This window comes from Lepidochelys kempii, chromosome 3, assembly GCF_965140285.1.
Source record: "Lepidochelys kempii isolate rLepKem1 chromosome 3, rLepKem1.hap1, whole genome shotgun sequence".
Lineage (NCBI taxonomy): Eukaryota > Metazoa > Chordata > Testudines > Cheloniidae > Lepidochelys > Lepidochelys kempii.
Window position 1 is genome coordinate 197467461 of NC_136382.1, and position 243793 is coordinate 197711253.

Consider the following 243793-nt stretch of genomic DNA (forward strand, 5'->3'; position numbering starts at 1 on the left):
AAACTCGTGGCAAATGGGGGAAGTCCCGGATGACTGGAAAAAGGCTAATGTAGTGCCAATCTTTTAAAAAAGGGAAGAAGGAGGATCCTGGGAACTACAGGCCAGTCAGCCTCACCTCAGTCCCCGGAAAAATCATGGAGCAGGTCCTCAAAGAATCAATCCTGAAGCACTTACATGAGAGGAAAGTGATCAGAAACAGTCAGCATGGATTCACCAAGGGAAGGTCATGCCTGACTAATCTAATCGCCTTCTATGATGACATTACTGGTTCTGTGGATGAAGGGAAAGCAGTGGATGTATTGTTTCTTGACTTTAGCAAAGCTTTTGACACGGTCTCCCACAGTATTCTTGTCAGCAAGTTAAAGAAGTATGGGCTGGATGAATGCACTATAAGGTGAGTAGAAAGTTGGCTAGATTGTCGGGCTCAACGGGTAGTGATCAATGGCTCCATGTCTAGTTGGCAGCCGGTGTCAAGTGGAGTGCCCCAGGGGTCGGTCCTGGGGCCGGTTTTGTTCAATATCTTCATAAATGATCTGGAGGATGGTGTGGATTGCACTCTCAGCAAATTTGCGGATGATACTAAACTGGGAGGAATGGTAGATACGCTGGAGGGCAGGGATAGGATACAGAGGGACCTAGACAAATTGGAGGATTGGGCCTAAAGAAATCTGATGAGGTTCAATAAGGATAAGTGCAGGGTCCTGCACTTAGGACGGAAGAACCCAATGCACTGCTACAGACAAGGGACCGAATGGCTAGGCAGCAGTTCTGTGGAAAAGGACCTAGGGCTGACAGTAGATGAGAAGCTGGATATGAGTCAGCAGTGTGCCGTTGTGCCAAGAAGGCCAATGGCATTTTGGGATGTATAAGTAGGGGCATAGCGAGCAGATCGAGGGACGTGATCGTCCCCCTCTATTCGACATTGGTGAGGCCTCATCTGGAGTACTGTGTCCAGTTTTGGGCCCCACACTACAAGAAGGATGTGGATAAATTGGAGAGAGTCCAGCAAAGGGCAACAAAAATGATTAGGGGTCTGGAACACATGACTTATGAGGAGAGGCTGAGGGAACTGGGATTGTTTAGTCTGCAGAAGAGAAGAATGAGGGGGGATTTGATAGCTGCTTTCAACTACCTGAGAGGTGGTTCCAGAGAGGATGGTTCTAGACTATTCTCAGTGGTAGAAGAGGGCAGGACAAGGAGTAATGGTCTCAAGTTGCAGTGGGGGAGGTTTAGGTTGGATGTTAGGAAAAACTTTTTTACTAGGAGGGTGGTGAAACACTGGAATGCATTGCCTAGGGAGGTGGTGGAATCTCCTTCCTTAGAAGTTTTTAAGGTCAGGCTTGACAAAGCCCTGGCTGGGATGATTTAATTGGGGATTGGTCCTGCTCTGAGCAGGGGGTTGGACTAGATGACCTCCTGAGGTCCCTTCCAACCCTGATATTCTATGATTCTATGTTTTTTCAGAGTTGCTATTTGGACACCCTATTTATAAATGTTCAGACAGAATTATTGTCAGGTATCGGTTCTGATCATATATTAATGAGAGAGAACAAACTAATAAGGCAGAACACCTGGACCCAAGTTACTGAGTTCCAGGTACCAGGAAGGTCTCCTGCACTTCATGATAGTCATCTCAGTGTCTGGCTTCTGGTTTTATCCTTCAGTCTTATTCCTTCAGTTTCTGGTTCACTATTTCTCTGTCTTGTACCCTTGTTCACTCAGTTTCTTATATTTTTTTCATATTCATAATCGTTAGCTTTCTTCCAGTCTACATTAAGCATTATGTCTCAGATAACCCATACAATACGCTGTCTACACTCTTTTCATGGCATTATGTTTTCATGTCACCTTACTCTTGTTTTACCACTATAAAGGCTTTTAGCATTACATTTTGTGTATTTATTACCCTAATTAGCTTCCTTTTATCTAAATCCTCCAGTGCAGAAACAAAACATCACCTTTGGCCTATCAGCAAAAGCATTATCTGAACAAGACTATATAAGAGAAAGAGATTGTCAAGACAACACACATGCCAGGCAAAAGCTAGGCCAAGGCCTTCGCGTAAGTATTGCCCTATTCAAACTCATTCATTAACCATAATAATAAACTATTAAAGTAAACTAACACAGCCCTTATTTTTACCATTTAGCAAATTCTTCATCTTTGTATTTCTGTTTCAGAATTCAGTATACAGACATCATTGTAACCTTTGATTTTTATTTGAATTGTGGAGAGGCTATGGGGATAACATGATCTTTAATATCAGGATTTCCTTATCTTTGCCAAACATGGGCTTGCGGGCAACTTCCCACTCAAAGTCCAGCATCGTGTTTGTAAATCATTAGAAACCTGGTCAGTAATTTTCATTGTGAAGTGCTTTTTATTTTTTAGTTTAATTTCATTTAGGCCAGTGGTTCCCAAACTTGTTCCGCTGCTTGTGCAGGGAAAGCCCCTGGCAGGCCAGGCTGGTTTGTTTACCTGCCGTGCCTGCAGGTTCGGCTGATCGTGGCTCCCAGTGGCCGCGGTTTGCTGCTCCAGGCCAATGGGAGTTGCCGGAAGCGGCGGCCAGTATGTCCCTCGGCCCGTGCCGCTGATTTAGGCTATTCCGTTGCTCTCCAGTACTAGGCACTTCTATAATGCAAATAATTAACGACAATGGGGATCAATGGTGTCCCCTCTGACTACTGAGGTACTTATACAACCCTCATTACTGTATCTGAGCACTTAATAGATATAATGAATTTTTCCTGTGAGGTGGCGAAGTGGTATTACCACCCATTTAATAGGAAGCATAGAAAGATCAAATGACTTGCCCATGCCCAGGCAAGAAGTTTGTGATAGAAATTGAACCCAAGTCTCCTGAATTCTAGTCCAGTCCTTTCTCCGCGAGGCCATCCTACACTATAACATTTAATAGGGTTTGTAACAAGGCAGGGGCACTGTAGACGCTAAGCGTGGTTTATGTCTGCACACCACATGGTTAATACTCAGTAAGTAACTCTGGCTATTAACCAGCTATTGCCTTTGCCAGCAGCATAGGTTGGCACGTTTGCCTTCTTTACCCAAGTTTTAACCCTGATTTTGCTGTGTTGACAGGAGTCTTGACTATCACTTTGTAACTGAATTGGCTGATTCTCCCTGCTCTGAGCTCTCAGTTTGGGAGGGCATCCCTGAGTGCATTGCCCGCTGTGTAATTTTTGCCACTCTATGTGCATTGAGCACTCTATCCCCACTGAGGCACTATGGAGCAGCTGGCCCGTTCTTTCTAGAATGCACCAGAACAAACATGACTGGGCAGCCTGGTAGGGGGGAATTCATAAACATTATTAACACATGGAGGTGTCAGGAACAATTCAACCCTCTTTGAAGTAACTAGATACAAGTGTCACCCACTGTTTACAAAAAACACGGTTGTGCTTGTCGTGCACAGACGTAGGGCCTTGGTTTAAGATGCAAGCTGATTAGCCGTGTTATCAAATCAGCCTCCATCCTTAGCAAGCTATCAAAAACTCTGCTAAAGGAGTTCTTGTTTCCTCTTTCTACATCCTTCAGAATTCTGACCCTAATTCATCTGGGCTGGATGCTTTGTCAACATGTAACAGAGACTCCCCTTTCTTATTGCTAATCAACTACCCTTTCAACATTTCATCTTTCCTTCCCAGGAAAAAAACAAACAAACTTAGTGTCCAGACTGTGGCATTATTACATTAGTATTATTAGCTGTATTGCAATAGCCCCTAAGGGCTCCAGTCATCAGCCAGAACCCCATTGTATCCCTTCATGAATGAGATCAGAGTCTGAATCTATGGGCTCAGTCCTTTGCTCCCAGTCAAGAAGGCTCGACAGAGACCCTGGCCCTGATTTTGAGCGTTTTGGTTGTTCCTTGCTCCAAAAGGCTTCAGCTTTTGTTGTAGATACTGAGCTAAGGATTCATTCCCTCTCCTAACAACATCACGCTGATCTTTCACCAGCTTCATGTACGTGAATATATCAGAGAGATAAGTACTAGAGAGGGAGAGGAGTTATTTAAGTTAAGTAACAATGTGGACACAAGAGTAAATGGATAAACACTGGCCATCAACAAGTTCAGGCTTGAAATTGGACAAAAGTTTCTAACCATCAGAGGAGTGAAGTTCTGGAACAGACTTCCAAGGGGAGCAATGGGGGCAAAAAAACCCCTAACTGGCTTCAAGACTGAGCTAGATAAGTCTATGGAGGGGATGCTTACAATGTTATATAGTCAACCTGCAACTGCTAGTAGCAACTACCCTCAATGGCTGGTGATGTTATACTAGATGGGGAGGGCTAGGAGTTACTACAGAGAATTCTTTCCTGATATCTGGCTGGTGGGTCTTGCCGAAATGCTCTGGGTCCAACTGACAGCCATATTTGGGGTTGGGAAATAATTTTCCCTGACTCCAGATTGGGGTTCTTTTTGCCTTCCTCTGCAGCATGGAGCATGAGTCACTTGCAGGTTTAAACTAGTGTAAATGGTGGCTTCTCTGTAACTTGAAGTCTTTAAATCATGATTTGAGGAGTTCAGTTACTCTGTCAAAGGACTTCAATAGCTCAGACATAGGTGAGAGGTTTTTCGCAGGAGTGGTGGGTGAAATTCTGTGGCCTGCGTTGTGCAGGAGGTCAGACTAGATGATCATAATGGGCCCTTCTGACCTAAATATCTATGAATCTATGAATCTATGAGTCTATTACAGGAGTGAGTGGGAGAGGTTCTGTGGCCTGCAAGGTGCAGGTCAGACTTGATGATGATGATGGTCCCTTCTGGCCTTTAAAAAAAAAAATCTATGAATCATACCTGATTTCTTGCATGGCTTTTTGGTTCACATGCAGAGAGAGATCTTTCCCTTGGGGGAAGGCCTCAGAGCCTCTAGCAGTTATCCCCATTTTTTCCTCTTTTCTAACTTCAAACTCAAACTACTCTATGAAAACTATCCTTCAAGATACGGACAACTAGATGCAAATGTCTCTGGAATCTGTTAAGACCACTCCTGAACCTACAAGAGGTCTGGGCCACTGTCCAGCAATGCAAGGTGCTCTCCTTCCCATCCCACACTTAGGGCTCAATAAAATGGCCCCGATTTCTAGCTGACACTTAACCCCCTTTATGTTGACTCTGCAGGGGAGAAGGGGTCATACAGCTGGTGGAACCAGCCCTAAGGAATACTCATTAGGTGCATGTTCTGGGTTTCGCCAGAGAAGTGGAGGGTAGGCAGAGTGCCTCTCTATTATTCCAGGTATTCTTAGCTGCTGCAATGGCTCCTTCTGGCTGCCCTAGTTTATCCCAGAGACTGGACTGGTCCCCAGAGTCCAGAGCAGGGGGCACATAGGTAATATACAACCACCTTTGTGCCCCCACACAAATTGCACACAGCTGAGCTTGACCACAGCTCAAAATTGGGGGCAGGGTCTCTGCAAAACCTTCCTGACTGGGAGCAAAGGATTCAGCCCGTAGATTCAGATTCTGACCCCATGCACAAGGGACACTGTGTTACCTTATCACTAAACCAGAGGTTCTTACATATACGCATAGCGTGGATCACATCTGAATAGATTGTCAAAGGGACGCCACCTCCCGTCCCACTGGTGTTCCTAACTGCGTGCATCACCTCCCTTCCCATGGATGATCAACTAGCATCCCTGTGGCAAGCATAGAAAATGCTTACATGGAAACGTAACGTGAAGGAAAGATTCGGTAGCTGGGAATAAGAGGAAAGCCAGTGCCACGTGATCAGCAGCTCTCTGCACAGTGCCAGAATGGGTGCTGTACGCCATTAATGGTTCACTGCCCACAATTTGGAATTGATTGCCTGCATTAGACCATTGGGCTGGCCCTGATTCTTCAATAGTTGAAGAATATCTTACTGTCTATCCTAATTCATTTTCTCTTTATATGGCATTTACTTTTCTAGCCTTCCCTTCCATATTTTTACACTGCGGGGCCCCGATTCTCCTCTGTGAATCGGGGGTAACTCCAAAGTCTACGAAATCACACATTAGGTAAAACGAGAGTGAGAATCCAGCCCTTATTGTATATGTTTGGTCATTCTCTAGCAATGGGGCTTTTTAAAGATGATCCAGCTCATGTGTGTCAGCCATGCCTATCACTCATTGTTTGCATCACAAAGGGCAACCCATGATATGCAGAGCCTGTCTACACTATTAAAAAAATCACCACGTTGTACCCAAACGTGAGTAAAACATGTCTTTGCTTTGCAGCACAGATGGGAGCTCACGCCCTTTTTTATCAAAGGCAACAGCACAATTCAGGAACATCATTACAACACAACTACAAAAATGGAACTGTGTTTTAACTGTGTAAGGAGACAATGATGTTGTATCTGAGTCCTCTGACATGGTTGCTGTTCTGGTATAGACAGGCCCTTACGTTAAGGGGAGGCTGAGTTATACCTAGACACCTTCATGAGGGCTGATTTTAGCACTTTGCAATTGCTCTCCTACTTCCTTGTTGAACCGGCGCTGTGTTGACACAACATTTCCTCTGATCAGAAGAATTGGGCAGGGCCCCTTTCAAAGTCTCAAATGATGTTTCTAAGATACAATCAGGGAAATTAAAGCACACATATTCCAGTAAAATATTACATTTCTGTAGCGCTCTTCATGCAAATCATCTCAAGGATCCTTCACACGTACTATGAGAAATATTTGTGCATAGACAATACTAGGACACTGAGTCCCAGAAATTCAGAGAAAAGTTACTCCATAAATTCTATTTATGGGAATCTTCCCCCTGTCTCAGTGGTCTGATAGTGATGAAAATTTTCTCCCATTCGACAGTTGTTCAGTGTCTCAGGCGTGATGAGTTTGTGGGTTTCAATCTAGTTCCTAGTAGACAAGCATCGCAAAAAAGCACAGACTGGCAATCTCAGTATTAACTGAGCACGGAGACTGAACTACCCTTCTCAGCCCAAGACATAGTCCCTCTGGGCAGTGCAGGGAGAGGTTGCCCTGCCACCCTTTCTGCACACCATTCTGTGGGTTAGCCCAGTTTCCAGCACTATCAAACCAGAGCAACCCTTCAGGCAACCCTTTCACAAAAACGATTCTCAGTACCAACTACTTTTGAGGGAAGGTGCCAAGTTCCAACCGACAAGCGCATTGGCAATGCATTTGCATACTTCCTGTGTCTTGTACACACGGCATGCTTTCAGCTCTCTTATTTACTTTGCTAAACTCGTTAAGTTTGTCTATAAGCATTTGGTTTTTCCTTAAGGCAGCAGTGGCGTGGGAGGGTGAGAGAGAAAAGGGTTCTGGAGTTCATTTTCCTCCATAAATCCAACATTTAATCTGCTGTCACTCGCTTCTTCCGCAAATATGTGACTACATAATTCTCATATCCAGTCCTAAGGGTTGTTTTTGTTCACGTGGCAGCACTCTCAAAACATCTGCTCCATTTCTGTCCCTTCCCCTCCTATCACCCAGCCGAGCACCTTCTCTATTCTGCCTTGCATGTGGTTCTGTATATCACACACAAAAGCCTGCCCCTCACCTCTACAGAAGGACCTGGTCCTGCCATACACACTTCCATAACTGCCACTCCCACACCAAAATCTGTCCCTTCTCCTCTTCCCTGACACAACACACCCACTCCTTGCCCTAAAAACGCCTGTACCAACCTGAACACTTGTACATTTTGAAATACCGGAGGCTGTTTGAGAAATGTGAGTCACCACCAGCGCCCCGATTCTGGGTGGATGAGGGGTGTGTGGCTACAACAACAGATGTGCAAAGCAATGGGGTAAAAGCAACCTGATTTGTCAATAATGATTCCATGCTATGGGATGCATCCTGCACTCTTTACTCAAAGTTGTTAGTCAGATGAAACCCTGATTGACTCCGATGGGCAAAGTCACAGGCCCAGGTCATACCCAATCCATTTCTACCCCTTGCTGCTGCAGAGAGAAGTCATGCTCTGTGGTCCACATGAATGTGGAGTCTGCCTGCACAGCATCACTGCGGTCTGGGCCCCAGCCTGTCTGGTGGGCACTGCATCAGTTTCAATGCATCTAGTGCAGCGGTTCTCAAACTGTGGGTCGGGACCCCAATGTGGGTCACGACACCATTTTAATGGGGTCTCCAGGGCTGGCATTAGACTTGCTGGGGTCGAAGCCAAAGCCTCAGCCCCACCACCCAGGACTGAAGCTGAAGCCTGAGGGCTTCAGTTGGGTGGTGGGGCTCAGGTTATAGGCTCTCCGCCTGGGGCTGAAGCCCTTGGGCTTTGGCTTTGGTCCCCCCTGCCCGGGGTGGTGGGGCTTGTGCTTTGGCAGGGCTCTGGCAGGCTCAGGTTTTGCTCCCCCCTCCTGGGGTCATGTAGTAATTTTTGTTGTCAGAAGGGGGTCGCAGTGCAATGAAATTTGAGAACTGCTGGTCTGGTGCTTTCTACACACATAAGAGAGACGATGTGTAGCAAGAGTTGGTTATCTCTGATAATGCTTTTGCAACTAAAACCCAAACATCTTACTCTTAGGAAACACATTAACCTGATCTCTGGTATTATTTTTCTATTTTAACTCAGATTGACATGCATCAGGAGTCAGGGTTTGGGATTTACATGAACCCTAAATACATCAATGTACATCCTACTAAGGGCTTGTGCCATGGGGATTATAAAAGGAAGAGTGCTTTCACCCAGATGTGACTAATAAATAATGTAACAAGGATGTTTACAGACTTTCCACTACCATCCTGCCTACTTTTAATTAATCGCTGGAAAATGCAATGGGTTTGATGGCTTCTGTCATTTTAAAATCTGCTTTCATTTGTGCAATGTCTCCAAGCTCCTGGGCCCAGCACTTCAGACTTCAGTGCTTTATGGGCTTGGCATGGAAGCACTTTGAACAGCAGAGGCAGAAGAGCTGACAAGTTTTTTCCCCCACTGTGGAGTCATACATTTATCAGCACAGAAAGCATGTTTGAACCTGATCACGTGACTGTTCTGCTGGAACCTCCTGTGGCAAATCCTTATGAAAGCCATATAGGGCTGTGGCCAATCTGTAACTGGAGTTGTGAGTCAGCTGGTGCTTGGTTAGTCATACTAGAAATAGCTCTTTGAGATGAATGTACACAAGAACTGGCTGAGGTTCAGAACATTTGAGAAGAGAAGACCCAGCCCAGGAAGAGGATGTTTGAAAGGGGTAGAACATTTTTCTGGCTAATTAAGAGGGAATGCACGAGTGGCGTTCAGCCTGTGTTGGAAATGATCAAGGAAGGCAGCTTCCAGTTCTCTGCACTATGATAATTTTCTGTGGATGACGCAGTGTTCGCAGCACAGTCTCCCATTCAGTCAAGGGGAACGTTGCAGTTGGCTACAACGGGAGCGAACGCAGGACAACAGTCACATAAACTCTGCACTTGGATGTTCAGAGCATTGTTGTTGTGCAGAAAAGAAGAGGAGTAGTGGGCAGGTGGGGGGGCAGGACAGGAAGGATAAGCTGCTGAGAGTGGAGAGTCAGGAAACAGCATTGCTTGCGTGAACTGCAGTGAGTTGCTGAATATTTTCTGGTCCCTTTCTGCACACGCTCCCCCTCGCAAACACCAGCCTCCCTTGTCTCCTTCTTACACAGATGTCTCCAGGGTTTCTATCAGGCTACTCCTTATTCTTGGGATGCTCTCCCTGAAACTATTCGCCAAACCATGTCTCCCACCACATTCCCATCCCTGCCAGAAACTCCCTTCTGCCATGAAGTCTGAGGAAGAAGGGGGAGGAAGCTCTCTTTCTCACACACATGCTCCTTACACAACTACCAAGATGTGTATATGCCTTACTGAGGAGTCATGTGATGCCTTGTCCTTAGCTGTCTGTTCAGATCCCTCGCTTGTTATGCCACGCTGGATTCAGTTTGTATGCTCCTTCGGGCAGGGACTGCGCTTTTCCCATTTGGGGTGGTGCCCTGCTCAAAAAAGAAATCAATATTTTAAGCTTTTTTGAGGAGGGCAGCTCAGGAGAAAAAATACTTCTTAGCGATGGGCTGAATCCAGACTAGGAGAATTCCCTCAAAACCTATTAGCCCAAGGAATAACCTACAAGCCAGTGTGAAAAATACCTGCACAGCCAGAGTAAGGAGTGGCTCCAGCCGGGGCCATTTTGCTCCTGCTCCCACCTGGGGGGAAGCTGCAGTTTCTGAGCTATTCTGCTTCAACTCCTGCTTCCTATCCTCTGAAAGGAGCAGCTGCCCTGCCCCCTGGGCCGCTCTTTAACTAAGTTTTCCTCCACTGCCTCCATTTAGGGAAGATGCCAGCTACCCTCAGGGCTCTGCTCCCAGGCCCCAGTCAGCCCACTCCATGGTTCTAGCCCCTGGGCAAGTGATTTTTTTCAAGTATTTTTGAGTACCTGGATTTGCCAGCAGCCTAGAATGAGCCTGATCCTTTTGAGATGCACCAGTACAGGTATTATTCTTGTTATTTATGTTTTGTATTACCATTGTCCCTCAACAGACAAATCGGGGCCCAGCTGTTCTAAGCGCTATATAGACAAATTACTCAAAAACCAATCCCTGCCTCAGAGAGCTTACGTGTCTATTTCCCTTTAAATCCACCTTTTCCTTACATAAGATACAATGCAGCTTCCTAATAGGGACTTTGTCATGAAGGGGTAAAAAAAATATGTAACTGTGTTGAAAATAAACATTATTCCCTCTGTTTCATACAAGCAAGCTGTAATTGAACCATCAGGGACCAATAAAGGCTTGAATGGTACTAGAAGAACAGAGGTAGTTGTTATTCTAATAATAATTGCTTTCTTTTCTGTTTGCTAAATCATCACATGCAGCAGCATCGCCATTGCACCTAGGCTGAGCCATTCTTGGGCCATCCTGCAAGATGCTGAGTCCCCAGCGGTGTTTTCTGTTCTTAGAGAATAAATCTGACACCAGTGCCTTCCCATTTCCCTTTGTTGTGGAGTAACTCATGCAAATGATTGCAGCTGTGCTGAGTAAAGAGCAGCTCAGCTTGTGACTAATCAAATATCCTGCAGGGTGCTCATCTGTCATGCCTCTTATGTGTCTCTCAGCTCTGTTGAAAATGAAAGATGAGGAATTGTCCTAGTTTCCCTGCGTGGAAATGTGCACAAAAGGAGTTCTGGCAAGGAGTCCTTAATAATTTCACAATCCCTAATGACATCATGATCAGCTTCTTCCACTCTGTCATGTTTTAATGGCCCCTAATTCATTATAGTCCCTGATATGAAAGGAACTGGTCCCTCCCCTCTTTTAAAGGTGTGATCCTGTTCCCAGTGAAGTTGTTAGGAGTTTTGCTTGTGACTTCCATGGGTGTGGGATGAGCCTTAATTCTGCTGCCACCCTTATTCCTGTGTGTATTTCTATTTTATTGTTTATTTTAACTCCAGAATGAATATTTCTTTTTACTTTTTTAAAGGAAGTAGCCATAAGGAGCTGAAAACAATTTGGAAATGCTTGTTTTCCAGGGAGACTTTCTGAGCTGGTGTTGTATATCCAGGGATGACTTTGTTTAGAGCAATGTGGCACAACATAGGTTTTGACAAGCAAAAAGGTAAACAGGCTACACAGGATAGCCCTCTGGATTCTTTTCTTTCTTGCCAGCACATTGTAATGTCTTGGGGATCTTCCCTCCATATTCTGAATCAGGACTTTGGAACAACGAATAAAGAGACTAGTATCAGAGGGTAGCCGTGTTACATGCATCTGAAGAAGTGAGCTTTTTACCCACAAAAGCTTATGCTCAAATAAATCTGTTAGTCTTTAAAGTGCCACCGGACTCCTTGTTGTTTTAACAAAGAGACTGACACCGGAGAATCCATACCAGCTTTTACCTTGAGCCCAGGACATGCTGGTAGAGGACTTTGGGAGCTTCCCCTGTGTTGTATAAGTGCAGATGTGGTCAATGATGCCCCTACTTTGTGTACAGTACTTCATTAATATGCGCAAGTGTTTTGCCCAGGGAACCCAGAGCCTGTGGAATTATCATGACATCTGGCCTGGCTTGAATAAAGCCTTCATTTTCATAAATGGCCCCTAACTCATTATAGTCCCTGATATGGAAGGAACTGGTCCCTTCCTTGTTTTAAAGGAGCGATCCTGTTCCCAGTGAAGTTGTTAGGAGTTCTGCTTGTGACTTCCACGGGCGTGGGATGAGTCTTAACTCTGCTGCCACCCTCATTCTTGGGTGTATTTCTATTTTATTGTTTTAACTCAAGTAAAAACCAACAAAGGAAACGCCCACGCTGAGCAGGCCCCTGTGGTCGGTCCAATGGCCGTCTTTCACATTTTCAGAAATGATCTGAAAATAATCGTTTGAGGCCCGTTTCTTGTTTATATTGAAATGTGCAATTTGAAAGACCATTGTTTTTTTCGAAAGCACAATACGGTGGGAGCTTTAGACCTGTGAGGCCACTCTGTCCCAGGCAGAGGAGAGACAGACACTACGCTTTAGGGAAACCCATGGATTCTCAAGCATGCAGGGAAAGCAAGCCCAGTGCTATACCCTTAGGAGGCTGTGGCCACACCAACTCCCTGGTGACTAGCACCTGCAGAATCACTAACAAGAAGCAGCCCCCTGGTTAGGGACCACATGGGCTTGCTGCTGCAAGCTCTAGAAGGCAGGGTCCTTGTGCCTCTTCCCTTGTGCACACATGTCCAGAGACAAACCACAATCTGGCCCTAAAGCAAAGGGGAGAAAAGAGGCAAATCCTAGTCTATATGGGGTTGTGTGCCATGATCCTCACTGTAGGATTTGGAAGCCTATTTCAGAGCTTAACTAGCCATATAGTTAGAAAGTTTTTCCTAACATCTAACGTAAATCTCCCTTGCTGCAAATTAAGCCCATTACTTCTTGTCCTATCTTCAGCAGACATGGAGAACAATTGATCCCCATCATCTTTATAACAGCCCTTAACATATTTGAAATTCAATATCTTTCCAGGTATTGAAGTTTTGGCTGACTTAATTCCCAAGATCCTCCTTATTCCCCCTTTTAAAGATAGGTACTATGTTTCCCCTTCTGCAGTCTTCTGGGACCTCACCCGTCCTCCATGAGTTCTCAAAAATACTTGTTAATGATTCCAAGATTGATTCAGCTAGTTCCTTAAGTACTGTAGGATGAATTTCATCAGGCCCTCCCAACTTGAATACATCCAACATCTAAATATTCTTTAACCTGTTCTCTCCTTATTTTGGGAAAGTTCTATCTCCCACACAGACAAGCTTTTCTCTTACTGTTGCAAAGAGCAGCACCATTGTAAGCCGCAGTCTCTCAGGCTGATAGAGAGCTACTATTCAGACAGATAATATCCAGGGGCCCAATCCTGGAGTCCTGACTCAGTGTTTACTTAGACAAATTCTTACTGAAGCCGAGGTGGGGGGTTCCCTGGGTAAAAATAAAGGCCTCAGGATTTGGCCCCTGGATTTTATTTTCCCCTCCAGATGTTGGGTTTGGTCCTGTGAGGTGCTGACAATCCACAACTACTATTACAAGTACTCAGACCCTCATGGGAGCAGGCCCAATATCTTCCCCACATTTGCCCCTGATATAACATCATCCTTTTATACCACAGGGGGGAAAAACCAACAATACTGACTCACAAAGATGGTCTTCTGACATAGATATAGTATCATATAATGAGACTGGATAGCACCATTGTATTATCTCCCTTAGGGACAGTATTTTAGGTACCTTGGGGAAACCCAGCTTGCTGGCTTTCAGGTGTGACACTCTCAGGAATACCACCCAGAGATACATATGCCCCAAAAAATACCTATTTCAGTAGAAGCATCTCTTTTACCATTGTATCTCTTCCCCGTCACTCTATTATAAAAGATTCATATGAATTACCATCAAACATAATTACAGGTTTCAGATGCTTTTCCATTTCCTCTTTGTGCAGGAATATTTGAGTTGTCTCTGGCTTCGTGATGACAAAGAAAAAAAAAAGTCTGCCCCCAATTTCGTAAAAAGCTGCACCTTAACTAAAAAGCCACTGAAACCATCGCCTCAGCACAGCGAAGATCTTTGTTTGAGAGCCAAAAGCAAACTCCGTCCCAAGAAGAATTTTTAAACTTTGTGTACACAAGCTATTGCTCTGTGAACGGGCCTTTATTTATAATCATGAAATCAAAAAAATATCATTTAAATCTGGCTGCAGTGGAGTTCTCTTAAAAAGAAAGGCACTTGCTGTATGCTGGTCTTGTTTATCTCTATATATACCTAAGTTGACTCTGTGTTAGGCATTAACATTTTCTAATTGATCCCTGTGGAATGCTTCAAGAACCTGAAAATGTTCTAAATCATGTCCAAGTGCCAGAAACAAACTCTTGCCCGAAGCCATGCCAGAGTCAAAGAAGCTCTTTTTCCATTCATGCTGGGTCAAGCAAAGTCACCCTAAAAATCGTGTAAGGTGTCTACTCTTACACTGTTATTTGTTAGCCTTTCCTCCTGCCACTGTCTCCATACTATCCATCTTACCTAAGTAAAAACGTGTCAGTACTCCCCATTCATGAAACACATTGGAAGTAGGATCATGATATTTCTTAGGTCCCCTCTATACTGTTTGCCCTGATTCCAGCCACCCGTGTACCTGCACCAATGCATTCCCAGTGCAGACAGGCAAAGCTGCTGTTTGTGTGATGGCCACCATGGTGGCCAACACACCGGGGATTGAAATGGGGATCTCCAGAGCTAAAAGCATAAGCTGCTATAGCTTGAGCTAAACTACTGTCGCTAAAGGCTCTAACAACTCAGATCCTCTGTGGTCTGGCTCAGAGAGGGAGCTGTTACATATTCACTAGTGAGATACAGTTGCATCAGTGAAGGTTATTCTAGCTTCAAGCACAGCTAAACTCCACCACTGCAAACAGGAGCTTTGCCTGTCGACACGAGGGGTTGCCCTGATGCAGTCACAATTATGGCTGGCCACTGCTGGCTGTAATCAGGGCAACCCCCCCCCCCCCCCGTGGAAATATAAAAGTGACTTTCCATACAAATCTGAGGAGGGTCCTGGGTAAATCAGCCCTTACTTCAGCTTAAAGGAATTCACAGCAGTTCTTAAAACTCCTCAAGCTCATCTCTGGCCAATACACACCTTGTCCACGTCTGTGGTTCTGCTTAATGAGCACAGTCCATTACTCACATACTGGTTTCTGTTGAGCTCTAACTGGATACATGATACAGACTTGATTATGTTAGTCTCTACGCTGCCACAAGTACTCCTGTTCTTTTTGTGGCTACAGACGAACATGGCTGCTACTCTGAAACCTTGATTATGTACATTCACATACAGCAGAAGATGCCTAATTGCATTTAACTGCCACATTCTATAAGATCTTTTTCCTTTCTCTTTTGTCCTGTGAAGGAAAGGTACCAGAGTGACAGTCCTGGAGAACAAAGCCCTTTACTTATCCACAGAACAGCTGTAGCAAGCCCAAAGATAAACGTGTCATACAGCCCTGCTGTTGTCCTGCAGTCCTGATGTGAGAAATCACCCTCAGGAAATAAGATGTATTTAGTCCCCACAACCGTTCAGTTCTTGGCCTTTGTGCTGAGACCGCCAACGGGGGTGGGGTGAGGGTGCTAATTAGTGTAAAATCTGTGATGCAGATACCTGTCTACTGGGAGACTACCGACTCATTTCAAACATGCTACTGAACTGTCAAGAGACAGTAACAATTTTCAGCTACTGCACATCTGGGTGCAACTGGAACCAGTGACTTAGATCACACCAATTTCCTGAGCCACCCAGGTCCGACCCCCTTTTTAACAGCTCCTCGTAGGACTACCTCTCACCAGGGGTGCGCAAGCTTTTAATTATCCAGTACTGATGCAAAGAGTGGGTAGAGCATCTCTAGGGAGTTCTGGTTGGAAATACCCTTCTACTTGCCTCAAGCCAGGTGCTAGGCACTCTCTAACCATAGTCCCCGCTGGCACAGGATGTGAAGGGCCATTTAGATTTACAAACCTTATTTTAAATGAGAAAATTGTTTTTATATAGGAAATGATGTAAAAATGGAGAGATGATTGCAATATTTTTCACATATCTGTATTTATATTTTTGGAGTAAGTGTTATCAAAATCCATAGACTGAAAACAAATAGAACCCTAGAGACAGTTGGTGTCTGGCTCTGTGCCAGTCCAAGGGGGGGAAGATGGCATGCATCTTACGTCTGTGCAGAGGACACTCACAATACCAACCCCGGCACTATGCTAGGCTAGCTCTACGTTCCCCAGATGGACGTGTGCAGGTCATGCATCAGCCAGCAGAGCCATCCCAGCATTGATGGATGATGGCACCTACTCAAAGGTAGCAGAGATTCTGGTGCAGTGTATGCTCTCCCATAGCCCTGGTTTGAGTTGTGGCCGCATGTGATAAACTGTACCCCTGTATTCACCCCTTGCATGCTATTGGAATAATCTTTGTGAAAAGAATGGCTTGTGAGGTATCATCTGAAAACACATACTTTGCTGGTCATTATTGTCCCGGTAAAACATGTGTAGCAATCAGGGCTGGTGCAAGGATGTTTCATGCCCTAGGTGAAACTTCCACCTTCCGCCCCCCCTCCCCGGGAGCCCTGCTTCAGCTCCCCACCCCACCCCTGCCCCCCCCACAGCAGCTCCCCGCCGCCTCCTCTCTCCCTCCTTCCCTCCCCTTGGCCCAGGGAGACGTGTGGCAAAGTCTGGGACTGGGAGTGTGCTGGGGTCACCCTGCAGTGTAATTCAGGCTGGTAAAACCCTGAGTGTGACTGGCAGGCTGCAAGTGCATAGAGACATAACATGCTGGAAACTGTTTGTGAGCAGTCCAGGACTGGAGGCAACAACAGCAAAGCAGTGTAAAGGGCATCCCAGGTTACAGGGCAGGGATGACAGAGCCACTCACTAGTCTAGACTAATTCCAACCCTGGGTATGTCACACGAGGTTAACCAGAATTCCTTTAAGGGCTGCAGCACCCCAGTCAAATGGCTGTGAATTAAGGCACAGATGAATAGATTAAACAAAATGTATCACTGGTTGAAACACATTCAAATATCTTAGAAAACAAATGTAGGAACCCAGTGTACAGAGTTTGCCTTAATTAAATTATGAAAATTCCGCAAATATGTCAAACAATAAATAAACTAATTTCATCTCTTTCCTTAGTGATATGGAGCCAAACTAGCTCAGTGTTTGCTTCATCCTTATTCAGGCAAAAATCCCATTGACTCCAGTACAAAGTAAAAACTTGCCAGTGTGGCTGACTGATTCAATGGGAGTTTGTAGGGGTAAAGAGTGGGTGACACTGAATAAGGACTGCGGGGGTTGGCCAAGGGTTCTTAATAAAGACATTTTCAAGTATTTGCAGGGAAAGTGTGAGCAGTACTAGAGACAGGATTGACGTTTTGAACATTATGTTGCATCAGGAAGCAGTGACCCTTTTTTTTTTTTTTTCCAAACCATAAGATTAAAAACATGTCACCACCTTTTCCTCTTATGGTTTTGAGTCGTTCAGACCGTGCAGATGGCAGCTGTTCTTGGTAAGGATACAGCACTTCCTGTTCTCAGCATTATTGAGTTTGTCTTGGGGAAAATCAGACAAACAGATTAAATCAAAAGCTACAGTGGACACTCCAGTCCATCCATCACAGCAGAGACTGTTATGGACTGTAGTATCAAACCAGTTAAAGTGGCTAACGAGATTAATACTCATTGATATCTATTAGAGCAGGGCAAATGACTGATAGATAATGCATTTGATGAGTATCACCTGCTTTTCGTTTGGGAATGGTCAAAAGTATGTGTTGAATATTTTCAGTGAATAATTCTTGGTCACTGGCTTGTTAACAAGCAGTTTGTTACAAGTATTTGAAGTGAAATCCTGTCATCAACGAAACCAATGGCAAAACATCCACTGACTTCAGCGAGGCCAGGATTTGACCTTTGATGTTCTAAATTCAACCTGTTTTGATCAGACATAAGTCATACTGTGTGTTTCTGTGCCCTTAGTTGGAGAAGTGTAACAATTAGAATCATGTTTCTGATACAAACACTTGCAATTAAAAATTTAAAATTCAATAATAGTTTAAACTGTCTGTTTTTGGTGAATATTACAGTCATATTAAATTTGTTTGCAAGACTATTCAGGTCAAGTGAACACCAATGGATATGAATATGCTTGGACCAAAACATTCAAAGAAATATTGTGCGGATTCCCACTCCCTCCCCCAATATTCAACCTCTAATCTCTTTTACCGCTGCTACAGGTGTGGAATTCCAGAAGTTAAAAATAATATGCATGCCAAAGGGCTATCCTGAACCAGATGTAACAAGTGCATTCTTGGCTGAATAATCGAAGTGCAAATCTATGAGGGTGTACCCAGCTGTATATTGATCCTGATTATGCACAGAGAGTAAGTTTTGTACTAGTTGAATGATTTCAGGCAGTTAGATTAATTCTCAAACAAAAATCTTTAACAGAAGTCAAGACTGCAAATTGGTTTATAAGAAATTCAGAGAATGAATTTAGTAGAGTGGTCCAGTTTTTTTAAAAAGAAAAATTAGAAAGCCAGTTAAGGGCACACTTTAAAATAATATTTGAAAATTTTAAAAATATTGAGCTAAGGCTGCCCAAAGACCATGCATCTATCCCTGCACCAAAGCCACGAGATAACACTGCGCACACCACAAGCCCTAACACGGGGCAAGGCTGTGAACTCCTTCTTCCCACTGGTGAGAAATTCCTCAGGAGAGCAGTCCCACCAGTGTCAGTGCGAGCACTTGGGTGAGTAACTGCTCAGCAGGGCCGGTAATGGGCTCAAAATCTCGTTGCTAGCCAATTCATTTAGTATCCATACATTTTTTAAAAGGAGCCAACAAGATGAGTCCATGATATAAATAGGGTGACCAGACAGCAAGGGTGAAAAATCAGGACAGGGGGTGATGGTGGGGGGTAATAGGAGCCTATATAAGAAAAAGACCCAAAATCGGGATTGTCCCTATACAATTGGGACATCTGGTCACCCTAGATATTAAGCACATCTCATAATCTTTCACTTTTGCAACCCTCATCCTTCTCTACCCTTTCCTGACTCCCTTTGTTTATTGTCATCATTATTATGTTTATTGTCTCATTTAGGGTTTGATCTCTCATTGACTGCAATGAAAGCTGGACCAGCCCCTTAGACTGCAGGCTCCTTGGAGCAAGGACCTGCCATTTAAAATACCAGGCCCCTTGCTAGCATCACCCAACGAGTGGGCGAGAACACATTATAACGAGACAGCAGGACAGCCCCCATAAACATATTAAACTGCCCTCTGTCAGTGAAGTGCCTTCCTTCCAGTCAACTTCTTAAAGATTTGGCTGGGATATGTTCTTGGCTCGTACACAGCTGCATAGCTCTTCATTTATGTGTTTAGTAGCTCACAAATTACAAGCTGTTGATTAGTGATATGCTTATAGCAGACCAGAGTATTTTATCTGCATTGCTATGGCAGAAGATCCTAATGAAAACCAGATGAGTCTGACATACGACTAGGACTATTCAGGCAGTATTTTGCACTACACGAGCAAGATTATGTGACAGAAGTAAAAAGGGATAATTTTAGTCTGAAAGTCAGCTAGTAACAGAAATACCAAACTCCCTGTTTCTAGGTGATGTTTTGCAGGCTTTGGCTTATTGATCTCCCTCTGAGAGAGAGCATAACTTACTTTAAAAAAGTGACACTAAGACTTTACATCTTATGGCTCTTTTCATCTCCCTCCCCCATCTGCATACACAACTTTATGTTCAGCCCTAGAAGGAGCTGGACGTGTGGATTTGGATCCTGGCTATCTGAAGGACCACCCTCCCGCGGCCAGCCTGCCTCAGCAATTGAGATCTCAAGATACTCAAGCTGCCAGCTCCCAGATTGAAAGGCCTGGAGGCTGCTGCACCAGCTGTTCTCAGTGTGTTTTGGGACAATATCTTTTCCAGGAACAACTTAAGAGAACAACCTATTAGAATGTTGCCATTTAAAAAAACGCACACACACATTAGGAAGCCAAGACACTACCAGCTTACACTGTGTAATACACACATCTCCTGGGTGCGGTGTTCTGTCCTATCTAGTGGCACCAAGACCACCTAGAGAGAGAGATTAATGAGTCTGCTCTATAGCCTTAGCTAAGAGTCAAATGGCTTTTAGCTAATTCAGTAGAGCAGGGGTTCTGAAACTGGGGATTGGGACCCCTCAGAGGGTTGCGAGGTTATTACATGGGGGTCGCAAGCTGTCAGCCTCCACCTCAAACCCTGCGTTGCCCCCAGCATTTATAATGGTGTTAAATATATAAAAATGTTTTTTTAATGTATAAGGGGGGATTGCACTCAGAGACTTGCTGTGTGAAAGGGGTCACCAGTACAAAAGTTTGAGAGCCACTGTAGTAGAGGTTCATGCACTAAGCTCCAGAGGTCCCAGGTTCGATCCCACCTGCCAACAACTGGGGTCTGTTGGTATTACAACTGCCCTTTTAAAACAACTCAGGAATTTGACAGTATGGAAATTCAGAGGTAAAATACTATAGAGAGCCTTAACTTTGTCCCCAGCCACTCCGTATACCGTGCATGTAGCATAAAATCATTAAGCAGAAGTCAAGATTGCAAATTGGTTTATAAGAAATGAGGAGAATAAATTTCGGAGAACGTTATAGTTTTTCTAAAGAAAAAAATAGAAAGCTAGTTAAGGGGACACTTAAAAATAATACTTGAATACATTTGATATAGCATAAAAGAAAAAAATTGACCTAGAATTCATCATGATACCCGCAAAGCTCTCCAGACCCTCTGGATTATTTTTTTAAAATTGGCCCTTTTGAAATGTTAGCGTAACCCCCTTCTTCCCCTGAGCTGTAGGGGTAGTGATGTGGTTGAGAAGTGAACAACTCACACTAATGCAAGCTCTATACAGTGAACTCACGTTTCCATAGCAGTTGAATTTAAAACTCTCCTTTGCCATGATGTCTCTAAAACAACTTGACAAGTGAGGCAGCTGGTGTGCTACGACTACTGCCTTTCATGCTGACCGCTATTGTTTCCTTGTGCTTCCCAAGCTGTCTGCCTGTATCTACTTACTGTCGCTTTGGGGCCGGGAGCATCTTTTTCTTCTGTGTCTGTACAGCACCTTGTGCAATGGAGCCCTGGTCCCTGATTGAGCCTCCTAGGTGTTACCACAATATAAACAACAAATAAGTTGGAGGTGGTGTAACTGTCATTCTGGGGAAGCCTTCATCCCTGTGTGTGAGGTGAAAGGTTCATCTGACATTTGCTCTAAGTGATTATCTTGCCACTTGTGACTCGCTGTTCTGCTCTTGTCACTGTTCAAGACAGCTCCATATTTGTCCACCTAAAGATGGTGCTTGGGAAGACCTGGAAGCTCCTTCCTACAGCGTGTCACAGGGACGCAGGGGTTTGCTGGAGTGGGAACGTGTGGGACAATACAATTCTGTTTGGTTTTCCCACAGTGGATTCCATGTTAATAGCAGAAACATGTTCAATTTCACATTTTTGCTTTAAAGAACCCCATATCTTTCCACAGGAAACCTTAACACTTGCACTTCCTAATTTTTGCATATTGAATTTGCAACCTGAATAATATTCTTTTACTATAAGTTTGTGTGTTATTTATATAATGCTATAGACAAGCATGGTGCTTTACAGATAAAGTGCAAGGTCTGATATGCAGTGTTCAGTCATTCCTAGTTATTTTAATTCCTTATAAACCAGCTAGTAATCTGGTGGATAGTATATAGGAGCTGGGTCTTTTGGGGTGTCAGCTAAGGACTCTTGCTGGTGTACTGCGGGACCCCTCTCTGCTGGGTTTTCCAAACTCTTACTACCTTTGGGGAGATAGAAAGTCCCCCAGGAATTGCTCCAAAGCACAGATCTAGCTCAGTGGCTTTATTAGCATGTACAAAGCCCCAGTGTCATTGCAAAGAACAGTCAATAGGAGTATAGCATAAATCCGAGATGCCTAGAAGTAACTCTGCCTCCATCAAACACCAACTCCACTGCCCCTCCAGGCTTAGAATCATAGAAATGTAGAGCTGAGAGGACCTCGAGAAGTCATCTAGCCCTGCAGTGGGCCAGGACCAAGTATACCTATCATCCCTGTTCTTAAAACTTCCAAGCCTATTTCAGTGCTTAACTATCCTTACACTTAGAAAGCTTTTCCTAACATCTAACCTAACTCTCCCTTGCTGCAGATTAAGCCCATTCCTTCTTTTCCTACTTTCGGTGGACATGGACAATTGATCACCATCCTCTTTATAACCTCCCTTATTTGAAGACTTATCAGGTCCCCCTCTCAGTCTTCTTGTCTTGAGACTAAACAAGCCCGTTTTTTTAAGCTTTCCTCCTGTGTCAGGTTTTTTAAACCTTTTATCATTTTTGTTGCTCTCCTCTGGACGCTCTCCAATTGGTCCACATCTTTCTTAAAGTTTGGTACCCAGCAGAGGCAATGCATGGGGGAAGGAGGAGATGGCCCACGTGCCCCTCCAGATTTCTGCCAGGGTTTGCCAGCCCTGCTTGGTCACACGGGGCGGCTGAGCCCCCTCCCTGCATAGCAGCTGCCGGAGCCAGCAAGCTGCACCCCATGGGGAGAGGCAGGAGCAATAGCTTAGAGCTGCAGGGAGAGGGCCACTGCTTTCCAGGAGGGGAGACTGGGAATAACGTGGGGGGGGGGGCATGACTTGACCTGTTCTGGGGGCAGCTGAACCATTAAATTGTTCCCCCCCACAATCACCAGGTGTGGTCATCTCTGCTGACCAGATCTTACCTATGACTCCTGTTAATACACCTCACAATGATACTAACCTTTTTTGCAACTGCATCACACTGTTGGCTCATATTCAATTTGTGATCCACTATAACCCTTTTAGCAGTACTACTGCTTAGCCAGTTATTCCCCATTTTGTATTTGTGCATTTGACGTTTTTTCTTCCCAAGTGCAGTGCTTTGCACTTGTGCTTGTTGAGTTTCATCTTGTTGATTTCTTACCAATTCTCCAATTTGTCAAGGTAATTTTTAATTCTAATCCTGTCTTCCAAAGTGCTTACAACCTCTCCCAGCTTGGTGTCATCCACAAATTTTATAAGCATACTGTCCACTCCATTATCCAACTCGTTAATGAAAATGTTAAACAATACAAGACCCAGGACAGACCCCTATGGGGAACCATTAGATATGTCCTCCTAGTTTGACAATGAACCATTGATACCTACTTCTTGAATATGGTCTTTCAACCAGTTGTTCAACCAGTTCAACCTTATAGTAATTTCATCTAGACCACATTCCCCAAGTTTGCTTATGAAAATGTGTCAAAAGTCTTACTAAAATCAAGATAGATCACATCTACTTCTTCCCTCCCTCCACCCCCGCATCCACTAGGCCAGTAACCCTAGCAAAGGCCAAAATTAGGTTGGATTGGCATGATTTATTCTTGACAAATCCATGCTGTCTATTCCTTAGAACACTATTATCCTCCAACTTACAAATAGATTGTTTAATCATTTGCTCCAGCATCAATACGGAAGGCAGGACGAGCAATCAACTGTGGGGTCAGGAGAACATAGGACTGGCAGGAGGGAGAACGTGAGAAGCTGGGAATTTCAGGGCATGTGAAAGGAGAATGGAGAGAGAATGCAAATGGGGCAAACCAATGGATGGAACAGGGAGGGGGCTGCTTCTACCACCCACCCTCACACCCAATCCACTGCAATCCCTACTACCCTTGGAATTCCCCACAGCACAGCGGGAGTCTTGGGCAAAAAAGGTTCCAGGAGTTTGTCAGAGGAGTTCCCCCGGTGGTGAACCATGGAAATTTGTTGGACTCCGTCACTGACTCAGTAATAAAGGTCCGTGCTCCAAAAGTTACAAAGGGAAAGTGGACAAACACACCAAAACTACTACACCAAACATTCACAAGTAATAATGTGGGGAGGCGGCAGTGTGAGGAAGGGGTGTGCAGAAGATAAGGACTGAGGTAGCCTGATGTGATTGGTAAAGGAGGTGCTGCAGGGCTAGGTACGTAGAGTTAAGGTATTGGTGGGTGGTTGTGTACAGTAGTTGTGGGTATTTGCTCATACGTGCAGAAGTATAGGTTATGTATTGTTAGGTGGCTTAACTTTTCATTTCCTGTCTTTTCTGGGTTTACATCAGGGACATGATGCATAACAAACTTAACTGTTTCATCTCAATTTTTTTGTGGAGCAACCAAAAGAAGAGCTTGCTCAGTACTCCATCAGAACAAAGAGTTAATTTGAAACAGGCTAGCGCACAGCTGGTTTGACAAATCCCTAGTTTCTGTAACCTTCTTTAAGTCCTGTAGCATAGACATTGTGAGGCAGGACTCAAGCTTATCTTCCCTGTATAGAGTTATTACATTTTAACGTTTTGTTTAATTAATGCTGTTATTGTTGAGTCTTAAGATTTAAAGTATTTAGCATTTTCTGTTGGAATGAACATTCACTCAGATCTACAGCTTCTATTAGACTGAGGCCTGGGTCTACATACAATATTAATACCGGTATAACTATTTTTGGTTAAAGATATGATTTTTTTTTATTAACCAAAAGATTTACAGCACTACTACCTATAGCGTGGATACAGTTATATCAATATACAAGTGCTTATAGCTTATCCCTGTACGGCAAGAAGAATAAGGTAGACCCGTACAAGTGCTTTCATACCAATGTACCTGTGTCCCCACGTGGGGTGTTGTACCACTAACTATACCGTCTATTGATGCAGACAAGCCCTTAATTTGGTACCCTATCCTTACATTACCTTTCTAGGTATAACTCAATTTCTACCAGACCCAGAGGTTTCCTTTCCAAGTCTGGCAGAAAGCGAGCTCTAGTTTCCAACACTCCCAGTCAAGTTCTATTTAGCGAAGTCCTAAAAACACGCACATAAAAAAACTCACGTAATTTAGGATCTTTTTGCCAGGCAGTTCATCTGGTGTCGTTCAAAGCAACCCAAACAATGAGAAGAATAGGTCTCTCTACCTCATTTTTCAAGTATGTCTCAATAGGCCTCAAAGCCAGGATAGGCAGATTCCTTGATTTAGTAAGAGGGCTCCTTGCCCACACATTTGGATTTGATTCTTTAATCCTGGACTAAGGCACCTCCTCCCATTTATTATAGTTATTAAATGCAATGGAGGCTCATAGGGACTTGCCGGGCCTGTCTCCCAGCCCTAAACTCAGACACCCAGCCTGCCTCTCCCACAGCCCATGCAGTTCCTTTTTAAATGGCAGCACCATTGTCTACTCAGAGGAGAGATGAAAGGAGAGGTGGGATTTTTTTTTTTTTTTTGCCAGCCCTCTAGCCATCCTGGGCTCATGTGTGAGGAAGGTGGCAAAGACCCAGTTTTTTCCTTTTGGCCCAACCACAGTCAGGGATCCTGGGCCAGCCCACAAAGCACTGCCCTGGTCTGTGCAATGCGGGCTCCGCATGGGAGGAATTTCAGCCTATCCTCCCCGACAAACCTGTCTCCCCCTAACCGGGTCTTGACCCCAATCACTGGTTCTATTCCACTCCATTTGTCTAGCTTCCTCCTTCCCTAGTTTCTACATTGTGCTTGGTTCTCACCTTCCCCCACTTTCCCCTACTCGGTCTGTTTCCTCTTGCCTGTGCCTCTGCCTGACTGTCTTCCATTCAGTTCTTCCTCCCTTCCTTGGCCTAATTATCTCCACCCAGTTCCTCTTCCCACCTTTCTCCACCTGGTTTCACTCCCTCCCTTTTCCTGATTCCTCCTTTACTCTGCCCAATGACTCAGCCTGGCCTCTAGTGTCACTGTCCAATACCTGATGTTAGCCGTACACGAAGATGGATCATTTCATGATTTAGCATGACTCCGCTAAGCTCCCTCTAAGCTCTGCTCTTCAGGTGTCCCTCCCGCCACAGCCCCACTGCTCCTGCCCTCTGCCTTGGAGCCCCTGGCCAGCAGCTCCTGGGAGCCTCCTGTTTGGGGTGTGCAGAGCAGGGGGCGGGGTTGATGCCAGGGTGTCCCACTCCCCTGCCCCTGTACCCCATCTCCACAGAGTGGGGTGGGGGGTGAAGGACATGACAGGGCTCAGGATGGAGGGAGCTTGCTGTCAGCTGTTGCTGTGTCTGAACAAGCAGTATCTCTCTCTCTCTCACCCACCCACACACTCTCTGTCTTTCACACGACCTCCCAACATATACATCTATTATTGTTTTACTTGATACTTCTTTCAAAATGTGTTGTTTTAGTTTTTTGACTAGTCTCTGTGTAAGTGGACTAAAACTCATTGGGGGTGTTTTGGTTGGCTAGCTCCCAGTACCAAGAGAAAGGGTCGATGGGAAATCAGGACCCTGAGACTGACAGTGCCCAGGAACAATGGGGAGAGGCCGATGCTCCAGGTCAGCCTGATTCACAGGGTGGGCAGGCTGATCAGGGAGTCAGGAGGGTCCTGTCCTCTGTGTGAGCTGGAATTGCCTGGGTCAGACAGAGTGGGGCTGAGCTAAGGAGAAAGCAGAGGCCCGACCTGAGCTGGGGAGTAGAGCCGTGCCAGCCAGAGGGGCCAGAGGAGCAGTTCAGGAAGCAGGTCAGGGCTGGGAGCAGAGTCACAGAAGCGGCCCAGAGAGCAGACCTGTCCTGGGAGCAGAGCTGCAGCAACCAGAGCCAGAGGGGCCAGAGAATCAGCCCAGGGAGCTGGAGGCAGAGCAGCAGCCGTCCTGAGGCAGAGTGGTGCTGGAGCTGGAGTAGTCTGGAGCCAGGTGCAGTGAGCAGCTGGGGAGAGCAAACCTGGACAGTGGGCCAGTGCAGGGAGACACCCCCAGCCAAGAGGCCTTGCAGGCCATATTTGGGAGGGGATCGTAACTTGGAGCGGGGGTGATGCTGGGAAGAAGGGTCCTGCCACCTAGAGCCTGAGGGTGTGTAGCCACTGCCAAAGCAAGTGTCCAACCCACAGCATCCCTGCAGCAAAGCTAGGGTCTGAGAAGGAGACCTGGGACTTGTGAGGAACAGACTGAACTTCCCTTACATTTCAGAGATGCTGGTTGTGACATCCCCGGGCTACAGAGCGGGTTTACATGTTTTGCTTTAACCTTCCCCATTTTTTCCTTATTTTTTTTTAATTGATTGCTGTTTAATAAATTGTATTTGCTTTGCACTGTATGTAATGATCAGTGGGTCAGGGGAGCATCCAGTGCAGAGAATGCACCCTGGAGTGGGGACACCCTAGCCCCCGCCTTAAGTGACCATGACAAGGTTGAGAGTTGAGCCCTCCAGGAATCCTGGGCCCAGCCTTGTTGGGGTTATGCGGACTCTGCCACACAGGAGAGTGGAAGGGGAGCCCTCAAGGTCCGGCAGGCCTAGGGTGACCAGATGAAACGGACAAAATATCGGGAAACATGGGGGAAGCAAAACAAAACAAAAAAAAACCTGGAGCGGAGTTGCCGAAGGAGGGGGGCGGTGGGGGGGGTGGGGGGGGAGAGAGCGGCCGGAGCAGCCAAAGCCGCAGTATTGGGACAAATGGCATGCCAATGGTGCATCGGTCAGGACACGGGACAAATAACTAAAAATCGGGTCAGTCCGGATTTTGTTGGGACGTCTGGTCACCCTAGGCAGGCCTCTGGGTAAAGGAAGTGGGAGTGACGACTCAGATCCTTTCGCTAGCCCCTTTCACTGGGGCTAGTGTATAAGCCAGGAAAGTTCCCCACAATAGCGGGACCATTCCCCCGCTTACATATGCATTTCATAATTTTTATTTCTCTCTTACGCTTAAATTTAATTCTTTGGGTAGTAGTAAAATGCCTAACCTGTCCTGGCTGGAGTAATTATCCCTACGGTAACTTTTTAAAAATACTTATATCTAGGTTTTTTGTTTCTATTGGTGGTGCACATCCGCGCATTATCTTGCTATGGTGCACATAAAATTCATTCTGCAAATGGATGGAAAAAATTAGAGGAAACACTGTTCAGCACTCTCCTAATGATATATTGTTCTAGGAACTATTCCATAGTTCTCCTTTCTTATTGTGGGTTTATTGACATAGTAAGTATGGAATAATGACCGTGCCTGGTACATGCCTTTATCATTGACATGCTTTTTGTTTTTTTTTTTAATAGATCTAGTTTTTCATTATTAATCTTTATTTTTTAATTTTATTTCCTTTTTTCCTTTTTATATATTTATAGTCGTCGAAGGCAATTCAGTTATACAGCTGCATAAATTGCCACGTAATAGTCCACCTTTTTGAATTTGACAAAATTATAAAAAAAGGTCCGTAGTTCTCATGATTAAAAAGATAACCCTTAAAATACAAATTGAACATAAAATGACGTTTGCTAATTCTACTCCCATTAAAGCTCACTCGGATGTTGATGCTGGAGACTAAAGACGACAGTCAATAATATAATTCAAAGTATTTCATTGCCCATCATTTTAGCAGAAACATTATGATAAGGTGCTTACCACTCATTGTTGGATGCGGCAGGGGCAGGGTGCAGTGGGGCAGTGACCTGATGTTAAGGTTCACTGGGATGAAGAATTCAAAACCCTTTCCCAAATTTAGTCACCTCCTGTTCTTACCCAACATCATGGCCAATGCAGTTATGCATTTTCAATACACAAACCTGCAGTACACTGAAAATGGATAGTTTGGGGGAGCATAAAATACATTTAACATGAAAATGGACACTGTGCTGATTGGTAGAGTGGTTCTGTTTCATGAAATTTTGCTTCATTCTGAATTGGAACAAAACCTGAAAATACTGAAATTCTCCATGAAGAAAAATTCTGGAGAGGAAAAAATCATTTGGGGTCAATTGAAACATTTCATTTTTGACTTCTGTTATTTTGGATTATATTATAATCTATAATACTCTAAAATAAAGAATTCAAAACAAAAAGTCATTTCAAAACAACAAATCAAAAAGTTTCATTCCCAACGTGTCAACATTGTTGGAACTTTCCCCCTCTGAGTTCTGAAACAAAATTCCAGTAAACTGACCCAATTTTGCAAAGCGTTTTGATTTCAATGGCACATTCTGACAGAACATATTTCTGTCAAAGTTTCTCCGACCAGCTCTACTGATTGGGCTGATGTGCTGGGGGCGGAGGGGAAAGAGGAACAGTGTCACATAATTCTGTATTCCCGCTTCCTAATTTAGGTTTCAGAGTAGCAGCTGTGTTAGCCTGTATTCGCAAAAAGAAAAGGAGTACTTGTGGCACCTTAGAGACTAACCAATTTATTTGAGCATAAGCTTTCTTGAGCTACAGCTCACTTCATCGGATGCATTCATGGTAAACCTAAATTAGGTTTACCATGATACACAGAACATAGGGTCTTGCTTGCACCATTTACCAATGTGAGAGTGTGAAAGAGTCTACACTCACAGGCTGAGAAGCTATAAGAAGGTATTACTTACCTGCTTTAACTCATATATTCTTCCCTGTTCCTGTTAAATGCTTTTCTTGCTCCACTCCTTTTTGCTGGTCCTTTGGCATGTCAGTAATATCAATTTAGATTCCCTTAGACATAGAGGAGAAAATGGAGAGAGGATGCTATGTTGGGGGAAGGACAAGTTTCATGTCGATAAGTGAGTGAGAGTTTAAGCGACTATGAGACAATAAGTAGGTCTCGGCCATGTCTACATGCAGATGCTACCAGCAGTTCGGCTGAATGGATGTACGCATCAGTAGACTCCCCAGCGTAGGCAGGGACAGATTAAAGCATTTTGGAGCTGCGGGCACAAAGGAAATTGCCCCCCGCCCCACGCCTTCCTTAAACTAGACAGATCACATGATAGTGGTAGTAGAGGGCCACAAAATCCACTAAAACCCTTTGGCGAGCCATACGCCCTTTTTTCCCTGCCCCTCTTTCCAGAGGTTACATACTCTTCCATGAGACAACACTAAGCAGCACCAGCTCTCACGGCACTTACGCAGCAGGAATAGCCTTAGTAGGCTTTGCTTCTAAAGAAACAGATCCCGGGGCAGGTAGCATGCCTTCTATGGCCAGCAGCAGGCCACAAGCGCCACATGGAGGATACAGGAGCAACACAGTGAGATCAGGAAGGTGGGGGGAGGAGGGGGCGAGGGCAGGGATGACGGGGGAAGTAGAGAGGGGAATTTGTCCCTTCCGGAGGTGACGAGTCATACAAAGTGATCTGGCAGCCACAGGTGGCCCCAGGGCTGCCAGTTCCTCATCCATTTTTTCCCAGTGGTTGGGTTCCCTCCTGAGGTAGGGCCCCCCAGCAAGTGCACTTTGTGCACATTGGTTAATCCAGGCCCAAATGTAGGCAGGGCTCCAGTGGTTTGCAGTGTTTTTAATTAATCTGAAAAGTGTTTAAGCCTCAAGCCATCAGAGCCACAAATGTGAGGGCTCTCACCAGTATAAATGAACTGGGGGTAGCAGCAGTGGGAAATTGTTTTGCAGAATTCTCTCAGGCAGACAAGGACCAATCTGGTCTAACACCTACATTGGTGTGTCTGGAGTAAACTACAATTTAGATTACTTCTAAACTTATTTGTTTCTGAATTTGGCCCTTTGTCAACTTTCTCTCTGCAAAGAACCTACGGAACTGTATAAATAATAAATAATCATGATTATAAGAAGACAAAGTTTGCAGAGTTCAGAAGTTGTATACAATATTGCAAAGGGCTCCTTTCCTGTTAACCTACCATCTATCTTCATCAAGATATTGTAATGACAACTGAAAGCCACCATAAAGGCAAGCACATTCATCTTTCTTTATTGATCTCCACGCATTTTATTTCTTTGCTGTGGAAGTAGGCCAAACCTCCTACACGTTTACATTGGATTAATGCTGTGCCAGACTTGGCTCTCACTGAAAAAGTCTTTGTCTGAGAGACCAATACAAGACTCCCTGGTCCTCAGTCTCAAATGTCCATGTATACAGAGGGTTCTCTCCAAGTTAGAATAATCAGTTCTTTCTAGGGAGTTGTCTCTATTTCTCTCTGTTGGTAGTAGTCGATGGATCTATTTATTTTTAATGATAAGTCTCAATGTACCTTGTATGTTTGGTATAATTATCCCAGGCTGTCCTGAGGATTGATGGGGCTCTCTGTAAAGTATTATACCTTAGACCCTAGCCAATTCCTCTTCCATCTCTGACTAGGTCTCTCCATCTCTCTGTATCCACAATACACTTGGCTGCCTCCTGTCTTCTTGCAACTGGCCTTCAGCCTATGGCCACAGGCCCAACACCTACTGATGACAGAGACCTCTTTCTACCAGTAAGCCAGAGGGCTGAGCTAAAGGGGAGCAGAAGGTACTTTAGGGATGAAATTAAAGTTGCCTTAAATAACAATTAAAATTAATTAATTGCATTAAATAACAACTTGCTAACAGTTGCCCAGGATGCTCTCAATCAAAAGGAGTGTGTGTCAAGGGATGGAAAAATTCCCACTGAGGAAGAGGGATAGAAAACATTTGTTTGTTTCTTATTTTATTTACATGTACAAAACTACAGCAAGGGGGTACATGGAAAATCCAAGATGAAGGCAGGCAATGGGTAAATGTCTCATTTCTAACTCTTGTTTTCTTTACTAAATCTCATATTGGCATTTTATTCCAGCCTTCTACTGCACAAGAGCAATGGCAGATTTCTGTGTTTTTCCATGTGTCAATATTTAGTCTGTATCTGATTTTCCCCCTCTTGTGACAATGTATTGAATGTCACTTTAAAATGCAAAATGAATAAGGCAATAAAACCATACAATTGACTATGATGGACACTGTTAATTCAAAAGGGAAAACATGTATGTACAAGTAAAGGAACTTCATAGGTGTGGTAAGCAGTGGTCTTACATCTTTGGTCAATGTCGGTAAATGTCCATTTTGCAGTATGCACACAAACCAACAAAAACATATTTCTGTCCCTGATAATTGAAATTTACAGATAGGCAATGTAACGAAAATGATGCTTCAGAACTTCTTAGAATATGATTTAAGGATCTTTACTTTGCATATTTTTACATGTAATGTTGACCATTTGTGTTTTAAGGGTTAGAAAGCTTTAACTTTTTGAATCTTAATGTCCACTGTCATTACATAATTATTGTCTGAGCCTCCCCATAATGTCCCATAACTGTGAACATTTGAATGGATAAAAATTTAAAAAAGCTGAAATCACAGAATTTTGCTCAACTGTGAAAAGTTAAATCAATAAAAATTTTAAAATGCTTAAAAGTAAGCATCAATATTATCCATCTAAATTCTAAAAAATAAAAATGAATTCTGCCAAGCACAGCAATATTCTTTGAAAAAGTCAGTCTGACTCAGAAAATAAGAAGATTGTTGGTTTGGTTGGGTCAGATCATTTTTTTCATGTTATTAGTAAAACAGAACAAACAAAAAACAGGTTCTCACCTCTATTTTACTGGACAGTTTCCAAAGTTTTTAGACCAGGGGCACCTGTATAACATTTAATTATGTGGACTCAGTTGATAAACTGCTGGGAATTCTTACATCCTGTACTTCCACTCCACCCTTGAATCCTCCAAGTGGGTTATAATTAATAGTAAGAGAATTGAGGAAGACAAATGAGTATCTATGTCTTCTGTATCATTACAGTCTGACACCTCTGACCTATCGTCTTAATCATTAGGATGGAAAGTACAACCTGAATTATCCAAATCTGTCATCACAATCCCCATTTTTCCCAAAAGGTCATATTTCTCTCCCCCATCTTTTATTTTGTTACAGGTCTTGATTACCTGAAACCTCAGTTGTCCAAGTTTATCTAGCATCCATAGCATTTGAGAGATGGAGACTGTGCAGCAGCCCTGATCAGTGATAAATTTCAAATTCATTGAAGGGAAAAGTATGTGAGAAGTAAATGGGACCAATTCAGGCACATCCCAGTCCTGCTGCAATTTAGGCTATTTGATTGTCTGCCACTTCTTATAATCAATCATTCGGTTTCTTGCACCCCACTAGAGGAGGCAAGGCATAGATGCCGGCCAGGTAAGGAGACAGGAGACAAGATCCAAGGGCAAGAGAAGCAGACACAGGAGTAAGGGGAAAAGAGTGGAGGGCTCAGATGGCAAATTTAAATGCAGGCCAGTGGACAGCTGCAGAAAGTCCTTACTGGCATTCCAGCATCAGGAGCACTGTCAAAAGGTAATGTGCAGTACAGATCGCTCACTCCACCCTATTATTATTGAAGTCCGATTGACTGTACTCATAGGCTTTAAGGACAGAAGAGCCCATCATGATTATCTAGTCTCACCTCCTGCATATCACAGGTCACAGAATCTTGCCCACCCACTCCTATATAGCCCATAACCCCTGGCTGAGTTACTAATATCCCCAAATCTTGATTTAAAGACTTGAAGTTACAGAGAATCTACCTTCCATTCTACTGTTGTTCAAATCAGCAAGAGATGCATGCCCCATGCTGCACAAGAAGGCAACCGCCCTAGAGTCTCTGCCAGTTTGACCAGAGAGAAAATTCCTTCCTGACCCCAAATATGGCGATCAGTTAGACCCTGAGCGTGTGGGCAAGACCCAGCAGCCAGACACCTGGGAAAAAACTCTCTGTAGTAACTCAGAGCCCTCCCCATCTAGCATCCCCATCTCCAGCCATTGGAGGTATTTGCGAACAGCAGTGGCAGATGGGCCTTTAGGGGGAGCGTGATTAGGCCTTTGCTCTCTCTGCCGTCTGGATAAGTGAGGAACATGCAGATAACATTGTCTTCCTGTTGGGGCTACTCCCAGCCCAGAGCACTGCTGCCTCTGTCAGTTTCACGATGCATGAGAACCAGCCCTGGAAAGAAAGACACCAGTTATTAACTATGGCTTTGTCTACACTACCACTTTTGTGGGTAAAACTTTTGTCAGTCGGGGTGTGAAAAAAACCGCCTCTGCCAGACAGAAGTTTCACCAGCAAAAGTGGTACCGTGCCCAGCGCTACGGCGGCAGGAGTCATAGCCTCGCTCGCTGGGGGTGGTTCAATTACGGGGGCAGGAGCGCTCTCTCCTGCCACCAAAGGGCAGCTACACAGGAGACCTCAGAGTGGGACAGCTCTGCCACTGTAAGGTCTGTACTGTAGACATAACCTATATCTTAGCAGCGAGAGTCATCTGGTCTGGGCATGCTTTAAGGATCATCTGACCGTTCCGTACAAGAAAGGAAAGCCACGATTTTTAAAGTGCAGTAAAGGCATCGTTTTTAAAGGAGATAATTTTCCTGCGAGTTTTAGTGCTATGTGGAGCAGCTCCTCTGGTCATATAACAGTGTCTTTATTTTGTTCTTCATAACATATATCAACCGAACCATGCTCTAATAGTCATGTGCCTCGCCAAACCGACTCTCGGACTTTTCCAGCAGTAGTTGGCAGGTAGGGGCTGTGCATGTTGTATGCAAGCAAGACTCTGCAACCCTCCAGCGACTCCATAGGCACCCTAGGAGTGCTGGAAAGCAGTTCCCACCGGGTGAAAGTTTCATGTTTATCACTTCCATCCACTCAGCTATTGGCAGCCATTGTGGAGTCCATGCAACAAAGTCTCCACACTCCAGCCCTGACGGATATGGCTAGGGGAGAAGATGATAAGCCCTGCAAGACAATGGCCACAGTACTTCCCTCTACCCCACCACAGCATTCCCCCCAAAAGACTTAGGGAGTAGCCACTTTCTCATAAAAATCACTAACAACCCTAATGTTTTACATGAACATGCTTAATCTTGAAATACTAATCTAGTTATTATTGCCTGGGGAGGTTTACCATAAAAGGGACTGATTTTGTTCAATTTTTGTTGTGATTACAATCGGTAAATGTAGTATATCAGATCTATATGATCAGTGAGACTTGGGGCAGAATGAAAAAGGAAGGGGAAGCTGAGTCAGAGAGGTAGGGTATATCTTCTTTTCTGGTTAAAGCAGGGAAAGCTTTTATGAAGCTGTTGCCCAGGGTTTTCCCCCAGATTTGCTTTTTGTTTTTGTGATTGTTTGATGGATAATAAGCAAGCCCTGAGGAAAGGGCTTTTAAGAGACTGAGGCTTGGAGATACTTTTCTATTGTCTGACTGGTGAAACTGCCCAGTAGCTTACATTATTATATTTTGGGAAAAATCAGTGTAAATTATTTTTCTTTACCTCTTTTTTTAGTAATGTGACGTTTGATAAGAAAGGTATAAATTGAATGACTTACTTTGAAAATGCGGATCGTTAATATATTCTATGCACTTATTAAGGTCTTGATTCTAAAGCCCTTTCCTGCATATCTTCCTCCCATTGTAGTGTTTAGGAAAATACCTATCATATATTTCATCCCGTACTGAAAGCCGCCAAGATTTGATTCTGCAAACACTTATGAACATGTACAACTTTATTTATATTAAAGTCAGCGAGACTAGTCACTAAGTAAAATTACATGCTTGTATTAAGTGTTTGCTTACCAGCTAAGGCCCAGAACCTGCAAAGTCAAAAATCACATATTTCCAATTCATATTACTCAGCTATCAGGTTTTCCTGAGAATTAGGTCCATTAAATCTTTTCTTAACTTACTCTGCATACATGTGTGGAGTGTTAGTGCTGTTAATTGAATTGTACATATATTCATAAGGCATTTCTATGATGTTCATCCCCCTCATACCCCAAGAGTGAGTGCCTTTAAATGGAAATATTATCCCCATTTCTCAGCTAGGGATTTGAGTTACAGAGATTAAGTGATTTGCCAAAAGTCAAAAAGTATGTACGGGATACAGCCAATAAAAGAACCCACATCCTCTGATTCTCAACCCTGTGCCTTAAACACAAGACCATCCTTAATCTGAGGTCTTGTTTACAAAGAGTTTAACATAATTTAGATTTTTATATGTACAAAGAGTCCCCATTGTACAAGCTGGACTGACAACATATAATATATCATACGTATACAAAAGACAAGGCTATACAATGTAGGATTTTGGACAGACCAGACCTAAAAAGGAATGTTGTAAGAAAAATTTGAAGAGGTATTTTTGCAAGTAAAAGGTGAGATGGACTTTCAAAAGGAGTGTTAGTCAAGCTATATTAGTGTATTTAAGTAGCCACTGGAAGACTTAATGGAATGTAAGATAAAGAGTTTTTGTGCTTGGGAGCAGCCACATGCCTTTTAGGAAAGGGGTGCCTGCAGTAAAAGTTTCTATCCTCATGGGTTTTTTTTCCCTCATGCTGGATTTTTGTCTTCATGGCAGTGTCCTTGCCCTCTCTTGGCACAAAATAATAAGATATACTATATGCAGAGCCAGAAGCTCTGCTAATACTTAAGGTTGCCTGACACTCCCATTGCAAGACCCTGTTTCCAGTTGCTTATAACTTTACCAAATTTTAACCATTTGGACTTATGTGCCAGATGTCTGCTTTTGGCTGAGTTTTTTTTAGGAAAACTTGGGCAAAATTGGTTCAACTATTTCTGAGAATGACATGGGGGAAAATAAGTTGTTTAGCCCATGTGAAAACACACACACACACTTACAACTGCTTCAGTGAGAAGCTGTCATACAACCCTTCATTCTCTACCGTTGTTCCCCCCCCGAACATACACACACACACACACCAGTAACTGTTAGAAAACAACCCAAACTTCCCACTTTCAGTACCTTAAAATGATCTCTTTGGCTAGTACCCACATTTCAGTGTCTTAAAATATCAGTCTGTGGCCAGATAACTACATATTTACTATTTCCAAAACTCTTAGGTGCTCATATTTTGTATTAGATCATTTAAACAAAAGCAGATGTTGCCTAGAAAATATTGTCTAAAATTGTTCAGTATCTATAGATCCACAATATGCGGTCACCATTTATGCCACTGCACCTTCAGCAAATTCAAACCGCTACTTACCTTAAGGTAGCACCTAAAGTCTGCAGCTGACGGCAAGGTTCTATTATGGTAGTTGCTGTGTGTATATGGAGTGGGAGACAGCCCTTAAGAGCTTACAATCTAAAACAGACGAGACAGAGTGTGTTAAACAGACGCCTGGAGGGGTGAATTGACTTGCGCACAGTCACACAGCACATCCGTGGCAGAACCAGCAATAGAAATACAGGTCTCCGGACTCTCAGGCCAGTGTATACAGTTTGTGTGGGGCCTACCAACTAGATCTCTGCAATGTATACATTTTGTGTGGAGTCTACACCACTCTAACCACTCTATTGATTTCCACAGTTCTCAGTTTACTCACGATATCACAACATATTAGTAATTTGAGGTGTTATGTCCAATGAAAGGCCAACTACTTACTACAGTACTTTAGGACATGATCCGGAAAACCCTTAAGGGACCATGCCCCAGTTGAGAGTTGCTTAAGGCAGCACTGGGCTGTCTTCTGTTCATGGCGCGTTTGCACACGCACGCACACACAGTTAGAAACAGAACAAACACTTCCCCTTAAAGGCTGCAGTGTAACATTCCTTTATTTCACAGAATCCAGAAATCTAACACACAACATCCAAATAGAGAGAGGGAGATCTGCTACCAAAGGCAGAGAGGTCCAACTCAACCCATCTTGTTCCAGGCAACTCTTTTGCGGATTGAAATCTGAGGACCCAGATCACACGCTTCCTTCAGTGTCCCTTAGCCTGCAAGCAGGACCAGGAAACCCCAGAGAATTTATAATAGCTTGTAATTTTAACAGTTTGCAATACACTACAGTTGACCCTACTCCTACTAGGAGAATTCTCAACTGGCCAGCTGTGCACATTCATACCACTCAAGCAAGGCAAAGGGGACTGAACTGGGGTTGAAAATTTGGTCCAAAGAACCTATTTTGCCATAAAAAAGTAATGAAGAATCAGTTTCCAAGTTAGTTTAAGGGAAGCTTGGAAAAACGTTTAAGAACATTTTTAGATTAATGTAAAGTTCCAAACCAACTCAAATTTCCCCAAAACTCTTCCTCCCCAAAACCTGCATTGCAGGACTTTCCTGGCACTGCTACGTAGCTCTGATTTTTCCATTCTTCTAATGGCTAGGCATTTTCTTTCACGCTTACTATATCAACATCTAACCAGGGCTCTACTGGAAAGTACAACTAAAATGGGACTACCTGCACGGGAAAAACAACTTCATTCACTAAATCCTGCAAACTGGCCTTTTATGAGGTTACTCATAAAAGTTAAGCATTCATGTTTTCCGCTTAATGCTTGTCTAATGAAAGACGATATTCCTGTCAGTTTTAAGTTGTACTCTTAAGAGTCTTTGGGGGCTGATCTACCACAGCACCCGGGGCAACGCTCCAAAAAAATAGAATAAAGTCATAGTAAAATAGATGTACCTTCATGCCCATTCTTCGTGCCATTTGCAGCTCTGAATTAAACAGAATAGCTCTTTCAGATGAAAGATCCCCATGGGGCAATTTAGCATAGCAGCAGGCCTTTTTTGAAAAGCCAAGGAAGAACACTGAATGATACAAACTCTTCAGTAACATGCAATGTTGCCAGCTCTCCAAATTTCACTTCCATTTTTATTGCAAATATTGTGATATTTGGTGCTTTTCTTAAAGCCCCAGGTTCTGGATTCATGTCATTCTGAGAATCTCATTTTTCATTAAAAACAAAACAAAACACATTTCTAGCCCTCATGGTTGAGGTCAAAAGCTTGAAAATCAAACCTACATGCCCTGAAGTCTCAAAAACTGGAAGGCAAATAAAAAGCACTCAATTTTTTATTTTTATGCCAATTATGATTTTTGAATGTTTGTGGCTGGCAGTGCTGAATAAAGACAAATTAGAATTCTCCACCTACAGTGTTAACCTAGAGCTGCCATTGGTTTTATATTTCTTTTCATAGAACAGAGGTTCTCAGTCTAGTGTCTTGGACCTAAGTAGTGCCTATGAGAACTTTCACGGTTTCACACTGCCCTCTCTGTGCACCAAAATTTCAAATGTGTGTTTTGCCAACTTCTGATTAAATTAATCTTGATTTCCAGAAATTGCTAAACCATTCCTTAGACGTTAAGATATTCTTGAAAAGTGATATTTTATATTCATTTCAATGTAATTGATTTTCCTTTAGAGCACATTAGATTGTGCCAAAACCAGGTAGATGTATTTAAAAATTCTATGGGGAGGATGCCATTGGCCCTCTTACAAAGAGATTTCTCTTCTAAGCAATTCGGTCAATAACTTATTGGATGATCAGAGGTTGCCACCTGGCAACTGCTAGAAAAAACCTTGTGTAAATCCCAAGGCTGCTCCTTCACATCAGCACCAGGAAGACTGAAGGGGAAGTGTAACATTTTGGCAAAGTCATCTATGTACATATCTTTTTTTTTTTTTTAAATGAATCATCTTTATTCCATCACATTGTGCACTAGTCTTCAATGAAGAGCCACAATCTTATTGATGCTGACTATGTCATTTCTTCCACCTGTCTTGTTACCTCCCCATCCTGTTGCCTCATGCATGAAATTGCCATGTAAGCCCCGTCAGGTAAGGAACATGTCTTCTCATCAGTACTGTGAGGCACCTAGCACACTTGAGTGTTGTAAAATAACAAATACTAATAACTACCAAGTGTTTGTAAGGGGTCCTGAATTTTGTAAAAGAAAGGGAAAAAAAGATGAGTCCCTGAGCTCAAGAAATTTGTTTACTCTTCACTTCTGAACTATGTAATTTAATATGTACAATAGTTTAAATATCAATAAAATGTTAGTTTAAAATGCTGGACAGTTTCTTCATCCTCGTCTCTGCTTGCAAGGTGAACTTTTAGTAAACAATGCTGCAAGAAGTTCACAAGCTGGTCTTCACCTCCATGCCTACTTTAATGGAATTATGAGTCACATGTCCTCTCAAACATTATCACAACAATGGATGACAGAACGTTAATGTGTACTGGAAAAAGACCGACTAAACTGTTAAGGAAAGGAACAATCTAATAGAAATACAGGAAAGAAGTGAAGTCAAGTGTGTTTGCTGAAGAATTAAATTGTGTGCAAAGCTAATAAAACTCTAACTCAAACTGACCGTTCAAGTCAAAATCTTGTTTTCTTAAAATGAAGTCACAGGTTTTACAGCTATTAAACTTCCATGCACTCTGACTGGCCTGATAGCATAACAGATCATATGTGCTTTCCCCACAAAAGACAGAGTGTTCTGAGCTGAATGATTGGCTCCTTTAGAACAGGAGGAGTGGTGGTGGTAGAAAAGGGAAATGCAGCATTTCTTCAACACAAGGGGAAATGTTTAAATGAATTCAACATGCTCAATCCCCTGCACAGCATTAACATTCCAAACTAGGAAAGCAGACAAAACTTGGCAGACATGCATACGATAAATAAATAATCTAATTCCAACAAATGTTAAAGTAACTTACTTATACAACATGTCGCTCTCAGCTACAGAAGCCTGACCGTTTCTATAGGTATTACAACCCTGACAGACCACACCTTTAAATAACTCCTGCCTCCAAAGTTTCCAACAGAAGTATTGTTTGTAGGAAACAAATGACAATGACAGCTTTAGCCGTTAACAATAAATGCAGAATAAGAAGGCTCAAGACCTCATTTGTGTCTCACCAGTTTTGCACCAGTGTAAATTCACTGACTGAAATGGAGTTCCCTTGGAGTTAGGCCAATGTAAGATGAGAACTGGGAACTGTTTTTTATTATAGAATTTGTTGATTTCTTTTTTTCCAATCTAAACTTCTAGTATCAGAAATATAATGTTCATCTAAAATCATTACTTTACTCATAACCTGGGACATGTTACTGAAAACATGGAAGGTTTCATGGCTCTAGGTTGCTTGGGCAGAATGAGTACCATTTTAAACTTGATTAGGATCTGTTCTACCTAGAAGATCCCATTCACTTGAATGCTTATACAGGTGTCTATTAATAGGTGGTAGAGAAGATGACAGTTTGGAAAACTAGAGTCTGACTCTGACTCAGCCCCTTAGTCTGGAAGTTTTCCTTGCAAAAGGTGAGCAGGTCACCATAGTCAAGGAAGGTAGAGAAGGTCAATGACAGATAACAGAGAAGAGGGAAGAGACGACGGGAGTAGAGGACTTAGAGCAAAGTGGTAGTATAGATGTTGACAGATGAGAATTTATGAAGCGCTGGATAATGGGCCGAAGAAGAGAGGGCAGGTGAACAATGCTAAAAGAGACATAGTGGTAGTCAGATAGGGAATTCAGTGATGGAAAGTGAGTGGGAGAACTGATCCAGGGTTGCAAGTTAAGCTAAGAGAGAAAGTGAAGGAGAAAGGAGGCTAGTGAGTCTGGTAGGAATTTTATCTGTATGAAGTTCTAAATTATACAGTTTAATTCCTTTATAAGGCTCTAACATCACAGAAAATCTTCATTTTTGCTCCCTTGACTGGATAGTCTGTGTATATCAGCAGGAATCTATTATGTGAAAGGATCAGGGCCCAAACAAAAAACGTTCTGATTCTTATTTGTAGGACAGTGATTCCGCAGCCTATTGCATATACAGGTCTATACAAGACTCTGAAACATACATTTAGGTTTTTTTTGTTTTTCTCGGTGATTGGATGATTTGTGTGTGTTTCAACACGGTCAGTGATGTGTCAACAAACTTAAGACTGGAGGTGTGCAACACCTCCCAAGGTCCCACTATAGCAACGCTGCGGCTCTGAAACCAAAGTTTGGCAGCAAGATTGCTCTCAACTTGAATAGAGAATTTTAGGCATGAAGCCTCTGCATTTTGGAAACATAGTTGCATCAGAAAATTTTGGGACTCCATGATTCTCTGAAAAAAAGAGGTAAAGCTGCCAAATGCCTCAATACCGCAGGGTATCCAGAATGATATATAATGGTTTGGAGTCTAAAGTCCCTGAGTATGACTACAACACAAGCAGGCTACTTACAGCTACCCTAATGAGTGTGGGAACAGGGGAAATGAAGCCCTATTCATGTGGAGAAGACCAAGGGCTTCAAATTTTGTTAGGATGTGATTTCTTGGTGAAAAAAATCTTTTTTTTTTTTATTCAGAGCCACAATGGAGACTTCTAGGAAAGGAAATTTTGGAAGAACCAAAGATGATGCTGAGATGATCAGCAGGCTACAATCTGTGGGGAGTTCCTTGGCAGATTAGTAAAAGGAATTGATCACTGGGGATATGTTGGTCACACCAAATGCTTCCAGGAGGTCTAAAGGTATAAAATACTAGAATCATGTGGGTTTCTTCCAGACCCACATAAAGATTCACAGTAGGGCTGTCAAGTGATTAAAACAATTAATTGTGATTAATAGCACAATTAAAAATTAATTACGATTAATCGCACTGTTAATAATAAAAAACATTTATTTAAATATTTTGGATGTTTTCTACATTTTCAAACATTTTGATTTCAATTACAACACAGCATACAAAGTGTACAGTGCTCACTTTATTTTTATTACAAATATTTGCATTGTAAAAAACAAAATAATATTTTTCAATTCACCTAATACAAGTACTGTAGTGCAAACTCTATCATGAAAGTTGAACTTACAAATGTAGAATTCTGTACAAAAAATAACTACATTCAAAAATAAAACAATGTAAAACTTTAGAGCCTACAAGTCCACTCAGTCCTACTTCTTTACAGCCATTGCTCAGACAAGCAAGTTTGTTTACATTTGCAGGAGATAATGCTTACAATAGCATCTGAAAGTGAGAACAGGGCCATCAAGATATTTACATGCCAAATAAAGATTCATATATCACTTTGTGCTTCAACCACTATTCCAAAGGACATGCATCCATGCTGATGACAGGTTCTGCTAGATAACAATCCAAAGCAGTGCAGACTGACCCATATTCATTTTCACCATCTGAGTCAGATGCAACCAGCAGAAGGCTGATTTTCCTTTTTGGTGGTTTGGGTTCTGTAGTTTCTGCATCACAATGTTGCACTTTTAAGACTTCTGAAAGCATGCACCACACTTTGTCTCTCTCATATTTTGGAAGGCACTTCAGATTCTTAAACCTTGGGTCTAGTGCTGTAGTTATCTTTAGAAATTTCACATTGGTACCTTCTTTGCATTTTGTCAAATCTGCAGTGAAAGTGTTCTTAAAATGAATATGTGCTGGGTCATCATCTGAGACTGCTATGACATGAAATATATGGCAGAATGCAGGTAAAACATCAGGAAACATACAATTCTCCCCCAAGGAGTTCTCTCATAAATTTAATTAATGCATTATTTTTTGAACGAGCGTCATCAGCATGCAAGCATGTCCTCTGGAATGGAAGAGGCATATGAATGTTTTGCATATCTGCCATGTAAATACCTTACAATGCCATCTACAAAAGTGGCACGTGAATGACTGTTCTCACTTTCAGGTGACATTGTAAATAAGAAGTGGACAGCATCATCTTCCGTAAATGTAAACAAACTTGTTTCTCTTAGTGAGGGCTGAACAAGAATTAGGACCGAGTAGACTTGTAGGCTCTGAAGTTTAACATTGTTTTGTTTTTTAATGCAGTTATGTAACAAATAAAATCTACATTTTTATGTTGCACTTTCACAATAGAGGAATTATACTACAGGACTTATATGAGGTGAATTGAAAAATACTATTTCTTTTGTTTATCATTTTTAGAGTGCAAATATTTGTAATAAAAATAATAATAAAGTGAGCACTGTATACTTTGTATTCTGTGTTATAATTGAACTCAATATATTTGAAAATGTAGAAAAATATCCAAAAATATGTAATACATCACAATTGGTATTCTACTGTTTAACTGTGCAATTAAAACTGCGATTAATCACAACTAATTTTTTAAATTGTGATTAACTTTTTTGAGTTAATCGCGTGAGTTAACTGTGATTAATCAACAGCCCTAGTTCACAGACCCCAAAATTGCTGAGGTAGGTATCTTTTGAGACATAAGTTTAAGGCCAGATTCTTATCTTGCGCCAGTATAAAAGATTACACAAGGTGCAAAGAGAGGAAAAACTCTGCCAAATCAGAGTGGATGAGAAGTTTGGCATAGGAAGTGCACTCTCATCCTGCTAGACTTTAGATTGAATTCATTAGTAATAGGGTTCAAAACTTATTTAGACATGTCTTAGCCAAGGCAAATATACTATAAAGGTGTAATTAGATTTCAGCTTTGAAATCACACATTGAGATTAACCAAAAGGATTTAAAAAGAACGAGGAGTACTTGTGGCACCTTAGAGACTAACAAAATTATATGGGCATAAGCTTTTGTAAAACCCACTGGGTTTTAGCCCACAAAAGCTTGTGCCCAAATAAATTTGTTAGGCCTTGTCTACACTACGAGATTACTCCAATTTTATAGAAGTCGATTTCTGGGAACAGATTGTATAAAGTCGAGTGCGTGCGTCCACACTAATTTGGCGTAGTGTATCCACAGTACCGTGGCAAGCGTCGACATTCCGAGCGGTGCACTGTGGGTAGCTATCCCACAGTTCCCGCAGTCCCCGCTGCCCACTGGAATTCTGGGCTGAGCTCCCAATGCCTCATGGGGCCAAAAATTTGTTGCAGATGGTAAGGGGAAATGTCATCAGTCAACCCTCCCTCTGTGAAAGCAACGGCAGACTATCATTTCACGCCCTTTTCCCTGGATTGCCTGAGCAGACGCCATAGCACAGCAAGCATGGAGCCCGTTCAGCTCACCGCAGCAGTTATGACCATTGTAAACACCTTGCGTATCATCATGCAGTTTATACAGAACCAGAACCTGAAAAACCAGGCGAGGAGGTGACGGCAGTGCGGTGACGAGTGATGAGGACATGGACACAGATTTCTCTAAAACCGTGGTCCCTGGCAATTTGGAGATCGTGGTGTTAATGGGGCAGGCTCATGCCGTGGAACACCAATTCTGGGCCTGGGAAACAAGCACAGACTGGTGGGACCGCATAGTGTTGCAGGTTTGGGATGATTCCCAGTGGCTCCTAAACTTTCGCATGCGTAAGGGCACTTTCCTGGAACTTTGTGACTTGCCTTTCCCTGCCCTGAAGCGCAAGAATACCAAGATGAGAGCAGTCCTCACAGTTGAGAAGTGAGTGGCGATAGCCCTATGGAAGTTTGCAACGCCAGACAGCTACCGGGCAGTCGGTAATCAATTTGGAGTGGGCAAATCTACTGTTGGGGCTGCTGTGATGCAAGTAGCCCACGCAATCATTGAGCTGCTGCTATCAAAGGTAGTGACTCTGGGAAATGTGCAGGTCATAATAGATGGCTTTGCTACAATGGGATTCCCTAACTGTGATGGGGCCATAGACGGAACCCATATCCCTATCTTGGAAATGGACCACCAGGGCAGCCAGTACATAAACCACAAGGGGCACTATTCAGTGGTGCTGCAAGCCCTGGTGGATCACAAGGGACGTTTCACCAACATCAACGTGGGATGGCCGGGAAAGATTCATGACGCTTGTGTTCATGTTTAACCAGCTGCAGGAGGGGATTTACTTCCCAGACCAGAAAGTAACTGTTGGGGCTGTTGAAATGCCTATAGTTATCCTTGGGGACCCAGCCTACCCCTTCATGCCCTGGCTCATGAAGCTGTACACATGCACCCTGGACAGTAGTAAGGAGCTGTTCAACTACAGGCTGAGCAAGTGCAGGATGGTGGTAGAATGTGCATTTGGACGTTTAAAGGCGCGCTGGCGCAGTTTACTGACTCGCTCAGACCTCAGCGAAACCAATATTCCCATTGTTATTGCTGCTTGCTGTGTGCTCCACAGTCTCTGTGAGAGTAAGGTGGAGACATTTATGGCGGGGTGGGAGGTTGAGGCAAATCGCCTGGCTGCTGAATACACGGAGCCAGACACCAGGTCGATTAGAAGAGCACAGCAGGAAGCGCTGCGCATCAGAGAAGCTTTGAAAACCAGTTTCATGACTGGCCAGGGTACCGTGTGATGCTTCTCTTGGTTTCTCCTTGATGAAAACCCACCCCCTTGGTTGACTAATTCCCTGTAAGCAACCCGTCCTCCCCGCTTCGATCACAGCTTGCTTGCAAAAGAAATAAAGTCACTATCGTTTAAAAACCATGTATTCTTTATTAATTGATTCTAAAAATAGGGAGATAACTTACAAGGTAGCCCGGGTGGGGTGTGGGAGGAGGGTAGGAGGGAAGGAAAAGGCCACTTTAAAACTTGTTGAATGACAGCCTTCTGTTGCCCGGAGCCTCCTGCCCCTGTGTTCTTGGGCGTCTGGGTGAGGAGGCTATGGAACTTGGGGAGGAAGGAGGGCGGTGAAACAGGGGCTGCAGTGGCAGTCTCTGATCCTGCTGCCGTTCCTGAACCTCCAACAGACGCTGGAGCATGTCCGTTTGATCCCGCAGTAGCCCCAGCACTGCATACTGCCTCCTTTGATCTTCCTGACACCACTTCTCATCTCGATCGTCCCTCCTGTCCTCACGTTCATTGGCCGCTTTCCTGTACTGTGCTACTGTGTCCCTGCACACATTCTGCTGAGCTCTGTCCATGCCGGACGACTGCATGAGCTCAGAGAACATTTCATCACGCGTGTGTTTTTTTCGCTGCCTTATCTGAGTTAGTCTTTGGAATGGAGGAGGGAGGCTTGAAACATTTGCAGGTGCAGGAGGAAAAAAAGGGAGTGAAGTATTTAAAAAAGATACATTTTACAGAACAATGGCTATAGTCTTTCACAGTGAACACTATTCACATTACATAGCACATGTGACTTCGGTACAAGGTTGCATTTTGCATCTTATATTAAGTGCAAGTGGCTTTGGTGTTAGAGATCTCACACGGGCAACAGAATTCCGCTTTAGGCTTCTGCAACCTTCATAACAGCAGCACCCTCCTTTCTCATACCAAGCAAAGCCTGTTGAGTTGGCCATTTAGTGCTGCGGTTTTAGTGTTAACGTGCAGCAGCAGAAACCAAACTAACCCCCCCCCCCACTCCAATTCTCTGGGATGATCGCTTTACCCCTCCCCCCATCGCATGGCTGGTATCAGGGAAGATCACTGCTAGCCAAACACGAACAGCTCAGCGCCAATGGGCTCCCACCCCGCTTGGCTAACTGCGGGTAGGATTTCCTTTCAGCCACAGACAAACAGCCTAGTAGGAACAGCCACCTCTGAATGTCCCCTTTATTAAATTCCCGTATTTCAACCAGGTTACCATGAATGATATCACTCTCCTGAGGATAACACAGAGAGATAAAGAACGGATGTTGCTTGAATGCCAGCAAACACCAGGACCATACTCTGCCAGGCTTTGTCATGCAATGATACCAGATTACTTGCTACTAGAATGGCGTGGTAAAGTGTCCTATCATGGAGGGAGGAATAAGGCTGCTCTCCCCAGAAACCTTCTGCAAAGGCTTTTAGAGTACCTCCAGGAGAACTTCATGGAGATGACCCTGGAGGATTTCCGCTCCATCCCCAAACACGTTAACAGACTTTTCCAGTAGCTGTACTGGCCACGAATGCATCCCAAGTCCTCAGGGCAAATCAATCATTAAAAAATGCTTGCTTTTATAACAACAGTTTTAGAAGGTACACTCACCAGAGGTCCCTTCTCCGGCTTGGTTAGGTTGGGAGGGTATTTCAGTATTTCAATGCATAAAAAGATCCTGGCTGTCGGGGAGAAAGGTGTGCCGTGTGCTCTCCTCAAGCTCATCCTCCTCCTCCTCTTTCCCGTCCGCAAAATCCTCAGGCATGGGGGAGAGTACCCCTCATCGGAGTCCACAGACAGGGGTGGGGTAGTGGTGGCGGCCCCCCCTAGAATTGCATGCAGCTCAATGTAGAAGCAGCATGTCTGGGGCTCTGTCCCGGAGCGTCTGTTTGATTCTTTGGTTTTCTGGTACGCTTGTCTGAGCTCCTTAAGTTTCATGCGGTGCTGTGTTGCGTCCCTGCTGTAGTCTCTATCCCTCATGGCCTCTGAGATTTTTTGAAATGTTTTGGCATTTTGTCTTTTGGAACGTAGTTCTGATAGCACGGATTCATCTCCCCATACAGCGATCAGATCCAGTACCTCCCGTTCAGTCCATGCTGGAGCTCTTCTTCGATTCTGGGACTTCATGGTTACCTGTGCTGATGAGCTCTGCATGGTCACCTGTGCTGATGAGCTCGCCTGACCAAACAGGAAATGAGATTCAAAAGTTCCTGGGGCTTTTCCTGTACACCTGGCCAGTGTATCCAAGTTCAGAGTGGCTTCATTGTGTGGACGGGTGCAGGGTTAATTCGATTTAACGCTGCTAAATTCGACATAAACTTGTAGTGTAGACCAGGCCTTAATCTCCAAGCTGCCACAAGTACTCCTCGGTTTTTTTGCTGATACAGACTAACACGGCTACCACTCTGAAACCAAAAGGATTTAGACAGACTTGCCAAATCTCATCTCTCACATGACACTTACAAATCTCCCTTGGATGTCAAGCTGCATAGCAGCTGTAATATCATGCACAGCTGCAGGAGAGCAAGACAACATAGGAAACGCTGCTAGCCCTTTTGGGTTGTTAGGAGTAAGAGTAGCAGCTTCTCCCCCCATGCTGCGCATACACAGCGTGTCCCTCCTCCCTTCCCTCCTAAAAGGGAGGAGGGACACTTCTGCTTCTTCTCACAGCCTAGGCCTTGCTAACCATGACTGAGCCTCCAGAATCTCCAGCTGCACGTCAGCTTCGGTCTGAAGCTCCACCACCATGCTTCCCATCCCCTAATCCTCACCTTGATACAGTTAAGGATAAAGATCCAGCAAACAAGTAAATAAGTAAATAGCCCCTGAAAGCTAAGTCTGGCATAGACTGATCCATCTACCAGGGAAATAATGCTGCTGCTGCCTCCTCCTCTCTCCTGTCTCTGTTCTATTCACTAAGCTGCAGCCAAACGCTACCTTCCTTGTCTGTCATGCTGAATGTATCACACTGGTTCCAGATCTCAGCTACCACCATTTATTTCCTTCTGAACCCTCAGGAAGGTTAAACTTCCTCACACTCTACATGGAGCAATCTGTGCTTTCACCTTGGCTCATTCCACACACATTCTAGTTAGTTTACTTATTTTAATTAAAATGCACCTTTAAATTTTTGCATTTCTCATGCAGCTCTCTATAGCGGCAATAGCCTCCCTCCTCCATTACTCCCAATGATCTCACTCCTCTCCTTCAAATCCCTGCTACAAAGTTTTTTTTTTATATCATTCGACCAGTAACTCACCCTTGTTCTTGCTTCATCTCATGTCCCTTTAACTTAGCCTTCCAACACACTGCATGCCCACTCAACTGCATCACCACTTCACTTATACTAGACTGCATGCTTTATGTTTCTGAAATACCCAGCACACCAATGCTACTATTACGATTAAATAAGGAGCCTGAACAATTTAAATTCTCTAACCTTAAACTTCTTCTGTTTTATCATCTCCTCTGTCTCTGATCTTTTGTTGTCAGTACATGTTGCCCCTGGCCCCATGTCCTGGGTGCCCTCCCCCAATATACCATTCTTCTGTTCTACTTAATTTGCATTGTTTTCCCTCGATCCCTGTTCTATTCTGGCCTCTAATACATCTTTTCCCTATTACTTCCCTACCACCAAGTGCCCAGTCTCTTCCTCTCCCCCTCCCTCCCTAATCACTTTGGGTCTTCCAAATTCCTTCCATACCTCCCTCTTTCCACAAGGTCCCCAATCTTTTCACTGCTATTCCTTTCCTGAGCCCCCAAGCTGTTCCGTCTATAAGTTCCTATCTTTCTTCCCTTCCCACCACCCTGAAGCTGAAATCAGGTGATAACTTAAATCCATTAAATGTTGCACTCCATTCCAGAAAGCAAAATTCCTAGAAATATGAAGGGAAACTTTTCACAGGGGAAAAAAATCTCAGTATGGGACATTCTCTCAGAACAAAAGAGGAAGCATGCTATCTCCTTAATGGAGATAGGCACCTTCCCCATTTTCTCTCTAGGTGCTGGCCCTTCCATGTCTAGAAAAACTAGCTAACATCACATACATATGCACCTGCATCCTCACCCACAAACATGCTCCATTCTCTACACACACGCCAGTCTATGGATACATCTACACTGCAACAAAAGACTTGTGCAGCTGGCCCCCTTCAACTGACTGAAGCTCATGTGCCTGAGGCTGCAGGGGTATAAAATTGCAGTGTAGACATTCGGGCACATGCTGGAGACCAGGCACTGAGACCATGCGAGGTGATGGGTCGCAGAGCCCAGGCTCCGAATGTCTACACTTCCATTTATAACCCTGTAGTCTGAGCCTGAGTTAGCTGACCCAGGCCAGCCAAGGTTCTTTTATTGCAGCGCAAACATACCCTATGTCTCTGCACCCCTCTCATTTGCACTTCTGTCCCTCCTCAAAGTTCCCACTCTTCAGTTCCTGCCCCAGTACTCAAGGTTTCCTTTACTGTCCACTCTCCTTCTGCCCAGTTCTCCCCCTCATCTATATTTCCCCAGATCTTTGCCAGTCTCTCCAGTTCTCTCCTCCCCTCTAGCCTACACCAGTTCTCTGCTCACCTCACATTTTGTAACCACCAGTTTTGCCAACCCCGCCTTGTCCAATTTGATATTAGCCTCCCCCAGGCCTATGTCCAACCTCACTTTCCTTTCCGTTCCTTATGGGGAGGGATAGTAGGGCACCTGTGTGCTATTAGCTTGTAGAGAACTGGAAGGAGAAATGGGGATCCCTGGGGACTCTTTTGGAAGGGAGGCAGGATTTGCAACAGGCAGAGGCAATGCAGCTGTAGCCATACTTTAAGGCATGCTAGGGCTCTTGGCCCAGCCCGAGTTCTGCCTATTGACTGGGAGTCTCAAGTGTACGCGGGGCAGAAGTGGGGATGAAAGGCAACACCACTTCCTTCAGGGAGGGGAAGAAGGAGAGGTCTAACGTGTGAAGAAGTATTGTGGCTATGACTTTTTTTGGGGGGAGGGGGGTAATCTTTAAACAAATATAAAATTCTGGGCACAACTGCCACGCTTTAAATTCATCCCAAGTGTCTTTTCAATATCACTTTCTATTCTGCTGAAAAGCATGGAGGTCAGCATGAACGGGTTCCGTTTCTAAACACCATGATAGTTTTCCTAAGGACATAAAAAATTATTCCTGCTCCTTACTATTTAGTGTTGTCTTAACTTAGCTGCATTACAATGCCTAGGAAGTTAATACATAATCACCATTCAACATCTGTTTTTCTTCAGTCTCTATTGCATTCTCGGATTAAAACAGGAATATGCTGAATAATAAACTCCTAACTGACCATAGACTTAAAACAATTCTTTAATATAGCTTGTTACTGATTATGCAGTGAAGGGTCTGATAGTTTTACAGCTTTGTATTATATACAGACTATACAAGAGGCACATGAGAACTACTTAAATCACAATTTTATTTTTCAAATTCAAAAACAATTAACTGTATTTAACATGTTACATCAACAGATTTAAAATATCATGCTCTATTTAAATATTTGACTGACAACAATGTATACAAATAAAACGTTACACAAATATATTTAAGAAAACATTTTGGTCTTCAATCTGAACAATAAATAGACAGGCACTCCTATATATACAAAGAAGGGGTCATTACTTAGAACAAATTCTCATATAAGCAACATGTGGAAATATGGCAAGAAAAGATTTCTAGAGTTTTGGGAAACATGCTGTATGACACATCATGCAATTTCCAAATCTCACTTTCAAAACTTGAAACGTTTAAGATGTATATTGTTCTGAGTTTATCATCATCAGTTTATAGAGGAGATCCAAACCAAGCTTTCCTGAGTGATGTGCAATTTCAGACTTCAGTTATCCATATCAAATCAAGCTACCTGATGATTGTTTTTAACACCAAAACAGAAAACAAGGACTGGCCAGAGCAGCCTTTTCTGTAAATAAAATGAGTGACAGAAGAACTTTGATTTATAAAGCTTAACTGAAATTCAAGACAAAAATCTGCCTATTAGCAAAGTCCAACATAAAACCTATCCTCTTCCTTACATGTCCAGCTCTTAAATTTTATCCCATTTGAAATTATATTGTGATTTTATAAGATATAAAGTATCATTACATAAAAGGTAGAGATTTAGTATCCTTTCAGATACAGGCAGACACATTTTGCACAGCAGATCACATTTAAATGAGAGAATACTGTTCAGAAGTAGCATATGATAGAGGAAGAGTTACAAAATCAAAACACCTTTCAATAATTAGTGTAATTTTTTAAAGTTATTTTTTTTTTTTTTTTTTTTTTTACTTTGTGTAAAAATTAGACTTTCCCAATTTCTGAATTTTTACGTTACAAATGCTATTTCAAACAGACAAGTTTTCTCAGGAAAAAAAGTCTGTGTTTACAGCTTCTACCACCACAATTAAAATAAGATGCACTAGCAATGAAAAGTGGGCAATCCATGCTTTCAACATTATGGTGATAGCTAACCATGAATCAATGAAGAATTTTTTGTTATAACTTCTGAAGTCTATTTTAAAATTTGTAGATGAAATATTGAAACATAATAACTGCTAAGACAGTGGAAAGATTAGGACTAAGTCTTCATGCCACACTCTCAAAAATTTGTTATTCTAGTATTATTTTTACTTTTAGAAGTACTGAACAAATGTTTCTAGCTAATGATTTTTAAGAGAAGTAACTTTAAAAACCATTAAGTGAGAACAAAGAGGAGTTTTAATGATTCAATGAAGAAATTAGACCCAATCTTGGAAAATAAATTGAAGACACTTACGCATGTTACTTTAAACATTTAACAATTTAAGTGTGGATCCTGCAAGCGTGTCCAAATCTTAATCATTTCTTGAGGTTTTCTGCTATGTACTAACATTAAGTTTGTGTAGGAACATATGTTATTCCTGTGTTTCTCTTCAATATCAAATGTTTTGAAGCCTTTGTGTTTTTCCGGAGCAAGCCCAAGTTTCTGAAGGCACATTCCAGTATAAACGTCATCAATAGGATAGAGGAGGACCTGGTCAGATGCATTGTTCAGTCTTAATGCCAGATCACCAGAGTACAGAAACCCACCACCTCCTGCATATGGAGGATAAGAACCTTCAAAAACACTTTCTGGAATGTAGTACTTTAATTTTTTTTCTCGATGAGGTCCAGCATCTTTGATCACATCACCTATAAATAAGTCTTTTGCTTTGTCCTTTGATAAATTCTTCAAGTAATCCAGGATCTGGTGGGTATTCACAAAAACATCATCATCCCCCTTAAAAATAAACTGGGCCTCTGGACACGTGCTGCTGACCCATTTAAGAAACAGCACCTCTTTCAGAGTCAAGTTGAAGAAAGTGTCTCTGTAGTTCCAAAGAAGAATGTCTTGGTGGGTTTGACTCTCAAATTTCAGCATGTCTGAAAGGTCAGGAAAGTTATCTTCTGGAGGGGTCTGTCCCAACAAAAAGACCCTTACAACTGTTACATCCCCTGATTGTATTTCTTTACCCCAAGATTCCCTAATTGCTTGCCTTCTATCAAAATGTGGTATAAGTGACTTGATAGCCAGTAGCAGGAAAGGTTTGTGTTTGCACTTTTTTGGTTGATCCACTAATAATGAATAATTTCTACATCTTAAATAAAGCAGGAAGTCTTTAAATCTGTCTGGCAACGTTGCAAAGTCATTAACCTCTGATGTTACTGATGGATCAGGGTCACAGGAATTCAGAACACTAGTATTAGAAATTAAGGTTTCTTCCACAGTCATATTGGAAAGCAAGGTCAAAATGGGGTTGTACAAGAATTCCAGCTTCTGTTGCTGTTTGTTCCAATAGGCCTTGTGAGGAGTGTATTTCCTCCAGAACTTGCTGCTGGGTATTATAACCTGTCCTTTTGTATTCTTCTCTTGACCACCACTTTTGGAGACTTCCACAATCACATAAATAAAAAAGTTTACCATCATCAGAATTCCCAGCAGCCTTAGTCTTCTGCGTCCAACACTCATTTCTCATATCTGAAAAGAAAAATGATGGTTAGATTTTATTCAATCTTTTTCAAACAGGTTTCTAATTTCATAGGAATACAAGAGGGTTTTTTTGACCACTTCTAAACCTCACAGTGTACAAAAGTCAGCAAGCCAAGAGTTGACATTTACATACTGAAAATGAAAAATGAATTGGTCACCCCCTAATATACAAGCTCTCTCTTGCAGCTATAGGGGTTTTGGTTCCATTAGAAAGGAAAAGTTTGTCAATCAAGAGAACAAGCAACGATGGAAAGTTTTGCTTGAATTTCTAAAGCAGAATAAAGCATTTGACCATACATCTAAATTATTAGCAAGTGATCTCTTTCCAAAAGGTTTACATGAGATAAAATGTTTGACTATACAATAATCAAGGCTTGAGAGCTCATTTGCCCTCAGCAGTTGGTAAGCTTTTCCTTGGTAATAAAGTGAGCCTAAGGCTGGGTTGGGTTGAGAGAATAAGGTTGGGTGGGGGTGGGGTTGTGACAACCCCTTATGGTTGTGACATCCTTCCAAATATGAACGCTACAGTACTCAGTTTTTGTGTCTACAGTTTGTCACTCCCCCTAGCTTTCCCAAGCAGAAGCCAAGTGAAATTGACAAGCTTGGCCAGTTTCAAAGCTGCTATTCACCTCTATGTAGGCAGCAGTGAACCTTTTTTATAATTCTGAACTTCATTCTCCTGCTGGGGAAGAAAATGAGTTGTAACAGAAGGTAACACTGAAGTAATCTGTAGGAGAGGACTACCAAAAAGAATAGAGGGGGGAGGGGCAGGGGTATAGGAAGCCACTTTCTTAGTGCGGCAACCAAAAGGGTAGGGAAAGTAGCTAAGACCCTCCTCAACCCCCTTGCCGGGAGGATTTACTACTCTTCTCCAGCACACACACACACACACTCTCCTAGGAAGCTTTTGAGAAGAAGAGAAATTGATCCCTCTTCCTTCTAGCAGCTAGACAACAAGGGGAATGAAAGCTTTGAGTTTATCAGACACGAGAGGCTGAGATGAAGGATGAGAGGTATCCATAAGGCTGGTTGGAATTCCTGTGACTTCCCTATGCTGTAAGCTGAGCTTCTCATCAGGATGTTGTCCCCAAACTCACTAGTACTCCCTCCTTTCCCTCAAACATATCTTTTATACTAGCCTCTGATAAATTGTAAGAGCCCTGTGGATTCTATAAGTGAACCCAAACTAACTTCAAGTTTTTTCTATAGTCCTATAAAAAAAATTAAATAAAAAATGAACAATTTACATTATAAACCTTGCAGCAACAGCTTGTCAACTCTTAAGGACTTGTGTAATATACACAAACACACACACACACACCCCCAACAATACCCACATTATGCAAACTACATGAAAATTCTAAAGAGATACCAATATAAGTGGGACATTACCCAAAACATAAGAACATATCAAACTATACATCACAAATTTTTAGAAAACTAGTGTTTCTCATTTTCTAAAGAGCTAACAAGACACCCAAGCTAACAGCAGCCAATGTAACAGGGGAGAGAGACCTGCCATGGCCCTTCCTATCCTCCTCCCCACAGGGACCAGAGTCAGACAAAAGAAGCTATAGAACAGACCTTATTGAGGTTGTCAAGAGGATTTTTTTTCTCTTTCTTAAAGACACAGTACTTACTAAATAGTTTTCTTTCCTCCCCTGGCAGGAGTCTTAAAACAATAGTCTAGCATCACATAATATTGTTTCCAAGCATATACTTTCATCTATCATATGATATCTAATTTTATCCTCCCATTACTATCTTCTTCTTGCTGTGCCTGATAGTACATCAAATTAAACAAGTAACACAAAATACCAGTTAATAGATTACATCAAGGATTCCAAACTTCATTGCACCGCAACCCCCCTTCTCACAACAAAAATTACTACATGACTCCAGGAAGGGGAACCGAAGCCTGAGCCTGCTTGAGCCCCGCCACCGCAGGCAGGGGGGCCAAAGCCCCACCAGCCTGGGCGAAAAAGCCAAAGCTGAAACCCCAGGGCTTCATCCTCGGGGGTGGAGGGCTGTAACCTGAGCCCTGTCCAAGCCTGAAACCAAAGCCCCAGGCAGTGGGACTTGTACTTCTGCTTCGGCCTTGGGAGGCAGGATGAGGGCTTCAGCCCTTGGCCCCAGCCAGTCTAATGTCAGCCCAGGAGACTCCATTAAAATGAGGTCGTGACTCACTTTGGAGTCCCGACCCACGTTTGAGAACCGCTGGATTACATTGATGCATACAAAATTCAAGGGAGATTAGGTATAAAAAAACCAACAACAACAAAAACTGTGCTTGACACCACTGAGGACAAATAATTTATCCTCCAATATGGCCTGGGGAGTTGTAGCACAAGTTACCACTAATATAGTAACTGTTTGGGACTCAAAGATCGACAATATGGAAACCAAAACAGACACATTAGAAATAAACGAGTACCAAAAGGAAGTGCAAGAATGTGTTTCAGAGATGAAAGGGTAACTACATTTTGGATAACTAAATCAGACATAGCTGAAAAACTGGAAGACTAAGAACCAAATTAGAAGGAAAAACCATCTAAAAGTGGGTGGTAAGCAACTTGTATTCTCCTTTGAACAGTGCATTCTTGCTGCACATAAAATGTAAGTGAAAAATGATAGGATTAAAATAGGACAAGCACAGAAAGTCAAACCACTCTTGGAAACAAAGGGAAAGCTCAGAGCATTTACCAGTCAACAACCAAACCTGCCCACCATCATAATTTTCAGGGCTGGGCCTGTGCAACTTTAATTCGACCCCTTGTGTACATAAATTACGATACAGTCTTGAATTATATTACTGAATATTACTTTAACGTGGCTTGCGTAGTCACTGCAGACTGCCGGGAGAGAGCTCTCCAGCGCTCTAAAAAAACCACCCCCACAAAAAGGATAGTTCCCAGTGCTGGTGCACTGTTTATACTGGCGCTTTACAGCGCTGAAACTTGCTGCACTCAGGGGTGTGTTTTTTCACACCCCTGAGCAAGAAAGTTGCAGCGCTTTAAATTGCCAGTGTAGACAAGTCCTGTGAGTGGTCTGCACTTCTGAATCAGAATCTATGGTCTCAAGCTGGACATCCGGAAAGTGAGGCACACACAACTGGCGACCACATGTAAAATGTCTGGTTTAAAGTGACTTGCCCCGTGCCACACAAGAACTCTATGGCAGAAGCAGGGATAGAATCCCAACTTCCAGGGTGGCATTTCACTCCCTTAACTATGAGACCATCCTTTCACTTCCTGAAATCTTTTCCCTCATTCGTTACATACCTTTCAACTTCTTAAAAAAAATAAGACAGGGATCCTAAAGCCAGCCTCCGTCACTACTAGAGGTGGTTGAAAATTTTCTGATGGAAGTTTTCCACTGGAAACACTGACTAGACAGAACCTAAATGTTCCATGGGAATGTGCTGATTCTGTTGAAAGTTTCAATACGAACCAGGCAGCTCCCCACCCTCCCAGCAGTCCACACAGCAGACTTTCAAGGCTTCCCAGACTGCCCACCTAACAAGCTCCCCAGTGAACGGGATGCCAGGTTACTCAACTTTCCAAGCTGTCTGGCTTCCTACGTTCCCCAGGAAGCAAGGCAACCACATCCCAAGGTGGCTGGCTCCCCAGATTGCCTGGCTCTTCAGCCAGCTTGCCAGGGAGGCGGGTGGTTAGCTGGTCTAGACATTTTTTTAAAAATTCTGTTTTTTCTGAAACTGAATTTTTCAAAAAAGTTTCTGTTCTGTAGAAAATTTCTCGTTTCTGACATTTCATTCTAAATCAGACTCAAAACGATTTAATAAAAGTGAAGTTTTCCATGGGATGGAAATTCCAGTTCCTGCACAGCTCTATTCACTACACAACCGTGATTCATCTCTAGAGCAGATCCAACCTGTGCACTGATTGAGGTAGGGGTCCTGTTGAAAAAAATAGTACGCCATCATGTAATTTAAAGACTTTATCATAATATCTATGAACAGGAGAAGTGAATTAAAGTTACACAGGCAACCTTAATTCTGGTATTCCCTAACTTTTAAGTGCTTGCGTGTTTTCTGTCGCAATCAATGTTCTTTTCATGTAATTTTTTGGTATTTAATTTCCTAGGATTTTAATAAAGTAAATTGTTTAAACAGATTCCATCACGTAGCATCACAAACACACACCCCCACATTGTTCATCAGCAGAGTTGGAACCTCTAGAACTGCCGCCACAGACCTTGGCCACCTGAGCTAAGAGAGTAACTGATAGCAAGAATAGATTGCCATCCTCTATGTAGACCAGCACTAGAGGGAGATGGCACACTTTGTCAGTGGGTTTTACAGATATTTGCTGACAGCAGATAAATGGTGAAACTCAGCTCAGAAACGAAGTGTGCTTTATAAAGCATGTGTGAACTACAATTTTTTCCCCCAAAGTCGTATCTTGGTCAAAAAATGATGGATTTTCACAGGAACAGCAAAAGGTACATCCTTGACACAATGTCCCTGCTTCAAAGCAGGGCTGGAGCTTCTCAAAGAAAAGGTCACCAGAATTTTAGCATTGCAAAACAACGTATTTTCCCCTAGCCTCGTTCTTGGAAATGGCCAAAACATTTTGGCTGACACTTTCCAAAAACAGTCAACCTGAGGTAGACACCAAACACGGATAATGTCAGCCCAACTGGTTAAAGTCTGGCAACATGATAAGCAACTGAAAAAGGGTCTTATAATGGGAAATGTTGGTCAATCTTAATAGTCGGTATTGCTGGCCCCATCTATATTCACATCAGCAAATTTCATAAGAACTGCCAGACTGGGTCAGATCAATGGTCCATCTAGCCCAGTATCCTATCTCTGACTATGGCTAGTACAAGAGTGAGAGAAAAATCGTACAGGACAGGGCAATTTTGGAGAGATCCATCTGTGTCTTCCACTCCTGGCTTTTAGCAGTCAGAGGTTATGGGGTGCCCCAAGCCTGGGATTGCATCCCTGAGCATCTTGGCTAATAGTCATTGTTGGGTCTATCCTCCATTAACTTACCTAGTTCTTTTTTGAACCCAGCTATTCTTTTGGCCACCACAACATCCCATGGCAGTGAGTTCCACCGGTGAAAATTAACCAAGTTTGCTGTATCCAGAGAGACAGAATACACACCAGCCAGTTGGTTCAGCTGGTGGTGCACACCTTACTTTAATATAACACCACGCATGGTGTGAAAAAGTACTTCCTCTTGTTTGTATTAAAACTGCTGCCTATTAATTTCAAGTGACCCCTGTTTTTTGTATTGTTGGAAAATGTAACTAACACTTCCTTATTCACCTTTTCCACACCATTCATGATTTTATAGACCTCTCTCTCTCTTTCTCTCTCTCTTGATCACACACAGCCCTAATTTTTTTGGTCTCTCTTTGTGTGCAAGCTGTTCCATACCTTTGATAATCTTTGTGTCCTTCTCTGAACCTATTACAGTTCCACTATATCTTTTTTGAGATGGGGTGAAGAGAAATGGACACAATATTCAAAATGTGGGTACACTATGGATTTATATAGTGGCATTATACCTTCTGTCTTATTTTCTATCCCTTTCCTAATAGTTCCTTACATTCTGTTAAAGCCTTTTTGGCTGCCACTGTGCATTGAGCTGAAGTTTTCAGATAACTATCCGTGGTGACTCCCGAGATCTTTTTCTTGAGTGGTAACAGATAATTTAGAACCCATCATTATATATGTATAGTTGGGATTATGTTTTCCAAACTGCACTACTTTGTACTTATCAACATTGAATTTCATCTGCCATTTTGCTATCCAGTTACCTCGTTTTGTGAGATCCCCCTGTAACTCTTTGTAGCCAGCTTTTAACTTAACTATCTTGAATAATTCTATATCATGTGCAAACTTGGCCACTTCGCTATTCATTCCTTTTCCACACGATTAAATGAATACACCAAACAGCACAGATTCCATTAAAGGTCCTTGGGGGACCCCATGGCTTACCTCTCTTCAGTGCGAAAACTGATTATTTATTCCTACACCGTATTTCCTTTGATTTCAATGTATTGTAATCTACTGTTATACTGCTGTTGCTGAAGAGAATGTACTAAGGACAGCAGGCACCATCAGCAATCACTATTGACAAAACAGATTCAGTTATAGTTCATTGTGGGATAAGTATAAGCCATTTTTAAAAGCAGAGTTCCATGCAACAATGCAAGTTGTGTGAAATATGTTGCTGAATAATGAAGATCTAATAAGGGAAATTAGAATTTTTTTAAATTAAAATTTTATGAACATACTGCTTTTTTTATCGTTTCTAACTATATAATTTACATATAGTACGATGAATAAGTTAATGGCTTGCAAGACAGAAACAGATCACCAATTTTTGTTAAACTACAGCAATTAACTCTCTTGAATATATTATATTTCTTCAAAAAAGTGGTTTTAATAAGCAGAAGAAAGAGAGCCATTTGAACACTTGTATTATTCACCATACTGTATAACAACTATATACTGAGTCACAAACTAAAAAGGCAAGAAGTTTAAAATGGAAGAAGAAAATGTTCTTTTAAAGGGTAAGCCAGTAGAACTCATTGCTGAAGGATTATAATTTTGACAAGTAGCTCAGTAAGTTTCATAAAAAAGATAGCAACTGCAGTTGCACTAGATAGACTTTACAGTTTTAAAACTTCATGCTTGAGGACATAAGATGATGTAAGGTTGCCAGACAACCAGGGGAACTGGATTTACAACTCCAAAACCAGTAACAGTCTGCCACATATGTTTTTCTGTGGTGTAAACAGACACAGCTGTGTCTTAAGACCACTCTTGTTTTCCATCTGGTCTGTTGGTGTTGCACTGACTGATCAAAATGCTAGTGGTGTGAATTTTGAGTTCAGGTAGCTTGCCAGCAGTAACAGTATAAAAATGTACTAGACCAGTGTTTTTTGCCACTTACACTTTAGTAGTAGCAATCTGAGCAGGTCATGTGGACAGACTTTACTGAAGAGGTTTTAACTAGAGTCAGTGAGGAGGAGGAGTTAGTATCACGGAAAACCTTTGCCATTCAGACTAGATGACCATAATGGTCTCTTCTGTCCTTAGAATCTATGTATTATAAGAACTGAAGTAGTAGTAAGCCCAGAGGAAGCCAGTGTGCTTCTAACCCAGTCTTTGGCTACACTGGATACTTTTACATCAGTGTAGCTACACTGATATACTTGCATCAGCATAGACACATCTACCACTGTTTCAAATTAAGGAAAAATGCACCAGTCCTGTTGCACTGGTATAAAAAGACACATACACTAAGGATCTACACCAGTGTACCTTTGCCAGTGAAAAGTGTAGCTAGTACCTCAAAAGAAAGAAGAATGATCCCGGCTGCCAGCTGCAACAAAGAAAGAGAAAAACCAGTAGAGTCTACACCTTCAGCAGTAGTCAAGGACTGGTATAGACACAAATTTCCATCTGTTTAGCTAAAGTTTAAACTGTTTTGAAAACACACCTTTAGTTAAACAGTGCAAGTCCATGGGTTGATAAGATCTGTGTCTGGACTCTGGAGTTCCTGGATGACCCCAACAGGAGCTGTGGCTGAATCACCAATTTCATGCTTCTTTTTTTGGATAGTAAGGGAAGTTACTACATGCAGAAACAGATACAATCTGCTGCTGAGGGTGCTCAGTAGGGATGAGGCAGGCAGGCAAAAAAAGAGTGGAGGTGGGGGGAATAGGAGAATACAGAAGAGAAATGGTTAGCATAGTAGTTCAGTGGCAGCACATCTGAGTTTGGTACTGAACTATATTCCTCTCTCTTTGGGCTGGGAGCACCGTGAAGGCGGTGAGCTGAGGCAGAGGAATACTGGCTGCACTAACACTTTTCTGTGAGACTAAATGAAAAGCATCTAAACCTAAGTTGATGGGAGGGTAGCTATAACCCATGACCCCAATTCAGAGGCAAAGCTCTGAAAACCTCAAAATAGAAAGAGGAGGAAAATGAGACAAAACGCTGGCCACAGCGTTCTTGATTACCTAAATGCCTGTCTCTAAATTTTTATAAAAGAACAGGAGTACTTGTGACACTCTAGAGACTAACACATTTATTAGACCATAACCTTTTGTGGGCTACAGCCCACTTCATAGGATGCACAGAATGGAACATACAGTAAGAAGATATATAAACACACATAGAAGGTGAAAGTTGCCATAAAAACTGTAAGAGGCTAATTGAGATGAGCTATTATTAGCAGGAGAAAATAAACTTTTGTAGTGATAATCAAGACAGCCCATTTAGACAGTTGACAAGAAGCTGTAAGGATACTTAACACAGAGAAAGAGATTCAATATGAAATCTAAATTTTAAGAAACTACAGAAACCACAGTACTCTAGGAAGGAATTAAGGTTTTCAGCAAAGTTTTGTTCAAGGTAAGGACGTACTTCAGCAATATTTCAAAATGGTGATAAGCAAACTTGTAGACAAGGGAGGTATAAAAAAAGGAATAGTTTGGAAGAAGAGTTAAGATCTGAATTAGGGAGAGTGACTGTGGAATCTGCAATGAGACAAAAAGGACTTAATTTTTTATAGCTTTTAAGGCCAGAACGGACCATTGCGATCAACTAGTTTAATCTCCTATCTGACTCATGGCATAACATTTCACCAAGTAATTACTTCAGCAGTCCAATATGTTGTGGTTTAACCTATAGGACTGCTTGATTTGAAGATTTCAAGTGACACAGAATCCGCCTCATTCTTCAATAAGTTGTTCAATACCTTGAATCATTAAGTTCAGTACACCTTGATTCTCAGCTATACGGTTAACATTTCAACTGTGTTTATCCCTTAATACGCTCCCCTTTTGTTGTAAATTAAACACTCGACTGCTCTAGCAAGTCTATCACAATGACTGGTTACCTTGCTAGTAAATTGGTGACTATCCAAACTCTGCAGCCCCTCTCCCCTGTGGAAAAAATCCCAATGCTCTATAAAACGTTCTCCATTACACCACTTACCAAGCCAATAAGTTTTCACCTTTGAAATATTTAGTAGGAAGCAGTGATCTAGCCAGGATCTTAGTTTTAAAAAAAGCAAGCCAAAAATCGTAAAAAGAGTTTGTGCAATACAAAGTAGTGCCATCCAAAGCGGAAGTCAGAAATTAGAAGTCACAGAGGGAACACAATGTAAAAAGGAAATGCCATGGACAGAATTTTAAGGGGGTCAGGGAGGCAAAACTACTCGTTCATCTGTAATTTCCATTTCTCCTAGTAGATTCACCTCTCTGGACGGACACCCTAACTCATAGGTACTCTTGTACAACCTAGCAAAATTAAAGCAGAGTTCCTCTTTTTTCTCGAAAATGAAAGTTCTTCCTGTTGGCAACTAATCTTACCCTTCCCAGACACACATTTACAATGTAAAGGACACACAAGCTGAATCCCTTCCTACATAGTTGATGTTTCTAACCCTTCTTGTCCTTCTCACCATTACTATTTTACCTTTAGAAATCAGATGAGCAAGACTAAAACCAGTACTGAAGATGAAAAGTGTCCCTTCAATTTTTACTATGCTATTATGTTTTTCGGATTATTTAGTACCTCATAGCATGGTGCTAGAAAATATATTAAGGATTGTATATTCATATATTCTTAGCACCTAAACTTTATTACTCAGCCTGACCAGTGCCCATGGAAAACTTAGGGCAAATGGTGAGATGTCTGAGGACTCATTCTTTATTCATTCTTTACTTGTCTGGGATGTACATGGTTGAGCAGGAAAAAAGTAATTTATTTTTATATTATTCACTTCCCAATACTCAAGCAAGGTATTCGGTACAAAATGAGTTTAATAAGTCATATTTCTATTGCATATTCTTTTGAAAGTATTTTACAGTTGTAACCTAGTACAAATATTGATGACAAAAATTTGTTTTTATTCCTCTGCTGTGGATCTCTATTCTGGATGTAGTTTATAGGTATTTATGTCCAAGCCACTGATAGAAGAGAGTTATTAGATGAGAAATGTGACTTACATTGACTTAGCTTAATTGAGCTCAATCACTACAACTAAATGTAAAACAATTTAAGTGTCCATTCAAGGACCTACTGTGATTTAACTAAAATGGATTTAAGAACTGACTTATGTTAAATCAGTTCAACTTCTGTATGTGGACAGAACCTTTGTTTTACTAATTTCTCATCGACTAACACACTTCTTTTAGTATACTCACATGTGCTCATTTCTTTCTCACCACACTCATTTTAACCTTCTTAAATTTGGTTTGGGGCACTCCAATTCTCCTCCAAAGATAGGAAGACATCTGCAGAAACAGCTGTCTTCTCCCGCACAAAACAGCTTATGCATTTATCCCTCCGCTGATGAGAATGAAACACAATGCTCTTCCATAAATCAGTGAGAAGGGTCACCAAAGGACAATGTAAGGAGTGTCTTACTCTGATACCAGCACTTTCCTGTACTGTTAGTATTTAAATTCTCAGTGCATCCTGTACTAAAATCTTAAAGGGAAATCCTGACCAAGATTATAAAATTGATTTTATCATAACTCATCTTTCCTGACATTTTATAGGGAAAACTCTCCTGGGTACTTCATCTGGGGTGTCACCATTATGTGGCCCGTTTGGAGAATAATATATGGAGAGATGGCAATTCCAGAAGACCCTCTTAAGAAGTAAAAGAGAGGGAAAACCTGCAGATGCACAGAATCCAAAGGAATGGTGGGGTCAAAGATCCAGAGTAAAATTAACGAACCAGATGTTTAAGGAAGAAACTATTACTTGGATTTTAGTTATACCTACCAAGTTCATCAAGGAAGGGATAACAATGGAGATTTGGCCCATTCCCCTCCAAAAATAATTAAGTTAAACGTCCATATCTAAGTTATTCCATTACCTGATTACACTCAGCATACTTTCTGTAATATTAACAGAAGAAGTGTTTTATTGCCTAGCTCTAGTATCACTGACCTTGAAGTCCGCTGGCAGTTGCTAGAAAAAACAACAAAAAGAACCCAGTTTGACCTGAACCAAAAATAAAGTTTTTTGGTAATCAAACAAAGTCAACAAAAGTTACATTTTGGATCAAACTAAACATTTTGTTTCTAGGCATTTTTAACCTTTCTTAATAAAAGCAAAGGAGATGCCGGGCTAGATTCATAAAACTGGAAGAGAAGGTGCCCCCCTCATACCAAATAGCCCAGTCATTAGGGCACTCACCTGGGATATGGGAAACCCAGGTTAAAATCCCTTCTCTGGGGGAAGGGCTGAATGCAGGTCTCCCCCCTCAAAGATGAGTGTCTTAACCATCAAACTATATAGGCTATTCTGGGGTAGGCCTCTCTCTCAAGCCCTCCCATTAAACCCATTCCACTTTGTATAAAATACCTACATAGTCTCTGGACCAGAGAGTGTGAGAACATTGAAATACAGTGTACAGTGGAAGATTTATATTAACACCTAAATAACTTTAATTCCTAATGATCACTTTGGATAAAAGAATACTTCGAGATTCAACACATTCCTTCTTTCAAATAAAGCATCAGAAGTTAATATAAGCATCCTTGAGCCATCTCAGAAGTTCTCCAGCAAAGGTATGGAGAAAGATACTTGACATCTGTGAGATTTCCAAAGTAAACAAACAGAAATAAAACTTTTCTTTAAACAAAAACAGGGAGGATTTGATTTAAATCACTAGTCAGGAAGACTTGATTTAATCACGGATCTCTACATAAAAGTGCATTCTTCTTGGCTGTTATAACTTTAATACATATTCTTCACAACTCAGAGATAGATGTAGGTTTCATTTTTAGAAGGTACACACCATACATTTTTAAAGTGATTTATTTTGAACATTTTTCAGATTCATTTTACAGCTATATCAGAAAATGAATGATTGTTTGGTTATTTCATTTACCAAAGGTAACTGAAGCAGATATTTTTGAAGTCATTGGGAGGTGAACTACCTCGAATTAAACAGGTTAATCATTAATATTTGGAGGATTCTCTTGCCATGCTGTATTAGGAGAAGACCATCACCAGACAGACATTTAAATTGTTTTATTTAACTAAAACAACGTTAGGTATTCCGGATTTTTTTCTTCAACAGCAAACATATAATATTTTAAACAAAACAAGCGTATGAATTTAGTTAAATATTCAAATTTTTTAAAATCAGGTTTGTTTTTGTTAAAATTGTTTTTAACTAACATTGTTAAATGAAATATATAAAAAAAAAGAAAAATTAAATCGACTGTGTCAGCCAGGTCAACACGAGAAACTTAAAATATTGGTGTCTGCAGCTAACTCAGTCGTTTTCACCTTCATTTTCCTGTTTGTTCATAATCTGGAAAAGAAAAACAAGCTTTCTGGCTTTTTCAGGTCCCAAACGATTTCTCAATTTGGAATGAATTAATCCAAAGGAAGAAAATATTCTTTCTACACCGGCAGAAGAAGCTACTGCTGTTAAAAGAGAGATTATCATTTCAACAGTCTCTGAATCCAAGCGCTTAAGTGACTTCCACCAGTTCACTGGTGTGACTTTCTTTAAAACATCATCAGAAAACATATACTTCTTGAATGGTTCTTATTTCCAAACTGGGTCTCTTTTACAACCTGCTGCCATTATAGGTTTTCCCTTCTAGTGAGAGAATGGTATGGTAGATCTCAAATCAATGAAGGCTACACTCAGAAAGACCTCAAGACTTCTGGAAAATGCTGCTCAAACAGTTTCACTTTTGTTTCTATTGCCTGTCCCTCCCTGCTCACATTTATCTCCAGACTTATTCTCCTTGTCCAGATCTATCCCACCCCCAACAATCTTCTATTCATTGAACTTTTTGAAACTTTGCATTTTCAGAGAGAGGTAAGGGATTGACTCAGTGTACACAAATTTGCAGAGGGACAATAGGGTTGAGGTCTGTTATTCCTCACTTCTGTATATTATTTATTTATTTAAAAACATTTTTTGCTGTTAACAAGCATGTTATCTCTGGCAACGCAAATCCACAGTTTGAGAACTGCAAAACTAAGCATCTCTGATGGTATCTTCTAGACTGAGCACTGAGTTCCATTGGGTAGATAGAAAGATTAACCTAAATAATCTATACAGAAGCTCCTGGTACCCCATGAAATTGGGTCCCTAATCCATGAACTATTGGAAATCATTTACAAAACTTTACATTAATATATTGTCTTATACTACAGAATTAGAATTTATAATCCCTATTCCATGATGAGATATCTTTGAGATATAATGTATCTTAATTAAAACTACCTTTAGATAAAATGCTTTAAGAGGAAAAAAAATAAAAAAAATCCAATTTAAATAAAAAAATCCAATATGATTTTTTTTTAAAAAAATCTGATTTTTATCCACCCTGAACAAAAACTAAATGACTTCAGACATTCATGCACTGCAACAAAAAGGCAAAATCTCAATTTTTAAAAAATGCTTTGCAGGTCACACAGAAGTCTCTCATACACCAATCTGCTGAGTCTCAGGCCAGTGCCTTAACCATTAGACTATCCTTCATCTCTAATTCCACCCCCATATAATCAAATATTTCTCACATTCCCTTAGTTGAATTGGTAAGCATTGCTAAGTTACTTTTTTAGTGCTGCAGGAAGATGGGAGTCTTATCTTCTCTTGTGTGGAGGATTGCAGTAGATCCACAAGCTTATTGGTTTGTTCCTGGACTTCTTCCATGGATATTATGAGAGCTTTCACCACCCTCTTAAGAAGCTTCTAAAAGCCACTGAAATCACCCAAAGGGCACCTGAAGAGATGACTGCCCCATCTGGGAAAGATAAGGATGTGGCCTGTGGAGATGGGAGTTCAGCCATGGGTTCTCTCTTCTCAGGTTCTTCCTCTTGGTGTTGAAGAGGAGAGGTCTTGAACAGGGGTTGTGGTGGCACAGGATCAGCTCTGGATACTGTAGGTGAAGTAGACAGTCTCTTGTATTGCTCAGTTCTGCTCTGGGAGTTATCACAGACCCCAGTGGCCACGCTAGAACTGGTTGATATGGTCCCAGTGCCTAGAGTGTAAAAAATCAATGCTCTTGTTCTCATGATAGAATGTCCCAATACCTAGCTCTAGAGGAAGGTCTCAGTTCCAAAAATGATGATGTTGTGGCCACTTTTGAGGAGAGCATGTTTGAGGCTCTATCATCATCACAGACTTTCAATGAAGCATAGTCCGGTTCCACTGAAGGAGCCAGATCCTTCAAAGTAGAGGATAGGGCTCTGGGCATCAATAGTGCCAAGGAAGTTTGATGTCTTGGTGCTGACACAGCTGCCAATATTGGTAAGAGAGGTGATTCTGACTCCAGAAGAATTAAGAGGTCCTTCAGTGCTATAAACCTCTGGGATGCACAAGTGTCTCAGTTCTGATTACTCCCGCAGCACCAGTTCAGGCTTCCATGCAGAGGCTGATGGTACAGCACACAGTGCAGAAGGCAGCAGTACCAGAGCAGGTTGTGGAAGTGCTGATGTTGATGCTACTGTATGAGCTGCTATAGGTGCTGAGTTCCTTATCGATGATGGAGGCTTTGGCAGCCTCAGCCCTGCCAGAGGTGCTTCAGCGCCCAGATGAAGCTGAGCTTCAATGGTAACTGCTTAAAGTCATGAAGTCTCAGACTGAATGGTGTCGAGGGGAGGCCTTGCTCAAGCTCTTAGTAGGAAATACGCTTCCCTGGCTTACCACTTCCTTAGACTTTACTGACATATTGCTGAGTCTCAGTTCCCAGGCTCTTCCGTTCTGAGGGGCCACACAATGGGGGGGGGGTGAGAAGTGTGTTTCAAAGATCCCAGGTCAGATGCTGACCTCAAAGATCTATTCATTAAGATCTGTAGGCATGATTCCCTATCCTCTCTCATATGTGAGTTAAATAACTGGCAAACTGAACATCTTCCAGTGACACACAATTCTCTGAGGCTGCCAAGACACGTGTCTGTCAGTCAGGGGCACAGTTCTGTGATATACACAGCAATACTTGAAATTAGGGGACCTGGAAGAGGCAACTCTGGATCTAAAAATACATTTAAAATAGAAATAAGAACACTTAAAAACACCACAAAACACTAAAATAAAAACTTGCCAACGGGCAAACTAACTACTAAAAACTAGAGTAACTACACAGGTAGAATAGTTGTTGGCAGTCATATGGACAGCAAGCACTCAAGTCTGAAAGCCAAGAGGAGAGGAACCGAGTAATGGCTACTGCACTCCTCCATTATATGCCTTCAACGTGAAGCATGAAGATTCTCAAAGTGCATGGCCAGATGTCCAAAGCACTCCAAACTTGAGAGCATGAGTCACCTGAACACTAGTAATGGAATGTACATATGGACAAGCACTCGAAGGAGAATATTTTCTTAATTTCAATTTATTCAACTAATTCAGTTCAGTGACTAGTTCATCCAAAGTCGAGAAATGACTGGCAGTTTAGAAAACAGGAAAAGCTTGTTTTCCTTTTCCAATCTATGAATAAAAAAGTAGGTGTGAGTGGATGACCGCTACTAAAATCTTGAAGGACATGGTGACCAGAAAGAATCAGTTTAATTCACTACCTACAGGTAGTACTTTCTTTCTATAATAAATCATATAAAACATGTTTTGTTTTTAAAGTTGTTTTTTAATTAACTAATAAAAACCATTTTCCAATGCTGTATTTGTGCTTTAATGGTATTCAAATTTCTACCCAAATAGAGTGTGACACAAATCATAAAGTTTAATTAAAGGTTTAAACTGTTTAGATCAACTTGGTTAAAACAGTGCAAAAAATGGTGGGGACACTCTTACTTTAGTTAAAACCAGGCTTATTTTGGTTTAACTTAAATCAATTTTGTTGTCAGAAATAAAGAGGTTGGTACTGGTTTAAAAACCAATTTAAGTTGTTGCAACTTTCTTGTGTAGGCATAGCCTCAGTCTCCTACACATTCAGTCCAATACCATGTATACTCTGCATTCACTTTAAAATATTTAAAGACAAAAATTATGAAATATTTAAGGAAGTCATGAAGTCAACAAACTATCAGACTATGAATAGTTATGATTAGTTTGAAATGTTTAAAGCTCACTATTTACAGCCTTTTAAAGGTGCATTTTCAGACACATGGTGAAGTATGCCATTAACCAAAAAAAAAAAGATACATATTACGCACACAGATTTCCTGCAACAACCTTAACTTTGGCCATCAGTCAAGAAGAAATTCCACTGCCAGACTGAAGAAGAAACACATTATTTGTCTAAAAGATACACTACCAAGTTCTTTAGTTCCAAGCTCTAACCTACTTTAATCAGATATTAAAACAATGTTAAAGGCAGCCCACATCTAAATAATTCTCTCCTCACCCATCCCACAACTAAAGTTATCACTCTATTAGTGACATTTTAAAAGAAACTTTGTTTTGATCATGCACTTCCCTTTGGTGGTCTGCAGTTGCAGTTAAACACTATTCTCAAAGTAGTGCTGATACTGAATTCTGGTACATAAGTAAATAAAAACAGCAATATTAGTGTCAACTCCAACTTCAAAACAAAGAAAAAACACATTTACCAAATAAAACTCGGTGAAGGGGGAAATGGTCAAGCTCTTAATGGTATTATATAAAACAGCTGGAGGAAAGTAGGAAAGAATGCAGACTTCAAAAATGCACTTTAGAATAATTTCCAATATAAAAGCTAACAAAGAAATTAATCCACGTTCAAACAAAACCTACTTGATTGCCAGTTATATTTTTAAATATGGAGCAAGCAAATTTTCTACTCCTCAGCATGCCGTTCATGTACTTTACATCCAAAATTGGAAACACACAGAATACAGCCCATACTGCATTACATTAGATTCACAAGCAAATGTAAAAATTAATCCCTTTCTCCCCTGCTTTCAATTTAAAATAAAATTATGATCTGTTTGATTAGTTTATGAGTATTGAATTTAATCAAGATCTAAAAGAACCAAATTGTTTTTCCTCAGTTTCTAGATTATTTCCAAGAATATAAGGCACAAGTCTACTAAGGCATTCTAAGCAGGTGTTTGTAAAATTTAAAATAAAACTATTGTATCATATCACAATACTTTCCCTCCTCCACAATCCACCGCCCTCAATATCGAGGTCACCATCTTCGTGGCAAAGAACCGGACAAGAATCTGCTTGGAGCCATTCAAAGCCAATCTAAGCTACAATTACAATCAAGTGTGAGGTCCCCATTTCCACGTAATTCTGATATGCACTCTAAACAGGACTTTATCTTTGTTACATAGCCAGGCTAAAAGCCTTGGATGTTTCCAACAGAATTAAGATTCATTTTTCACTACAAATTGGAACCATGTTGTAAGCAGGTCAGGGGATAACTGTGTTGTAACTGGATCCTCTGATCGTTGTAATAGTAGTGTAGAAAGGAGCTTAACTGGCTGAAGGTATCACTGAGCAATCCAGGACATTTTCAGATTCCTTTGAGATTACTTCTACTCCTGAGCACGCCTTGCTGACCTGAGGAGCAAGATGCTGGGGATCAGGTATTTCACATGTATGTCCCATACAAATGTTCAGAGCAATATCACCAAGACAATCCTTGAAAAATTAACTTGATACATACAAGCCAGAAGTTGCCATGAAATTTGGGGAGGCCCCCCACCACCACCATGGTTTAGGGTGGGGTGGCCAACCTGTGGCTCCGGAGCCATGGGTGGCTCTTCAGAAGTTAATATGTGCCTCCTTGTATAGGTACCAACTCTGGGGCTGGAGCTACAGGAGCCAACTTTCCAATGTGCCACGGGAGGAGGGGGAGTGTGTGCTCACTGCTCAACCCCTGGCTCTGCCACAGGTCCTTTCCCCACTCCACCCCTTCTCGCCCCCTCCCCTGAGCCTGCCGTGCCCTCGCTCCTCCCCCACAGAGCCTCCTGCACGTCACAAAACAGCTGACTGGGAGGTGTGGGGAGGGAGTGGGAGGCACTGATCAGCGGGGCTGGGAGGCTCTGGGAGCGGAGGGGGGTGCTGCTGACGTATTACTGTCGCTCTTTGGTAATGTATATTGGTAAATTCTGGCTCCTTTTCAGGCTCAGGTTGGCCACCCCTGGGTTAGGGGCAACACCTTGGTAAGAAATCCAGGCTCCCTGCCCTACTCCACCCATAAAGCTGTTGGAAAGGAAGGGTGCTAGGATTCCTATCTGGGTGCTACCCCGACCTACAGCATCCTGGTATCAGCCTTTTACCAGTAGGTTTCTGATCTCTATAAGTGTCCATCCACTGACTACTGGAAGGAAGAAGGAGCTTTCCACCTCCCATACTTCTACCCCTAATTTTGGAAAAGTTAGTTAACTGCTACTATCCTTCCCCTCGGCATCCATTTCTTTGGATCCTCACTTGTGAATAACTTCAGTTGCTTATCTTCTCCTGTCCTCTAGCCCTCCGAACAGCAGCAAAGTGAAGTTAACATGAATACCAGATTTACTGCTGTGTACAGGATTCTGAATAGCAATAGTAAATCTGTAGAGTTGTGTCAGTTTCACTTTGCTGCATAGGAAATTTATGAGCAGTAGCAAGCACGCTAAAGGTATCTGTAGATTTAGAAAGGCAACAATGCATCAATTCATATTCATAAGATTATCCTTACAACCATAAAAGGTTAGATAGTTTTTCCCTCTTTGTTTAAATTTTGCAGAAGCTGATGGTTAGCCCCTCTGGTGTGCAACTCAGAGAAAGTTTTCTTCCTGACATTAGTATTTCAAAACCACGGGCTGGCTATGTCAAAGCCTTCAGCTGCAGAAAAAGTGCATATGCCATATTAAAGAATCTCAATTTAAAAATCAGAAATATATATTAGCAAAAATCAGTGACAGATAACCCACTAAGAACACACCAAGTGTATTCAAGTTTTGGTCTAATATATGTGTCTTTCATAGTAAGTAACTTATGGCATATCTTCTTATTCCTCAAATAGATTGCTTACCTGTCTACTTTGAAAGGTTTTGAGTATTCTTATTTGTAAATACAGTATATGCTGCAGCTAGAATTATAGACTTTTTGGCTGTGATAGTGGGGGGGGGGGGAAGTTAGAGAATAATTCATGTAGGACTGAGACCTGATCTACACATAAATCTTGTACCAGTATAATTATATGTATGTTAGGAGTGGACATAGTTTTCAAGTATAAAAGAACTTTATAGAAGCATCGTTTATTCTCAGTCACATAAAGCAATAAGCTGTATTGGTATAATCACTTTTATGCTAATATAAAACTTTCTACACTGAGAGGGGTTGTACTAATTTAACAATACCTGTACAATTAAGTGGTATAACTTGTGTGGTTTGACAAAGCCCAAAGATAAGTTATTTTGCTAACATGAAAGAATCACCAATAGAAGTCATGGGTTTTGCTATTTTGAGCAAGTTTTCAGTTAAGTTTGAGTGAAACACCAACAATTCACAATATGAAACCTTAACAGAAAAAACATTTTTTTTCTGAACAGCAATTCAACAAGTTCTGACTATTGAAGTTACAAAAAGACTAAAAAAATAAATATATATATTTTTCCAAAACAAATATTTTTGCTGACCAATCTGATGAAACTATTTCATCAATTTTCCCTTTGCGTTAAATAAACCAAACACCACACCCGTCACACTCTGGGATTTTTTCCTCTCTCTTATTTAAATGCTAATTGCTTCTCATGAGGATTATATTCAATCGTTCTTTTGCACAATTCACCACAGTACATTTTAGTGATCCAGTCCTGCATTATACATGTCCTGGAAAATTGTGAAGGTTTGTGCGCCTCTTTTAAGCCCAAGGTCTCTGATTCCCCACCCACTGAAATCAGTGGAAAAGCTCCCATGACTTGATAGGTGCAGCATCAGGCCCAAAATCCCTACAGAGTATTTCTATGAGTAGAGGAACCAAACATTGCTATCTCACATCTGTTTAGATGTGTATACTCCAATTTGCAGTCAATGACTTCAAATTTTTGTGTTAAAACGAGAAAAAATATGTTCTTAATATGTTCTCAAATGTCACTCTTCTCTATTCCAGTTTACTGCCACTACTTTTGTCATTCGCAAATAGAAATAGCATCATGCAATCACTGAGAGACAGCAGAAAGATAAAATATAACACATATCCCCCATAAGGTGACAATATGACATAACAAATATATATTGACAGGCAGACTAAGTTATAGTGGATTTTAATTGTATTCTTTCCCAGAAAATACACACTGCTTACTAATTTTGTAGTCAACATTCATTTAAATGTAGAGCTAGAAAATATGTTACATTGTACAAAATATCCAATAGTCATCCAATGATTCCTTGTGTACAAAGCACAAGGACCCTAATATTTTGTTAAATTAATTAGAAAGCTTTTATGCAAGGGTTCTTTCAAAGAGGTATTAAAGATTGAAACAAAAATTAAAACTGAGCCTTTTTTTTTTTTTAAAAGATTTTATGGATTTTTCAAAGATATTTTGCTTTTTTTCTTTCCAAAGTCAGTAGTCCAGCACTCAAGTAACTGAACAAAACACATATACATGAGAGAAAAACAAAAAAAGTCAGCTTTACATTTTTAGGTTATAAGTAACAGCCAGCCAAAAATATAAACATAAAAATGCAGATATTGACTGCATATTTTAAAAGGCTGAAACTACCAGACACTGGTTAAATTTGTTTCTTATGTTGTTTCCACTATGAAAAAAAATATTCTGATGGAATTAAATGAAAACTGTTAAACCACCATTCTGCATAGTTGATTAAAGAATATATAAAAAAATAAACAAATAAGAAAGCCAGCAATCATTCTTGTTAGGTCCATCCTCAAGAAAAATTCAATTTTCAAGCAGATTTTTGACAGTACGTCTTTTGTTTCTCTCTAGTTACGTAAAGAAAAACCAACCCCTGGCCTTAAATATTTTGACTAAAAAGGATAAAGGAATAGTAGTCAACAGTATCAAAAGCTTAGCATAACACAAGACAGGGTTGAAATATGCAAAATACAGGTCTAGAATAACACGTTCAGCCACCCCGGATTGCGTTTTACAATGTTATTAACAGTCATGTGCCATCAAAACATGGAATGCGGCAGTCTTTGGGATATGAGCCACAAAGCTGAAGTAAAAGCTCCTCCTGTCGTCTAAAGCAGCAAAGATTTCTCAACACACTCTGGACAAATACAGACATCAAAAATTAAATCTAGCTACAGAGAAAACAGGGTGACAGTTCAAAATTGAATCCTGAAGAATAATACAAATTTAAGAAAGGATTTTAGATTTTAAGAAAAAAAGTAGCAGAAAATCTGAAATGAAATTGAGACTAAAAAAAGCGGTGTTATAGTGTCCAGCTATACCACTAGTACTTTAGGGGATAATGCTCTCTTATTTTTTAATCTGTAATGCAAACCTAACCTGAGAAGCTACACAACATGGCTGTAGAAAACTCAGCAGTCTGCATAACAAAAACCACCTACATAATTTTTACTCAAAAGAAGACACCACAACATTGCTATGGTATTGAGAACACTGGCCTTACAAGCTTCTTCTCCTCAGATCTCACACCATTTTAGCTACATAAGTGGGAGTGCTAGGGTAGGTTGCCTGTTTTCTCCACGTGTCATCTAACCCTGTTCAGAACAGGTCTAGACTCAGTGGTAAAGTCAGTGACAAATAGTCTAAACTAGTCCTACCACAAGTAGAACTGCACCAGCAGGTTGTAAATGATAGGTGATTTTAAGAACAATCCCCATGAAAACAACCTCTGTAGTAAGATCCTCTAAGTTAAATCCCTCCTAAACGCACTCCTTCCAAGCCTCTGATAGACAAAAAACGTTAAGACCCCCAATCCCAAAAATGCTTATGATCAATGGGGCCTACTCAACATGGGAAAATTAAGTATGTGCATAAGAATTTGTGGGATTAGGACACAAAAATATGTTCGCCTAGTGCTTGTCTTATCCTTATCCCTTTAGTTGTAACCTTCCCATAACAAAGACTATCATTATATTTGAGTCCTATCCAACACAGAGAATACCATCAGTCCTTAAAAAAAAACCAATGGATATGCAGTGAGTTTGCCACCAGCAGTGGAGAGAACACATTTCAGGTACTATTACTTCTCTTGCAAGTAAAAAATGATCAAATCTTTTTGTGACAGCCAGTCCCTTTACTTTCTCAAAGGCAAATAAGGACACAAGAGAAACTGAGCATCACTGACTGGACAGAGCACTTGACTAGATGTCAGGAAACCCAACCTATTCCCTGCTCTACCACTGATCTGCTGTGCAACCTTCAGCAAGTCACTTCACCTCTCTATACCTCAGATTCCCCTTTCTGAAATGGGGATAACAATATTTACACTCCTTTGTAGAGAGCTTTGAGATCTATGGATGAAAGGCACTATACAAAAGTATTAACTATATTCAGTGCTTCATAAACCCACTCATCTCCATTGTGAAACTTTATCACAGGAGATAAAAACAGGCAGGTACTAATAACATAATATATTTAAAGAGAATCAAGTACAAGTACAAATGTAGGGATTTGCCTTACCTACCTACTTTGATGTTCTTTCACTGACATCAACGGGCTTTGGATCAAGTCACAATCAGTTTAATTGTTTTCCCTCTACATAGAGAGTTTCCCATTTGTTTGTTGGGGATCTCTCTCAACTGAGAAGGAAAAAAAATCTGAAAACAGGAAAACTTGATTGTGAAACCACAAGAATTATCAGGGAGAGAAAGGAGAAAATGTAGTTCCTGAAACTACTTTTAGCTTAGTTTTTAAAAACTGACCGGAATGCAAGCTGACAGTGTCCCTTTAAAATATATATTTGTGAACAACTAATCTAGGAGTTTTTCTCAGAGGAGTTTTAAATTCATTCTTTCACTGCAATATTAGAATTGCTATTTAGAGAGCGTTATAATACATGCAGCCTTTTTAAATGTAGATTTTTAGTTTTCCTGAATGCAATCACTTTCAGTTTGTCAAAATCAGGTAAGGACTTTAAGTTTAAAAGCAGTGTATGAACTCAAGTCCTCAATCTATATCACTCAGCCAAACATCAGAGTTAATTATTAAGCTCTAGCAGTGTGGAATATTTTCTGGAGGTCAAGCTAAAGGGTTTCTTGAGTAACTTTCATCATAAATTTTTCCTGGATGACTAAGGAATTGTGTGCCGCACTGCCACATTCAGAGCAAGTAACCTGATGTCTCCTGACAGAGTACAGTATGTCTCAAGAGGGACAAAATAGCGTGATTTCATTAAGGAACATATACATTTGGGACAAATTCTGCCAAAAGTAGCATTTTCTCTTCCTTTCAATATACACAGAAGCATACTTTATATCCCTAAAGACTTCAACTCACCAGAAATCTGTTTGAAGGACCTAGTTTGGGTAACAAAAATAGAGGAGACCGAACAGCCTGCAACTTGCTGACTTCTATGGCAGTGAGAAACTCCCCAAGGCCACAACCAACGAAACGCCGCGTGGGAGCGGGTCCCCCCGCGCCCCACTGTCTATCTGGCCCCCTAGGTCCTTGCACAACGCCCACCGCTGCCGCATCCTGGTGCCGGCGCCTTCCCCAGAAGCGCTCGGTCTGCCCGAGAATCCCCCCGCCCCAACATGCAAACCACGAAAACTTAGATTGGCTGGTGCAGATGTCATCCCTGTCGGCAGATTTCAGGTAACTTTCCACAGCGAGGGGGTTACAGCATCCGCCGTAGCCGAGGTTGCGGTTTCACTTCCACTCTCACCCCGGCCTGCCAGCCCCAGACCCCACCTTGCCAGCTGCGTGTCAGCCGTTCCCCCTCCCCAAAGCAGCTCGTTTGGGCCTCAACCTGCCCGGGGGCGGCGAATCGTTGCGGACCCAGGGGCCTGTCAAGCCCCGTCTCCCTTGCTCCCGGACGCGCCGGAGTCGGGACCTGCGGTGTAAACAGCCTCGTACGCACCTTGCCAGACAACAGCTGGGCTCCACGTCGGCTGTTCCTGGGGCGCGTTCCGGCTCCACCATGCTTCTCACCACGGCCTCAGCAGCCGGGCCCCATCCTGCCGCCGCGCTCAGCCCCTGCGGCAGGGCGGCGGCTCCGGCCGGCCGGCCAGCGATGCTTCCCCGCGGCGCGTGCGGGCCGGATCTCACCGCCGGGGGAGCGGAGCGGTCTCTTCAGGGGAGCTGGGGGGGAGGGGAGGGCAGGCGATGGTCCCAGTCGCGGCGGGGAAAAGGGACGGAGGGCTGGGCGGAGGCGCCTCCGCCCCTCGCAGGAGGCTCCCTGGCGGCTCGGCCACCTCGACCCGGCGGCGGCCGCTTCTCCTCACCGGCCGGGTCGAGCTGCCCAAGAGCGGATCTCAAAGAGCGCGGGGGGTCGGCGGCACCAGCCTCGCCGCCGGCGGGAGCCGCCGCCGGGACATGCTGGCGGGAAAAATTGCCCACTTGTTGGCCTCGCGCTCTGGGGACCGTCGCCCCGCGCCGCCCGTGCGCCCCCTCCTCGCGCTGCGCGGCCCGGCGCGCGGCCCCCTCCTCCAGCCTGCCACTGAGGCAGGCGGCGCGAGAGCGAACGACTCGGGGAGGTCGGGCTCCGGACCCGGCACTCTGGCCGCGCGCTCGGTGGGAGGGGAGAGAGGCGCTGGCACCGCGGCTCTCTAAGCCCCGCCTTCCAGCCTGCCTTCCTAGCCAATGAAAAGATTCCATCAACGGGGAGGGGGTTGCGGAGGCTCCTGAAGTCGTGGGGGGGGGGGGGGGCGCGAGGATGAAGGGAACTTTGGGGAGGGGGAGGAAAGTTCGCTCCGTGCCCGGCAACCGCGATCGTCTTTGTGTTTGACGTATTTTACGGACAAAGAAAAAGCCGGGTGGTTGGGTGTGCAGAGAAACGGAAGGGAGGAGGGAGGCCTGGACTTTGCCCATGCCCTGCCTGGGTTGTTCATTCACGCCAGAGCCAGGGGCCCTGTTTCCTTCTGCTCCCTACAACTGCGGGCACGCCGCGACCTGTCCTGCTCCTGGGTCCTGAGCAAAGGTGCTGGGGTGTTTGGGCAAAGCCCTGCATCATTGGGGAGCCTCCCAGCGCCTCATGTCCCCGACCCGGGGTCTCGGCACGCTGGCACGCGTCTCCCTCCCTGGAGCCTGCCAGGCTGTGCGCTCCCCTAGCTCCCCAGGTCTCCATCGCAGGGCCCAGCATCACCGGAGGACCCGGTGTTGCTGACTCTTGCAATTTTATTGCAAGGCTTGTGCTCATCGTTGTTTTTCTTAAAGCCTCAGCTGCTGGGATGAAGCGACTCTCACCTCTTCTCCCGCGCCCCCAAGTTGCTAGCCCTCCCCGTTGCAGAGAAAAGCTTGAACACACCCACCGCGTGCCCCTTAAAGGCTCGGAAACCAGATGAAAATAACCCAACATTGGTTATTTACAAATAGTCTCCAGGGTTTTAACTGAATCTCATGATTTTGGGGATCGGACGCCTGATTTTTGATCACCTGGGCTTGGCAATACAGAGGACCCACCCTATGTCTGATGTCACAGCACGATGGCATTGCCGCACCAGGGCCTTATCTCTCTGACCCTGTTCCACAGCCCAATAATACCTCCAGGTGCGGGGCCCAGCATCATGGCAGTACCCTCCCCATCCTCACACTCCTGTCATCACAGCACAGACGTTTCCATGGGGGGTGCGTATCTGCTCAGCATCCCTATGTGCCTGACTCTACAATACACCCAACGGGATCCCCCACGCCACGCATCAGCCCCTCCTCAGACCAGTCTCAGGGCCCTGACTGTACCTACTTGTTGCACTTCTCAGACCTGCCTCCAGAATCTCATGGCCTTCCCTGTGGTAGCTACAGGAATACAATAGTGGGAGCGGGGAAGACAGAGAGATGGATACTGTTCAGACAGACAGAAGTGAAGATAATTCTTGATCTCTTGACATCCCTCATTCCTCAGAATCCCATGAAGTAGGTGAACATTTATTAGTTTTTTGGACATAAAATAAATTTCTTTAAGAACATAAGAATGGCCATACTGGGTTAGACCAAAGGTCCATCCAACCCAGTATCCTGTCTACCGACAGCGGACAATACCAGGTGCCCCAGAGGGAGTGAACCTAACAGGTAATGATCAGCGATCTCTCTCCTGCCACCCAGCTCCACCATCTGACAAACAGAGGCTAGGGCCACTATTCCTTACCCATCCGAATAGCCATTAATGGACTTTCATATCCATTTCTTCTGTTATGCAGCCAACAGACACCCTATGGACAGATAACTGATACGGAGTGATCTGAATTGCTTGGTAAACTGTGCACAAGCAAATAATATGTTTTCATACAGCTAAATGTAAATATATACTCTATTCTGGGAGGCTATGACTGAAAAAGATGTAGCAGTCCTGGTGGAAAATCAGCTGAACATGAGTTCCCAGTTAATGCTTTGGCCAAAAGGGCTAATGCGATCATTGGATGCATAAACAGGGAAAGGTCAAGTCAGGGTAAAGAGGAGTAAATTTTACCACTGTATTTGGTATTGGTGCAACTTCTGCTGGAATACTGCATCCAGTTCTTGTGTGCACAATTCAAGAAGGATATTGATAAATGGAGAGGGTTCAGAAAAGAGCCATGAGAATGACAAAAGGATTAGAAAATATGCCTTATAGTGATAGACTAAATAGATTGAGCTCCTGGAGTCTAACAGAGAGAATGTTAAGGGGTGACTTGATCACAGTCTATAAGTACCTGCATGGTGAACACATAATGGGTTCTTCAGTCTAGAAGACAAAGGTATACATGATCCAATGGCTGGAAGTTGAAGCTACACAAATTCAGACTAGAAATAAGGCATATATTTTTATCAGTGAGGGCAATTAACAACTGAAAAAATTTACCAAGGGATGTGGTAGATTCTCCATCATTGGCAATTTTTAAATCAAGATTGTGGTTTTTTGTTTTTTTTTAAAGATCAGCTCACTCTAGTTCAAAAGGAATTATTTTAAGGAAATTCTATGGCCTGTGTTTTGTAGAGAAGGTATAAAAATGTCAGCCTGAACAGTTAAAGTTTTAAACAACTGAAAAAAAGGGTTTCATAATGGGAAACATCAGGTACCCTTAATAATAGGTGGCACTGCCAGCGCTGCCTATAAATAACACATACACAGACAACTTTTTTGTTGTTAAAATTCATGACAGACTGTGTCTTGTTTACTTACATTCTTGTTGCTTTTCGTATAATTAATATTGTAAATAATTGTCAGAAACTTAGTCTGATGGATCAGTCGGTAACTGGTTAAAAGATAGGGGGAAAAAAGTAGGAATAAATGGTCAGTTTTGAGAATGGAGAGTGGTAAATAGTGGTATCCCCAAGGCTCTGTACTGGAACCAGTTCTGTTCAACATATTCATAAATGACCTGGAAAGGGGGTAAACAGTGGGGTGGCAAAATTTGCAGATGATACAAAACTACTCAAGATAGTTAAGTTCAAAGCAAACTGAAGAGTTACAAAGGGATCTCACAAAACTGGAGATGTCTGGGCACCAAAATGGCAGATGAACTTCAATGCTGATAAATGCAAAGTAATGCACACTGGAAAACATAATCCCAACTGTACATATAAAATGATTGGGTCTAAATTAGCTGTTACCACTCAAGAAAGAGATCTTGGAGTCATTGTGGATAGTTCTCTGAAAACATCCACTCAGTGTGCAGCAGCAGTCAAAAAAGCTAACAATGTTGGGAATCATTAGGAAAAGGATATGTATCATATGCCTCTATATAAATTCATGGTATGCCCAAATCTTCAATACTGCATGCAGATGTGGTTGCCCCATCTCAAAAAAGATATATTGGAATTGGAAAAGGTACAGAAAAGGGTAACAAAAATGATTTGGGGGTATGGAACAGCTTCCAAATTAGGAGAGATTAGTAAAACTGGGATTTTTCATCTTGGAAAGGAGACCCCTAAAGGGGGGATATGTATAATAGAGGTCTATAAAATCATGACTGGTGTGTAGAAAGTAAATAAGGAAGTATTATTTACTCCTGCTCATAGCACAAGAAGTAGGGGTCACCCAATGAAATTAATGGGCCACAGGTTTAAAACAAACAAAAGGAAGTATCTCTTCACACAACCTGTGGAACTCCTTGCCAGAGGATGTCGTGAAGGCCAAGACTATAACAAGGTTCAAAAAAGAACTAGATAAGTTCATGGAAGATAGGTCCATCAGTGGCTACTAGCCAGGATGGGCAGAGATGATGTCCTGAGCCTCTGTTTGCCAGAAGCTGGGAATGGGTGATAGGGGGTGAATCACTTGATAATTACCTATTCTGTTCATTCCCTCTGAAGCACCTGGCATTGGCCATTGTCAGAAGACAGGATACTGGGCTAGATGGATCTTTGGTCTGACCCAGTGTGACCATTCTTATGTAGTCATGCTGAAATGCTACAGCACTGGAAATTTTGCAATATTTTGGATGGAAAATATTTTTGTCTATATTATATGAAACTTAGATATAACAACAACAATCAAATATTCACCCTTTACAAGATTCACCCAGTAACAATCAAATATTCACTTTTTTTTTTTTTTTAAAGGGAGTAATCCCTGTTGTCGTCCTGGGCTGCATCTCCCTAAAGACAAAGACTGCTTCGATTGTTTCCCTGAGTACGTATCTCCCCATTAATGTTTCTATTAGCTCCCATCATCTCACTCTTTATTGAATATATTCCAGTTATTTCCATGACTCTAACTTCTGTATTGAAAGTGAGGGGATTTCTGTCATCTCCATAGGCCACTCCTCCATATAAGGATGCGGGAGGATGCAATTGGCTCCATTTCATGCAAATTAGATATGGTCCTCAGGCTCCCATGTTCTGATCGTGCACCACTGAAATCCATGGGACTTTTGCTACTGATTTCAATGGGAATAGGAGTGGGGACACAGTAAGTTACCATTGACACCTTCAATTGGGCAATATTTGAGAGTTCCAGATTTTGGAGACTTGCCATCATAAACCAATGGAAATCCTATGTGACTCACTAGTGTATTGAGGGAGACAATGTGGGTGAGGTAAAATCCATAGGCGGTGGGGGAAGCTAGCTCCCTGTCCCGCCCGCTATTCTGCCCGCGGCCTCACCCACCATCTGCCCCTACTTGGCCCCAGGCCCTGCCGCCGCTCAGCACCCCCGCCTCTGTGTCCCTCCTCTTCTCCCCCTTCACCCACGAGGCCGCCATTAACCTGCCACGTCCCTCCTCTCCACCCCCTCCCCTGTGACCCCACCGCTTATCATATCCCTCCTCACCCCCTCCCGCAAAACTCCCCTGTCTGCTGCGTCCCTTCTCTCCTCTACCCCTCCCGGTGATACCACCCTGCTTGCCGCATCCCTCCTCACCCCCCTCTCCTAAGACCCTGCCACTCACTGCATCCCTCCTTGCCTCCACCCCCACTCCTGCGAGACCCCTCTGCTCACCACATCCCTCCTCGCCCCTCGCCCTCACAAGACCTCTGGCCACTCGCCTCATCCCTCCTCACCCCTGCCGCTCGCTGCATCCCTCCTCATCCCCCCTCCTGGCAAAACTCCCCTGCCTGTTGCATCCCTTCTCTCTCTCTCCCTCTACCCGCAATACCACACTGCTCACCGCATCCTCCTCACCCCTCTCCCATGAGACCCCCCCAGCTCACCGCATCCCTCCTCTCCTCCCTCTTCCACCTGAGGCCCCCCCCACCTGCCATGTACTTCCTCTCGCCCCACCCCGTGAGACCCCCCCTGCCTGATGCATCTCTCTTCTCCTCCACCCTTTCGCCCCTGAAGTCCCCCCGCCTGCTGCTTGCTGCATCCCTTGTCACCCTCCACCCCTGTGAGATTCCTCCACCCGAGCGGGGGGTGGGGGGTGTGAGGAGGGATGTGGCGAGCGGTGGGGACCTCCGGAGCGGGTGGGTGGAGTGGAAGAGGAAAGGAGGCACTCACCAGGCAGCAGCTGCAGTGGGGGCTTTGGGAAAAGGGCAGAGTAGGGAGTGGAATGCAGGCCAGGCCACCACGGCCTATTATACCCGGTGCCCATGGTAAAATCTTTTACTGGACCAATTTCTGTTGGTGAAGAGACAAGCTTTCGAGCTTCTCAGAGCTCTTCTTCGGGTCTGAGAAAGGTACTCACAGTGACACGATAAATACAAGGCGGAACAGATTGTTAAGCACAAGAATAAGCAAATCACTGGTGTACTGTAACTTTTCTCTTATTTTCCATGCTGATGAGACTACAAACACTGACCAGTGGGCCATACAAAAAAGTAAGAAATCTTTCAGATTGAAACTGCTGACTGTAATAAAACACAAAAATGTCCATGAGTAGCAAAGGCTGGTAAGGCCTCACTTCATTAGACCTCATTCTAATGCTCTCACAGGCATGACATGGCAAGACCAATTTCAGCATATATACGTACATATATATATTATTTTTTTCATATTGGTCAGCTGCAGATACATTTAGTGTTTTGAAGGAGTGTCAGTGTGGCAGCTGGTTTGCTTACATAGGGAGGGAAGGGAATGCAGGTTTGCGGAGGGGGGGTGTATCTTATTTTATTTTAATGTTGCATTCTTGATCCAGCCTACAGCAGAAGCCCAGATTTTTTTTTTTAATGCAAGCATCTTTCTCAGAGTCACTAGGCACAATCATTTTTAAAATGCATTCACATTTTCCAAGAAACATGCATGCTCCAGTGGTCTACAAAAATAGCAAGTACACACTTGTACACCCTCTATTGTGTGGCATGTTCAGTTACCAGAAGCTCCTTAAATCAAGGCACTAAGAAAAGAATCGGTACTGAAGTACATGACTATAAGTATGATTAATTAAGAACCCATTGCAAGAGGATCCATAATGCACTTACAACTCCCCAAATCCTGTTCCAGTAGGTATTGCACTCCATCTTAAAACTTGCAATGGATTCTCTTTGGTTGCTCCAAAATTCTGGTTAGGAATCTAGAGGTAGTGTCCTCAGGATATTACCTATTGCAGCCCCATTGAAACATTTCTGTATGTTTTTTAGTCTTTGTGCACATTTGAGTAAAGTTTTCCTGATTTCTACTTCTTAATGATAGTTCCAAATGGGAGTAAAAAGATTAGGCTATGCAGAGGTATACCTCTGGCCAAATGAGTGTCATTGACATTTAAATTCAAAAGGGAAGCTCCAGACCGAGCTGAAATCAAGTGTGAGGGTTTGCTGTACTGCAGGTTTCATTTTTATCATTTTGAGTTGTTAGAAAAATTGGGAAGGAAAAAAACAGACCTAAATAAAACTGTGCCTACCCAACACTGGTTCCCAATAGTCTGAAGTCTCTCTATAATGCAATGAAAACCTTATACTAACTGTGATTCCTCCATAAGTGCTCCTGAATCCCACTAGCCTGGAAGTATCATAGAATATCAGGGTTGGAAGGGACGTCAGGAGGTCGTCTAGTCCAACCCCCTGCTCAAAGCAGGACCAATCCCCAAGTAAGGCACTGATCTTGAACTTGTCTCTCACCCCACTCCTTATACAGCCTAAAAACTAGATCAACCCCCAAATCAGCTCTTTAGCGATAACAAAAGCACCCCAGATATTACTTTGTTTTTTTCTATATCAGACTTTCAGATAACATCTTTTCCCTCAAGAGAAAAAATCAGTAGAATTAATCATTGTAATGTTGAGGGATGACATCTTTTGGTCACAGAGGAGAGCCCCACTCTCCTCCCCGCCCTGCGCGGAGCCGCTCACCCGAGCCCTGCTCTTCCCCCACCTCCCCACTGCGCAAAGCCCCTCTCTCCCCTCTTCCCCCACACAGGGCTGGCCCGAGCACAGTTGCTCGCTCCCTTCCTTCCCCCCCCCCCCCGCCCCAAGCCCCTTTTTGGCAAAACTGATGATCAACTGGCAAGAGCAAATGGGACAAGTGCCCAGTTTTGCCAAAAAAAAGTCAGGATGTCCAGGGCAGGGCTTAAAAATGGGACTTTCCCAGCCAAAATGGGACATATGGTCACCCTAGTCTGTAGTAAGAGCTGCCCAGGGAGCCCAAGCAGCTTGGGGAGCCCCGAACTCTACATCTGCCCTGGGTGGGGAGTCAGGGGGCCTGAGAGCAGCCCCCGGCACATGTCCCTGCCCCCCATGGCGTGCCATCCAGGCTGGTGGAAGGTCCTGGGATCCCCACAGCAGCCCGGGCTCCCTGCACAGCTCTTACCATAGCCTGGATTCCAGCCAGACCTGGGGGAAAGGGAGGAACAGGGGGTAAGGCCCTGTGGTGGGGGGTCTCAAATGTTCTTTGTGCTCAGTAAATCTTAATCTGCCTCTGATTATAGATTTCAGTTCCTGTTGCTGGAAGAGGCCAGTCTGATGACTAATGGTCCCATGATCATTATGATCATAAGCCCTTATGAGAAATATATTTCTGATTTTAATATAATTTGAATGACCCACATTACAGGCCCCTCGCTGTCTATTTTAGGGGTTTCTATACCTCTCATCACTGTAATATCTCATACAGATTACTCAGCTCCAACAGTCTCTCTTTCAGAATTTTAGCTAGGCTATTATACCACATTCATCACCATGGTATCTAAGCGCCTTAAGACATGGGGTTACATTGTGGCATTTAGCCAAAGCCTCCCACAAGGGACAATATGGGAGTGTCCATAGCTCCCCAGTTGCACTGGAGAGACAGCACTTCCAACCCCACACCCCTTTAAAAGAATACAACATACTATCCCATGCACATAGAGGCTCTTTCTACTTCCCACCCCTTTCAGGGCTGTTGACAGCCTCTGTACTTCCCAAATGCAGGGCTGACAATTCTGGTTGCCCTTCATACAGGCTATGCAAGAGTTCCAGTCATTCGTGCAGCATCCATGTTTTTGGATGGTGAGATGGAAAAATGATGTTAAAGACTAAATTTTTGTGATGGAACAGAAGGATTTCTGGGAATTTGACCCTAAACTCCCACAAGTCACCGAGAGGAGTGATGGCATCCCGCAATACGTAGCAGCAGTCCCACAATACACTGCAGACATTTCTCACAAGGCAATGCTCCAGATGGTAGCGCAGAGGACGCGGGGATGCCTACTACAGCACCATTTGTCTTCTGTCAGTGCAACCTGATGTTGTGAAGACACACTGCAACAGCAAAGACAGCCATATGTGAACACATTGTGACAAAAGGAGCTATGTCAGCAGCTCTATGCCAGCAAAACTTTTGCCAGTAAAAATGTCTAATCGCTTTCTAGTTTCTAGGTCTTAGTTTACTTGTAGCTGCTATTACATGATGTAGTTACAAACTTTCAGCCCAAATATCTTGCACGGGCACACACGTATACAACTACAGTATTTTAGTCATGACTGTAAATTACTATCCCATAATGAGAAAATATCTGGACATGTGGAAGCATAGTATGTCATGGACAGAAGCAGATGCTTCAGCACATTGCAAGAAAAATGAAGTTGGTTTCAACAACCTTAATTTCATGAATATAAAGAATAATCCTCTGTCCATTAAAATATACACACTTCTAAAATACTATTGGAAGCAAGGCCAATTTCAATAAAGCACAGAAATACAGTACACAAGATATTATGTGATATGGCATTGAGCTGAAAATCTGTGTAGAAACACAAAGTTGCAGAAACCTTGCTGGAAAAACTTTAACTGAAAATCATAAATAACTTCAAATAAAACAGTCATTAGGCACATCAAAAGACGAGAATGGGCAAAGTAATTGGAATTTATAAACTTACATAATTATTTTTTCTTTGTAGGGAGAACAAACATTCCAATGTCCCAGCTCTGTCAGGGTCTTTGACAATTAGACTCCTTTTTATAAATATATTATGTAAGTTTATAAATTTCAATTAGTGCTTGTCCTTGTGTCTTGCAGCCTAAGTATGTTTTCATTTTGGGTTATTATTCAGGCAGTGGATGGAACCGTTTTCCTTGGTGCATCTATAAGGTGATTTCGATGAAAATCCTTTTAACAAAATTAAAAAAAATTGGATTATAGTTTGACTACTAAGATTCAGGAAAAGAAACATGAATTTGCTTCTACACTGCAGAGTTCAATAGAATATGTCTATACGATAGATTGATAGATCAATAGATTCTATACGTAACAGAGTTACCCTATCCAAGGGTGGGCATTCTGAATGTATAAATAACTGTATTACTATGAGTTCAAGATTATGCTATATATCATTTATATTAATTTCCCCCTACTTTTGCAGTAAGGTCTCAGATTTGACCTACAGCCTTGATATTACAAAGTACTTGATCCTGAATCTGCAAAACATAAGCATGTACTTAATGAGTTGGCTCATATCCTTAGGTGGTGTAAATTAGCATAGCTCCGTTAACTGAAGTAGACTACTCAGATGCATAGGGTTAAGCATATGCAGGATCAGGCAACAAACATGCAAATATGCAGTGATTTGGTAGATTTACCAGCATTTACCAGGCTAAATCTCATTGGCAGAATTTGTCAATTTCTAAAATTTGATTTATTTATTCACCATGAGCATATCCATTCCTTAGAGGTCTTGTTCCACTAAAATTCCCTGAAGAAAACCTATAATTTACTTATTCTGATTATGCCAGAGTTCTTAACTTAAGCTCTAAGCACAAAATCAGTCTTCAGTTAAATTAATTATTCAGTTACCCATGATATAATGTTAATATTAAAACATGGTGTTCAGTATATTATTTTATTTGCCTATGCCCTGTTTTTTCCTGTGAAAGTTTACTTCATGATTATTTCATAAAGAAATTAGATTTTTCTGTTATTCTTTTATTTATATTACTTATGGTAAAAACAAAAGTCTAATTTTTTTACGAGGCGTGTAATAGCTTGATAGTTTAATGTCCAACACTGGTAGGGTTAGCAGACAGAAGCACAAATGTCAGGGAGAGGTTTGAACCCTGGTACAACGGGGCTACATTCTTTCTGCTTTAACTGAAAGGCAAATTTACAATTGTCTACCTCAACTGTAAAATTTCACCCTGTAAACCATATTCCAAGGTATTGATCTTGCACCAAGTCAGAGGGACTTTTGGCTTTGATTCCAATTGTAGCAGGAGAGGGGCCCAGGAGGGACCAAAGTGTGGTTCCCATCCCAAGCTGCCTGCAGCTTTCCATACCTGTTAATACCACTCTAACTCAATACTGCAGCAGGAGAAATGTTCCTGCCACTGGTTCTCAGGACCCATGAGTGAGAGGAGGTGATAAGGAACAAGGGGTACAAAATGAATGAAGAGGAAGAGTGAGTCAGTCAAGAGGGAAGAGGGAAAAGAAATAAGTAAATGAAGGGATGGGACAAAGTCAGAGGGGAAGGGAATGAGAGGGAGGGTCAGTGTGTGAGTAGGTTTTTAATTTGTGTTTGGTCAGCTATTCATTTCATACAAAGGACAAAATCAGAGGGACCACACGGGACCTCTGTATGCATGTGTTTCATTTGTGTATGTGCATGGATACAAACACACACACACACACTTACTAATCTATCTGTGGAATTCAAACAGGAAATTATCAAGGCAAATAGTTTGACAGAATTCAAAGCAGTTTCATGAAAATGAATACATTTGTACCTGCACCTGCTATAATAGATCGAAAAGATTTAAGGGAAGTCAATTAAGTTTTATACTTTAGAGGTAGGCTGATGGTCTGCAAGGGCTGAGAAGGAATTTTCCAACCCTTTGTTACAACACTGCAAAAATCAGACAGGTGCTCTATCAGCTGCCTTCCTTTGCAGCATCAGGTATTGGCCACAGCTGAAGGCAGGACACCGAACTTGTTGGACCAATAGTCTGCTCTGGTAAGTAACTCCTACAGCATGTTCCTAAGCAAAGAAGGAGTCAGCACCTTGAGGCAGTGCAATATGTCAGTGAGACAGAGAGAGGCGGCCTGGGACAACTGCAGCTCAGAACTTCAATTTGTAATGACTGTCTGACTCACAAGCCAAAATGTTGGTGGTGTTTTGCTTTACTGAAGCTACTCAGGAATCTCAAAGGCTTAGTAAGATATCACTTTCTCCAGTGAGAAGGCTGCACTCTTAAGCACTTGCCAGGCCTTTTGGAAGCTTCTAAACATAACTAAAAGCTTGTTCTGCACATTTCAATGGCTCATTTTTGTTGTTGACAGAAATGTCTGTTCTCAGTCCAAGAATTTCCAGAATGCTGCCATTTTGAATCTCTGTATAATTCTGCACAAATGACTAATTTTCCTTGGTGTCCCATAACAAAAAACGAACAAAAAAAGAGAATTTTGAGAATTTTAGGGCAATGGTGGCATCCAACAGATTCCTGACATTGGATATTTTAAAAATCTAAGTTATTGTTGAGAGTTGGAGGCTTTTGCTGGTGCTCCAACAAACCTGAATTTGATCCAGTACATTTTTTTCCCTAAAAGTGACCTATTGTCTCACCTTCTAAGATAGCCAGCAACAGATTCTATTGCCTAATGTTTTCCTAGGATGTAGCTTTTAGAGCCTTGCTGTAAAATGCTGGTAGAGTGATATGATACCACTGAATGGAGGTGAACAGAATAGCACTTCAATAGGAGCCTTGACAGTGAAGGAAATACAGCTTTACCAGGCCTCATAACGTACAGGCATGTTTTTTGTTTAAAAAGGAATTCTTGTCCCATGTCTACTTGTGAAACAGTTACTTTTCAAGTGGATTTTATTCAGTCCTCTTGCCAGCACTGCTGGGTTTTATATTTGCATGTAAATAGGACCCTTTCTGAAAAAACATTTGTTACAGTATCTTTCTCCTGGTGAGGGCAGGTGAGGAAGTCTCTTTGGGTCAAGGAAAGCCTAGTCAGGGTCAGTGTAGGAAACACATTATCCAGGTCCACCCTGTTCAGGGAGTAGTTAGGTAGCCTAAGGGCATCTAATCAATGAAAACCCAAACTAGGTCCACCTACATCTTGTGAAGTCCAGCCTGAGTTGGACAGCAGGGTTGAGTCTCTTACTATAAACTAAGAGTTCAGCCAGGTATCAAAATCACACGTGAAAAGGTATCTCCCTTTCTCTTGCACTCTTCGGCTGTCTCTTTCTACCTCCAGTCCCTTGGTTGCTGTTCACTATGGCCCCATTTTGCCATCCTTAATGCTTCAGAAATTAGGAGCAAACTTCATCCCTGACGTATGTGCTGGAATTTGGGGTGCTACTTCAAGCATTCGTTATGGCTTGAAGTAGTAATAACAACCCAAATACATAGTTTCCGCCGTCAGCACCATAGGCACTGACTTCCCCTCTTTCTCGTGGGGGCTCGACCCCCAATCTGCCTCTGGCCCCACCCCTACTCCACCCCTTCCATCCGGCCCTGCCCCTGCCCCGTCCCCATTCCAACCCCTTCCCCTAACTCTGCACCCCCCCCGCCAATATTCCAACTCATTCCCCAAATCCCGTCCCTGCCCTAGCCCCGCCTTCTCCCCTGAGTGCGCCATGTTCCCGCTCCTCCCCCCATCTCCTGAAGTGCGCTAATGCTGCCAAACAGCTATTTGGCGGTGGCTGGGCAGGAAAGGCTGGGAGGTAGGTGGAGGAGCAGAGACCTGGTGCGCTCAGGGGAAAGGCAGGAGGAGGAGGTGGGGTGGGGCAGGGGAGGTATGGGGAGCTTGGCTGCCTGTGGGTGCACAGCACCCACTAATTTTTCCCCTTGGGTGCTCCAGCCCTGGAGCACCCACGGAGTCAGCACCTATGGTCAGCACCCCTACTATAAAAATTGTTCCAGCCCCACTGAGCCTGAGTGAACGACTACACTGACTGCCTTGACTTTAATGGAGTTACCACAGCGATTAAGTTAGTCTATGAGACTTTGACCTTCACTCTGATGCTACTGGACAAAGCAGAGTTGAACAAGTTGTATTAGCAAGCTAGTCTAGGAAACAATTTTGCAGTATTTGCTCTGATTACATTGGTTTGGAGAGAAAAATCATTGTGTGAAGAGCCAGCTAACATATTTTGTTTACATACCTAACTAACTGACAAATCCTAATTAACTTCAGGAATGAAAGGATCTTTCCCAGTTTGAAGTCTATACCAAAGCCTTAGAGCTGAATGAGTTTTTATTCCCGGTAAAACTGAATTTCTTTAGCTTAAATTATTTGTCTTATTTTTAAACTATACTTTTATTGAGGAATCACTGGCTAAAATGAGTGGACCAAGTTCTCTTCCCTCTTACACCGGGGTAAAATTGGAATAACTCCTAAAGTTGCTATGGAGTTATTTCACTGATTTTTTTTTTAATTCCTTGAGACAAATGAAAGACAATATCATCTAATCCCCAAATCTATGTCTATGAAAATTAAAAAACAAACTGAGGCCAAGATTTTCAAAATATGAGCCTTAAATTAGGCTCCTAAATCCATAAATTGGGTCCCTTGTTTAGAAATGCTGAGCAATCGAATACTTCCAGTGAAATCACTAGTTATTAATGTTTAAAAATCGGGTCCCTTATTTAGGTGCCTAAATATGGATCTAGTAACCCAATTTTAGGCTTCTGGTTTTTAAAATCTTGTCTCTCTGCCCCAATAATGCAATCTCACCAGACAGACAGATTGTTTGTGTAAAGCCCCATTCACTTCAGTGGAACTCCACACAGGCATAATTGTCCACCCATGAAAATGAGACTGTAGAATCGGGCCTAAATCAAATACAGATTTAGCATGGTAAAGTTACTCCAGGTTTACATTGCTGTGACTGAGGAGATTGACTCAATGACCAGTAAGTATATAATTTGCAAAAGATTGTTTTAGCATAGGTTTGTTAAATATTTCACATGCATGTATTTCAATATGCACATATTTCCATAACAACACTTTCATTGCAGTTGGATCGTCAGTTCTTTGGGGCAAGGACTATCTTTTTTGTTCTGTTCATAGAGCATCTAGCACAATGGGCTGTGATTCATAATTGGGGCCCCGAGGCACTAACATAATACATATAAATAAATAATAATAGATATCCAGGCAACTGGTGTTCAACAGTTAGCTCTTTGGGGCAGGCATGATCTTTGTATTAAGTGTTTTACAGTGTCCAGTACAATGGGTCCCATATCTTTTATTGGGAGCCCTGAGGCACAATGACAACGCAGATAATAATATAGTGTTGTATAAGTTTCCCTTCTTGAAAATTCCCTGGAAAATGTGGCGGGAGAAGGGGGAGCGATGTGATGAAAATTTCCTGACAGTCACAAAGCTGTACAAACAATAATAAAGTGCACTTTGACTATGCAAAATCATATCCTATATTTGTAGTAGATTATTTGGTTTTATTACCTTTTGTTTTTAAAATAGACTTAGTGATTTGGTCTGTATTCTCTTTAATTTGTCTCAAAGATTTTAAAACCCTCCACCCCTCATCACACCTTTGATTTCCTGTCCAGAGTTTTATTTATCTTGTCTCAGATTATAAACTCTTCAGGGTGGATGACATATCTAAATCTGTGTTTGTAGAGCAGACTGTACATTTCTGGTATGATATCAGTTATTAATTATAAATAACTAGAGATAAGCCTAGGGCACACAGTTCAGATTAAACAATGAACTTCCCCAAAAGTTATTTTGAGTTGAGTTTTTGGTTCAGCTCTATCCTTAATACAGACCAAGAAATGTTCTCATAATGAAACTAGCTCACCTGTTAAAAAAGCTAACTAGATCTATTCAAGAAGAGGTGTGGTTATTATTAATTGTCAGTCTTGTGACTTGAAATAATGAGACACAGGGCCAAATTCTTCAGTCCACTGACCACAATGGACTTGTGCCAGGGTGGAATTTGAACCATATACTCTATGTGAAGCTGTTTTCCTATAGTATTATAGATAAACAAATTCAATATTGGAATTACAGGTTCTCTATGATGTAAACTACAGATCTGCTTTTGTTCCTGAACAGGTAGCAAGCAAAGCAGATTGGTTAATAATTTATTTCCTGGTTGCCAGGAAACATGGATTTATTCCATATCTCACCTCTTCCCTTTTTCAAGAGCATGAGACTTTCTCAACATCTGTCCCTCCTTAATGGTTTTCATGGTGCAGTAGGCAACTTAAGATCTGATGCTACAGAGTGTTGAGCACCCACAACTTCCATGGAAGTCAATAGGTGGCATGGGCGTGAACCACCCATTCGGAGAGGCTAGCCCCTGGCCCCACCCCTTCTGCTGAGGGCAGGCTCCTCCCCCGCTGGAGCCCAGAGGTTCCCCACTGCGGCCACAGGCCCCCCCGCCCCAGCCCCGGGCCTCCCAAGTGCCTGCAGCCCCAGAGTGCTAGGTAGGCAGCACGGTCCCAGCACCCCCTGCCCTGAAGCGTTGGGCGGGCGGCATGGCCCCAGTGCCCCCAGCCCCGGCGTGCCCAATCCCAGAGCACCAGGCAGGCGGCAGGGCCCCAGCACCCCCGGCCCTGGAGCGCCAGGTGGCTTGGTCCCCCAATGCCCCCAGCCCCGGGCGGCGCGATCACCAGCTCCAGCTGCCCCAAGTCCTGGCAGCAGGCCGGCTTGCCCTAGCCCCAGCGGAAGAGTGGAAACTGGAAGCAGTCAGGAGGGAACCTGGGGGCAGAGTGTAAGCAAGGCCACACCTGGCTATTTGGGGAGGCTCAGCCTCCCCTGGCCTGTGATACCTGCCGCCCATGTTGGATGCTCTCACTCACCACATTACCCTTTTAACCGCCCTAGTCCTTGATTCAAATGAAGTCTTAGGTCACAATCAGAATGAGTCTGGTGGTCTCTTTCAAGCTGTTTGTCAAGATATGTCCCCACTGTAAAGAGACTGACTAGCAGTCTCTGCAAAAAAGGGGTCTAGAATGGAGACTTGTGGCATGGCAGGACAGAGACACATTGGCAGATTTGTGTGTGGAAAATTTAGCATACCTACCCAGTGCTCCAGTCCCACGCCCTCCCTCTGAAAAGATAGGTGAATGGATGGCTTAAAGGCAGCTTTCAGTATCCTTTCCATCCCTGGAAGCAGAGCCAAGAAACGGGCCATATGTGTCAGGATTGGATGAGCTGAATCTTTGGGAGACAACTGCATCTTCCTCATGCCTGAAATAGATGAAAAAAAAAATCTGGAGAGAGTCTAAGAACAAGTTTACACTTAAAAAGCTGCAGCTGTGTCACTGTAGCACTTTAGTGAAGACACTACTACACCAGCGAAAGAGTTTCTCCCATTGGCGCGGTTAATCCACGTCCATGAGAGGCGGGAGAGCTTCTTCCATCGACATAGTTCTGTCTACACTGGGGGCTAGGTCGGTGGAACTACATCTCTGAGGGGTGTGGATTTTTCACACCTCTGAGAGATGGAGTTATTCTGATGTAAATTTGTAGTGTAGAACTGGCATAAGCCTCATATATAACATAAAAAGAGGTTTTCAAAAAGATGTTTCAAAGGAACTGAAGTCACCCATCACATTTGGGTAGATCAGCGTTTGCCCTGAAACTCTGGTCAGTCTTCCTGGAACGCAGTTGGTAGGGAGTGGCTGTGGATTTTGCAAGTGTTCACATTTAGAGATGTTTGCAGAAGATTATAGGCATAGGTGTACAAGACATTTTTGTCCAATAAATTTCCTTAAGGAGACATTTATTGCTTATTTTCAAAGTAACTGATTTGTCTTGCAGTTTGCACAATACGGTCTGGATAATTTAGCAGGATAACTGTCACTATCAGCACCAGACTTGGATAATCTCATATTAATACAACATGTGGCCAGGGTTGCCAAAAGGCCAGACTGATCAAAAATATGGGAGAAAAATTACATAACATGCTAACCAAAAGATTAACAATTTATCTGGGGCCGCAGAGCTCTACTCATACATAATGCTTTGCTCAGACATTTTGCTTTGACCAATGTGATCATCACAAAACTTTCTGTCCTTCCCTTCTGTCCATTCACACTTCCATCCTCTTCAGAAAACATTGTTCTTTCAAGAGTCCAAAATACTTTCAACATTCACCTTCCAGATCCCAAATTTTAATTGTAATCTCTGATATTGTCCATTACTTAATCTAGACCCTACATACACAAAGACTTTGTAGATGCAGGAACTGGTGCTTTAGTATGGGAAGTAGAGGAGTGAGCTAAAAAGCATTGTATTAGCCAACTGGGTTTTAAGAATTCAGGAAAATTATTTGCACCAAATTGTACACAGTGTTTTCTATTGCTTTGTGTAGCAGACTTAAAACAGAGCTCTCCAACTGCATAGACACCTAGACCTTTCACGTTGCCATTGGAAAAATGACAGACTTATTGCCCATATATAATATTCAGTAAAGCCACCCTCATTAGCCAATACGCTGTCCTAGAAGACTGCCCCAAAAGCAGAACCAGCCCAGAAGCTGTGGCTTCCCTGCAAGCACAAGTGGTGCTCCCCAAGCCACACACAAGGCTGCAGGCAGCAGACACTGGCTCAGAGCTTCTATTGACCACAGTACTGCTATCCCCAACCGTCAGGGGCTGCTACAAACACAGTAGCTGGTTCTTCCTCCTGGTCCCCTCTAGCCCTACACTAGCTCTCTCTCATATACAGATGTCAAAGCTCCATGTCCAAATTGTGTCGCCAGAAGATGGCCTCTGTAACAAGAGAGGTCAGGCATTGTAGGATGCCCTCCTGATGTTGGAGTGGGGTCTACCACCACAAGAGTTATTGTCTGCGACGCTGCCCAAAGTCAGAGTGGGAAAGAAAACCAGGCCAAGCCGGTGCACAGTTGTGTTAACTCTGGTTGAGCCAGAAAGTAGCCAGTTGAGCCTGGTCCAGGATCTACAATCAAGGGGACAAGGAGGCAAGTGCACAGTGATGGACTCCTGAATTTAATTAATGCATTCGACTCTCTTTCACACCGATGCTTCCACTCTGTAAGGATATCACTTGTGGATCCCTGATGACACAGATCGTCTGTGCATGGCAAAGGGCCAGTAGCACTCGTGTCCAGGAGTGCATGCTGTAGCAAAGGGATGTCGAAAGATCAGCCATAATGTCACACCACAGTCTTCAGGAGTGGGATTCCTCCCTTGAAGACGAGCAGACTTTCAAGTTGGCACTGCAGGTTGGTCCCTGTGTGAGAATGGGGCAGCAGTCAACCGGAGATGTAACAGATTGGTTCTAAGCAGACTGAACAGTAATAGCATCGGTCCTTTAGTCATTTATACATCTTTATTGGCACGGGAGTTTGCCCCAGTGAATACTGCTCTGCAGTATGGGGGTACAGCTGCTGCATTCAGCTTGTCGACATGGCGCTAAGTTTGACCCATCGTATTATTCATGGCTGTTTGAACTATGTACCAACCTTCCATCGGTACGCACCAGGGCACATAGCTCTGCCAGACCCTTGATGAGGTGCTGTTACTGTTAAGTCTGCTTGGAGAGCTGCAGTAGAAAAAACCCATTCAGGCAAGCCATGCAGGGCAGCGGAGATAGCATTTGCTTGCTTGCATGGGGACATTGAGCAAGAACATGCACCAAGCAAAGGAAGTGAGAGAGGTGGAGGAGTGGGCATGGGGGGCAGATGGGAAGGGAAGCAAGGACAGAAGGAGCAGCAGGATTTGGGGAAGTAGGGGGAGAGAGGCTGGAGTGGCAGCAAGAACTGTATTAAGGAGTAGGTGGCTCAATGTGTGTACACAGGTCCAGAGCTGATCTTGGCTACATGCCAAATAGTTGATATGCAGTTAAGGGGGTGAGGGGCTTGTCTGTGTATAACAATAATAATTCCTAGCTCCTCATTGGTTGATCTCAAAGCACTTTACAAAGTAGGTAAATGTCATCAGTTCCATTTTACCGAGGGAGAAACTGAGGCACAGAGAGGTGAAGTGACTTGCCCAAGGTCCTCCAGCAGACTACGAGCAGAGCTAGGAACCTAGGTCTCCTCCGTCCCAGTCCGATGCTCTGTCCCCTAGCTGTACTGCCTCCCTGCGTGGATGGTGGTGATGTGTAAAGTGGATGTGGTACAGAGGAGTGGGAGCAATGGGGATTCAGTCGTCTTTGCTAGGGAAGTGGTTCCCCCTAAGCAGTTCTCACATTTCAGAAAATTGGCAGAAGTATCTTTGCCCCAAGGTAATCTCAACCCAGTTGAACACAGTTCTGGTTCATTGTTCGAACACCTGCATTAAAGATCACCAGCAAAGGGAAAACAGAGGGGTTGTGCTCTTTGTTGTTTTTTATGATGTAAATAGAAAAAACCTGGAAGAATTTTTGTTTGTTTAGCAGATTTTTTACACTTAGCAATCTGAGGCATCGCAAGTCTTGTATTCCGTTCTCTCAACTGCTTGTCAGGAGCTTGAGTTACATCAGTGCTAATAAAAACAAGTAAAAAACAAACAAACCCCAGTTGTAAATACTCCACCAGTCCTTTCCACTCTCCGGGCTTGTCTACACTACCGCTTAAGTCGATGTAACTTACGTCATGCAGGGGTGTGAAAAAACCACCCCGCCGAGCGATGTAAGTTACATCCACTTAAAGCGCTGTCTACACCCTGCTGTCAGCAGGAGACGCTCTCCCACCAACGTAGCTTCCACCTCTTGTTGAAATGGAGTAATTACGTTGACAGGAGAGCACTTTCCCACTCCCGCAGGACACGTGGCAGTGACGCGATAGTGAAGACAAGCCCTCTGTTACTCAGGTTTCATTCTGTTGGTGCTTCTGATGCCATTAGCCCACTAATTCTGCAGTTGCCCATAGAGTCTAACCTGTTGTCCCAGGAACACAAGAACTGAATTTCTCATGTAAAAAGCAAGCAGAACAGTCAAAAGCTGTAGCAAAGGGATGTCTCCGATGAAGTGAGCTGTAGCTCACAAAAGCTTATGCTCAAATAAATTTGTTAGTCTAAGGTGCCACAAGTACTCCTTTTCTTTTTGAAAAGCTTTTTTGTTTCGCTGAGAGGGGAAAACACCCTCTTTGGTCTTTATATATCAAAAAGAGGAAGGAAAGGAGAAAAGAAAGGTACAAACACAGTTTTCTACCCACTTGCAGTTCATCTTTAAAACAACCAATTTTTGCAGGTGCCTTGAGTTTTCTTGAAATAGCTTTCACTGTGATTTGTCTCTCTTGAAATTCCTTGGGGAGTTCTCTTCATTTTTAATGGATTTCATTCCTACAGGCTACCTATGAAATTAAGAAACCGTAACAAATGTCAGATTTAAAGGAACTCGCGCAGTCTGCTTTAGATAATTAAATTAATTCTGAAGAGGAAACCATTGCTTCTCAGGCCAGATCTACACACAGGTTTCTTATTGGTATAACTATTTTGATTAGGGGTGTGATTTTTTTTTAAACCAAAACAGTTATACCAGTATGACTCTTTATATCTCTGTAAAGGTACCTTACGCTGAAGGTTCCCTTCTCAGAGGGGAAATAAGCACCTTTTTTACCAATATAACTGCCTCCACATTTTGAGGGGGAGGTTGTATGGCTTTAACTACACCAGTATACAAGCCCTCATTTTTTTCCTGTTTCAATATGTGAAAGGGAGAAAGTGTATGGCGCAGGCAATAGTAAAGCTTTACCAGTGTGACCCACGGGAGGCCTGAATAGGAAATATTGACCGTGCTGCACTAGGTCAAATCTTCCGTGGGTTAGGATGCAGAAAAAATGTGACCAAAAAGGATTCCTGATCTGCAGGGGTAAAGTTAGCTGCCTTCATCAATCCACTGAAATTCCTAGCCCCTTAAGGATGGGTGATAACAAGAACAAAAAAGGGGGTCTAGAGTTCCCTAGGGCCCATCATCTGATCAAAAGTCTAGTGACGGGCTATGAATGAGATTAGCTCTCAAAATATAACATTCCTTCATCGTTGGACCTTGTGATCACTCTCAACAATGAAAGGATTCAAATGTACCGAACTAATTTCTTTCATGGCACCCTGGTTTCAATCCAGATACTTTTTACGGGCTTGGTCCCTCCCTCAGTGAGGCGCTCCCAGTTAGCCCTGAAGCTGCGAGTCCTTCATTATAAAATGGGGGCTATTCGGGATAAAATGCTTTGTTTTGAAAAAAGGTTGAAAAATGTTGAGGAGAGGCCAGTTCTGAATGGTGGGGCTCAGACACGTACTGGATGATGCGGGGACTGCCAGTTTAATTTCATCCGCGGGAAATACGGGAATAGTTTCCTCAAGGTTGCAGGAAATGGAGACCTGAGTTACAAATCTTGAAAATACGGACCCAGCACATCCCTTCATGTGCTAAAAGCTGCAGAAGTTGAGCTGTATGAGGCGAAATCTCAGTGAGCATCTCATTGCAAAGATCTCCCCATATCATGTCAGGGGCCCCTCCACCAGTGGAAAAGGCTGCCATGCAGAGGGTCTGTGGGAGACGACAGCCACTGTACCTCCACACTGGCTCTGACCCCTGGCAGCAGCCACCTGGCTCCCAGACACTGCTATTAGAGTGTCCCCCTGGCATGGCAGACTCTGTGGAAAAGCTGATACAGCATGGAGCTGTCATACTTTCACTGAGGATTTGGTGGGGTTCACATTCCTGCTCAGCTCAGACCCCAGGCCACTCACTGCTACAGAGGATAAAGATTTTAAAGAAGGCAGTGGACATGTTGAAGAACAGAATAAAGGTTCAGACATGTTTCCAGGGAGATCCCTGCTGTAGTCAGCATTATGGTTTTCGAGCTACCAGGGTAACAAGGGAGACCACACAAGGAGAAATGTGGTGACTTGTTGCCTCCCTCTCCCCTTCTGCTGATGGAAGCAGGTGGAGAGGTTATGACTATTGCTTCTCTTTCCAGGCACTGCTGAAGGAAAAGATCAGGCTGCCTTCTGAAAGCAGAGCCCTAAGGCTAAGCAGCTGCTTGCATTGCATGTGCTTAAGGCTGGCTCTGGTTCCCAAGAGCATAAAGAATGGAAGTCTTGATCCTTCTTTTTCTCCACTTCTAGTGCCAGAACAAACCTAATTACTGTGCAGATATTTTTGTAAGGAATAATGTGTTCAGAACAGCTGAACTTCCAGGCAATCTTACGTTTCAAGTCTCACATTGGGGTTTAACCACTTTATATTACTGAACTGAAAAATACAGAGCATTTGTAGTGTGTTCGTTTGACATCTTGAAAGTGTTTTACAAACCTTAACTAATTAATCCTCACAACACCCCTGCGAGATAGGTAAATGAGAATATCTCCATTGGACAAATGGGGAAACAGACAGAGAGGTTAAGTGACTGGCCAACAGTCATATAGTCACTGGCAGATCTGAGATTAGAAGGTAGGAGTGCCTCACCCCTCGTCCCACACTCCTGTCTCTCTAGACTACAGTGCCTCCCTCAAGGAGAAAACACTATGCTGAAGCCAAGAGGATTTGTTGAACAATGAGTGTCCAGCAGTTGTTCAAACATCTAGTGAAACTTTGTGTGGAATTTGGAAGACACACATTATAGGTCACCTTCCAGAGGCCAGAAAATTCTGAAGTCCTGGCCTTATTTAAGTCAATAAAAGTTGTGCCAAGCTCATCATCAGAAGCAAGCTCAACAACAGACCTGGGCAAACCAACTCAAAGCAGCACCAGACACTGCCAGAACAATAGATGCAAAATCTGTAGCCATATTTTCACTGCTGTGATGATCAATACCTCCCATAGCACTGTGACATTATTGGCATAATCTGGGACCGTATAGATCATTGTTGCAACCAAGGTCCTGTACTGGCACCAAATCTTGCGTAAAGGAGCTATGTTGACTGAAGCACACTTCCATTGAGAAAGCTGTCTCTACACTAGGGGTTATGTTGGCAAAGCAATGCTGGGCAGGGCTGACATTTTTCACACCCCGACTGATGTCACTATGCCTATATAACTTTAAAGTGTAGAGACCAAGCCTCTAAGAGTGCCTTTTTGCAGTTTAGCTTAATCCACATTCACTTCTATTCTGCACTATTTCTCCATGTAGAAAGGCCCTTCATATGACGTTCCAGGAGGGAGGGATCAGAAGGATCTAGCAGAGGGTGCAGTGCACTCAGGAATTTTTCAAAAAGAAAAGGAGGACTTGTGCCACAAGTCCTCCTTTTCTTTTTGCGTATACAGACTAACACGGCTGCTACTCTGAAACCTGGAATTTTTCAGAAAACTTGTTACAGTGGGAGAGGTTTTTCTTAATTCCTTGCTAATTTTGTATATATGCCTCAGTTTTAAGATTTTAATGTATCTTGAATAATTTGTGGAAGACATTTCCTTGGTTTGGGGGATTAATATTGAAAACTCTATTTTTTTTTAAATGGGAAATGTAACTTTTGCAGGCATGCTAGAAACATGGCATTTTATACAGATGGCCTTTCTCTGCTTTGGGATTCAGGTATTAGGGACCAGAGGTTTATAATACCTACAGAGCAAACTAGAACAGATTAGAGTACACATTTTATCCTGTGTCTCCTGTGCCAGAGTTAAATAACAAACAATAATACTTTGCATGTAGAGACAGCACCTTAAATTTGCAGAGCACGCTGCAAAAATTACAAAATAAAGTCTCACAATAGCCCCACTGAGGTAGGCAAACATCATCTCCATTTTACATACGGGAAAACCGTCACCTAAGATCACAGAAAGCCTGGCGAGATCATCCTTCTTCTACATGCCATATCACAGGGACCCACCATATGATTTGACCTCACAGTAACCAGGCGGCTCAGGCTCAGTGACAAACTGGAAAGGATGATAGGTTCCTTTTCTTAAATTTGGTGAGTTGAGTCCAGTATGGTCCCTGTGGGATTGTTCAGGAATCTGTGTCAGGGAGTAGACACCCTTCAAAGGTTATCTATTACATAGACACACAACATGTGCAGATAGAGCTCAGGCAAAATGCTGCAAATAATGACAGCCCTGGAAACAACTGACCCACATCTCGCTCCTCCACAAAAGTGGAATAGCAGGTTTAGCAGCAGACCAAGCTGCTCCATTAACATGCTGAAAACCTAACCTGAAGGGAGCACCCTAGGGGTAAGAGAGTTCATCCTCAAGCATTCATGTCTGGCCAATCACTGGTCTCTCTGATAAAGGTGCCAGTTGTGATGGTGATGCCAGTAAGGGGCAGAGCACTAATTAGCCACTGGAACCAATCCTAGCGATCAAATGCTGAATCCATGCACAAAGGAGCTGGATTGCTCTCTAAATGTAAACTATTTATCACCATTTGCTCCAGCTCAGCAGAACCGGCTCCCTGTCCCCAACTCTGATAGTATGAGGTTTAGTCACTGCACTGTCTTTGACCTCTTTAGAACACCAAGGCAAATAACTGGCTGGGGGGAGTAGAGCTGGAAGAACTCTAACAGGTGCTGGCATTGTATTATAATAATCTTACACACGACAAAAGACCGGCTTTACCATGTAAAACGAGGTGAAACGAGTGAGGATTACCAGCTCCCATTGAGCACCTCTATAACAAAGCAAGTAGTAGAAGAAAAACACCTACAGAAATGCCTGATCCAGACAATATATCAAACTAATGCCAAACCACAGAACTGAACACAGCCAAAAAACCCTACTAAGCCTATTACAGGTCAAATCTATACTCCCCCCCACCCCCGCACCTGTGGTTTGACATCACTTAACTACATCCTGATAAATAGTACACAGACGCATCACCACTAGGATTTTCCACGGAGATAGCTAGCTCATGTTAATTATCTTGATGTAAAAACACAACTCTTTTGGCTGTGAAGACATAGCCTTAGACCCTTTTGAAAATGTCATCTCTTATCACGTGTATTACAGGAGTGTGCAAAGGACCCAGCAAAGATCACGACACCATTGTGCTGGACCCTAATATAAATAACACCTTCTGTGCTATCCCCAAACACTGGGTTCCTGCTAGAAAAAGACCAGAGTAAATGCCCTTTGTGTCTTCACTGACTAGAAACAGAGTATAGATTGTAGCCACCTTGGGGGCTGTCTTTCAGTTCTGTGTTCATACAGTGCCTAGCATAAGGATGTTCTGGTCCATAACTGGTGCTCCTTCGTGGTGCTACTGCGATACAAATAATAAATAACAACCCAACAGATAGAAGTCAATTGTGATGGGGTAGTCAGCCCTTAAGGGCAATACTGCCTAGTGGTCAGCCCACCCCATCACATGGCATGGTTCCTTAAGGATTTGAAAGGTCCAATAGTTATATATAAAAGGACCAAGGGGGGATATGGATAGAGAGGAAGTGGTCCTGGACTCCTGGGAATGAGTGGTGCTTGGGAGGAAATCCTGTCAATGTGTCTTTAAGAACCTGGGGCCAAGAGCCTTGTGGAGACACAGCTCATGACTCCTCTCTCCCACAACCATCTGGGGATGAACTGGAACAAGGGGAGCAGCAGCATAAAGACTGCCTTCTCCCTCATAGCAGGGCAGACCCCAGGAGATACCAGCAGGGGAAGGTGGCCTGATGAGACCCCTGAAGCCTGATGGCTAATCGAGGAAAACAGGCATCTGAAAGAGGAGCTGGAAAACCCAGTGCTCAGTGCCAGAGAGAACATAGGGTTCCTGCTTAGGAAGGACCGGAGGATCTGATTAATAGAAACAAGGTAAAGAGGGAAGGGTGGTTTAAGGAGAGAGTGAGGGACTTACATTACAGCTCACATCTGAAGAAGAATGCTGGGGACGCCTGCTTAAGGAAGGACTGAAAGGAGAAACCCAGAGAAGGCACTATGAAGGGTTCCAGAAAGAGAGACTGTTGCCCAGGCGGGTATGGAGGGGGGGAAACAGGACACCCGGCAGAGAAGGGATCAGGCACATGAAAGCAGGGGGGTATCCTCAAGGAAAGAGCCAGAGATGGCTAGTTGGACTGAGCCCGAGACAACAAATGCATCCAGGTGTATCTCAGTAAGTTGCTACTTGAACTTATGACTTTTGTTAAGAAAAGAGACCGGTGGAAGGGGGTGCTCTTTGAAGATAAAAGTTTGTCTGGATTTGTTTATAACCCAGGTGAAGGGAAACCGAGGTAGGGGCTCAACTGTGGCGCCATACCTGACCAAAGGGAGGCATGCTGGGGTGACCGCCATGCCATGATGTCAATCAAGAACAAAATCATGAATTTTTCAGAAAAAAAATCCCAAAGCAATTAAAATTCTTATTTTACAGTTATGGAAATAACCCATGCTCTAAATCATACAGCGCTAGGCCTCACAACAGACATGCTGGGGAAGTTCAGGGGACCAGACAAAAAAGTTACAAGAAAAATCTCTGTGGTTCCTTTGTTATTAAAACAAACAAAACAAGAGACAAATATACCCCTCCCTAATAACACTACTGCTTACACTATCTGATCATGTAATTCAGCTTCACCACACCCTATTATTATGGAATGAAGTACTCTGTGCTCTCAAGAATTTTCCCAACAATGGCTGCAGAGCCCAACTAAGCCAATTCTTTCACAGGCCATATGAAAAAGGACACTGTTATCACCATCTCAAGCAAGTCAACATACAGAAAGCACTGGCTGACCAACAGCAAAAAAGGGATTAAAAACACACTTCACTCCTATGCAGCCTCTCTCCCAGCCATGCCAGGACCCATGCTACAATCAATTGATCACATGCCAAAACAAATAATGCTGTGGACATTAACTCACAAATATGCTTATTTATAGTTTTATATCTATAAGAAATATATTTAGAGTTAAATCACAAAATGACATGCTGGGAATAACAGATCAGAATCCACAATGAGCTAGACCAGTGGTTCTCAAACTTTTGTACTGGTGACCCCTTTCACATAGCAAGCCTCAGAGTGTGACCCCTCTAATAAATTAAAAACACTTTTTAATATATTTAACACCATTATAAATGCTGGAGGCAAAGCAGGATTTGGGGTGGAGACTGACAGCTCGCAACCCCCCATGTAATAACCTTGTGACCCCCACGGGGTCCCAACCCCCATTTGAGAACCCCCGAGCTAGACTGATGTACAGAAGCTTCTTAAGAGAGAAGCTCCCTGGCCACAATGAATGTGCAAGACACAATCAGGCTATTATGAAATACAGAATCCGTTATTAGAAACTGAAACACAGAGATGTGAGAGACACGTGAAATCCAGAGAGGAATGGTTTGTAATCAACTAAACAGAAAGTGTCTTCTATGCCACTGCCAGAAATACAGTTCTCAAGAAACTCACTACCTCAAACCATCAAAAGTAAAAAGAGATCCTCCCATTAAAAACTGAGAAAGGAGGAACTGAGCAGCATTCTGGGAGAAATAAAAGTAAAGGTAGAAATTTTCTTGCAGAATGTGGCAATGTGCCTCAATTTGGAATAAAAAATGCCATCCACATAGTCAAAGAAACCCACTGCTATTGTGAGCCTCTCTTAGTCAAATCCTTGTTTGTTCTATCCCTGTAACATTAGTAACTTGTATATATTTTGTCAATAATTTTTATTTAATTCAAGAACATACATTAATTGTGACACAATGGGACAGATTCATCCCTGGTGTAAGATCAGTGACTTTGGTGAAGTTACACCGGGGATGAACATTGTTTTGCTCTCCTCTTGTATCTCATGCTCACACCCTCTTTAGTTTGCACATGCAATCCAACATACTTTGGAACCGATGAAACTGATCTGACTGGAACTCATTGCCACATGCTGGATCTCCTCTCTGAGGTGCTCAGCTTTTCCTCTGTGTTCCAAAATCCTCTAGTTGCCGTAAATGGAACTTTGTGCTCTTTGTACAGATCTTGTTGCATGATAATATTGTCACGGTGGGAAAACAACATGCATTTCCTCAGCTAGGGAGAGAAGGACAGAGGAAAAAAAACAAGTGCAGTCCAGAATCTGTCCTCAAAGCCCGGGTTCATTCTCTTTCTGGAGCAAAGACAATACTTGCCACTAAAAAACTGGACAGGATTCTAAAGACTGTGGGAAGGACGAATTGGTTATGAAACACATCAGCACAAATGACTCGGCCTCAGAAAGACAAGGTGGGTGAGGTAATACACCACATACTGCCTCAGAAGACATTTCACAGATCATCAAAAGCTTCAGGGTTCTTGGAAGGGAGCTGAAGGAGAGGACATTTCAGATTCTTCCAGTCCCACAAATGAAAACGGATAGACAGCCAAAGATACTGGCGGTAACCCTTTGGCTAGGTCAGCGGTGTAAGTGGAGGGGTTTGGCTTTGTTGAATACTGGGTCACCTTCTGAGGGAAGAGGAGAATGTACAGCTTGGACCACCTCCATCTGAGTAGGAGGGGAACAAATCTTCTGGGTAGCAGACTAGCTAGAGTAACCAGGAGGGCTCTAAACTAGCATCTAAAGGCTAAATTGCTAAGGTGGTAAACCCAGTACACATTCTCAAACATAAAACCCAGACTCAAAGTAGCATGAATGTAAAGAAAAAAAAATGTATGTAAACAACGAATTCTTCAATGGTCTAGATACCAAAGCTAGAAGCCTGGAATTAGAAATACTGATTTACCAGCAGAAATTTGACAGTTGGTATTACTGAAACCGGCTGGATTGATTCACATGAGTGGAATGTTGAAATCACTGGGAGGGCTAGATTGGGCATAAGAAGGGCATGTGTGTCACTCAACATCAAACATACTGTTACCAGCTTGAGAGTTACTGACAATTCAGAAGGACAGGGCCTGGATGCTTATTGTAAGGTGATGAGTCACTCCTGTGCTAGGCTCCAGCCAATCCACAAGCCAGGAATTGGTCTGGTGAATCTCAGGGAAAGTATATAAGCCTCACAGCAGGAACAGCAGCTCAGTCTGCTCAAGGTCACTCCAGGGCTTGGAACTCTTTCCTGCCTGACAGGGGCAACAGGCTCCCCAGGCAGCTAGGAAATGTAAACAATTGATAAGGGAAGCTAAAAGTATTAGTGAAAAGGCAAATGTGATCCTGGGATGTATAAGCAGGGAGGAACATTAGTAGGAGTAGGGAGTTGGTATTACTTCTGCATGTGACATTAGTGAGACCATTACTAGAGTTTTGTATCCAGTTCTGGTGTCCACACTTCAACAAGCATGTTGACAAAGGTGGAAAGAGTTCAGAAATGAGCTACAACAGTGGTTTTCAAACTTTTTTTCTGGCAACCCAGTTGAAGAAAATTGTTGATGCTCGCGACCCAACGGAGCTGGGGATGAGGGGCTTGGGCTGTGAGAGGGGGCTCTGGGCTGGGATGGGGGGTTGGGTGCTGGAGGGGGTCAAGGCTCTGGTCTGGGGGTGCAGGCTCTGGGGTGGGACTGGGTAAGAGGGGTGTGGGGTCCAGGAAGGGGCTCTGGGTTGGGGGGGGGCTCAGGGCTGGGGTAGGGGATTGGGGCACAGGGTTGGGGCATAGGCTTACCTCAGGCGGCTTCTGGTCAGCAGCGCAGCAGGGGTGCTAAGGCAGGCTTCCTGTCTGTCCTGGCACCACGGACCATGCTGTGCCCCGGAAGAGGCCAGAAGTAGGTCTGGCTCCTAGGTGAAGATGCACAAGGAGCTCCGCATGGCTCTCGCCCACAGGCACTATCCCCCTCAGTTCCCACTGGCCAGTTCCTGGCCAATGGGAGAGCGGAGCCAGTGCTTAGGGTGGGGGCATCGTGCACAGCCCTGTGGCCTCCCACGCCTCGGAGCCGGACCTGCTGCTAGCCACTTCAGGGGCACAGTGCGGTGTCAGAACAGGTAGGGGCTCGCCTGCTTTAGCCGGGCAGCACCACCAACGGGACATTTCACGCCCTGTCGGCGGTGCTGACCAGAGCTGCCACACCCGCAGTTTGAAAACCACTGAACTACAACAGTGATTCAAGGTCTGGAAAACATTCCTTAAAATGAGAGACTAAATAAGCTCTATCTATTTATCTGAGAGAAGATGAAGAAGTGACTTGATCACAGTCTGCATGTACCTCCATGGGGAAGAGATATCAGATAGCCGGTGCTTCTTTCTTCTAGCAGAGAAAAAGAAGCATAAAGAGAACCAATGGTTGGAAACTGAAGCTAGACAAATTCATACTAGAAATACAGCACAAGTTTTTAAACTCTGTATTTATTTTGGAAGTTTTAAGAGGTTTACCAATCCTTGCCATGTACATATCAAAGCAAATACAATATTCATTCCAACAGTGATCTTTTGTTTACAGAAACAACATATACTAATTGGATCTCTCTTTAGCAGCATCTTATGTTACAGAGCAAGTCCGAGCTGCTTTTAGTGATTTTATGAAATGGAATGAAATCTCAGATTACTCACATTTAACAAACTAGGCAAATATATCAAATGTTAGTATTCAAAAAGCTAGCCAAGTGTGCTGCTTTGTTTGTTTGCAGGTGAATGTACTTGTCTGTGTATTGAATAAATTGTAACCAAATTTCTATGTATCTACTTGTCCTCTGTCTATTTTGCTGGTTATGTAGTTGGTGTGTTGATTTTTCCACAACCACCTCCCATATTTTTGTGAACCATTCGTCTAGAGTTGGACTATTTATCTTTTTCCAATGGAGGCCATCAATAGCCTAGCAGGTACTAGCAGACATGAGATTAATTCTTCATCTCTCTTTGTGTGACCATTTCTGCCAGGAAGCTGCAGGTGAATTACTAAAGGATCATTTGGTAATAAATATCCAACAACTGTGATATTTATTTGGTTACAAATTGCATCCAAGTGCTCCTTCATGACTGGACATGTCTGCCATATATGCATAAAATCTCCCCTCTCACCAGAATTTCTCCAACACTTATTCCCATTCAATCTACATGTATATACTTAACCGACTGTGTGTGGTGGCATTAAAACAGTATCGTAAAGGAATTTTCCTTTATTGTGCTATAGACAGAGGTTGGTGATCCTCTCTTCCAATCCAAACTCCATTCTTTTGGGGGGTAATTTCTCTATCCAGATCCTCTTTCCAGTGTGTCATATATGGCCTTGTTCAGTTTGTTTTTGTTAGGAAAGCTGTCTGCAAACATTAGTTATAAATTAGTAAGATAGATAGATAGATTAGATAGGTATTGTATTGTTTCCTAATTGACAAGATGCCATCATTTCTGTTTATGCTACATGGTTAAGTCAACACAAGGCAGCTTACCTCAATGTAGCTGTGTGTGTTTACACTTAAATTTCGCTCCTGCCAACGTAACTGCCCATTATGCTCACTTAATTACACCACCTCCTCGAGCGGCGTAGAGTCCGGGTCAATGGAGTTAGGTTGAAGCAGTGTCAGCGTAAACACTGCGTTACTTACATTGACTGTTAGCAGCCTCCAGGAGCTGTCCCACAATGCCCCACACTGACCATTCTGGTCACGATTGTGAACTTTGCTGGCCAGTGGCCAGGGAACTGCCCTTCCCCGTTAAAGTGCTGTGAATTTTTGAATGGAGATCTCACCTAGCAATTCTATAGCACGCCTAGCAACTGCCCAGCTGACCATGCCAGCTACATGCCGAAGACACGCTCCTGCCTGGAGTACACAGGAAGTTTTGGATCTCCTCGGTCTGTGGGGCCCAGTTCTGATCTAGCCATAAAAAGTTTGACATGCTCGAGTCATGGAGGAGAAGGGTTACAAGAGGGACCAGCAGCAGTGCCACGTGAAAGCCAAGGAGCTACAGCAGGCGTGCCAGAAGGCAAGGGAGGCTAACAATTGCTCTGGTGTGGCACCACAGACCTGCCACTTTTACAAAGAGCTGCGTGCCATCTTTGGGTGAGACCCCTACGATCGCCACCAAGAGCCCTGTGGATACTTTGGAGGAGCCCTAGTCGGAGGCCCTCGCCATAAACAGCGAGGAGGAGGTGTTGGACGAGGAAGAGGAGAAGGAGTATGGAGGACAGGCATCGGGGTACCCAGTAGCACAGTGAACCAGCCCCACGTTGGGCATCTGATCTTCATCAAAGATTTAAATAATGGCATAGAGAGTACACTTATAAAGTTGTGGATGATACCAAGCTGGGAGCGGTTGCAAGTGCTATGGAGGATAGGATTAAAATTCAAAATGATCTGGACAAACTGGAGAAATGGTCTGAATAAATCAGATGAAATTCAATAAGGACAAATGGAAAGTACTCCACTTAGGAAGGAACAATCAGTTGCATACATACAAAATGGGAAATGACTGCCTAGAAAGGAGTACTGCGGAAAGGGATCTGGGGGTCATAGTGGATCACAAATTAAATATGAGTCAACAGTGTAACGCTGTTGCAAAAAAAGCAAACATCATGTGGGATATATTAGCAGGAGTGTTGTAAGCAAGACACGAGAAGTAATTCTTCCACTCTACTCCACGCTGATTAGGCCTCAACTGGAGTATTGTGTCCAGTTCTGGGCGCCACATTTCAGGAAAGATGTGGACAAATTGGAGAAAGTCCAGAGAAGAGCAACAAAAATGATTAAAGGTCTAGAAAACATGACCTTTGAGGGAAAATTGAAAAAATAGGGTTTGTTTAGTCTGGAGAAGAGAAGACTGAGAGGGGACATGATAACAGTTTTCAAGTACATAAAAGGTTGTTACAAGGAGGAGGGAGAAAAATTATTCTTAATCTCTGAGGATAGGACAAGAAGCAATGAGCTTAAATTGCAGCAAGGGTGGTTTAGGTTGGACATTAGGAAAAACTTCCCAACTGTCAAAGTGGTTAAGCACTGGAATAAATTGCCTAGGGAAGCTGTGGAATCTCCATCATTGGGGATTTTTAAGAGCAGGTTGGACAAACACCTGTCGGGGATGGTCTAGAGACAATACATAATCCTGCCTTGAGTGCAGGGGACTGGACTAGACGAGCTCTCAAGGTCCCTTCCAGTTCTATGATAATAGGTTTTTGACTCCAGCACTGTCCAGCCAGTCCTTACAGTCCAGCACGGGTGAGCCTGATGCAGGGGAAGGAACCTCTGGTAAGTATTTAGTTTGCTTTGAAATTACAGGGATGGAACCCCCAAAGTAGCAGGACACATCTGTTGATTTACTTTTTCTTTTTTTAAACTGATGCTAGAAGGGGTAGTGAAACAACCAATAGAGGTGAAGTTGCCATCTGCTTCTCATCCCATTCTAGAGTTAGGCAGAGGGGGGCCTCATGGAACACTGTTTATGTGCACCAGGATGTCCCGTGAATCCTCCATAGGGATCTTGAGGAAGCTTTTGTGCACGTAGCTTGCAATTCTCTGCCAAAAGTTTCTGGGGAGGGCTGCCTCCATCCGTCTCAAAACCTCTTTGTAGACAGTGCTATATGTTAGTAGGGGAGCTTCTCCCACCAACGTAGCTACCGCCTCTCGGGAAGGTGGAGTCACCAAGTCTACGGGAGAGCTCTCCCTTGTTGGCTTAGAGCATCTTGCTTAGAAGCACTACAGTGACACCGATGCATGTTTGTAATGTAGACCTGCCCGAATACCGCCTTAAATACGTGGTAAAATTCAGCGGGAAAGCTCTCCACTCCTGTGGTTTTGCCACTTTTCATATTTGCTATTGCCACTAACATTTCTTCTTCGGTTACTTAGCTAACGTTTCTTTGTCAGTTCTGTTTATTGCTGGCAAGCTGCTACTTCGGGTATTTTTGAATAACTTCAAAGCTTGGAGCATCTGAAGTACAGATGTTTTTATAATAAGCAGCAAAAGTAGCACATCTTTCATTAGGGTGTGTAACTATCTTTGGTTGATTGTTTTTAATTGATGGAATATTTACATTACTCTTGAATCCCTTTAAACTTTTGAGCCATGAATTTTTTCATAAAACATCTGCTCTGAATATCTCAGGGCTTTTTCAGTGGCATCTGTCATAAACATATTCAGTTTTCCCCTACTATTAGTTAATTGTTGATATTCTTATTTTGAACCTGTGGTTTGATCAATGGGCTGTATCTTTTTTATCTCCTGTTCTAGTTATATTTTTCCTGTGCTTTTTCTTTTTTCAGCGGAGAGGCTCTGCTTATCAACTGATCCCTGAATGCTGCTTTACCTGCCTCCCAGAGAAGACCTCCTTTTCTATTGTCCACATCATTTATCTGAAAGTACTGAACGCGGTCCTCTGTAATCACTGCAACTGATCGTTGTCCTGGAGAAGCAAGCAGTTCATTTTCCACAAGTAAACTTTGGGACCCATCCCAACTATCAAACATTACTTCCACTGGTGCATGATCTAACCCTGTAATGGTACCAATTTTTGCAGATCTTGTTGGCTTCATGAAGGATTTAGAGAGTAACTTTAAATGTATTCTAGTATATAACTGATAAGGGTGTGAATAAAGGTGTAATCCCCTTCCCTTAGGTAAAATTCTTTCCAACAGTCTGAGAGATTCAATTCCTGGCACATAAAAGTCAATATTACACCTGCTTCCCGTGATCCACCTTCCTTGGTTTTAGCTGATCTGTCCCAGTAAGAAATCTGTCTCTCCTCCAAGTATAATTTCCCCTTCTTCAAAGTGTTGTAGTGTTTTAAAGAAATCCTTAAAAAAGTTTTTTGCTGTTGATCAGCAGCATACACTGTGCCCACGGTTAGTAATACCCAAGTAATTGTGTCCTTCAGTAAGATGAACTGTCCCACCTTATTCTTCAATTGATTTTTAATCAGCAAAATTACATGTTTACCAAATATTATGCCCACTCCTTTCTTTTCTTTGGCTGATGCAAAAAAAAAATGTCCGCTGAGACCTTATGCCCATAATTTGCTCTTCCTGAAAGTGAGTTTCTTGAAGTAAATTAATCTGTGTGTGGTTTTTTTGGTTTTTTTTTAAGTTCTGCCAGGCTTTTTTCCTTTAAATTACATTATTTAGCCCGTGGATATTCAAATATATTTAAGAGGAAGGGCCACTGAGAATAACTACTTAGCTTATTAAATTTGAAATTATTGTGATATTTTTAGCTGTTTGATCCCTTGTGTGGCCAGTGTCTCTCATTACTAATCATGTTGCATTCACAATTGTGTGCCTCAACATGGCTTGGTTTCTGTTTGTAAACTTCCCTATCTGTTTCTTGCATTAATTCCCCATGTCTCTCCAGTCCTCAAATCCCTCCCCTCTCCTACAGCCCTCGGACTTTAAATCCCCAAATTAAAATACTAACATAGCATATAAATCATTCCCCAAACAACTGTGCTTTGTTGAAATTTAAACTGCTGTACTTCCCCCAGCAAGTACAGTTTATCTTGGCATAATTTATGTGGTCAGGGATGTGAATAAACCATTCCTCTGAGTGACATATGTTACACTGACATGAGCGCTGGGTGGTCAGTACTATGTCCTGCCAGCAAAGCTACCGTCGCTCTCGGAGGTGGTTTTATTATGCTGATGGGAGAGCTCTCTGCCGTTGGCATAGAGCATCTTCACGTGCTACAGCTATATTTTTAAATTGAGTTTGTAATCAATTATTGGCCCTAAACACAGTTTGTGCCCACACACAATATGGATGATAGTTAACTGCCTTAGCAACTAACTATATGCTCTCTTCACTGGGGACCTAGGTTGGTACATGCTTGCCTTCCTGTAACCAAGACATAAACACTTGTTTTGCTGCGTAGATGGGACTCTCTAACATTGAGTGAATAGCCCGTTGGGCTGGTTCTCCTTCTTCCCAGGTCCGTGTCTGGTAGAAAATCTCAGAATCTCCATCTGTTGCTGGTAACTCTGGTTTTGGCTACATTGGGAAAATTAGGGCCTTGTCTGCACAAGGACAAAAGGTGTAACTGTAACACATTAGCTAACGTGTTAACTAACATATGTTAAAACCCTCGCATAGACAAGGCAATTGTAGTTTTAACATGTGTTAGCTGGTAGAGGTAGTTTACCTCAACCAGCTAACACATGTTCAAATTACAACTGCCTTACCTATACAAGGATCTTAACATGTTTGTTAAAATGTGTTAGTTAACATGTTAAAACACACCTTCTTTCCTAATGCAGATGTGCCCTAGGTGTGTTTAAAAAACCATTTTAACTCACACATTTTAATGGAGAGAGACAATCTGGTTGAGGTAATATCTTTTATTGGACCAACTTCTGTTGGTGAGAGAGACACGCCTTCAAGCTCCGCAGAGTTCTGCTTCAGCTCGTCCAATTTTTATTGGTTGGTTCAAGAAATAAAGAAATAAATTAAGTAATAATCATAAAATAAAATAATAAAAGATATTACCTCATCAACCTTGTGTTTTAATTAACACACTGCTGAACACCACTTCGCACCTAGTGTAGCCAAAGACATTCCTGTTTAACAATGTAATATCCAGTTTTGATTAATCTAAGGCAGGGGTTCTCAAACTTCATTGCACCGTGACCCCCTTCTGACAACAAAAATTACTTCACGACCCCAGAAGGGGGACCGAAGCCTGAGCCCACCCAAGCCCTACTGCCCCAGGTGTTGTGTGGGGGAGGTAAAGCCTGAGCCCAACCGCTTTGGGCAGGGTGGGGGGGCCAAAGCTGAAGCTCCAGGGCTTCAGCCCCAGGCAGGGGGCCTGTAACCAGAGCCCTGTCACCCAGGGCTTGAGCTTTGGCCCTGGACCCCGTCAAGTCAAAGCCAGCCCTGGCAACCCCATTAAAACAGGGTCCTGACCCTCAGTTTGAGAACTGCTGATCAAGGGACTACAGCCAGGTTAAGCATTTTTAAATACATTTCTTCCTGTCTACTGTAGGTGCTAGGCTATGTTTAACAATGTGTTAATTAAAATGTTGTTTGCAGTTTTGTAGCCGAGTTGGTCCTAGGATATATGAACATGGGAGTTAACATGTCTCGTAACACACCTCATTTTTGCACTGTATACAACGATAGAATGTTAAGGTTATTACATAAGATAACAGTAGTCAGACATCAACACAGAAACTTCATCTTTGCGTAAACACAGACAGTTAAATATGTCAAATATGTCAGCTCATTGTTAAAATACTTCCTAACACACCCTGTCACAGGAAAGCATCAGGACTGAATTTCTGACTGGTTTTTCAACAATCTCTTAGTGCTGCTTTTTGCACTATTTTGTGAATAATCTAAAATTTTGAAAGAAATGGATCTTAGCAAGAGCTTTTCCACTCAAAAGAGTTATTGCCTAAGGAAAAACTTCTTCAAACAACACACAGCCAACTTGTGGAACATGTTGCCAGGGGATGTTGTGAAGGTCCAAAGTACAACTGGGTTCAAAAAAGAATTACATAAATTCACGGAGGACAGGTCCATCAATGGCTATTAGCCAAGATGGTCAAAGATGTAACCCCATGCTCTGGGTGTCCCTAAGCCTCTGCCTGCCAGATGCTGGGACTGGACGACATGGGATGAATCACTCAATAATTGCCCTTTCTGTTCATTCCCTCTCAAGCATGTTGCATTTGCTACTGTCAGAAGACAAGATACTGGGCTAGATGAACCCAGAATGGCCACTCTTATGATCTTATGACTATTTTCCTAATTGCAAACCACATGACAAATAATCTGTTGAAAGAGTTCCCAGCTACTGCTAAAAAGGATCTGAGCCTTGTCATCACCACATGATATCGCTATCTTAAAAGGCTATCTTTGTAAACTACTGTAACTCTTTTCAGCTAAACTGAGCTCCTTTTTGTAAATATTTGGAATAAATCGAATCAACTGTTGAAATGTCTGAAAGGAGCAAGAAGCAAGGAAAAATTTAGGAAAGAAACAAACAAAATTGAGAGATCACGTAACACTAAAATCAGATGTAAAATACATGCTAGCTACATTTCTAGTTATCAAAAAGGACTGTTTTTCATTCTAGAAAAAGTATCTCCAAATAATAAAATTGGAGTAAAAATTACACATTAAAGATAGAGCAGCATTATCCATCCTCTGTTCACTGCTTCAAAATTTTAAAGGGGCAAGATTCCTCTTTTCACTAACAGAATGAGCTGAAGACATTACTCCTCAGAAAATATAATTAAAAATGTGTTAAGCAAATGGCCAGAGAAAGGAATCTCCTCATGAACACATGGTAAACAAATACATCAAGAGACATCATAAGGATTGAGGAATTGGATTCTGTCGTGTGTGTAGGAGAATACTTAGTGAATATATGAACCTATTTATCCAAAAGTAAAACATAAATAAGAGACTCCATCAGCCTCTTATTCCAGTAAGAACCCAAATGAAATTTTCAGTTCTACATTAGCAAAATGATCTACAACAAAGAGAGAGAAAAACTATGGAAAAGCGGAATCTTAGATGAGGCCAAATAATGTGAACAATGGGAACAGCTATGGAGTAAATCAAAATCAACCTAAGGTACTTACTTGCCCTGTTATTTAACATGCTCCAAAGCTTTATAAAATATATGGTACATGCTTGGCTCGTTTTTTTTCCAGAAAATTTGGCAAGGCTGGGTTTTTATAGACAAATGGTGGGGGAAATACTCCAAATATTGAGCAATTCCAGGAACAAATAGCCCAAGAAAAAGAAAATCTCACTGAAAGAACTATCATCACAGAGCCATGAAGTGAATCCCTTTGGTTTGCCAATTCATTGCTACGAGGTTTGGATGCCATTTATAAACTTTATACGAAAGAAACAAACAACCAGGATTGGAAAGAATTAAATGACTACTCTTAATATATTCAGCATCAAAACTACATAGTAAAGAGGCTATGGACTAGATTCTCCTCTCACTTACAGTGGTGTAAATGAGTAGTAACTCCACTGAGGTCAAGCTGGAGTTACTTACATCAGCATAAAACTGATGTAAATGAAAGCCGATGCAGGCCCTAAGTAAATCGCTTGAAACCACTGAAACCTAAGAAAAGAAACAAGACAAAGGAACACACCAGTTAACTGTTTATTTTATTTTATAGTAATTCCTGGTACAATTGGGAAGAAAAATGTTCAAAAGAGGATCTGTAAGAATAGTGACAAATACAGCTATACCATTCTGTCAAACCTGGCCTCTGCTCAAGAATCAAGGAGCTGTAACTCATTCCCTGATGGATCCACCTCTCTCTTATAATGACTGGATCTTGGGGCAAGAGAGACTCTGTCCCTAATTTTCTTATTTACACCATCATATCTTTTAATTTAATTGGTTAAAACAAATGCACAGGAAAATTAATGCACTCACATTAAATTCATAAAGATTTTATCCTGTATATTTCAGGTACGTTTATGGTTGGTCTCTCTCGCATCTGTGTTAGGCCAAATTCATCCCTGGTGCAACTCCACTGACTACATCAAGCAATAATTTGGCCCCTTAGGTCAAACCATGATGTTTTCCCTCCTGAATTAACAAGTCATTTTTGTTATGCTGAACTGTGTTTATAATGATTTCTGAGAATCTGAGCCAGATCTATGTGAAACTATAAACATTTCCTAAAATGTCAAAATCAATTCAATAATCTGACAAATCCACCAGATAGGTGGGAGTGATGCAAACCATCAGGTGTCCTGTTTGTGAAAGGGTTCCACTTATTCCAACAGAGGCACAAAAACCATTGGGTCAGCTGTCTGGTTTGTTTAATTCTCGGTCAAATTTTCAAACTATTTAATCGGAATGAGTTTTTTATCCACAATGTGATCTTTGCTCCCTAGATACACTATTCACATTGGATAGCGTTTGCAAAAGTGCCTAAGAGACTTTCAAAGGCATTCAGATGCCTAGAGATGCAGACAGGCATTTCTGAAAATCCCACAAGGCACCTATCTCCCACTGATTTCAGTTGAAGGTCAATGGCACTTAGGCTCCGTAGTCACTCAGTTACTCTTGAAAATTTTGCCCATTATCTAGGTGTATTAAAATTCTATTTCAAATTCTGAACCAAAGAGTTAAAACCAGACTTCCATTTAGTTCCACCTAAATCAGGTTAAACCTGAGCTCACTTTTACAGAGGAAACCACCTGATCTGCAACCACCCACATTAACCTAGCATTAAAGCACTCAGGTGAAGTACAAAGTTTACTACCAATGGCAAATCCCGCAGAATGGGACAGTTTTTTCTTTTCCAGTCACACCCCTGCAATCTCATTGAAGGCCAGACAGAATTTGGCTCAGTATGCGCGAAGTATTTCTCACATCTGCTAGATAATTTACAACTCCCTGGAAGAGGAAAATAAAAGCATAAGATTAGAGAGAGACAATGAATGTTAGGGAGAAAGTTGCTGAACTTGGAAACATGGAAACATGCCCCCCTTTAGCTTTCCAAGTTCTTCCTGGAAAGCACCCAATTATTTCATAAATGACCCCAGTGTTTTGGGGCTTTTTGCCTCAGTAACCTTGTCTGGTTGGCCATTTCACATATTTATTATTCTTTTCATGAAATAATACTTCCTGACATCTGTTCTAAGTTTATTTCTCTTTAATTTCCATTTATATCACATTTTCCTATCCTCTGTACACGTTAAAATAAAACAATTACTACGCTTGACATGATGGAAGTTATTTAAGATTGTGAGCGTTAACTGACCCATCTATTTTTTTTTTAAATAAAACCTTGTTTAAAATGTATTGGGTCATTTTAATGAACTTTCATTAGCTCAGAGAATCAGCACTGAGTCCCTGGTTCAAATCCAGTGCATGTTGATTATGACCAAAGCCATCACTAGTAGCTGGCCATCAGGAGGCCTGTGTGAGAAATGAGTTTGGTGGTCACAGGCCAGTGGCTCTCTGATAGGTGTCCAGTGCTGCCAGCTTCAATCACTGAAAACTCACAAGTCAGGCCCCAAACAATAAAGGGATTGTCTTAAAAATCATGAAAGAAAATATTAAAGTCTGTGTTCTTTTTATTTGCCTTCTGCTTTTTGAAGCTTCAGGGTGCACTCAGGACATCTTCTCCACAATCATGAGGGCAAGAAATTTACCAGATTAAAAAAATTTTTAAAAAATGAAAGCTGAGATTATCATGTAATCACTTGACTCCTGGAGCTGGGTCTTTAAGATCACCACCAAATGTTGTAAGACTTGCATTAAAACTATGAGTAGGCAACACCGGGAGTACCTGTCACAGCTAACATCCTCCACAAATAGCACTAACAGGCAACTTTGCTGGCCATTTCTGCAGAGGCCAAGGGCTGAATTAGCCTGGAGACAAGATAGACTCTTAGTGATAGAAAAGAACCCTCCAGAATGGGTATAGGCACATTATCCAGGATCCGTAAGAAAGCATGTCTTGCTGCTGATGCCCAGACTAGCATAACCTCCAGATTTGCTCTGTCATCTCCACCTTTTCTTGTGAGTTGCCAGAGTATTCAAGAGTTTTCAGGTCCCACCCACAAGTGGATCCCTCTCCTAGCTGCTGGTGAGACGTGAGGAAGCATATTGTTAAAACTCCTCTATCTGGCTTCTCAGAGTACCCTGGGTGTCCTGCTTCCACTTCACTCTCCTTGTTTCCCTGCAGGCTGAGGACTGTGAGGAAGCAGTAAATAACACACTGCATTGGCAAGACAGAGTCAGATCAAGTGATGGTGGCAGAAGGAGACTCCGCCTTTGGGCAGTTGTGATTTCTCGGGAGGAGTCTTCTACCCAGGGCATGGAGGTTGCAAAATTGGGAATGAGTGGCGAAGTGTAGCTTCTGCTCAGACTCTCATTGGGGGAGGCACAGAGAAGTGGCAAAGGCCCAAGAAGTGGTAAGAAGGGACCTGAGAACTCAAGATGGAAAATGGATACAGGAGGATGTAAAGTCCTTACACAGGAGGGTGAGAAATCAGGAGAAGGGGCAGCTCTTGAGAGTAGTGTTGGAAGAGGAGGACAGAAGGGGGAGGTGGGCCCCAAAGTGGATAGTGTGGGTTAACTGGGGAGTTGCATTTATATTCTGATTGGGTGGGCAAGAAATCCTGTCCTTTCCCCATTCTGAGAAGGGAGAAGTTGAGTTTCTAAGTGCAATCAATCTGGCATCTTCACAAGCACTAAATTCACTTGCAGAGACAATGAAATGCACTTCAATTATGGCTCTACTGTATTGTATGTTGTCATCACTATTTCTGTACTAGCACTTAATATAGTTTTAGCTCTGTTTCTTACAAAGTTAAAATAAATTGAAAGAATCAATGGAAGCTTTACCCTTAATATGTATAAATTTTTTTGCCAGTGAGAAGAAGAAAAGCAAAATAGTCTCTATTGAGCAGTGCAATGGAATACAGGTGACCAGGCAGAGCTGCAAGAGAAGGAGGGGCTTCATTCACAAAGGGACATTTTAGGGACCTGACCACCCAGCACAATTCCCCATCCTGAGTTTAGGCACCCAGGATTGAGAGGGAAAAAAGAGGTGCCTAAGAAAGGGACGCAAAAAAACAACAGATGAGCAGGGAGCCCCGAAGCTAGCCAATAGGAAATGAGGAGGAGAGCAGCAGATCTTAAACCCCACCCCTCAAAGGCAGTTTGGCACTCAAGTCCAGGTTGGAGGGAGGTGCCTAGCTCCATTGGAGATTCACAGCCATGAACTCTCCTGGAGTTAGGTGCCTAAGCCAGGTCAGTCCTTTTTCAACAAAACCGTTGGCAGAGCCGGTGATGCAGATACCACCTTACAACTTTTAGCCCACCATTTAGAGCACTTGAATGGGTTGTAGGAGACCTGTTGCAGAGCAGTGATTTGAAGTTGGATCTCCTACATCCCAGGAAAATATCCTAATTGCTGGGCTCTGGGCTAGTGTGGGGCAGATGTCACGCAATGTCTCCTGTTCAAGCTATTCCACTTTTTATAAATAATGAAATAGTTACTGGAACAGGGACTTGAGTCTCCCTCCTCCCAATGGGGTGCGCTAACCACCAGGCTACAAAGTCATTCTCACGCTCTCTCACTGCCCCAATGACAACTTAATTATTTAAACACACTGGGTGTTACTGAAATATACATTTTAGATAAATAACTGTATCTACATACTGACACACATGTACCTGTGTTTTGGAATTTCAGGGCTTCACATTCCATGCCTTCATCCTGGCCCCAAAGCTACGTACAGAGACAGAGCTTTTATTAGGATGAGTTAGTTTATCTGAGGTGAGGTTTATTTTTATTGCACTTAGTTTTGCCATCTTTTCCAACCCCATCCCGCCTTTTTCCACGGGTCACCATCATAGGACCTCACCGATGTTCTTCAGTACAGTAGCAAAGAGTAAAGGCTGGGAAATCTCCATGCCAAATCTTTAGGAACAATGGATCTAGTCCACGTCTGTGGAGTTTGGATCATGGCAGCCCCATATCAGAAAAAGGGCTCACATCCCATTTCTGGAAAGGAAAGGTTACCAAACTTTAAAGTGGGATGAATACTGCTGAATTAACTGAACAGCCTGTTGGTGGGCCAGCGAAAAGGGAGGAAGGGGGTTGGAACGATTAGGATTTGGTTAAACTAAGCACACTAAAAATAAACCTCTATTTAAATCATACCAGTAGAAAAAACTCTGTGCCTGTATAGAGCCTCAGGGTCATGTGGTGCCAAACACACCAAATTCAAAGCAAGTACACACACATTGTTACAGTTTGGATACAAACAAAGGGACTTAACTTAAGGGCCAACTTCCATTGACTTCAGTGGGAACAGAATGGGCCCTACATTTACAGATCAATAAAAAATTAAATACAAGTGTTCCTTTGATCAATATGCTTCTGAGTAGACAGGGCACTATAGGTGTTAACAGTAATGAGAAAATTATTCCTATGTAGTGCATCTTGACAGCATTTGATTGTTTAATTTCTGTATACAATGGAAGCTACTGAAATGAATCATGGTTAAGTGACTGTGGGCGACATCCATCCCTGGTTTAAGCATATGAAAGGACTCAGTACTCTGCAGGATCAGATTCTTTGTGGGCAAATACATGTTAGAAGCCATTTGGTGCGTGGTAAATCTGTTACATTGCAAAGAGGTCTTTATCAGTGACTGGAGGATTATTTCCTGTCTGGATTTTTGTTACGATATTTATAGCCTGCTTGAGAGAGAGAGAGGGGGTCAATATGATGTGTACCAAGAGAGTTCTTCTCTGTGCTTTGGAATGGCTGATGGGTTTGCTTCCCTTACAGAGTTACTGAATGCATCCGATGAAGTGAGCTGTAGCTCACAAAAGCTTATGCTCAAATAAATTTGTTAGTCTTTAAGGTGCCACAAGTCCTCCTTTTCTTTTTGCGGATACAGACTAACACGGCTGCTACTCTGAAACCTTACAGAGTTTGATAACTGTTTTCAGTAATGTATGACATGTATGTGCTACTCAACTACTTAAATAGATTCTTTTATAAGTTTCAGGGTGTGATGGGAACAGGTGTACTAATCAGAGTCTATCCAGAGCTTCAGATCTCTGCATTTGACTGTCTACTAAACTTCATTAGCAGAAATTTCCTCATTCAGTTTCTCCTTTATGTTTTTCTCTACCGCTGGCAGTTAAACCTCTCGTCTCACCTATTCTTAGTTGGTTGACGTCGTATTACTTTTTATACCTAGTGCACAACCATAACAGACTTTGACTGAGACCACAGTTTGCCCCCTTAGGTTCCAATGAGAAAAGGGAAGAATTATCAGAGAACGTCTTTACTTTATAAGGAAAAATCTGAGCAGCCGTTAGATTGTCTGTCTGTGTTTTTCCCCTGCCACAGGGCCATCCAGTTTCCCATGGATACTGACTGCAGCCCAGCATTTATCTCAAGTCAGAGTAGTCAGAACATGACTCGACAAATCATTAAGAGGCATGAAAAGGAAAGCCACGCTACTCTAACATGTAGGGCTTGATTATGCACAGCCTCACTCAGCTGTTATGCACTTAAGCAAGTAGCCCCATTAAATCCAATGGGATTTCTTGTATGAGTAAGTGCTCACAAGTGTCAGAGTGGCACAGCCGAGCTCACACTATTTTATTTTATGATCACTTGTCAGTAGAATATTGGTAACAATTTCATATATAAGAATAGAAATTATTAACAAGTACTAAGGCCAGCTATGTTCTGAGTCACAATCTCTTTCTTTATCTTAACAGTCAGGTGGTCTGTGTCAGTGCCTTTATGCTCTCTTCAATCTCTGACAGTTTCTTCAGCATTTGATTCACCTTGGCCTCATCAAATTCCAAACACAGAAATTCAGATGCCTAGAAAATAAAAGGGGAAAGATGATATTTAGTGAAATAAGAAAATTGTTCTTGGTGAAGAAAAACTGTATAGGTCAGTATGGTTGCTGGAGAGGACATTGAATTTCATTGTGGGAGATCCCCACAATACTTGACTTCACCGAACAGTTATGCCTACAGACAATTAAGCAGCAGCACTGATTCGCTCTGAAAGGCTGGGTCACATCATTCACAAATATAGCTATTCTCAAGTGGGGTATAAATCAGGATAAACAGAGTGGAAGGGATCTTGTCAGGGTCAGAGAGAATAAACAACACGAGAAAAAATAAAATGTTTCTAACCATGTGGAATTAGTTACTAAAAAAATCAGCAGGCAAAAGACCTCATGAGATTTCTCTCCCATCAGTCCTACTCATCAATATGTCTGAGCTGGATAAAGTTCCTTGTATAATTTGGAAGATAACATTTAGATATAGCAAGTGTACCTGGCTGCATTGTAAATGCAAGTCCAGATGAAGCTGCACCAACAGTCGGGAAACACTGGGAAATAACGACAAAAATGCTAGTGCAGACACAGCTACTCTCCCGTGTGACGGGGACGGCACATCAGACACGAAGGTCAGAAATAAAACAAGAGTGAAAATAGAACTCACGGGGGTTGCACTGTTATATTACAAACCTCAGGTGTCTTGAAATGCTCCATTTTGAAAAACAAAGCAAACCTTGTATTCAAATACAGTAATAATTTCTCAGACTATGAAGGGAGTGCTCTTTTTTGAGAAGAGACAGATTGGACTATTCAGCCTTCCAGGCAATCTGACTCACTGGATATCCACGAGTTCTTTGGATCAATATATGCACAGCACACAGGTTACCCAGAATGGGAGGGCAGCATCACCTCTCTCTCTCTCTCTCTCTCTCTCTCTCTTTTTTTTTAAATCAGTTAGACTAAAACCTCTACCATTACTTCAAAATACATTTGTTTCACCATTTAGTATTTTTCAGACTTAATTCTCTGCATTTAACTGATTTAACAGATAAGATTAAATCACCAGAAAAATGCAACTTGAAAAATGTCTGAAGTTGATTACCTAAATTTCAGAAAGGCATTACATGAATTTAAAACAAAGAACAGATTGTTTTTCATATGCACATGAAAGCAACTTCATTACTGGCTTTCTTTTTTTAATACAAGAATCTTTACTGGTTTTTCAAGAAGAAAAAACAAAAATGGTAGAGACAAGTGCAAGTAAAAGAAAATATATACACAAAAGTTGCATGTACAAATCAGGGACGTGGGCTCAATTGTACAATTTGCACGCACATTTATGGTAAATGCAATTGTGCACTTGAATTTTTGAAAATCAGCCCCTAAAATTTTAAAGTGTTACTTAACTCTACATTTATCACGTGTCTTCAAAACCAAAACACACACTAACAAAAACCATTAGCAGAGTTCTATTTTAGAGAATTTGTCTAAGCCATGCTACAGTCCTGGGGTGAAATCCTGGCCCCCCTGAACTCAATGGCAAAACTCTCATTGACTTCAGTGGACCTGGGATTTCACTTTTTAAAGAACAGAACCACAGTTACGTAATTAGAACTTCACTGAACACTACTGATATCAATAGGTGTCCACACAGATGCAAAAGGTCTGTCTGTGCAGATCCAACTGTGGATCAGGGCCTAGGCCTGTAGCACATCTCACTCACATGGTCAGTGTGAGGAACTGAGCCCATGGTTCCTGTATCAAGGAGCTTAGTCTAAAAGGCAAACAAAGGAGGAGACCCACCAGATGCTGATAGCTTGGAATAATGGGGCAGTGATGGCTTTATCTTAACGTGGGCTAGCATGCCTATGCCTTCTGGAAGTGATGTGAAGGAGAAAGTATGCACAGTAAATGGTCCTAGATTTTTTGTACATACTTTTATTACCGTATTGTAAACTGTTGGAGCTACCAAATGGATGCAATCTCCCCCTTGTAGTACGATAAAGGACCACACAGCATAGGTTGCATTACGTAGTCATAACAGTAATGCACTGAAAGGTGACATGCAAATAGGACAAAAGAAGTTGTGCCCTGTTGACTTTACTATGATATATAAAGGTGGGCCACCTCTCTTTTTAAATAATATTTGTTTAGAAACAGATGTAGTTAAATTTAAGATATTTAGGCCTTGTCTACATAGGAAAGATTTCTCAGTAAAACCTAAGGTATGAATTTAAATGGATACAATTATGCCAACATAACTACCCTCCTCTCCCCTCCCTTCGTGATGACAAACTTATTCCAGTGTTAGAATGTGTTTTTTTCAGTTTAGGTTTTGTCACTTGGAAAAGAAGTTTAAATTAGCTGAAAAAAAGTAATCTCTTACACCAGAATAAGTGTCTACACGGTGTAACTATACCAGTGTAACTACAACTAGTATATCTACTAAAACTTTCTCATGTAGATAAGGACTTAGTTAAATCAGAACAATTTTTTTGTGTAGACAAGGCCTGAACCCTGAGCAATTGAGAGGAGCAGGGTTTTTAAATCAGTCTGGTGTTGGTTTTTGGTTTTGTTTTTAATAGAAAACCTATTTAACTCAAATTCTTAACAACCATTGAGGAAAAATAGCTTTCTTTGGGAAAGACTCAATCCTCATCCCTTCATTTGAGAACTAAGAAAATTGTACTTCAATTATTTAATGCCCTAGAGAGTCCTTCAGTAAAGAATGGGAAAGCAAATCAGATCTCCCGGATATTTCTCAGGTAAAACAAGGAGCAGAAAAAAAAGTGGTTTCGTATATATTTTACATATAAAGCATAGTTAAGGATGTCTTAAGAAGCTCGGAGGCATGGCTAAAGTTGATTATTAGGCCTGTGAGACAGAGGCCTGGATTTCAACTGAGGTCTTAAACTCATCGCTGGAGCTGGTTCGGGCTAAGGGGAGGTTTAATTGCATGCAGACATTTGGGCTGAGGCTGGTGCTCGAGCTCTAGGTGGGAGAGTTCCAAAGCTTGGGCTGCAGTCCAAGCCTGAACGTCTACACCAGGGGTCGGCAACCTTTCAGAAGTGGTGTGCCGAGTCTTCGTTTATTCACTTTAAGGTTTCGCGCGCCAGTAATATATTTTAACGTTTTTTAGAAGGTCTCTCTCTATAAGTCTATATTTTATATAACTAAACTATTGTCTTATGTAAGTAAACAAGGTTTTCAAAATGTTTAAGAAGCTTCACTTAAAATTAAATTAAAATGCTGATCTTACGCTGCTGGCCCGCTCAGCCCGCAGCCAGCCTGGGCCATTCACCTAGGCCGGCAGCGGGCTGAGCGGGGGCCTGCGGCCAGGACCCCAGCTAGCAAGGGACCGGCAGCGGGCTGAGTGGGGCTGGCAGCCAGGACCCGGGGCTGGCAGCCGGGACCCCAGACCGGCAGTGGGCTGAGCGACTCAGCCCGTTGCCACTCAGCCCACTGCCAGTCTGGGGTTCTGTACACAGGCTCCTGCCAGCTAGGGTCCTGGCTGCCAGCTCCATTCAGCCCACTGCCGGTCTGGGATCCCGGCCCTGCCCACATAGAGTGGGTACCTACCTTCTCCCTGGTTCTACCCCATTCTCTTCCTCTCTCTCTCTGCACTGAGCTGAGGGTAGGAGTGCACTGAGCACAGGGCTGAGGGTGAAGGACCAAGCTGGGGGGTGGGGTGCAGGGTCTGGCCAGGAGCTAGAATAAGGGAGGGGGCTCAGGGTTGTGGCAGGAGGTTTGGGTGTGGAGTGCTTATGTGGGCAGCTCCCATTTGGTGCAAGGGGTGCAGGAGCTCCCGTTTGGTGCTTAGGATGGGGTTGGGAATGCGGGGGTGGTGGTGCAAGAGTCAGGACATGGGGTGTGGGGAGGGGCTGGGTATATGTGGGGAGGTGCAGGAGTCAGGGCAGGGGGCTGTGGGTGTGTGAGGAGGGTGCAGGAGTCAGGGCAGAGGGATGGGCGCATGTGTAGGGGGTGCAAGAGTCAGGGCATGGGGTGTGGGGGGGCTGGATATGTGTTGGGGTGCAGGGGTCAGGGCAGAGGGCTTGGTGTGTGTGAGGGGGGTGCAGGGGTCAGGGCAGAGGGCTGAGTGTGTGGGCTAGGGTCGTGGGGGTGCTCCCAGCCCCCTGCTTAGAGCGTCTCACGGCAGGGGGCTGGAGGGGATATGCCCTGATTCCAACCCCCTTCCCCAAGGCCCTGTCCCCACCTCACCTCCTGCCTGGACTGCGGCACCGCTTCTCCTCCTCCTCCCTTACAAGGGCCATCAGCTGATCGGCGGCAGGGAAAGGAGGAGGGGCAGGAATCCAGCACGCTGGGGGAAGAGGCGAGGGAGGGGGAACTTGCCTGCCCTGCAGCAGGCAGAACCAAACTTCTTCACTCTGCCTCCGTGGGGGCGGGGAGATGGGTGGAAAAGAGCGGGCCAGGGCAGGCAGGATTTTTAATGGCACGCTGCTGCCTGCCGGGGTCCCGGCCACTGGCCCCGCTCAGCCTGCTGCCAGCCTGGGTTCGGCAGCGGGCTGAGCGGGGCCGGCAGCTGGGACCCGGCAGGCAGCAGTGTGCCATTAAAAATTGGCTCGTGTACTGTCTTTGGCACGCGTGCCATAGGTTGCTGACCCCGGTCTACATTTTACAACTAATTAAACAGCCCCTTAGCTTGAGCCCTTCAAGCCCAAGTCAGCTGGCACAGGCCAGCTGTGGGTTTTTAATTGCAGTGATGGCCTACCCAAAGTGTTACTCGAGGCCACCAGGCAAGTCAGGTACAATCTTTTGAACTCACACAGTGTTTTTGAAATTTAAAGCTGACTCTTTATTTACAGAGCTTCTAAAAATGTTAAGACTCATAGAATTTAGGCCCTACCTACACTATAACTTTAAGCAGTAAAATGGTTGGCTCTACACATGGTCTGAGTCCACATATATCATGATTAATGCTCTGTATAGTAACCATGACAGTTAGCCCCATTTAAACCATATCAGTGGCCTGGCTGGCACGTAACTGCTTTCCTATAACTAGGTTTTCGCATCTATTTTTGTTGATAAGATTTCAACTGGTGCCTCTGTAATTGTGTTAACTAGTCTTCTTTCTTACCCTATCTCTGGGATGTCCTACATTGCCTCATGCTGCTGCGTGCATGTACTTTGGCCATGTCTGAGGCCGTACAGGACAGCTGTCCATGGTTCCCCAGAATACATGGGTACAAACACAGTTAGGCACCCTGGTAAATGCACAGGTACATACACTTGTGTTGTGAAAATAGCTGCTGTGTGGGCACAACTCAACCTTGTTTGTTGCAACCTGAACAGAGGAGAATGTCATGACCTGGTTTCCGAGGTCATTGCACTCCTTTTAGCACAAGTGATGTTTCACAGGCTTTAGTATGAATCACTGACTTGGCAAAAGACGGAACTGATTTAGCTTCTTTAACTTCACCATATATTTTCCTCTTTTTGCTAATATTTTTGGCAGACATTAGTATCTCTTTCGAAATGCTGGCTTGACTGGGATTTCTTTGAGACCTCACCCCTGGAGGCATAAGGTAAAAACTCAAATACAAAGTGCGACAGGAAAGCCCCCCAAGCATCTTGTGGCTCTGTGTTAGAGATTAAGAACCAGCATTAACTTTTGACCTTCCTATTGTGACAAAGCTCCTCCTCTACCTTGGTGGGTCTTGCACTTATTGGCGGATTTGCTCTCCTTGGAGCCCTCAGTTTGGCCATTTTCATGAACCCACAGTCCAGGTCGACTCCTCCTGTGTCTGACCAGGAGTTGGGAGGTTTGGGGGGAACCCGGGCCCACCCTCTACTCCGGGTTCCAGCCCAGGGCCCTGTGGAATGCAGCTGTTTAGAGTGCCTCCTGGAACAGCTGTGCGACAGCTACAACTCCCTGGGCTACTTCCCCATGGCCTCCTCCCAACACCTTCTTTATCCTCACCATAGGACCTTCGTCCTGCTTGTACTCCTCAGTCCTCCAACAGTATGCGTTCTCACTCTCAGCTCCTAGTGCCTCTTGCTCCCAGCTCCTCACACACACACCACAAACTGAAGTGAGCTCCTTTTTAAACCCAGGTGCCCTGATTAGCCTGCCTTAATTGATTCTAGCAGCTTCTTGATTGGCTGCAGGTGTCCTAATCAGCCTGTCAGTCTTAATTGTCTCCAGAAGGTTCCTGATTGTTCTGGAACCTTCCCTGTTAGCTTACTCAGGGAAAAGGGACCTACTTAACCTGGGGCTAATATATCTGCCTTCTATCACTCTCCTGTAGCCATCTGGCCTGACCCTGTCACATATCCCCCCCTGCTCAACACTATGGGGTTGGGCAACTTGGTATGTCAGGCAGTGTACTCGTGACAAGCCATCTGCATTGCCATCGTGACTTCCAGTCCGGTGTTGTATGGTGAATTGGAAAGGTTGTAGGGACAGGAACCATCTGGTCACCCTTGCATTCTTCTCTTTATTTTGCTGCATCCACTGGAGGGGTGCATGGTCGGTCACAAGGGTAAACTGTTGTCCCAGAAGGTAGTAACGTAGTGTTTCCATGGCCCATTTCACAGCTAGGCACTCTCTTTCAACCACAGCATACTTCTGCTCTCTCAGGAGGAGTTTCCTGCTGAGACAGAGGATTGGGTGTTCGTCATCTCCGACCATCTGCAATAGGACAGCTCCCAATCCTACTTCAGATGCATCTGTTTGTAAAATGAATTCTTTGTTGAAGTCTGGGGCTATAAGCACGGGGTTATTGCAGAGGGCTGTCCGTAGATCCATGAATGCTTTCTCTGCGGCATCTGTCCACTTCACCATGTCTGGACCCCGGGCTTTTATCAGGTCTGTCAGGGGACTCACTCTGGTAGCAAAATGGGGAATAAATCGTTGGTAGTACCCCACCACACCCAGGAATGCCCAGACTTGCTTTTTCCGATTCAGCCGGGGCCAATTTTGGATAGCCTCTAGTTTGTTTAGTTGGGGCTTGACCATGCCTAATAATCTTTTAATTGTGACATTCAAAAACCCTAGGGTAAAGTGCAATGCATTTCCATAATTCTTCATCCAACAGACACAATGAGTACAAACACTCGGTATTCAGAGCACCTGCAAGTTTCCCTTTATTATTTTGGCATTACATGAACTGAGACTCTCTTAAGCTAACAATTATTATGTCAGCACAGGAAAAAAATTACCTCTCTTTCAGATTTTTTTTAAAAATTCTTTTAATGTAGAATCAATCATGTAATATCACAGATTAAATAGAAAAGATTGTAGAGGTTGGAGAAATTCCAGGAGCATGAGGCTATTGGGTATTGTGCAGTAAATTTAATTTAACTGCTTTTATGTTATTAATGTATTGAAAATTTTCCATCTATCATTTTGAGCATTAAATGACAGATTTACGAGCATGCGTACACACATTAACTTTCTCATGCTCGTACCTCTCAAAATGTCCCACTAACTTTATAAGGGAAAATTTTGCTCTCAAAGTGTTACAGGAAACTCCACTGTATCATAAAATAGATTTTAATCAGCACATCTAATTACAAAGAAAAATATATATATTTAAATGTTATATAAAATAAAGAATTAAACAGAAAGCTGACATCTTAACAGTTTGATGCTGAAAAGTTAGTTGTTTCTTTGTTATGCTCTTTTTGAATCCATGACTATTTCATATGTGAGTTTATTATTATTTCCAGCCCTTGCCATCTTCCTATTTTAGAAATCATATTTAACCTGTTGCTATTTCCTTTTTTAAATAGTTGCTCACTCCTATATCAAATTTTTACCCTATGTGAATCCTTATGCCCTGCTACCAGAATAGTGGCCTCTTTCATCTACTCTCCCAATACCTTTCAATGAGGATTTCTTATACATTCTCCCAACTAAAGAAAAAAATGAAATCAAACCACAATGTGTAAATGGGAAGCCTGACACCAAACAAGTCATGTATGCATAAGGTCTAAACTAGTTAATTATCTTGCATTTGTGATTATCCATCTCATGTTTCTTTTCATTACTGAAAAGGGACCTGAGTCATAACTACTGTGAATACATACTTCCAGATGTTGCCAGGACACGGTTAATTCATTATTGATTGAGATTAGCTGAACCTTTGGATTAGGTGTTTTGGACTAATGTCCTTTTCAAGAGCATAAAGCAGTAGTGTTAGTACGTCAGAAACAGCAAGAATAATAAGCCAGTCTTCTAGACATAGGATAATTATTCTGGATAATGGAAACATTATAGTCAAAATTTATGATGGTGGCTCATACCAGAGTTTCAGATAATAGATATGTATAAACATAAACAGAATGCCAATTAAATTCTCATATTAAAGTACCATTTGAAACCAACTTATTTTTATTGTGAAAATTGTGTGTGGTCGCTATTGTTAGGTACAATATTACAGTATTTTAAAAAATAGTAAATAAAGCATTGTGAGATTACAGCAATAATCTTTTATGTCGGCATAATTGATAGATCATAAGAATGGCCAAACTGGGTCAGACCAAAGGTCCATCTAGCCCAGTATTCTGTCTTCTGACAGTGGCCATTGCCAGGTACCCTAGAGGGAATGAACAGAACAGGTAAGCATCAAGTGATCAATCCTCTGTCGCCCATTCCCAGCTTCTGGCAAACAGAGCTAGGGACACCATCCCTGCCCATCCTGGCTAATAGCCATTGATGGATCTATTCTCCATGAACTTATCTAGTTCTTTTTTGAAGATCACAAATTCTTTTTTGTTAAGCTTGCTTTCTTGGATCGACATGCCTAACTACTGATATACTCAATCAGCTGACAGAATTGCTGAGTAAAATCACTTTCCAGTGCTGCTTGGATAATTTATTTAAGTAAGTGTGGAAATTACGTCAAGTATAGAATCAAGATGCATTAAAACTAGAACTAGTCCTTTTTATGAATAAACCATTCAGTATCTATAAGAGAACTCCTTCTGGAGTATGACTTTTCTGTACAACAGATCATAAATACTGTTCTGTATTTTACATTCTACAACTTTTTGCCTCAGATGGGAAAATGGGAGATGAGGTTATCACTGTCAAAATCCCAGGATTAAGGCTAGATTCTTTAAAAAACACTCTCTCTCTCTCTCTCTAGTACTTTGCATTTCAATAGCACCTTCCATCCAAGCAGCTCAAAGTGCTTTAAAGCATTAGGGTGAAATTCACCCATGCAGAGGACACACAAGAGCCTACGTGCCACTTAATTAGACCCCACTTTAGAATCGCAGTAAGGGCATAAGTATTGCTTACATTACTTAGGGTCTTGTGCAGGACCTCTGCAATGGGCTGAGTTTCACCCAATAATGAATTAAGCCTTGCAACACCCTTAAGTATTTCCCTCAGTTTACAGATGAGGAACTTGAGGCACAAAGAGATTAAGTGGAAGTCGTCATATCTGTTTTGAATTTGCTAGTAACATGAACTAGGCTCATGAAACAAGAAAGAGAGACCAGAGAAAAGAGGAGAAAACAGAAGAGGAGAGTTGCAGAAAATTACATCTTGCTAAACAGTGCACTCTATAAGTCATGGTGCCTGGCCTATAAAAAAAGACTGAATTCCAGTAACCAGATGAGGCAAAAGCAACAGGCAAAGGCTAGAATCAGTTTACCTAATGTAGGAAAAAATCAAATGGGAAGTAGATGTCATTAAAATACTTCTAGACGTCACCTATTTTTCAAGGACTTTTTGAGGGAAGAAATATAGAGCTTGAGTGCCAGTGAGAGATCTGATCAATTCAGCTTCTGTCCTTGTCTTTCCTTATGCTTTCTCTCCCGCTCATATAATTCTGAATTTGCTGCAATGGTGGTCACAGGGCTTCACCTTAAGCAGCAAGCAAATCCTTTCCAAAACTAAGAGAGGCTCCCATTTTACTAGTAGAAATAAGCCAGAGTTGAAGGTTGCGGCCTGCTTTGGAAAGATATTATCACCACTGGTCTTACTCCAATAGCATGCTTTAGGTAACACTTTGGAATACAGCACCATGAGCATGAAAAGCCCTGTATGCAACCACATTTCTTCCATTCCATATGTTAGATTTCTCCTTTCTTCCTTGCCACACCCTTGCTAATTCCAAACATTAAATTGGGAGACTACAACAAATCATGATATTTTGATCCTCCCCGGCCCTCTGCCAAACTTTAGGGGGAAGCCACCTGCCCCCCATTAGTGGATGAACATCTTAGAATCAATATCGAACCTTGAATGCACACACAAAAATGCAACCTCCCTGTCCACTGAATGGAGGGGCACTTAATTTATGCTCTCCTATCCTCTAGGTGTGGGGACTTTCCATTCTATCCCTCAGCCTTGCTGGACTGGATAGAAAACTACCCCACACATTCCCTCAGTCCTCTGTGCCCTGCCTACCACTATTCCCAAATCTTGCTGTTTGTTTTTTTTAAAAAAGGGTTCTCATGAATTTCTGATTTCTGCCAGAGTGGTGTGAAGAAACCTTACTGTGAATGAGAAATAGGTATTGTGTTTAGAGTGTTTTCCAGACCCTTCCTCATCTTTGTGCCCTGCAGCTCAAATAGCCAGCAGGGTTCAAGAAGTCTTAAAACAATTAAAAATACTGTATTAGATGCCAGGTACACCAAGTACTGTACAAAACAGGCACTGTTGGCATTATAGACAGGCAGGGCTTTCACAACTAAATTAAATTACATTTATTTGGAATGCCACTCCCTTTGGATCAATACATACATTTAAAAACTGAAGGGGATAAGCTATGTTTTTGGCAGAGCATCAGCTTCCTGTTTTATTTCTTAATTACACTTTCTCCAGATGATGTTGGCTCCCCTCCCTCTGCCAGACTTCCCATTGCAGGTTCTCACAAGGATATTAAAGAATAGAAAGCACCACCTTCATTTATTGGCTGTCAGAGCAAGGGCTGCAAGGATATGTGAAGTCGCCTAAAAGTTTTCCATTGAGGGATATCGGATCCTAGAAGCACATTTCCTTCCTTGTTTACAATAAAGATATGTTACCGTGTTCCCTCCCGTGCAAATCTGTACGCTTCTTTCTATTCCTGTTTGACATCTCTGTGTTGCTTTGTTTAATTTGTTGTTGTTGGGTTTTTTTAAAAACACACCTGCAAAGCTGAAGTGCTACAGCCAGCAGCTTTACCAACCGGTGCTTAATTTCTAAATATCCAGGTCATTTTCTATTTTCAGGTCTCGTAACATCCAGAATCTGCAATGACTATGGGGGTTGTCTACAGGAGGCTTTGATTTTTTTCTATTTCCCACCATTGCTACTGCCAATTCAGCCTGGGTATGGCAGGATGGTCACCAGCATTTTAACCACCATAACATCTAATCCACCTCAGAGCAGATTTAAATCAAACAGTGGTTAAAATAAAATGTTAAAACTAGCACTGCTTTTTTTTAAAGATGAAGGGCAAATCTAAAATGAAAACCGAGCTAATCCCAGAAATATATGCTGTCTCCAGTGTAACCAGGCTGCAGGAGGCATTCAGCACAGAAATGTACATATCTTTTTAGAAATCAAATTTCAACTACTTTGAAATTCTCTGGCACTTTCATAGGCCTCTACACAGAAAAGTTACACGGATTTAACTGATTTCGTTAACCGCATCATGTGTCGACACTCAAACCAAGACGGGGAAATTTGTATGTGTAGTCAAGGCTTTAGACACCTAAACCCATATTTAAAGCTTTCATACACACAAAAGTTGACTCACATCAATTATAGTGGCATAGCAGTACAACCAGTAACCTGGATAGTCATACTGGACCAACTCCCTTAATCTGGATGCAGTAATACCAGTATATGCATGTGTTTATGTATGTATAGCAGTATAACTTACTCCTGTGTGGAAGGCAAATAAGCTATACCAGTATAAGGCACCTTTATATTGGAACAACTGTATCCAGACTAGGAAAGCGCCAGTATAACTCTTTCTGGTGAGTTTGTGTGTGGAGGGAAAAGGGAAGGGAAATCACACTGCGAACTGAAATAGCTATACCAGCCCAAAAACCTGTGAACAGACAGATACCTAAGGAGCAGACCTGATTTTTAGAGGTGTTGAGCAATGTCATTGGGTTTGAAATCTTGGCTTCAGATTGCCATTTAGCTTTAACAAAGACTCTATTAGTGGTTCGTTCCAAAAGCAAACAAAAGACTAAATTACTTTAATTTACCAAATGTTAGAGACATGTTGTTCTAAAACTTCTCTTTTGTTTCTTTCAGAACAACATGTGCTTTTGCTCTGGTATGGAAGGTGCAAGATTACATGGGTTGATTGGAAGCAGAAGAGCAGATGGATGAAGAACAAGAGTTTTCTTTGTTTATGTTTTTTTAATATTTTAAAGGGAAAAAATATGACCATGAAAAATGAACCCTGTCATAAGACTCACAAATTCGTACCGTCACTAGGGCCATGAGACGCTCTTGCTGGTTTAATTATTTGAGTATTACGTGCTGACAGGTTCTGACTCAGCTACCATGTTAAAAATAGTGGTGCGGCCTCAGTGGCACAGGTGGCTTGGGGTAGCTGCTTGATAACAATCCACCTGAGACCCTAGGTAGGTGCTCAGGCATTTAGCCCGATCTGCCTTGGCCACACTGCTATTTTTAGTGTACTAGCTCAATCAGATCTAGACTACTTCTTCCTGAGCTGGGAATTACACCCCCCAGCAGCAGTGCGGATGTATCCTACAAGTTCAATCAGGTTTTGTTACTGGGCTCTGACATTCATTTGACCTGGTTCTAACACACGTGGTTTTGGCCACATGGCAGTTTTTGCATAAGAACACGTCAAGCGTGTTTGTGCATCGGCCTCTGTGTAACAGTGTTGCTGGAGCTGGATTGGTCCCAGGGGATTGGAGAAATAAGGTGGGTGAGGCAGTATCTTTTATTGGCATTGTGGCCTGGAAGCGTGTCTCTCTCACCGACAGAAGTTGATCCAATGAAAGACCTCACCTCACCCACCTTCTCTCTGTGTAACACTCTCTCTCTAGCAGCCGTGATGCAATGAGTCACTGCACTCTACGCTTACTGTGCAGAGGGCTGGGAGGAGGAAAGACTGCTGACCTAGACGCACAGACATGACAATACAGCAAAACGGCTCCTCATCACCTTGCTACAAGAATACCAAGCCTACGCCGCTGGTAAGGGCACCACAGGGTTAGCTGCCATACACACTAACCAAGAGTTAGCTGTGCTGCATATGAACCCAAAACATGTCACTAGCTACAGACTTGGTTAAAAGTTGATGTATATAGGGCAGAAGGGTTCGTCTAGATTATAAAAATAACAGTTCAATAATCATTTTAAAACTTGCTCACAGTTCAGCCATGCTATGAAAAAGTTCAGCCTGGCTACGGTGAGCTGAATTAAAACTTATGCCAGTGTGTTGTGTTTTTGCCAGGCCTAGCCTGGGTATAAATGGGCTAAATATAAAGTTTTTTGCTTATGTCTTTTACCTTGAGCTACAAGATGGCTTTTAAATTTCAATCTAATATCCACATAGGTGGGACTGAACCATATTCTCTCTCTATGGTTCAGGAAGTGCTGTTAATCTGTATTGCCGTTCTCTTGGTTTTTTTGGACTTACCTATACTAGGAAATTTTTGCAAACCTTTCCCACTGTTTCACACGGTCATTCAATTGTTTGTTGTTATTATTGGCTCTAGACTGTTCTCAATGGTAGCAGATGACAGAACGAGGAGTAATGGTCTCAAGTTGCAGGGGGGGAGGTTTAGATTGGATATTAGGAAAAACTTTTTCACTATGAGGGTGGTGAAACACTGGAATGAGTTACCTAGGGAGGAGGTAGAATCTCCTTCCTTAGAGCTTTTTAAGGTCAGGCTTGACAACGCCCTGGCTGGGATGATTTAACTGGGAATTGGTCCTGCTTCGAGCAGGGGGTTGGACTAGATGACCTTCTGGGGTCCCTTCCAACCCTGATATTCTATGATTCTATGATTCAGCTCCAGAGTCAGAAATGTCGGAAATGCTAGTGTGGACTATCTGCTGGTGTTTTAAGCATTGCAATACGTACAGCTTCGCCAAAGCAGAGTTAGATGAAAGGGTTGTTAAAATGCCATCAGCTACTCCATGCCAGGGCCCCTAACATTTGCTCCTGAGGGAATTCTGCACAATATTTTAAAATATTGCAAAATTCTGCAAATTTCATCTGTCAGAAAATAAATGTGGAGGCTCCAGTACGGCAGTACAGGCCACTGGCTGCATGAAGGTGGGAGATCATCCTGCAGCCCCCTCTCCCCCCTAGGACATGGACTCAGTCGTGAGGCTGCATCTGACCCTGATGTACCAGGTGTGGGCAGGCAGACTCAGCCCAGCAGGATCCAAGGGTAGAGGGGCTTACTGTGGAGGGATCCACGTGTGGGTTGACAGGGTTCTGTGTGGGGCAATCTGGATGCGGGTGGCTCAGTGGGGGATCTGGATGCACAGGGGCTCTGCGGGGGGGGGGGGGGGAATGAGGGGTGCCCTAGGTGAAGGTGGTTAGGCTTTAGCGGGGGGGTCTGGGGGGGGGTTATCGGGGCATCCTGGTGCTGAGGCAGTGGAGGCTTGGTGGGGTGGGAGTCTGGGTGCAGCTGGTTGGGGCTCAGTGGTTTGGGGGTCTGGGTGCGGGAGGCTCATGGGGATGGTCAAGGTTCAGGGGAGGGGGGAGTTTGTCTGGGTGGGGGTTCGATGGGCCTGCTTAATGGGAGAACCCCAACTGCAGCTACTGCTGGCCAGTGCTGGGGACACTGCACGTTGGGCTCCCACTCCCCACCCCCGATTCCCCTATCTCCTCTTCTCCACTGCCCCCTGCCCTATCCGCTTCCCCTACCCACTCTCTCCTGCCCCTCCCTTCACTCCACAACCCCCTCCCCCCTGCCCTACCCATCCCCACTGCTTCTTTCCCCATCACCTCACCCTCTTGCCCTACCCCACCCCTCCCCTCTTGCCCTACCCCACAACAGGCACTCACTGTTGTACAGACAACAGCACACAGAAGAGGAGCACGACCAGCACTAGGACCCAGGAGGCGGCATGTAGTTGCAGAATCATCAGAACTGAGTGTCACCCTCCCTCAGCCGGGCAGCTCTGTGCTTGCAGAAATGGAGGGGGGCAGTGTCACGTGACCCCGTGTACCCCCTATGCCTCGCCTCTGTTTGGGGCATGGTTTCCCTTTGCTTCCCTGTCACTTTCTGCAGGAAAGCAAAGAACTCATGGGCGCACAGAATTCCCCCTGGAGTAAACACTGGAGGTGAACCATGGCTAGTAATGATTGGAAATTTATACAGTTTCCCTGCAGGAGACAAGTCCTTTTTATAAATGACAACTTCTTAGTCTGCAAGTTCTTCAGGACAGGGATCATTTCTGTTGTACAGTGCCACGCTCATTAAACAAATGCATAACCACCCACCACCTCTGAAAGATCTCATGGGACTCCCAATATCATGGAATTTGATTTTAAGCAACTTTAAAAATCGCAACTTAAAATTTATCAGAGTGCTCCCACCTATTCAATAGCGATTACAAAAGGGTTTTCAAACACCTGAAGAACCTTATAAATCTCACTAGCAGGTCAGGGGCACTCAAACAACGACAACACATAACAGACGTCATGAGGCACTAGCCAGCATTTTTACTTTAAACAGAAAGTATTGTTACTATAAACAGAAAGACTCAACAGTTAGAAGTGCCACTGATTACACTGAAATAATATGAGAACTTCCTTTTACTACACTGATGGCTTGAAAATACCATTGCAATGGAGAAAGGGACTATTAGAAGTTATATCACTATTGCAAAGCACAAATCCTTATTAGGACCTACATAATGAGTTTAATTTTACAGAATAATTGTGAAGTAAAAGCAGACAAAATATAGACTACAATTTGAAAAAGGACAAGACACTGAAATTTTTTTTCTCTATCTGGTCTCAGACTGAGAAATTTCAGTGTAAAAGTTGTATGTATAAAAAGTCCAAAATCAGGATTATATTGGAAGCGATCTTATAACCTAAAGCAGAGAGGCATTGTTTTATTACAGCTTCAGGGCTCTCTGCAGGGAAGTATCAGTAAAATTGCAGCTCTTGTTGGGCCATAAGAGTCAGAGAGAGTCCTGCCACTGACTTCAATGAGCTTTTGATAATGCCCACTGACAGACACCAGCACCATTCGCAGTCATGGAGATAATGAAAGAGTGAATGGTATTTCTTTTGGGGGAAAAAAGAGAGTTAAAGATTTGCAAATTTTTCACCACTATTTTACTGAAACTCACACTTGCTAATATCTGTAATACATAACTACCCTACTGTCCACCTCTCTTTCCCCATGGAGAGAGAAAAGCTAAGAAACAGGATGAAAGCTGAAGCTACGAAACTACGAGCATGCCAGTCCTACAAAGACTCTATCCAAGCAGAGTCCCATTAACGGGGCCTTAGGCCCTGCCATTTGCCTTAGTTCATACTATAACTTTGTTTTATTCAACATGTAATTTCATAATTTGTTAGAGGAGCGAATGAAGCTGTGAGTGAAGTACAAAATCTGCATTGCAGTCACTGCACCACACACATCAGATTTTTAAAAAACTGAATCCATCAGAACAGATCAGAACACCATTTTTCATTGTGCCCTTAAAAAGCAGACTTGCCATCAAGGTTGTTTTTTTTTTAAACTCACAATATTTCACGTTTCTTTTGACAGACTTCACACTTAACTACATCTTTTCAGAAGGAGAGTTGATTCAGAGGAAAATGCTCTACATTTCTGTTTAAATTCAAGGACAAGTAGTAGTAAGTCAAATCCATTTCCATAAGAGAACTGCAGAACAGTGATTTAACAACTGTAATAATGATCCATTGTTTATATAAAGTCACTCACATATGAAAACTCCAGATATTTGTGCATGGGAAAGTATAAACTTCTGATACTACCCAGCAGCTATTTTTAGTGGGTCATTCTCCTTCCCCACCCCAAACTTTGGCAACAAGTCATGTTCTGAAAATATCAGGACGGGACCTTGAAAATTTGTGAGGACTTAACCCCATCTGAAGTGCAGAGGTGCATGTGAATGACAGACTTAATTTTATGTAATTTCTACTCTGAAAGCAGGATTATCTCCTCCCCTCTCCCCCCCGTAACCATAAATTCCAGTCTCTATCCTCATCGTGCAGTCAGCTTTTACAGGACTTGCTCTGTGGCACGTATCTGTGAAGTGCCTTCCAGCTTTCTATAGGCTCCCTTATCAAGCAGACTTCTTGTGATCTGGAACTTTTCCCTAGGCAGATTTAAGGTCATTGCTCCTGCTGAAGAGCTACAGTAAGAGGACGTTTCCTTCGCTTTCATGCCTGTGACTGGACAATAGTCTCCAAACCTGGGATCTCCAGTGGATTACTCCAAGTTGCCTCTGTGACCATGACTTTCAATGACAGTTACGTTCCAGCAAAAAACAACTGAAATGTTCACCTCAAGAGTGAAATTTGTGTATGCAGGAAACAGAGCCTTCTGGCAACTGACCCTGGAACTCATTCCTGAAAGACATCAGGCTGACTTCTAACTTCAGTGCTTTCAGAGCAAAACGTAAATCCCACCAAGCCTTCCCACAATACCACCATCACAAAAACAGTCCAGTACACGGAACAGAAGTGAAAGAGAAAGAAAAATGCATTTTTGTGCACGACTCATGATTTGTGGGGGCACCTGATACTTCAGTGGTGAATTATATCATCGTACAAGATAGAGAGATAAATGGCATTGAGACAGAAGGCAGTGCTGTTCTCTCTTTTAGGAAGGCGGGCAACACAAAAGGAAGCAATCCAGAATAATTTACTCTTAAAGGGAGAGGCATTTGGCTGTAGCCTCCTCATAACAATAAGACTATAGCAGTTCAAGTTACAACAATACTCACATGAGTCCAACACCTGATCAGATTTCTAAATATCTACAGGTAGGTTCACCTATGAAACTGGTTGATCCCTTAGGGATCCTGCTAACAGACAACATGGTAGGTCGAAGGCCTCCACCTCAGTTTATATATACACAATTTGGGTCTCATTCTCTGATGTCCTCAGCATCCTCAACTCTGACTTGCTTCAATAGGCATTGAGAGTGTTCTGTACGTTGCATGAGGCACTCAGCAAGACTCAGCTTGTAGTGACTACCAGAAAGTGAGTGGGGCAAGAAATTAGAACTCAGTAAGAGAGCAGAAACACAATTTAGACAATCTGAACAACAAAACCTATAATCTCTCCTTGAAACTCATCTAGTACATGACTTCACACAGGTAGCAGTGAACCCAGTGACATTAAGATAGCACAAGTCAGTCAGGTTTTTCCTTTATTGCTGTCTTAATATTGATAATGGAATAGGTTTGGGAGGAGGAGATTAGGCTAGTGTGCACCATTTCACTCTAGTCCTTCACAGGAACATAGGAACTGCTGTACTGGATCAGACCAATGGTTCATTTAATCCAGTATCCTACTTCTGACAATGGCCACTATCAGAGGCTTCCAAGGAAGGTGCAGGAAGTGGACAGTTATGGAATAACCTACCTCTATGAGAAGTTTCTTCCTAACAGCAACCTCTAAACCCAGAACTGTTCAGGGGAGACACCCCCTTCCCCTGAGGCGCTAGGACCTATGTGCTATTCCACCTCCTACCAGTGACATAGTCTTGGGGAAAGAAACTGCAGTGAGGCGTCAGCCAGAGACTGAAGACAGAAGGGACACTGGTGATGTCAAAGTATCATTTAACAATTTCAACAGGACAGTCTCTGCATTATGGGAGTGACGGTTTGCGCCAAACCCCTTCTACCTGCTCCTCCCTCACAATCTCTTCCCCTCATAATAGTCTCCTTCCGCTCCTCCCTCTTTTCCTCTGCCCTATCCCCCTTGCCCATGGTTCTCTCTTTTTCACCTTATTTTTTCATGTAGCTAATCCCCACAGAACCAAATACCACCCATTTTAAAAAAATCATGGCACTAAAATGATATTTGTAGACCAACATACTGTTCTCTCTGCTTGTCTGTAATATCCCTTTCTGCCCCATGTCTCTTTAGCTTGTAAACTCTTCAAGGCAGGGACTGTCTGCTACTGTGTTTGTACAGTGTCTAGGCACAACCCCATTCTTGGCTGGCCCCAGACACTGAAATCATAAACCTATCAAAAAAACCCCAACCGTTTATTTTTCAGAGATTGCAAGGCAAGAAAGGATTGTTGTGCTCATCTAGTCTATGCTCCGGTATAACACAGGCCATTGAACTTCTCCAAAATAATTTGTAGGTTGGCTTGTGTCCTCAAGCACTAGGGTTTATATTCCTTTCCAACTCTGAAGTGTTTTAAACTTTTTTAATCTTTACAGATGTAGCTCTAGGGTTCCATTTAGTCATATAAATACGTGCTATTCTTTTTAAAATGCTGCTAAGCTCTTTGCCACAAGATATCATTGACACCAGGCATTCCACAGACAAATGGTGCATTATGGAAACAAAAATATTTCCTTTTACTTGTTTTAAATGTCTTGCTTTTCAGTTTAGTAACTTCTTGGATGTCCCTTTGTTTTTGAATGATAAGAATGGGCCCTACCATTTACCCTATCTATCTTCTTTTCAACATTTATTACTTTGATATCATTATAATGTCCCCTCTTACTCACCTCTTCTCTAACACAAGTACAGTCCCAATCTTTTCAATCTCTCTAATTCTGGAAGTTTTTCCATACCTCTAATTATTTTCACTGCTTACCCATGAATTCTTTCTATTTCTATCAGTTTTTTTAGACTAGATGACCAGAACTCAACACGGTATTGCAGATGAGTGCATATAATTATTTTTTATTTTCAGTTTTATGACATCTGTCATAAATATAAAAGGAAGGGTAAACACCTTTAAAATCCCTCCTGGCCAGAGGAAAAGCCCTTTCACCTGTAAAGGGTTAACAAGCTAGGATAACCTCGCTGGCACCTGACCAAAATGACCAATGAGGAGACAAGATACTTTCAAAGCTGGAGGGGGGAGAAACAAAGGGTCTGAGTCTGTCTGTGTGATGCTTTTGCTGGGGACAGAACAGGAATGGAGTCTTAGAACTTAGTAAGTAATCTAGCTAGATATGAGTTAGATTATGATTTCTTTAAATGGCTGAGAAAATAAGCTGTGCTGAATAGAATGGATATTCCTGTCTTTGTGTCTTTTTGTAACTTAAGGTTTTGCCTAGAGGGATACTCTATGTTTTGAATCTGACTAAACCCTGTAAGGTATTTACCATCCTGATTTTACAGAGGTGATTCTTTTTACTTTTTCTTCTATTAAAATTCTTCTTGTAAGAAACTGAATGCTTCTTTTCATTGTTCTTAAGATCCAAGGGTTTGGGTCTGTGGTCACCTATGCAAATTGGTGAGGATTTTTATCAAACCTTCCCCAGGAAGGGGGGTGCAAGGTTTTGGTGAGGATTTTGGGGGGAAAGACGTTTCCAAATGGCTCATTCCCAATAATAAACCCGGTTAGACGTTTGGTGGTGGCAGCGAAAGTCCAACGGCAAAAGGTAAAATAGCTTGTACCTTGGGGAAGTTTTAACCTAAGCTGGTAAAAGTAAGCTTAGGAGGTTTTCATGCAGGTCCCCACATCTGTACCCTAGAGTTCAGAGTGGGGAAGGAACCTTGACAGCATCCTAACATTATGTTTGGTTTTAATTGGACAGCTGTTGCATACTAAGCAGTGAGTTTCTTTGAATTATTCACAAAGATGCTCAAATCTTTTTTCTTGAATTGTTAGTTAATGCAGAACCCAGTGAAGTATACAAAAGTTCACATTGTTCCTACCGACGTACATTACTTTGCCTTCATCTCTGGAGATTTGAAAACATAATTAGCTTCATTAATTAATGAAGCTGGGTTCAATTACCTCATGCTGGTGCTTATTTGTGCCCAAAACCACCACCACCACTTTCAGATACTGCCTATCTGTTTTCAGTGTTGTTGTAGCCCTGTTTGTCCAAGGATATTAGAGAGACAAGGTGGATGAGGTAATATTGGTTATTGGACCAACTTCTGTTGGTGAGAAAGACAAGCTTTCAAGCTTACACAGAGCCTGAAGACCTGAAGAACAAAAAAGCTTGTCTCTCTCACCAACAGAAGCTTGTCCAAAACCCAGTGTTGCCTCACCCACTTTGTCTATCTATTTTGGAAGAACTTGGGGATATAGTATTAGCAGTGTGTGAGAGAGAGAGAGATGCATTGCAAGAGATGCATGAAGAAGTCTGGAGTGCACTAGTTGCATTATGCTTAACTCAGAGCCAACAACAGTGTCTCACTTTCAAGAGAGCTCAATGCACTCACAAATTTAAAAGAGAATTCAATAAATAACTAAAGGAGTTTTGAGAAAGACGTACATGGTGGTATGCTTGACATATATTTATTCTTGTCTACTGCAGAGTTGGTAGAATGCCACTGAATACCATAAAATGGGTCTTAACAATTCCCTTGGTTAAAAGGACTTTCCTGAGATAATGTGGACAGGGAATTAACTTTGCATTTAGAACTGCCCCTCTCCCCTCCAGTCCCCAATTAATGGTTCCTGAAACAAGTTATGAACCCATATAGAAAACAATTCTAAATATAATATAGGAGGAAAATTGTGTGTGTGCCTGGAGCTATGGGCACATGTTTTTGAGATCCCCCCCTTTCCCCTTAAACTGCTAAACTAAACTAAGTCAGAATGGTGGTAGGTTTCTCCCTTCTCTCTTTTTGATTCTCAAAAAAGTGAGTTCTTTACTAGTACTCAAAATTAATGTTTAATCCATGTAACTTACTTCGATGAACCTGTTTATCATCATTCAATTAATGGGTCTTTATTAAAATCATCCCTCTGGATGCTACAAAGTTCAGATTCCTACCTCTTCAAATTGTGGTAATGGTAGTCTTTTTAATTGTACCAGTACTTAAGGGCCCCCAAATAGAAATTAGAGCCCCATTGTAATAGGCATCATTCATATAAATAGTCCCTCCCCAGAGAGTTCACAACCCAGAATTTAGATAATATGCCAAAGGTAATAAACAAGGGGCAACAGAATGGGACAAGTTAACAAAAGAAATGTTTTGGCTTGGGCCCATCTTTAGTGCTGAGGAAGCTGTTTTGCTGACGATGGGCTTTGCTAATATCCATAATGGTTTGATCTTTTCAGTATGTTCAACCAAAAACTAATCCTTCTGCCAATAGTTTATAAACAAAAGCACCTAGCACATTATATAAACACACACACACAGACACACTTTACCTGCAGTATTATGAAGAATATCATAGAAAATCCCAAGTGAAACGACCCAGGAAAACTTTATAAAAGTCTCTCTTAAGGTGCCCTTGAAAGCAGTGCTATTTTTAATGGGTTGATACAGGTTTTAAAACATTAATTACACAGTCTCCAAGGATGATAAAATAGTAACAGCCAACGTTTAACTTGTCAAATTTGGTATTTTTTATTAATGTCACTGGGTTTACCTTCTGACACTGTTCTTTTTATATTCTATTTTATGAAGTCTAACAAATTACAAGAAAAGCATTAGACAACTGTTCAGGGATTCTATCTTTGAAACCCTCCAAGGGCTGGTATACTGATTTGGCTGTCATGCAAGTAGACAGTGTATTAACTCACCAGCTCAGACGAAGCAATTTGTGATACAGTAGTTATAGATATATATTTTTAAAAGTAAAACTGAATCTCATGGAGAGAGAGATTAACTCCCTTTAAAGATTAACAGCAATGCTTTTGCAACAGCTGGCAAATGTCTGCTTAGTGTTTCTCCCTTACTACTACACCAGCTCTGACCTTCATTAAAATGAGGGCACAGTGTCCTTCACTGATGCACTGGGGACTTTTAGAACGTTTCTTTTTGCTGTTACATCATTTAATTCCACAGCTTGTTAACAGTACAGAGACCTGAACCCCCTTTATGCTGACATAGTCAAACTCAAAACACGGTTGGTCATTTACATCTGATACTAGCCACCAGGTGGTACATTTGGTTTCACATATGGGAGCAAATTAGTCACAGAATACCTTATAAATTCCACTTCTATTACCATGAAATTGTATATTTCACCTTGAGTCTGGAGTTATATAATGGTTAGGTGTGACTCTACACCCCAGGGGAGTACCCTGTAACCCATATTCATCATGTGTATATAATTGTGATTTTTGCATATAAAGCATGCCTTCTAAGGTATCATGGGAAAGGTTATGATCTGCTGAACCCCACTGTTCCATCTAATATGTACATTATTAATGCATATGAAGTTATAAGATTGTGTTGTATAGTTGTCACTAAAATATGCTGTAGGTTTGGGAAGCGCCCAGATATTAGCTCCCCAAAGGCAATAACCAGGGGGGATAATTGACGACCGAATGGGTGTCGAAAAACCATCAACAGCCATTGTCCAGCAAGGGAGCTACAATTCAATGACTCACCTGCTCAAGGCCACAGCAGGGGAATTGCTCAACCTTGCCTGGGGACTCAGCAATGCTCCACCAGACATACCTGGACTTGTGTTCTCCAAGCACATGGACTAAGAGTATAAAACAGAACACAGTGGCCACGTGCTTCACATTTCTCCTTCCCCCATCTATGCTGCAAGCAACAAGGACACTCAGAAGACTGAAGACTCCAACAGAGGAAACTGGGGTTTCAAGGGTGAAACCTGTGTACTATGAACTGCAGTACCCAGTGGGGTGAGAAAAACTGCACAATATAGATGTTGCCCAGTCTAATAGGGTTGAGAGTTTAGAGTGCATGCTTATATTTTCTTTTCTTTTGGTAATCACTCTGACTTTTTGCCTATCACTTAACATCTATCTTTTGTAGTCAATAAACTTCTTTTACTGTTTATCTTTACTAGTGAGTTTGCCTGAAGAGTTTGGTAAATCTGTTCAGGTTTATAAAGGCTGGTGTATATCCACTTTCCATTGATGAAGTGGTGAACCAATTAATAAACTTGCACTGCTCATCTTGAGCAGTGCAAGACAGTATATTCCTAAGATACAGTGCTGGGAGGATTCAGCTGGTGCCTTTCTCTGTGTGATTCATGAGTGGCTCTGGGAGCATTCATGCAATCTAGCTGGCTGTGGGGCTCCACATGCGGTTGTGATGAGTGGTAACAGCACCTGGAGGGGTTTGCTGCTTGTCACTAGCAAAGCATTTTGTGAGGGACAGCCCAGGCTGGAGAGTTAAGGGGGCACAGCGGTCCCACAGTCCCAGGCTTCACCCCAGAAATCCCATCACTTTAGGCATGGCAGAATTTGATTTTTTTATGTAATTTTGACAGATATTATTGATTTTTTAAAAGATTTTTGTTTAGATTATTTAAATTTTCATAGTTGTGGGAAATTATGGGGGAATCAGACAATTGTGGTTTCAGACTTATTTAATAACAGCAAACAGATTAAAAAAGTTAGAACTTTGTTTTAACAGTTATAAATTGTCAACATCCCATGTCAAAATATACAAAGTAAATATCCTCAAATCAAACTCTGATAAGTTCTGAAGCAGCATTTTCTTATGTTGCCTATCTGTAAATTTCAACTACCATTTATTTTTTCACTAGGGTTTGTACCTGTATGCTGAAATTGACAATTACTTATACTTACTGAAAAAAACTAATCCTTCCAAGCCTAACAATGGCATATACTGGTACCCCATTTAAATCCTGGTAGTTAGCCATATTCAGGGGCTTATAGATTGTTTCCATCAGGAGGAGAAACTGATGGTGAAGTCAGGTATTTCTTTGATGGCATCGTGTTTATCGCCACTAACCCCAACTCAAATGATCCCAAATTTTGGTCACTAACCACATCCTGTACCCTCCAGGGGGCCACCAAATTGCAAAGAAATGTGAATTTTAGAAGACTTAGAAAGGTTGAACGTTAAACAAAAGTTGTGACAAAACTTTAACCACAGTGGCAGTGCCATACCACTGTAATAGTAAATAGCTAGTTTGCTATTTGGGGGCAGACCACTAGCCAGTTAACAGCAAGATTCACCAGTGACTATGGCAGCAACTTAGCAAAACAGCCAGGTGACATCTTTATATACTAGCGTTGCCAACTTTCTAATCACACAAAACCAAAAACCCTTGCCCTGCCCCCTGCCGCTTCTCTGAGGCCCCACCCCCTCCTCACTCCATCCCCCTTCCCTCTGCTCGCTCGCTTTTTCCCGCCCTCACTCACTTTCACCAGGCTGGGGCAGGGGGTTGGGAGAGGGTGAGGGTTCCGGGGTGGGGCCAGGAGGGGGTGCGGGCTCTGAGGTGGGGCCAGGAATGAGGGGTTTGGGTTGCAGGAGGGGGCTCCAGGTTGGGGCAGGGGGTTTGGGTGTGGGGTGCAGGCTTTGGGAGGGAGTTTGGGTGTGGGAAGGGGCTCAGGGCTGGGGGTTGGGGTCTGGGAGGGGGCTCAGGGCTCCGGCCAGGCGGCACTTACCTGAGGTGGCTCCTGTAGGCCACCGGCATGTCCAGCTCCTAGGCGGAGGGGCCAGGGAGCTCTGCGTGCTGCCTGCGCCCGCAGGTGCTGCCCCCCGCAGCTTGGGATGGGGCAGCACGCGGGGCCCTTGTGCCTGCCCCTGCACCTAGGAAACAAACATGCCGTCTGCTTCCGGGAGCCACACAGAGCCAGGGCAGGCAGGGAGCCTGCCTTTTAGCCGTGTTGACCAGAGCCCCCAGGGTCCCAAAACCTGACGCCTGGCAACCCTATACAAATCCACACAGGAAAACATTTTAAAGATGTTTTTGCCGATTACTTTCATACTCTTAGCAAAGAAGCTGAGAACATATAAATCAATCATCCTATGAAATGAATGTGGAAATTATTCGGGGGGGGGGAGAGGGGGAGAAACAGCTCCTGCTGTATCCTTAATGATGCCACGCATTGCAAATCCATCCACCAAGAACTTGTACATAAATCACGTTAAAAATTTCAAGCTACAGGAACCCAGATTAAGCACTTGTCTTTTTGCCTTTTGTCTAGTGACCCACATGGAGACATTCTGACTGTTAAATGAGACTTTTAAGGCTTATTTTTCCTGGTGCACAATGCAGTAAGTAGATGAAAAAGTAAGTTTTGACGCAACTTCTAACTACGTTTCTTGCCTTGCAAACAGTCTCCTAAACTTTATCAAGGCTAGCTATGAAGGTTTGCCTCTCAAGTTTTCAGATATTCGTTCTCAGTAGTATGCATTAGAAAATGTAACATTCATTAAAACTCCACTAGTGTGTATGTGTTCCAACATTTAAAAAGTTATCATACTAGATGAACAAAACAACACGTGAAGAAAAACTTATTTTCCCCTTGTTTATAACTGATTGCTTCCAAGAAATGACTCATCTGCATGTTGCAGATTCCCATTATATTGAGATCCTCTAATACTATGACAGGAAATAATTTTACTACAGTATTTTCATTATCTGCTTTTTGGAAGCTTCCTTTTGATAAGTCCTTAAAATGGTATAGTTATGTGTTTAGAATTCTGAATAGGCAAGCACAGACAAAAAGGCACATACTGGTATTATGGTGACAGTAAGTGAATGTAGTTGACCGGCTTTAAATATCCACTGTACCATAAATTATAAATAACTAAAGACAGCAGTTGCAGGAAAAGTTGTTTAATTAACTATATCAAGGAATAATTTTCATACCAAGAATCTGATCTTTTGTATCACTGGTATGAAGTATGATAATTAGTGCAGTGGAAAGCAAATACTCTTCAAATTGGGAACAGTTATACTCATAGGCAGGTATCATTTTAGCAGGGAGATCTGCACAACTGCTTTACTTTAATGATCCACATCATTCCAGCTATTCAAACATTGGGTTGCTAATTCCTGGAAGGCCTCTTCACAGTACCAATGCGTATCTTCCTCTGCCATGCTTTTCACAGGTGAAAATTCGTCATGCACATAAGTAGATTATGCCCGGTAAGCCTTTAATCACCCATATTATTTTAACTATATTATTTGTAGTCATGAAATAATCCAGCCCTTATTTCTTAAAATTCTAGCCATAGTATTTGACTCACCGACCACCAGCTACAAAGAATTCTACATCATTATTGCATAAAGTGAGAATAATTTGTATGGGTATGCAGATCTTATACAAAATTTTAAATTTCAAATGGTTTCATCTTGATGAGCTTTAAAGTAACTTTTCTTTATCAAGATTTAGATTTCTTTCCTCCCTTAGGGGCTAGCAAAATACAGATTTTCTCAAATAACCAATCCAAGGCTTGCCTAGCATGGGTGACTACCCATCCTGAATTGGGCAGGATAGTCCTGAAACACAAAGTTCAAGTCCAGTTCCCAGGCTGAATGACTCTGGGACAGCATTTGTCTCAGATTTCCTGCAGTGCCGCTCTGCGCCTGCCCAAGGCTCAGGGGCGGGGCCAGCCTCTTCCTAGGGGGGGGGGGGGAGGCTGAGGTGGGCTTTAGCTGCCGCTCCCCCCACGCCCATTTATCATGAAGCCTCGCCCCCCTGCTCCTCCTCAAGGTCCCACCCCCTGACCCGGCCAGAAACCTGAGCTGAGTAGTAGTAAGAGACACCCAGGAAGCCCAAGCCACTGGGGGGGAGCCCCAGACCCTCACCTGCCCCCTGGGCAGTTTGCCCTGGGGGGAGCACACGCTGGGGGCTGTTCTTGGGCCCCCCTTCAGGGCATGTAGAGGTCCAAGGCTCCCCACAGCGGCTTGGGCTCCCTCGGTGGCTCTTATCATGGCCAAGCTCCAGCTTCCGGCCTGGCCAGGGGGCGGGGCCTCAGGGGGAAGAGAAGGGGCAGGGGGCAGGGCCACGGAGGGGGCAGGGGCTCCTGCATATGTCCTGTTTTTGTCTTTTGAAAAGGTGGTCACCCTACCTAGCACTCTTCCTCAGTGCCTGACCCCTCTTACAGCAACAACCCCTCTCCCACTCTCTGCTCCATTGTCCTCACTCCCCACACAAAGTCCTTTGTCTCTGGCTCTTCCCCACCTGGTATAAGAAAACCATCACAGACAACGCCAAGCACAACGGCTTTACAAGACAACAGTGCCTGTGCTGCATTCCCTACAGTCTAGCTTGAGGCCATTCTGCTCCCTGGATCACCTCTGAGGCGCCGGGGGGGGCAATCCTGTCCTTCCGCACGTGGAAAACTAATTTAATGTGAACACGACCATGCAGCCTCAGAGCATTCCTTTGGTATGATTCTGTTTACATACCAGGTCTAGATATTTGTTCTTGAAATCTTACGTACGTGCATGTGTATGGAACCTCCGACTGTATGGTTTAAATAAGTTTTATGAAGGCTGACCTTCCTCTGATTTTCTACCAGTCTATTTATGAATTAGGTGATACTAAAAATATCTACATGTGGTATAAAAAAGTGTAGTTATTTCAGTCAATGATTGGAAAAAGAAAGGGCTGATCTTTTACTGCACTGTTCAGAAGCTCTTACAACTTTGCTCTTTTTGATGCTAAATAAATTTTGTTTTGCAATCTCTCCTCATGCGTAAACCCTGAATCCTGTGACAGCTTTGTTGACCCATGAACACATTAATAAACAACTTGAATTTGTATTTAATCATTTTATGGAGCAAAATGGTGTGTATTTTTTAGTAAAGTGATCCATCTCTATCTAAGTGAGGTTCAGAACACCTGTGTTAATTTATGCTACAGATAGGCTCTAAAAATAGTTTGCCCTTAGAGAGTTTTGACCAAAACAAATTAACCATCATAATAAGCGTTCCCTCATCATCTGCAAGATATTATACTGCCAAAGAAATTAGATACGAAAATAGCAATTTCATCTCCTCCAAACCGTAAGACATACAGGCTTGTACAACAAACAGTTCTGTCTCTCAGGTATGTAGTAGTCTGTGTTATATAGTCTCAGAAATTATACACAGAAAGTGTTTATTAGATCTTCAAGTCCATCCCAATGCATGTGCAAGACACTTTATAACCAACAGAGCTGAGAGAATAATTTGACAAGTTCAGCCTCATTTCATGTTTGTGAATTGTCTGTAAGCTTTTGTATGTTTCTCAAATGTATACATTATTACAAGTTTACCACATAAATTTTGTAAATAATTCTTGCTCTGCAGGTTATTCACAAGTAATGAACTGCAAGTTATCAATTAGCATAATCAAATCATAGCTGTTATCGTTAGATTTGGGTGGACATGTCAAGTAGTATTGGCTTTTGTTGCTGATTGAAAAGAATGTAATTTGCAATGAGAATATCTGGGTTTGAGTTCAAAAGTTTTTGTTTTTTTCAAAAATACTCCATAATGGTCACTTAAAATTGCATGATTTCAAAACCTTTCCTTCCAGCAAACTCATTTTGCTAGAATATTGGTGAAAGTCAACATAAAAAGGGGTCTGAGCCATTTCAATTTATCTGAGCAAAAATTTACTGAAACATTTAAGGTATTTACCCAGCTTAATTTATTTATAGGTTTTTCTATGGCATGCATCACTGCTTTATCAGTGCACTTCACCTGTGTACCTACATTCATTGTGAGATATAGAACATATTAATTTTACAGACAAACAATGGAGACCAAGGAGATTAAATAACTTGCTAAAGTTCACAACAGAAGTCTGTGGCAGTGCTGGGACACAACCCAGATTTCCAAACTCTCATTCCACTACATCCTGCCTCTCTGCTATAATACTTAAGTATCTCGTATCTGCTACAAAAATCTCAAAGAGCAGGTACCTTGTTCTTGCTTCCAAAGGTTCAACATTATTAAAGCAGTATTTAAAATACAGTTATTACCTAAAGCTGTGATTTGTTTTTCCAACTTCTTCATTCTTTGTACGGTACCATCTTACCATGTGGGGTTTTCAAAATGCCTTCTTCTGTAGACCACAACAAAGAATGCCATGGACCAATGCTGGCCCATAGTTTGAGAAATACTGTCTATAGTATATGGCAATATTTAATGTTATATTTTACGTTACAGCCTCAGATTCACTCCTAGAGCTACTTCCGCTTTTTTTTTTTTTTTTTTTTGCCCTTTCTGGTCACCAAAACTGTACTCCTATTCCTGGCTAAATACACAGTCTCCATTCTGTTCTAATTCTCCTTGATCTTCTTGTGGCCTTTAACACAGCTGATTACTCCTCCCATCTTCCTTGATACACTATACTCACCTGGGTTTTGTGACCCTGTCCTTATTGGGTCCGTCCCCCCCCCCCCCCGCTTCCAATTGTTCTTTCAGTGCCTCCTTTGGCAGCTCTTCTCCAAGTATCTCTCAGAGTCCCTCAGGACTTCACTTCTTTGGTGACTGCTCTGCCCTTCGCTCCCTCTGCATCCTACTCCAGGGTAACTTCATTTGCTCAGTGCTTTGATAATCATCTTTATACTAATGAACTACCTCTCTACACCTGCCTTGTCCCCTCTTGTCCAGTCTCACATATTCAACCATCTCTCTGATATATCATCAAGGGCTTGCTATCACCTCAAGCTTAAGGTGGTCAAGCTTAACAATACCATTCTGCGTGTCCCTAAAACTTACACCTGTGGTGTCATCTTTGACTCTTCCCTCATCTTGCCCCCAAATATCCAGACCGTCACCAAATCATGATGAGTTTTTCTCCACAACCCTTCTAAAATCTGCCTCTTTCTTTCGAACCCAATAGCTAAAACACTAGCTTATGTCATTTCCCATACTGATTACTATAACTTCCTCTTCTCTAGCCTGCCTGACAGACGTATCTCTCCTTTCGAATTTACCCAAAATGCAAAAGTCTAAATGATCTGTCTTGCCTAACCAGACCATACCACTCCCCTGTGTGAGCTGCTCCCCTGGCTTCCTGCTGAACACTGTACAAATTTTAAATTTCAGGTCCTCACATCCCACGCCCTCCACCACTTTGCCCAACCTACATATCTCTGCTCATGCTGGGTGTTGAGACTCAGGCGACAGACTCGTGCATTGCTGATACATTTAAAGAACACTCCTTGTTTGCTTATCTCTTAGAGTGGGAAGATTAGTAGTGGTAAGTGAAGTTTTATCACCTATAGATCAGTAACCTTGATGGGTTGTCTTGGGACTTCCTGACTCATTGACCTGAAGTCTCTTCTTCATCGAGACAAACAGAATATACTCACCAGAACTACAGGACCGTGCTTTGATATATGTATCACAAGAGTCTATTGTATTAATTAGAATATACATCAGAACAGTGCATTCTCAGAAATAGAGTGCCTAAGCAGAGGGTGCCCAAAGCCTTAAACCACAACTATGAGAGAAGGTGAGAAGATGAGGTGATCTCCAATCCATGCCAGCCCAATAAGAGAAGGACAAGCCAACAGTAAAGACAATATTCTCAAAAAAGGCCTTTAAAGGCTCAAACTGAGTGATAAATGCCTGGAAACATAAATTACAACAGAAACTGACAGATGCTTAACTACAGCAGCACAAACAATGTAAAATTAAGTATAAGTGGTTATTTGTGCAGGAGCTGTGTAAATTCTAAAAGGAAGAAGATTAAGAGAGGTGGGTAAATGCTACTAGTTATCAATTTCTCCCTCTTTCAAAGAAACAGAATGCACACGGTTGTTTACAAATGTTAAATATCACTTGAGGGTAATAAAACTGTGTGTGTGTGTGTGTATGTGTTTGGCGGCTCTAGCAAGGAATTCAGTGTGCAATTATTCAGAAAGAAATATTAACTAATCTGCAATATGATCAAATATTTGATAATCTGTAATGAATTTCAACTTCTCTAAATGACAATTAGCATCTGAAGTTTTTATGCTTTTAATTTCTACTAAACACTGAGAAAACACTTAGATATTCATCAAAATTAATAAAATAAAATAAAATTCTTCTACATCCAACTATAGGTTTCACTTGATTACATGACTGAAGATTTCACAAAGCAGAAATGCTTGTTGGCTGCCAACAATGCTTAGATATCTCTCTGATAGCCACTCAATTTAACGTAAAACTCTATACACTAAGTATTCCTCTCCTCTGTACTATGCTTATGCAATTTAACTAAATCAGCAGTTTGTATTTCCATTTGCACTCTTTTGAGCACTCACACACCTACCCTCTGGGATGTGAACAGGAACAGAGAGTGCTTGCTCAAGTGCATGTATCCAGTGTATGCAGTGAAGGGAGCAATACTGTACCCTAGCTGGTATTTCAGTGAGTCAGGTGCCTTTGCGTTGATCCTGAACATTTTGGAACGCTTCAAGACTAAAGTGACCATATGTAAATTCTGTTCTTAAATTCCTCAATGAATCTTTATTTCAAGTAAATAAAAATGTGGGCCTAGTCACTTGACAGTGTCCTTTTAACTATGATGCAGATAGGAAGTCAGAAAATATATGATAAATTAAGTTAAAGGGAAACAGCATGTTAGCTTTCATTTTCGAGACATATACGATTTATTCTGTAAACCAGTAGTTCCAAGATTATAGTCTATAGGCATCCAAGGTTCAGGAACTCTTTCTGGTGATCAACAGAATAAAGTATTTTGAGAAATTATCAATGGGAGTTGAAGGAAATGCGTTAGGAGGTGATCTGTGAATGGATCTTCTTCTTATAAAATGGAATGTAACAACTGAGGAAACACTGTTCTAGAGTCTAGACTGATACCCTGTGCAGTCAGTTACAAAAAACTACCAGATTTTTAAAGTAATTAGCCAGAGCTAAAAATAATTCCTAACCTTTATTCTTATTGCTTAGAGAAAAGATCACACCAGCTCTACAATGCAGAACTTCCTAGATATTTCTTTTCAGACTAACGTTCCAAGTCAAGGAATCAAAAAGCAAAATTTTAGCTACTGTACCTTTCCCCATTTCTCAACATCAGTTTAAAATCCTCAGACATTTATAGCAAATCCATGCTGCGTTTAAGAACAGATACCTGATCTGCAGTGCTTTTTTGTTTATTAAATGAAAAAATAACAGAAATAGAATCTCACTTAGCATATACATAATTTAATAGCCTTTGAATATTGTTAACCTGAAGTGCAGGAGAACATACAAACTGGAGCCAGTCCAGAAGAAGAAGGGGAGGAAATGTCATTCTCTCTCTCTCTTTCTATTGCTAGCCCCTTCAATCTGATAGAGATAGAGCAAGAGTGTGTGAGTGTTAGTTTCAAAACCAAGAGTTAAGTCCCTGTTCCCGACTATGAAAACTCTTACACCATAATTTACAAGTACTGTTGATAGATAGTATCCATAACAAATTTACAAATCTAATAATGAGGTTTGTGATACAGGCTAAAAGTCTACACAGCACATTTAATGCAAAGTAGAATGATTAATATTAAATTAGATTAAATTAGAATAAAACATGTTTTATTTATCAAACAAGGAGGGTTCTTTAATTTCAATATATTTTGTTTATTGTTTTGGAATTAGGCATTCAAATACTAATGTGATGGCCCAGTGTTAAAATGTAGATAAAAATTGATAAATATTATGGTAACAGTGAACTGAATTAATCTCTGGGGTACCTCCATTTATTGCAATGGTTTTACACTAGGGATTAATATGGTCTGCAGTGTTTTAAGAAATTTCCACATAACAAAGAAGTTATAATCATTCTACCATATTCCTTTACAATTAACCTAGACATTGATGTCTTTTCTTTCCTTTAAAAAAAAAGTGTGAATGTATTGTTCTTTAAATGATGGAATTATAGCCCTAGTATATAGACAATTACAGTGTATCACAACACTAGCATGACCAAGGTATAGTGTGCCCAGGTACTGGGTAAACTTTCATGTGCTCTGTAGTAATTCTGCAGCCTACTGAGAGATCTTAAACTCCAGTCCTTCAGCTAACCCTCTAGAAATGAGTTGCTGGAAGGAGAGAGATGTGTCTTACAAAACATTGGAAAATGTAACAAGGAGTCTGGTGGCACCTTAAAGACTAACAGATTTATTTGAGCATAAGCTTGCATCTGAAGAAGTGGGTTTTTTACCCACGAAAGCTTATGCCCAAATAAATCTGTTAGTCTTTAAGGTGCCACTGGACTCCTTGTTGTTTTTGTGAATATGGACTAACACGGCTGTCCCCCTGATAACTGGAAAATATACCTTGTCCTGAAACGTTTTTCTAAAAGCTAATCTTGAAAACCATTTTCAGATCTCACTATTTTGCTGGTCAAAATGCTTTAAAACAGTCTGAGAGCTGCCCACTAGGTTTTGACCTAGTTTTGAATGGTTTTCAACAACCATAGTTTTGCTGTCTACACAGGTTGCCTAACTGACAAAACAGTGTTACCTCATATGGTTTTATTACTGCATTAAAGATTCAATGCTACAGAATGCTGCCCACCTCCCCCGCCACTGCATTAAAGATTCAATGCTGCCCGCGCCACCCCCATCACCAGTGGGGATCCTGAGCTGCCCCCCTCCAGCACCCATGGAGCCCCCGGGATGCCCCCGCCCCCAGATTTAGTCAGGGGTATATAGCAGAAGTCATGGACAGGTCACGGGCCGTGAATTTTTATTTACTGCCCGTGACCTGTCCATGACTTTACTAAAAATACCCATGTCTAAAACATAGCCTTACTTATGGCTAAGTTAGAAACTCTGATAATTAGGGTTTATAGTGCAAATTGGACCACTAATTAAGCACTATCTGCTTGTGACAATAGTGCAATCTTGTCACATTCTCACGACAGGGGCTATATGAGTTTGGTATATAAAGTCAGTGCTATTTAACAATTATTGCAAGTCTTACTATATTGTCATCTCCAGCAACATAAGGTTCAATTGACCACTCCCTACTCAAGGCAAAACTCCCACTGAACTCAATGGGAGTTTTACCTAAGTAAAGAGTGACTAAAGAGTACAGAACAGGGCTCTTAATCAGTAACTGTAGATGATCTGCACTTTCAAAAGTAAAATGGATTGTTCTCTTTCTTCCCCCTGCCTTTCTGATGTATAAAGAATAGTCAGAAAGGTTGGGATTTTAAAAACTACATAATAGGAACAGTACACAGTATATTTCTGTATCGTAGAGTCATTCAATTTTCATAAAACTCAGACTGAATTTGGCCCATACGTGTAAGACCTATTTCTGTTTGATTATTTGTATTCTAGTAATGCCTAGAGGTTCCAGCTATAAGCAGGGTCCCATTGCATCACGCCTTGAACACCCTCATAGTAAGACAGAGAGAATCCCTCCTCCAAATAGCTTACAATCTAATAGACAAGTCAAAGGAAAGATTATTGTGCCTATTTTACAGACGGACACTGGACAAAATTACCGTACTTAATGACGGACATTGGGTGGTGGTGGGGTTTATGTCATTCAGTCATTCAATTTTTTGAAAAATTACCACGGACCACAAAATGTTTACCACGGACCCGTTGCTAACCCCTGTTTGGCTTCCTGTTCAGATAGGAAGTAGAGGGGTTAATTCCTTTTTCTGAAGATGGGTGTTTGGAAGTTTAATTAATGGAGCTCCAGAGCTTCGAGATCCTCAGATGAAAAGTGAAAATATAGGGCCAAATTCAGCTTTCCTTTACAGCCCTGCAACCCCACTGAATCTGTGTGAGGGTTTCTTTTGTGGGGAGAAGATAGATTGTTTTATATTTACATTGGCATTTATCAAGTAACGTGACATTAAATTACCCTAACATTTTTGTGTAAAATGAAATTAATAAAATTAAACCCACTCTATAATCAAATTGTCATACTACCTAGTAGAAATGTTATGGATAGTTAGAAATAATGAAAGTAAATTAATTTAAAATTCAAGCATTCAGTTATTGTTCCAGAATTCTGAAGACACAGAAAAGTTATATTTAGGAAAGATTAATACAAGCAGTAAGATCAGATCCCAGGCAAAACAACAAAAAAGATAGAATAGCATGAGAACGATAGAGGGCACAATAGATTTAATATAGAGTTTGAAAAGACAAGTATCATTCAAGTGTTTGGACGCAGGCTTTGGGAATCATGCAGAATTGTGCAGTAAGAGTTCTTTGGTGGTACCTGATCCATTTGTACATGAAGGATTTGTTTCATTTAGTACATATCAAATTAAGAATATTTTCTCTTGTCTATCCCTAATTTGAAAAACTATTATCCATTCTCGCACTGTTTCTGTGATAGACCTATTTCAAAAGTGTAATTTTACTCACAAAACTGTATTATCTTGCATTATCTCCTATTTAAAAATTGTTTAAAAAACCTGAAGTCTAAAGGACAAACTGATGCAACTTCCAATAGGAAGAAACAGAACAGCACACCTAAAACTGGAGGAAGAGGAGAAACTCAGGATCAGTTAAGAGCTAGGATAATATTAGAGATGGTGTTACTTGTTTTTAGTAAAATTAAATATCTGAGCAAAGATATTACCCGCTAAAGATTGCTTTGGTGGCACTTCCTTCCGTTGTCTACCACTAGGGACAATCAAGGTTATACACCACGATCACACCAACTACCAGCAAGGAAGCTGACAAATAATCTGTCCATAAGCCTTGCATAAAAAGCTTCTCCAAAAAGAGAGATTTGCAGAGTGAGAAGTTAAAGAGAAACAAAAGAAAGGTACAAGAACTTCCCCTTGGGGGGGAGAGGGGGGAATGTAGATGGGAGAAGAAAGGGCAGCAACAGGAATTCCTAATGAGTAATCTTGTCATATGTGCACCTCCCATCCTATCAATAAGGAAAGTGAAGGACATACAGTGGATGTAATGAGCAGTAACACATGGAAAGTTTTCCTTATTGTGCCACTTGAACTCTGAGGAAGAGATCCTCATATGCAGAAAGATCTAGCCGACGGTGTTTTATGGAAGTTTGTAGAGTGAGCCACATTGTCACCTTACATTTCTTGAAAGTAGCGGCTTCAATCTCATAGCCCAGGAAGTTATGAACCCTCTACCATCCTTCTAGCAGAGTTCGATACTGGTGTCTGGTTGGCTTGTAAGCAGGTAAGAGGAAGTCCATTGCCCATCTGGTAATAGTGGTTTTGTAGCAGACTTGTTGTTGTTGCAGCTTTCAGAACAAACAAGCATTAAATCTTTCTCAACTTTTGAACAAGAGAAGTAGGACTTCACACACATTTAATCCTCACGAACCTAAATCATCCATCCTTAGGAAACTGGTCAGGTAGGAAGAAGAAATTTGTTGAATTCTGTGTGCACTTCTGAGATGAACTTCTGTGAAAGACAGAAAAGCCACTTGCGATGGGTTGGATCACAGAAAACCCCTTGGGTACTGCCAATTGATGTGCCTAGACTACTTCTGACCCTGTATTTCCTGGCAGCTTGGGACTTCAGTGCCCTGCCTGGTTTGAGCCAGACATATTAGCCTGCTGCAAACTCAGACCCAGGTCTGAACCACGTCCTCTAAAAGCTGCAGGCTTAACTGAAAACAGCTTAAGAAGTGTTCCTGTCTTTAACACTCAGATGCCCAACTCCCAATGGGGTCCAAACCCCAAATAAATCTGTTTTACCCTGTATAAAACTCAAATTGTTACCCCCCTATAACACTGATAGAGAGATCTGCACAGCTGTTTGCCCCCCAAGGTATTAACACATACTGTGGGTGAATTAACAAGTAAAAAGCAATTTTATTAAATACAAAAAGTAGGATTTAAGTGGTTCCAAGTAATAACAGACAGAACAAAGTGAATTACTAAGCAAAATAAAATAGAACACGCAAGTCTATGCCTAATACAGTACGAAAGTGATTACAGATGAAATCTCACCCTCAGAGATGTTCCAGTAAGCTTCTTTTACAGACTAGTCTCCTTCTAGTCTGGGTCCAGCAATCACTCCCACCCCTGTGGTTACTGTCCTTTGTTCCAGTCTTTTTCAGGTAACCTTTGGGGGTAGAGGCTATCTCTTGAGCCAGCTGAAGACAAAATGGAGGGATCTCCCAGGGGCTTAAATAGACTTTCTCTTGTGGGTGGAGACCCCCTCCTCTCTCCTATGCAAAATCCAGCTCCAAGATGGAGTTTTGGAATCACATGGGCAAGTCACATGTCCATGCATGACTGAGTTCCTTACCAGCCAGGCCACATTCCTGGGAAAGCTCAGATGTGGACTGGCGTCTCCAAGTTCATTAAAAGAAAAGGAGTACTTGTGGCACCTTAGAGACTAACCAATTTATTTGAGCATAAGCTTTCGTGAGCTACAGCTCACTGCATCCGATGAAGTGAGCTGTAGCTCAAGAAAGCTTATGCTCAAATAAATTGGTTAGTCTCTAAGGTGCCACAAGTACTCCTTTTCTTTTTGCGAATACAGACTAACACGGCTGTTACTCTGGATCCAAGTTCATTGTTAGCTTAAGTGTTTCTTGATTGGGCACTTAACTTGCAAATTCCTTTCTAAAGAAGCTAACCAAATGCTTTACTAAGGCTACTTAAAATTAAACAAGTACATAGCCAATATTCATAACTTCGAATACAAAAATGATACATGCACAGAAATAGGCTGAATATATTCAGTAGATCATAACCTTTGCAGAGATATGTTACACGGCATATGTAGCATAAAACATATTTCAGTTATGACATATATAAATTCATAAGCATATTTTCATAAAGCATTATGGGGTGCAACGTCACACCACTATTGCAAGACTACTTAGCTAAAATGCATGTAGACATGCCCACAGAAAAGAATGGAAAGATACTGGCCTATAGCAAGGATAGAGCTCAGTTCTCCCCAACTGTTTGACCAAGGAAGGAATGCTATGAAAGCAAGATTAACAAAAAAGTAGAAAGAGGAGGAGGAATCTGATATTGAAGGAAGTGAAAGGGAATTTTCTGATCCTGTTCGGAAGGGGGAAGGGGACAAGATTCTGGAGTGCTGGGGAAGCAGGTCCTTATGGGATGGTGTCTTTTGGTGGTTCTAAAAGAGCTTGGACACCCTTCTTGAGTAGACGAGCAAGTCTGGGTTTTGCATCCACTCCAGTATACCAGTTCTTCACTCAAATTTGGTCCCATCCTACTGTGGCTACTCCATTATTCCATTCTACTTGCATCAAAGATGGAGTCACAAAGAAAGGAAGAGGCCTGAGTGGAATCAAAGATCATGTATTATGAAGCAACTGGCCATCCTAGTTAGGGTTTCTTCCCTAAGCAGCAAAATACCCTTTTGTTCAGATGGCCTGACAGACCATATGCAATTCTTCTAGTCTGGATGTAACAAGATAGTCTGCAAAAAAAAAGATACCTTTTCTAGGTCCACCTTCAGCATCCTGAGCAGAAAGGCCAAGTGAGTGGCAATGCAGAGGGAGACAGCCACCATCTCTTAGGCTCTACAGAGTGATAGGTCAGCTTTCTAGCTGCAGAACTTAGCAGGACAGTCAGAAAGTCTGTAAAGTGTGGACTTGGATGAAAACTTTTGCATCCATCCTAGGGACACGGAACATCCTCTCATTTGGAGTCATGAGGTGCCACTGGAAGAGTAATGAAAGCATTTCTGTGTGCACATGCTGCTCTATGTCCAAAATAGAAGTACATTAAAGCCAATAGTTAAAACTAAAAAAATCCTCATGCCAACTTGAAAATATAGACTGTCTCCTCATTTAGCTGTCAAAAGAAAAGTGTTGCCCCGCATTTTGCTTGGTGCAAATACTGTATAGCATTAGTAAACTCCCATCAGCTTTTGCATTCATGATAGTTTTTTCTAAAATATAAATTGTCAATGGTTCTTTGCAGCTAATATTGAAGCTCTTACATTTCTTTCTAGGAAAGCACTTTAAAACTGATTCTTTCCATAATTATTTTTCTTACACAAGATGCATTTTAAACATTATTTTCTGCTTCCTGGATGGGAATGAAGCAAAACTGCAACATTTAATCACTTCAGTCATTTCAGAACAGGATTACAGCTTCAGGCAGTATTGCAAGCTCTACTGCAGGGAAACAGGTCCCCACTGTATGGGACTATACAAGGAAAGACGATATGGAAAATCAAAGGTGATGTCCTCATGAACCAACTCAAATCAATCTAACATTTCCAGAGTTACCATGGCATCTCTTAGCATTCACCCTTTGGTGGAAATAAAACCTAGTCTTGGATATAATGCCAGCTGAAAAATCCAAAGCTACTGACAAGACAATTATGCCCTTAAAATCAACAATATGTTTGGGTCTCAAATCCCTGTTTCTGTTATTACTTTTTGAGAAGCTACAAGCTTTAGGTAAACGTGTAAAAAGACAAGATCTCTGGCCACAAAGAGCTTACTGTTCAATTCCCTGTTTTACAGTTTCACTGACTGAGGGATGGGTCAGCAGGATTGTGTCCTCTAAGCACATCTATGTGTGAGTGGGAAATTTCTTCTCTGTGGAAATTTTCCCTTGCCTAGTCTGAGGTTCTCTCTCATCTCCAAATCATTCTCCACTAACTACTAGACACACCGAATTTGAACTATACTTTATGTTCTTAAAGAAGCTATTAGAGGCCTGATCCTGCAAACCCTTGCTCATGTGAGTAATCTTTCCTCATGCTAGCCATCAGCTCCACTGAGCCTACTGACATGCATAATGACTGCTCACTTGAAAGAGAGGTTGTAGGATCCACATTTTTTATTTTATTTAGCAGCTTCTCATTACAAAAGGGTTAAGATTATTTTCTAGTGTAGATCTGGTACTGGCCACTGTCAGAGACAGGATACTGGGCTAGACTGACCATTGGTCTGACCTTATATAACAGTACTTATATTTCACACACTTTTGTACCCAGTAAATGTACTATATTTTTGGCAGCGTGGCCTCCTTTGTTACTTCCTTTTATCACTAAGTGAAGTCCAATTCTAATTATTTCTGAAATGTATTATCCCTTTTCAAAACTAAGCTCCTTAATACCTCCACCTGGAAAAGGGACATATTCAGTTGACCGTCACAAGATAATTATAATCTTGAAGTAAAATCCATCCTGATGTGCCATTGTCTCTCTCTTCTCTTAAGAGAAGAAAGAAACCACTAGTCATTCTTGGATCCTGAGATTCAAAAATCTTTGTTTTCTAATGGACTGGACAATGAACCTGTGTGAATCCAACAGCATGAACTTTCATGGGAACTGTTTGGTTACAGCAAAATCTGGTTCTCTTTGTTTCAGTGTTTTTATTTTTGTGTTTCTCCCAGAAGAGAGCTGACCCAGATGATAGATTTGTTTGTTTTTTAACCTTCTGGCATGTCGTAAGTTACTTTTTAATGTTCCTTATTACTGGGTCTTCATATGATCCATAAAATCCATTGTAAAACTAAAATTAGTGTAGGTTTACAGATGTTAAGTGCACATTAATTTGTTTGTTATGCTTAACAAACATAATTGACAAAAATAAACTCCAAATTTATTTTGATTATTAAAACCAAAGTATGCTCCTGGTCTGGAAGATCTAGCAATTACAAAACATTAATTATGTTTTGCAGAGATGACAAACAATTTAGAACCAGAACCACACCCATGCTGGATCAGAACCAAGTTAGCTACAGCTATGTTTTTAAACAGGATTGTTTCTACCACAGTTTTCTTGATCAGTGTGGCAATTTTTTATAATATTAGCCAAATTACACTACAGACTGCTTTCTCTTATCCCACAAGCAGTCTATGATAGTATTGTATATAAACATGATTCTAACACTATTCTTGGATCTAAAGATCCCTTTCCACACTGGTAAGCGCAAATCATACTAGACCCTGCTAGTAACAACCACATTTATAAATGTGGCTATGTAGCCTGATTCTTTAGGTGTTATTGATTATATTTCCAATTAATTCTAATTCAAAGAGCTGGGGGACTCTAGGGTTCTATTACCAGAACCAGGCACAACAGAATCAAGGTTATTAAGTTCAATATCTGGTCAGGAACCCTGGTGAACACAATGGAGACACTCACACTGAGGGCAGAGCAAAGCTTTAACCACTTTTATAGCACAATTAGTAAAGACAGAAAAGCTCCACTCAACTTAAAATGCCAAAAATACAGAGTTAAGGTGATATTCTGTACCATTCCTCTCACACATGCTCATATATTCAAAGGTCCAGCCCCATTCCTGGCATGCCAAATGAGTCCGATGATCCAGACCGACTGAGAATGACCACTTACATGGTGGTTTGGCGTATTAGAGAACTTAGGGCCTGTCATGAATATTCATTTGAAAGTCCAGCCTCTCTTGTTAATATCTAACTTCCTCACCCTAATAATGTTGGGGTGCTGTTTATCCCATAGGTTAGTATGGTAACAAATTTAACTTATTACCATATGCATCAATTAGTTGCCAAGGGAAGTTCAATGTTCCTTTGGTTACCTGGTAGCATTTTAAACACTGACCCCCTTAAGTTTTAAGTTCCCCAAAACTCAGGGTAATTGTTGTGCCATTTATCTATGCTAAAGGTCATAGGCCTCAAAGCCTCATGCTAACTTACTTATGCCATATGATAAATGCTTAAGCCAATATCTGAAAGGATACAGGCCTGTAGTTTCCTTGTGTTCTAGCAAAATAAAATGCTAAATTTGGCTCTATAGGCTACAGCTATAAACACGTATTTGATACTGATTCACATGAAAATCAGGGAGATATTTCCATCTCCCTGTGCAGCACATTACAGTACAAATCTTTATGCTTGTACTTAAGACCATTCCCCTAAAGCTATTGCAACACAATGGAATGAGCTGCAGATAAGCAGAGAGCTGTAAGCAAATAATTTCAAATGAATTTCTTCTAAATTAAATACAAGAACTTTGTGGTTGGAATTAAATATTTCTGAGGTTTAGTCATCCCAGAATCAAAGCAATGAAATGTTTATAAGAATTATTTGACAAATCCACATTGATTCTGTGGCAGTATCTAAGCACACTGTGGTATTGGACTGGAATGCTGTAGTGTTTGACCACATTCCAGAAACCTGCAGGTGTTGCAAGTAAGACAAGCTCTGTTTTTGATTCCAGTTTTCTTAGGGCAATTAATTCCTGGTGTTGTTCATTGTAAGTCCTATCTACTTTAAAAACAGCAGGATAAAATTTTTGCTCTTTTCTTTTGTGCCCACAAATCTTAATTATGATGGTTGCTTTGGGCGCTCATGTGTATACAACATGCAATCACACTGTAATTTAGCCTACATTAATGTCCAATAAGCTAGTCATGTATGTGAGTACGCACGCGTGTGTGCATACACATAAAACCGCCTAGATTACTCGAAGCCCAGAAAGAGCTCATATCTATTCCTGAGGAGATGATGTAAAAGAGAAAGTGAGGGGCTTGGGAGAGGGAGAAAGAATTGTGCCACATTTTTATGCAAACACTGATTTTGATAAGAATTAGCAACTCAACAGATCTATATTTTACTAAAGATATAAGGTGACTGTTCAACACACTGTTCAAGTTGTAGCCCTAACATGTGGGATTACTTCACACATAAAACAGGTACGTTATTATCGACACACAACTGTCATAATACAGCAAGGCTAAATAGGGGATATCAAGGAACACACAGGTAACATTTTTATCAATGTAGATGAAATCAGAACATTCCATTGACTTCTAGAGAGATCATCAGGTTTCCTGTGAAACGTCTGGATTTCTAATCCCATAAGAATCTAAAACCAAGTAAGACCTTTGATATCTATGGCCATGACTATACTAGAGATTTTCCCCAATTCCAGTAATTGAGGGCCAACCACTGGAGTAGCTGTTTACAACCAGTTGAGCTTATCCTGACTGACTGTTCTTGGAGTTAGCACCAGTACAGCAAAATCAGTGACTGGCCACTAAATCGCAGATCATACGGGGCAAATTCCCAGTGAAGATAAGGCCTGTGTGTGAATGGGTGTGTACAAACCCCTTGAAGGAGAGTTACAAGAGTATCTGAGAAATTATAGTTAGCTATTTTCTAATCAGAAAAGTGAAAATGCCATAGATGGAAAGAAAAACAATACAGTCCCAAAACCTGGAAAACCCAGAAGGGCTTGTTATAGTCAGATTTTTATGCAAATAATGAGATCCCGTTTACAAAACTCAAGGTATATCTTATACCTCAGGTAAATATCAAACACAACCTGTTTAACAAAGCCTTTGATTCTTTTTTTGAGAGATGACTTAGCTGTCATCAATACAATGTGGTATTTTCACTGTGTGGTTGAAGGCAACTCTACTGAAAAATGTTAACTCTCTGCCATGCTTCTAATCAGGGTAACTTAGCCAGAGTTACAGAAGCCATTCCTTTTCTGTTTAGATTTTTATACCATACCCATAAACAGTAATATCCAAGTACACATCATCCACAAAAACACATGCAAAAAAGCTGATGAAAAGTCTCCTGCTTATACAGATCATATGACTAAAATGCTCATCTTGGACTCACAAAAGCCTCGGTTTTCTCCACTGTTGACTTTTCCCTTCTCAAATTCTCAATTTATGTATCTTTGCTCAGCACTAAACCTTAGATGAATCTAAAAGGCAAGTTCTGAATGTAGTGATGGGTAAAAGACACAAAAGCTCTAAATAAAGTATATATTCAAAGTCTCAAGCAAAAGAAATATTTAAAAGCATTTGATCCTGTGAGGAAACAGTTGAGGGAAGTTTATTGTGGGTTTTTTAAAAAAAAGCCATAAATAAAGAGGCTAACCCAACTCCTGTTTCAGTCAATGGCAAAACACCTAAATGTCAACTGGAGCTTTAGCATGCCTTAAAATTTTGAATGCTACAGTGTTAGCATAGTTTAATAGCATTTGCCACATCATTTCAGCACAAAACACAGAAGTCTTCTAACATATGAAACCATTCTTTTTTAAATAAATGTATCTGGCTTTTCATATATTCCTGTACCTTGCTTTTCAGTCTCAAGAATTTATGTTGAAGCGAGTCCAACTAAAACCATGGCCTGATAGAAATATTAGCGGGGAGGCAAGAAGATTTTTGCATAAAGTATGAACAGCATCCTACAAATGAAGCACAGAAAATGAAACCTTGGTAGTTTAGTCAAATGATATTTAAAGAAATGCTCTACAGCTACATCAAGCCCATGCACACTTGGTTTCCTGGGTAAATATATTAAATTTTCTAAACAACATTTAGTTAAGTTTAAAGTTGAGGTTGCTAAGTGATTCTCTGTTTAAAAGAACAGCTTTGAAAAATGTGAGTTACAAAACAAACATGCAAATACATGGCAATTCTCAGAGAAGGTGGCAATGAAGCACATAATAGCAATTTGTACAGTTAAATGCATAGCATTAATACAATATACTTCACTTATCTGCATAGTGATCACAGTCTATTTACTTATACACATGTAAATATCTTTACTGTAATCTGCCTCTCACCCAACCTCAACCCTGTCTATTTATCCATCAGGTATGCTGGTCATAGTTCTGCACTCTGAGCACTCCGGGGCAAGAACTGTCTTTGTTTTACTCATCCACACAGCATCTGGCAAAAAAGGACATCTAGGCACTAACACAATATAAACAATAATAAATCCATCTAACCAAATTATGCCCTTCAGGAATATGAATTTACAAGTGAAGAGATTACACACAAAAAGAAAAGGAGTACTTGTGGCACCTTAGAGACTAACCAATTTATTTGAGCATAAGCTTTCGTGAGCTACAGCTCACTTCATCGGATGAAACTCACGAAAGCTTATGCTCAAATAAATTGGTTAGTCTCTAAGGTGCCACAAGTCCTTCTGTTCTTTTTGCGAATACCGACTAACACGGCTGCTACTCTGAAACCTAAGATTACATACAGTACATTAAGAAGTCAGGTAAAACATTATTAAAATGAATGTTAATTCACCCAAAACATACTATATGTGAACTTGTTTCACCTACAGGTTCACATGAAGATTTCTCCCCTATATTAAAAAAGGAAAGCATTTATATTTAACTTTAACGTATTTCCAACTTTTTTGGGAAATAGTTTTTAACTTAGAAGAATAAGAATTCACTATTTCCAGAACACGGCTCTGCTCCCAGTGCAACAGTGAAAACACACAAACATACACAGCATCCGTCCTGCCCCATCAGTGCGTGTGCACGCACGCACAAAAACACATGTGCGCGCACACACACAGCATCTGTCCTGCCCCATCGGCTTCCCTGCATCAGATTCTCTCTCTGTCAGAACTCACTGACAACCACCCTGGGCAACCCCTGACAACTCACAACGGTGGCATTTTTACATATTAGTTCCATGTTTGTCACACAGGGAAAATGGAAGCTGCAAGGAAAAGATGAGGCTGGATATTTTACATATATATTTATTTTTACATAGGAGCACAAGTTTCTTCGCATACTGTAACACTTATTAAACTAAGAGGCAGTGGATGGACTAGGAAGATGGTAACAGGGAAAGAAAGGAGGGCTTCTAAACCAGTGGTTCTCAAATCTTTTTTTTCCCCGCAGACCACTTGAAAATTGCTGAGGGTCTCGGTGGACCACTTAATGATCTTTCCAAATGGTGTTTGTACCATTAGCTAACTATTGTAAAGTGCTTTGGATAAAAGTGCTATATATAAAAAAACTTAATAAACTTTTTTTGTTCTACAAATAAAAGCACACAACTCATATTTTCATATCAGTAGTTTTACCTTTCTAATGCGATGTATGTGCCCTCTCTCCCCTGCTGCGGCAGACCATGAGCTGGGGCTGAGAAGGGTGAGGGGGTCTCTTCCCCGCCACAGCAGCCACAGAGCTGGGGCTGGGACGGAGGAGGGGTCTCTCCCCAGCAGCCGCAGCCCTGGAGCTGGGGAAAGTCGTCTCTTTCTCAGGCCGCCTCAGCCCTGCATATCCCAAATTCCCCCACCCCCTCTTCTCATCCCACTGCCCCCCCCCCTTACTCCCTATTCCTCTCAAGGCCACCACCTCACCTTACATGTGCATCTTCTCTAGGGTCCAGGCACCTAATTGGTGGAGCCACGCCGGTGTGGCTCCACTAATTAGGTGTGTGGTCCTTCATTCTCTTGTGTGTGGCCGCCCAGGCATGCATCTTAGAGGGAACTATCCGCGGACCACCTGAACGGAGCTCGCAGACCACTGGTGGTCCACCGACGACAGTTTGAGAACTTCTGTTCTAAACTACTTCCCACCCTATGTACGGTGAGGGGTTAATATTTCCTCTCCAAACACCCTCATCTTGAATTTTCTTTGGCTGCAGTTGTCCCAGCTATGTTTTTTTCTGAGTCTTATAAATGTCAAGAGTGTTCCTCATTTATTTGCATACAATCCTTAAATACATTTATTTAACTATAGGTAAATGTTCATCTGTACACATAGGAGGTCCAAGTCAAATAAATATCGTTCCTCAATCTGAATCTTCTTTCCCAACCCACATAGTTAATCTTTAAAGAAAACTCAGTTAAAAACAAGACAGACTTTTTAAAAAAATTTGCTATGAACCAGACAGTAGAAATAGCTCTGTTCCATGAATACCTTCTCTGTGTGCCAAATCAAATATATTTCCCATCACAACAGAGAACTCAAACGAATATCAGTTAACACAATTGACCTTTTTAAACATCTTGATGCAACAAGGTTTTCCAATAGTAAGATTATTGTACCAAAAAGAAAATATTTTAGCACTTTCATCAAAGATTAGTTTTAAGAAAACACCAGGATTAGCAAATGTGACAACTGAATTTTTCAGAATCTAGACAACTGTATACATATTACATTAAATAAAACCATTTGAAAAGAACATTAAAGTTCCAAAGTCAAGCACTCAAAAATTAGGCAATGCCAGAATTAAAGTTCTCTGTACAACCCTAATTCACCCCATTGTGCATATGTATTATGATACTGTCTTTAATTATACAACCACATACTATATTTTCCATGGGACCCCTGCCTCATTTAGGGTATAGGATGGACTGTGCTCAGGGAATTAATCAGGGTTGTGGAATAAGTAGGGCTGTTGTCTGCAGGAGCCCTGCTTTATTTGTTACAAAAGTTGAAAGGTATGTAGTGAATGAGACAGGGAAATGCAGAAAGAGAATGGATGATCTGATGGTTAAGGCAGTTGAAAGCTACCCTGGAAGACTGGATTCTCTCTCTCCCTCTGCCACAAAGTTCCTATGGAACGCTGGATAAGTCAAACTTTTCAAAGGTTGGCACTAATTGTGTGTTCTTCATTTTCTGAGTGCCCCACTTGAAAAAATTGCATCCTGGTTTGCAGAACAACTGAATACTTCTGACTGCAACCGAGTCCAGAGAAGTTGTGCTCTGAACATGAAAAGTGTACGTAAGTATTGTGCTTCATTTCCTCATCTTTAAAATGGAGATTATATATACCACCTCACCTTCCTGTTGAAGATAAACTTTATCATTTGTGAAGCACACAGACAATACAGTGATAAGTATTATAAAAAAGCCCATGAGGAAATGAACAGTTCTGATTTTGAAGCAGAGTATGAAGGGTGCTAAGCCACACAAACAAAATATTTAACAGCTACCCAATTCGGTGAACCCTCTCCATCCTGTGCAATGAATGAGGCAGTAATTCCGTGGAACAAATAGCATATAATCATGTAATTAAAGACTATGTGCATGCATTATTATACAAAGGAGGAAAATTAAGGTTATGTCACAATTACAAAGGCTAACAGCACCTCTAACCACTCCTCATCTCTTTGAGTGTATGACAGATATGGCAACTTTCTGTCACATCCTAGGAATTCTTAATGAATTAAGTTTCATTATCTTTGGGGTCCACTGCATTAAATGAATGGTTTATGTATTACTGTGGGCCGGGATTGTATATAATCTCTCCAGGGGGGAGATGTGACAGATGTGAGATATGGGTGTTCCAAAAAAATATACTGAAAATGTACCAAACAAAAATAGACTTTTGGGACATTAAATGTTAAGTGGATTTCCTAGAGCACGGGTCCCCAAATGGTGGGGCGAACCCCCTTCGTGGGGGCACAGCTGGCCTGGGCCAGCCCCCAGAATGGGCAGGGAGTGCCACCCAACCCCGCTCCACCCCCAGCTCAACTCTGGCCCCACCCCCAGCCCTGGCTCCTGGCCCCACCCTGCAGCTCCGCATCTGACAGCGGGCCCAGCTGTGGCTCTTCTCCGGGCCTCGGCCCTGCCCCCAGCCTCAGCCCCTGTCCGTGGCTTCGTTCCTGGCTCTGACCTCACCCCCAATTGGGGTCCCAGCCTCAGCTTCCTTATCTCTGTCTGCGTTCCTTCCAGCTTCCCCCATCCCAGGAGTTCCCAGCTGTGGAGGAGCACAGATAGGTGTAACATAGGGTGTGACCCTGAAAAGTTTGGGGACCACTGACCTAGGGAGAGGTTAATGCAAATTCCCCACCTCTGGTTATGCAAAAATGCAGCCTTTTAAAGCTATGCCTTGAGGAGAGGGTGATTACCTATTCCAGAGACCAGAGATCAAAGGCCTGGAACTGTATAAAGAGTGGCTGTATTGATCAGCCGAGGTTCTGGACCTGTGACAATTATGAACTTGTAACTCACAGGGAAAACTCAGTTGTGCGTTTTGAATGACTGACACCTGGAAGAGCCTAAGGTTGGAGGCAGGGGAGCTGGACAATTTGTATAGTGGGGTGCTGAGAGCCACTAAACCAATCTATAAACCCTGGATATGATGGAAACCACTTCAAGCCAGGGGATGCGGCAGCATCCCCCAGTTCTAGCACCTATGTTTGGAGCTGGAGGTGACCTCTGCTAAGCTTTTTAGCATGCGTGCAGACTCTTGTATTGGTTTTAATGTGTTTTCTCTGTAATGCTTTCATGTTAAGAATAAATGTGCTTTCTTAGAAAGAGTTGTGTGGTAACATATAACTTCAGGCAATGCACTGGTCACAGCCTCTGGAGAGAAAGCAACGCACAGACACTGGCCTTCTCAGCAATCTGGCTTGCTAGGGATATATCAGTGTAGCCAGGGAAATGCAGCCTGAAAAAGATTCCCTGGACAGGAGAGAGTGAGATGTGGGTCTCTGCCCAAGAGATGACGACTGGGAGCTAGAAACCTAGAGTGGGTGCCCTGGAGGGACCATGAGGAGGGAATACAGGTGCAGTTGCCCTAAAACTGTGACAGAGCACATGCCCCTTCAGGTCGCAGGCCATCACTTCTCTTGGGATGGAATCACACAACTCTCTCACCCTCAGACTAGCCTTGGGTTGCAGTACCCTGTGTATCCGCAGGGATTACCTCAGCAGGGATTATCCAGTACCTGCAAGTTTGTACTTTCTGGGAACAACAACAGTAGTAAGCAGTGTCTTCCATAAAACACTAAACAACTTCCGTAAAACAAATTATTATTTGTTTAAAACAAAAGCACTTAAGGGAAAACAGGTCTTAAAACATACTAGACACATGTCAAACTTTCCTAGATATCTTCCATATGGGATTCTGAAAAATCTAAGCTTCCTATAGACTGGTCTAAGCTTCTTACAGACTGCCTGAGACCTCTAGAGTCTCCCTTAAATCACAAGCCATTTCTTCCCCTGCTGCTCTGTTGTTCAGAATTTCTGATCTCCAAGTTCCCAGCCTGGCAAAACAAGCTTTCCTCTTCCTTGGAGACAGGATTTAAGATCCTTAAACTGACAGCTTTGCCCATTGTCTTTCAAGTGTGCACTAGGGTGTCCTTATCTGGAGTCTTTGTCTTCATCCAGGCTGGTCTTCCCACAGCCCACTATTAAACTAGATCAATGCATTCATATAGGTAAGTCTTATGACCCAATATATAGTAACTCACCCTCACCTACCAAGTCACATACAGTGTTCATAAAATCATTACATCTCAGAATTAGATTACTATGTACCAATTCCATAACCATCACAGGTTGCATTTGGAATTTTCAAACTCTAAATTGCTTTTCTTAATGTTCTTTTACTGTGGGTTTTTTTTGTACATAACATATTTTAGAGAGGTTTTCTATGTCGACTCATCCATTTATAAGATCTATATTTTATCCCTATCACACATATAGCTTTTCATTCAGAACCAGGTCTCTAATGCAGCAGACAGCAATACCTTGTCTTTCAGGGTGTACTGACATCAACTCAGCACCCCCATAACTATTTTCCCCACCAAAACAGTGAAACTGTAATCACCAGTCTGTCCTCCTATTCTGCATAAATCTCCTATAAAATGTAGTTTGGGAAAGAAAATCTCTGCAATCTCCCACCTTCCTGAGCAGGAAACAGCAACACAATCTATTCAAGTGAGGAAGATGGCCACTGACTGCTATGTAAGTTACGATTTGAATAGCGTATGATATAGCCAAAATGACCTAAGCCCTTTCTAGTAAATTTCTTCACTATCATTAATATTTTATCAGAACATAGAAGTTGCCAAAGTGGATCAAATCAATGGGCCATCCAGTCTCCAATAGTGGCCAGTAAACAACACTTCAGAGAAAGAAGGGGCGTGACACGTCCTTATCTGACAGTGATGTAATGACCTGCCTATAATGGGAGGTGCAAAGTACAACTGCACATCAAGTATTTTTATGTAAATTCAATAATAATTTTTATATGATTCATGCAGTGAGAGACTGACAGGTAGGTCAAGTGTTCTTTGCAAGTCTCCCAATGCTTTTCCCCACAAAGAACAGTTTTTCAAGCATTCTCCATTTGTTCCCAACATATAAACAAGATATTTGTAAGCAGAAGTAGGTTCCAATCTAATTAAATTTGATCACATTCTAGCTTTTTCGTAAACAGTCCTACTTCATAGCCATCTTTCTAAGCACCCTGATACTGGGATATTTAAGTGCTCCATTTCCATAAAAGCAGGCAATTTAAAATTAACCGCAGTTCATTTAAAATGACTGCTTCGAGCAGAAGTGTAATTTTCTAAAAGGAGTTATTGCTTCTGACCATGCTACATTGCACTGATGATCTGTCATGCCTCAGATATTACTTAAGACAACATATAGGGCTACTGTAACTTCCTACATAATGGTACACTGTGGCTCTATTCAAGCTTGGGTTCTTTTAAGATGCTTCCTTCCAGGCTGCATTCTTGAAAATGACATCATCATGCTAATTCTTCCAAATCCTTTGTCATATTTACAGCTTAAGTGGAATGCAAATTTTACAGTACCTTAAAGTGAGGTTCTGCTTTTGAAGGTGATTTTATAAAAATGGCATCCTTGGATCTGACATTTATTACCTCTCAGTGATCAGATATGATCAGTTTACATGTCAAAACAATTTTTCTGACTACAAGGAATCTTGCAAATTCAAATGAGGCTCAAAAGCCTTGCCTACATTTGGGGATTTGTCCCCATTCCAGCAACTGGTGGCCAGCAACTGATGTGGCTACACCAATGAAAACCCCAAGTGCAGACAAGGAAAGTTGTGATTTGCACCAGTGCAGTTTAACCTTGCTTAACCATAGGCAAGCTGTATTCTTTCCTTATCACACCTCACCAACGTAACAGAGTCCAAAATATGCTTTCAGACATGCCTCTGCAACCTTGTTGCCTTTAACAGATTTGCATGGGTGCAGCTGATTAGATAATTCTGATACACTGGAAGGAATAGAATTCTGCTACTCTATGCGGACGTTTTAAATTGGATCAATTTGAGTTAATATGGTTTCAAAAGACTGGCATGCACATGACACAACCCATCACTGTACACTACACATTTATTGTGAACTCTGGAGTCTTCTTGCGAAGTGGACTAGGTTTGCTTCGAACTGTATTAGTTCGGTCTTTTGGTTACGTGCATGCGATTGCTGTGCACCATTTTTTGCTTGCTTCTGTTGGCTAGACCACAGTGCTTTGCAGGTTGAGTGACTGACCTGTACATTTACTTGTGTGCCTCCCTGCCCTGGGGTCAAGTTTCCAGGACTGCCCTTCCCCCTTTTAAAACCGCAGAGCCAGATTTTGCCCCCTCTGCTTCTGGATCCCAGTATATCATCATTCTGGTGATATAGGCTCGATAGCACTCCAGTAGCCCCACAACATGCCTTGCACAGCTGCCTGGAGCTGTGTTGAGACCACCCTCGGGGAGAAGTGTTGATTCAGGAAGCTCTTGTGGCCAGCCACAGGAACAAGGACCTTTTTGTGGGCATAGCAAAGCAGATGTCTACTAAGAGTCATGACTGGGACGCCAAACAGTGCCAGATAAAGAGCAAGCAGCTCAAGACAAAGTACACTGAAATGAGGGATAACATTAGGCAATCCAGCAGGGTACATGTGACCAGTCCAGTTTTTGGTGAACTGGACAAGATTCTACATTACAGTATGAACCATCCCAGGCACTGCCCGGGACCTGCTGCCCACACTCTCCCCCACCACTGAGCGCAACCAGCCGAACCCATCTTGAGATGAGCAGGAGAATGCTGGAGAGGAGATGCCCCGGGAGAGCCAGGATTTTTTTGGGACTCAGAAACCTGATGACAGCAGGCTGGAAAGCCAACCCCAGTCCTGCCCTGCACTGCCTAAGCCCAAGCCCCAGCCAGAAATCTAGACCAGGACCTAAGAGTCAGATCCTCTGGAGGAAACTTTAATATGTAAGTACCTATCATTACAATTTACTACTTATTAATTATTGTTGGTGATGGATTTGAATTAGGAGCAACCTCTCTCCCTTTTGCTGTTTGAAAATGGCACCAATCATAGAACTGAAGTATTTCAAAAACTGATTTAAAATTAAAAACAAGATAGTTTTTTTCCCCAAAAGAAGAGGACCTGGCACCTTGGCATCCTGTTCAGAAAAGTTCTCTTTCAAACCTTCAATCCCCTATGCACTACTGCTTCTAAAAAAACAAAAATGTGTGTTCACCCTCACATAGAGGAGAGGGGACCTTAAACTTCAACTAGACTGTATTTTAAAAGAAAAAGAAAAAGAAAAAAAGAATGGGGAGAGGGATGTACTATAGGCTTATTTGAAGGAGTTAACAGAAGTAATGACAATAATAATCAATTTGCAGTACCCGGTTACATTTTGAGTAGAAAAGGACAGGCTAGCAGTTAAAACCATGTCTGAAAGTTAGGACTCCTGGATTCTAATCGATTTCCTGCTCTCTCAGACTTCTAGTATGACCTTGAGCAAGCTTGTTAACCAACCTATTCTTCAGTTTTCCTCATCTGTAACTGGGAAAAATAATAGTTCCCTCCCTCAGAAAGGGCAATGATGCTTAATTTATTAACATTTCTCAACAAGTTTCATTGAGATCTGTGGCTAGAAGACACTACATACATGAAAATTATATTAAACTCTTGCATGATCTAAGCCAGTAAGGGAAACAGACAGGGCTGCTAGTTCAAATCAGAAACTACAGTTATAAAATTGTTTTGTTATTCACTATGTTTTTGTGCCCATGTAGAATCACACAGCATTCCTAAGCTTCCTCAGAGCCACGAGTTCAACATTAAGCTCTTCCTGTGGGAGTCTGCCTCAGTTTCTGCTAGGTAGCAGCATTCTTTGAAGAAATATCAAGCATGCAAGATATAATAATAAAAAGAAAATCATTAGGATAAATCTGGGGCCTAATAAATTGACCTGGTCATTTTTATAAAAGATATCACTAATGGGGGGGAATACATTTAGTTGAAATGCTGTGCAACTGAACTAGACAATTTTTATTTTAAAAACAAGCTTAAACAGCAAAGACCAAGTGAGATAATATTATGGATGAGTAGGAAATTTAAAATATTCCATTCAGCGTTTATCCAAATGTACTTTAGAGCTGAAAACATATACTTTAGTAGGACTGACGCTTAGACCAACAACGTACTTTTGACGTTGCAGTGATGCACTGAAAAACTTAAATGGTACAAGGTCAGAACATGTCCATGGCAAATCAGATGTCACAGGAAGAATGGCCCTGGAAATGTGAGAAGGGCTCATGCTGTCATCCTCCCACAAATAGTGAATTGTTGAGGAACACACCCCTTCCTCAGGTTTTCTTTACATTTTAAAGAGTAGAAGCAGTCTTACAAACAAGATTGTATCCCATACAAGATCAGATGGCCTTCCATCTAGCTCTCTCTCCAGTGGAAAAAAAAACCCTCCATTTTTTATACTGTACATCTGAATTGGAGCCAATGAAATGTACCTAATCTGGATGAGACACTATAATATCTCTGTATTTCCACAAAGGGTCCAAAAGCCTTACTCTAAATATCATATTTAAAGCCAGACAGGTTCCATGGCCTTAAAGTTACTCCAGGACACAATATTTTACAAAGCGTAAAGAAGGTGTAATCACCCTGCCAAAATCAGAAATGCCCCAAACAGCAATAACAACGAGCATTCCTCAAAATTTAAAGATGCAGATCATCATATTTACAACAAAAGAACAGAGGTGTTAGCATCTTTAATCAACTGATTCTTAAGCTATGTCTACATTAGCACTTTTGTTGGCAAAACTTTTGTCGGTCAGGGGTGTGAAAAAACAACAACATAAGTTTCACCGACAAAAGTGCTGGTGTTGACATCACTATGTCAGCAGGAGACGTTTCCCAGTCAACATAGCTACTGCATGCAGGCAGGAGAGCGCTCTCCCGTCAGCATAGAGTGGCTACACGGGACACCTTGCAGTGGTACAGCTGTGCCACTGTAAGGTCTGCAGTGTAGACATAACCACCCCACTTGGTCACAGTACAGCAGCACGTCTTCCTCCAACAGATAGTGGAAATGCAGGTAGAAAGAGGAGAAAGCATGCTCAGCTGACTTCTATGACTGAAATCCCTGGTGATGGGAACTCAAGTGTTCAGTTTATACTGCTTTCAGTTTTTAGCTTACCACAAATTGCCTGGAAAAGCCATTTACTTGGAGTCTCATCCAAAGCCCATTAAAATCAATGGGAGTCTTTACATTAACTTCAGTGGCCCATGGCTCCTTCTGTACCATGCAAAAGAGGTAAATGTTAAGATACAGCTAACTTTAAAAGCCTTCCCTTTTGCTACTTGGTATCACATTCTGTTTTCTCTTTCAGTGGCAAGTTACATTTCCTGACCTAGTTATTGGTCCACATTTTCAGCAAGAGGAGGCAAAGGCCAGCCTGCAAAGGTATAATTGTAAAGTCACTGCATTTGCACATACAAATGAGACAACTGCACCTGCAGGATACTAAAAATAAGCATAAAAATTCTGTGCAAATTCCAACAGCCACCTGCTGAAAACATGACCTATAAAGCAGAAGAGAAGTAGACATTTAAAGATACTCACTTCATTGTTACAGTACAGTATCTATAAGAAAATGATCATATTTTCTACAATACTAATTCCCTCCCCCTAAAAGGAGCCTCGCTTCTCCCAAAATATTTTCTATAATTTCTAGATTTTATAAATTAAAAAGGACAGAACCTTCCTTAATATTTACACAGGGTGAGGAGAATCACACCCACACACAGGCCAGTTGCTTTTGTATTGGACTCCAGCATGGTGTCATTTAGGAATCTAGTGTACCAGGGCCCAGCTGGGCCTCCAAACTCTTCTTGGCAGTGGGTGGCATATTACCAGGGTGGGGGAAGGTTGGTCAGCTGGTAAAAAGCTATTTTGATATATTTGGCCAGGCCATCCCTGTAATACCAGGACGCCTGATCAGCCATGTGAAAGGCATTCACATTTGCAACAATGCTTCTTTGTTGAGCTGTCTACGAAACAGTTTCGTGTAAATTTAGATACCTTGACTGCTCCCAAGAATGGAGAATGCTGACAGAACGTGACAGAGCACAAACTAACGAAATCACAAAGAAAACCAACGTCTTGGATTTGCTGTACACAGGCTAGCCAGTAGAGAAAATTTCGAATTGTTTGTGTTGTGGAATCAGGCTGAACTTTTTTTTTTTTGTAAGTTAAGCTTTAGATCCCCTAACCCTTTAATATTTGTGCATTCCAGAGATAAATTATTTTACAAACTAAAAAACCCTCACCATTCACAGTTTTATGAACGAAATTTTTGATGTATAAAGTTTATTCATCTCCAAACATGACTAATGAATGACATATCCCTGTAGTGAAGGATGCCTAACATCAGAAAGAGGCTTTCTGGCCTCTCAAGAGCTGGAAATGCAGCACTCCACATACACAATCTGCGTGTAAGTACTATATCTTCAATGAGCAAGCAGGTAGTTACCCAACAGGAAGTGCCATATGCTATAGCTGTTGCTGCACATTAGCCACAGGAACTGTGATAAAGATTTGGTTGTTTAATCCATCTGTTCTATTTTGCTTTGACCCTGTCTACACTGATCACCTAAAGACTGTGTCTATAAATGTGGTTCTACTTCAGACACTTAAGATCTACCTTCCCAGCCTTTATAACTATATGACAGTTAAAATCCAGTTTAACCACAGCAAGGTTAATTCTCCATTTGGTAAGCGCGGATGGGGCCAAACTGTAATAGAATAAGCGGGCTCTAAGCCTAGTTAGTGACCTACACTAGAACAGTCTCAACGACGAGTCCATGGACGGGTGCTGGTCCCTGAGTATTCCTTGACACAGTTTAGGAAGGCAGCAAGCCAGTCCCTGGTGTCAAAAAAGCTGAGAAACACTGGGCTAGAACACATTTCGTTAATGAGGTTGCAGCACAGTTTGGCCTCATTCAGGCTGGCCAGCCAGATCATGTTTCGTAGCTGCGGAGTTTCATGCAGCTCCACAATACATTTTGTGCAAATCTGCAATACATTTGCAAATAAACACAAGCTCAGTCTTTAAAAACTGTGTGGATTTCATGCTGTTGAAAGGCAGCCTTACTGAATGAAGTTCTGTATCTACAGCAGGGTAAGCTTTGCATACAAACTGCCCTGCCAGCATGTCTCAACCCTAATCTGAGGGAAACTTCCTCTATGGGCATGTGACAGGGGGTCTGTCCCCTAGAGGGCAGTAGGACTGAAGGGTCATCTCATCTATCTCATAGTGTGGCTCCCCTTTAAGGTCTGGTATCCAAGGGTCAAGGAAAATGACAAAGGCAGATATGGGGAGAGAGGAAGCGGACCTGGGGGAATAGGCTGTGTTTGAGGAAACCCTGTGTTTCTATTCCTTTCATGGCCCGGGACAAGGAGCCTTGTACAGAGAGTGGGGCCAGGCTGTCCTCCCTGCCATCCAATCAGAATCAGCTCTAGAAAAGATGGCTGTATATATGCTGCATCTTCCCTCAGATCAGAAACACACCAAACAGAAGGCTGCGTGCTGAACCCTTTGAGCCTGGGGAGGAGACAGGTACCAGCTGAAGGGGAGAAGCTTGTTGAAAGCCACAGCTGGCCTGAGGTAACAAGCACAGCCAACAAGGGGACCTGTGCCAAGTAAGGAACAGCGTGAGAGAAAACCTCAGTCCCTAGAACGAGAACCCCTGAACCGGAGGAGAGAATCTCTGTGTCAAGACCAGAATCTCCAGTCTCAGGAGGAGAGTGGGATGATCACTGGATCTGAGGAGAGCCTACAGATCATGGAAGCCAGGACTGAAACACAAACAAACAAACAAAAACAGAACACACACACCAAAGAAGGAGGGCTGAGAAGACCCCTAGTCCTAAAAGGGAGCTGAGTGCTTTGGGAGAAGCTAAACCCCAGGAGAAGGAGAAAATCGCTTAAAGACTCCAGAGGGAGAGCGTATTATTTCTGAACCCCAGTTGAGGAGTGAAAGGAAGTGTGCCTGCTTGGCCAACAGGGGGTGCTCAACAGGGCAGGCACTCATGTTCTATGACAAAGTAATGGGGCCCTTCAATCTCTATGGTTCATGAGGTTCTTGGCTTCTCTGCTGAGTCTGCCACCTAATGCAAAGCATGTGATGAGTTTATGATGTGGGAACTGGAACAGAGACTCACTAAACATCCTTTACAGGGGCCACCAGTCACCAATTGGATGGGAATAATTGTTAATACCTATCAAATTTGGCTGAATTCAGAGAGGTGACCTATAGGCAAAAGGCTCTGAAGCTCATTAGCATCTCGTAAGGCATCCAATCCCCCCATATGTGCTAGGGACACATCTTCAAGAGTGAAGGCTGTTTTCTGGAAAGGTACGTTTATTAAAACAAGTTCTGAGCTTTTTGGAGTTTGCACAGACAGGATTTACCACTCGGTGAACACAGGCAAAATCTCCCAAACATTGCTCTCAGTCTGGCAAACCATGTTCTTAAAAGACAGCTCCCCTTAACCAAGGTGAAATAAGAGGTCTGTACTTATCTGAGTAGTGAGGGATGAAAGGGGTGGAGGGAAGAAGCATGCAAATTTATTCTCTGTGACAAACAACCCATACGGAGAGACATTTTTTTTGTAAACTAGCATCAGAATGTTGGGTATCAGGATTCCTGAGTTCTGTTCCTGGCTCTGGGAACAAACTATGATCTAGAGGTTAGGGACAGCACAGACAAATGTAACAATGCCAGTTTGGGTCATCTGCAGGGAACAGAACCGAGGACCTCTTGATTTAAAAGTCTGAGCCCTGACAAAATAAAAATTAGAATTAAACTTACATTTTTGTTGACTGATGCCTCAATTCTGTACTTTTAGAACCACAATATATGGCATATACTCTCAGCGATATACTACATATTTCTTTTTTGCTGAGCTTTCAAGAAAGGATATGAATCAGCAAAGTGAAGAACCACCACCAGTACAATGTGTTGTGTTTAGCAAAATTCAGTTTTAATAAATCAGTTTTGTTCTAGTTCTCTCTGAGCTATGTGACCCGTTGCCCTTCTATGTTTTTACATTCACTTTTCACTGTACCTCGTTATGTAACTGTTCCCTCTAACTTGGAAATTTCCACGGCGCACAAAAGCTCAAGTGATTATGTTCTTCCTGGTCACTAAGGTGATTTTTCACTAACTTCTACTCCGTGTTTTTTATAGTTTTAATTGCAACGTCTATTAGGCTTGCTGTGGTTAGGCTGATTGATTTGTTTGGACTAACTGAATGCACTTTCCAATCTCTGACTGAAGCAATAGCTTCAATTACGTAAGTTTAGACTAGTTTAAGGATGCTGGGAGAATAGGTACAGTATTTTTTTCACTGCACACCATGTTCTCTTTATCCTGCAGTTACGGAATCTGGAACTGTTTTACCATGGCAAGCATCTCTTTGCATTCTACAAAAATAGATCTGTCTTTTCAGAACATACAGTATATTAAAAATAGGAAATTTGTTCTCGAAGATTACCTTCAGAAATAGCTAGGTTACAGCCTGAACTGTAGTGTTTATCCATCTTTGGCAGCAACAATGGCAGATGTAATTTTTTTTCTACCCATAGCACAACTTACTCATGATATATCCTCAGCCTGTTCTTTAGCAGTGAAAGCTATTGCTGGAACTAACCACAAAATCCAAATTTCTTACAGAAGCCTAGATTTACTATGTAAGGAACACCAACTAGGACAGGGATGGACAAACTTTTTGGCCCATGGGCCACATCGGGGTGCGAAACAGTATGGAGGGCTGGGTAGGGAAGGCTGTGCCTCCCTAACAGCCTGGCCCCTATCCGCCCGCTCCCACTTCCCACCCCCAACTGCCCCCCTCAGAACCTCCCACCCATCCAACTTCCCCCCCCCACTCCTTGTCCCCTGACTGCCCCCTATCGGGACCCCACCCATAACCGCCTCCCGGGATCCCCCCCATCAAACCCCCCCATTCCCCGTCCCCTGCCCTCCCCCCACCCCGAACCTCTGCCCCATCCAACCGCCCCCTGCTCCCTGTCCCCTGACTGCCCGCCGGGACCCCCTGCCCCTTACCCATCTCCAACCCCCTTACCATGCTGCTTAGAGCAGCATGTCTGGCAACTGTGCTGCCGGGCCAGAGGTAGGCATGCTGCTGCTCTGCAAGAGTGCGCAGCCCCTCCGCCCAGAGCGCTGCCTGAGGGGTGGCGTGGCTGCGGGGAGGGGGAACAGCAGAGGAAGGGCTGGGGGCGAGCCTCCCCGGCCAGGAGCTCAGGGACCGGACAGGACGGTAGTTTGCCCACCTCTAAACTAGGAGCTCACAGGCATTCACAATCTGTAATCTTACTCATATGATGAGATTCAGAGAAGCTAAATCCTGGACCCTTGATTAGATTATGAAAATATAGCCTAATATTTTTATATTTGTGTGTGTATGAGCAATTGTGCAAATGCCTGCATATGTATCTTAGATCATCATCATCTGATTAAATTATAAAATTAATCCATATTAGGATCTCAAAATTTGTGTAGAATTTAACAAAACATCAAACGTGTCAAGATGAGTCTCTCTCTTCTCACTTTTTTTGCTTTTGCTACAACAAAAGGTTACTGTGTTTTACCTTGGATCATGTTTCATTTTGAATGGACAACAGAGCAAACCCACAAAGTTTCTGCAGCCATGCAAGGTAAGGTGGTCAATCATGTTTCAGGCTTCAGGTATAATCTCATCACCTCCAAAATCAAGAATGCATTTGCCTTCCCCATGTACTGTACAATTTTACACAATTGTCTAGTTGCATTATGGTTTCCCCCTCTCCCCATTTTCCTCTGAATTATCAGGTATCTGACATGGCCAGAGGCAGGATATTAGACTTGGTACAGCTATGGTATGATGTGGCTTGACAATCAGTCTTCAAATTTTCATCAGTTTTATACCTGGCATAATCCCTATCTGGGAACTACATCCAGTACTAGTGAGAGGGTGCCTTCCTCAAATAGGTCTTTTTATCTCTAACTTCTAAAAAATCAGGATTACAGCAACCACCTCCATTCATCTAAATAGCAAGCACTTTTAAAACCACTAGATTGGAATTTAGTAACAGGTTTTCATGAAGAGCATCCACCCGATAGATGTATTAATGCTAACATTTGTCTATTCTAAAAATAAAAAGCTCACTTCTTTGGTTCATATGAAGAGATAGACATACTTGTCTCCTTCTGTCTTTTAAAATGGCAGTAGAATCAGAAAAGGAACAGCTTAGAATTAGTAGGGGAAGCAAAAGTGGATGGGAATCTGGGAGGCAGTGACCATGAGATGGTCGAGTTCAGGATCCTGACACAGGAAAGAAAGGAGAGCAGCAGAATACAGACCCTGGACTTCAAAAAAGCAGACTTTGACAACCTCAGGTATCTGATGGGCAGGATCCCCTGGGAGAATAACATGAGGGGGAAAGGAGTCCAGGAGAGCCAGCTGTATTTTAAAGAATCCTTATTGAGGTTACAGGGACAAACCATCCCGATGTGTAGAAAGAATAGTAAATATGGCAGGCAACCAGCTTGGCTTAACAGTGAAATCCTTGCTGATCTTGAACACAAAAAAGAAGCTTACAAGAAGTGGAAGATTGGACAAATGACCAGGGAAGAGTATAAAAATATTGCTCGGGCATGCAGGAGTGAAATCAGGAAGGCCAAATCACACCTGGAGGTGCAGCTAGCAAGAAATGTTAAGAGTAACAAGAAGGGTTTCTTCAGGTACGTTAGCAACAAGAAGAAAGTCAAGGAAAGTGTGGGCCCCTTACTGAATGAGGGAGGCAATCTAGTGACAGAGGATGTGGAAAAAGCTAATGTACTCAATGCTTTTTTTTCCTCTGTCTTCACGAACAAGGTCAGCTCCCAGACTGCTGCACTGGGCAGCACAGCATGGGGAGGAGGTGACCAGCCCTCTGTGAAGAAAGAAGTGGTTCGGGACTATTTAGAAAAGCTGGACGAGCACAAGTCCATGGGGCCGGATGCGCTGCATCCGAGAGTGCTAAAGGAGTTGGCGGATGTGATTGCAGAGCCATTGGCCATTATCTTTGAAAACTCATGGCAATCGGGGGAGGTCCTGGACGACTGGAAAAAGGCTAATGTAGTGCCCATCTTTAAAAAAGGGAAGAAGACCCACTTCCTGGACACTACGGTGCTAATAAGCAATGGCCACATAAACACTACCCTATATCGGAAACCTACTGACCGCTATGCCTACCTACATGCCTCCAGCTTTCATCCAGACCACACCACACAATCCATTGTCTACAACCAAGCTCTACAATACAACCGCATTTGCTCCAACCCCTCAGACAGAGACAAACACCTACAAGATCTCTATCAAGCGTTCTTACAACTATAGTACCCACCTGCTGAAGTGAAGAAACAGATGAACAGAGCCAGAAGAGTACCCAGAAGTTACCTACTACAGGACAGGCCCAACAAAGAAAATAACAGAACGCCACTAGCCGTCACCTTCAGCCCCCAACTAAAACCTCTCCAACGCATCATCAAGGATCTACAACCTATCCTGAAGGACAACCCATCACTCTCACAGATCTTGGGAGACAGGCCAGTCCTCGCTTAGAGACAGCCCCCCAACCTGAAACACTCACCAGCAACCACACACCACACAACAAAAACACTAACCCAGGAACCTAAGCTTGCAAAACAGCCCACTGCCAACTGTGTCCACATATCTATTCAGGGGACACCATCTTTGGGCCTAATCACATCAGCCACACTTTCAGAGGCTCGTTCACCTGCACATCTACCTTTCCCAGACCTGAAGAAGACCTCTGTGTAAGCTGAAAAGTTTGACTCTTTCACCAACAGAAGTTGGTCCAATAAACGATATTACCTCACCTACCTTGTCTCTCTAAATTCCAAAAACTGAGAAAGAAGTTGTGACCACCTTAAACCAAGCTGGGCTCTAAATTACAATAGAATACAATGAAGTATTGTTCTCACTTCATGCCATGACCAGCTTTTTTGCCTTTAAAGTCCTCAGCCATGCAGCCAGTAATTAACATCACCCATTCTTGCTGGTTTTTTAAAATAAAAAAAAAGTCTTGTAAGAAAAAAAAGAATTGACTCTTCAGTAAAAAGAAAATGAACAGTGTTAGCAATGCACATATTTTCTCTATACATTTCTATTGTCAAAGACAGCAGTGGAGTAGCTGCAGACTATTCATTATATAAACAGATGTTTGCCTTCTCTGGTAAACTGGAGGACTTCAGTGACAGATACATTGCAAGTGACTATATGTAAATAAAGCAGTTCTACTTCGAATAGTTTGTGGTTGATTTATAAGTGCACATTTCCAAGAATACGATTAGCATTAACTGGATTTGTATATTGGATGGAAAGTAAACAGCTCTAGGGAAAAGGGAGAGTCAACTATCAGAGGACGCTCACCCAGACCAGAACACAAGTTTGTGTATATGGCACAGCTCCAAGGTTTAATAGCAAACCATAGTACAAAATCATAACATCCACTTTCTTATGCCACTGACAATGTATCCTCCCAAAAAAAGACTTCAGAGGAAAAAAGTAGTTATGAAGAAATAACAGAGAGGGAGAATGAGATGAAGAGGTATAATCAAAGGAGAAAAGCTACACAAAATTTGAAAGAGAGTCAATGAGGTGTAGAGATACAAGAAGACACTTTTAGATGGCAAAAGATAAGACTCTTGTATGAAGAGGGATAAGGGTGTTAGAAAGCACAGCAGATTAAGCTTGAAAAGAAAAGAAAAAGAAAGAAAAAGGCTGGTGACTGAGGAGCAAAGAATGGCATGAGTAGAGAATGGAATGAGGAAAAAGTCAATGAAGTAGGCTGAAACAAGGCAATTTTAGGACAGTTTTCAGGTAGCCCCTAAAATAAATGGGGAGGCAGTAAAGTTAAGTATTTGGTGGGCTGAATAATGTTTTTATGACAGGTTTCAGAGTAGCAGCCGTGTTAGTCTGTATTCACAAAAAGAATTCATCGAATGCATCCGATGAAGTGAGCTGTAGCTCACGAAAGCTTATGCGCAAATAAATTTGTTAGTCTCTAAGGTGCCACAAGTACTCCTTTTCTTTTAATGTTTTTATGCTTCTTTGAAAACAATATCTAAAAAACAGGCAGCAGCAGGATTCTGAACATACAAGAGACATAAAATCTCAAAATACAGTATTCACTTGAGAAAGTGCCAAAATGCCAATCAAGAATACAGACGCCAACTTCCTGAAGTTAGAGGTGTTTGTATCTGTGATTTTGGTCTGGACCCAGCTCTCAACATTTTTAGCAATTTGCATGTCTAACTGGGAAGGAGGAGAGGGAAAAACAACTCATTTCCCCCATATTATCAACAGTCCTTAAAGTGGTCTGAAAAAAAGCATGTAGGGATCTGTCAGTCTGGGAGCAGCAGTTCGGTAAAGTGTTTGAAGTGCACCTCCTTGGTGACCCAGCTCAATTTTCCCCCTCTTTTTACCTGTGTCAGCCACCCCCCTTGCAACACACTTCATTATAACCACTGAGTGTCACAGCTCCAAATGACATCAATAACATATATTTATGAGTTGTAACAATTTCTAGAAAATGGACATTTTAATATTCAATCTCAATAATATGAGTAAAATAAAATCCAGCAGAAAACATTAATAAAATTAGCCAACACAGACTAAATGTTAAAGCTTGGTCTGTTGTTGCTACTGAACCAGTCACGGAAGCATAGCAAGCTCTGCCTGTTAGTTCTTAAAAAAAACCTTTCAGACATAAGACAATTGACTTTGGTTTAAATTCAGAGATGGCAAACCATAAAAAGTGATTCAAGTTATTGACACATTTACACTTTAAAGCAGGGGATAACGGACATTGCATTGGAACATCCTATATCCTGTTTAGTGGTTCTAATCAGCTACAGACAGAGATCTATGAAGTATCTGTTTGACTGATTTTGAATTCTGGAAAGAGACACTTCCTACAGAGCTTTTCATTGCCTCTGTTTAAACAAATAAAATATTTAAGTTAATTTGTTACACATCAACACACACGTATATCCCATGCTATTGGGTGTTCAAATGAAAAAGTCTGTTCTGAATAATTTATTTCTGAATCATCAGCTAGCTATCTCAAACAAATCCAAGAAAAGACCTTCAAAATTTCATCAAATATATCATCCACATTTTTACTTTAGAAAAAAAAAAAGTCCTAGCTGTTAAATTACAGACTGGCACGAATACATGTATTTTCTTGATCACAATAATAAAAGTATTACAGACTCCAAATTTACTCAAGACATGAACATAACAATGAGCAATTAAGAATAAACCCCACAGAGAGATCAATGAAAAAATTATAATGCTATTGTGACCCTAACCCAAAGATTCAGTGAAGCAATATTTAAAAATATATACAAATTTAACTCAAATGTTACCAGCTGATGAGAAACCTAATTAAGCAATATGTGGTTACTTATTCAATACGAGCTAGATTCCAATATAATTCTAAGGCTGTCAAATGATTAAAAAATATAATTGCAATTAATCACAAGATTAAAAATAGTAGAATTGTGATGAATCGTGACTAACAGCACTGTTAATAATAGCATACCAATTTAAATTTATTATAAATATTTTTGATGTTTTGCTACATTTTCAAATATATTGATTTCAATTACAACACAGAATGCAAAGTTCACTTTATATTATGTGTACTGTAAAAAAGAAAAAAGAAATAGTATTTTTCAGTTCACCTCTTACAAGTACTGTAGTACAATCTCTATCGTGAAAGTGCAACTTACAAATGTAGAATTATTATTATTTTAAATAACTGAATTCAAAAACAAATCAATGTAAAACTTTAGAGCAAGTCGAAGCACGAAGGGGCACATGAATTTTTAGCATATCTGGCAACACTTGCAACACTAGCTACAACAGTGCCATGCAACCGTTTGTTCTCACTTTCAGGTGGCACTATCTCCCGTAAATGTAAACAAAATTGTTTGTCTTGGCAATTAGCTGAACAAGAAGGAGGACTAAGTGGATTTACATGAGCTGAATAGAAAAATACTATTTCTTTCGTTTATCTTTTTTACAGTGAAAGTATTTGTAATAAAAATTAATAATTTAAAGTGAGCACTGTACACTTCGTATTCTGTGCTGTAATTTAAATCGATGTATTCAGATTGAATAGTCCCTTAACTCACTGAGTAGATCAGATTTTGTCCTTAATAAAATAAATGAGAACTTGTTGGATATAATTTAGAAAAAATGCTAGTTTAGAAATATATATCCACAATCCTCTGTCTTAAGCATATTTGAAATATGAAACGGACTTCCTAAGATAATTCAAGTGAGTCATGAAATATTGTTTATAGAAATGGAATCTTTTTGCTGTGATTTTTTTTAAATAGAAATCGGATTTCTCAGAAATGCCTGTTACGTTTTCCCCTCTTGCATCGTGTTTCCTTTGCCTGCCTCCCTCTCAAGAATGACAGACTATAAAAGTATTTGTAAATTAGTTTGTTATTGAAGGAATCCAGTGAGGGTAAAAAATAATTCCAGCAAGGACTAATAACTATATTTATAGTTTTATATATATAGGGCCACTCTTTTTAATGGTCAGGGTTTTTTCATTTGCTATTAATCGGATGCACTCATTTCTAACCTTAAGACCTGGGGAAAAAATGATAAGATTGGGTAGAAAATTTTAAATTACATATTATATATTACATATTATAGCGATAGTTCACTTTAGAAATGCATAGCTAGAGAACGTCCACTGTGTTGAAAATGCACAAGAAATCTGGACAAAAGATGAGAATCGAACAAACAGGGTGTTTCACATAAAATACCATTAATTAAGCAAAGTGAATGCTGCTTCAGAAGGATTCTCATGCTCTCTGTTTTGCATACCTTCCAGTCACATTCTGATCTCACTTAGAACTAAGTCAGTAAGGGCAGATGTAAGTAGAACTTGACCTTGTATGCTTAGCATATGCTTGGTTTTGCTTTAAAGCGATATTTGGATTTTTTTTTTCTAATTTTGTACTAAACTGAGAGTGAATTATACTAACATGCTGTTAAAATAAAAGATTCCAAGGTTTGCAAAAACATTGCAAAGGAAGAGATACCAAATCGAAAACCATTTCCTATCTAAAGAGAATAAAAATTCCTAATGGAAAAACAGGTTATTTGGTTATCTAGATAACTGAATTATAAATGTTTAAAAAAGAGCTGCAGACTTAAAAATTGAGAATCCAAGCTCAGGTTTCCTGCAGTTGGGTGGAAGAATTAATCTCTTTCAAACAGATGGTGACTACACAGAGTAGCAGTCACAATGAGAAAACTGCAAAAAGAACTTTATGACTGGTCTTTATTTTATGAAAACTAACTTTCATGAGTCTAATTAAAAGCATCTGCAGATTTCCCCATAGTAAATATTGCTCATAGCAAACCTGGTGCCTTGTAGTTATATCCAATACTAGCATTTGTTTGGAAATAACAACAACATGCTATAATTTTAGCATGTAATGTGTATGGCAACAGAGAAAACTTTCAAAATAATTCTAGCATAAAAACCGGAAGGCTGAATGAGTGAGTGTTTGCCTTCTATACCTCAGGAGGCCCTGAAGTGAAGTTAAAAAGGCTGGGAATTGAATTTGAGAGCTCAATTTTAGACTATGTGCGGAAAGCAGATTACACCAAAGAAGGTGAGCACAGGTGCAAGCACAGTGAGAAGCTGGGAGGTAAGAAGGGGAATATAACAAGTATCATGACTGGGTTTGGATGCATTCCATTAATCAATAGGTAAAATGTCTGTGTATGAGTATCCCAAGATCAGATCTTTTAAGTTTTACAAAACGAAGAGGGAGCTCACCTGCCCATCTTTCCCCAGTTCCATTTCAACGATTGCAACAGGGGTGTTTATTTGGTCGATGTGTCTTGACTGCGATTTCAAATCCACTCTCCAGTTCACGTTTTTCAAGGTGTTGTCCCACCGACTTTGATTTATCAGACTCTCTCGAATTTTTGTTCTGTGGTTTTTCCAAAATTCTGCAATGACTGCAGCCTGATCTGCTGTGATACCTCCCTGCTTTTTGGTTTGGGCAGTAAGAAAGGCCTCCAGCTGGTTCAAATCCATGTCTGCTGAAGCTACAGACTGGGGAGAAAAAAAGAAAGAAAAGCCTGCTTGAATGTATTTTTTGACAATCTACAAAAAGAGCGCAGCCATACATTTTCAAAGTTTTATAAAAGTCAGTTTGTAGAAGAATATGGTGGGCAAATCTAGGAACCCTGCAAAATCCGTTCAATTGACTGTTGTGTGCAACTTTCTCCCTACACTGGAAGGGCTTAGTCCCATAGGGAACCGTGGTGAAGGATTAGGTAGCACATACAGCAACAGTGTGTTCATGGAGGAGAGTTAGGAATAGTGGACGGAGGTTTTCTGTTAAACAGAAGGATGGAGGAACGTGCAGCGTTTCCCCCAATCAAGACTGAGACAGATGGAGAGACACCCTGATTCACTAGGGTGCTCACATTACTGCCACTGTGCTCTCAAAGCAGCTCCATCTCCACATCATAAGACAAGAGACCAAGACTAGTAAATATTGCAATGGTGGGTCTCCTTGTGGAGGTAGGTTTGCCATCCTTTTGGAACCTGCATTTTCACTGTAAATAAGGCAAGTCTTCAAAGTACACAGTAAAAAAACAAGGCAAGCTATTCCATGTGTTCTTTATGTCCCCAAAATACTTCTACCTTCATTCCATGTACTATTTAAAAGTATCCTCATGGTAACAATTACACACCTATGAACTAATTTTTAAACTTAACTAAGTATTATTCTGAAGTTCCAGTGGATTCTGTTTCATATACTGTGTCTGTGTGCTGCAAGGAAGCTCCACTTGGTTATTTAGTCCTCCTCTCTACACTGTGACAGAAATGACTATTCAAAAACCATCTCTGACAGATGTCAAGTCTGACTTTATCTCCAATGATGACCATTCTAGAGCCTCAATTTTTCATTCCCTAACTGTTCTGACTGCGGAGCATGGATTAGTGTTCACATCTCACTCCGCATCAGTACCCAGCCCAGGCCGGGGAAGCTAATGATCCAACCATCAGACCAAATTTGGTGATGAATCCTGGTCATCTGCTACATGAGGCACGTTGCGCATACGCTAAGAAGAAGACTGTTCAGACTGCCATAGCATTTTCCCCTAATATTTAACCTAAATTTTCTTTTCTGCAACTTCAAACAGTTACCTTTCGTCTTACCTTCAGTGACAAATGCATATAACTGATCCCGGTCTTCAAATACCATAGAATCAATTACAGAATCATAGGACTGGAAGGTACCTCCAGAGGTCATCTAGTCCAATCCCCTACACTCATGTCAGGACTAAGTATTATCTTTATGGAGATAAAGGAGAGAGTGAGATGAGACTAAAAACCACTATCCTCAGTTTTTAACCTCTATTGACAAGTCTAATTTCCATGAAGTTTTATTCTTGTTGCTTTCTTCATATTCTAGCGACACAATCCTGGAAGGTGCTAAACACTGTTGAGGTCTCTCAGCACCTTCCAGGATGAGACCTAATTTGTCTGTTCCTTTTAAAAAATGCACTGCCCAAAACTGAACCAGTGTGCTTACTGGGGCCTAAACAATGCTGAGAAGAAAGGAATAACTATCTTGTTTCCAAATTCTAATCCAGCTCAGATATGGATACCTTGTGTGGTTTTGGACAAGTCACAAACTATGTATCTCAGCTTCTCCATCTGTAAAGTGAGGATAATAATTATGTACTCTGGAGAGGTACAGCAAACTAGTTAATATTTTGTAAAGCCCTTTGAATAACTATTAATTTCCCCTTCCTCCCACCCGCTTTTCATCCTTAATAGTCTGGGATCAGAGGAGGGTAGGTTCTGCCAGATGCTGGAACTGGACGACAGAGGATGGATACTCGGTAATAGCCCTAGTCTGTTCATTTCCTCCGATGCACCTGGCATTAGCCACTGTCGGAAGACAGGATACTGGGTTAAATGGACCACTGGTCTGACCCAGTATGGCCATTCTAATGTTCTTATGCTGCTCAGGCAGGGTTCATTACTTTCTTACAGATTGGCTGGCTGTAATAGTAGATGACAGTCAATCTAGAATAATTTTAAATTAGACTGGCTGGCAAAAGAAATGAAAGGTTTATGTATACCCCAATACAAGAAAGGACACACACGTTATAAAAGGTTCTGGATAATGGTTGTCTGCTACCCACAACACATACAGCCAATAGCAATACTTACATCTAAGTATATACACCACATACTCCATTGCCTGTGTATTTTTCAGGAAAAAAAACCCAGTTGTATCCATAATGGGATTCTGTTTTGCCTGCTAGAATAGAAAGCATTTTTCTGAAGCTTTCACAATTTTTTTTAAAGAAGACAGCTATACCACAGAATTCTCAAACTGGCCTACCCCTTGTGTGATTCAAAGCAATGGCAATCTACATTAGACAGGACTGCTCTGCTGTGTTATGACTCCGGCTTAATTATAAGCCTTAGTCAGACGCTTCTAAATGAAAAAAAGAAAACAAAACCACCCTTCAATATGTCTAGTACACATCTCTAATACTTATTTCTCTATTGCGCAAGATTTTGTTTGCTTTTATGGCAGAGATATTTATCTCAATTAACTCTAATGGTCCTGTAAGTAGAAAAAAGAGCACCAGCCTTCATTTGCCAAAACAAAAATTGGTTTCAGATGTCTTTTTTTTTCCATGCAGAAGACTGTCAGTTAACAGGAGTGTGAAATATTTTCTGTCATTTTATCAATATGAAAAATATTCTGTCTGTGCAAATGTGTGTGTTACCAGTTATCTGACATTTGTGTAATTTTCAAGGTTTTTGAAAAATTTAAAAATTGAAGAAAAAAACTCCATCATGCAGAACCATGCTGACACCCTCACATCGGTCGTCAGCAGGGCTGGGACCCTTGAACCCACAGCACACTCTGCTACCACTTGAGCTAACAGAGCAAACTAGTAGCAATAGAAAGCTGGTATCTGCGGTGCATACCTGCCACTAGAGGAGAATGGAGAGACATTTTGCCAGTTTCACAGCTATTTTCTAGACACCAAAAGAATGCCGATGGCTCAGCAATAATGGGTTCAATTCCGGGTTCTGTAGGGGAGCGTGGTTTAGTGGTTAGACCTTTCAGCGCCATTCCCCCCACATGCACCCCAGCCTCTTAGTCCCCTTTTGCCATATCCCCTCCTACCCTCCTCCCATCCAAGCTCCTGCCCCCCCACCCCTGCACAGGGCAACTCTCCCTGACCTCTGTACTTCACCTTGCTGCATTCCAGGCGGAGGACCACTAAGAGCACAGAAGGGACTCTCAGTTACTGTGTCTGGTGCCAAAGCAGCTCATGGCAGTCAGGAAGCACAACTGCAGGGAAAGTCCTGCTCAGCTCCTGCTGCCCTGGGATGGAGCATGTTCAGCATAGGTAGCGGGTATAAAAGGACTGGGACGGCTAAGCCTCCCCTGGCGCAGCCACAGCTGACCCGCTGCCGGACACCTGGACCATGGCAGCCCCACCTGTGCTCCGCCTCTTCCCCTCCCTGCTCCGCCCCTTTCCCCAAGACCCTCCACCGCCACCTGGTAAGTCCCTCCTCTCCTCCACTCCACCCCCCTCACCAGATGTCCCCACCGCTTGCCATGTTCCTCCTCTCCTCCACCCCCAAGAGGCCTCCCCACCCGCCATGTCCCTGAGATCAGTGGGGGCCTCGCAGGGGAAGGGGTGGAGAAGAGGAGGGATGCGAAGAGCGGTGGCGGGGGGGGCCAAGTGTGGAGGGGGCCTGGGGCAGAGCGGGGCTGGAATGTGGGCAGGGCTGTGGGCAGAAGAGGCGGGACCACAGGAGGAGGAGGCAGGACAGGGTGCTAGCCTCCCCCCAGGGGAAGCTTCATCTGCCATCCATGATATTCAGCTTATCTGTGGAGATGGTACTTGTGCAATCTGATTGACACACATATGCTGTGAGCGGAATCTAGCATGGGAGCTGTGTGGAGAACATGAAATGCAATTACCCGAGAACTCCAATATTTCAAAAGTTGGTTTTGTTCCAGTTTGGAATACAAACCAAACCAGCTCTATTTAACATGCTCAGTGCAGATGAACTCTTCAGAGAATTTAGCCACTAAATTAACAAAACTATTGAGCAGGTACAAACAGATTTTTCAAAGGTTCATATTTTGACCAAATTTGGTCAGATTTTCATGCAGATAGCAAGAAACATATCACGGACACCAGGAAGACTCCACTGTCTAATTCTGAGTTCCTGCTCCAAGGCATGGAGGGGCTAGACCTTCTCAACAAAACAACTGTAGAAAAGAAAAGTTTTTAACCCTGATAAAACATTTCCTCCAACCTGGTTCTCTGAAATGGCCCAACTGCTTTAGATTAAACTTCTCCCCTACCACCATGTCCCTTCCCCCATCAAAAAGAGAAAAGAAAAGAAAAAAGCCTAAGGCAGATACCTGGCACTGGAATTTTCAACCCAAATGGTTTACATTTGACAAAGTTGTAAATAATTGAAAACAAAAGGTCTGATAAAACAGCAGACAACCTTATCTGTAGGCAGCACTTCTTGCATTATGATTTATGGACTCTTTATGATTTGTTAGCGATCGATTCTAAGTCAAATTAGAACAGTGCCACAGGACTGAAAGTCGGCATCCAAGACTGAGATGCTAATAAAAAATAAGTAGAGTTCAGTTTTGGTGCCCGTTCCTCACAGGAAGGGACTTTGCAGTGAAACTAACCACTTTGTCCAGTTACGCTTTGCCACAAATCAAGGGGCACAGCAAAGAGCTCCTAAAAAGAGCAAGTTGAAACTTGCTAAACTGGTCCATTTCACTGCAAAGTTCCTTACTAAGCTCAAGATGCAGTATAACTGGGACTTCGCTAAAGTGGGTCCATTAGAGAGGAAAGCTTATTGCTACTTTTACAATTTTAAAACACAAGGACAATGGGAAATAAATATTACAACTTACAGAGCACAGCTAATTTGTTCACATTGCACATATGGTCTGTATTTTGACTGCTCGTTATGTTTCAATGTAAACTATATTTATAACCCCATGTTTTCATATAGTCAGTGCCTGTCAGCTACCATAAACACTACAGTATGAAACAAAGGAAGAAAACCAAACATCTTAAGTAGCAATCAAACTATATATATGTGCAATGTGGACAGTTAGCATTGCTACGGGAACGTTAATTTTTTCCCCATCCCAACTGTACTAAATTTGCGACCATCATGAGGCATTAACTTTGTGGATTTTTTAAAATTAATTTTGCATTTATCAGATGCATTATATAACATAACATTTCTGTATATATTCAAAACGAATAAACATCTGAATTTGGAAACAATCGATCCCCCAAAACTTCTTTAGGTTTACAACTATGGAGGATTTAGAGTAGCAGCCATGTTAGTCTGTGTCCGCAAAAAGAAAAGGAGGACTTGTGGCACCTTGGAGACGAACAAATTTATTTGAGCATAAGCTTTCGTGAGCTACAGCTCACTTCATATTATGCATTCAGTGAAAAATACTCTGTGTATATAAATCTCCCCATTGGATTTTCCACTGAATGCATCGGATGAAGTGAGCTGTAGCTCACGAAAGCTTATGCTCAAATAAATTTGTTCATCTCTAAGGTGCCACAAGTACTCCTTTTCTTTTAACTATGGAGGAGGAATTTTGATTTTTTTGGGTATAGAGAACTAAGTATTCTTCTGTTTTTCATTGTATATATACTGACTACACACATATTTTCTTTAAAATACTTTGAGTTACAACAAAATATTAGATCAAGCAAAAGACACAAGAAATACAATGCAACACCAGTTTGTTTTAATATTCCTTTTCATCATAACTCAATTGCATTTTGTTTTGACACAAGAAGACACATGGAAGTTACAAAGAACTAGGCTCAGCAATTAAGGTGGCTGACAAGCCTTTGTTTTCTTTGGCATATGAATTGTTCCTGCTACTTAGAATCATAGAATCATAGAATATCAGGGTTGGAAGGGACCTCAGGAGGTCATCTAGTCCAACCCCCTGCTCAAAGCAGGACCAATCCCCAATTAAATCATCTCAGCCAGGGCTTTGTCAAGCCTGACCTTAAAAACTTCTAAGGAAGGAGATTCCACCACCTCCCTAGGCAACGCATTCCAGTGTTTCACCACCCTCCTAGTGAAAAAGTTTTTCCTAATATCCAAACTAAACCTCCCCCACTGCAACTTGAGACCATTACTCCTTGTCCTGTCCTCTTCCACCACTGAGAATAGTCTAGAACCATCCTCTCTGGAACTACCTCTCAGGTAGTTGAAAGCAGCTATCAAATCCCCCCTCATTCTTCTCTTCCGCAGACTAAACAATCCCAGTTCCCTCAGCCTCTCCTCATAAGTCATGTGTTCCAGACCCCTAATCATGTTTGTTGCCCTTCGCTGGACTCTCTCCAATTTCTCCACATCCTTCTTGTAGTGTGGGGCCCAAAACTGGACACAGTACTCCAGATGAGGCCTCACCAATGTCGAATAGAGGGGGACGATCACGTCCCTCGATCTGCTCGCTATGCCCCTACTTATACATCCCAAAATGCCATTGGCCTTCTTTGCAACAAGGGCACACTGCTGGCTCATATCCAGCTTCTCGTCCACTGTCACCCCTAAGTCCTTTTCCGCAGAACTGCTGCCTAGCCATTCGGTCCCTCGTCTGTAGTTGTGCATTGGGTTCTTCCGTCCTAAGTGCAGGACCCTGCACTTATCCTCATTGAACCTCATCAGATTTCTTTTGGCCCAATCCTCCAATTTGTCTAGGTCCCTCTGTATCCTATCCCTGCCCTCCAGCGTATCTACCACTCCTCCCAGTTTAGTATCATCCGCAAATTTGCTGAGAGTGCAATCCACACCATCCTCCAGATCATTTATGAAGATATTGAACAAAACCGGCTCCAGGACCGACCCCTGGGGCACTCCACTTGACACCGGCTGCCAACTAGACATGGAGCAATCCATTCTTATGCAATCCATTCTTTATGGATTCTTTATGGACATGGAGCAATCCATTACTTATGCAATCCATTCTTTAAATATCCACAAACGATTTCATTGTCACTTCACTACTTATGTAGGAATGTCAGTGGTTCAATTCTTGATCACTTTATTAAGTCTGAGTCAATGTTTTAATTTAAATTTGCTTCAAGACAAGATTCTATTCATACTGCATACAGCATCATTAACATTTCTTTCAGTTATGAGCTCTTACAGCAACCATTTTTAACAATGCCCATTCAGCAATGAACCAGAATGTGTAAGTACAGTGAATACTCTTTTTTTTGCAGGGTCTATGGACTAATCTTAATTTAGGTTAGACGGTTTTAATTTTTAAACTAAATATAATATCGTCATCCCTGATTGTGCATTTTCCCCTCACACTCTCATGTTTTGGGACTTACGATGATCATTTAAGGTTCTGCTTATACCAGGATATTGACTAGTTGTTACCAACCTTCATCAATGGATCCCCCCAAACCAGTGATAAAAATGGCCTCACTGCCACCAAAAACAGTACAAACTTATTTCACCAACATTACAGGAAATGCTCTTGAGACTCAGTGGTGCTGAAGAATGCTTTCTCCCATTGGCTCTAGCAGTTAATTAATTTTTAGTACTGGTCCAGGAGGATGCACTACTAATTACAGTCAATTTCCTAGTGTAGATGGAGCTTAAAGTGGAAGGAAGATCAGGTTGCCTTTCTCTAAAAGCATCAGGCAAGATACCTGACTTGATGAACAGAAGGTTCCAAAATGGCATATCCTATGTTCAGAGACTTAAAGGTGACATGCAAAGGGGGAAGTAGGTGAAAGAGATCGGGAGGGCTATAACCTCTTTTGTTTATTCATGGAGTAAAGAGAACCAGAATGTTTCTCAAAAAAAGAAAAAAGAGTAGGGAGTGGGAAGGAGACTGAGGTGTTAGCTTGAGTTTTTGTTTTGTTTTTTCTAAACACATTCCCCAAAAAGAAATTAAGGATTCTTCCAATGGCATATCCTTTACAGAACTGACGTGTTTTAAGAAAACTGCGCTCACTTTGCCAGTACTTCTTGCCAGGTTACACAATGGAATTAGACAAGTCTGCACTTGTACAGAGCCTTTCATGCTCCAGGGAGCCCAAAGTGAATTATATTAGCAAGTTTGAGGGGTTTTGCACAGGTCTAACTCCACAGACTTATTACTGATTTATTCCAGAGTGAGATCAGAATGAGGTCCATTAGTTGTAAACTATAATTAAAGATAATGACTGAACTTAATCACAGAAGCACTTTGCGTCTTCTTACTGACAGGCAGTAACATGATATAGTGGATAATATACTGGAATAGAAATCAGGAAAGCTGAGTTCTATTTCTGGCTCTACTGTGTGACCTTGGGCAAGTCACTTCACCTATCTGTACCTCTGTTTTTCATTTCCCCCTTCAACTTTTTGTCTGTCTTGTCTATTTCAATTGAAAGCTCCCGGAAGCAGGTACTATCTTCTTAACATGTTTGGTCAGCACCTAGCTAATGCAGTCCTCCCGCTCAGATGGGGTATGTAGATGCTATAAATACAAATGCAAACAATAACTAAGTCAGAAAATATTTTTTATTTTGACTAAGTAGAATTTTAGAGCTCATAGAAGCAAGAGTCCAAAATCTTGCCCACACTACAAAAATGCTACTAAATTACAACACAGCAACAATCAACATGGTCATAACACAATTTGGTCTTGCAGGAGGTTGTGATTTTCAAAGCCACGTAATGCACAATGGACTTGGCTACACTTACATTTTATAGCGCTCTGACTTGCTGGCTCTGGGGTGTGAAAAATCATGCCCCTGAGCGCAGCAAGTCAGAGTACTTTAAAGCGCTAGTGTAAACAGGCTCCCAGCACTCGGAGCTAATCCCCTCGTGGAGGTGGATTACCAGGAGCGCTGGGAGAGCGTGCGCTGCCGTAGGAGTGCTCCCATAACAGTGCTTTGAAGTTTCCAGTGTAGCCATGCCCAATGTCACACAACTTCCATTAGTTCCTGAATTTGCTGTGATTAAAGAACACCCTACACTGCAAGGCCACACTGCTTTAACTTGTCAGGCACTACCATGTTGTAACTGGGTCCTGCAACACAATGGCTTTTTCTCATGGAGATGGGACCTGTTGCAGTATCTTGACCTTGACACAGGCAAGCACTGTGCAAACTTTGACCACACAGCCTCACCAGTGGCTCTACAGTGACCTAGTGTACTCCTGCTATACTATCAGGGGCCTCTGTTGAGCAGACACCGTCCCATAATTTTGCAGTACTGTGATGCACATAAATAAGGAATAAGATAAAACTAAACCATGTGAAAAATATTTATCCTGGCTCTGAACTCCAATTTCTGGTGTTAAAACACTGAGCACGCTACTTATCCTGCACATGTTTACATAAAATACTTACTGTTCCAATAGAAAAGATCTTTTTATTATTAAACCACCAGCATGAGGGCAAGAAAAAAGTCCATTAACAATGGGCTAAATCCTACTCACTTTATTCGTGTGAGTAATCTCATTTAAATTTGCATGACTATGTACCTAAGCAAGTAAGAGGAGCAAAATCGGACCAATGTATTTACAACAGCATTCCCATTCTGCCACTGTTTTGTGAACAGATTATGCAATTTTCACAGGTACGGTGACCTTCTACTACAGATTTTAAAATGTAAATTATACTAAAAGCAGATGTTTTAAGTAGAAATTGTTTATAGAAAGCATTTTGCACTATATTATGAGCATTCAAATTCCCATCCTGGCTACAGTTTTCTTTCTAGAGAACAGACAATTGTATTCTAACAATAACAAATAGTTTCTTCATAGTTTTTTCCTTTCATTCATCTTCAGCATATTTCCATTAACTCTTAAAATAAATCAGCCAATAAAAATGTTACTTCAAATATCATTTCCTTAATGGAATATATTTGATAATCTGGAGAGGTTGGAATTTGTCTAATTTTCATTAGAATCATTAGACATGTGCTCTGGTATGCACAGCAGGAAATACAGATTTAAATTCATTATCTTTTCTGAGAAATAGAGTCTGACAAGCATGTAATACCAGCGAGAAACAATTGGTAAAATCCAGTGGGAAAACACTGAGTTTCCAGAAACAAAACTTTACTTGTCAACAGTTATGGCAGGGTTCCAAGAATTTGCCATGGCAAGACCTGCAGGCATTGTCTTTAACTAACCCTCAAAACTGCAGATTGCTGCCAGTTTTTAGCACAATGAAATCAAAGGCACATATAAACAAAAACAATTCAGTTCCATTTACCATATTAATAACTTGCCTCACTGGATTTCTTCTCGGCAAGGGTGGGAGGTGGTTGTTTTGTCAAAAATAGTTTAATGATGATTCTCCTATAAATAGAACCTTTAAAAACTTTTTAAGGTATCATAAATTCAGCACATGCAGGGAGAGCATGACCAAATTCAGAGATAAGTAACTAGATGCAGCTCCATACCCTTAATGGATCGCACCAACTCACATTAGCTCTGAATGTAGCCCAGTATGTCAAAATACTTCATACTTCTACATCCAGTTAATGCCTATTAATAGTAAGCAATTACACATCTCCTTCATGAAGTGTTTTTCAAATAGGATATTTGTTGGATTTAGAGCCAACACTGGACCAAGCCATGCCTTCATTTAGGGCATGCAGCTCAGTACCACTTGTGTCTGAACTACATGTGGGGGGAAAGCAGAGAAATTGCTGTAGGATCCAGGTAGTCCTCACTATTCTCCTGCACAGGGGTCCTTATGCAGTCAAACCAGGTGCCCAGGACTGTCATATATGTTCTGGCATCAACAGGAGTTTCAGTCAGGAGAAAGATCACAGGATTTCTACATATGCAGATATCTTCTCTCATCTCTCCAATCCTGTATTTCCACCCCAGATTCTCTCCCATGGTTGCTAATACATCCATCTCCATTACATTGAGTTGTTTCCCACAGATGTGCCCTGAATGTTAGTCAAGTTCACTCTCCCAAGTTTCCCACGACACAGAGGCAGCTTTCAAATATTTGGCAGGTTGTGCCTCATGTAAATTATTTATTTGAGTGTAACAGTTCTCGTAAGAGAGTCAGCATTAAGGTAAATTAGATGTAATGGCCTGTCCATCCCTTTTTCCTTACCTTGTGAATGTGGCAAATGACCCCCTGAATAAAAAGTGAACATCTTATTCAGAAATCACAACACACTTAATCAACCTGGTAAGTTTTTTAACTCTTCTCTTGTTTTTTTAATCCATTGGGGGCATTACAATTAAAGGTTTACTTTATTCTATTTATACAGTAGCTCACAAAATTGTTTTGATTCGGCCCCTTACTGAGCTGTGATTCATGTTTAAAAGTGAAAAGAAAAAGTGTTTACTTGCAGGAAAGAAAGGATTTTTTAGATAACTACAATGAAATACATGTCAGGTTTGCCACCAGTAAATTCAAAAGGGATATCATCATTTAATGCTCAGAAGTTTTTTTCTAGAGAATAAGATTGTTTGGAATCTTTTTTTTATCCTGATTTATTCAGCTATTTGATCATGGAAAAAGAGATTGCCCTGGTTACGTCACTAGATATTCAATGGATGTGTGTGTGCAAATTATTTTTCTTCAAGTTGTACTGGTTTCTTTAACCTTACAAAAGAAGAGGTTACACAGGTTGCAGAGCGGCAAGGCGGATAACTAACTTCTTCTGTTATCAACCAAGATCTGTAAGCATTTCTGAAATTTCAGACAAAAACAGCCTCATTACATCTTTCCTGCCTTTCTAATCCTATTACTAAGTATGATTTCATACACACTCCTTACAATAGTCCCCATCTCTGCGTGGGGAGGAAAACAAACTCTTTCTCACATATCACTGCTATCCTTCCCTACTCTTCCACTTTCTCATCCCTGAATGCATCCGATGAAGTGAGCTGTAGCTCACGAAAGCTTATGCTCAAATAAATTTGTTAGTCTCTAAGGTGCCACAAGTCCTCCTGTTCTTTTTTCAGTGTAACTGGTAATTACTCCTCCATAACCTTCTAAAGCATGATTATTTTTTTTGGACTCCTTAACCTGAAGCTTTTCACCAATTTTTTTTTTTTTATGTTAACACTAGATCATAATACTGTTGCTGTCTGGATTAAGTCACACAGGCGGAGACATTTTTAGGTCAAGACTAGTCCACAACTGAATGCGAAAGAGCTTGCTATTGTATTTAAAAATCCTCTGAAGTGGCCACTTTTTTTCTTCATCCTGCCTCTACCCTCAGTCTGTCTTGCATTTCTGACAGTTTTAAACCGGCACTTCAGGGAAGCAGTGTCTCCTTGTCATAAATATAAAGGGAAGGGTAAACCCCTTTGAAATCCCTCCTGGCCAGGGGAAAGCTCCTCTCACCTGTAAAGGGTTAAGAAGCTAAAGGTAACCTCGCTGGCACCTGACCAAAATGACCAATGAGGAGACAAGATACTTTCAAAAGCTGGGAGGAGGGAGAGAAACAAAGGGTCTGTGTCTGTCTGTAGTCGTCTTGGCCAGGGACAGAACAGGAATGGAGTCTTAGAACTTGTAGTAAGTAATCTAGCTAGGTATGTGTTAGATTATGATTTCTTTAAATGGCTGAGAAAAGAATTGTGCTGAATAGAATAACTATTTCTGTCTGTGTATCTTTTTTGTAACTTAAGGTTTTGCCTAGAGGGGTTCTCTATGTTTTTGAATCTAATTACCCTGTAAGATATCTACCATCCTGATTTTACAGGGGGGATTTCTTTATTTCTATTTACTTCTATTTTTTATTAAAAGTCTTCTTGTAAAACACTGAATGCTTTTTCATTGTTCTCAGATCCAAGGGTTTGGGTCTGTGGTCACCTATGCAAATTGGTGAGGCTTTTTATCCAACATTTCCCAGGAAAGGGGGGGTGCAAGTGTTGGGAGGATTGTTCATTGTTCTTAAGATCCAAGGGTCTGGGTCTGTAGTCACCTAGGCAAATTGGTGAGGCTTTTTACCAAACCTTGTCCAGGAAGTGGGGTGCAAGGTTTTGGGAAGTATTTTGTGGGGAAGGACGCGTCCAAACAGCTCTTCCCCAGTAACCAGTATTAGTTTGGTGGTGGTAGCGGCCAGACCAAGGTGTAATATTTTGTACCTTGGGGAAGTTTTGACCTAAGCTGGTAAAGATAAGCTTAGGAGGTTTTTCATGCAGGTCCCCACATCTGTACCCTAGAGTTCAGAGTGGGGGAGGAACCGTGACACTCCTAAAGTTACCCACTTCAGGAAGTGCCAATTCACTGTGGGTATGTCTACACTACGAAATTAGGTCGAATTTATAGAAGTCGTTCTTTTAGAAATCGGTTTTATATATTCGAGTGTGTGTGTGTCCCCACAGAAAATGCTCTAAGTGCATTAAGTGCATTAACTCGGCGGAGTGCTTCCACAGTACCGAGGCAAGCGTCGACTTCCGGAGTGTTGCGCTGTGGGTAGCTATCCCACAGTTCCCGCAGTCTCCACTGCCCATTGGAATTCTGGGTTGAGATCCCAATGCCTGATGGGGCTAAAACATTGTAGCGGGTGGTTCTGGGTACGTGTCGTCAGGCCCCCGTTCCCTCCCTCCCTCCATGAAAGCAGCAGCAGACAGTCGTTTCGCGCCTTTTTTCCTGAGTTACCTGTGCAGTCGCCATACCATGGCAAGCATGGAGCCCGCTCAGCTAACCGTCACCGTATGTCTCCTGGGTGCTGGCAGACGCGGTACTGCATTGCTACACAGTAGCAGCAACCCATTGCCTTGTGGCAGCAGACGGTGCAATAGGACTGGTAGCCGTCATCGTCATGTCCGAGGTGCTCCTGGCTGCGTCGGCCGGGAGCACCTGGACAGACATGGGCGCAGGGACTAAATTTGGAGTGACTTGACCAGGTCATTCTCTTTAGTCCTGCAGTCAGTCCTATTGAACCATCTTATGGTGAGCAGGCAGGCGATACGGATTGCTAACAGTCCTACTGTACCATCTTCTGCCAGGCAGGCTAAGGGTATGTCTACACTACGAAATTAGGTCGAATTTATAGAAGTCGGTTTTTTAGAAATCGGTTTTATATATTTGAGTGTGTGTGTGTCCCCACAGAAAATGCTCTAAGTGCATTAAGTGCATTAACTCGGCGGAGCGCTTCCACAGTACCGAGGCAAGCATCGACTTCCGGAGTGTTGTGCTGTGGGTAGCCATCCCACAGTTCCCGCAGTCTCCGCTGCCCATTGGAATTCTGGGTTGAGATCCCAATGCCTGATGGGGCTAAAACATTGTAGCGGGTGGTTCTGGGTACGTGTCGTCAGGCCCCCGTTCCCTCCCTCCCTCCCTCCGTGAAAGCAAGGGCAGACAATCATTTCGCGCCTTTTTTCATGAGTTACCTGTGCAGACGCCATACCACGGCAAGCATGGAGCCAGCTCAGGTAACCGTCACCCTATGTCTCCTGGGTGCTGGCAGACGCGGTACGGCTTTGCTGCACAGTAGCAGCAACCCATTGCCTTCTGGCAGCAGACAGTGCAATACGATTGGTAGTCGTCCTCGTCGTGTCCGAGGTGCTCCTGGCCACGTCGGCTGGGAGCGCCTGGGCAGACATGGGCGCAGGGACTAAATTTGGAGTGACCTGACCAGGTCATTCTCTTTAGTCCTGCAGTCCTATTGAACCATCTTATGGTGAGCGGGCAGGCGATACGGACTGCTAGCAGTCGTACTGTACCATCTTCTGCCAGGCAGGCAAGAGATGAGGATTGCTAGCAGTCGTATTGTACCATCTTATGCCAGGCAGGCAAGAGATGAAGATGGCTAGCAGTCGTACTGTACCATCTTCTGCCGAGCAGCCATGAGATGTGGATGGCATGCAGTCCTTCTGCACCGTCTGCTGCCAGCCAAAGATGTAAAAGATAGATGGAGTGGGTCAGAACAAGAAATAGACCAGATTTGTTTTGTACTCATTTGCCTCCTCCCCTGTCTAGATCACACTGCACTCACTCACAGAGAAGGTGCAGCGAGGTAAATCTAGCCATGTATCAATCAGAGGCCAGGCTAACCTCCTTGTTCCAATAACAACGATAACTTAGGTGCACCATTTCTTATTGGAACCCTCCGTGTAGTCCTGCCTGAAATACTCCTTGATGTACAGGCACACCCTTTGTTGATTTTAGCTCCCTGAAGCCAACCCTGTAAGCCGTGTCGTCAGTCGCCCCTCCCTCCGTCAGAGCAACGGCAGACAATCGTTCCGCGCCTTTTTTCTGTGCGGACGCCATACCAAGGCAAGCATGGAGGCCGCTCAGCTCACTTTGGCAATTAGGAGCACATTAACCACCACACGCATTATCCAGCAGTATATGCAGCACCAGAACATGGCAGAGCGATACCGGGCGAGGAGGCGACGTCAGCGCGGTCCCGTGAGTAATCAGGACATGGACACAGATTTCTCTGAAAGCATGGGCCCTGACAATGCATGCATCATGGTGCTAATGGGGCAGGTTCATGCTGTGGAACGCCGATTCTGGGCTCAGGAAACAAACACAGACTGGTGGGACCGCATAATGTTGCGGGTCTGGGACGATTCCCAGTGGCTGCGAAACTTTCGCATGCGTAAGGGCACTTTCATGGAACTTTGTGACTTGCTTTCCCCTGCCCTGAAGTGCATGAATACCAAGATGAGAGCAGCCCTCACAGTTCACAAGCAAATGGCGATAGCCCTGTGGAAGCTTGCAATGCCAGACAGCTACCTGTCAGTCGGGAATCAATTTGGAGTGGGCAAATCTACTGTGCGGGCTGCTGTGATGCAAGTAGCTCACGCAATCAAAGATCTGCTGATATCAAGGGTAGAGACCCTGGGAAATGTGCAGGTCATAGTGGATGGCTTTGCTGCAATGGGATTCCCTAACTGTGGTGGGGCTATAGACGGAACCCATATCCCTATCTTGGCACCGGAGCACCAAGCCGCCGAGTACATAAACCACAAGGGGTACTTTTCAATAGTGCTGCAAGCTCTGGTGGATCACAAGGGACGTTTCACCAACATCAACGTGGGATGGCTGGGAAAGGTACATGACGCTCGCATCTTCAGGAACTCTGGTCTGTTTCAAAAGCTGCACGAAGGGACTTTATTCCCAGACTAGAAAATAACTGTTGGGGATGTTGAAATGCCTACAGTTATCCTTGGGGACCCAGCCTACCCCTTAATGCCATGGCTCATGAAGCCGTGCACAGGCAGCCTGAACAGTAGTCAGGAGCTATTCAACTACTGGCTGAGCAAGTGCAGAATGGTGGTAGAATGTGCATCTGGATGTTTAAAAGCGTGCTGGTGCAGTTTACTGACTCGCTTAGACCTCAGCGAAATCAATATTCCCACTGTTATTACTGCTTGCTGCGTGCTCCACAATATTTGTGAGAGTAAGGGGGAGACGTTTATGGCAGGGTGGGAGGTTGAGGCAAATCGCCTGGCTGCTGATTACGCGCAGCCAGACACCAGGGCGGTTAGAAGAGCACAGGAGGGCGCGGTACGCATCAGAGAAGCTTTGAAAACCAGTTTCATGACTGGCCAGGCTATGGTGTGAAAGTTCTCTTTGTTTCTCCTTGATGAAACCCCCCCGCCCCTTGGTTCACTCTACTTCCCTGTAAGCTAAGCACCCTCCCCTCCTCCCTTCGATCACCGCTTGCAGAGGCAATAAAGTCATTGTTGCTTCACATTCATGCATTCTTTAATCATTCATCACACAAATAGGGGGATGACTACCAAGATAGCCCAGGAGGGGTGGTGGAGGAGGGAAGGAAAATGCCACACAGCACTTTAAAAGTTTACAACTTTAAAATTTATTGAATGCCAGCCTTCTTTTTTTTGGGCAATCCTCTGTGGTGGAGTGGCTGGAGGCCCCCCCACCGCGTTCTTGGGCGTCTGGGTGTGGAGGCTATGGAACTTGGGGAGGAGGGCGGTTGGTTACACAGGGGCTGTAGTGGCAGTCTGTGCTCCAGCTGCCTTTGCTGCAGCTCAGCCATACACTGGAGCATACTGGTTTGGTCCTGCAGCAGCCTCAGCATTGAATCCTGCCTCCTCTCATCACGCTGCCGCCACATTTGAGCTTCAGCCCTGTTTTCAGCCCGCCACTTACTCTCTTCAGCCCGCCACCTCTCCTCCCGGTCATTTTGTGCTTTCCTGCACTCTGACATTATTTGCCTCCAAGCATTCGTCTGTTCTCTGTCAGTGGGGGAGGACAGCATGAGCTCAGAGAACATTTCATCACGAGTGCGTTTTTTTTTCTTTCTAATCTTCAGTAGCCTCTGGGAAGGAGAAGATCCTGTGATCATTGAAACACATGCAGCTGGTGGAGAAAAAAAAAGGGACAGCGGTATTTAAAAAGACACATTTTATAAAACAGTGGCTACACTCTTTCAGGGTAAACCTTGCTGTTAACATTACATACATAGCACATGTGCTTTCGTTACAAGGTCGCATTTTGCCCCACCCCCCCCCACCGCGTGGCTACCCTCTCAACCCTCCCCCCTCCCCGTGGCTAACAGCAGGGAACATTTCTGTTCAGCCGCAGGCAAACAGCTCAGCAGGAACGGGCTCCTCTGAGTGTCCCTGAAGAAAAGCACCCTATTTCAACCAGGTGACCATGAATGATATCTCACTCTCCTGAGGATAACACAGAGAGATAAAGAACGGATGTTGTTTGAACGCCAGCAAACATACACTGCAATGCTTTGTTGTACAATGATTCCCGAGTACGTGTTACTGGCCTGGAGTGGTAAAGCGTCCTACCATGAAGGACGCAATAAGGCTGCCCTCCCCAGAAACCTTTTGCAAAGGCTTTGGGAGTACATCCAGGAGAGCTGCGAATGCCAGGGCAAATTAATCCTTTCATATGCTTGCTTTTAAACCATGTATAGTATTTTAAAAGGTACACTCACCGGAGGTCCCTTCTCCGCCTGCCAGGTCCAGGAGGCAGCCTTGGGTGGGTTCGGGGGATACTGGCTCCAGGTCCAGGGTGAGAAACAGTTCCTGGCTGTCGGGAAAACCGGTTTCTCCGCTTGCTTGCTGTGAGCTATCTTCTTCTTCGTCCCCAAAACCTGCTTCCGTGTTGCCTCCATCTCCATGGAAGGAGTCAAACAACACGGCTGGGGGTAGTGGTGGCTGAACCCCCTAAAATGGCATGCAGCTCATCATAGAAGCGGCATGTTTGGGGCTCTGACCCGGAGTGGCCGTTTGCCCCTCTGGTTTTCTGATAGGCTTGACTCAGCTCCTTAAGTTTCACGCGGCACTGCTTCGGATCCCTGTTATGGCCTCTGTCCTTCATGCCCTGGGAGATTTTGACAAAGGTTTTTGCATTTCAAAAACTGGAACGGCGTTCTGATAGCACGGATTCCTCTCCCCATACAGTGATCAGATCCCGTACCTCCCGTTCAGTCCATGCTGGAGCTCTTTTGTGATTCTGGGACTCCATCATGGTCACCTCTGCTGATGAGCTCTGCATGGTCACCTGCAGCTTGCCACGCTAGCCAAACAGGAAATGAGATTCAAAAGTTCGCGGTTCTTTTCCTGTCTACCTGGCCAGTGCATCTGAGTTGAGAGCGCTGTCCAGAGCGGTCACAATGGAGCACTCTGGGATAGCTCCCGTTGGCCAATACCGTCGAATTGTGTCCACAGTACCCCAAATGCGACCCGGCAAGGCCGATTTAAGCGCTAATCCACTTGTCGGGGTGGAGTACGGAAATCGATTTTAAGAGCCCTTTAAGTCGAAATAAAGGGCTTCACTGTGTGGACAGGTGCAGGTTTACATCGATTTAAAGCTGCTAAATTCGACCTAAAGTCCTAGTGTAGACCAGGGCTGTGACATGAAGAGTCACAGAGTGACAGAGGAGGGATGAAGGACTGACTAAAACACAACCACCAGGTGAACAACAATCTGAGACCCTCTGCTGTGGTCACAAATAGTATTTCCTGCAAATCTACCAATCAAGACTCAAAACCATAGCAAAAAAGAATTTTTTCTTTAAATGAAGGATTAGTCCCTATGGCTTATCTGTTTGGATCAACTAAAAAGTTCCTCTTATGTGCTTTACACCAAATGAGCAACAATTAAAAACAGAATGCTCCCCACCTACTAATAAGGTTAATTATAGCTAGGTCTCTACAAACGCTGTCTGTATATTTGGCGAAAAGTTTAAGGAGAGAGTTTTCCTGAGAGGATACAGTCTACAGACAGGTGAGAGACAGAGCATGCGTACACAAACATAGGGAGAGAAGAATTAAATGCACACACATACTAAATATAACAGTTATTACTGTAAGGGTCATAAATGAGGATGTTAAAATTTGAAATGCTTTGTCTACGGAGCTTGTACTCAACTGAGCAATCTCCATAAACTTCGTTTCTAGCTTTGCTACTAGTTTTCCCACAGGTTTCAGAGTAACAGCCGTGTTAGTCTGTATCCGCAAAAAGAAAAGGAGTACTAGTGGCACCTTAGAGACTAACACATTTATTTGAGCATAAGCTTTCGTGAGCTACAGCTCACCACAGTTTACATCAATCTCCTGCGACAGTTTAAGAGAGGGTTTGTAGTGTGCTGCATTCCCACTATTTCTTTAATGTATATACTGTACATGGGAGACTGGTTCCCACAGCCATTTTATATATTAAAATACTGAAACACTATTTCTGTGGTTCTGTATAATCCGAGGACATATTTTCTGTAGGCCTTTTAAAATCATATTATACTATGATTCAGTCCAAAACTATTTATAGCTCAATATTCCCCATCCCCATGGAGGAGCTATATTTGAGATTTAAAATATTCAACACATTGAGACCATTTGCAGCACTGCCTCTTAAAAATGAAGAGAAGGCAAAGATAAAAATGCACAAGAGCTAAAACAGATTCAGACAGAGCAGAAGAAACACTGGGTGAGAGAGAGAAGAGAAAACTATGGAAGGGACTAAGAGCTGGGAAGAGACAACAAGAGGAAGCAGTGGAGTTTGCTATATATGACCTTCCTTGCTCCAACAAGGTCATGTGACTGCCCTTACTTCTCCTTCCCTCTCTCCTCCCTGAAAAATAAAATAATAAGCACTCCATTTATCAGGTTTCTCCAAGCATTTTGGGAAAATTACTTGCTGCTCTGGACTGCTGCTTAATGTCTAATCTGGTTTCACTCAGTGCAGCTAAAAATAGAAGTTAGGCCAGCTCATATTTTGAAGACATGAGGGAAAGGAAGTTTTAGTCCTCTCTAAATTTATCTTGAGGCAGTGACTAATTGGGGTCATTCTTGGCAATTATTACTGTGGTATTTTGCATGTTAGTGCTCTCAAAACAAATTAAATCAGACAAAGTATAAGCTCCTACATTGTGATTTCCTCTCTGTTACTTAAATCACAGCAAAGACAATGAACACACACTTCATTTTCCTGCATCCTTCAATCATTGTCAATTCTTGATCAAAGCACCCCATCAGTCAGGACAGGAAATTAACTCTCCGTCTTTGCCACTCGAGGTGTTCAGCTTTCTAAAAAGAAGAACATGTCTGCTAGAGACCACCTTCCCAACTCAGAATGTTGCTGATCATATTTTAAATAGAGCTACAGGCTGCAAGTGAGATCAGGCCATCAATCAACACAGCTATAATTGCAATCAACTACCATCACCAGAGCGCAACAATCCATTCCTCCTCCAGTACCTTCAGGCTTCTATCAATCATGTTGCCACACATCATGCAATGGAGCCAATTCTGGCTCCCTATCCTGCTTTCCCACACTCTGTGGTGGTATTCTGCATCTGTATAGCTCTGGGCAACAGCTATAACAATCCCACTGCTAATCAGCTGGGAATGGGACAGGAAGAAAAGAGGAGTTCTTGTAGGTGCTACCATCATCATCTTCAGACTGAAGCTGCGACCTTCCATAGCAGTTGAGAGGTCAGAAAACAAGAGGAGGCAAAGAGAAAACATGGGGGTTGGAGAGGAAGAGAGCAAACAAATGGAAATAAGGGAAGGGAGAGCATGAAGGAAGAAAACACGGTGTTGAGCAAAACGGGGGCGGGGATTTGTGTTGTATTGTATTATCACTTCTATACAGACTTTATTAAAGACACTCTACATATAAATACACACACACACACACACAGAGGACCTAATTCTTGTGTACAGGCAAGCTGGGCTCCAGATACGCTGCCAAGGTGCAGTGGGGTAAAAGGTAGCTTTAAGCCACATATGCTTTGCCCCGATGCTCAGTGCTACTACAGCCTGTTAACCGCCCTGTGTAACATGTACCCCTGAAGCTGATCTTCTATCCTGCACCCACTAGTTATGTTACCCAGGGCTTGTTGGAGCAAGCAGTACTCCAGCCATGTCACATATTGGATTGGGAGATCTTGAGGGGACAACTATTCTGGCTCTATGTCAACCAGGGATTCCTCCACACCCAGGGAATCCTCAGCTTCTTAAGTAGGGCCTTGAAGCGGTATAAAGAGGCCAGAACAGGGGACAGGATCTGGCTCACTTTATGGGTAAAATAAGTAATAGTATTTCTTAGAAATTACAGCACTGTAATAAATTCCAAGAAACACTTAAAAGAAAGTTAATATAAAGATTGTGAAGTGTCAGGACAATCAGCTGAAGGAAGACTGCAGTCGAGTGTAAGCAGAGAGTGTCTTTAATAAAGCCTGTATAGGATAATACAATAAGCAACACCACAAATATTTTCTCCTTGTTACCCATCTAGCCTTGACTTTCTATAGATCTATAGAGTGCCACGCACACCTATAAATAATAAATTGCTGCCCTTTGCTTTGAGAATATGAATCTCAAAGAACAGGTGTTTTTGGTCCTTGTACTTGAAAGATGCCTCTGGGCAAGAATTTCTAAACCACTTGATGCTGGTTAGAATCTTAACTATTCTTAGATGGGTCCTGTCACATAGCATCTGAGCATAAGAGATTGTGACCTGCCCCAGAATAGCCAATAACCTGATGGTTGGGGTACTCACTGGGGAAGTGGGAGGTCCAGATTCAAGAGCCTGCTATGTCTGATTTGGAGCAGGAACTTAAATTATTGAAAGAATTAAAATAAATTCTAATCACCCATCATAACGATTAAATCACTAAGAAAAATATTAACTATCTCACATATAATAAAAAATAAATAAGCAGCAGCCATTCTAACTCTAATGCAGCTCATCCAGAAATAGAGGGATACATTTAAGATGAATCTTAGGTCTGGGCTACACTAGACCTATATCAGCCTAACTACGTTGCTCAGGGGTGTGAAAATTCCACAATGTAGTTATATCGACTTAACCCCCATGTCAATGGGAGAGCATCTCCCACAGATAAGCTACCGCCGCTTGGGGAGGTGGATTAATGACGCTGATGGGAGAGCTCTCTCATGTTGGCATAGAACATCTTTAAAGTGCTGCAGCTGAGCCAATGCAGCGTTTTAAGTGTAGACTTGCCCTCAGTTTTAAAAAGGGATGCAAAAATGTCAACTGAATGAAATCTTTTCCAATTACTCTAAAAAAGCAGCCTGATTTCACAGATGTCTCATGAAAAGGAATGGACAGAATCCATATCCCAAATCTGACATTTTCTGAAATTCCCAAGTCAAAAAGACAGATCCAGTCCCACAGCACTTGTTAACTTATCACCAACAGTAACTTTATAGACTACAACTAATAAAGATGTATAAAAAGGAACCATTTTAATTTCCATAAATATCCTAAAAAAAGTAAATGGAGAGCTAACAGCATTACATCATATGTACTTTAACACATTCAATAGTAATAAAGCAACTTTACCCTCAATCTTAAGCTAATTTAAACCTTCAAAGCCAAAGCATATGTATTAAAAACAAGTATTTCCACCCTTTAAGTTTTATCAATGATGACTGAATCAGATAACAATACTTGCATACAAAAAAATCAATTACGAAAATTGTCACTTAATGTCAAACTTCTGAATGAGACAGAGGGTACCCAGCTCCAGATAATAAATGATGTTTACAACTTAATAGTACAACATTTAGCTCTACAGTATGGGATCGTGTGTGTGTGCGTGTGTGAGATTATATCTATGGAATAATAGACAGACTAACATCATCCGATTATTTTAACCAAAGTGACAGGAAAAACACAAAATAAGAGGAACCTGTACTGTGATTTTGGCAGGTCAAATCTTTCCAGCTTTGGATAAGACTTATTTCATAATGCTGGGAATTATGTAAGAGAGGCAGGTAGGAGTTTCAAACATTACTGTGTTTCAAAATAATCTGACAGTAGAATCCTCCTCATGCTTGAGCTCAATAAAAAACAGCAAGAGAAGAATGACAAAATCCTCTTGCTTCTAAAGGGAAAGTGCATCCTGAGAAGTGTTTAATGAGGTATTTCAACAGCCAAGCAGCTTAACCATCATCTTTCCGAGACAAGAGCTGTAAAGCTTTATTCCTTGGAGGCCAAGCTAGGGAAGGGCTGAAGCAGAATAGCAAGGATATAGATAAAGGCAAAGTATTCCACTCACCATTCTCTCCAACATGGTGGAGACACTAGAGTTTAATCACCTTATTTATGTAATGCCAAAGGTGTGGTTGACTCTTTAGAGACAAACAAAAGGGTGTGGTCCCTGCCACAGAAGAGCTTTCAATCTTTATCACTTATTTGACATGGATTTCAACAGGATTGACGAGACAGCTAATGTTGATTAAGTTATTGAACATGAACAGCCCATTTGCCCAAGGAACTAGAAAAATCTGTCTGGCAGACACTTATCCTAGTAGATCCTTTAGAGCTTCACTGTTGCAATTCTGAGATTTAAAGTAGTCCTAGGAACACAAACATTACTGTCCTGTCTGAGGAGGGAGTAATACTCATTCTCTAACCTTGCTCACAAGGATCCTGGACTAGAAGGTAAACGGTGAAATTCTTGGAGGAGTTGGTCAAAGAAGTTACAAAGACAAGGGCTTGTCTACACTTAAAATGATACAGCAGCGCAGCAGCACCTCAATGAAGACACTTCTTACACCGATGGGAAGACTTATCCTAGCAGCATAGGTAACCCACCTCCTTGAGAGGCAGTAGCTGTCTACACCAGGGGTTAAGATAAATTTAACTGCATGGCAGTTATAGCAACCTAATTCCCCAGTGTAGACCAGGCCATAGACTCTAAAAATCATGGTCTTAAAAAGATACAGTTATTACAACAATCTGTAACTCACTAGCCCCCTTTTTTGTCCTATGACTGCAGAGGTATTAATGAGCCACTTCATTTTATATGGTGTTGTGGAATGTGTGTTAACTACTGATGCTGAACAATCTGTTCCATTTTGTATTTTACTGCTGAGGGCATTATGCACCAAAAAGATTAAACTTCTGTGCCAAAAAATTAAAAAGTCTCACACAATATTTTAAAATTCTGCAAATTTTATTTGTCAAATAACTGTGGAGGCTCCAGCATGGCACTGGGGAGCACAGGCCACTTGCTGCAGTGAGGTGGGAGATCACCGTGCAGCTCCCCCCAGGGACACGGATTCAGCAGTGAGACTAAACTCAGCCCTGACACAGCACACCCTGACACAGCACAAGGACTAGGCCTGCCCCAGAAACTCCCAAGGGCCCTGTCTCTCTGTGTGGGCAGGCATGCTCAGCAAGGCAGGATCCAAGTGTGGAGGGGCTTAATCTGGGGGGATCCAGGTATGAGTTGAGAGGGTTCTGTGTGGGGCAATCTGGGTGGGAGCAGCTCAGTGGAGGATCTGGGTGCAGGGGGTATCTGGATACAAAGGGGCTTGTTGGTGGGTTCTGGGTGCAATGGTAATGGGACTCTGTAGGAGGGGTCCAGGTGAAGGTGGTTGGGACTCAGCGGTGGGGGGGTCTGAGTGTAGGCGGCGATAGAGCTTGGCAGGGGGGTCTGGGTGTGGAGGGCTCAGTGGGGTGGGGATGCAGGTGTAGCTGATTGGGGCGCAGTTGGGTGGGGATCCGGGTGCACATGGCTCATGGGGTGGCCCAGGTACAGAGGGAGTGAGGATCATAAGGTGGGGGTTCTGAGTGCAGGGGGCGGAGGCTAGACAGGAGGGTCTTGGTATGAGGGGGTCTGGATGCACAGGGGTTGGGCAGATGTGGGAGCACCTCCCTGTACAGGAATCCCTCTCTCTGCAGCTGACAAGCAATGGGTGCAGGAAGTGGGAAGGGGGAGTTTGCAGAGCTTCCTGCAGCTGGAAGAGAAATTGGGAGGGTGGGTCTGACCTGGCCCCGGATGCCATGCAGGGGAAGAAATCCCATCCTCCCCAACCCAGCCGGTACCAGCAGCTGAACTCGGCACAGGTTAGAAGCCACCAGCCAGATCTTCCCCAGCCCCACCTCCTGCCCCACAGTGATTCACCTCTCTGCCAGCTGCCCTGGGCACCCGAAATATACTGCTGGGGAGGGTCGCATGACCGTTTTTGAGGCTTCCCGTTGCTTCCCCATCAGAAAGTCATTTTTCTGCGGGGAAGCAAAGAAATCTGCAGAGGACATAAATTCTGTGCCTCTGTAGTGGCGCAGAATTACCCCAAGTGTAATAGTATTTAGATTGACATTCTGAGTACCTCTCTCAGACCTGAAGAGCTCTGTGTAGCTCGAAAGCTTATTTCTTTCACCAATAGAAATTGGTCAAATAAAAGATATTACCTTGTCTCTCTAAGGGCAGGTCTACACTACAGGGGAAATTCGATCGAAGCTACATGATTTGAGTTACATTAGTAGTGTAACTCAAGTTGACATAGCTTAGATCTACTTACCGCAGGGTCCACACTACACTATGATGACGGGAGACACTCTTCTGTTGACTCCCCTTACTCTTCTCGTTCCGGTGGAGTACCAGAGTTGATGGGAGAGCAATCTGCGGTCGATTTAGCGGGTCTTCACTAGACCTGCTAATTCGACCCCCAGTGGATCGATCGCTGCAGAGTTGATCCACTGGTAAGTGGAGACAAGCCCTAACATGCACCTTGTCTACAGAAGTGTTTCAGAAGAATTCAGTTTGAGAGCACCTTCCAGAAAAACCACTACGTTTTCTGATGACTGGATAAGTAACAGTCAATGCCAAGACAGTTTTGAGACTATTTTATAAATGGGTACTGCACAGATTTTGTTTTAGATTTAGCTCTTGCTTAGTAATTCAAAGTACTGTACAGGTGATTCTTTTAAAAAAAACAGGAACAAAATACAAATAATTCTATTTATAAAATAGACATTGTACAAAATTCAAAGCACATAAAAAGTTAAAACATTGATAACTACCCTTGAAATAAAAATGTACAAAACAGAGAAGTGAAAAATGTCCATTGTATGTGACACCACTCTGGAAAGAGAAAGGAAATGCATTTACAATTCTCAGAAGAGACTTAAGTAAAAATGTCTGTTGCCTAGTTGCCTTTTACAAAGATATTACTTTTATATTTGTCTTTATTCAAGGAACATGTTTTATAATCTTGACACCAGAGTTTATGGAGATGAGAGAAACAACCGCCCACCAAAATGAGGTAGGAATCTTTTTGGCAGAGACCCACAAACATCTTCACAAGACTAAAAATTCTAACCTTATTTGGAAAATGTAGAATTTCAGTCAAACTATATTTATACTATAACTGTTCTTAAAAAAAGCAACAGTTCATAGAGCTGGTTAAAAGAGGTGTATGAAAACCAAGATCATCTTTATAAGGAGACAGAGTTGTGAAAAACACCCCCCCCAAAAAATCAACCCATTATAATTCTAAAAGAAAATGTCAGACCACTTCAGGCAGGGAAATTTTATTTTGAAGCTCACCCCGCTTTGTATGTTCCTGGTTTCTTTCAGTAAGGCTTATTTTTATTTAAGTGGAGTTACAGGTAAGTATTGTGAACTGGTAAGTGCAGAGATTGCTGAGGTGTAGCCAGTAGAACAAACATACTCCAAGGTCATCCTCATTTTTAATGTTGAGAGGTGCAGCCCTAGCATGTTAAGATGAAAAACTAGGCGAGTGAGTGGCTAGGCTGAGCAGCTGCTACAGGACTACTATACTGTCAAATTACTGCTTAGCAAAACAAGTGCTCTGCTTCATAATGGATAAAGTAAACTGGATTATACCTTTGGTTACTAAAGCTACACAGGATCTTGTGCACTTTAAAAAAAGACAATGGGCAAATCCTGCTCACCTTATTCAAGCAGTCCTACTTAAATCAGTGGGTGGAAAGGCATGTGTAAATGTCCCTTAATGGAGTTAAAAAATTACTCGATATGAAGTAATGATGCAGTATCAACTATACTAATGACGCTTCAACTGTTCAGTTAATAAACTTGGATCAGAAACAGATTCCACCTTGGACAGAACTACATTACAAAACCAGCAAAAATAATATTAATAAATAATTCAAATCAAATGCATACAATCTCCCCTGTCAATTATTTAGGTTTCACTTGCTATGCTGGAGACAGCAAACAAGCCTACTAGTTATCCAATCATCCATAGTCTTTCAGAAAAAACAGGGTAGACAATATCTACATTTCAAGGGTACAAAAATCTCCATCCTTTCAGCCCTTCTTTATACATTACATCGAAGCAAAAAAGGGGTTAAACCCCATTCTCCCCCCCCCCCCCCTTTTTCAGGTTACATTTAAAGTTAAAAAAAAATCTAAGGGAGTGATATTCCCAGAGATTACTGTGACAGGTCTGGTTGAGAGCCCTCTCTTGGCCACTCACAAGACTGCTATGGGGGAGATGCAGCTACTGAATCCCCAGCATCAGAGGGGTAGCCATGTTAGTCTGGATCTGTAAAAGCGGCAGAGAGTCCTGTGGCACCCTATAGACTAACAGACACATTGGAGCATGAGCTTTCGTGGGTGAATACCCACTTCGTTGGATGCATGTAGTGGAAATTTCCAGAGGCAGGTATAAATATGCAAGCAAGAATCAGGCTAGGGATAACGAGGTTAGTTCAATCAGGGTTCTAAAGTTTCACCCCATGTTATATACAGAAGTTCTTTGGGGGCAACCCAGGTTTCCTTGTAAGGGAGAAGCCTTTGATATGGAAGGAGTGCCTCAACAGGGCCATTTTCACATTCACTCAGCTCTGTACCAATGATATCCTTTTATTCAGAGCTTGTTATACTGTTCAGCTTGCAAAAACAAAATTAGTTCTTTTGCCAATACTTGCTATTAAAAGATAGTTACAGACACCTTCAGCCTGGATGCACTTGGATCTGCAGAAGTTGCCATCTTGTTGACCTTACGAGACTGGATTTGATAGGAGACCTGATTTTGCTATTTACTCTATTATCAATACCCTGGAGGTCAGCCTGGAGCCTTTAAAAAAATCATATGGACAGAAACTTACAGTTAACAGTATTGAATGGACTATGATCTATTTTTGGCCTCATTAAATGACTCTCTAGACTCTGTCTCAAACTTATACAACAGAAAATATAACTCCGATTTCACTGGTCTCCAATCAGAATGAATAAAATTAGAATAAAGGACAACAATTCCTGCTGTTTCTATCCAGCAAAAGCAGACATGGCCTTTTACACGTGCTGTGGAAATGCTACATGGCTCATAATTTTGGGAGGTAGCATGACCAGGGATTTCCCTCAAGCTTCAAATTGTGGTCCTATAAACAGAGAGCCCTGCAAATCTGCGGATATTCGCTTTTTATCTGCGGATTGAATGCAGATAAAATTTCGTATCCATGCAGGGCTCTACCTATTCATTCCACAGCTGTTCACACTGGGAAATTCCACCATCTCTGGATCTCATGTGCCTTCCTGGTAACTTAAAAAAATCCCCACCATATTTTAGGCCTCAACTTCCCCACCTATAGAGAATTTATGAGCTTTGCAATTTGGCAGCCCCAGAAAGTGTGGCATATAAAAGACTTGAGAGAAGAACATTTTCAAAACTTATGGTCTTCATTGACATGTATAATCAATACACCATTGTTCAGCTGTAAGCCTCTTGATCTAACTTCCACTTTAGATGCTCTCCATTCACAGAACACCCTGTGGCCAGTCTTCTCTACTTCCTTTTCCCCACTCCCTCTCTGACATTGTTTTTCTTGTTTCTGATGACCTGCATCTGGTCTTCTTTAGATTGATCGTACATTTATCTACAATCTAATAAAAAATTTTAATAGAATAGTAGGGGTGCTATTGTACTGTTCTAGACAAATTACAGTTTGGGTAACAATATTTCCCATTCCCTTGCATTTCCAAGTGCATAGATACTCACTTCCTACCCTAAACTTTTGTGTAGTGTTTCTGTTAACTAGCTGTTGCAACCCAGCAACAGGTAAAGTGACTCATTACAAGCACTGAGCCATCGGAATGAAATGTTTACTGCTATATAAAGTACGTGGTTAGAGAGAAAACGTCTCCTTTACATACAGGACACATTTCTACAATTTACAACCTACTTATTTACTTTACTTGTAACTGCAGAGTGGGTTCATTTTGCCGTCCCACCTAGGATTTCTACTGTTTGAGTCTACTAATAAAATTGGATTTTAAACATACAAAGGAAGCCAGTGTGTTCCATATTAAAATCTCTTGGGGCTGGGTGTCTTGAAACCAATTTGCTTCTGAGTTATCCAGTATAATTACAGAATGTTAAGATCATTATCTGAATTACTCAGTTCAAAAAATAAGACACTACTTTGTTACATTTATACAATTCCATATCATAACCTGGACATCCCTCTGAAGAGGGCCGATGAGTACATAAATGTGCTTTTCGGACAGTTAATGTAATTTTTAAAGTATACACAAAGAGAAAAGGAGTACTTGTGGCACCTTAGAGACTAACCAATTTATCTGAGCATGAGCTTTCGTGAGCTACAGCTCACTTCATCGGATGCATCCACGGTATGCATCCGATGAAGTGAGCTGTAGCTCACGAAAGCTCATGCTCAAATAAATTGGTTAGTCTCTAAGGTGCCAAAAGTACTCCTTTTCTTTTTGCGAATACAGACTAACACGGCTGTTACTCTGAAACCTGTCATTAAAGTATACAGTTTTTCCTTTTCAAAATACTAGTGATGATGTTATTTGCGTTCCTGAGAATCCTCTCCTCCACTTTCCTATTTTTTTCTTTGAGCCCCCTTCTCTGCAGTGACTTCAAAGCAGTCAGTGCTGCAGCTGGAATCACCCATCTGGAGTAATTGTAGAGCAGCATGTGGCTGACCATCCTAGCCCAGGAGCACAGAGCCAGCTGTAAGTATCATGGAATCCCATGCAAAGTAGTGTACAGAACCCCATGTAGGTTCCTTCCCGAGACATTTTCCTCCACTTCCACAACTCCTTCTGTCAGCACAAAGCCATCTTTGAGCAACAATGCTCCCCAATCACTAGGCTGCATATGATTTCAAACCAAATCACATTTATCTTAAGAGGAACTCAGTACCCAGACACAAAAGGGTGGTTCATAGACAGCAGAAGCTGAAGAAGCCTGGAGGGGAGGAGAGTCATCCAGTCAGTGGTGCCTTCCCAAAACACAGGGTGCTCCGAAGCATGAGGGAAGGGCAAATAACTGACAGAAACCACACAATCTAGAAGATTTCAAATGCCGAATTATTACTGTTTTATCATTCAGTTTCAATCTAAAGGAGGATTAGCCTGTAGAACAAGATTCTAGAACTAGCTATCCAGCCGATATCTTTCCCTTGGAATCTGGCAGCCCCCACCAGGAAAATCGCCATCTAGAAAGTACATGAATTACTAGGCTTTGTTTCTTTTCAGTTTGCTGAAGGATCACAATACATTTGGGAGGCAGCCCCTCTTCAAACAGGAAACCATAGTGCCTCTATTCCTCACAACCTATTGCCAGTAGAAACTCTGAAGAGTAGTTTTAAGGCTCTGAGCCCACAGAAATTAGTGATTTCCTATGGTAGTCTCTCTGCTCTTGTCCTCTGTTGTTAGAACTATCTCCTTGCAAGAGAATCAGTAGACTCCTAACCACAGCTCTCAGTTAAGTGGCAAAAGTAATACTTCGACACTCCCCTCTCTGAACAAACAGCAGCAGCTTCATAGGGAAGGGCTCGAGATCAGTCCCCAGAAGCAGCAAAAAGAAAAGGAGTACTTGTGGCAAGACACTCTTTAAAGAGCCAGCACATCATAATAGAACAAATCACCCTTTACAAGCATCTGAAGTGTGGCACAGCTCCTCCAGAGCTACTTCTGTATTGGCGCAGTTTTAATCATTAGTGGCTTCGTGTTTTCCCCCACGTGCCCTTAGATCGCATTTCAATGAAAACGTTTCTTATTTAACAGATGCTGTCAAAGGATAGGGAGAAAAATAATCACTAGAAGTAGCAGGGCATGTCACAATATAGGAATGGCCTCAAGACAGCAGTTACATAAACTGTGTATGCTATTGGCACAATATTGCCAAAATACCAATGGCACTACCAGCCTCTTGACCTATGAACACTGAAATTAAACAATCAGACAAAGTCCTGCACTGAAACAGGCACGCTTTTCAATACTTCTGAAAAGATATAAACAAGAAAAGGGACAAATATATTTAACAGGAGTTAAATGTACAAGGATGTTGGATGCATCTAATAAATAAAAGGCTCTTTCTTAAGTTATCACATATAATTTGTATACAAGTCTGATTAGTATTTTACCAGTGAAATACCAGAATATTTATAACAATGTTAACATATACTCAGCATTTTTGGAAATGAATATTAATAAGTCAAAAAGAAAAGGAGGACTTGTGGCACCTTAGAGACTAACCAATTTATTTGAGCATGAGCTTTCGTGAGCTACAGCTCACTTCATTGGATGCATACCGTGGAAACTGCAGAAGACATTATATACACACAGAGACCATGAAACAATACCCCCTCCCACCCCACTGTCCTGCTGGTAATAGCTTATCTAAAGTGATCATCAAGCCATTTCCAGCACAAATCCAGGTTCTCTCACCCTCCGCCCCCCCCCCCCACACAAACTCACTCTCCTGCTGGTAATAGCTTATCCAAAGTGACCACTCTCCCTACAATGTGCATGATAATCAAGGTGGGCCATTTCTAGCACAAATCCAGGTTTTCTCACCCCCCACCCCCATACACACACAAACACAAGTACTCCTTTTCTTTTTGCGAATACAGACTAACACGGCTGTTACTCTGAAACCTGTCATTAATAAGTCAAATACAAACCCAAATATTTGGAATCTTCAGGCTGAATGAAATATTTTTATTGTCAAGCGGCCAAAGTATACGAAGTTTGGTCTGAAGCAGAACAGACAATGACAAGAATAGTTGAAGAGTGTTTATTGTTTCCAACACAATCATCAAGGAATCATCTGAGGCAAAATTGGTATTCTACTACCATCTGCAGGAAGAGAATGGAACTGTTTCCAATACAAAATATTCCACAGCAAATCATATACTGGTAATTACCGAAAATGTCTATACTTCCATTGTGATATGCAGTGTTTATGTAGCCATGTCAGTCCCAGGATATTACAGAGACAAGGTGGATGACATAATATCTTTTAACGGACCAACTTCTATTGGTGAGAAAGACAAGCTTTCGAGCTACCCAGAGCTATTTTTCCCCCCTATGACTACAGTGGTATTAACAGGCCACTTCACCTTGGGTGGTCCCCTAGAACAGTGGTTTTCAAACTGTGGGTCACGACCTGCTACTGGGTCGCGGAAAGTAAGGCACTGGGTCGTGGCAGCTCTGGTCAGCACCACTGACCAGGCTGTTAAAAGTCCATCGGTGGTGTTGCCTGGCTAAGGCAGGTTAGTCCCTATCTGTTCTGACAGTGCGCTGCGCCCCGGAAGTGGCCAACAGCAGGTCTGGCTTCACGGCCGGGGGAACACGGGGCTCTCTGTGCTGCCCCCGCCCCAAGCTCTGGCTTCACACTCCCATTGGCTGATTCCCGGCCAATGGGAGCTGGTGGTGCCTGCGGACGAGAGCCGCGGGGAGCCGCTTGCACACCTCCGCCTAGGAGCCGGACTTGCTGCTGGCTGCCTCTGAGGCACAGCATGGTCCATGGTGCCAGGACAGGCAGGAAGCCTGCCTTAGCATCCCCGCTGCACCGCTTACTGGGAGCCGCCCGAGGGAAGCCCATGCCCCAATCCCTTGGCCCAGCCCTGAGCCCCCCCCAACCTGAAGCCCCTTCCTGCACCCCAAAACCCTCATACTCGGCTCCAGCCCAGAGCCTGCCCTTCTGCCCAGAGCCCTGACCCCCTCCCACACCCAAATCCCCTTCCCCAACCCCACCCCACCCCAAACCCAGAGCCCCTTCTGCACCCCAAACTCCTCATCCCCAACCCCACCCCAGAGCCTGCCCCCGTCCAGAGCCCTGTCCCCCTCCCACACCCAAATCCCCTTCCCCAGCCCCACCCCAAACCCAGAGCCCCTCCTGCACCCCAAATTCCTCATCCCCAACCCCACCCCAGAGCCTGCACCCCCCAGCTCAGAGCCCTGACCCCCTCCCGCACCCCAACCCCTCATCCTCAGCTCCGTTGGGTCACGGGCATCAACAATTCTCTTCAGCTGGGTTGCCAGAAATTGTTTTTGAAAACCACTGCCTTAGAATATGTACTAACTGCTTATGCTAAACTTTACCTTTTTGCCCTCATATTTAGCTGTGACTCTGAGGTTATTTCTACTACAGCTGTCATAATTTTAAGTTGCTCAGGGGTGTGAATAAACCAGCCCCCTAAGAGATATAAATTATGCAGGCATAAGTGCTAGTGTGTACAGAGCTATCTTGGCGGGAAAGCTTCTCCCACCAACATAGGTTCTGCCGCTCGTGCGGGTGGGTTTTTTATGCCGCCGGGAGAGCTCTCTCCCGCCACCATAGAGAGTCTTCACCACAAACGCTGCAGAAGTAACTTATACCCACACATACATACATATATACACACACAGAGTATAAGTTTTAAACAATTTAATACTGTACACAGCAATGATGATTGTGAAGCTTGGGAGTCAGAGGGTGGGATATTTCCCAGGGAATGCCTTGCTGTTAAATGATGAACTAGCACTCGGCTGAGCTCTCAAGGGTTAACACATTGTTGTTAATGTAGCCTCACACTCTCCAAGGCAGCAGAAATGGAGGGAGGAGAAACAATGGAAGCATGGCAGTGGCTGTGAACATTCCCTGCGGAAACTGAACATGATGATGAACCCACACTATCCCACTGGAGTGCACCGCTCCCTCCACTTTCCAAAGTGCCGGGTGGCGCGTGTATGTATGAGAGTGAGAGAGAGAGAGAGAGAGAGAGAGAGATGCGCATTGCCCCTTTAAGTACACTGACCCCACTCTAAGTACATTGCCTTTTTAAGTAGATCAGCAAGTTGTGACAGCAAGCTCCCTCCATCCTGAGCCCTGTTGTGTTCCCTACCTCCTGCTCTGTGGAGATGGGGTACAGGAGCAGGGGGAGAGGGACACCCTGATATCAGCACCCCTCCTCCCTCTCACAGCAAGCAGGAGGCTCCCAAGGCAGAGGGCAGGAGCAGCACATGGCAGTGGGGGGAGGGGCAGCTGAACTGCTTGGCAATTGGTAGCCTGCTGGGCAGCTGCCATACAGGGAACTTAAGGGAGCTGATGGGGGGCTGCCGGCCCACCCTGGTTCCAAGCCCCCACCAGCTCGCTCCAACGGACCGCTCTTCCTGCAAGCAGTGGACAAAGCAGGCAGCTGCCAAACAACATTATAAAGGAGCATTGCACAACTTTAAATGAGCCATGTTCTCTAATAGATCAGCGACGTCACAACAAAACAAAGTTAACCAGGACGACGTTAAGTGAGTGAGCTGTAGCTCACGAAAGCTTATGCTCAAATAAATTGGTTAGTCTCTAAGGTGCCACAAGTACTCCTTTTCTTTTTGCGAATACAGGCTAACACGGCTGTTACTCTGAAACGAGTTACTGTATAACACTTATCACAAGATTGGTGAGCAGTGCAGAATCCATGCTTTCAGGCAGAGATGGGAGGCATGCAGTTTACAGGGGCTGTTGAAAAACATCAAAAAACGTAGTTGGAAGCCCATGGAATGATGGGACAGAAAGAACTGCAGCATGGGATGGTGGGTCCACACCCATCATGCACAAGTTGCACCGCTCTCTCTCGATGCTCGAGCACCAACTATGGATGCCCTCAGCTGACACAAGGAGCGTTGTGTGAGCATGCACGATCGATACAATTATAGTGGCCATCAGCATAACCTGCGTTGACATAATGCTGTAGTGTATACATACTCTGAGGGCTTGTCTTCGTGTACAGTGATACAGCTGCACCAGCAAAGACATTACTACGCTGACGGGATAGCACTGTCTACACACAGGGTTAAGTATAACTACATCACTCAGGAGTGTGGATTTTTTACACCCCTGAGCGACGTAATTATATTAATGTAGACCTGGCTCAAGTACCTTTCCCAGACCTAAGGAAGAGCTCTGTGTAGCTTGAAAGCTTGTCTCTCTCACCAACAGAAGTTGGTCCAATAAAAGATATTACCTCACCTGCCTTGTCTCGCTATACTTTCATTGAATAATATTTTTGTACTAGGATCCCAACTTCAAAATGTTTTCTCTTTAGGAAACAGAAGTGCTTGGAAGTTACAATGGCCACATTAGAGCTCCTACAAACTGTTTGATCATCATTTTATTTGCCCATGTTCCTAAACTTTTCTGTAACCTTATGGTTTTGAAGGCTATGAAGAACTCAGCCATGAGGAGATGAAAGACGCTAAAAGGAAATTTATACCCCAAATTAAAAAACACAGTAAAAGAACTAAAAAAGAGCCACCATGGCTTAACAACCATAGAAGCAGTGAGAGATAAAAAGGCATCTTTTAAAAAGTAGAAGTCAAATCCTAGTGAGGTAAATAGAAAGGAGCATAAACACTGCCAAATTAACGTAAAATTGTAATAAGAAAAGCCAAAAAGGAGTTTGAAGAACGGCTAGCCAAAAACTCAAAAGGTAATAAAATGTTTTTTAAGTACATCAAAAGCAGGAAGCCTGCTAAACAACCAGTGGGGCCCCTGGACGATTGAGATACAAAAGGAGCACTTAAAGACAATAAAGTCATCGCAGAGAAACTAAATGAATTCTTTGCTTCAGTCTTCATGGCTGAGGATGTTCGGGAGATTCCCAAACCTGAGCAGTCTTTTGTATGTGACAAATCTGAGGAATTATCACAGATTGAAGTATCACTAGAGGTGGTTTTGGAATTAACTGAGAAACTTAACAGTAACAAGTCACCGGGACCAGATGGCATTCACCCAAAAGTTCTGAAAGAACTCAAATGTGAAATTGTGGAACTATTAACTATGGTTTGTAACCTGTCCTTTAAATCAGCTACTGTACCCAATGACTGGAATATAGCTAATGTAACGCCAATATTTAAGAAGGGCTCTACAGGTGATCCTGGCAATTACAGACTGGTAAGTCTAACATCAGTACCAGGCAAGTTAGTTGAAACAATAGTAAAGAATAAAATTGTCAGGCACATAGAAGAGCATAAATTTTTGGGCAAAAGTCAACATGGTTTCTGTAAAGGGAGATCATGTCTTACTAATCTATTAAAGTTCTTTGAGGGGGTCAACAAACATGTGGACAAGGGGGATCCAGTGGACATAGTGTACTTAGATTTCCAGAAAACCTTTGACAAGGTCCCTCACCAATGGCTCTTACGTAAATTAAGTTGTCATGGGATAAGCGGGAAGATCCCTTCATGGATTGAGAACTGGTTAAAAGGCAGGGAACAAATGGTAGGAATAAATGGTAAATTTTCAGAATGGAGAGGAGTAACTATTGGTGTTGCCCAAGGGTCAGTCCTAGGACCAATCCTATTCAACTTATTCATAAATGATCTGGAGAAAGGGGTAAACAGTGAGGTGGCAAAGTTTGCAGATGATACTAAACTGCTCAAGATAGTTAAGACCAAAGCAGACTGTGAAGAACTTCAAAAAGATCTCACAAAACTAAGTGATTGGGCAACAAAATGGCAAATTAAATTTAATGTGAATAAATGTAAAGTAATGCACACTGGAAAAAATAACCCCAACTATACATAGAATATGATGGGGGCTAATTTAGCTACAACTAATCAGGAGAAAGATCTTGGAGTCATCGTGGATAGTTCTCTGAAGACATCCACGCAGTGTGCAGCGGCAGTGAAAAAAGCAAACGGGATGTTATGAATAATTTTAAAAGGGATAGAGAATAAGATGGAGAATATCTTATTGCCCTTATATAAATTCATGGTATGCCCACACCTTGAATACAGCATACAGATGTGGTCCCCTCATCTCAAAAAATATATACTGGCATTAGAAAAGGTTCAGAGCAGGGCAACTAAAATGATTAGGGGTTTGGAACGGGTCCCATATGAGAAGAGATTAAAGAGGCTAGGACTTTTCAGCTTGGAAAAGAGGAGACTAAGGGGGGATATGACAGAGGTATAGAAAATCATGAGTGGTGTGGAGAAAGTGAATAAGGAAAAGTTATTTTCTTGTTCCCATAATATAAGAACTAGGGGCCACCAAATGAAATTAATGAGTATTTAAAACGAATAAAAGGAAGTTCTTCTTCACTCAGCGCACAGTCAACCTGTGGAACCCCTTGCCTGAGGAGGTTGTGAAGGCTAGGACTATAACAGGGTTTAAAAGAGAACTGGATAAATTCATGAAGGGTAAGTCCATTAATGGCTATTAGCCAGGATGGGTAAGGAATGGTGTCCCTAGCCTCTGGTTGTCAGAGGGTGGAGATGGAGAGCAGGAGAGAGATCACTAGATCATTACCTGTTAAGTTCACTGCCTCTGGGGCACCTGGCATTGGCCACTGTCGTAGACAGGATACTGGGCTGGATGGACCTTTGGTCTGACCCAATATAGCCGTTCTTATGAAATGGAGAGAAATCCAAAAACAGATTTCTTCAGTGCATGCAGTCCAATAACACTGGCCTCCTTGCCAGTGAGCGCTACTTTCTGACAAAACCAAATTGGCTGAAAAAATATTTGTATAATCTCACAAGAATCTAATACCCTACAGGAGAATTTTGAGGTTCTGGAACCAAAGGTCAGATCATTTACCCCTTAACTAATTGCCCTCTATGGAAAAAACTGAGATCAGGGAAAAAACACAAACAAGTGGAGAAGAGTGTTCCAGAAACAAAACAGTGGCTGATTCTGTGTCTCAGAAGAAACATTAATAATCATGAATCAGAGGAATGAAAACTCTTACCGGCTGGCACAGCCCAGCTTTACAAGATATCATTTGAATATGTCAGCTGGATGAAAGTAAAAGTCACAGCTCAAGAAGACCTACAGCCAAAGGAAGGACCTTATTAAACAGTATGCAAAGTGGTGTTATGGCATACTATGGAGAGGGAATCAAAAGCAGAATAAAGAGCAACAATACTGCTCCTCTACCAGACATCACACTAGAATCTGTTTGCAAGAGCAGTAGAAGGACTCTTCTAGCTGTTTTCTCCAGATCTCAAGGTAATTTAATAGAAAAATGTCAATTGTGTTAAATCTCAATTGTGTTATTCAATGGGGATATGACCATAAAAATTCTTTCTCCTGCAAAACTTTGGGTAAACTTCAATAACAACATGCGTTTGGAGACGCAGAACCTGAAACACAGCTATCGGCCACACACAAAAACAATACATAAAAGAATTCTAAGAAACTTAACTAGAAAGGACTCCAAAGTTTGGTTTATGGCTGTTACAAAGTTGTTTTATCAAGGATTATGGTTTAATTCTTTGTAATATTTGTTGAACAAAGTGCTTCCACCTTGCTATCATTATCCCTAATGGAGCAGCAAAATTATGCAATACCATATTCAGGACATGTTATTACTAAAATATCCGGACATGGACTAATGCCTCCCCTTTCTTTCACCTTTACTTCCCACAAATGGTATGTGGACAGGAAAAGAAACTATAATAAGAAGTGGATTGTTAATGCCCCCGCACAGGATACTTTATACACAGAGGGACAATACTTTATGCAGAACTTTGGTGAAAGAAAACATTTAAATGCTTATATCTGCAATAGATCTGATATAGAGTTTTGGGTTTCATATTTAATTGCTTCCAATAAAACCAATATTTTTAAAGTATACCACAGTTTCCACATGTGGGGAGCAGAGGGGTACAAGAATGCCTTTCTTCTCATTTATGTTGATTGCAAACACATCCAAATAGTATGTCTAGTTTTTTTGATTGTTTCATTTTTTATTTTTTTTTAAGGAATAAGTACAAACTTAGGCCAGGTTTACACTCTAAATTTACACTGATATAACTATGTAGCTATGGGGTATGAAAAATCCACACCCCTGAGCAACGCAGTTATACCAACTTAACCCCCAGTGTAAACAGTGCTGTGTCAACAGGAGAGCTTCTCCCATCAACACAGCTACCCACCTCTTGTGGAGGTGGATTAACTACACCCAACAGGAGAAGCTCTCCCGTCGGCATAGTAGTGTAGCATTCATGCAGGGTTCATGCACTTGGCAACATTCAGGGCACACCTGGAGTGTTGTGTAGCAGGAGTGCACAGACGGCTCCTCTCAAGGGCATGAACCTTGGAATCTCGCCCAGATGACATGAACCGTGAGAAGCCTCCCAGGACTGGGCTCAAGGCCCAAGAGCAAGGAATGTGGTAGATAGATATTGGTAAATAAGAATATTAAACAAAGCCAGTGTATTCCTTTTATCTGTTGGAGTATGTAATGCGCGGGGGGAGAGAAAGAATAAAAGAGAGGGTGGAAAGCTGACAGGAGACCAGCCCGTTGGCAGACCAGCCTGCTTGCTTGCTTAAAGCCTTGTTCTGTCTTGTATTTGAACCGCAACATAGTAGCATATTTACTGAAGCACTATAGTGGTGCAGCTGCACCAGTACCGCTGCAGTGTTGTAAGTGAAGACCTGCCCTGAGAGTGATGTGGGTAACCAAATCTCATGCTTCACAGCATCAGGTGGCTGGACTGCATATGGGTATCGGAGAGAAATTACGCACAAAGTGCACAGCATTGACCAGTTGACTAAGTGCATTATGCAATAAGGAAGCATGGACTTTGCCTTGTTCTGAAGCCTCAGATACTTTTCACTGCCAGAGAAAGGCCAGTGCTCTTAGATGAACAAGTAGTCTGATCAACTATGGCAATTCCTATGTTCCTTTCCATCCCCTGTAATGCACCAATAGAAGGGAAAAAAAGCCAACAGAAGGGAAAAAAAGAAAAGAATCAGGGAGAAATGCCTAGCATTGCTGTAAACATCACAATTATGGGGAAGATTTTCTGAAGTTAATGGAAAATCAAGATATGGCAGACCTACATCTGGGAACAGATTTGACAACTGCTAAGGAGGTGATATGACGGATCTTCAGGTGGAGCCAGTCATCCACTCTGCTCTTGAAGCACCCAATATCCAATAAGGGAAAGGAAACCCTCATTAGCTTTAACCCCAACTGTTCACACCATTTCCCTCAGACGGTTGCCATGGCCATCATCTTCAGATTAAGACCTATGAACCTGCTAAGAGAGCTCAAAAGGAGGAAGCATAGATATAACTATTATGTTGCTCTTTTTAAAAGAAATGTTAAGGAAAGCTAAGATAGTGCTATTCTTTCCAGTACCAGCTTTTTCATCCCAGTAACAGGGCTTAGGAGTGCCTTAAAAGGTATGTCTACACTGCAAATAAAAACCTGTAGTTGGCCCATGAGGCTTGGGCCATAGCCCGAGCTCTGCAACCCTCGCAAGGTCCTAGAGCCCGGGCTCCAGCCCGAGTGTCTAAACTGCAATTAAAAAACCCCCCAGCCCAAGCCCAAGCCCAAGCCATTGGCATGGGCCAGCCGGGGGTTTTTAACTGCAGCATAGACAGACCCACACTGACCAAGTAACCTCTCCAGAAAGTTAAGGAGCAGCCTTCACAGGCTCCTGAATTAGTCTCATCCCTAGTAAATTAGTTCCCACGACAGACTATACATGTTTTCTCAATGGTCTGCCAGACCTAAGTGCCTTGAAACATTTTCTTGTTCAGTTATACTCAGCAACCTAGGGCTTCTGGCCAGTGTAGTTTTGCACCTGACAATATATTACCATTGAAGTAAACTGATACCAAGCAAGGGCAAAATCCAAACCATTTAACCTGTTACAAAGGAGAGGGAGAGCATCTGGCAATGGAGCATGCAGAGCTGGCCAGACATATCACAGAGATCCCTGTTTTAGGAGAGGAGCTTGGGACCCTAAAGTCCACACTTATCACCTCTTTTTCGCATGTCACTCCACATTTTACTCCACCCCAAATGCACATGCAGCCGAGAGAATCACAATCTCAAATTAACTATCAGACTCTAACCTACTTTCACCCTGCTATAAGCAAATACAGAGCAGCAGCACAGCATAAACATGATGGGGAGAAAAGACAGGGACAACAAGGGGCGTGGAAGAGAGGCAGAAGGGGAAGTAAAAATAAAGGAGGGGGAAGATGCTTCCAATCTGGACCAATATTCCAGCTGGAAAATAACCCCTCTCCCCACTATGTGTTGTTATCTTCCCAACCCACATACCTCAACAGTGTGACAATTATAGGTGAAGAGCAATGGTTAAAAAAAAAAATCTAAATTTTCTGGAAGCTAAGTAGAACCCACTCGTACCATTTTGAACATAATAGTGTCACATATCACAAATTAAGAGTCAATCTGAATCAGTAATTCAAGTCTTCCAGATACTTCTTGGTGCTGCTGGAAGCCGTGTTCAAGATTCAGCTAATGACACCCTACCTACCGTGTGAGTCAATACGGCGCCAATGCCCCAACATGATTTTATAAGCACTGCGTGGTGGGGTTGCCTTAAAAACCAATGAGGATCTGAACTCATGTAGTCATTAAAGAAAATATGTGACTTGCCATAAGAAAAGCGTTGTTAACCCTAGTACCCTGGCCAAATTCCAACTCCAGCAATTACATTCTGCCAACCTAAATCCCCCTTGCTGTTTCAATTGGATATGACATTTTTCTTCCCTTCCAGCCCTGAACTGCAATACAGTATTTTGCGCTGTTGAATAGCTGCCACATTTCAGTGGTGGTGAACATTATCTACAGAGCTACATACACATACATGGAGTAGATGAAGCACTTTACAAACTTAGGGATCTTTGGGGAATTATGATGCTATATACATTTAAAATACTACATTTCATCTTTTTTTGCACTGACTTCCAGCTTTTTCTCTCCCCCCCCCACCCATGGAACTCAGATTAAAAAGTGGAAGTATAAAAAGTCACAAAAAGGGAAGAGAGAGAGAGAAAAGAAAAAAAAAGAGGAGACATGAAAAAGGGGTCCAATGAAAGACTGAAAACAAGATTTAAAGGACCAGACACAAGAAAAGAATCTCAGAGCAAGTCTACACTACGGTGTTAAATTGACCGAAGTTAAGCAATTCCAGCTAGGTGAATAATGTAACTGGAGTCAATGTAGCTTACGTTGACTTATTGCGGTGTCTAAACCACGCTGGGTCAATTGAAGACTTACCTTACGCTTCTCGTTCTGGTGGAGTACCGGAGTCGACAGGAGAGCAACCTGTGGTTGACTTAGCGGGTCTTCACTACCCTGAAGGCTGGACTATGCTACCTCTTAAGTCAATGTAACTTACGTCACTCAGGAGTGTAACTTACGTCACTCAGGAGTGTCACCCCCTTGCGTGACATAAGTTACATCGACTTAAGTACTGTCCACAACAGACTATGCACGTCTTCAGCAGACGCGGTGCAGCTAGACCGATGTAGCCCGGTAGTGTAGACCTGCCCTCATACCCAGTACACTGGACACACCCAGAACCAGAGACACAGAATCAAAGAAAAACAAATCGAGAATTGAACAAGAACCATCAGTCAAAATTTAGGCAATTAAAAACTCCTGATTGCAGCAGAAAGTGATGTCTGAAACAAAAATACAGAATGGGAAGAATTAATGTGACAACAATAAGCCACATTTACAGTTTGCATGGAAAGGAAGAGAGGGGAACACATCTAACCAGGTCATCCCAAAAATTACTCTCTGCCACAAAAACACAAAAACTAGAATATTTCCTTAGTAAAATTATGTAACATAAATAGTGTTTATATCTGCAAAGAGCTTTACAAAATTATAGCCTAGTGCTGCAAACACTATCAGGCATCATGAGTAGTGGGAAATTAATAAGGTTTGTACATGTGAGAAAAGACCTAAAGGGACTGGTCCTTAATCCTCAAAGGTCATGTGAGGGAAGTAATATCACCATTTTACATAAAGCGAAACTAAGTTAGAAAGGTCAAGTGACTTGCCACAGGCCACCGAGGAAATCAGTAGCTGGAATAAGAACTCAAGACCTTTTGGTTCTTAGTTCCATACCCAGACCATGACTCTCAGTTGAAAGTGTTATTTAAATGTGAACACAACTCCTTAGTTTACTGACAAAAACAAAATTCGCTATGATTTGCATTGCAGGGCCAATATAGCCCTGGAAGAACAGGCAGACTTCGCAGCTGGTGATTTCACTCATTAGGATATGGGTGGGATGGATTTGAAGCAACAGCCCATATTTAAGATACTCAGTTGAGTGTACCCATATTCAGACACCAACTTATTGTTTTCACTAGTAAACTGACAATATTTCATTTCAGAAGTAACTGATAGCAAAATATGGAACAAAAAGATTATGCCTTTTATAGCATCTTTTTGTACAATGCCTACTTTCAACCTTGTGATTTCAATCAGAAACAAAAAAAATTATAGAAAGACGTTTATATTTATTCTTCCCCGCTAGTTTTTGATCTTTCAGAAGTCACATATAGCAGTCCCAAATACTCCACAAGAGCCACAATTACTAATCAGAAAGACAATAATTTGAACAACAAGCAATGTTGAAGAATAGTTTAGTCAATTTGAATAACAGAAGTAGTATCTAATAAAAAAGTGACACATTGTGATGGTACAAATATAGGGTACAACGCATTTATTTTGTATTTATAAAAAATAAAAATAAAAAATGTGTTTTAGGGGAAAAAGTACAATAGAAATATTCACTGTACAACACTGTTTACAGTATGCAAGCCAACTAATGTTTTTAAATACATTTGGATACAAGTATCCCCCAAAGCCATTAGTAGTAATAATAAAAATCGCTAAAAAATATTATTTGAGAAATCTAACACTTTCCCCACTAGGTGGCAGCAATGATTTAGCTATCTGATTTAGCCAAATGAAGACAGAACCAATGGGCTGCCTATTGGATACCTCTTAATTACAGTCTTAAGCAAAGCATCACTGTCCAATGCACTCCGCTAATAACTATAACTTCCTAGTAGGATCTAGACCTAGCAGGACCTAGAGATTAAAAAACACATTCCTAAGAAAGGTTTCAGAGTAACAGCCGTGTTAGTCTGTATTCGCAAAAAGAAAAGGAGTACTTGTGGCACCTTAGAGACTAACCAATTTATTAGAGCATAAGCTTTCGTGAGCTACAGCTCACTTCCTCAGATGCATATTGTGGAAACTGCAGCAGGCTTTATATATACAGAGAGAATATGAAACAATACCTCCTCCCACCCCACTGTCCTGCTGGTAATAGCTTATCTAAAGTGATCATCAGGTGGGCCATTTCCAGCACAAATCCAGGTTTTCTCACCCTCCACCCCCCCCACACAAATTCACTCTCCTGCTGGTGATAGCCCATCCAAAGTGACAACTCTTTACACAATGTGCATGACAATCAAGTTGAGCTATTTCCTGCACAAATCCAGGTTTTCTCACATCCCCCCCACCCCCATACACACACAAACTCACTCTCCTGCTGGTAATAGCTCATCCAAACTGACCACTCTTCAAGTTTAAATCCAAGTTCAACCAGAACATCTGGGGGGGGGGGGGTAGGAAAAAACAAGAGGAAACAGGCTACCTTGCATAATGACTTAGCCACTCCCAGTCTCTATTTAAGCCTAAATTAATAGTATCCAATTTGCAAATGAATTCCAATTCAGCAGTTTCTCGCTGGAGTCTGGATTTGAAGTTTTTTTGTTTTAAGATAGCGACCTTCATGTCTGTGATTGCATGACCAGAGAGATTGAAGTGTTCTCCGACTGGTTTATGAATGTTATAATTCTTGACATCTGATTTGTGTCCATTTATTCGTTTACGTAGAGACTGTCCAGTTTGACCAATGTATATGGCAGAGGGGCATTGCTGGCACAGGATGGCATATATCACATTGGTGGATGTGCAGGTGAACGAGCCTCTGATAGTGTGGCTGATGTTATTAGGCCCTGTGATGGTGTCCCCTGAATAGATATGTGGGCACAATTGGCAACGGGCTTTGTTGCAAGGATAAGTTCCTGGGTTAGTGGTTCTGTTGTGTGGTATGTGGTTGTAGTGTCCAGGAAGTGGATCTCTTGTGTGGACTGGACCAGGCTGAGATTGGTGGTGGGATGGAAATTGTTGAAATCATGGTGGAATTCCTCAAGGGCTTCTTTTCCATGGGTCCAGATGATGAAGATGTCATCAATATAGCGCAAGTAGAGTAGGGGCTTTAGGGGACGAGAGCTGAGGAAGCGTTGTTCTAAATCAGCCATAAAAATGTTGGCATACTGTGGGGCCATGCGGGTACCCATAGCAGTGCCGCTGGACACTACAGTGCTAATAAACAATGGTCACATAAACACCACCCTATACCGGAAACCTACTGACTGCTATTTCTACCTGCATGCCTCCAGCTTTCACCCTGACCACACCACACGATCCATCGTCTACAGCCAAGCTCTGCGATACAACCGCATTTGCTCCAACCCCTCAGACAGAGACAAACACCTACAAGATCTATATCAAGCTTTCTTACAACTACAATACCCACCTGCAGAAGTAAAGAAACAGATTGATAGAGCCAGAAGAGTTCCCAGAAGTTACCTACTACAGGACAGGCCTAACAAAGAAAATAACAGAACGCCACTAGCCATCACCTTCAGCCCCCAATTAAAACCCCTCCAACGCATTATTAAGGATCTACTACCTATCCTAAAGGACGACCCAACACTCTCACAAATCTTAGGAGACAGGCCAGTCCTTGCCTACAGACAGCCCCGCAACCTGAAGCAAATACTCACCAACAACCACATACCACACAACAGAACCACTAACCCAGGAACTTATCCTTGCAACAAAGCCCATTGCCAATTGTGCCCACATATCTATTCAGGGGACACCATCACAGGGCCTAATAACATCAGCCACACTATCAGAGGCTCGTTCACCTGCACATCCACCAATGTGATATATGCCATCCTGTGCCAGCAATGCCCCTCTGCCATATACATTGGTCAAACTGGACAGTCTCTACGTAAACGAATAAATGGACACAAATCAGATGTCAAGAATTATAACATTCATAAACCAGTCGGAGAACACTTCAATCTCTCTGGTCACGCAATCACAGACATGAAGGTCGCTATCTTAAAACAAAAAAACTTCAAATCCAGACTCCAGCGAGAAACTGCTGAATTGGAATTCATTTGCAAATTGGATACTATTAATTTAGGCTTAAATAGAGACTGGGAGTGGCTAAGTCATTATGCAAGGTAGCCTGTTTCCTCTTGTTTTTTCCTACCACCCCCCCCAGATGTTCTGGTTTAACTTGGATTTAAACTTGAAGAGTGGTCAGTTTGGATGAGCTATTACCAGCAGGAGAGTGAGTTTGTGTGTGTATGGGGGTGGGGGGGATGTGAGAAAACCTGGATTTGTGCAGGAAATAGCTCAACTTGATTGTCATGCACATTGTGTAAAGAGTTGTCACTTTGGATGGGCTATCACCAGCAGGAGAGTGAATTTGTGTGGGAGGGTGGAGGGTGAGAAAACCTGGATTTGTGCTAGAAATGGCCCACCTGATGATCACTTTAGATAAGCTATTACCAGCAGGACAGTGGGGTGGGAGGAGGTATTGTTTCATATTCTCTCTGTATATATAAAGCCTGCTGCAGTTTCCACGATATGCATCTGAGGAAGTGAGCTGTAGCTCACGAAAGCTTATGCTCTAATAAATTGGTTAGTCTCTAAGGTGCCACAAGTACTCCTTTTCTTATTCCTAAGAAACATTTCTACTTCCAGTGCCAGATGAAGGCTTTCCTCCTCTACTAGGGATACATGATGAAAATCTGTTTGTCGGGTTAATAAAATATTTTATTTCCTACTCAGTTTCTACTGGGAATGAGTTATTCACAGTAGGCATGCTTATTACAATAATTATTCAAAAAAATCAAGGAGTACCTACTAGTTACTCTTCATTTTTTTTAAATGATACAAAAGAAAATGTTTACAGAAACTGCACTTAGTCCAATACATTTCATATATTAATAATTTTAAAAATAGTCTATTATTTTATATGTGTTATTACTATCTGCATCACAGTAGTGCCTAAAGTCTCCAAATGAGATCAGTGCCCCATTGCACTAGGCACTGTACAAACACATAGTAGAAGCCAGTCTCTGCCCTGAAAAGAGCTTACGCTCTAAATAAATGAGATAGATATAGGGTGAGAGGGGAAACAGAAGGACAAACAGGTGCTGTTTGATTTTGGGCAAGTAACTTCAATTTAGATGAGCTGGAAATAGAACTCCAATCTCCTAAGTCACATTCCAGTTTCCTACCTGCTGAACTACGCTGACAGATGTAACTCATTTCTGTATAGTGAGATGTACTGTGACTTCAGGTAGTAATCTGATATTTTTATAAAGGTTGATCAGTTCCATTTTCCCTACCTGCAGCACAGAGACATTGTGTCAATAGGGTACCAGGGTAAAAATGCCCTCTGCCAACTTTTCCTGTTCCTTTGACGTGCGTAAAGACACTCTCAGCTGCAACCAACTCCAACCTGCTCTATTAAATGTTGCAGTAATACCACAGAGCAGAGAGTATTCTGACAACTCTTCTGCTTTGCAAAAGGTATGTTCACCGTTATTTGTTTGACTGAGTGACTGGCTAGATACACAGATTTAGGCAATATGGTCACTCATATAATGGATAGTTAAATCCAGTGTAAGAAATATTGTCCTGGGGAGAACCAGATTTTTCAGAAACTGGAAAGGCAATAGAGCCTTTAACTTCTAAATCACACCTTCACATCCAAGTGAAACACCTAACCCTACGATTGCATCTGCGCTGATAGGCCCTCCTACCTACATGGAGATGACTGCAGGAACATGGCCGTAGACTGGTAACACCTAACATTCACTCCAGGTGATACCAGTTTTCATGTTTAGGTAAAATGGTTTGGTGGCCTCAGTGCACAGTCCAACGGACAGCTGTTCACATTACAAAACCACCACCACAGCTGACACCAATTGGTTATTCTGCTGGCATTCTACAACTGAGACACCAAAGAACAAATCAGTTTAGAAACTGAACTACCCTCTAACCCCTTGAAATGGTCCCTCCACGTCACGGCTGAGAAACATTAGTGGGACACCACAGGGGAAGCTTTTGCTACTACTGTGTGTTATGTCTATGACCCTGCCAAATTCACAGCTGTTAAAAAACGCATCATGGACCGTGAAATCTGATCTCCCCCTGAAATCTGGCTATTGAAGGGGCCTCCCACCATGTACCGGGCTCCAGCTGCTAGTCCCAGAAGGACTTCCTCTTTCCCTGCAGGGTGGTACACCCTTACTTCTGTAAAAAGAAAAGGAGTACTTGTGGTGTTGCCTTCAAAGCTAGGCTCTGCAGGCAGCAAAGCCATGGAGCTTCCTGCTGTGAGGGGAGTTTCCCGGAGAGGGGTCTGACCTGCCCCCTGGAGTGGCCCGTGCAGGGGAAGAGAAAGTCCTGTCCTTCCCCAGCTAAGCCGGGACTAACAGCTGGAGCACAGTGCAGGGTCTGGGGCACCCCCAACCCTGCTCCTCCCAGCTCCAGGCCCAGCACTCATAGGTTAAAGGAGCCTTGGGCTGGCTCGGGGGAGTTGGATCATGGCACCTCCCTGACCATGAGGCCCTAGGTGGTGACCCACCCATAAGACTGGCCTTGCACCCCCCCAAAGTGATGATCTCCACAATACCCTGCGACCCTCACTTCTGCGCTGCTGTGGGCGGCGACACTGGCTTCAGAGCTGGGCACCTGGACAGCAGCTGCTGCTCCGTGGTCGCCCAACTCTGAAGACAGTGCCCCTGCCAGCAGCCGCACAGAAGTAAGGGTGGCAACCCCACTGCCCACCACAACCCGTTGTTGTGTCACAACCCCCCACAGTTACAACACTATGAAATTTCACATGTAAACATCTGAAACCATGAAATTGACTATTTAAAAAATCCTATTACCATGAAATTGACCAAAATGGACCAAGCATTTGGTAGGGCTCTAATTATGTCTAGTCAAACCAGCCTCAACGAGTAGTAACATTTAAAAGAAAATGTAGCCTGCTTCCATCTTCGACACCCTAATTGCTGCACGCCATGCCAGCCATGTCCCATGATTTTACTCACCAACTTGTCCCAAATCTCGGCTGCAACTCCCATGAGCGGTTGCCACTGCAACATGGGGGAAGAACAGACTTACAGGAGCAGGGGATTTTTTCTTTTAAGCGAATGGGCGGGCAGGCAGGCACCCACCCACCCAGCCCCCCTGCCCCTCTCTGAGGGCTGTCCCTGGGCCGAGGTTTCAGGGACCATCCCAAAGGCCGTGGGGCAACCCCAGCACCAAACTCTGCTTGGTCCCACGGATGCTCACGGCCTCGTTCACTGCGCAGCTCGGTTTATTTAACCCGTGAGCCCCTCCTGTCATGCCTGTAAATGGCGACATCAACTGTCCGTCGGTCCGTCCCGACCCCTCTCCACTGGCCCCCCAGCCCAGCTTGTCCGTCTGTCCCTCGCGCCCCCCCTTTCCCCAGCCCAGCTTGTCCGTCTGTCCCTCGCGCCCCCCCTTTCCCCAGCCCAGCTTGTCCGTCTGTCCCTCGCGCCCCCCCTTTCCCCAGCCCAGCTTGTCCGTCTGTCCCTCGCGCCCCCCCTTTCCCCAGCCCAGCTTGTCCGTCTGTCCCTCGCGCCCCCCCTTCCCCCCAGCCCAGCTTGTCCGTCTGTCCCTCGCGCCCCCCCTTTCCCCAGCCCAGCTTGTCCGTCTGTCCCTCGCGCCCCCCCTTCCCCCCAGCCCAACTTGTCCGTCTGTCCCTCGCGCCCCCCCTTCCCCCCAGCCCAGCTTGTCCGTCTGTCCCTCGCGCCCCCCCTTTCCCCAGCCCAGCTTGTCCGTCTGTCCCTCGCGCCCCCCCTTTCCCCAGCCCAGCTTGTCCGTCTGTCCCTCGCGCCCCCCCTTTCCCCAGCCCAGCTTGTCCGTCTGTCCCTCGCGCCCCCCCTTCCCCCCAGCCCAGCTTGTCCGTCTGTCCCTCGCGCCCCCCCTTTCCCCAGCTTGTCCGTCTGTCCTTCGCGCCCCCCCTTTCCCCAGCCCAGCTTGTCCGTCTGTCCCTCGCGCCCCCCCTTCCCCCCAGCCCAGCTTGTCCGTCTGTCCCTCGCGCCCCCGCCCAGCTTGTCCGTCTGTCCCTCGCGCCCCCCCTTTCCCCAGCCCAGCTTGTCCGTCTGTCCTTCGCGCCCCCCCTTCCCCCCAGCCCAGCTTGTCCGTCTGTCCCTCGCGCCCCCCCTTCCCCCCAGCCCAGCTTGTCCGTCTGTCCCTCGCGCCCCCGCCCAGCTTGTCCGTCTGTCCGGCCGCGGGCGCTGCTACCTTGAGGACGCCGCTCATCTTGGCCAGCAGGGCCCGGAACTCGTGCGGCGCCGCCTCGGGGTAGAGCTGGCCCCGCAGCAGCTCCTCGGTGACGCCCGCGTGGCCGTAGTACGCGGCCTGCGCGATGCCGCTCAGCAGCCCGCTCAGCGGCCTGGAGCCCGCGGGCTGGGGCTGCTCCGCCGCCATGCCGGACCGGGGGAGCGAGCGAGCGAGCGCCGGCACGGCAAGTGACGGGGGCCGGGCGGGGACAAACCCAGAGAGGGACGGAGCCCGCCGCGCTCTCCACAGCGCCCTCGTCTGGTGCCTCTGCACGCGGCTCTTCCCCGTGGAGCCCGCCTGGCCCTTCCCTGCTCCCGCGGAGAGGCCGCCAGAGCGCTCCGCCCCCGCCTCAAGGGGACAGGCCTGAGCCAGCCCCGGAGCCCCCCGTGCCAGCCAGCAGCCCCCAGCCTCCCCGCCCATCCCCTCTCCCAGCGCCAGGCTCAGCAAACACTGGACAAAGTCTTCTTACCTTCTGCCCCCTTCACTTCTAGCTCTGCAGGGACAAGTGGAAGGTCCCTTCTCCCGGGATGTTTTTGTTGGTCTATACTTTGACAGAAGGGCTGATCCTTTTAGGCCACGCTACCGTCTGGAGCAGTGGTTCCCCAACTTTCACAACCTGTGAACCCCTGTCACTAAAATGTCTAGTCTTGTGAGCCCCCCTCCTAAATATGAATATTTCCAGGGATTTCCTCCTTTACCTGAGTCTAAATTATAAAAGCAGTGATCCTGGAAATATAAAATTTGTTTTTATGACGTGCTTATTACACACTATATTATTCTTACTATTAA

The 243793-nt window shown here is 42.6% G+C and overlaps 2 protein-coding genes across 6 annotated transcripts; both read right to left on the reverse strand.

Moving 5' to 3' along the window:
• Nucleotides 1-51302: 51302 nt before the first annotated feature.
• On the reverse strand, nt 51303-192116 carry B3GNT2 (UDP-GlcNAc:betaGal beta-1,3-N-acetylglucosaminyltransferase 2). 5 transcript variants are annotated; one of them, XM_073339547.2, is made up of 2 exons: nt 192030-192116; nt 51303-53850 (listed from the first exon to the last, which is right to left on the reverse strand). In XM_073339547.2, exon 2 carries the CDS (start codon nt 53839-53841, stop codon nt 52648-52650), a length of 1194 nt encoding a protein of 397 aa, XP_073195648.1. In that variant the 5' UTR covers nt 53842-53850; nt 192030-192116; the 3' UTR covers nt 51303-52647. The 5 variants fall into 5 exon arrangements, with proteins under 5 accessions (XP_073195648.1, XP_078708478.1, XP_073195649.1 ...); XM_078852352.1 differs by lacking the exon at nt 192030-192116 and adding an exon at nt 94688-96861; XM_073339548.2 differs by lacking the exon at nt 192030-192116 and adding an exon at nt 77201-77589.
• On the reverse strand, nt 122723-243227 carry COMMD1 (copper metabolism domain containing 1). Its single transcript, XM_073339550.2, has 3 exons — nt 242966-243227; nt 192030-192311; nt 122723-123664 (listed from the first exon to the last, which is right to left on the reverse strand). Exons 1-3 carry the CDS (start codon nt 243149-243151, stop codon nt 123557-123559), a joined length of 576 nt encoding a protein of 191 aa, XP_073195651.1. The 5' UTR covers nt 243152-243227; the 3' UTR covers nt 122723-123556.
• Nucleotides 243228-243793: the final 566 nt, after the last annotated feature.

Excerpts from the sequence above, each read along its gene's own strand:
- B3GNT2 (XM_073339547.2), bottom strand. The coding sequence starts at position 53,841 with ATGAGTGTTGGACGCAGAAGACTAAGGCTGCTGGGAATTCTGATGATG.
- COMMD1 (XM_073339550.2), bottom strand. The coding sequence starts at position 243,151 with ATGGCGGCGGAGCAGCCCCAGCCCGCGGGCTCCAGGCCGCTGAGCGGG. Across the intron at positions 192,312-242,965 it reads AGATGAGCGGCGTCCTCAAG|TCTGTAGCTTCAGCAGACAT; the intron begins GTAGCAGCGCCC and ends TTTTCTCCCCAG. Across the intron at positions 123,665-192,029 it reads AACTGGGGAAAGATGGGCAG|GCATCTGAATTTCTGTGTTT; the intron begins GTGAGCTCCCTC and ends TTTATTTTCTAG.